This window comes from Monodelphis domestica, chromosome 3 (assembly GCF_027887165.1).
Source record: "Monodelphis domestica isolate mMonDom1 chromosome 3, mMonDom1.pri, whole genome shotgun sequence".
Taxonomy (NCBI): domain Eukaryota; kingdom Metazoa; phylum Chordata; class Mammalia; order Didelphimorphia; family Didelphidae; genus Monodelphis; species Monodelphis domestica.
This window is the reverse complement of record NC_077229.1, coordinates 316970753-317214545: the sequence shown is the minus strand read 5'-3', so window position 1 is coordinate 317214545 and position 243793 is coordinate 316970753. Positions and strand designations below refer to the sequence as shown.

General features: G+C 37.0%; 3 protein-coding genes, 2 long non-coding RNA genes, 1 other non-coding gene and 1 pseudogene across 19 annotated transcripts; 4 read left to right on the top strand and 3 right to left on the bottom strand.

Annotated features, from left to right (window-relative positions):
- Positions 1–390: 390 nt before the first annotated feature.
- On the top strand, positions 391–9906 carry TCF24 (transcription factor 24). The gene is made up of 2 exons (XM_001378897.3): positions 391–795; positions 9541–9906. Exons 1-2 carry the CDS (start codon positions 406–408, stop codon positions 9652–9654), a joined length of 504 nt encoding a protein of 167 aa, XP_001378934.3. The 5' UTR covers positions 391–405; the 3' UTR covers positions 9655–9906.
- Positions 9907–26733: 16827 nt separating this feature from the next.
- On the top strand, positions 26734–31583 carry LOC103103319 (uncharacterized). 2 transcript variants are annotated; one of them, XR_464333.3, is made up of 6 exons: positions 26734–27053; positions 28765–28820; positions 29712–29793; positions 30086–30149; positions 30558–30640; positions 31396–31583. It is a non-coding gene; the product is annotated as an uncharacterized LOC103103319 (long non-coding RNA). The 2 variants fall into 2 exon arrangements; XR_464332.3 differs by having other exon boundaries at positions 26814–27053; positions 30081–30149.
- Positions 29920–30007, top strand: LOC130458657 (small nucleolar RNA SNORD87). The gene has a single exon (XR_008918065.1). It is a non-coding gene; the product is annotated as a small nucleolar RNA SNORD87 (small nucleolar RNA).
- Positions 31584–33850: 2267 nt separating the features above from the next.
- MCMDC2 (minichromosome maintenance domain containing 2) lies at positions 33851–65762 on the bottom strand. Its single transcript, XM_001378915.5, has 15 exons — positions 64751–65762; positions 63798–63949; positions 63572–63702; positions 63446–63505; positions 63024–63219; positions 61300–61422; positions 61067–61171; positions 60099–60227; positions 46934–47171; positions 44650–44855; positions 41236–41402; positions 39102–39281; positions 37214–37356; positions 35164–35273; positions 33851–34225 (listed from the first exon to the last, which is right to left on the bottom strand). The coding sequence occupies exons 2-15, from the start codon at positions 63889–63891 to the stop codon at positions 34062–34064; spliced, it is 2046 nt and encodes a 681-aa protein (XP_001378952.3). The 5' UTR covers positions 63892–63949; positions 64751–65762; the 3' UTR covers positions 33851–34061.
- A 1356-nt stretch (positions 65763–67118) lies between these two features.
- On the bottom strand, positions 67119–218243 carry SGK3 (serum/glucocorticoid regulated kinase family member 3). 13 transcript variants are annotated; one of them, XM_007487027.3, is made up of 17 exons: positions 218116–218243; positions 152851–153069; positions 146980–147063; positions 132013–132085; positions 126567–126642; positions 111900–111987; positions 105343–105392; positions 100429–100486; positions 92584–92667; positions 92360–92491; positions 91907–92019; positions 91781–91817; positions 91583–91669; positions 84976–85071; positions 81742–81897; positions 76763–76852; positions 67119–70648 (listed from the first exon to the last, which is right to left on the bottom strand). In XM_007487027.3, the coding sequence occupies exons 2-17, from the start codon at positions 152926–152928 to the stop codon at positions 70478–70480; spliced, it is 1473 nt and encodes a 490-aa protein (XP_007487089.1). In that variant the 5' UTR covers positions 152929–153069; positions 218116–218243; the 3' UTR covers positions 67119–70477. The 13 variants fall into 13 exon arrangements, with proteins under 13 accessions (XP_007487089.1, XP_007487088.1, XP_056679973.1 ...); XM_007487026.2 differs by lacking the exon at positions 218116–218243 and adding an exon at positions 176002–176179; XM_056823995.1 differs by lacking the exon at positions 146980–147063.
- LOC130458420 (uncharacterized) lies at positions 218218–224710 on the top strand. Its single transcript, XR_008917744.1, has 2 exons — positions 218218–218345; positions 224230–224710. It is a non-coding gene; the product is annotated as an uncharacterized LOC130458420 (long non-coding RNA).
- A 9694-nt stretch (positions 224711–234404) lies between these two features.
- LOC100029155 (L-lactate dehydrogenase A chain-like) lies at positions 234405–235792 on the bottom strand (annotated as a pseudogene).
- Positions 235793–243793: the final 8001 nt, after the last annotated feature.

Below are 243793 nucleotides of genomic sequence, written 5' to 3'. Positions count from 1 at the left end.
TCTACATTTATCCTTTAAAGCTTCACTGAGAAGTATAACCTGAGATGTTAGGTGGTTTTCTCGGGCCTAGGTAGAATTTTACATTCAATATGTAATTCGACTTTTCTCGGGATGCCCAGGATACGTATTTAAGGATTATGTTTTAGGATATAAGGTGGTTTACCAGGAAATTGGCTAATTCAGAAACCGCTTCTGAACTGCGCAAGCCGAAAAGGGGCCTGCTACTAGTTCTCCCGAAGCTACGGGCGGGGTGGGGGTTCCAGCGGCCTGTCTCTGTTTCAGTCGCGTAGCCACCTCAAGTCCTGCTCCCCTGGTTGCAGACTGGCGGGCGGGGCACTGGCCCCAAGCGGAACTCATTGCTGTTTCTGTCTGCTTGCAGGTTGTAAGTCGCTTGAGAAGACGCCCATGGACTGCGGCAGCAGCGGCTCTGGGAGCATTCAGTCCGGCTCCAGCCCCGAACCCGACCCTCCTCTCCCCTCCACGGTCACCCCCAGGGACGCTGGCAGTTCTCCGGCCACACCTGGGCCAGGGCCCCGGGCAGGGAGTGGGAGGCCGGCAGCTGCAAATGCTGCCCGGGAGCGCAGCCGGGTGCAGACTTTGCGGCACGCCTTCCTTGAGCTTCAAAGGACCCTGCCCTCCGTGCCTCCAGACACCAAGCTCTCCAAGCTGGATGTGCTGCTCCTGGCCACCACCTACATCGCCCACCTCACCCGCAGCCTTCAGGACGAGGAGGACGCGCCCTCAGATCCGGGGCTGGGCGCTCTGCGCGGCGATGGCTACTTGCACCCAGTCAAGGTAGGCTCCCGCAGCCCCAGGGTCCATCCAAGTCTAGTCTAATCTAACCCAATTCAGACCGAGAAACAGTCCTGTGCCCTGACCTGGGGGAGACGCAAAGTTTATACAAGAGGTTACCCTTAAGTCTTGGTCTCGCAGCCTGCCACAATGAAACATTTGACTGTAGTAGAAAGGGGTAAAGTTAAAACTTGTTTGCCAGGCTTCTTGCTTATATGGTTTCTGTATTTTCAGAGCCGGGGGACCCTGGGCCCTTTCCCTCCCCTGGGTCACGTGTAATCCTGGTTATGGTCAGCTCCTGGCTGTCAACAAACTAGGAACTTGCCGTTGCCGCTGGGATACGGGATAGGTGGTTAACTCGCTGTTCTTTAGGAAGTGATGAATTTGAGCCTCTCGATAGACGGAGTCCTCGAATCCTGCCCGCTACCTAGAAATCTAACTGAGCCATAATTTCTCAGTGCTTCAATTGCTTCCTCTGTAAAATCGGCGGAGGGGAGGGGATTTTGGACTCGATGCTCCCTAAGGTGGCCTCTTGGAGCTTATGCCTCTGCGTTCAAACATCTCCTGGCACTCACGGGAGACTTGCCCAACGCGCCTCTTTCTTATCACCCAATCCCATTCTGCCACTTAATGACAATAGTCACTTAATGACAATAATAATAAAACACTTAATTTGTTTTTATTAAGGAAAGTGTTCTTAGATACCCTTCCCCTCCCATCTCAGAGATGTTTGGCTTTGGAAGAGACTAATTGCACATGTTTTCGAGCAGTTCTCCCGTCTTTGATTTCGATTTCTTTTTAGTTGACTTTGGTTTCCAGTATGCTTTGGCGATGATGCACAAGTGAATTTACTGTAGGTTCTAACCTCCACACTTATTTTGTTTTTGTTTTCACCATCAGCATTATTTGCACCATAGCATTTCCTGAACGCTTCGCTTAGGGTGTCTTAGAAGCTTTTGAGTTTCCCATTAGTTAAATAGGATATCATTGTTTGCAAAATCCTAGCAACCTGAGAAAATTTCCTTTATCTCATTAAGCACTTTAGAATTCAGAAAACACGCTGTTCTTTTAACAATTAGTATCTCAGTCGATCCCTGCGACAAATTAGGAAAACGACTAGGACAGATGAAAATATCCCAGGGTTTCCGGATGAGAAATTGTCAGTTATTAAGAGTGAGAAGTTGAGATTTTGTGGGAGAGAGGACACCTACACCACAGAAATCACGTGTCTTTTTTTCTTTAAAAAGTTGTATTGATGTGTTTTGTTTTTACATTTTAGACATGTACAGATTCTCCACCCCATAAGAGGTCTGGTTGCAAAGTAAAACAAAAAAAACTAACTATATAGTGACCTCCTAGAAAGTGTACATTAATATTCCCCGTCTAGCACTTCCCTTTCTATTTAAAAAAACCTGCTTTTAATGAATAGAAATATGTTTTATCGACATTCCACAGCCTATTTCAAAAAAGGAAAAGGAAAACAAATTCCTGGTAACAAATTCAGTTGAACAAAAAACAAATTCCCTTACTGAGTATATACAAAATACATACTTATTAGGTATATATGTATGTGTGTTACAATATACATCTCATTCTGCATCTAAAATCTATCATCTTGCATGGAATCACAGATGATCATTATATTGATCATAGATTTTACAACTTTTTGTTTATCAGTTTATAAAGATTTTCCAAATTTTTCGTTTTTATAATAAAGATGTTAAAGTATAAATCAGTTGTTCTTAAAATATGGTTCAGGGACTCTCTGGCTTCCTCTAGACCTTCTTAGGGGGTCTCTGAGGTCAAAATTCTTTTCATAAACATACTAAAAAGTTTTAATTTTAATTAAGACAAATATTGCTAGATATAGCTCACACAAACAAAAAGCTCTTTAGAGTCTGCAATAATTTTTAAAAGTGCAAAGGGGATCTGATATTAAAAAGTTTGAGTATTACTGGTATAAATTGTTCTTCAGGTTCTATTTACTTCACCCTGCATCAGTTTGTATAAGTCTTCCAATGTCTCCTTGAAATTATCTATTTCCCCATTTCTTCTTTTTTAAAAACTCTTACCTTCTATCTTAGAATGGATAGGATCCAACGAGGTAGGCAATTGAAGTTAAGTGTCTTACCCAGGGTCACACAGCTAGGAAGTATTTGAGGCCACATTGAACCCAGGATCTTGAGGTCTGACTCTCTATCCACAGAGCCACCTATGTGTCCCTATTTTTTTCATTTCTTATAGAACAATATTATTCCATCACATTTACATATCACAGATTATTCAATGATTCCTCAGTTATCACACATCTGTCAAAGGATCTCCAGTCCTTCCTATCAACCATCAATACTGATGATGTTACAATGCCAGGGATGCTGGAAGACTATGTCCCCAGATACAGTTTCCATAAGGTATAGATGTTGTAGCAGATATAAACATAAAAGTCCCCTAGACGCTCCACTATCATGAGTGGATGAACTCATTCATAAAATGGAAGCAGAAAGCAGAGCAGATTAAAAACCAGAATCCTACTATATGTTGTATACAAGAAACACATTTGAGGTAGGATGACACATACAGAGTGAAAGCAAGGAATTGGAGCAGGATTTATTGTGTATCAACTGAAGTAAAAAAAAAACTCAGGAGTAGCAATCAAGATTTCAAATAATTAAAAGATACCATTTATCTGACTTTTTCCCCATAATTTTCATTTTTCTAAGAAGATCTGTAGCTTAAAAAAAAAGATATTTCCATAAAATATAAAGTAGAAATTCTAAAAGTCATTTAGACCATTAGTACTTCTATCAATAGGGGGGGGGGGAATGAGCGAATGATTTGGGAGAATTGTGATATTTATTTATGACATCATTGGAACAAGGTGGAACATATTCTAAACACATGGGACCAGTCTTTTTTTTTTTCCATTTCAAACTTTCTATAGCACAATTGCATTCTCTTACAAAACCAGCCAAAATAATTCTTGAAGTACTCTAATTACATATCCAAGAAAGACCACAGCTTTTCTGTAAGTTGGGACTAACTTATTGTCTGATTAGTACTCTTTCTCTTATTACTGCAATTTTTCAAAATGCCTTGCCTAGCATTGCCTGGCCCTTACTGCTCTCCTACCTGGGAACCAATACACAGTATTGATTCTAAGATGTAAAGTAAGGGTGCTTTTTTTAAGTCTTCATTTGGTTATTTCTCAAAAATATATCTTCTTCATAGATTTTTGCCAAAGTTTAACTTTTTAAATTTCAGTTTTCCTATTTTAAATTAAATCCATTTTTTAGACAGTAGTTTTAAAATATTGTATAATTTTCAGTTTAGGATTTGATTCCATGTGTACAGGGACAAGGGAGCCAATAAATGATTCATAATGAGATTTTACAATCAGTGAACAGGAACTTGATCTTCCTCTTGGTCTGTTTAACACCAAGGCCATTTTCAGAGTTCAACCAGAAATAAGTAATGACTGAAACTTTAATAAAATCATTACAACATTACAAAAGGAGAGCCTCCAATAAGAGCAGAGATCTTCCGGTATTGCTGAGTTTTGACAAAGTGCAATGTGCAAATGAAATGCAAGAGGTTGATAAACTCAAGCCATTTCAGTTTTTAAGTAGAGATACTTTAGATATATTGCTTGTTTAAGGGTGTGCAATTAGAATCTGCTCCCCAGGACTCCAATTCTCAGCCTCCCACTTAGAATCTGCTCCCCAGGACTCCAACTCCCAGCATCCCACTTTCCTCCCTACATGTAGGATGCTGAGAATTGGAGACCTGGGGAGCAGATTCTAATTATACAAGGGGAAGGAGAAGGAAGGCTTGTACCAGGCACAAGCCTTCCAAGAGAGTACAAATTAAAAAGTCATTAAGTTATTCATAAAGGAATTATAACATTACATTGTACTGTTTCCATATTTTACTGTTAGACAAATGGAAATGGCATTTACCATATGCTCTAAAACAAAGTTCCTTTTAATATCGAATACATTCAAATAACACTCAAAACGTATCCCCGAAGCATGCCCTGTGCGTAGTATGCTTCACTGTGATGACAAACATTTCTCTAATGCTTTCTTCCAAACAGTCCTGCGAGGTAGGAAGTGAAGCAATATAGTCTACACTGGTGACTTCATTAGGAGATCTTTCTTCCACTGTCAGAAGTCTGCTCTTCTAAGAGTAGAATGGAAGACATGTCTGCAATTCTGAAAGTTAAGTGACTTAAGAAAGGTTCTGAAAAGTGACTTTCAGGGGTTACACCACAAGTATGTGTCAGAACTTGAAGAGGCAGTCAGTCCTTGAACCCAAATCAGAACTAGAAGCTGCCTCTCTCTTAAGTACAGAATGTCCCCAAAATCTTAGTGCGGTTTTAAGCTCTAATAGCAAAAAATGGCACCAAGATTTTTGGGTCACCCCCTATTAGGTCCATTTTACAAGCCAGTAGACTGAAGATGGAGCACTTAAATGACTAAACTAGTGCCAGAGCCAGAAATCTAACAGGTCTCCAAACTCCAGGTTCTGAACTTTCTGCTTTCTGCCATGGACACGCTGCCTCTCCAAAGACTTGGAGGGGGCTGCTCATCTTCAACAATAGACTGTTAAGTCCTTGAGATTTGAGTCTGTTTCATTCTTTGTATTTGTATCCCCAGAATCTCTCACAGGGAGGCACTTGGCAAATAAATGTTTTTAGATGCCTTTGGTTGTGATTTCTTTCCTCATATAGTATTCATGCACTATCTCATTGCTTTGTTATTTTCAGACATTTTTCACACGTGTCTGACTCTTCATGATCCCATTTGGGGTATTCTTAGCAGAGATACTGGAGGGATTTACCATTTCCTTCTCCAGTTCATTTTATAGATGAAGAAACTGAGGTAAACAGAGTTAAGTGACTTACCCAGGGTCACACAGCTAGGAAGTGTATGAGGCCATATTTGAACCCAGACCCTCCCATCTCTAGGCTTTTGCTTTCAATCCAATGTCACCCAGCTGCCCCCCTATGCCTTCTACTTATGTTATATCATTTGAACATCACAATAGCCCCTTAAGAAAGGTAAAACAAATATTATGTCCACTGTACAGATGAGGCAACCAAGGCTTGCAGAAGTTGTCATTTGTGGTTGTGAAGTGCCACTGATAAAGCATGAACTCAGATTTTCTGCCTTCAAGAGCAGTTTTCTTTTCATGACTCCACAGTTTTCTGCTGCTGCTCAAAATGGTGCTAAATAATTATTTTAAGAGTAAAATCAACTGGTTATCTTTTTTTTAAAGCCTTACCTTCTGTCTTGGAGTCAATATTGACTCCAAGGCAGAAGAGTGGTAAGGGCTAGGCAATGGGGGTCAAGTGACTTGCCCAGGGTCACACAACTGGGAAGTGTCTGAGGCCAGCTTTGAACCTAGGACCTCCCATCTCCAGGCCTGGCTCTCAATCCACTGAGCTACCCAGCTGCCCCCCTGAACTGGTTATTTTAACTTCGTGTTGGCCTAGATTTGTGAAAGTAGCCAATTCATAAATGTCTGGTTTGGAGTCTCCACATTTCTGCCTTATTATCAGTTCAATCAATTAACTGAAAAAAAAAAAAGAAAAAGATGTATTAAGCATTTACTATATACCAATCACTTTGCTAAGCACAGGAGTTACAAAGAAAAATAAAAGACAATCCTAGCCCACATGTTGGGAGACAACATGTAGATAACTAGATTTTGTTGTTGTTCTTTGGTCATGACTAACCCTTTATAATCCCTTTTAGCTTTTGGGTTTGTAAGGCACTTTACATACATTATTTTATTTGAGCCTCTCAACAGCCTTATAAGAGATGCAGTAATTATTTCCATTTTTGTTGTTATTCAGTTTTTCAGTCATGTCCAGCTCTTTGGGACCCTATTTGGGATTTTCTTGGCAAAGATACTGGAGAGGTTGGCCACTTCCTTTTCCAGTTCATTGTACAGATGAGGGAACTGAGGCAAACATCATTAAGTGACTTGCCCAGAGTCACATAGTTAGTAAATGCTGAGGCTCTTAATATCACTCTATCCACTGAACTACCTAGCTCAGGAAATAACAGGACTGATTTTCATAAGGTTCACAATGATAATAATAATAATAACTAGCATACAAACACACACACATATGGTGCTTTAAGGTTAGCAAAGTGCTTACCATGATCTCATTTGATATCATGATATAAATGATCTCATTTGATCCTCATCACAGCCCTTTAAAGGGAATGATACAATTATCTCAATTTGTTGTTGTTCAGTTGTTTTCTAATCATGCCTGACTCTTCATGACCTGATTTGGGGTTTTCTTGGGAAAGATACTGGAGTGGTTGGCCACTTCCTTCTCCACTTCATTTTACAGATGAAGAAACTGAGGACAATAGAGTTCAGTGATTTGCCCAGGATCACAGGGCTGGCTAGTAAGTTGTCTGGGGCCACATTTGGACTGGGGAAAATGAGTCTTTCTGACTCAAGACTCCGAATTGTATCCACTGTACCACCTAACTGCCCCGTCTCAATTTTTTACAGGTAAGGAGAGAGAAGTTGATAGACACCAAGCGACTTACCTTTCCATGGTCAGACAGCTAGTAAATATTTGAATCAGGATTTGTACAGATAAAGTCTTCCTGATTCTTTTTCAGTACCTCTATATGCTAGCCTAAGCTACTTCCTTAAAGTATAAAAATATCTTATCATCGCAGTGCCGTCTGTGACATAGATTGTATCTAGAAATGTGTAGTACATTTGCTGCTCCAGATGGAATTAATTTTCATATTTTCATGTATGTTTTTATATTGTAATAGAATTATGCTAAGTAAAATCATGGGAGTTGAGGACACCTTTCCATGATATAAAGGACACCGTTTTGTGTCATAACTGTAGCAATAATGATTGAATGAACTTTGTGGTGCTCATTCATTGACAAATTGACATTGACCATAAGCATCTTACTTCTGCTCAGTGACTCAGTGATCCCTATTACTACATTTATCATCCTATTTTTAGGTGACATGAAAAAATAACATACCCAGAAAACTCCAAAGATTATAGTTGTGAAAGATACTAAAGCCAGATTATTTCAGGTCACATTACATTATGGGCAAAATATTTAGGAAGACCTAAATTCAAATCTAGCCTCAGGGTAGACCTTACCTTGGGTAATCATTTAACTGTTTGCTTTTAAGAAAAACACTCTCTCCCAAATCAGACTTGAATAAATAAGGAAATTAAGACTCAGAGAATTTAGGTGACTTTCTAATAGTTAAGACCAATGAGTGTTTGAACTAGAACTCAAATCTAGGTCTTTCTGACTCCAAGGATAGCCTTCTACTGGACCATGCTGCCTCAATATATAGTCTATGTGGGCCTTGTAGTTTAAGTTTTTTATTTCACTTTTAATCTCTTTAGGATGGGGAGGATTAAATGATATGGTTTGAATGTATTTCTAGAATAACATTAATAGAAATCAATATAGATATACCAATAACAAATAGACAATATCTGAATAATTCTGACATTTGCCAAGGGATAGAAAATTAATCACTCAGATGGTTATAAACTCAACAACAGACAATTCTGATCTTTCCAATTATATAGACATTTGCTATCAAGTAGGTAAAACATCAAGACAATTGAATTTCTTATTTTGATGGCTTGGCATTGTGGAGACATTATCATGTATAGTTTTTTAAAATTAAAAACACTTTCCTTCCATCTTAGAATCAGTATGTATTCGTTCCAAGACAGAAGAGTGGAATGGGTTAGGTGAGGGGGTTAAGTGACTTGTCCAGGGTCACAAAGTGTCTAAGGTTAGATTCGAACCCAGGACCTCCTATGGCTGGTCCTAGCTCTCAAGCCAATGAGCCACCTAGCTGTCCTCAATGCAAAGTTTTAAAAAAAGAGTTAGTGGTGTTTTGTTGGGTTTTGTTGTTGTTTGTCTCTATCTGGTCTTGACTAAAAGTATGGTGGCCACTTGTTGGCCAGACCCCAGTGCTGATCAGCACAGAAGTTTTGACCTGCTCAGTTTCTGACCTAAACTGTTTTGCCTCTCTTTGGGCAGCCTGTTGGCTCTCTTACTTATAGAAGACCACCATATTGATGCCAGACTTAGTGTGGGCACTTAATCACTTTATCCCTACCAAATTCAAGCAATCCATCAGCCTCAGACTCTAAAGCAGACGGGATTACAGGCATGGGCAACCCCCTAGTCCTAGACAGTTATTTTTAAACAATGTCTGAACTTGAATTTTGGACCAGATATTGGGATGGGACCCAGATCTGTGATTTCATTGGCATAAATACTTCTTGGATAAGGAAAGTACCTTTATCAATGCAGGCTGCCACTTTTGCTACAATTTATAAGCTTTGAGAGCTGACGAGAGCACCAAGGAGTTATAGGTCTATGCCAAGGGTTATACAGCCAATACAGAGGCAAATCTTGAGTGGAGATCTTCCTGGGGCTAAGGCTAGTTCTTTACCTAGTATTCCATGCTGCCTCTCAGACCAATAGCAAATATAATGAAATTTTAAATGAATATATCTTGGCACACATCCGTAGGTACATTTGTATATACTATGGTTAGGTTGTTTTTTTAAATGATAAATATTTGTGTTTTCCAAACTAGACTTTGTTCTTTCAGAGTTATTGAATTGGTCCATTTATTTCAGTAATCAGTATGCAAATTAAATATATGCTACAGATGCTAACATTCTGAATCTCACTTGAATATTCTTTTTTTTTAGAAATGGCCCATGCGATCAAGATTGTACATTGGTGCCACAGGCCAGTTTCTGAGTCATTCTGTGTTAGAAGAAAAATCCAACCCCAGAGATGCTTCAGCAGATTCACAACCATAGACTCCCTCCTGCTCTGTAATGTAGCAAGAAACTTATATTTATTAGAAATATGTGCCAAATCCCTATCTGCACACAATAATAAAGAAACGTTCTGAAGGTTTGTGAGTGACGTCACATGCCGATGTTCAATTTTATGTGTCCAAACTAAGTAGATGTGAAGTGAAATCATTATCCTAATAAAGTCTTCTGTTCATCATTAGCAGACATAGCCTTGTACACTACATAGCATCAATATGTAAATATTTGTATGTGTATGTGTATGTATATGTACTCACATTCTGCTATTATATATCAGAAATGAAAATTTGATGTGTTTACTTGATAACAAACTGGGTCCACAGTTCACTGACATTCCAATTTTTATGAAGAATGGTTATTAGCTATGAGTGATCCAGAGAAACATTTCAATCAAATGTGCTATGGAAAGCAGTTAATTCAAATATATTTAAAAGGAAAAAAACTAATGAGGAAACAAAGACATCCATCTTTAGCTATTTTCTCCCAGTGAAAACCTACTTTGACAGCATGCTATAGAGGCAAAGCTCCTAGTGACTTCCTGAATGATTTCCTGTCTTTTTCAGTGGCCAAAGTGCCATAAGACATGAATTCTACTTTGTGGCACCGGCTATGTAACATTGTCTTCCCTCTTTCCTCTTTGGTACTGAATGCTCCCAAGAACCAACCTGGTAGTTACAAATCGCCTGGTCCTTTTCCCCCAAGATACTCGTAGAGAAAGAGGTTTGGGATACAGGAGGCCCTGCCTGAGCACCTCCAGTTTGGAATTTCTGGGAAGGCCAGGTCTAACAAATCATGAGATTGTCACTTTCTAGAAATAAAAGGGCCCTGGGCAAAATTGTGAAATAGGTAAAGTTTGTCCTTGGTATTTAACTCCCTTTCCACACCCCCCCAAAAAATAATACCCTAATATTAGGATGTCAGGCATCAGAAGGAAAGATGTTTGGAGAAAGAAGTAGTCATGAGAACCTCTTAAATCATAATCGGTAAAAGATCCCAAAGTCACTTAAAATAAGGCAGGCAAGTTCTGGTTTAGGCAATTGTCTGGTCTGGGTAGGAAACTCCTAGAAATGACCCACTCCCTTGAGGGTGCTGTGAACCTCTTAAAGCACTGCTTTCCTACCACATAGGAAGACTTCGTCAAAGTGATTTATTTTAATTAACTAAGCTTAATTTAATGAATTAAACTGATTAATTTCTTGACTTGTGGATCCCCAGTTTTTAATCTGTGAATTCTTATGCCATTTTTGTAACTCAAAATCCATCTAGTCTTTTCAGCCTGTGGAATTTTATACATAATGTCACATTAATTTTCCATATGATATCATTGATAGTTTTTAATATTCAAATTCAGCAAATATGGTGGCAGAATTCTGTACCGAGTCAATAAGCATTTTTAAGTGTTTACTAGTCACTAGATACTGCATCAAACTGGGAATATAAATAAATACAAGCCAAAAAACCAGTCCCTGCCCTCAGTGAGCTTATATTCTAAAGAGGAAGACAGCACAGGAAAGTAAACTATAAAGTAGGGACAAGGAAAGGAAAGAAACAGAGAGACAGAGAGAGAGAGGAGAGAGAGACAGAGAGACAGAGAGAGGAGAGACAGAGACAGGGAGAGAGAGGAGAGAGAGACAGAGAGACAGAGAGAGGAGAGACAGAGACAGGGAGAGAGAGGAGAAAGAGACAGAGAGACAGAGAGAGGAGAGACAGAGACAGAGAGGAGGTCCTTGCTCAGGGTTGGGCACAGAAAGAAGCCTGGGAGTCCAAGGCAGGACTAGAGAGAATGAAAGAGTGAACTTGACCAGTTGGATACTTTCTTTGACAAGAAGGTCCCTCAAAGAATTGACTGATCAAATGAAGGGACCATAGAGAGGGGCAGGGTGTTCTTCCTAGGTGGAAAGGCTGCTGGATCCTTGTGGAGTAAGATGTCTGAGAAGTAGGAGTAGGGCGCAGAGGGTACCAGTACTGCCCATTCAGACTGACCACCTCTTGTGCATAATTTCCCATACATGACCCATCCACCTCCTTCTCCATTCATGCTTAGCCTTCATAGTATCTTTTATACACCAAGTGGCTGTGAGTAATAGAACTTGTTACATACCACCATATAGTTTTCCATCACCTGCTGGGTTATTTGTACTTGTAACTCTTCCCAGATTCTGTTCTTCCATGATCTGCTTTACAGGCTCAGGACAAAAACTTCCAGGAGCTATCTAGGCCAGATTAATCCACCATGCTATGAGTCTAACCACATGAAATGGCCTCTGAGTTGTCAGTGGCAAACCTGCTTCTGGGATGGAGTTGGAGGGATGATGGGAGCTATCGTGCTATGGTGTAGCTGTTCTGTGCCAGTTTGGTCACTGGTTTCAGTTTTCTACTAGTATCAAGGGAGAGAACACAACCAGAGAACAGGAAGTCTTATAACCTGAAAAGACTTTACATAATAGGAAAAATATCATGATTTAATGGGGGATTTCACTGGGAAAAACAACAGGAATGCGTTTAGGGCATTCTTATTCTCATTTTCCTGAGGACAGCTTAAAGATGCAATGGATATGGAGAGATTTAGAATCAGGAAGACTTGAGTTTATAATTTCCCTGGGTTACTTACTAACCAGTGTGACCCTGGGCAAGTCACACTGTTAACCCTGCTGGCCTCAGTTTCCTCACCTGTAAAATGAGCTAGAGAAGGAAACAACAAACCATTCCAGGATCTTTGACAAGAAAACACCAAATGGGGTCAAGAAGGGTCAGACATGACTGAAATGATTAAACAACCAGATTCTTATTTTCCTACACAAAGTCTTTCCTGCTCCTTCTCATAGCTAACCCTTTTGTTTATTGACAATCTTGAACTTTTAAACTACTGGCTTTCATTGCACCAGTATAGAAGTATTCTAAGTATACACACACACATCTGTTTTGTTCCTTCATCTTCTTTAAGCAGTCTAGGCATGTGAATATGGAGTTGGTTAAAGATCATCTGGAGCAAAGACTGACTGTATATATTGCTTCACTGGTTCACAGCGCCTAAATTTCCTTGTGATTTTACATTTGCAAGTTGTGAATGTATGTTACTTATAAAGTAACCCAAATCTTGCCTTGTAAAAATATATAGCATATAATAAAAGGCTTCCTAGATAATTAAATGTAGTGATAATGTTTGTATATTTAAATATTGCACGTGTATATATCTATACCTTGTCTGTAGCATTGGAATTGAAAGGTAGTTGAATGTGGTTTAACTTTTCAATAGGAAAGCTTATTATAAAAGTGTCAGGAAGAGTCTGCTTTTTATTTAAAGCAATTCAGTGTATTAAAGACTATGTAATTATAATGGCTATTTGGCTCATTGTATGTTTCTGTCCAAGCACTTACTTTTCTAAAGCTGCTCACCTAAAAGCCAAACATCAACCGCCAAAGACAGCCTTGGGGATATGGTTTGCTCCTGATGATAATCAATTTATGGCTGGTTTTTTTTTATCTCAGCTCCAGATTCACACAATCACATGCCCCCCAAATTACACAGATACCCCCTCCCTTTAAAGAGTAATGGTGTGCAGAACGTCTCCTTGATTTCATATATGGTAAAAGCGGAGCCCTTCCTTGTAGCTTGAAAGCCAAGGGAGATGGATGCCTTCCAGGATGTGGGACCCATGCACACAGCTCCCTGGGCAAGGATATCTTGCCAAGGCTTTTCAGAAGATTTTCTTTGTGTTTTTTTACTCACAATATGATTTTTGAGTACTGATTCTCATATACAATTGCCCAATCAATTAATTATTGGGGTTATTCCCTACCATTTATTCTATTTTGATTACAATTTGTTATTTTAATGCTGGCCATCTAAGAGGACTACATGTAGAAAGTGTACACATACAAGATATTAATGAACAATGAATATATCCTCATTACAACAGCATAAGTTATCTCTTACAAGTAGACCAGCTATTGATCTACATTAGCAGAGAGTCCACACTGGTGAAAGCACAAGGTCAGACCAGAACAACAAAAAGAACTTCATTTTGCATTCATGCAAAGAATGTTCATTACCAGAACGGGTAATCAATGTTCATTTCCCACTGAGATCATTATTCACTGAAAATCCTACATGGCACCTATTTTGATGTATTCATTTAAGAAATATATATTAAGTGTCTTCTCTGTGCCAGGCACTGTGATAAGCTGTGGGAGGTACAAAATAAAGTGAAAGAAATGATCCTCGCCTCAGAGAGAACTGATAACAGCTTAGTATTTTTATTTCTTATTATTTAGAATTTCCTCGGAATTGGTTTGTTTATTATGGAATGATAGCCCTGAGCAAGCAGCCAAGTGTCATTAGGAATGATGGCCAACTCAAGTTTCTCCTAGATATCAGCATTTTCAATAATATTTGGTCTTATTAAGGAAAGAAATGAATTTGTCTGCTGTGAAATACTGTCCCTAATTCAAATTGGTGGGGAGATGAATAGCAAATCAAACAGTGATGTCCAGTTTGAATATTTATGTTAAATGTTTATTTTGAAAGACTGTCACAATACACATGTGCTTTCTCTAATGCCCATAAAATACAAGCTAATGCTTATCATGTTAATTGTATATTTCTATGGAACTAAAGGAAATTTAGGCATGCTGTCTCTGAGAGGCATCTTTCTGAATTTTGGCTAATTATTTTCTTAATATTTGCCATTTTTAAATGTTGAGAATTTGTAATGTAATGAAGGAGAGAACCAGAGGAGAAACTTTTCACAAGTATAGCTACAGGGGAATTCATAACCAAAACAGGTTTAAATGAAATTTTAAAAAAAATACACATATCTGTTGAGCTCCAGGCCCCACTTCTACAACCTACTTTGAGCTCCAGTTGGGCTGACTGATATGCAACTGAAATTTCAACATGTCCAAAATAGAGTTTGTTACCTTTCCTCCTAAACCTACTCCTTCTTCCTATCTTATAAGGTTTACAATCAAACAGGAATCTTTTACTCTTTACTCCTAATCACTCATCCCCTCCCTCCATTCCCCTCCATTTATGGTCAATTTCCATTTTTAAAAATTTGTTTTATTTTTAAATTTAATTTAGCATTTTTCAATCAGCAAAAATCCATTTTCTTTCCCTCCTACTTCCCCCATTTATCGACTGCCAAAAAAAAAAAGACAAAATCCTTACAACACATACTCATAGTTTAACCACACTAATATCTTCTGAAAGCACAAGTCTCGTTAACTCCAGAAAAGCTACCACGTGCAGTCCTAGAAGCAGCTTCCTATTACCTTTATGACAAAAAACAAGCCCCTCTTTGTGAAGGGCTTGTGAGGGCTTCTCCCACAACCACTCTGTAACAACCTTAGTTTATGAAAACCTCAAACACCCCTGTATCACCCTAAATAGAATTATTAGGTTTGTCCTAGACCGAACTATAAATCTTCATGTACCCATTGATCCCACTAGATAGGATTAGCAGATATAATCAAATCTGAACCTTTTTGTCTTCTTAGTTTCTCTTCTTTTATCTAGGCCTCTCCCAGGTATTCTAGAATCCTTTTTCCCTGGCCTCCACGTAAGCCAATCAATCAGTGGTCCTTCCTTTCCTATACTCTCTAAAGTACATATAAGATCCCAAGTCCTTCAGTTGGATGGAAATTCCCATTCCTGGTGTCTTCTCAAAGCTAGGCTCTGTATGGTGTGTGTATGACTTAATATGGTGACCATCAGAGCATTGTCTCCCTCGTCCTCATTAAAAACTTGGTTTTTTGGTAATTGCTTTGGTGGTGCTGTGATTTTTCAGTCTGATATCTAGAAGGTAATCTAGTATGAGTGCTGCTCCCATTTTACAGACTGAAAAACTGAGCCTCAGAAATACCAGACCAGAGCTATACAACTAGCAAATGTCAGAGCCAGGCTTTGAACCTCCTGACTAAATCCAAGTTCTTTTCATTTTGCTAAGCTACTTTGATACTTTAAAGTACCAATGGAGTTAATTGAGAAATTTGTGGATGCCAGATTTCACAGGAGTGAAAATATTCATATTCTTCACACATATTTACCAACAAGTTCTTTCTGCAGAGAACAAAACAGATGTGCTACCATTTTAAATATCTTTTTTAAAAATACTTACTTTTCATCTTAGAATGAATACTGTGTATTGGTTTCAAAGCAGCATAGAATTAAGGGCTAGGTAGTAGGAGTTAAGTAACTTGCCCAGGATCCCACATCTAGGAAATATCTCAGGTCATATTTGAACCCAGGATCTTCCTTCTCTAGGCCTGGTGCTCTAGCCACTGAGCTACCTAGCTGTTCCCTAAAATATCTTTTGATATTCTGATACAGCCAGGTCGTCATCAGCATGGCTATCCCTTACCCTGGTACAGATGATTATCAGTCTCTTCCCTCTATTTGTATACAGTGCTTGTCCATGTCATCCTCCTTAAACAATCTACTCCAATGCTCTAAAAGCCTACCTCTGGGTCTTTAACCATTTCCTGAAAACTGGGATATCCTTCAGGCTATTGTCCTTTTATCCTATGCTCTTGCTTTATTACTAGTCTACCTCCTTTTTCACTTCCTTAACAATATTTTAAAAAATATTTTCTTTTTTTCCTTAACTACATAAAAAAAATTTAACATTCATGTTCCTTTTTAAGTTTGAGCTAAATTCTCCCCTTCCCTTCCCACTCCCTGAGATGGCAAGCAACCTGATATAGATGTCATCTGTGTAATAGTGTAAAATATCTTTCTGTATTGGTCATTTTGTGAACAAACAAAAGAAAAATAAAGTGAAATATAGTATGTCTCAGTCTGCATTCAGACTCCATCAGTTCTTTCTCTGGAAGCAGATGACATTTTTCATCCCCAGTCCTTGAGGATTTTCTTGGATTGCTGCATTGCGAGGAATCACTAAGCTTGACAATATCTTTTATACCATTTCTGGTATGCAAGTTATTCTCAGTGACATTTACAGACTATTTGGATAGTTTCTTAACCCAATCAAGACTTTTAGACATATAAAGATACTTTGCAGCCATCTACCAGGCATCTAAATAACCTGGCTAATCCATCTCCCAACCTCTATGAAAATACAATTATGGCATCTTTCTGTTCCCTTATTTAACCAACAAGTTTGGAACAAAGTCAAAGGCTTTGCCAAAGAAATGATAGTGACCTCTATTGCTTTCACTTGATTTATTAGCTGAAGGAAGAAATGGAATGTAAGCATTTGCTTTATATACAGGAATGCTGTGTAGTGTTAATATGTAGCCAGAATGTTTCCTATTGATTAGCTGTTATACTTCATGATTTACAGTAGGCACAGATTTCTAGGCTCTGTTCCCTCACTGGGAGAAATCACTCAAGTCATCAAACACTTTGTCTTCTTGATAAGCAGTGGGACAGGACGACCAAGGGTAACAGTGGCTGAGAATATCAACTCATTTTTTAAATTTTATCGAGAATATAATGAAAGACTCTGAGCCATTTGACTTCATTAAAAACAGAAACTTGAGACCAAATTTTGGTCTCTGCATTGGCACAGACTCTCCCCATTGCCACCATGGTGGCCACCAGGGAGAGGAAATGGCAGAAGAAGAGATAACAATAATTAGGAGTAAAGGTGGCGTTACCAGATCTCTAGCCTGAGTGCCTGGATCAAACTATAGAAAGGAAGATTGCACTCGCCTACCAGGACTAATGAAGAGGCAGCGGAGGGGTCTCTCAACTAGATGGCTGCAGTACTTTCTGGACAATGTCAAATTTCTGAAAAGTTATGACACAGCCTTCTAGAGAGAAAAAGGAGAGTTTATAGGTAGTGTCAGACTTTTAGGGAAAAGATCATGTATGTGATCTCCTGAACAGTAGAGAACTGTCATGATGTGAAAGGAGCAAAGAAAAAAAATCAACAACAACAACAACAAAAAACTGGATTTCCCTCCACTATTTACCTTGGGGCATTCAGAGAATTCAGATTTGATGGAAGCCTTTATGGGGTCCCAGAATAAGTAAGGATCTCACTGGAATGTGGGGAAAGAAGTTGCCTCTCTAGGAATCCCAAGATCATTACTTAAGTCAGTGGTGGAAAGCTGGCCAGTATAGGTCCTTAGACTGAAGAGACCTTCACCAGAATGTGAGGAGTTTCCTCCCTAATAATCCCTAGTTTGTTTCTCTCCAAAGTGGAATCTAAGCCACAGAATGGCATTATGGGACTAGAGGAAGGTATGGGTCCCTGACATAGAGGTGGAACACTGCAATGTCAGAGAGGTTCCCTAAAGAGGCAGCCCCAAGGTCACTTATCTTCCAAGGGAAGGCAGAATTAGAATCATAGAATCCACCAATCATCTTCCCCCCCCCCCCATTTCTCTTGTTGCTTTTGAGGAGAGTAGTAAATGGTTAAATATCACTATGATCTCTTGTTCTTCCATCTCCTGGAAAATCAGATCTAAATTATTCATACTGAATAGCTACCATGAGGGAATTTACAATATAATTGCTCAAAATTGGGGATGTGGGGGGCTTGGGAGACAGGAGATTAGATTGTCAGGAGATCTGAGCATCAAATTGGTATCAAGTCCCAGCTCTGACACTTACTCCCTAATCTTAAGCAAATCATTTAACTTTCAGCCTCAGTTTCTTCATATATAAATCAAAGGGTTTAGAAGAGATGATCCTTGGCTTCTCCGTCCCTTATACACTAGCCACAATCACATCTATCATAAAATTTAGAGCTGAAAGAAACCTTAGATAATCAAATAAACCCTCCATTCATCACCACCACCATCCCCAATTTTATAGATGAAGAAACAAGCCTAAAGACATTAAATGATTTCCAAGGTCACTTAGTGAGGATCAGAGTCAGGGGCTGAGCCATGGTCTTTTGGGTTCTGGATTACATAAGCTTTCCACTAAGCTAGATCTTCCCTTCTGACTCTATCTTCTTTGTATGATTCTATTAGATTCCCTTTCATTTAGCTGTTTAGCTAATGGACAGCTCCACAAGCGATTTATTTGTGATGTAGATTCCTAGGGCAGCAAGGTGTTGAAATGGATAGAATTGTGGGCATAGTCAGGAAACCTGAATTCTAATGTGACCTCTGATGCTTACTAGCTGTGTGACCCTGGACAAGTCATTTAACCTCTGTTTGCCCCAGTTTCCTCAACTATAAAAGGGGGATGATAATAACACTGACTTTCATTAGATTATAAGCACCTTGAGGGCAGACACTATCTTTTGCCTCTTTTTTCTATCTCTGTGACTTAGCATAGTACCCAGCACATTGTAGTCACTTAATAAATATTTACCACTTGATTGATTACTTTAGATGATCGTTTTGAGAATCAAACAAAAAAACCCTACATTTTTATAGTGCTCATGGGAAATAATATTTGTAAAGCCCTTAGGACAGTGCCAGGAACATGTAGGTACTGTAGAAATGTTTATCCCCTCCCATATTCCCTTTTCACATTTATGCTCTGTGCAAGGTCATGTTCAAATTTCCTGGATTCCAGAAAATCCACATCTCCAAGAATCAGGGTACCACCAAGTTCAGTGCTGATGAGTTTGAAGATATGATTTTTTGAGAAGCAACTCATTCCTGATGGTTAGAGTTAAGCACATCCTCATTCCAGGCTCCTGGGACAATGACAGGCACTCCACATCAGCTGGGATATCCACCCTCTGCAGCACAGATCAAACAATATGCTAGTAAAAGAAAAGAATGGAATGACGGAGTGCCTTAAATGTTACCTGGCAGAGGCCACTCATCTTGTATGCAAAGAGAATCGTGAGTAGAAAAATGTCATGAGGAAGAGTCTTTTAGGAAAACTGATCTGACAAGGTGCAGGAAGGACTGGTCAGTACAGGGGGCAAGGAGGGCAGTGAGAAATGTATCACAGCAGTTTAGGCACAAGGTGGGAAGAGAATGAACTCACCTGATATTAATGGAAATGAAAAGAAAGTGTCCAATGTAAGACATATTAAAAGGATAACAAAAGGTCTTGGTGACTATGGAGAGCAGAAGGAAGAAGAAGAAAGAGTCAAAGTACTGAGGGGTTGAGCCAAAAAAAGCATTATTAGTGATAATGCATGACATTTAAATGGCATTTTAAGATTCTTAAACACTTGATATACATTTTAATTTATTTTTTTTATTATTTATTATTATTTTTTAAAACTCTTACCTTCCATCTTGGAGTCAATACTGTGTATAAGGGCTAGGCAATGGGGGTCAAGTGACTTGCCCAGGGTCACACAGCTGGGAAGTGTCTGAAGTCAAATTTGAACCCAGGACCTGCCATCTCTAGGTCTGGCTCTCAATCCACTGAGCCACCCAGCTCCCCCCTTGATATACATTAAGAAAAAAAAAAAACACCTTTCTCTTCTGTCTCAGAATCAATGCTGTGACAGAAGAGCAACAAGGGCTAGGTGATTGGGTTTAAATGACTTGCCCAGGGTCACACAGCTAGGAAGTCTCTGAACCCAGGCGGCTATCTCCACGTCTGGCTCTCTATCTTCTCAGCCACCTAACTGGCCTGAAAGCACTCCTTAGTGAGAGCCATTGGCAGTACAAGGGAAGGGAAGCAGCCAACTTTTAGGGAACCATTTCCATGAGACCCTGTGAGTCCACATCACTCCCCAAGAGGCTGTTATAGTGGGGCAAGGTCGGGGTGAAAGTGGAATAAATGAGAGATGGTCAACCCCAGGGCACCATGGGATTCTGGACTACCTTGGTCCTGCTGTTGGGTTAAAGCGAACCATAATCAGACTTCTTTCTTTAATAAACCATCCCTTAGGCACATGCTGGCCTGCATTTTAGAAGGTTTGAATGGAAGGAGTCAGATTGGCCTACTTGGTGAAAAGATTTTTCCAGGTTTCTGAATGAGGAAGAGTTCAACTCAAGAGAAGTACGATATCCTTGAGAGGTAAATGGGATCCCTTGTGTCAGGGGGATCCTGGACAAAAAGGTTACACATGCACATACATACACATAAAGGTATGTGTATAAACATGTGCACACTGGAAATATTCAAATGAGTCTGCTGCACAGCTGTAATTACAATATTATGCCCTGGAGTTAACTATTCCTCTCCGTTAATATATTCCCTGCCAATCACCAATATTTCCCTTAGAGACCTTTAAGAACACTCTGTTCATTGTCCTTTTAAAGTGTAAGACTGGCAAAAATTTACCCCAAAAGAATCATTCTTATGAGATTTGTTGGTTGTAACCATTGATACATTTATTGGGGTGATAATTTCTCAGCATGATCTAGATTTAACTCTAAGAGGAAAACCTCCCAAGTTTAGTTTTCAAATTTCTTCCACTTTCTGAGATCCCAGGATCACTGATATTCCTGGAGGAGCTCTTCATTTGTAGGCTCTATTGGTGTTAAATAATTGTCTGTAAAGTTAATCTCACTTAAGTAAAAGTTTAATGGAAAGCTCAGCCCAAGTTTGTCTGTCACATTGGCTACACGAGCCATAATGGCATCATTTTACAGCCAGTCAGGAATCACACGTCCTGTGGGTAATTTTTTCTGGAAATGAGCTCCACGAAGTTCATGTGCCTTGACTGTTTAGGGATTAACTTTTGGTCTAATCAGTGCCTTGTTTTATGACAAAACCAGGTATCTTAAACAGGTTTGAAACCTTAACCGTGAAGAGAAGTCTAAAAGCTATTACTGTTTCAAAGTCAATATTATGTTTTAAAATAATCCCACCTGAAGTAAAAAGATCTTAAATGGAAATGCCATGTAGTTCCGCCTGGGGTCACTTCTCTGCCCTGGTACTACTAACTCTGCTCTGACATGCTTATACTACACAAGGGAAAACACCAGACCATAGTAATCATGCCCCACCGCCTTCTAGTTACAGCTCAACTTGATGTTGTGGGCAGCTAGGGGACCATGGAGTTCTTGGAGTCATTGGCCAACATGAAAATAGACTGTTTTCTTGGTGGCCAAAGGTATTGATTTACTAATGAGATTTACATGTGTCACTACAGTTCCTAGGTTCTACTGAAACAGTTCACAGGACAAATAAATACTGTATATAATGATGTGAGTGTGTGTGTGTGTGTGTGTGAAGGAGAGACACAGAGGCACAGACAGAAAGACAGAAACAAAGACAGAGAGCAACAGAAGCAGATAAACACAAGAGACAGATATATAAGAAGAGAGAAAATTCTTTGGTATAAAATTGAGTTTAGTGTATTTTTAGTCTCCAGAACTTTGGCCACTCACTTTATGAAGTATATATATATGGGGTGTATGGGGTGCTCAGGGAGGGGTAGTATCTCTGGTATGGAGGGCTTGTCGTGCCCTCCTAGGGCAGCTCTCCAGCCTCTGACCCCCACCTGACACCCAGCTCTCACTTGTGGCTCCCAGTAGCTGCTAACATGTGGCAGGCAGCGGCCACACCCTGGGCAACGGCTTCAACAGGCCGGCTAAACCTTGTGAGAGTAGCCATCGGGTCGTCGCTGACCCCTGGTGAACCAGGGCTTTGCTCACCCAGCATGTGAAGACTGCTTCGGCGGAACAGGCAGAAGAAACCAACAAGAAGGTTCAACGGCTGAGAGGGCGACTCAGCAAAGCACTGTGGAGTGCTTAGGGCATGTTGGAGCACAAAAGACAACATGGCCATCCAATGCAGCTGAGGAAGTCTCCAGGTGTAATGACTTTTCGTGCCACTGGACCCAGGCTTCCAACGCCGAGAGAGTGGGACTGTCTCTGTGCACTGACTTTTCCACTTAAATCTTCATGCACAAGTGTCTTTGTGTACACTCATCTATCCTGACCCCATCCACCCTCTTCAAGCCACATGAAGGTGCACCATAGATGAAAATGCACAAAGACAATCGTCATCCTTGGTTACCGAGAGACTACTACTACTATATATATATGTATATATATATATATATATATATATATTCCCCCCCCCCATCTGCCACTTTTGGAAAATCAATGACAATAAACATAAATATGCAAAAGATGGAAAATACTTTATTTGCCACTTCAAAGAAAAATAATTCTCTGACGTATCATCTCACTCCCATCAGATAGGCTAAAATGTAGAAGGAGAAAATAGAAAATGATAAAAAGGCATATGGAAAAATTGGAACACTAATATACTGTTATTGAAATTGTGAAGTTGGGGGCAGTTGGGTGGCTAAGTGGATTGAGAGTCAGGCCTAGAGACAATAAATCCCAGGTTCAAATCTGGCCTCAGACACTTCCCAGCTGTGTGACCCTGGACAAGTCACTTGACCCCCATTGCCTAGCCCTTACCACTCTTCTGCCTTGGAGCCAATACACAGGATTGATTCCAAGAGGGAAGGCAAGGGTTAATTTAAAAAAAAAAAAGAAAAGAAATTGTGTACTGATCCAACCATTTTGGCGAGCAATTTAGAATTATGCCTCAAATGTCATAAAATTGTGTATATACTTTGATCCAGCAATATGACTATTAGGTCTATTTCCCAAAGTGGTCATCAGGTGAAAAAAAAACCTGTATATTCTAAAATATTTATAGCAGATCTCTTGGTGGTGGCAAAGAATTGGAAATCGAGAGGCCATCAACTGGGCTATGGCTGAATAAGTTGTGGTATATGATTGTTACAGAATATTACTCCATTGTAAGAAATGATAAGCAGGTTGGTTTTAGAATAACATGGAAAGACTTCCATAAAATAATGCAGAGTAAAATGAGCAGAATCCAGAGAATGTTGTACACAGTAATAACAAAATTGTTCAAAGAGTAATTGTGAATGACTGAGCAATTATGAGCATTATGATCATTCAAATCAACCATGTAAGACTTCAGAAGGGAAATGCTATCCATCCCCAGAGAAAGAACTGAGATATGGAAGTATGTATTTTATGCTTCCACTTATATCTATATCAAATGTCCACCTTCTCTACCGTAGGGTTGGGAGGGATTGAGACGACTTGGAACTCAAAATGTAACTAAAGAAATATGTGAAAAAGAAAAATAATGATATCAGCTCAGCTGTATGGATGACAGAATCTAGCTTGCTCTGTGCAAAATGGTGGACCATTGCTATAACAGCAATTAGGATATTAAGTAGAGGGAAAATTTGGAGCATTGAAAACTTGGAAATGGTCTGTTTTGCTTGTTTCATAGAAGATGGGTTTGATGATTGGGGCAGAGAAACCTTCTCCTAGATCTATCTATAAAGCAATATCTACCTAAGTATTGGTTTACTTATCTAAACATATATCCAATTCCACTTACATCAATCAACATTTATTAATTGCCTACTGTGTGCAAGACAAATAATTAAATATTGGAAGAGGTAAACAAAGAAATGGGACAGAGTTCTTACTCTCTGCAGTCTTACAGAAGGATAAAACACAAATTCAGATATTTATAGAACACAATAAATATATCAGAAGATTGAAAAACAAAGGGCTGTATGAGGTCTGAGGGTCAGAACAGACAAGAGGGATCAGGAGATGCCATTAAAAGGTAGATAATTATGTTAAGGAGGAAATCTAGTCATAGGGAACATTGTGAACATAGTCACAGAAACAAGAGGGAACACAGCAAATTCAGGGAGGAAGTAGTTCAGTTTGTCTTAAACACAGAGGATGTTGGGAGAGAAACATGAGATGAGGATGAAAAGGTATACTGTGTCCAGGTTGTGGAGGGAAGGTGGCTACTATCATTATCCTCATTTTACATTTGAAGAAGCTGAGGCAGGCTGAGGATGCGTGATTTAGCCTGGATCACACAACTAGATGTCTGAAGCTAGATTTGAATTTAAGTTTTCTTGTCCTCAGGACCAGTGCTCCATGCACTATGGCGCCACCTAATCAAACTACACATAAAGAAGCAGCATGGCATATTAGAAAGAAGGCTTTGGAGCTAGAGGACATTGGAATGTTGGAATCTCAACACTGCTATTACTTTTGTAATGAGAATAAATTATTTAACTTCTCTGGGCTAAAGTTTCCTTATTTATAAAAGTTTGGGTAAGATGACTTCTAAATCTCTTCCAAATCTAAATCCTATTATCAGAGAAGAAAGGTCAGCAAGCAATGGACATGTGGAATTAGGAGTCATTTTTATCATTGTGGTACAAACTGTGGAAGTAAGTAAAATTATCAAGGGATAAAGCTAAATGAGGTAAGAGAAGAAGGTCAAGGACAAATCCTTGGGGAACAATTCATAGAAAGTGATCAGGAAAAGTAGGAGGAAACAGAAGTTACTGGTAACCTTTTAAAAAAAAAGATTGTTTTATTTTCAACTCCAAATTTTCTCCCTCAGTCCCCTTCCTCACTAAGAAGGCAAATAAAATAAAATAAAATCCATTACAAGTATATATATAGTTGGGGGCAGCTGGGTGGTTCAGTGAATTGAGGGCCAGGTCTAGAGATGGGAGGTCCTAGGTTCAAATTTGGCCTCAGACACTTCTTAGCTGTGTGACCTTGGGCAAGTCACTTAACCCCCATTGTCTAACCCTTACCGCTCTTCTGCCTTAGAAACAATATACAGTACTGATTCTAAGATGGAAGGTAAGGGGTTAAAAATATATGTATAATTATGCAAAACAAATTTCTGCATATATGTTTGTTTTTAAAAGAAAGAAATAGAAGAAAATATGCTTCAATCTCAGCTCTCTCTCTGGAGGAGAATAACCTGTTTGCTCATGAGTTCTCTGGAACTATGGGTGGTCATTGTGTTGATCAGTTACTAGGTCTTTCAAAGTTGATTAGCTTAACAATATTGTTATATTATGAATTCTAATTCTGCTCATTTCACTTTGCATCTGTTTATGTCTTCCTAGTTTTTTTCTGAAATCACACCCTTTTAACTATCCCTATCTGAAACCAGTTATTTATATACCATACATATATCAACCATTTCCCATTTGATAAACATTCTGCTTTGAATTCTTTGCCACTTCAAAAAGAGCTGTTAATGATATTTTTGTATAAATGTATAAATCTTTTCCTTTTTTCTCTTTCTGGGTACAGATGGTATTACTAGACAAGTACAGCATAGTTTGCTTTTTGGACGTAGTTCCAAATTTCTTTCCAGTAGGACTAATTCACAGCTCTACTAGCAGTGCATTAGTGCGTCTATTTGATGGTTATGTGGTGGTACCTCAGAGTTGTTTTAATTTGTGTTTCTTTAACTATTAGTGATTTAGAGCATTGTTCATGTACCTATTGATAGTTTTGGTTCTTTCCCAGAAAACTACTATTCAAATCCTTTGACCTCATCAATTGAGGGCTCTTAGTCTTGTATGTTTGACTCAGTTCCCTTTATATTTTCTTTTTCTTTCTTTTTGAAACCCTTACCTTCTATCTTAGGATCAACACTCTGTATTGGCTCCAAGGCAGAAGAGTGGTAAGGGCTAGGCAATGGGGGTCAAGCCACACTGCTAGGAAGTGGCTGAGGCCAAATTTGAACCTAGGACCTCCCCTCTCTAGGCCTGGCTCTCAATCCACTGAGCAACCCAGCTTCCCCCTTCCCTACATATTTTTGAAAAATTGTCAGTTCTTTGGAGAGAACAGTTTTCGTTTAAACAGTGAGAATGGAAGCCAGATCTCATGGAATTTAGAAAAATGTGAACGATATGAAATACCTTAGTAGTGTTGGGAAAGAGAAAAATGTGCTGGTAGCAGTAGGGGTAGAAGGGTCAAGAAAAGGTTTTTTAGAACCAGGGAAAACCGAGCATGTTTGTAAGCAGACCATTCAAATTTTGTGGAGAGGAAGAAAACAAAGATTCTGTGGCGAGAGGGGGTTGATTCATGGAATAAGGTCAGCAAGGAAAGTGGTAAAGGGATTAGCTTAGTAAAGAGGCAGAAATGAAATTCTATTACTACAGAGATGTTGGGCAATTAATTAAAATGAGTTGAAGAAGGGCTAGATTGGTAGTCTTTACGAATCATAAATGAGAAGCCATGAGTATCCGAAGGAGTTTAAAAAAATAAAGGGAGGGAACGAAAAAGGAAAGACTAAAGCAAGCATGCCTGTATTTAAAAATGTTGCCTCTCGCGCCATTCCACGTTGGCGCCTGCGCAGAACTAGGGGTCACGGACAAAGCCAGGCCCAGATCCCCTCCCCACTAAAAACCCGCCTAGAGAAGGAAGGGCTTTCCTAAACGTCGCTTAAACGTCGCTTCCGACCGGAAAAGGCGGAGCCCCGCCAGCGGAAAAAGCGGAAAGGGTTGTACTTTGCTCACTGCGACCTTTTAAATTCAAGCGTGCTTGCTTCGGTCTTTCCTTTCTCATCGCGGATGTCTAATTGTCGTCATGGCTGTGCTTAGCTTCGGACGCCACGCGTGGTGCGGAGTCCCTGGAATCTTCCGGGGGGGGGGGGTGCTCCGGCCACACTTAGGTCCTGCAGGAGCTGTAGTCTTTAAGTGAGTAACGCTCTGGGGATTTCTTATTGAGGGTGGCAGCGTGAGTGGGCGGTTGACGCGAGGGCTCCGGTGGGAGTCGCTGTTGCACCGTGAGGGAGGAAGAGAGGGAAGGAGAGCAGAGCCCATCTGCCCGGGCTGGCGGGGCGCCTGGAGGGAAGGGACCGCGCAGGGTCTGACTTAACCGGAGCTATGGCAGGCTCCGCGGCCCGGGGGAGGGGTCCCCGCTGCACCCGGCCCAGGCACGGCACTGGTAACTTGTAATTAACTTAAATTTTCAAAAACTGAAAAATTTTCTTAGTTGAAGTTTTTATATTTGTTTTTATTTATTCCTTATCGCACACCCTAAAAACTGCCTAGGTGTTGTACCACAAGGTATTTTATCTATTTTAGCCTAATCCAGTTCTTAGGATGGAGCAGTTGTCTTACTACAACTAACCTTACAAGTGCGTCCTCTAAATTTAAACTTTAAAGAGGGGAGGTGATAATGCATGCCCCACCAGATGTTGGTTGGTTGAAAAATGACAATTTGCGGTATGGTTTAGTTTAAATGAGCTGAATTACCAGCGTTGAGGCCTACTTTGCCCTTGAAGTGAATCTGACCCCATTGAAAGCTAATCTTTGCATTCCTCTCCCCTGCATTTTGAACCAGCACTACCTTACACGTGGTAGGTGTTCTGAGATCAGATTTGAACTTAGGACCTCCCATCTCCAGGCCAGGCTCAATTCACTGAGCCTTTTAGATATGTAAGCTGACTTGACTACATCTTAAAATCCTGTCAGACTGGTGATTCCCTTGGGGGTTTTCTTGGCCAAGATGGTTTGCCATTTCCTTCATCTTATTTTGCAGGTGAGGAGACTTGGGCAAAAAGGGTTTAAATAATTTGCCCAAGATCACATAGACAGTATAATAGAATAACAGATTAGTCTGTGCTGTTTCGCTCTCAATCTTTTATTGATCTGATTGTTTTGTGCCGTTTACCTTGATCATTTTCAGTCGGCTTCAGTTTTCAAAACCTGAGCACAAACAAGTCAATTTCAAGAACCCAAAATTAGAGTACTCCTAATTAGTACAGCATAATATTGATTGTGTTTAATTATTTTCAATCTTTCAAGTAATAATGTTTCCCCCTTATATTGGGCATAGAGGACTTGATCAGTTCCTGACCGTGCCCTTTACTCCATGTGGGCCTGCTTTTAAGGGCAGTTTGAGACTTAATTCTTAATTCAGTTTCATCTGAGTTTTTGTGCATGTCAGTCACAGTAAGGTATACTCTAATTGTAACCTTAAACTGGAAATATAGGAATGACCCTAGTTATTTTGAGATGTACAAACCCAACATTGTAGATCCATCCTTTAACTTACTCTCAATTTTTTTGAAAAGAAAAGCAATAGCTTAGATACTCATTAGGAACATGTTCTTTAAAAATCAATACTTGGGAAATGTAGTTTATTTCTTTATGAACTCCAACCACTTTCCTACTTATGGTAGAATAACATTCCATTGTAAAACTAAATTTCTCAGTTCTAAACAAATAAGGTTCAATCCTCATTGGCACAATGATGATTTTTTATTTAAAAAAAAATGCCGTTTACCCAACTGAGTGAATCATTGAGGTAATTTAAAAATCTGATGTGCCATGATTATGCTGAACAAACTTATCAGCCCAAGACAATTCAAACTTTAAAATGGTAATTTTTTTTTCTTTTAAGGAAATGAAAAGATTTTGCCCAGGATCTGAGCCCAAAATGCTGTTAAATCCTTTAAGGTAATTAAAATTTCTGTTGTGCCACATGTTCCCATATGCAGCTATTTGTAATTTTCTTTTGTAAGCCATAGTCTGGCTTAATATTTTTTCCTTAGAGTGGTTTTCCTGCTACATATATAGAATTTTAATTGGACAGGACTATTGTCCAATCCATACCTGGTCGTAAAGGCTTGTAATGGAGACCCCACTACTCAATTCAGACAGCCCATTCTACTTAAAAACAGCTCTTAATTGTTAGGAAGATTTTCCTGAAATTGGTACTTATGGAATAGAGATAGATATAGATAACATTACAGTAGAAGTTCAGATTTTATTGATCTGGGCCTCATTTGTATAATGAGAAAGGCAGACATTAAATGACCTGGGTCTCTTTTAATGCTCCATCTGTGATCCTAAATTTGCTTAATTCCATTGCTCTGGTTTTGCCATATGGGATGGGGTAATAAAATAAGTTATCACTCCCTTTCAAATATTGTGCCACAATTTAGATCTGGAAGGCACCTACTGACACCCCCCCTCTTTTTTTAACATTGAGACAAATCCAGTTAGGTCATGTGACTTGCTCCAAACTGTACAGGCTGTAACACTTCAAGACTTTTGAGCATTGTATCACACCCTTGAAAAGTCAGTTTTCAGGAGTCTTCTGGGGTTAAGTATACTCATTGGATTCACTTTATTTTGGTACTCCTACCACTGGTCATTACTCATTGTAGCCAAAGTGATCTCCAGGCACAGATCTGACATTTTCCTTCTCAAACCTTCAATTAATATTCCCCTAGGGAGTCCACAGACTTTTAAGCAAGTTAGGACTTAATGTTATAACAGTAGGAATGTCTAGTGTAGATAAGCTAGAATATGCTTGTTTAAAAGGAAATCTATTTTAACTTCTAGGTTAAAAAGGCATGAAAAAAATATTAAGGAAGAATCAAGTGTGTAAGCCAGTGTTATCGATGAACAATGAAGATAACCAGTAGTAAGTTGGATACTTGTTCTTTGTTCTTGGTGTAGAGGTTTGTATTGACTGGGGGACTGTAACCCCCAATTTTTTGTATTCTACCTAAACATTTTAGAACAAAAATACTTGGGCAGTTTAATAGCAACTGGTACTATGATGACTTAATTCTACCTTTTTGCCGTTTACCCAACTGAATTTGACTTTGATGTAAATCTAAAGACTGAGTACCAGTAAGTTTAAATTATTTGCAACATATAAATAGCTGAAATACATTTACTAAAAATACATATGCTTTCTTTCCTGAGACTAGGTAGTTTTGGACGGATATTCAAATCTACATTGACAAGATTTCGATTTCTGTTTTATTTCAGCAGGTAAGTCAAAAGTAAAAAATTTGGATTTTTAATTTTCAGAGCTCCAAGTTGTATTCAGCATAATGCTGTGGTGGGGTATAATAGGAAAGCACTTTAAAATCTTGCCTTGGATGACTTGTAAGACCAAATGGGATAATAGTCTGCCGTACTTTGCAAACCTTTAAACTAGTGTCTTAGATAATTAACTGCATCATAACTTAACTGAATTCTGAGCTTATTTCCTCATTTGTAAAATGAGGAAGTTGTACTGATCCATTTTAGTTATTAGACCTTGGTGAATTTTTCAGTCTATAAAAAAGAATAGATAACTTTGTGGGAAAAACATGCAATCTGTAAACTTGATATTTTATAATCAGAAAAGGGTATAAGGTTGTGTTATGGAATATTAAGATAGCATTTTTATTCTAGCAGAAATTTCTGAAACTGCCAGTGATGGAATAGATCCAGTTCTGAATCTACACATTGGGTGTACAGTTCTATGAATTCATGAGGTAATTTTGAATGATACTTAGTTGTTATAGAATTATTGTTTAAATTAGTATTTCAATGAAGCAACTTTGCTGGTTAATGATGATTTGACAAGTTTTTGCCGTTTACCCTACTGAACATTTTGATGACCTATAAATCTGAATCCCAGCAAAAGCTTAAATAGTAACTGTCTTTATCCTGTTCATCTTGACCACTTACCCAGTGTTTTATGTACATGTTTTTAATAACTTGACACACTTTACCAGCATGACTTTTAAATGAAGGGTTTGTTTCATGTCTACAGTGGCTAAGGTAACAATTTTTAGGATCTTTCCCTTCCATCAAAGTTGACTTGAGTTCTACCTCATGTTACATGGAAAGTATTCCTTTGAGAATAGAGGCCTTAGAGGCACAGGGGTGGGGTGAAAGGGAGGTATAAATGGCTTGACAGTCACCACCTTTGGGCAGGACTTTATCACCCTAATGCCTGGACTACTCTGGTATTAAAGCACATCCCTTCCCTATGGCCTCCAGGAACTAGTATAAATCCTGTGTTTGGCTTTCAAAGCCTTTGGAGATCCTGGTACCTGCTACATATGCCAGTACAGCAACACCTCCATTTCTTGGTGTTCTCAAATGAGATTCTCCATCATTTTCCCTGGTTGTTCCCTGTTACCATCCTCTTTGTTTTGTAAGCTTTTTAATATTATATTATTAAACTTGGAAATGTTTCTACTATAGACGTCATTGCCAATTTTGTTTCCTCCATACTTTTCAGCTCGTGATGGAACGTTCAGGGATGCAGTGAAAAGATCACCTAGATATGCGACCACATTATCTTCAATCAGCTGTACCGATGTTGCTGTTTAATTGTGTCTTACTCTTTAATTCTGGCTTTTGATTCATCTAGCCTGACATTTTATATGATGTACCGTGCATACAAGTTAAATAAAGTGATGATACAAAGGCTTGTTGTGCTATTTTCCCAAAGTTACACTTCTCAATTATTTCAGCTTATTTCATTCTCCAGGATGTCTAGCTCTAGAGCCCACACCATCACAGGTAATGAGCTCTTATATATACTCTTGCCATTTTTTTCCCTTTTATCATAACCAGTTTTGCAATTAAATGGTCTGGATAACTGATTCTTGAACTACCTTCCATTCCATTTGCATTGCTCATTTAAATAAACCATATCCTTGCTATTTTGGAATTTTGCACTCTGAGCTATTTTGCTCTCTTGCTTTTTCCTTTGGAACATCAGTCCATAGTTCTTCACTCTTGCTTAAATCTATCTCCACTTCAGACTCAAGGGATATTATTTAGGTCATACCTTGACAAGTTTGGTAGTTTTTCCAGCTTCAAGTATTTACATTTTGACAAAGCTCATGATTTGAACCAGTCAGCTTTAACTGACTAGAACTTTAGCACCTTGATTTCCAAGTTTATAATCTTAAGTCTGTTTATTGAACATCAGGGAATATTCATGTGTAACCTTTGGTTTGTGCTTGCTATGATCAGTGAGTGCAGCATGTTGTCTTTTACTTCCAAGGCTTTACAATCCATTGATGAATATGTTCTAAAAATTATAACCATTACCTTCTGTCTTGGAGTCAATAGGTATTGTGGAGTTTAAGTGACTTGCCCAGGGTCACAGCTGGGAAGTATCTGAGGCCAGATTTGAACCTAGGACCTCCCATCTCTAGGTCTGGTTCAATCCAGAGACACCCAGCTGGCCCCCTAAACTAGAACAAGAGTAACATGATGCATCAGTGTTCAGAGCATAAATTTGCATTAATGTATGCCAAATAGTTTTGAGTTGGAACAGGTGCTTTTGATATACCCCCAGATTCCTTTTCTCCTATTATACACCTTAGTGTATATTACTATAATCTATATATCATAGTTTGGCTTGCCCAGAGTGACAATAGTGTCTTCTCCCTTGATTCACATGAGCCTGTTACCATTGCCTGCTAAACCAAACCCCTTGCCTGTTTAGTTTCCCGTTAGATTTAGGAACCACCTCGCTGAAAACCTTTCCAGAGCCTGAGCGTGGCATCGAATTAACAGCTTTATCTGTAGATGCTGTTGTCTTTGTAGAAATTGGTAGTATTGGTCTCATGACAATTTCACAGGCTTTGTCTGAGATGGGGAATTTGTTTAAATTTGTAGGAATTGAAGCTATGCAAAATAATAAATGGGCAAAACTTCCAGGTGAAGTCAAAGCCATATATATAGGTGTATGAAAAAATGCTCACTACTGATAAAAGAAATATAAAGTGACAAAAGGAGAGGGGGATGTGGAAAAATGCAGACATACACTGGGGCAGCTGTGAGCTGATCCAACCATTTCGAAGAGCAGTTGGGTATACCCAGTTATAAACCTGCATGCTCTTTCCCAAAAGGAGATCAGGGAAAGGAAAATAATCCAAATGTTTCTAGCAAAGAATTTGAAGGGATGCCCTTCAATTGGGGAATGGCTAAACAAATTGTGGTCTGTGATTGTGATAGAATACAAAAGAAAAAGTAGATATGAAGAAAAGTATGCCAAACCTAATAGAGATTTGTGATTTTACTTGTGTGTGATCTTTGGATAGGGAAATGCTTGTGTTTAGTTTTATAAAATTTGGAGAAAATGTTTTAAATCTGGCTGAGGTGATAATGATAGTGACAATTTGCTCTCAAACATAAAAGTGACTATTGTTGGATTCCTGAACTTGAGTCAAGAATGGTATGGCAGGCTCAGAATGCAGCCCAGTTTTTTTAAGAATCTGAAAATGTAGACATCAATAACTACATAGAAACTAACCTCTGAAACTGGGAAAACCTTTTAAGAATTCTCAGCCAATGAAATCTCAGGTTAAATTCCAAATGATTCCAGAAAATAAGGAAAACACAAGGTTACCATAAATTGGCTTAATTTTCTAAATACAGTCATAATTAGATTCAAGAGTCAGTTATTGGAGGCTTTGTCTTTGCTAGTTCCTCTACCTGTTGAATGACTTTTGAGAACCTGACCACTTAGAACTAAGATTAACCCATTTGTTCAGTATTCCAGCTAGCAATCATGCCTGAAAATTCCACAAATTTTGAGCTTCATGAATTTGTGCCCTATCAATTTTATAATTTCGAAGGTAAATTTGAAGTTCATGTCAATATAAAGTGGAGTCATTTCATTTTTTAAATGCTTCCATCTTATGGCAGAGACCATAAATTACACTTTTTAAAAACAATCATTTCTTAGCATTAAAGACAACTAACTGTATTTTCGTCCATTGAATTCCCTACCAAAGCATACTACCCAAAGCTGGACATGCATTGTGGTATTCTTTTTAATGATACATTTTTCTTTACAACTACAAACTACCACCATTTATAGTTGGCACGATGGAGTTTCCCATTCTAGTAATTGAGTCCATTTGCCAAAAATACTCCCAAACAATACTATTCTTCGCTTGTAGCAATAGGTGATCCTGGTCCATATGCTGCAATAAAGTCTTGAAGCTGTTGCTGGCACTGAGTTAGGTAAACATCCCTTTGCTCTAAATCTTCACTAGAGAGTTCAAATGGAAATACTGCATTTGGAGGTAGACAAAATACAGCAGCCCCTAAACAAGGAAAAGAAGTGGTAGACTTAGACCAGTAAAATCAGGTCACATCTAGGACCCCCCCCCCAATTTCTTACTTGACACCCCAAAAAAAATTGGATAGTGAAGGAAATTACAGCAAAGTTTTACTTTGGGTTGAGGGGCAACTTATAGAGTAAATTAATCACGAGATAATATAAGATCATCTCGCTTGCTCTGCTTTACCACAGATGGACAAACTAGAAGCAGTGGGTGGAAGCTGGAGGGACAGATTTATATTTGATGTAGTAGTAGCACTAATGCAAACTCCAAAGATTTCCAAATTCCCATTACAGATTAAATATAAACTATCACCTTTTATCAAAATGCTTCTCTAATTGAACTGAGAAATTTATAAGGATGAAATGCTCTATTTGAATTTTTTATAGTAAATCATTTTAAAGAGTTAATAGTGTGCCACATAAATAGAGCATAGAAAGTGGTATAAAATACCTACTCTCTACACAAGGTGCACTGTAAGTTGTTTCACTATTTTTGTCTAACTTTTTAATTTTTATTTTAATAAGTTTTCCCACATTATATGATCCATATTGTCTCCCTCCCTTCTTCCCTCCCACCTCCCAGAGCTGGCAAGTAATTTGGTCTGGGTTATACATGTATTATCATGTAAAACATTTAAATACATTTTTTAAAAATGTAAATGTTTTATTAAGCAAATTCACAGACTTGTAGCAATATAAAACTTTGTTTATAATAAGGACCTTAGAGTCAGATAGTGATAATGCTTAAAATCAGAGAGAAAAACATTCACCAAAATTCAAATTGTCATAATAAATCTTTATCATTTTATGGCTTTATTTCATTGAGTTTTTAGATAACATTTAGTGTGTACTTATAAATATGCCACTATCTGGAAAAATTTAATGAATAAAATTATATAATTTGGGGTAACTGATTACCATATTTCAGTGTCAGAGATGTTTCAAATAATAAAACTGCAATTAAGACATCTTCTTTGAGCACCTTAGTCCTTAAACTCAGTCTTGCATGTGCTTCAGATAACGAAACTCTAAGAGAGAAAAAAAAATTTAGTTAAGAGTCTAAGTACTTAACATTTATAGGAATGAAAACTGTTCAGACAGATTAAATTAGAACACAAAGGTATAGATGTTAGTGGCTTCAAGACTAACATAGTTTAATCTCTTTTTCAACTTTATTTCTAGCATTATTTTGAGCAATGCCAAAAAACAATCATCAATAAACCAGTGAAATTTTATATATAACTGAATAAATGAAATGAACACATGAAAATAATTTGACAGTCACTTTGACTCACCATCAACTTTCTTTATTCACATATAACCAAACATATTTTTTCACATAGTTGTATTTACTGGATTCTGTTTTTATGCTGCATTATTTCATTCCTTCTAGATTTTTTATTTCATCTTTATAAATCGTAATTACCCCCATAGAATTCCATTATATTAATATACCATAATGTAACCATTGAGTTGTCCTTTTTAAAAAAGGGAATTATAAATAATACTGCTCTAAATATATAAACATTATGAACAGACCTTTTTTCTTTTAACAATGTTTTCAATTCTTATTTCCAGAAATAGAATTCTTGAGTCAAAGGGTATGATTATTTTGTAAATCTAACAGATTGCTTTTAAGAAAAATCTCCCATTTGGAAAATCTGTCAGCAAATAGGAGTATATCTGTTTCTCCACGATCTCTCCAGCATTGAGTTTTGTCACTTTTAATTATTTTTGCCAATTGAATAGGATCTTGGAATTTCAAAACCTTTTTTTCCTCTTTTTTTTAAAAGGGAATTCTTGAATTCTCTCTCTCTCTCTCTCTGTCTCTCTCTCTGTCTCTCTCTCTGTCTCTCTCTGTCTTCTCTCTGTCTCTCTCTCTCTCTCTCTGTCTCTCTCTCTCTCTGTCTCTCTCTCTCTCTGTCTCTCTCTCTCTCTGTCTCTCTCTCTCTGTCTCTCTCTCTCTCTGTCTCTCTCTCTGTCTCTCTCTGTCTTCTCTCTGTCTCTCTCTCTCTCTCTCTGTCTCTCTCTCTCTCTCTCTCTCTCTCTCTCTCTCTCTGTCTCTCTCTCTCTCTCTCTCTCTCTCTCTCTCTCTCTTTCTCTCTCTCTCTCTCTCTCTCTCTCTCTCTCTCTCTCTCTTTTTCTCTCTCGCCAATGGCCATTAAGTGACTTGCCCAGGGTCACACAGGTAGGATCTGAGATCAAATTTGACCTCAGGACCTCCCATCTGTAGGCCTGGCTCTCAATCCAGTCCACCTAACTGCCCCATCAAAGGGAATTTTCTTGAATAGACATCCTAATTAGCTCTCATCACTTTCCACTTTCCCAATTCAAAGTTTTTAAGGACTTATAACACCTATCTATCCTTTTGACCCTGGGACTCTCCTGATCAGTTGTTATGGAATTGTTGAGGGAGTCCTGGAATGTTCTGGGGTGTGATAAAAATAGCACCATAGCTTCAGAAAGGAGCGCATGGAGCACCTCTACCATTGGGAATACCCCTTTCATTTGAACCCTGCAATGGACATCCTTTATGACAGTGACAAATTCCTTTGGTTCATTATTTTATTTTATGGTTGGACAGTTATTTGTGGTGACATTCATCAAGAAACCTTGTCATCTTAAATGGGCAGAAGAAATGTTTTTGAATTTGCGCCTTGCTCTGTCAGATGCTTTTTGTAATCAGCAAGGTGTAACAGCAGGATTTCATATTCTCTGTACTTTCTGAAGAACTCAAAAATTGAGAGGACTTTAGAATATTTCCGTGGATCTGTGATCTCCTCCATGGGGCTTCCCCCTTCCTTTGTAGACTACATCTTCCCCAGGCCTTTTCAAGTCTCTACAGTTCTTGACCGTCCTTTTGTAAAGCCTCCTAAGTGGATCCACCAGTGAGAGAGATCTTTTACTATTCTAGAATGTAATAAAATGCCCACTAGTAGCAAGGCTTTAAAATATGAAAAATACCTACAAGCTTTTCAGTGCTGATGCTGATAGCTTGGAGCCATGTATAGAATCGGTCCTGATTCTTCGACTTGCTAGGTAATAGCCATGGATCATTTTTTCTGCCTCCACACTGATCTCTACAGGTAGATTCCTTGCAAATGCAATAAGCTAAAAATGAAAAATAGTTGAAAAGACTCAAGTTCTTTAAATCGTATAAAATCCAAAGTGGTCATTTCTAATAAATTCATTTACACAACTTATTTCTAAATCCCTACTTTTTGTCTTAGTAACACTCTAAGACAGAAAGGCAGGTCCAGACAGATGAAGTTAAATGACTTGCCTTGGGTACCCTGGGAAATGTCTGAGATGAGATTTGAACCCACCTCCTCCTGACTCCCGGCCTGGCACTCTTTCCACTGTGCCACCTCGCTGTCTCTTACTTACACAGTTTAAATACATTTCTAGAGGCAGTATGAAGTCACTGAGACTTCTGTCTGCTGTTTAACTTCAATAAAAAAGAACGGCAGAGTGCAGTGGGAGAGAGCATTGGATGTGGCATCTGCTTCATGTTCCTCATCATTCCCACTTCTTACCAGTGTGGTGTGTTCGGAGTCAGAACCGGCTGCGCCACTTGGGCAAGTTGTTTCACTTCTCTGGGCCTCAGTGACCGCATCAGAAAAGCGAGGGCTGGAATAAATGGTCTCCAGGATCCCCTCCTACCCTGGGACTCGGCCCCTGCTGTCCTGGCTTCACAGCTGAATGCCTGTGCCTGCCTCCTAGTCTGTGTCTGTCTCTGTGTCTCTCTGGGTGTCTCTCAAACTCTCTGCGTGCTGCTGCCAGCCTGACTTTCCCAGGAGCACTTTTATTGGCAAATGGCCTACAGGCTAGCTCACCTCACATTCTTCAATTCAGGGAGCATGATTAAGTGTTTATTATGTTCCAAGTTCTTTGTCAGGTGCAAAAAATACTGCTATCACGTTGAAATTCGTTGGTCTGGCTCTAAGCATCTTTCACAGCCCGGCCCTGCTTACTGTGCCACCTCTTTCAGCACGTCCCCTTCAGGGCCGGCAGGGAGGCTCCCTCCGCGCTGCACACCCTCAGCCTGCGCGCGCACCTTTGTTCCTATGGAACTATTTCCTATGACAACATTTTGTCAAAAAGCATTTCCCATTGAACCCAAAGTCCACCTATACCCCAGCCAGCTTTGTTATCCCAATGTGAGGCTATGTTCCTTCAATATAACTTAATGGTTAAATCCTTACCACAAAAATCATTGCCAGATCTATGCCAATTCCCCTCTCAAAACTAAACTACCTGCCACGCAGTGTACAGAGTTTGGAAGCAGAGTTTAAAATGGACCTATTTTGCTAATCAAATCAAATTTCTTCAACCCCAATAATTAAAAAAAAAATCTCCCTATGTCTTTGTCCATCAATATATAGGTTATTTGTAAAGCAATTAGATTCCTTGACCTGCAGAATGCTAGATATTCCCTAGAATCAGAATAGAAAACAATCATAAGGAGATTATGCTTTTTGTATATTTTGTTCTGTTTTTATCTTTATAAACACCATCAAAATATGATGATTATATGCTTAAAATTTTTAATTATATATTACATGATTAGATGCTTTTATAATTTCTATAATTTAAAAAATGAATAGACTGGCAAAGATTCACCCCTGAGCATGTTAATATTTATCTGATACTATTATTACATTACTTTAATTACAGAAAGTACATTAGTATTCTCAAATTGAGAACAGAGATTGGGAAATAGATTCTAAAAATAAATGAAATACATACTAGCATAAAGAAGGACGGGGGATACTAGACAGAGAGAAATAAATCTTTACCAAAAGCCCATTTTCAAAATCCAAGGGTCATTAGTGGGAGTCTTTATATTTAGTTACCTTTTCATAATCTTGTTCTGTGAACTTCTGAGATGCTTCATAGAGCACCTTTTTAGGATCAATGGCTTTTTTTAAACTGTGTTGTACCGAAGGAAGAATTGGGTGGCCAGGAGATGATTCATTACAATAAACCAACAGTCCAAATGCATCCATAAGATTAGGGGGAATCAAACTGAAATCCTATGTCAAATAACAAGCAAAAAGAAAAGTCCAAGATTTGCAAATTAGAAACATACTGTGCCAAAACTTGATACTACTGAAATCTAAATTATGTTTAAGCAAGGCATAGTTGAACTTCTCTCAACCTCAATTTCCTCATCCGTAAAATGGGACTAACAATGGCATCTAATTAAAAGGTTGCTGTGAGGATCAAATGATATAACGTATGCAAATAGTTTTGTAAATATTAAAGGCCAGTATTAAAGCCCTTTATAAATGAGAGCCATTAATGTTGACCAGCAACTTCTCTGTAATTTACAATTGCCCAAAGCAGGGCTAATGATTCACCCAAGGTAACTGTCTGTGTCAGAGGCAGGGTTTGACCCCCAGCACTTCCTGCCGCAAGAGGCCATCTTTCTATCTTCTATTCCATGCTTCCTATATATTTTCAGTAATAATAGCGTTAATGTATTTAATTGGTCTAATTTTTCTATTAGGAAGACAAGCTTATATAAAGGGAATTTTTGAGGTGTTAATTAACTCTTAAAGTTGCCTTGCACATAAATTTCAGAATTTCAGCAGCATAAGGAAAAGCTCTATGAATTGGCAGCAATCATTGTAGTATGACCTGGGAGACCCCCAAAGCCTGCCCTTCCTCAGAGTATCATCTCCCTTCAGTATATCTCCCTCCATCCCTATTCCATTGATCTGCCTAAAAATCTCGCCAGTAGATTCAGGCGTTTGGCATGAAGTAACTCAATTTTGTTGTTGTTGCTATGGAGAACCTTCTCATCAAAAATGTTCATGGACATTCTTACATAAGAGTCATAGGACTATTAACAACTGCCAATTGTAAAAATTCAATAAACTGCTAGGAATTCAGAAATACTTTAAAATTATTTTATATTTTAACATCGACACATTTGAAAAATAGTCATGTATCATGAGATGTTTTACTTAGTCTATAGAAAGTATCTTTATTTTACTGAGGCATAACAGACATCATTTTAATAATAATTATTTAATAAGATCAAAATAGCGATGCTTGGAGAATACACAAACTCATAGATTTCACAGACTACAGGTTGGGAAATGCTAGGTTAAAGCATTATCTCCAGAAAACCTCTAGTCACATTACCAAGTTGGGATGACATATTAACCCATTATTAGCTTATTAAAGAATTGGGCACAGATATATAGAATGAGTCTATTTTGAATGAGGCTGGGGGTGGGGAAGTGGGTAAGGAGGAAGGCTGGAATTCCAGTGGATTACCAAGAATGGCAGGTCAAGATGGAACAATGCTAGCAACAGGGGACAGCTCGAGGTCATTAAATAGCGAGGATGGGGCTGCTAAAATGGAGGCAGAGAGCCCTGAAAAGTGCTGCTTTCTTCACAATTTTGCCCAAGGAAAATCTTAAAGGTAACTGATTTCCAATAATTATTCACACTCACTTGTTTCAATGGTGCAAAGTTTTTATTTTATATTAGATTCTTTCCACTCTTTATTAATGTTGAGTATTACCTTATGAGAAGCAGTATTTCAGGGTGGACAGAGAATTTAGTCTAAAAATCAGTAAGACCTAGATCTATGTGCTGCTGATTGTGCGACTCCCTTGGCCTTTCATTGCTTGGCAACTCTACAAGTTGCAGAGATTGTATTGATTTGCATTGATAAGGCAATCACTTCACTAGGGATGCAACTATACCAACAAAACCACAGATCTAGTCCTCACGCCTCGTTTACCCTTTACAACAGTCCCTCTCACTCCCTGGTGATAATAGCTATCTGGCTAAGTAGGCACACAGCTCTTTATAAGGCTGGAAACAGTTGAAGTTTTTCTTAATCCCAATTTTATATCAAAGAGGCTTAAACTTCTTTAATTTATTAATTTGTTAAATTAATATTAAATTAATTTATTATAAGCAGTAATTAAATTTGCTGCAAAGCATTCTAAGAAGAAAGGATATACTTACCACTTGTCCAATTAAAGTGCTGTTTCTATGTATATGTCTTTTTGAGGATGAGTCCACATCAATAAAGGACCAAAAACTGGACTGAACTGAAAAGGTAACTTGCTGATCAACACCATCCCCATACTTCTTTCCGGGAATATACACTGTAATGCTTCTGCTTTCTAAAACTGAGTCCAGGCATATTAATAATTGTTATTTGAGAGTAATAGTTATCTACTAAAATCCTGCTCGCATACCTCACTGTTATGGACATTCCCCTGGGTTCTTGAACTGTGTTTCTGTAATCCAAATAGTGGGATTACTAAATTTGCAAAACTCACAAGAGGGTTGATTACCACTGATAAGCAACATTTTTAGCCACAGTAACTCAGGAAGACAACTGCCTAAGGTACAGTCGGGGACTAAAATCTGCATCAATTAAAGGAATATATACATGTATTAATGATATTACATTGAGGTTTGCTTGACTTATGCACATTTATTGGTAAGTTTTGTTCTTTTATCTTTTTTTTAGTTTTAGTTTAGTTTTTTTTTAGTTTTTTTAGTTTAGTTTTTAGTTTAGTTTTTTAGTTTAGTTTAGTTATTTATATTTTCTTCTTTTTAATGTCATCTTCATTTATGAATATAATTTCTTTCTCATCTCCTCCCCAATGAACCATATCATCCTTTGTACCGAAAAACAAAGAGAAGAAAAATGTAGCTTAGTAAGACTAACATGTTGACGGAGTGTGACAGGGTCAGCAGTGTTGCACATCCCCAGTCCCTAACCTCTGCAAATAAGGGAAGGCAGTACATTGTCTCATCTCTTGCTTGAGTACAGGTTGAATATCTACCATCTTAAGACCAATATTCTCCCAAATCAAGGACAAAATATGATCTCTCAAACACTCAGATGAACCTGTAACCTTATCAACATAATGGTGCCTTCTATGATGACAGTAACAACCCGCTCACATTTGCCCATCAGTTGTGACTCTTGTCCATGTCCCCACGTGCTTGCCTTAGAGGCTCCAATCAGTGTGCTTCAGCTCTTCCTCACTTCTAATATTTTGGGGGTACTAGTGTTCACTTGTCATCTCTTATCTGCCACAGGACTGGTCCATCTTCTCTTCCTATCCTACAATTCTTTGATGATGTCTTGGAATCTTTAAAGGAGTTTGCAATTTACTGAAGGCCCGCTCCTCCACTCTTGTTCAACTCTGAACCTAACCTGTCTGCCTATATTGTTGGTCCAAGAGATACAAATACTTACATACACATATATAAATATGAACATAAATATGCACTTAAAGATGAATTCTACAGGTTGTCTAGGTAAGTGCATTTTGTAATCTAGGTAATGGACATTCTTCAACTATTTGGACTTTCCTGCATGGATGATCACTCTGAATTCTTTTGAGTGATTACAGATTTCTTACACAAGGCTCTATAATATTTCAGGAATTGATGCAATTAACATGATGCCATCTGCAAACAGAAGAAGCATCTTGACTGCAGGACCTCACCATTTACAAGAAATCCTTTTTCAACTTAAATCACACCAGGTCTCCTGCCCTACAGCAGTGAGCATGCATTTCCCTATCTTGTGCTTTATGTCTATGATCAGAGGATCACAGATCAGGATTGTTTCTGTTATTGTATCTTTAATAGAATCTTGAATAGTTTTCATGTATGAAACTTTGATGAAAAAAAAAGCTCATTGTATTTTTAATAGAAAAGGTTTGTTTTTTTTTTTTGAGGGGGTAGGGAAAAGTTGTGAGTAGAGAGACTAGAGTTGGTGATAGTGATAACAAAAAAAGAAAAGAAGCATCAAGGAAGCATTAACAAAAATACCAGTAGAGGGTAGGACGTTCAGAAGTAGACAAAGACAAGCCCAGTTGTATTAGAACAATCATGATAAAATTCATATATACTTAAAGAAATAAGCTTTAGGTAAAAGAGATTGATATTATTGTATACAATCTTTTTTCCTTTTCTTTACATAAGAAAATGTTTACTGATGTCATCACGTTCAAAATAATTAAAAAAGAATATTAAAAAAGAAAGCTAAGGAAAAAAGAATCTAGAAGGTGGAGTCTTGTGCTACCGAATCAAAGCTTTTTCATAATCAACAAACAATAAATAAGTACAGTGGTATTTTATATTTCCTATCTTTTTCAGACAATAGTGAAATGGTAAAGCTATACTTCATTGTTGAATATCGCTTGAAGAAGCCTGCTTGTTCTCTCCTAAAGCTGAACTCTTTGAGAAGGTATCTACAATCACTGTCTACATTTCCTTTCTTTGCATTTTCTTCTACTCCCTGGGAGGCTGGCTTCTGATTTCACCATTCAACTGAAACTTCTCTCTCCAAAATTATAATATTCTTTTAATTATTGAATCGAATAGCCTTTTCTCATTCCTCAACCATCTTGGCATCTTTGTTGTCTTTACCTCTATCAATCACCATCTTCTCCTCGATACTCTCCTCTCTCTGTTTTTATGACACTCTCTCTCAGTTCACTTCCTTTCTCCTGGACCACTCCTCAACATTCCTGGTTGAACTGGACCCCAGGTAATTAGAAGATTTTTGTTGTTGTTTTAATAAAACTGGGCTATCAAGGTGGAATCTTACCCAAGAGAGAAAGAAAGTGGGTGCAATTCTGGCTCTAAACTGTCTGAATTTATAAAGATATTTTATTTTATCAATTATGTGTAATAAAAATTTTCCTCATAAGTTTTCTGAAGTTACTTGGTCCATATCATCTCCTCCCTCCCTTCCCTCTCTCTTCCTGAAGCTGGTAAGCAATTTGATCTGGTTTATTATCATGTATAACATCTATGAACATGCATAACATGTTTTATTATCATACATAGCATTATTTTCATGCATAACATGTTTCCATATTATTCATTTTTGTAAGGGAATATTCATATTATAAAACCAAAACCCCCAAATAAAAACCTAAATAAACTACAGTAAAAAATTATATGCTATGATCTGCATTCTGACTCCAACAGCTCTTTCTTTCTCTGGAGGTGGATAACATTCTTTGACATAATAAACTGTATGAATTCAAAAGAGAATTCTTTAAATTTAAAAGGTCAACTAAACCACAATATACTTTTCCATTTCACACAGCACCAATCCTAAGAGATCAGTTTTGTTACTGTAAAATATTTTTCATTTTTGGTACAATATCCTACCTAACTCAAATTTATCTGTTAACACCTTTGAGCATTGAGGTTTTGCACTATGTATTAGGAAATTAGCTCTTTGGGATCCTCCTTTCATAACAACATGATTTCATAGCTTTGATTCATAAAATTTAGAAATTATGGCAGTTCTGCTTTGAATCCTATGTCAATTCTTAACACTGAATTTGTATACATTAATTGACTGAGAAACAACTACTTAAAAAACTATTGACCTACCAGATTGAAGCAGTTCAAGTTTTTCCTTTTTATGTGATAACAAGTCTCCTATGTAGCAGATGCTGTCTTTGGCTAGCAAGGCACTACAAGCTTGAATGCAAGGAACTCCAGTTCCATATTTATCTCTGCACAAAGTGGGGAAAATGTCACTAGATGCTGGATGACGTATACCCCGAGGCACAAGACATACACTGAAGTTCAAAAGCCTAAGGGAAAAAAGTATTTAAGTTATTTTTGGCAACAATATTAATTAAGTGATCACAATGTTTTAGAAGATATTGTCCCTGTACTTTTGTCATATACCAAGCTAATACAAAAGTTTATATATCAAAATGTTTATGGATTATAGTTGACTTGACTGAGTCAGAGGAATAAAAAAAGGTAATTTTCTTTTTTACCAGATATCACAGTACTGGAGAAAGAGCATGTCAGTGGGAACAATTGTCCATTTGGAGACAGAAGGCTCATGTATGAATCTCAGCTCTCTTATTTACTATCTGAATGACCTTGAACAAATCCCTTCACTTAGTTTTTTCATCTCTGAAATGAGGGAGCTGTAGTAGAAACCTGCAAGATCCCTCCCTGCCATAATCTATGATTAGCCCTTCATATACTTATAGATAATTAGCTTATCTATTCTATTAGATTGGAAGTCTTTGATACAAGTCTATTAAAACCCCTTTTCCTACTGGACAGAGGACATGCTTGAGGGACTGATGAATATCCATGGGCGGACGCTGATCACACAAGAATTCCAGCACTCCCTAATTTAGCCTTATCTCACTGCTTTGAGAATGGTGCATTGGAGAAGCTACAGCATCCCTTATCTACCTCAGTAAAAAACTGCACATACTGTAGAATCTGTGTGCCACCCTTTGGTCATGCTGTTATTGTCTAGAACGAGCCACCATAATGGAAGCCATCAGATGAGCAGTCTCATTTCCTGAGGCTAAACAAAGATGGGAATTCAGCTAGTGGCAGTCAAGTGTACATGACAGCCTCCTTTTATATTTCTATATTTTTCTATATATATATTTCCATATATATATATATAATTCTACATACATATTTCTATGGTTTGTATATTCCCTAAATCTAGTTAGATCAATAGGGTGTGAAGGTCTCTCTATTTTCCTTAAAATCCTAAACTTGATTAAAATAAAGATCCTTCCAGACAGAGTCCATCTCATTTATCTTCCTCTTTCTCCCCAGTCACCTACAAAGCCTTTCACAACAAATTCATTATACATAGTAGGTCCTTAACGTGTTAAAGGAATGAAATTTCTACTTATAATAGCTGACATTCAGAGAGCATCTTAACATTTTTAAAGCATTGATAAAACATGATCTCATTTCTTCTTTTCAACAACCCTGCCAGATTATGTGCTATTATTATTACTATTCTCATTCTCACAGATAAAGTGAAGCTAAGAGAAGGTAAGTGAGTTGCTCAGGGTCACATTAGCTAGTGTCTGAGAAATTATTTGAAGTCAGGTTTTTCCGACTTCAAGTCCATCACTCTATCCATGACTCCACCTAGGTGTTTTGTAATAAATTAATCCTTTAGGCAGAATGACCTAAACCATTCTTGTCAGGTAAAACTTTACCCTGTTTTAGAGACCTCTTAGGCAGGAGAGTCTACCTTTTCTTTGGGATTCCAATATTTACCAATTATCATTGTCACATTCTTTACATCTAACCCAACCCCACTCCATGTTATAATTTAGATATACTTTTTTCTTGTTCTATCTGCAGTGAAAAAGTGAACAGTTAAGTTATCCACAAGCTTTCCTTTCTCCCAGCTAAATACTTTCAATTTTCCTTCTTATTCTTTCTATCCCTATAGCTATCCCTGTGAATTACCTCTGAATCTCTAAATTCTTTTAAGTTGTAAAATTCATTTATTATTTCCATTCTGGTTTCCAATTCGCTGTTCATTTCTTAGGTAAAGGAAATCTAAAAACTTTTTTTATTAGAAGAGAAGAAAAAAGGGAGTGGGGGAAAGAGAGCTTAGACAATATGTATTTGACTGGAAGTAGGAAAAATAGTTGAGAGAAGATGTATGTAAGGATGAAGTGATGGAATTCTTAAAATATTTAAAGGCAATTTCTCTATATTATAGCTTTATTTTAAAAACCCTCATCTTTCTCTAATGCCATTAAACAAAACTTTTGAATGCTTTCAATATTAAAGTAATTTAAAGTTATTTTATATTAATGCTCATTGAATAAGTTTACAAATATTTTTAGTATCAGACTGTAATTTAAAAAAAACATATATTTACCTATCTACAAGTAATGTATCACTTGTTACAATCAGAATGTCCAGGTAATCTCCAGCTTCCTTGTTTCTATCATTTGTCTGTACTAGACTCATCAGCAAACAAAGTTTTAACACATTGTAAGTCCTTGGAGGAATGATCTGTGATGCAAAAATGTTGGCAAGTACAGCTGTGAATTTCCAGCATGAGCCTGAAGTCAAAGCTAGGAGATACCTGAAGTTGTCAGTAATACCTGAAGGAACTGAAAGAAAATATTAAAAAACCATTAAAAATTAAATTAATTAAAATATCCAAACATTTAACTATTAAACATATAGTCATTAAATTCAAAATTATTTAAAATATTTAAATATTAAACAAATTAAATAAAACAATAAAATGTTATTATGATTTCTCTATTGCATCTATTTAAAATTGGTACAAAGTTTTAAGTATCATGAAAGATATCCTATTTATTAATTCATTTATATTAATACTACACAAAATTAACTGATGAGAAATTCTAACAAATACTTTGGTTCAAGGAAAGATCCATATTTTCATTTTTGTGGCTATAGTAATTTGATTTTATTTCCTGTGGAAAAAATGCAACTTAGGGCCAGGATGTGAAATTGTAAAGTTTACTTGCAGTGTAGAAAGCAAGTGCTACTCAAGTATCATTCCAATGCTAAATGATATTGTGATGATGACGCTAGATTCTTGAACGTTATACTAGGAAAATACAAATTTTGGTGGATCTTACCAAGCTGTGGAAGTGCTTTGAATACAGGCTCTGACAAAGGATGGCCATGGCTGTTAGAGGACCAGCCTCAGTTCAGGGAAAGGAGGCAGCTAGGCAGCCTCAGATATACTTCCTAATTGAGTGACCCTGGGCAAGTCACTTAACCCTCATTGCCTAGCCCTTAGCACTCTTCTGTCTTGGAACCAATATACAATATTGAGTCTACGATGGAAGATAAGGGTTAAAAAAAGTTTAAGAAAGATCCTTAGCTAGCTACTAGGGGAAAAATTATTTTTGTACACAACTCTTAAAACTATCTGTTAAAGTACAAATAAAGGTGTTAAAAATAAGAATCATTGGAAGGTAAAATCATGTATCCTTGAAGTAATGGAAAGAAATGAGAGGAGAATAATCTAACTTTTTCAATTTAAGAATATAATTCTACATAGTGTCTTACTGTAATACTTTGAATACAGTGCTGGCAGCAGACAGACCCTGCTGTTTGAGAACCAACCCAAATAAGTGTGGTGAGACATTTACTGCAATAAATTGGCCACTAGGTAATAAATGCTTTGGGAGATCCTAGCTTTTGGGACCAAAATCCACTATTTGATAAAAAAAAAAAACTGCTGGGAAAATTGGAAGGCAGTATGGGAGAGATTAGGTTTGGATCAACATCTCACACTCTACACCAAGATAAACTCAGAAGGGGTGAATGACCTGAATACAAAGAAGGAAACTATAAGCAAATTAGGTGAACACAGAATAGTATACTTGTCAGATCTTTGGGAAAGACTTTAAAACCAAGCAAGAGCTAGAAAAAAATCACAAAATGTAAAATAAATAATTTTGATTACATCAAATTAAAAAGCTTTTGTACAAACAAAACTAATGCATCCAAAATTAGAAAGGAAGCAACAAATTGGGAAACAATCTTCATAACAAAGACCTCTGACAAAGCTCTAATTAATAACACTATCTGCATTCAGAGGAAACACTGTGGGAGTAAAAACACAGAAGAAAAACAACTGCTTGAATACATGGGATGAGGGGGATATGATTGGGGATGTAGATTCTAAATGATCATCTTAGTGCAGACATCAACAACATGGAAATAGGTTCTGATCAAGGACACATGTAATACCCAATGTAATTGTGTGTCAGCTATGGGAAGGGGGGGTGGAGGGAAGGGAGGGAAAGAATATGATTCTTGTAACCAAGGAATAATGTTCTAAATTGACCAAATAAATAAATAAATAAAAATAGAAGACCATCAGCAAAAAAATAATAATAAAGTAAAATAAATGCTTTGGGAATGGTAATACATTAAGCCAGGAAAGATTTTTAAATGGCACTATGCCTTGTGTGGCTCCTTTCAACTTCCACAGAATGTCAATGATATAGTAACAGAAAAGGGAAGAGAAGATGGGAAGGATCACATGTTTTTCAGACAGTCTATAAATATTAATTTACCTTTGGGTACTCTATAAGGTTTTTAACAAAAGACCAATAACCTGAAATACAATCTGAAAAACTGAACCACATCAATATCAATATTCTTACAAAAGATGAAACTAGAAGGCAAAAGAAGGCAAATGGAAGGTAACTAAATGGTTCTCCTTTGAAAGACAAACAAGGGAATTAAGATGTCATTGTCCATCCAAAGTCTTTATGAAACATCATTTCATGACACACTTGGTCATCTTGTCTAGTAGTATTCACGCTGATCATAGACAAAAAGAGCAACGTGAAGATGTCTGTAGCTTATGCAAAACTATCACTACAAAGTAAAATCTTTCAAACCAATGTCCTAGTTTTAAGAGGTTATTTCCAAGGACTGGAGATCTAAACTGTCTTTCTCACTTATTCCTCAAAATTTAACAGCAAATGATATTTAAAACAAATTGCTACAGGGTGTCATTTCTGGGCCACCCAAAGATGAAAACAAGATATAATTCATGCACATTCCAATGGAGTTTATAAGAGAATATGATATAGTTGGATGAATCTCTGATAAATAGTAAATACAGAGAATGTGAAAGCAGCCAATACCTTCTTAGGTCTTTCCAGATGAGGGGTATATTCCTCTAGACATATAGTTACTCGTCCTATCCCAGCTGTGACATATTTCTACAAGTACCAGCACAAATGTCAGGGTCTTAGGACAAATCATTCTTATTTATGTGAAAGAGGACTAGCACATGTGCAGAAAAATTGACAATTTTTTTCTCTTTCTTTTTTCTTTGTAATTTCACAGCCATTTTTTATGATTTTGTGTTTCCTTTATAAATCAGTTGGTATGATTTTTTTTAAACCCTTACCATCTGTCTTAGAATCAATACTAAATATTGGTTCTAAGGAAGAAGAGAAATATGGGCTAGACATTCTGGGAATAAATGACTTGCCCAGGGTCAGACAGCTAAGAAGTATCTGAGGTCTAACCCAAGTCTTCTTGACTCTAGTCCTGGCTTTCTATTCACTGGGCCGCCTAGCTGCCCCTACAAACCAGTTAGTATGATTTTGTAGCCTTTTAGGCATTTGTTGAGTCATTGGTTGTTTAAGTATTGCTATTTGCTATCTTAAACTGAATCCTCTACAAGATTGATTTTGATATCAGAAACAGAGTTTGTATCACTTAATTACTGGTGTCTAGTTGAGTAATGTTAATATTTCTCTTTTTCTGTTTTCTTAAATAGACCTAGATGGCTTACCTTATTGTGAGATTCTTATGTACTTATACGTCCATAGGGTAATGTTTGCATAGCTAGAAATCCAAAGTATTTAAGCTATAGTACTCAATTTCTTTTGGGGGAATCATTGCTCATCTTTGAGGCTAATTTGACCTTGCTTGTTGTTTTCTCTGAGTCTTTGTCCTATAATCTCATATGTTTAGAATTCGACATGGAATACCCTTTAGTGCCAGTGATCCAAAAGGGGAAATTTCAGATGCTTTTTGGAATATGGACTCAATGAAAATTTGCTTCTACTTCTAAGGTGATTGCCTATGGTAAAGGGATCACTAAAGAAATCTTGCTATCCTTATAGAAAGGGACACTTAGAAAATTTGTCCAAAGTCTAGTTGGATGGTCTTATGTGGAATATGGAAGTATTTTCACCAGAATAGCTGGTTTCTCACTTGAAAGTGAGGAGTTGACTTCTAGTCAATCCCAGGTCTCTAATTGCTCAGAGAAGAATCTTACATGCTCTGAGACTGCTATAAGGACCAACCTTTTCTGAGACCAGAAGCTTGTTTTTATTTTTCTTTGGAGTTACTCAATAATAAACCCATTCTATGACCGAGTTTCAACCTTTCTCATTGAACAGACCTCTCCTATTGGATCTTTTTCCTTAGTTTGATTCCTTTGCTGATGGAAAGACATTAATCTGAAGGAATTGGATGAGTTTAGAAAAATCAGAATAAGCCATCAAGGCATCTTCTTATCCAGGAATTCAGGAGTGAATCCATGCTGATTTTACAAACAGTCCAGCATTAATGCTCCAAGGAACAAAGAATGACCTTTGGGATCCAGCTGAGAAAGGAACTTGGTGTGACCAGTGCTATGTAAAATTGGTACTAAATCTGAGCTCACTTGCCCAGAGACTGAACTGATACAAAGGAGGATATATAGTGGAGGAATTAGGGAAAATGCTTCATTCTTACTACATCTTTAAAGTAAATATCCTTTGCAAAAGTTAATTGATGTTGTGGTTAAGAGGAATTAAGGAGACACTCACTAGTGACTAACAGTATAGGAAACACAATGGGAAAAGGCTTGATCCACTAGGATTAAAGAAGAGGTCCTTTAATATTTTAGGACCTCTCTAGAACCCTGAGATAGCCAGTCTGGTTCTAGAACAGTAAAGTCAAAGAATATTTGCTACAGTTTTATGAAGAACATTATCTGCTTCTGATATCATTATTAATAAAAATCTCCCTTCATGATATGTTGTTTAGGATATGAGAGTGATAACTGGATCAGATACTCCTGGATGAGCTAGCTCATAAACAGTCTTTCTAAATTCTTGATTTCTAAAGTCTAAATCTAAAGGTAGAGTATATGGACAACTCATTTTTGGCACATATTCAATATCCTCAGAAGCCGCAGCTACAGTTGGTTGTTATCTGGGGAGGTGGTAGTGCAAAGGAGAGAATCCATCATGGGACATTTCTCATAATTAACCTAGGGTCGACACACATTTAGTAACCTACCAGGGTAGTTGTTATGTCAGGTTAAATAGCTTGCCCAGTTCAGATAGAATAATTATTCTGAGAATGATCTCAGAAGAAGTCATTATATTAGAGTGGAAAAGCAGGTTGGGGAAGTCTAATCAGATTTCAAAGGGGAAAAAAGCAAACATTAAACTTTTATCATGTGGAATATAAGGTTACAATAGTTGATGCTTCAAAGAAAATATTAAGTCAGCATGAAAGCAAAAGGGATAGCAATAAACTACACTTAATGTAAATACTAATTCAAGAAAGGAAACTCCCAAAATGAAGAATGCACTTGTGATTTCAGTATGCAATAAGTGATAAAAAGATCTAATCACATGAAGGGGTTGGTCCATCCATTAGCTAATTTCTACAGTCAGAAATTCATTGAATAGCTTCTCAAATCATGAAGTAGGTCATGTTTGTAAAAGCTGGTAAAAGGTCTCCTTTAAAACCAAAATAAAACAAAAGGGGGAGCACCTAGGACACTGTCAGCATCTACTTGGATGCTTGGTGACTTCAAGTGAAGGTAGGCATAGAGGAGAAAGGCAAAATTATATTGGAAAATATGGTTCAGGTTTGTGAAATGAAATAGGTCAAAGGATGGCTGCACATCTATATATAACAAATATTGTAAAGATGTGGTCTCCTTTGGAAAATAGTTAGAGAAAGCCTACACTCTTTTCATATTTTCATCAGAAACAATATACATTTAAATAATTCTTATTAATATTTTATAACAATGAGAAATTAGAGTATGAATGGGGTGCTATATATATCACATATACAATCAAAAATTAAATAAAAGAATAGATGGAATTGATGAAATAATGCATTTCAAATAATACAATACAAATAATACATTTCAAAAATATGACTTTATGTTGAGATTAAAATTCTCTAGAGACTGTATCTTAATTCTGGATAATTTTAATCTTAACACATGGTACTAACAAATACATAATACTACTATAGATGCTAACGGTAGAAAAAACTCTGAGGCTAGCCCAACCTCCAAATTTAAAAGATGAGGAAATAGAGTTGTGTCGCTCGTGCACATTCTCCTCTATGCCACCTCAGGCTCTGGGCAAGTGAGCACAGCCTGAGTGCCATTTCTGTGTAGCACACTGCTCCCATCAAGTTGCAATGTGACTGCCAGGCGAGTCCCTCTCTTGGCTGGATCCCAAAGGTCATTAGTGCTGGATCAGCTGCAAAACCAGCATGGACTCACTCCTGATTCCAGGATAAGATTTGGTGGCTTATTTAAACTCCAAAGGTTGGCAGGGAATGAGAAGAGGAGCTGGGGTTCAAGTCTAAGAACATGTGATCCTCTGACCACAAATTCAGCATTCTTCCCACTCCACCATGTTCCATATGTAACGCTCTGATAGTATATGTTGTAGAACCCCTTGGGAGTTACTTCCCCAGTTCCCATTTGTATTCATAAGCCAAGGCTCCAGAGGACGGTTGCTCCTGCTACTCAAGATTCCAGGAGTAATCTCAGTGATTGCTGGAGTTTCCAGGACGGTTGCTCATGAGTTCCACTAGTGTACTCTACAGTGATTATCAGCCAAACTCTGAGCTTTCAGAAATGTTCTTTACTAAGTAGTTAAAGGGAAGTGTTAGAGAAACGTTTCCCCAAGCTGTGGGCATACCACACCGGCATCCTCTGGGTGATGGGGAAATGAGCTCAAACTTAGAGAGCAGATGCGCCAGAAGGATAAACTCTCAGTCCTTCATGAAGTCCTCCCCAAGTTTCCCTCAGGAGTATCTCTGTGCTGGGCTCAGAGGCTCAGTTCCCTGATAGAATCCTAAATCTATCTTTCTTTGATAGGTCTCTCTGCTCTGGATACGTATGCTACCACCAACCATTCTGTGGGCTTCACTACAAGGGCAGATATGAGTGCTAGATCTTTCCAGTTTTCAAAATGTACAAAGTAGTCACACGGTGGAGGGAGGAGGGAAACTTAAACCTTTCCCAACTCTAAACTCCCTGTTGCTGTTCTTGTACATAGCCTCATAAGTCATAGAAGGAAGAAAACAATTTATTAGGCACCCACTACATGCCAGGCACCATGCTAGGTACTTTATAAATATTATCTCATTTGATCTTCACAATGATTCTGTGATGTAGATGGGTATTATTACCATTTTACAAATGAGAAAATTGAGGCAGAGGTTATGTGACTTGTCCAGGGTCACACAACTATTAGGTGTCTGAGACCATATTTGTACATATTTTTTCCTGATTCTACCTATTGTACTACTTACCTGCCATGTGGCTGATTCTCTTCAATCAACTATTCTCTATGTGGCATTATCTATTTTCATGGAGTGACCCAAAGCCCTGGTAATCTTTTCAAGATAATTAAGGGATTATTCAGACCTAGTATACTTTTTGATTGATAGATTGATTCAACTGAGATATCTAGGCCTTCTGTGATTAATTGGAATAGGGGGAGACCCTCATCTTTATGTATAGTTTGATTCATAGTACCCAAAGCTTAAAAGATCTTTTATCAGGACATATCAAATTACTTTACATACATAAGGTCAAATCCTACTCAATTTGAAAACTCCTTTCCCAGAATGAAAGCAGTATTATATACTTATAAGGAAAAATTCTTCCAAGTTATTTACTTTTTAGTAAACTACTGTTTCTTTCTGCTGAGCCAGCAATATACACAATTAGAATAAAAGGAGAAAATATGCAACATGGTATTGTGAAAAAGACACTCATGGCATTTGGAGTGTGAGCAGATGGGTTCAAATCCTGGTTCAAGTACTGCCTATAAGCCTTGAGGTAAGTCACATATTCTCTGAGTCTCAGTTTTCTAGTTTTTAAAAATGAGGAAGTTGTACTAGATGATCTGTAGGGTTTGTTCCACTCAAACTCCTACCCAACTTAATAATATTTCTATAGCTCATTTGTCTTCAAATAGTGGGGAGGCAATGGCTATTTACACTACATTTATGAAGATACAAAGAAGGCAGAGAATGAAGCTGATAAAGCCGATGTTGTTCAAAATATTTGGAAATGGCTGATGGGCTGCCCAGGAGAATAGAGGCAAAAATCACTCATATCAGTATCCAGCACAAGTCAGCACTTCTTCACTAAACCATACTTTATCTCTGGGGTCAGCACCCTATAAATAGTAATGTAAGTTTTGCTGCCTTTTCTTTTGATGTGCGGGACAAAGAAGAATGGGGAATTTGTACTGATTCTAGGAAGTGCTGAGTTGGAATAGGAAATTATCTTCTAGAGGTGCTAGCAAAGACTCTCATAAATGGTCAGAATGGTATTGACAGACTGTCATTAAATATTACCCTTTAGGTAGCAGAAACACTTTTTAGTTCTTCCATATTAGTCTGATGACCCGACATTTGATTTAATGGTGACAGATGTAATACACTTTGATATATTAAAGACTCTTAACTTGTTTACTGACCCTATTGAATAGATAACATGCCATAAATTTTGGGGACTATCTTGAGACTAAAAAATTTAGGCCATGGACAAACTTAAATGTCATCTTTTTTAAAAAAAAATGTTGCTATTTGATGCTCTCAGCTTTGGGATCATAAAGAAAAGCAATCTCATACATCCAACACTATGAATAGGCACCATTTTAAACAATGAAAAATATACATATGCAAGGACAGCTATAGGATGAACAAGATCATTCCCCACACAAGCCCCTCAATCTGCTAAAATGTCAAAGTTCCAAAGGACAGACCTGGAAAGAGAATCAACACATAATACTTTACTGCCTCATGGGTCATTGCCTAGAATCTCTATAAAACAGTGAAATTGTGAAGCATTACTACCACATGTCAGAGAGAAGTCTTTTTTTCTGCTGATGAGGAGAAAGCTGGGAAGTCATGGTGCCATCCTACAAATTAGATCTTCAACTGGCATAGGCATGGAAAATTTATAGATCATATAAGATATCTCCTTAAACAGCAAGGTACAGAGAGCAAGCAGCCACATTTGTAGTCTCAGCATTCATGGTGTTTAGTGTCTCCCAATATCTTTCAATAAATTTGATGAGTACATAATATATTTTACCTACATGGGCTGCCTTTCCTTTGCTGTACTGGGAGGCTTAACTAAACAACTATCCATTTAGAGAACACCTGCTACTAAACAATTGATGGTGAATAAAACAGATGAATCCCCTCTCTGGTCTCTGAAAATAAACCTATTGGACCTGGTTCAATCTGATGTCATTTTTGGTGTGCAAAATACAGACTTATAGGCATACCTTAGCTACTTAGATCTGGTATAAGTGGTGGAATTAGTGAGAACTTGGAAGAAAAGAGTATGGTTTTCTGGGAGGGAAGGGGAAGAAGAAAAGAAGACAGGAGAGTAAAAGGGAGGGATGGGAAAGAGAAGGGAAGAAAGAAGAGGAGAAAGAAGAGGAATGGAGAGAAGAGGAGAGGAAGGCAAACAGAAGGTAGATGTGGAAGATGGATCTTGATGTGGATGGCTGGCCTCTTCTCACAGGAATTGCTTCCCCAAATGATGGCACTGAGGACTGGGTTGGAAATAGGACTATTGGTCTGGAAAGTGGTACCACTCCCAGAGCTTCTGTGTCCATCTGATTATTACTTGATAACAAGTGGTTAATGCTCCTTCCTCAATTACTCTGTATCTGTGTGCATAAATAGCTGCCTTGGTAGTTCTCAGGAGGAAGTTACCAACCATCAATACTATTGTTTTCTTCTGATTATTGGATATCTTTTGGTGACCCCAATTGTTCATAATAAAGTTATTTCTTCCCCAAAGGGTCCAGCTCTACAATAGGATGTAGGATGGCGCAGCCAAAAGGATATTGGTATTGAGTCAGAGGACTTGGGTTTAAATTTCAGCTCTGGTGCTTACTGCTTGTAAATCCTTGGGTAAATCACTTAAGTTTCCTCATCTGCCAAAATGGCAGGTCAGATTAATTGGCCTGTGACTTATGTCAGTATAATATGACAGTATAATATGTCAATAATATATAATAATAAAATGATAATAATCCTTATTACCCAAAGGGAGAGAAATATCTATTATATACCTTCAAATGTTCAGTGGTCTTTGTTACATTCAGCAGTCCTTCAACCTTTTTATGCTAGACAGGATGCCCATTTGTCTATTTAAATTGTTTTTTCTGTCTAGTTTTGACATATTTCCCCCTACTCTTTACCCAATATCTCTTCTACCCCCTTTCTGAGAGATATCTTTTATAATATTTTTAAAGACAAAAAAGAAATCGACCAACCAAAAGGTCTGAAAATATGTGCAATACATATCCTGTTTTGGACCTCTTACCTCTGCAGAGTGGGTAAGGAGTGTCTTCATGGATCTTCTTTCAAGCCTTGTTTATTTGTATTTTTCCAATGTTGACTTTTTTTTTCTGGTTGGTCTTTCCACTTAAATTGTTGTAATCATTGTTTATATTGTTATCGTGCTCTGCTTTTTTCACTTAGTTTATGTAAATCTTGCCATACTTATCTGTATTTATCAGTCACCATGTTTTATAGCATAGTAACATTCCATTCTATTCATGAACCACAATTTGTTTAGCCATTCCCCAGTCACCAGGCTTTATCCAGTTCTTTGGCAGAACTAGGAAGTACTGCTATTAATATTTTTGTCAGTGACTTCTTTGGAGTATATGCCTAGCAGTGGGATTTCTAGGTCAAAGGGTAAAGACATTTTAGTCACTTTATTTGCCTACTTCTTATATGCTTTCCAAAATGGTTGTACTTATTCACAGCTCCACCAAAAATACTGTAGTGGGCTTACCTTTTTTTTTTAAACCCTTACCTTCTATTTTAGAATCAATCCCAAGTATCTTAGTACTAAGTATCAATTCCAAGACAAAAAGTGGAAAAGGCTGGGCAATCAGGGACAAGTGACTTGCCCGGGGTCACATGTCAAGGAAGTATCTAAGGCCAAACTTGAACCCAGATCCTCCTGACCTAGCTCTCTATCTACTGAGCCACCCTTGTGCCTATCTTCTGACAATAGCTCCAATATAGGCTATTCACATCTTCTGTTTTCTTTGCAAATTTGCGGAGTACACAGTAAAATCCCAGGTTTGTTTTTATTTGCATTTCTCATATTATTAATGATTCAGAGTATTTCTACATTCTTTTAACTAAGGATTCATTTTCACTAATAATCTGGACAGTAGAGAAGTGCTCCTTTAGCTCGTTTAGCTTTTCCTTTAGGAGAAAACATCAATTTGTACTGTGTACATACAAAGCTGTTACTTGTCATTGGCAAGAAGCTCATAATATACTCTCTTCAAGGCAGGAAAATTCCCCTTGGCCATACTTGCAAGAAATAAGACTCAGATCCATGTGGTCCCCATGGTAGCGCTCTGCTGTGGACAAGTGTCTGATTGCTTACTTCCTGCTTTAGGAACTTCGGAGGAAAGCTTGTAGTACAGGTGCTTGGCACATAGTGAATGCTTAATAAATGCTAGTTGATTGATGCTAGTGGATGCTTCCTTGCCTTGTGGCATGCTGTTTCACTCGGATTCCTTTGACTGGAAATTAGATTCCTAATGTAAAAAGAACTACTCTTAGCCATGGTCTGCCAGAGGTTTTAAGCAGACATCTAATTAACAGCAAGACTTTATTTAAACTTAATTGGTTACCTTTTCTCCCTGATGGATTTCAGATCCCATCTTGTTGCTTCTCTAACCTAGTATCCTCTTGTGTGTTCAGGTACTTGAGGCAAGAAACTTAACTTACTTCTGATGTGTGCTGTAGAATGGCAAGTACCTCACCAAATTCCAATTTCTTCGGGGATGGTAGAGAATTCCATCACAATGATAGCTTCAGAACTACTAGAGGCCAGAGACTATTTTTATGTTTTACTTTTTTTTATTACACACTTGATAAATATCAACAAACATGAACATTTCACTATATGAAGAAGAGAAAGAGTATTATATATGAAACTATGAACTTCTCTTTTTATAGTTTGATTGGAAAGAAATGTATATTAAATTAAAAACCAGTCACAAAATCATCCTGTTTGTCTTCTGTCTGACCTTTCTGCTCCTGCTCTGTGTATTTGTAGTTTATTTATTTATTTTTAAACCCTTATCTTCCATCTTGGAATCAATACTGTGTATTGGTTCCAAGGCAGAAGAGTGGAAAGGGCTAGGCAATGGGGTCAAGTGACTTGCCCAGGGTCACACAGCTGGGAAGTGTCTGAGCCAGATTTGAACCTAGGACCTCCCATCTCTAGACCTGGCTCTCAATCCACTGAGCTACCTAGCTGCCCCTGCTCTGTGTATTTTTAAATTGTTAAAACTGATGTTCTTTTGTATATCATTATCACTATTCACCAAGTTCTACCCAAACAATCCTTACCCTCCTCCCCAAATCTTTTCTTGTAATAGTCAAGTGAAATGAATTAATATCTCTTTCTGCATATCTAGTTCATCACTTGTAAAAAGGTTTTTTAAAATTTTTTTAATCTCTAGTGCTTGAATTTAGTAGGTGCTTAATAAATATTGGTTGGATTGGATTGAATTTAAAAAGTTCTGTTGAACAACAATGAGTTTTTGCAATGCTTCTATGATTCACTTACACAAGAGTCTTTCCTCCTTGACTTTTTCTGACCTTTTTGGTCAGATAACAAAAAAAGTATAACAACATATTTGAAAATTCTAGTGGTGAGATTTATAAGATAAAAATTTTGTAAGTACATGTTTTTTTGTTCCCTGAAAGATTTGATGATATAATTCATGTATTGATGGAGTTTGTCTATATTACTTTAGTTTCCTTAATACTTTCATCCATGATTTAATTTTGTGGAGTACCCAGTATTTTAATTCCAAACCTGTCTCCTAAATCCGTAGTGATATACTAAAGCACAGAAATTTTGCAGACTGCAACTCTTGTATACCCTAATGGACTGTGCCTTCATGAATTTTTGTGGCTAAAGATGAATCATTTGGTGGCCCTCTGGTGATGAGCGTCTCTGCATTTAGTTAGGCTGGTCCTTTGAGAAGAATTACATTATCTCCTGCCAAGACAGTATGGGAAGCCTTCTCAGTTTGGTAGGTTCTATAAAGGTCTCTGTCAGTATTTCTGCTGAGAATATTATTGCCATGCCATGATGAAATATTAGAACACAATTTAGTGCCTTTACCACAGTAATAAAATAAGTAAATATTTATTCATTTAAATATTTTAAAATTTTATGACAATGATATTTTCCTTACCTTTTGGACTGTACAAATTTATGCTGTTGGCCTCTATACAGATAGTGGTTTGTGAGGAGTTTTTAACACAAGTTGGAATTCCAACAACAATATATTCACTTCCTATTTTGATTTTATTGCTTAATTCATCTAAAGATTATGAAGTAAATAAGAAAAGATTAATTAAATGAACTTTGTAAATATCATGTGCCCAAAAATTCAGAATCAATACCAATTCATGGTTAAGTAGCTATGAAGAATGATTTTATTCTATTACAGATAAATTAGAGCAGGTTTAAAAAAATTTGCTAATAAACTTTAGTACTTAATAACACTGATGCACTAATTTGAAGGAGAAAATAATGAATATTCAGTAAAACTCTGATCCACAATGACAAAAAGTGAAATAGCTTCTCTGATTCTTCATTGTACAAGAAGTTTGGGTAATTATAAATTTATAAAACAAAGTCCAGTGTAGGCTTACAAGGATGTAGGAGAATTCAATGATTTTTCTTTCTTTGAAACATTCCATAGTATACTTTTTTTCATATGTACTTGTCCTACTCTATTTTGTATTATTTTGTTGTAATTATTCAGCGTAGATATTTCTCATGTATTTCACTGCAAATTCTTTTTATTTATCTCCCACAGCAGCCAGCACAATGTTTTGCACACAGTAGATGCTTAGTAAACATTTGCTGAATTGAATTTGTTTAGTTTTTACCCCACTTTCCCCAAATGAAGCATCAGAAGTGTTTCTTCACTTTTTGGTTCCAGAATTCACAGCGGTATACCCATAGAACTTTAATGGGAGAATCAATCATATCATATAAATGCATGAAATACAACTTATTAACCTACTCATAAAAAGCACAAGAAAACTTACATTTATAAGGTTTTAAAAAATAGAAATACTAAGTAGCATAAGAATTTTTAAGCAACTTTATTTATTTTGTAGTTTTTTTTTAATTCAAAATATGCTTACTGACCTCTTAGGAAAACTGTAAGAGATTGAAATCTTATTGGCTGATTGTTGGGACATCCTTGAAAAGCAGTAAGTGACTTTGCTGTAATTATTTCAGCTATCTGTTTATCTTAGCCAAAAAAATACAAAGAAAATTGTTACTGAAATGTATTTCAAACTTAGTTTCAACACCAATAAGTTTGAAGTCATGAAATATATTTTAATATCATTATTAAAAATTTAAATTAAAATTTTTACCACCAAGTACTCTAAACTTCCTGTCTTCTCGAAGTGGGGAGGTACACAGACTACACAAGAAATCATTTCTCACTGTTGTAGATTCTGTGGCACCAGGTACATGCACTCTTATATACTGAAATCCTGAAATACAACATAAACTAAATCCATTTTTAAGTTCAGCCATTTATCCAGAATCTTTTTAAAATTTATGTTAAATTTTCCTCTTGCATGTAGGAAACTGACAGTCATAGAAAATCATTTCTATCCTAGCTTCTGAAGATTATGCAATGTAAAATAAAACCATTATTCTTATTTTTATTAACTTAAGTTTTAGGGTAGCAAAGAGGTTTACTATTTTGCTAGTTTACTATTGGGGTATATTTCCTATTTGTTGTCTAGGTAGAAAGATCTTCCTTTAAATCTTTAGTATTCTTTCCTCTAAGATTAACCAGTGAGAATATTAAAGGAGAATAAACTTTAAAAAACAGTTTTCTGTTTTTTGTGGAGAACTGGTTGATTCTGATCTAGGAAGTCTCCTATGCGCTCTGGTCCATGATCTTCCTCTATTATACATCATGATTTATTTGTCAGCAGGATACGTATTCAGTACTTTTTGAAAATGTAAAAAAATGTACCTTAGAATCATGCAGAGTAAATTTATAGAAACCAATGACAGGATATTATTTTGGAAATGAGGAACAAATGAAATTATTATAAGCTTTTGTCAGAATGTGATCCTGTCTATTTTCCTGTTTCCTAACTCATCCAGAGTAGCTATCTCGTGTGTGTGTGTGTGTGTGTGTGTGTGTGTGTGTGTGTGTGTGTGTGTGTGTGTGAGAGAGAGAGAGAGAGAGAGAGACAGACAGACAGACAGACAGACAAGACAGACAGAATGAGAGAGAGGAAAGGAGGGAGAGAATGAGAGTGAGAGGTGGTAAGAGAGAGAAGGGGGGAGAGAGAGAGAGGGAGAGAAAGGGAGAGGGGGGAGGAGGGGTGGAAAGAGAGGGAGAAAGAGAGAGACAAAGAGAGAGAAAGAGAAAGAGAGAGAGAATGAGAGAGAGAGAGACAAAGAGAGAAAGAGAGAGAAGAGAGAGAGAGAGAGAGAGAGAGAGAGAGAGAGAGAGAGAGAGAGAGAGAGAGAGAGAGAGGAGCTGAGTCATGATGATGAAATTCACTCTCTTCACTCCTAAGAACAACTCATAAGTTGATGGAATACATATTAGCATACAGTCAATACAGTCTCAGTAAGGAAAACCTGAGTTCAAGTTCTGCTGCTGACAAATACTAGCTGTGGGATCATGAGTAAGTTCTTAACTTCTCAGTGTTCTAAGTAACTAAGATTCTAAATTACAGATGAATTGTCAGTTTGCATAGGTACCAGTCTTTCCTCATTTGAAGTTGTCTATAACTGAAGAAACCAGAAAGATGGTTCAAAAGTACCCAAACATTCTCATTTATATAGTACTTTAAAATTTTAAAAGCATTCTACTTACAATAACCCTGTGAGCTAGATAATAAGAAACGTGCTAGTATCTTCATTATTTCTGTTTCATAGTTGAGGAAAAGGAAGATCAAAGAATTTAGTGACTTGCTTTTGGTCACACATGTGACCCAGGTTTCCTGGCTTTAAATCCAGATTACAATGAAGTGACATGCAATTTCTACTATAAGATACTGCTGCTAACCATATAGCATGATCTAAACTTATTTAAGTTTTTGGCTACTTATTTTGATTACCTTACCTTCAGAAAGAGGGCATGTTTCATCTGAACAAAGAAATCTTGCTCCTTGTGTATATTTAGTTACTGTTGTCATTGCAATGATTATTCCTTGTACCATATAAAACCTCTGAGAGAGGTAATCAAATGGAAATTCACAAAGATCAAGCCCATAACTTGGTAGAAGAGGCAAATGTGTTAATTTCAGTACTATATTAATCTAGTGAAAAAATGAAAACTGGTTAATAAAACTGCAGATTAAAAAGTATTTGAATTAAACTTTTATGTGTCAGTAGATAAAAAATATAATCATAAAATATATTAAGATTTAAGAAAAATAGCTACTTTAACAAAATTTGGATATGGGAAAACATTTCTCTATGTATTCTTTAAAAGCTATTGTATTTTAGTTTTATGTCTGTTAAATATTAAGGAAAAAACCTTACTTGAGTTTCAGTCTGTAACTGCTCGATTAAGGAAAGAGTTTTAACAGCAACAAAACAAACCTGCAATTGAAAACAAAAATTTGTACAAAGAAAAAATTGATCCAGCAAAAATTTTGTTTAACTTACTGATTGAAAAAGTTGAGCAGCTTTCAAAGGTTCATGTAAAATATGATTTCCAAGAACTGCATCCAGTTCAACAATGTCAGAAGGATTTATTGAAATATTGAACCGATAGACAGCATAACTTTGTTTTGAATCTGTAAGTAAACATAATTTTACTTACTATTATCATAAAGTATATTTTAAAGTATACTACCTAAAAAGCCATTAAAATTAATTTTGATGACTATACCATTATAGTGCTTGCAATCTTCTATAAATGTCTGAAGACCTCCACTCCTGTCAAGGTAGATAAGAGCTGCCTCTTTCAGCTTTAAGTTAGACATTCTTAAGTTGATTTTTCTCTTATTGCTTAAGACAGAGAACCACAATTTCTGTGACAGACTACAAAAGAGGAAATGAGTAAAGTAAGGAAGTTAGAAATCTTGTAATAAAATCAGAGTGCCTAGATGACAAGCCTACTAGTAAACCTTTTATACCATAAGTCAAAAAGCTATACAAAAACCTCCTATCTAGAAAACAATTTCCTCCAGCTGAATTAAAATATAAAATGCATGTTTCATGGGGTCATGTTCTGAGAGGGTCCTTAAAAGATATCTGGTTCAATCTCTATCAAAGTTCAATCTCTTTATTTTAGAGAGGAGGGAACTGAACCCGTGAAGATCAGAGAGTGAAGGGGCTTCTCCCCTTACACCCCAAGAGTACTGGAGCAGAATTTGAAACAAGCTCCTGAGGGTTGACATCAGGAATGATGGAGGCCTAGTTTTGGGGTAGTCTTTGCATGGGCTATTCTAAAATAAATAAATAAATTAATTAATTAGCTACGTGGTTCAGTGGATTGAGAACCAGGCCGGAGGTCCTCCGTTCAAATCCAACGTCTGAGCTCTGTGACTGGTCAAGTCATTTAACCCCAATTTCCTATCTAGCCCTTGCCACTCTTCTGTGGTAGAGTTGATGCTATGACAGAAAATGAGGGTATTAAGAAAAAATGATACAGGCTGCAGGGATTATTTTAAAGCAAAGTGACGTGAGCTGTACTTTTAGTCTTGTCTGGGTGGAATACAGAAAACCGCGCAGGTTCGAAATTTTTGTGGAAAATACTAAAAGCGTAGAAGTATGAAAATAAAAATAAAAATAAATAATAAATAGAAATAAAAATTTTGGCATTGTGATCCCACAGCTTACTGATTATTCTCGGGCCACCAAATAATGTCTACCTTGATCTTTTTCCCCACGTCAGGATTTGAGCACGGCGAATTTAAAAAAAAGAGCGCGCGACTGAGGGTTGATTGACAGTCAAAAGCGCAGCCCCGCCCCCGCGCCCGCCTCTTTCCCACCGTTCCCCGCGTGGGTGGCTGCCGTTTAGTCGAGCGCGAGCCCAGTTCGAGACTCCGCCCCCTACCTTGTCGCGCGAGAGGCTGTGCACGGCCGTCGGTAGCGCGTGCTCGTTGGCGGTTGCAGGAGTCCTGTCTCCTCAGGGCCCCGAAGACCACGGATTCTGAAACGAAATCGGTGAGGTCCCGGGATCTGAGAGAGTGAGGGGCATTCAGAAACTCATCCTCCCTTGCGGTGACAGCCCGAAAATGGCTGTTTTTCCTCAGGTTAAATTTACGTTGCCACGGCTCCGGGAAAAGAAAATTACTCTGGGTTTCCAATCAGGTGGCTTCAGCAAAACCCAGAAAGACTTCTTCAGAAACGTCCTTTTTTCGTACTGCATTTTTTGTGCAACGGAATTTTTCTTAAAGTGACTGAACCGTTCGCTGAAGACTGAACATTCTTCGGTTATGCAGTTTTCAGATGTAAAGATGGCTCGATGAACCCTTTTTTATTTCCAATGCCATCCTCTTGGGAAAGACCTTTGTCACCTCCCACCCAGCCTAATTCGACAGTTTCTAGACTCCTCTACTCTCTCCCCAAGTCAATGTTGCAATTAGATGGACAACACATAGGTTCATCCATCAGTTTACAGTGCCTACCCTAAATATATGCATTCCAATATGCTAACTCAATGGGATTAATTTATATACACATAGATTTATCACTCAATTTCATGTTTTTGCACGTTAAACATGTTTTCTAAACCAAATTCAAAGCTCCCCAAGGGCTTTTTTTTGTACCATTCCATCTCCAATAAGGTCTAAAATTTCTGGGATATGGAGATATCCCATATATATGATATAGGATATCTCCATATCCCATATATATATATTTAAAATTTGGCCCATGGTCCTAAGGCTCTTTCACCATTTTGGTTACTCTAGATAAACAACTTGTTTAATGTCAACAGAAAGACTTTCCATCCAGCCAAATGACTCAAACACAAGTAAGGCCTAACTTTCAAATTTTAGTTTCAAGTGTCTGAGGAAGTTGGGAAGGATGGTGGGACCAGTCAACACCAAAGAAATAGCAAAAGTAGAGAGGTATGGTTTTGCAAATTATCTCAGGAAGAATACTGGGGGGTGGGAGGGGAGGAACAACCAAATACATCACTCAAAAAGAAGATAATCAGGAAGAGTAATTACTATCCATGTCTTTCTCATTTTGCAAAATCTTAATGAGAACTTCCAGATGCATGCTGAAGGTTTCCTTATTGAAAATATAAAGTAACAGGCAACCTTTAGCAAATTATTTTCTGCAGACCACAACTCTAGTCTCCTGATTGACTTAAATGTGGAAATCAGGCTTTTTATGAAATACACATTAGCTTTTAACTAGATAGTGAACCAGGTTTTTAAAAAGCCTATAAAATTTCTTGACAAATTTAGCAAAAGAAGTTGGTGATCCTTAGATTATCAGTATCAAGTGAAACATACAATGAGATCAGATCATAGATTTAGTGGTAAGTCATTTTACAGATGAGGAAATTGTAGCCCTAAGAGGTGAAACGACTTGCTCAAAGCTGCAGGTATTCATTAAAAGTTTTTTAATAACTTTAGCGGGTTTCCTGCACGAGATCCAAAAGGAAGGGTTTCTTTTGGTGAGGCCCTATAGATTCTATATTCAGATCGTAAGATACTGCTTTCATCAAATCCTAGAACATTGTGGGGGCTCCTTAATAAGATCCATGATCATGAAGAAGTTGGCATAATAAATCCTATGGGATAAAATTAAATTAGATGGAAAATGTCTATTTTTTGCATCTATTTGTATATGAATAATTAGTATTATTGAATGAGTACATCAAAATACATTATTTAAGGTAGGCATTATAATTGGGCAATATGCTGGGCCCAGAATTGGAGGAAAAGCTTAGGCTGGATTTGGGGAATTGTACAGTGCCCTTTATTTTTAAAGCCATTACCATCTTGTGTATTGGTTCAAAGGCAAGAGAGTGTTAAGGGCTAGGCAATAGGAGTTACACAATCATTGCCCAGGGTCAGTTAGGAAGTGAGACCAGATTTGAACTTGGGATATCCCATCTCCAGGCCTGTCTCTCAAACCATTCAGGTGCTTAGCTTCTCAATGATACTTGTGGATCACATCCACTTGACTATCCAGTAACACTGATACTTCACCATTTTCCTATAAAAGCACACAAAAGGAAGGCATTTGCTAATTGCAAAATGATATATTTTTATGTCATATTATTTCTCACAATAATATATTCTTTTATAAGCAAATACTTTTATATTCTACATCTCAATTATTTTTATACTGAATAACAAAGTGGAATATTTAACTATGTTGAACTAAATTTAACATCTTTTTTTATTGGTAGGAAATTTTTATCTACTTCAACATTTCATTTTTTATCTAATGAATGCATATTAATAACCGATTATCAAGAATCCCAAAAGAAAAAAATTCAGCAACACAAATATGTTAGAATGAAACGTTAATGCATGGTTATTAAGTTAGTTTCAGGTTTCATATTACTATTTATTTGGACTAGGGCACAGAGAAAAATATAAACACAGAGTTCTTCACTTGAACATCATCTTTTGTATACCAAAAAAAAACCTCTTAAGGCTCATTTGATTTGGCTAATTTTTCTGTAGATAAATTTAATAAGCCACAATGGATATAAGGAATGGCTTACAAATTACTTGGTTGTCTTATGTTTTGCTCCAATGTTTCTTTAATTCCTTTTTATTCTAGAGGCATTTCATACCCTCAAGACCAATATCATGTAGTTTTACTAGTGAACTGATCTTTGTATCTTATCCACTAGGAGCAAAGAATTAGATTTCTTATTTACCAATTCTCCCACCTTCCAGAAGAGTGAGAATTCTGCCTTAATGCAAGTGGTAAAATCTTTGGCTTCTGAGAATACTGCTCTATATGGCATGTATGAAAAACTGAATGAGCAAATTTGAGTTGATTGATCAAGTATGATCCAAAAGTATTTCTAGTCATAAACTTAAATGATCCTTAGTTTGCTCTAATCTGACATCCTGTTATATATGACCTAGAAAAAATAATTCTAAAAATACTTTTGTGCAATTATGAAAATATTTTCCAATTTAAAAAGTGCAAACATATCAAGAAACATGAAAACATGAAACCAGGCTCCTGAAACAGAAATGAAGATCTCATGTGAAGCATTTTGTCCTTGACTAACCTGATCCTAAGAATCTAATAATTTCCCCTAAGAATATTTTGGAATTATATAGTTGTAATACTGAGCATTTGACAGTACAGTGGATAGAATGACAGGTCTGGAGTCAGAAGATTCATATTCTTGAGTTTAAACCTGGTCTCAGACAATTACTAGCTATATGACAGCAGTGTGACCCTGGGCAAGTCATTTAATCCTGTTTGCTTCAGTTCCTCATTTGTAAAATGAGCTGGAGAAGGAAATGGTAACCATTCCAGTATCTTTGCTAACCCCAAATGGGGTGAAAGATAGTTGGATACAACTGAACAACAACAAAAAGACATAATATTTATATATAATTTTAGCTTGAGTTAATAACAGGCCACAAGGTTAACAACAACTTTATTTCATTTTATATTACACACTAATTGTATTACTTGTAATTGGAAAAACATTAGAATTCTACCTTTTATTAAAAATACATAATATTGCACTTTAATTTTAGGCAGTTTATTTTTTAAAGAGTGGCCAAATCAATACAAATTCTGCAAAATGTGGCAGTTTTCATTTTGATCTATAATAAACAAAAAACTTTTCTGTAAAGGAGAATTTACAATAGTGTCAGACAAAAGAAATATTTACAGACAGTGTCGTAACTAAATTATTACTTTTATAGGAAAACAGTGTTCAAAAGCAATTAGTTTTTAGGAACGCTTATACTATTACTTTGAATTTTTTCCTCCTTTTCATTCTACAGGATTGCTTTTTAAATGAATGTTAATAATACTTTTGTGATTACTGTTTCAAAGAAAAAATTTGGAAAAAAATGTTTAGTTAAGAGAATCTAAACTGGTGTGCTATTAGCTCTTTCATAAACCATGTTTCTCATATACTTTGAGAGGAATTTTTTGCAAGATTTAAAGAGTCTTCCTAACTGATAATGAGATTTCAGGCTTCTAAGCAGTATTTTCTAGTTTTTTGGGATCTATACTAAGTTGTGCTGAAATTACAAGTGATCAAAAATCAACAGCTATGGGTAAATTCTCTGTGCTTCTCTAAAATAAATGAAGGCTAAATTAGCATAATTATTAAATTGCATATGATAACATTATTCTAAAAATGCTTTTGGAATTGATACAGTAAACTACAGAAAAAAATTGAAGTTTATAATTACATGAGTATTTATGTGTGTTTTACAAATTAGTTGGCATGATTTTTTTTTTAAAGCCTTACTTGCTGTCTCATAATGATACTATATATCAGTTCCACAGCAAAAAAGCATAAAAAAAGGCTAGGCAATTGGGGTTAAGTGTCTTGCCCAGGGTCATACAGCTAGGGAGTATCTGAGATGAGATTTGAACCCAGGTCCAGTCTCCAGGCCTGCCTTTTTATCCACTGAACACCTGCTGTCCCTACATGAGTATTTTAAAACTTTTAATACTAGTATATAACACGTAATATATTAAGACAATGACTTTGAAAAGTTATTTACATATTTGCAAAGCAAATACCAAATTTCAGAATGAATGCATACTGTACTAAAGATGAAGAAGACAAAACACTAACAATCTGAAAACACAAATACAAATTTTAAATGCATGATACAGTGCAGAAAAAAAAGATTATTTCAGTATCACATACACAAAATCTATAATACTTGTCCTGCCCATGACATCTTTGGAATGTTTAAGAAATATTAGCAATTTATTTTCTGTTTCTTGTATGGAAAAAAAAAATCACACGCCAATTTGAATGCCAGTGTGTTAGAGACAAGGGATTTTCAATTTTTTAATGCTTAGAGATCTGCAGAATGAAAGGTCATTAAAATTAGCTATAAACCAACATGTCTTGTTAACTAATGCATTTTCATTTTAATACTGTCAAGTACTTCAGATCTCAGTGATTTAATATGGCAATGTTATTTCCTTTCCAATAACAAATACAAAAAATAATTGCATAGTTATAACATTACACTCAAAATCACTATGGGGATGATGTGCTGAACTGAAAAGCATTATATTAAACTGCTGTAGCTATTGAAAACAGCTAATTCTGGATAGATACTAGTGAAAACCTATAAGGAAAAACAACAGTCAACAGCAAACTTTTTATTTTTTGCTTAACAACAGGTCAATGTTAAGAATAGTTTGTAAAATATTTCTTTAAAAATAATCTTAAGAGTAACAAAGCATTCAACTTTCTGAAATGCCCTATTTTTTTTTCCATGTACAGCAGAGAAAAGTTTCAAAGATCCCAACTTTACATATAAAAATGAGGCACTAGTTAAGACGCATTTTGGAATATTTTCCCATATAGAAAAATGTCACTTTGATCGTTAAGGTTTTTACTTCCTGGTGTTTTCTGAATGTTCACTCTTACAAAAACAAATCTTCAGAAGGAGGCGCATAAGAGAAACCGACGAATGCATCATCTGCCTCCAAAACACTGGCATTCACTATGGAATAGTCAGAAGATATACAAACAGAATACGGAACCATTTCTTCCGTAAAGGCTGCATCAAAGTTCCTGATATCATCTGGTCCAACCTAAAATATGAAAAACATACCATTATTGGTTTAATTCTCATTGTGCTAGTTGTTTTGTTAGATATTGATTTATAAATAAATGCAGGTAGCACAGTGGTAAAGTACCAGGCCTAGAGAGGGAGGTCCTGGGACAGAATCTGACCTCAGACACTTCCTAGCTGTGTGACCCTGGGCAAGTCACTTAACACCTGTTGCCTAGTCTTTGCTCTTCTTAGAAGTGTTTAGCCCATTGGCTAGTCCATAGTAGGCACTATATAAATGCTTATTGCCATTACTAGTATAATATTATTATTAAGCATTAGGTCACTGTTTGATGTAAGGGCCCCAAAACAAACAAATAAATGCTTCTGAAAGTTGCTGTGTCCCTCCTTTTTTTAGTTGCTCTACTTTGTTTTCCCTGTATCATCAGGTCCTTTGTCTCTCTTTTTTTTTTTTGTAGCTTGATAAGCATATCTGCTTTCAATAGCAACAATTACACCAGAACTGAGACTTTTGACAGTAGCACCAATGTAGTAAGGTGTTGGCCACACCACTTCCCGCAGGAAATACTACAAAGCACACTCTGGGGAACTGAAATCCCTATTTTTGTTACTGAAATGGAAAATTTCCTTCCTTAGACAATTGAAAAAATAGCTAGAGAGGAAGGAACATGGTGAAAAAAAATAAAGAAACAAAGGTTAAAAAAAGTAGCAACATGGGTAGGTGGGTGCTCAGTGGATTGAGAGCCAGGCCTAGAGACGGGAGGTCCTAGGTTCAAATCTGGCCTCAGACACTTCCAGGCTGTGTGACCCTGGGCAAGTCACTTGACCCCCATTGCCTAGCCCTTACCACTCTTCTGCCTTGGAGCCAACACACAGTATTGATTCCAAGATGGAAGGTAAGGGTTTAAAACGTTATATATTTGAACAGTCTCTCCCTTGGAGCTACAACAGGAAAGGGACAAGGAGAGATTTCCTCAGTAACGCTGGGATAAGGGCATCATCACTGTCAAGCCCAGGCTCGACCGGAACCTCCCCCGGACAATTCTCACAGCCAACAGGAGAGGGGGCTGCGCTGCTTCTTCTGCCTAGAGATCAGCCTAAGGATGAATAATAACGAGGATGCACATGTGCTGGGTCAGCTCGGCGCCCATCTGGGCCAAACACATTCAGTTTGGCCTGCACTTGACAGATCATGAATCCTTACCCCAAACAGAACCCGGAGCCCCTCTGCTCCGCTAGGGCCAGCATTGTGGCTGGAGGCCGAAGGCCCAAGTTCAAATCTGGGCTCCCTCGGGGGCTTTGGGATCCTGGATAAGTCACTGAATTTGTTTGTTTTGGTTTCCTTGACTGAAATGGAGATAACAGCAGCTTGCACCTGGCAGGGCTGTTGAGGATCATCTGCCTCCTTGCCCCTCCATGGCATCCCTAATCCTCCTTCACTCACTCTCAGACGAATTAAAGCGAGCTCTAAGAATCAAGGATGGCTTCCTAACTTTCTTTCTTGTCGTAGAATCAGTACTGTGTCCTGGTTCCCAGGCAGAGGGGCAGCAAGGACTAGACAATGGGGATTAAATGACTTGCCCTGGGTCTCACCGCTAAGAAGTACCTGAGAACAGATTGGAACCCAGAACCTCCTCTGTCTCGGCCAGGCTCTCAATCCACTGAGCCAACCGGCTACCCCCAAGAATGGCTTTCTGACAAAAGTAAACATGACTTATCAGATTTTCCAAATTTGGCAATAAGGATTTTTACAGATCAAAAAATATGAAAAGGAGTTTCTAAAAATAGCTTTTTTTAATTCTCTACATCTCTTCATGAACAACAAAACTGTGCATTTAATAACAAACTTAGAAAAACAACTTTTACCCATGTTAAAATTGTAGTTTACCAGGGGGCAGTAAATGATTAAACCCTTTCTAAAATTTATTTTAATTCCTTTCTTTCTCTGCTGAAATAGCTGGTTCTTTAAATCAGTCTGATTTTTAGGTTAGAATGTTCTCCATTTCCAGATTCCCAATTCCATGCTGACCATTAATTAGGCCTGTCCTCTTCCTATGCCTCTCTATTTCTCTCCTAACCAATCACTATTTAGTACCGTTTTCTTTTTGCAAGGTGTGGATGATATAAGACTATCCAACTCCACTCCTAGCCCCAACCAATTTTTAATTTTTGTTTTCATGGCTACAAGAAAAGATTCTTGCGGTCTCAATAGGTTCCATTTGCAAAGAAGTCAATGATATTTTTGTTCAGAGGTAGAAGCTCAATTTATAATTTCAACAAGGACCCTAAAATCAGGTTATTCTGACATCTTTCTAATCTTCCTTCTTCCTTGTCTATTAAATGTAATTTAATTTGTTTTGGCTCAGCATTCTAAGCCAGTCAAGATCTTTTTGAAATCGTCTGTCGTAGGGAATTTTCTATTCCTACCAGAACCAGGCCATCTACAGATCTGATATGTTTGCTACTCCCAACTCTGGGCATTTTTTTTTTAACTGGCTGTCTCTCATGCCTAGAATTTTCTTCATCTTTTCTCCATCTCCTTCCTACCCTGGTTTCTTTCGAGTCTCAGCAAAAATTCTTTCTTTTACCAAACGCCTTTCCTGATACCCCCTAACACTAGGTGCCTTCCCTTTCTTGATTATTTCCAATTTATCCTCTATATGTCTTGCTGGCATGTTGTCTCTCCCAGTAGACTGTGAGCTCTCCGAGAATAAGGTCTGTCTTTCCTTTGTTTCCTCAGGCCTCAGCACAGCACCTAGCACTCAGCTTAATAAATACCTACTGTCTGATATAGTCATGCGATTAATCAAAATAAATGATAAAAACAGTAAACAGCACATGGCAAAGCTCAGACCTCTGGAGAATTCCTTTCAGTTGACATAAAAGCAATTAATGACTGATTTTTGGATCTGGCCTTTAAACCTCCACTTCCTTGTGTGCTATCATATAGCCCATATCTATCTTGTCCATAGATTAGCATAAAAGACTTAGATGCTTTGGTAAGATCTAAGTAAACATTATGTCAACAGAGTTCTCTTGCTCTCACAGTTCATTAACTTTGTCCAAAAAGATAAAAAGAAATAAAGGCCAAAAAAAAAGATTAATCTGGTAGGAGCTATTCTAGGTAAAGCCATGCTGGCTCTTTGTAATCATTGCTTTCTTTTCTGGTGTTCACCAATAAACAAGTCCTTTAATAAATGCATCCTAGAGAACTTATGAGAAAGAACGCTATCCACACCCAGAGAAAGAACTATGGAAAAAAATTCTAGATAAATAAATTAATTAAAAAAAAAAACAAAAATATTAAAAAATGCATCTTAGAATTTTGCCAGGAATCAAATCAAGCTCACTGGCCTATAATTTGCAGATGCCATTCTTTTCTCTGTTTTGAACAACAGGACATTTATTTTCTTCACTCCCAAAGTAATTTCACCTTCTCTATGAAATACACATATATGCATGTGCATATACATATTCATTCATTTATTTATTTATTTTTAGTTAGTCAGAGCTCAAAATTTGGAACTGGTCGGGTCTTTTGAATATCTCATTTTTACCAATGTGGAAACTGAGTCCCACAAAAGATGAAGCTATTTGTCTGAGACCACATAGGTAACCATTCTGATTCCAGATCTAGTAAATACCCTTTTTATTTTCAAATGCCACAGAGAGGGCATCTAGATTCTTTCATATTAAATAGCCTTACTTCCCTTGGTTATCATTTTCCTATTAGCCAGCCAGCCCCCCCCCCCCCCCCCCGTTCAAAGACTATTTTCCTTAAAAGGGAAAACAGAAAAAAAAGGTAAAAAAACAAGCCAGTCTCCTATCTATAGTCACTATAGTCCCATGAGGATAGCCGAGATCTTAGCTACATCAATGGGATTTACTTAAAGGGTCTTACATTTCTTTCTTCTTCCAGTATAACACTAATGACTCTTTAAATATACGTAAACACAATATAAAAAATGTTTTGGTGTAAAAGGGTTAAAAAAGGCTGAGAGGCAATGAGAAAACTAGCTCAAAATTCAAAGCCTTGGGTTCAGGTGGTGCCTCTGAGCAGGCCTGGCTTTGTGACTGCGCCAAATCCATCCTGGGGCCTCAGGAAACTGTTTCAGACCTGAGCCACACAGAGAAGGTGCGCATCTGCTGCAGGAGAGGAAGCTCCTCACTGGGAGTGCCCCCTAACAAGGAAATCCAAGGTCTACTTTAAAAAGAAAAATGAACCAGGAGGCAATTAACACAGTGACTCATGGACTCACGGAGACATCATTAAACATGGAAAACACATTTTGAAAAATGTATTTCAAGCAGAGAGCTCTAACAGGATTTTGATGCATGCCAATCTGCTATAGTTTGATGTTAAGGATAATAAGGAGGGCAGCTAGGTGGCTTTGGGAGGAAGTCAGGAAGACCTGAATTCAAATCTGACCTCAGACCCTAGTTGTGTGACCCTGGGCAAATCACTTAATTCTTTTTTACCTTGGTTTCCTCATCTGAAATAAGATAGAGGAGGAAGTAGCAAACCACTCGAGTATATGTCAAGAAAACCTCAAATAGGTTTTAGTTTTAAAAGATTACTTTATTACAAAAATGAATAATAGGGGAATGGGTTTTGAGTGATAATATATGTATAACTTAGTGAAATTCCTTGTCAACTCTGGGAGGGGGGAGAGATGAGGAGAGGGATTACAACAAGAATCAGTATTCATAGAAAATTTTTAAAAATTAAATTACACTTAAAAAAATAGTCATGAAGAGATGAACACAACTGAAAATCAAAAGGAAAGCAAGCATAGGCAAATATAAGAGAGGAGAGGCAATATAGGGTGTGGAAGACTGAGAGCTGCCCTGGGAGAAGCAGGGAGACCTGAGCTCAAGGCCCAGTTTGGACATTTCAATGACTATGGGCCCACAACCTCTTAATACCAACAACAACTTTTAAAGACTCTATATGGGGCAGCTAGGTGGTTCAGTGGATAGAGTCAGGCCTGGAGGTGGGAGGTCTTAGGTTCAAGATACTTTCTAGCTGTTTCATTCTAGGCAAGCCACTTAACCCTCATTGCCAAGCCTGTACTACTCTTCTGCCTTGGAACCAATGCACAGTATTGATTCTAAGGGGGAAGGTAAGGGTTTAAAAAATAAAAAGATTATAGAGCAGAGAGGGTGCTGATGTGCACTGGGAGAGAAGTTCTTCACCAGGAACTCCTGGAATTGATAAAATCTGTTCAAAATAAAACAAGAGAAATAGTAGTCCCTTGTCAGCTGTTTCCTTTCTGATCCATCACAGATAAAATTAATTATATGCTGCCTTACCAATTCTATAGGACTGTTTCATCTTATTATGAGTAGTTGTAAATGCCTTGCTCATAGAAGATAATTAAACATTTGCTATATTACAACTTCCTTTCATATAGTGCATCAGGATCTAGATGCAGAAATGAAGGAGAGGTACTTAAATTTAACAAAGTTATTAATATTCTTTGATCTCTTTTTCCTCCCTCTAATGTTACGGGACAACATCTAGGATCCTGGCTATGTTCTCCCTAACAGCTAATCATAGGACACTGGGAATGTCCCCATAAGCTTATCTGCAGATACTCTTAGTTGCACCAACTCAAAGAAATAGTTTTGTAAATAGCTAAGTTCAAAAGGGTATTTTTGGAGCCAGAGGGACAACTTGACACCATTGCTATCCATCATGTCCCACTTTTCATGACCCCCTTTGGAGTTTTCATGGCAAAGATACTGGAGTGGTTTGCCATTTCCTTTTCTAGTTCATTTTTCAGATAAGGAAACTGAGGCAAACATGTAAGTGATTTGCTCAAGGTTAAATAGCTAGTGAGAATCTGGGGCCAGATTTGAACATGGAAGATAAGTCTTCCTGACTCTAGGCTAGGTGCTCTATTCATTGTGCCAGCTACCTGCTAAAAGAGACTCTCATCAAATGAGAACATTGCTGTGGCTTAGTTGACTGTGATAAGTGTTTGAATTACATAAATATTTTTCAAAGATTTAGTTACGAATTCCATTTCATTACACATAGACTCAAAGATCTGGTGGACTTAAAGCAGGAACAGAATAAAGCTCTGCTTCTATACTGGTAAACAAAGATATGTGAATATGTAAAACTTACCACATTAGGATTAAAGGGTGGTGGAATCTTCTTTTGAACAAGGTCAGTCCAGTTGATTGATTCGAAGAAAGGATGATTTTGAATTTCAAGCTGAAATAAAAAGGACATTTTGTTAATTCTGTAAAACATAAATCTACTCCCAAATTCACTAGATTATCCATTTCCTTTCTTCAAACTTCCTAGAAGACAGGATAAGAGGCAAGTCTACACAGAGGGATGGAAGTGCAAACATGGTATTAGGAAATTCTGATTGTAAACAAACATTTCAGGATTATTTACATCAGTATCTTGTAAATTGAGGCACTAAGGTACCTATACCCTTTTGTCTTTAGGTGATTTTTATAGTTAAAACTTATGTAGTACTAGGAAGAAAAACAAAACTAAAATTAAAATGAGAAAAAAATCTTTGCCTCAAATATTACTAATAAAAGTTGAATAATGCAAGAGACAAAGGAAGCTGACATATATATTCCCCAATAGATAAATAGGGAAAACACAGGAAGAGTGTTTAAAAGAAGAATTATAAACTGTCTGTGATTACTGGAAAACATGCTCCAAATAACTAAAATAAATGTAAATTTAAATAGCATTGATGACTTTATACCAAGCAAAGTGGCAAAGATGATATTAAAAAAAGGTAAAGAGTCAATGAGGAAAGGCTTTAGGAAGAAAAGCACACTAATGTATCACTGGCAGAGAGGTGGCCTTGTCTAAATGTTCTGGAATGACTACTGTTTAAATATTCCCATCTAGTAATTCTCCATCTGGGCATATGCTTCCTAAGAAGGTCAAAAAAAGAAAGAAAAGGTACAGTATATATTAACATTTATAGGAAAAATGAAAAAAATATTCACCCTAAGGACCATGGGATCTTCCCATCTGTCATATACCTAAAACCTTCTGCACATGTTATCTTTCCCATTAGAATGTGAACTCCTCGAGAGCAGGGACTGGCCTCTTTCTTTGTATCCTCAACACTTAGCACTATGTTTAGCACACATTAAGTGCTTAATTCTTCATCAGCTCATTAACTCAGAAGATCATGTATTTATAAGTGGAAGAGGCCTTGAAGGTCACAGAATGCAACCCCCTTACTTTACAGGCAAGGAAACTGAGGCTGAGAAGTTGGGTGACTTTCTGAGGGCCAAACAGCTATTACATGTCAAAGACAGCATATGAATTTACGTTTCCTATTTCCAAGCCCAGAGCTTCGACCAATATGCCTCTACAGCACTGTTACTGACATAAGGGCCTGGAAGGAAGAAGAGTTGAACTAACTGTGGCATCTGGCAGAATCAAGAGCAAGAAATGATGAATATTTAGAAAGGCATAGGAAGATCTACCAATCGATGCGTTGCCTAGTGAAATAAAAAGAAACAGAAAAAATACCTAATGACTACAATAGTATCAATAAAAAGGATAACAAAAGGCTGAACTAGGAGAAATATTTATGTGGAGAATAGAAAATGAAAAATATCTCCCTCTACCCTGCCCACAGAGGGAGAGGCTCCTAGAGGAAGAATTTTGAATACATTGTCAGACACTGGCACTGTAGCAGTTATTTCTTGTTTAACTGTTCACCCTTACAAGGGAAGCTTCAATGAGGGGTGGGGAGTAGATAGTGCATCCAGAAATGACTGGGGTATGAAAACAAATGGCATCAATTAAAAAAAGAAGAACAAAACGTTTACTTTCCTACATTGAAGTAACATCACTCACTTTGCAAGGCACTATATACTTCAGGGATAGAGCTAGAAATTCTCATGTCTCTAGCTTCCAAATGGCATGAACTAGCCTAGAAGTTGTATCCCTAGGATCGAGACCCTGACTTCTTGTCTAGGCACCAGACTAAGCATCTAAAAAAAAATAAGTACTCAAAGCCTAATTCTGAACTGCTTAAAGATTCCCTATGAGTTACTGTAAAAATAACTCACAATTACTAATTAGTTAACAGCATAGCCATATGCACTGCCCTATTTATTCCTAACCCTGGTTTCCAAAATACAATTAATTTTCTCAAAGCCCAAGTACCTACAAGCCAGTGCTAGGCATTTAATAAGGCACTGGGTCTTAGATTCAATATTACATATTGGTTCCAAGGCAGAATAGCAGTAAAGGCTAGGCAACTGGGGTTAAGTGACTTGCCCAGGATCACACACCCAGGAAATGTCTGAGGCCAGATTTGAACCCAAGACCTCCTGTCTCTAGGCCTGGATCTCTAACCATTGATTGATCTAGCTGCCCTAACAGAGACTTTTAAGAAAAGAGGGAGAGTAATGGGTACCAGTGATACAAGAAAAACATGCTATCCTGGACAAGCGACAGAAACTTTATAGGATATTTCTGTCCCAGTTATATAACAAATGAAACTTATTGTTATAAGCATTTTCCCATCTGTTATGGCTAAGAAAGTATGGGATAACAACTTTCAAAAGTGCCCCCTCATTACAGAAGCTCCACAATCATTACTTATTTTTTAGCAGTCACTAACCTTTGATGTGAGGCATGACTAAATCAAAACACTGGGAAACAGACTTACATTCCTTAATATAACCATTATCCTGTGGTTAGTGTAATTACTTGTAATGTGTTTACTGACAGAATCTTAATCTGTTACTGTAAGCGATTAATATTTCAAGTATCTACTGGCCCTCTCATCTATTTAGAAAAAAATCAGTGGTTTTTTTCTCTGTGTATATAGCATCTTTTTCATATTATCACTTCCTTCAATGAAATAAATTAATTTATCTCATAATAATAACTGACAGTTATGTAGTGCCTTTAAGATCCATAGAGTGCAATATAAACTTTTTTCATTTGATTCTCACAAGAACCCTGAGAGGTCATAGACTATACAGATATTAACATTTCCCTTTTTACATGAGAAAACTGAGGCTCCATGACTTGACCAAGATAACACAATCAGGAGAACTAGAATTTGTCCACTGGAGAAGGAAAAAGCAAATCACGTCACTACCTTGGCATGAAAACGCCAAAGAAAGTATTAGAAGGATAAAAGATATGACACAGAAAGATGAATCTCTCAGGTCGGAAGGGGTCCACTACGTTATGAGGGAGGCCAGCTGGGCCACGGCCAAAAGGAAGCTCGGCGGTGCCCGTGTCTGGTGATAAAGGCAAGTCCCTTGCTGCAAGGGTCGGTACTGCATGGGAACCTGGACTGTAAGATCTATGAATCCCAGGAAACTGGATGTGCTCAATGGGAGCTAGAGAAAGTGTAAGCACCTTGTATCAGTGAATTTAAGTGGCTGGGAATTCAGGCGATCAGGACATCTACCAGGGTGGGCAAGAACCCCGGAGAAGAATGGAGCAGCCCTGAGAGTCAACGAAGGGTAAGAAAAGTCGTCCTGGGCTATGATTTCAAAAACGACAGAATGAGATCTGCTTGAATTTAAGGCTAACCATTCATTACCGCAGGAAGACAGAGCTGCGTTCCAACGGCTAGTGCGGGAGAGGCCCGAGCTCCTCCATCTAGAACGACTGACGACAGCTTCTACAAATAGCGCCCAAGAAAAGATCCCCTTCATCCGAGGAGCCTGAGTGCTCAAGTAGGGACTCGAAAGATAAGTGGGAGAGCAAGCAAGTTTGTCTTTGGAGGACAAAACGAAGAGGGCAGAGACGGCTGCAGTTCTGTCCAGATAACTCAACAGTCCCAGCAGATATTTTTTCAGCAGCCCCAAAGGAAGGAAAGCCACCGTGGGCAAATCTGGACCCGCACAGTAAAAGCAGAGGCCTCTCCCCTTGGACAAAGGTCTGGCGAGGCAGAGCTGAGCACGCAGAACTGATGCTGAGGGAGACCCCTGAGAGAAAGGCCCAGCAAGGAGATCCCACTGGTCAGTTCCCACTGCTCCCTGGAAGGATGAGTCCTGAAGCATAAACCCTGTGGCCAGTGATGAGAGGACAGGCCTTGGAGAAAGCCCCGGTGATGGGAAAGAGAAAGAGGCCAGCAGAGGGGAGGTCAGTGAGAGTGGCGTGAAAGCTACAGGAGGCTGCAGGGATAGAAGGCCCCAGCCTGGTAGGCTCGATTAAGTTACAGTGTTGGACAGGCCTGACCGACAACAGATCCGTGCTTAGGTCTTTTCTAATTCGAGGCGGCACAGTGGACAGAGTGCCAAACCTACAGCTGGGAAGAACTAAACTCAAATCTGGCCTCAGACACTGCCTAGCCGTGAGGTCCTGGACAAGTCGCTTAACCCTGCTTGTCTCCATTTCCTCATCTGTACTAGAGAAGCAAATGGCAAACCACCTCAATATCCCTGCCAATGGGATCATGAAGAGTCGGACAGGACTGAACAATAACAACAACCCCCCTAATTCCCAAGTCCTTAAATCCTTTCAGAATAATATCATCCTAAAAAACGTGGAAGAGATTTGCTGATAGAGACATACTTTTCTTGGGCATAATTTAGGAATTTGGTTTTTTTTAACTATATAAACTTGCAATGTGGAGTTTTCCTTTCTTTCTCAGTAGTTGTAGGGGAGGGAAATGGAGGTGAAGGGAGTTAAAGTGAATTTGTTTGGAAAAAACTCCCCCAAACCTCCAAATAAAAAACCCCAACAAAACAACGACTTGAGAGAGGACATATAACATTTTAGAAACTTCTGCCTTCTTTTCTAACTATAAGTCTTTAATGGGCAATTTCAAGGAATCAATTTTTGAAATTTTAAGGGTATTTTTCTATATAGCCATTATTTGTACACACGTGAATATACATTATGTTTATATACTTATTACTTGTGTATATTGAAACATATGTATATGAAAACATATTATGTATTATATATGTGTATACATGTATATCTAATGTTACATCTGTGTGTGTATGAAAATGTGTCCCCTGGATACCACCAATTAATTAGGTATTAAAAAACCATTTTCACTTGCTATTAAAAATATGAATTTAAGTTTTAAAAATAGTGTTCTTAAACATCAAATTATTATTATTGAAAATATTACATACAAAGTCTTCTTTGGCACCAAGTCGATTTTGTCTGTCTTTTTCCAGAAGTTCTTCCAGAATGGACCAGGCAGTGAGGCTCACTCCTGGCCTCAAATTTAAAGGTTTATGGAGTATGTTTTCATACATCTCAGCAACATCCCGGCAGTAAAATGGAGGCTACACAAAAGAAAAAAATTTAAGTGGTAACTGAGACTATGAAAAAGTAGGCCAAAATCCTGGACCTAAAAATGCCTGGGCCTCAACTATCTCATTTTGAAGCTGAGAGCTCGTACCTAAGCTCTCGCCTATCTCTCTGGAGCAGGTGCTAGCAGAAATGTGGGCAGGGGCTTGGACATTCACAAACTATAGGACTTTTTGGACATCTGAAAATTCAGCCACAGAACAGAAGTAAAGTGTCTTGATAACACAGCTAATCATTTATTTATTCTTTTTTTCCCCTAAAACCTTTACTTTCTGTCTTGGAATCAATACTGTGTATTGCAAGGCAGAAGAACAGTAAGGGCTAGGCAATGGGGGTCAAGTGACTTGCCCAGGGTCACACAGCTGGGAAGCATCTGAGGCCAGATTTGAACCCAGGACCTCTCATCTCTAGGCCTGGCTCTCAATCCACTGAACTACCCAGCTGCCCCCTCATTTATTTATTCTTGTCTCACTCATGGTGTTAAATTCTAGAATAACAATAGGCAAATCAAAACACATTTTACAACCAATTTCAACTTCATTACTCTTTAAATACAATATTCTTTTTGATAACATTCATCCAAAAGAACTGATTTTAGAGTTGTAGTAATTTAGTTGTTAGTGCGTAACTGCAAGAATTGAACATTTTAATGAGAAATGGAATAGTATAAAAAGAAACTTCAAAAATTTATAAAGTACATTCATTTCACATGTATAAAAATTCTGTTTTGTTTTCATAAATTAACTTCAATATTACTATCTTATAAATTATGTACCCAAAGCAATGTTGACAGATTTGATTACCATATTATAGGAAGATCAGCAGGAAGAATGAAACACTACCTTATTTTGGACCTAGCTTAAAGTTTCACAATTACATAACAATGAGTGATTTTTACTAATAATGTGATTATTAATAATAATAAAATTGAAAGCTATACAATGAGAAACCTATAAAGAAAAACGAAAAGGACTTAGTATTTCCTAATATCAAATCATCTCTTCTTTTGGTTAGTTGTATCAATAAGATCACTGAATATAAAAGTTGAAGAATTAAAGTGCTAACCACTTCTACAAAACATAGGCCCTATTAAAAAAAAAAGATTAACAAATTTCCAGCAGAAGTGAAGCTAGGATAGAATTTCTGACCTCTTCTGAGAACAGTGATAGAGATTCCTTAAAAAAAAAAAGAAAAAAGAAAGAAAGGAAATACCAATTCAGATAAAGGGATTAAATAGGGTTAATCAGCAAAAAATTATGTTAAAGGCAAAAGTATCCTTTAATAGTCAATGTTTACAAGATTAATTAGTTCAAAAAGGAAAAAATAAGAGCTAAAAGTTATAGGAAACTCTTTGAATTTCACCTTTTAAATGAAATGAATTTCCAAGTTTGATTTCTTTTTTATGTATTTTATGTACATTGTTCTAAAAAACCTGCCTATATATCTTATATCTTATCCTTATATATCTTATCCTATATATCTTAATTTGGGCAATTATATTATCAGACTTCCCCCCACTTATGAATTCTACTGTATATATCTTATTTTATAGTTAACAGTATTATTTTATATACTTTATAATCTTTTTCCCTTCAAAGACCTTTAAAATATTTCATGTTGTGAAATACTAGTAAAGGGAAACTGAGGTAGAAATGAATTAAGTTCTTTATCAGCATGGTCATCCCTTAAATAGAACAAAGTCAGGGCAAGACACTCCTCACTATAATCTCTTAGATTAGAAACTTGGCATTTTACAGTATTTATTCCTAATTATTATAAACCTCAGCACATGAATTAATAAGTCTGACTTAGCTTATTCCAACTTCAGGCACTGAAGGAGTAAAAAAGTAGTTCAGTCCTCAGCCTGGCAAGGACATCAGTGCCCATGGTGGTGGCAGGGCATGGGGACAATTATGACTTGAGAGAGCTTAATGATTAATGTTTCTTGGCAAAGATGGTGGTCACAAGAACGGAATCAGGCATACATTTTCAGGCACTGCCAGTGTATTAATTTGTTTTGCTTCATTGTATGGGGTTGTGTACAAACTATGAGTCACCGGGAAGTAACAAGTGTTTAAAAAAAAAGGAAATACTAAGCGATAAAACATTAAAAGACAAAAAAATCCATGGCAGGAGCAGGAGCTAGTATCAATTGTATTATTATCAAATAGTATTATCAAGCAGAGATGGTAGCAGTGCTTCTGGAAGAGGAGATCCTTTGTCCAGTGGCATCCAATGAGGACCTTTATTCATGACAAAAGCACTGATTATGTATCTAATGATTTCTCAACAGGGTGAGACAGCAGAGTGACACAATGTTAGCCTTCTGGTTCTTTAGCATCAGAAACATTTATGCTAAAAGACACTTGTTTACATCTTTTTGGTGTTATTGCAAGTTGCCTAGGGGGATGTCTGGGTAGGGGGCAAAGCACCTTCACAATAAACTTCCAGGTATAATTTGAGAGGATAGGTTGACCATTTTTTAAGGAAGAAAATCCTGGGGAAGTCTAGAAAAGATAAAACCATCAGGCCTATTACCCTCTTTTGGCAATTTGGTAAAATTCTATTGAATCTTCAACATCAGAGTTTATATTCAGGGAAAGAAGTAAAAAAAAAGATTCTGAAGCTATTTATAAGAATGTCTGAAAAGAATCTTCCATATATTACTGGATATTATCAATTTCTTCCTATGAAAAAGACTTCCATATTCCCAGTAATGAACATTGGGAACACAAGATTACAGGCCTTCTGTTATTTTGCTGGTATTATGTCCCAAGCATATCTGATAACCCTATGACATATATAATAAATATTTAGATCACTTATATTTTTATATTCAAGATTTTAATTGTAACAAGTCCCCAGGTTTTAGAGAGGTTGGAAAACTATGGTGTTATTTGTCTTTAATTTGTCATTCAGTCTGGCTGCCCAAAAAACCCAAACCAACACTTGCCAAAAATACTGGCAGTTTACAACCCGCAAAACTCCCCAAACAACCAAAAAAAAAAGACATAATAATTTAAAATTAACACAGAAGAATAATTAATACGTACCAACCCATACAGCATTTCATAGAGAACAGCACCAAGGCACCACCAATCTACAGTATTGTCATAAGGCTGTTTTCTAATCACTTCTGGTGCAAGGTACTACACAGAAAATTCAACATTAGAGGTTAATTACTGAAACAAATATCATTAATGCAAAATGAGTAAAAATGCTTTAGAAATTAAAATAGTTTGGCTTAATTATTCTATCATTAAAAAAACACATAGGCTTTGCTACTCCAACATAACCAATCTACTTCTTTCAACATTTAGAAATTTATATAATAGAAATTTATTATGGAAGAAGACACACATTTTTGCTGGAATATGAGCTATTTTTCAATTTTTGGAAGCCCCGTGATTATCAGAATATGCACTGTAGGAAGTGTGTAAGTGATAATGAGTGTTTAAAAAGCTGCTAATATTTAGCAGTGAGAAGGAATCTGGTGTGGAGATGAGAAGTTTTGACATCATAATTTTTAAGGAGTCATGTGAGAAAGGGGAATTAAGTTGGATCTAATACCCTTTTTCTTTCTCCATGGGAAATATCCTTGAATTTCGAGAAGAAAGGCTATTGTCCTAAAGGTCTACCAGGACTTCAAAAATCAACCAGTTCATTTGATTCACCAGTTGGAAAAGCCTTCCAACTGACATCTTCCTGACATCTTTAGGCTCATCACCTAATGAATTTCACATGAAGCTTAAGGCTATCTGATAGTTTAAGTGAATGTAATAGGATCATAATCAATTATTAGATAACATACCCAGAAGACAGTAAGCTGTTAAGTAAAATTGCTTATCTATGTTTATTTGTTACAAGGTGTGTTTTGTGTGTGTGTGTGTGTGTGTGTGTGTGTGTGTGTGTGTGTGTGTGTGTGTGTAGGGAGGCACACACAAACAGGAAAACCATGTAACATGTTAAATTTAATACCTAATTTTAAAAAAATGGGAGCTGTATTCAACTGAGATCTGTGGTTACATATAATTCTTCTATCTATTCTTTGTTCAAAGAAATGTTCATGATTGTAAAGTTCAGAAGACTACAAAAATTACATTAAAAAAGACTAAGTAAGCAATGAAAAAACATTTTTGGGGAATGTCTTAGAGAATACTTTTTTTCAATTTTACTCAAATCTAGAGGCTGAGAATTAATCATCTTTTCTTCCTTGGTGAAAGAATGGATTTCATTTAACATGAATACTCCCTTCTCTACCAAAAGCAGACTGCATCCTATTCATGCCTTAATAGTTGGCTTTATTGATTATCTCTGCTAAAAAGAATTCATCACCAAGCTTTTTTTTTTTAAACCCTTACCTTCTGTCTTGGAGCCAATACACAGTATTGGCTCCAAGGCAGAAGAGTGGTAAGGGCTAGGCAATGGGGGTCAAGTGACTTGTCCAGGGTCACACAGCTGAGAAGTGTATGAGGCCACATTTGAACCCAGGACCTCCCATCTCTAGGCCTGGCTCTCAATCCACTGAGCTACCCAGCTGCCCCCCACCAAGCTTTTGATAAAGAGCTTCCCTGAATGTAAAAAGGCTACTCCTTTGGACAAATAGTATCGTGTTGAGTTTATACCTGGATCAATCAGAGCTTGAGTTCTGCTAGTATAGTTATTTTTCCACAGTGCACTGCAAATGTTTAGCAGGCAACTATAATCCATTCTTTTCTTTACAAAAAAGGAAAAATCAACCAAATCTTTGATACTTATGTAGGAATTAACAGTAGATACTTTACAAAAAAAATATTTAAGAGTTCAATTATTCATTACAGTACTTATTACTTACATTACTTACAAGTACTTACATCACTTACACAAATCTCCAAAGAGTGAAACAAATTAGTTTCTTAGGGATCAGATAGAATTGGGTTTTTTCAGTACAAAAGCAGTCGCCTCCCTTCCATGTTACATGTTTTTTTTTTAACCTCAAAATATTTCAACTAGTGAGTGTTGTGTGATACTAAAAACAGTATTTAATAATTTCAGACCACAAAATTATTGTAGATTTCATAGGAAAAAAAGTTTTATCCTTCCAAAAAAAAAGGTTTTAAGAAAAAATATTGCTATTCTGCAAATCTACATTTAAGTTATACTCTCATGGATAAATCTAGGAACAATCGCTGAAAATATATATTCTCAAGAATTAGGTGAAAGATTAGAAATTTAAATTTAATTCAGTTTAAACATGTATTAACTATCAATTATAGCTAAAGTGGGAATAGTGTATAAAGACTCTATACATCAGGAATACTAGGGTTCAAGCACTGGGAGTTTTCATTTTGAGATCTCTTTTGGGAGATGATTGATAGTGAATCCTTTCAATTTTCTAATTTGTTCTCTAGATAAGATATCTGGGTAGTTTTCCATTATAATTTCTGGAAATATGATGTCTAGGTTATTTTTTTTAATCATGGCTTTCAAGTAATCCAAAAATTCTTAAGTTATCTTTCCCGAATCTACCTTCTAGGTTAGTTGTTTTTCCTATGAGATACTGCCCATTTTCTTCTTTTTTTTTTTAAGGCTTTGGAGTTTGGTTTATTGTTTCTTTTTATCTTGTGGAGTCATTACTTTCCACTTTTAATGTAATTAAATATGTGTTGCAACAGTGCTGAAAACTATATTTTAGTCTATAGATTTGTAGATTCTATTTTATTCACCACTTTTCATCATTTTATCTACAGTAATTCTGGAAGACATTACTGATTTGGATTACAATTGTCTACAAAGAGTCATCATTAGCTTTCCTTTTATTTTCCAAATTCAGTTGGTTGCCAAATCCTGTTGATTCTACCACTTCAAACTTTTTTTTAAACCTCCTTTACAATGTTACCGTAATCATCAGATCTCTTGTGCATCTTCAGTCTTTTCCTCCCTACTGTATCCTTTCTTTCAGTCTAAAATACCAACACCCATAGACCATCACCCAACCCTGTTACTGAAGCTACTGGCCTTCACATTAGCCTCTGCCTATGTTCTTCCTTCCCTCACAATTCACTTTACTTTTCAAACTCTTGGATTCTGGCTTTTAATTCTAATTAATTTACTGATACCTCTTTCTCCGAGAGAAAGTAAGAATGAATGACTGAAAAAGTATTAAGTTGACTACATGCCAGGAACTACATTACTATCATAGCTTCAATTGAGAAATGTTTGAACAAGTTGTAGTATAGGAATATGATGAAACACTCCTGTGCTGTGCTCTGAGGAAACTGATTATTTCAAAGAGACATGGAAAGACACATATGATCTGATGCACAGTGAAGAAAAACCAGAATATTAAATTATAAAATCAATGTTATAAACATATTTTTAAAACATAAAACTCATGAAAAATGAAATGTGAAGGACCAGATGATTAATTTATCCAGATAACAACAATGTAATGACAAACAAACTTTGAAAGATCCAAGAACTATGATAAATGACATGACCATCCATGATTCCATAGGACCAAAGATGAGCCATGCTCTTTATCTCGTCACTAAGTAGTTAAGATCTGGGACAGAACAAGATATATATTTTGTAGGTAGCAAATGAAAGAATCTATTTTGATTGACTATGCATATTTGATGCAAGGAATTTTTTCTTTTCTCTTTTTTTAGTGGGTTGGGAAGTGGAAGGGAGAAAAAAAGATTTGATATTATATTTACTTTGTTATATGAGATTTCTTAGGGAGTAGGGGTAATCTAGAAACGTTTATAGAATTTTAAAACAAAACACATTGATAAAACTTTAAAAAAATACTATAATAGCTTTCTATTTCATCTTTGTAATTCTAGCCTCTTTTTCCAATTTGTCTTCTGTATGCTGAGTAATCTTAATATACTATCATATTCACATTTCTCTACTCAAAAACTTTCAGTGGCTCCCTTTACCTACAAAATAAAATATAAACATAAGACCCTACCAACATACAATCTAAATTTGCTTCTGTAGTCAATATCATAGCTATATCAAATGATGCAGGCACTTGCCCTTTATAGTTCTGATGGCTACCACCATCTATGGTTGCAATAGTTCCCCTCCTGATTTCAATCTGTTGATAATCTTTTTCTCAATGTCCAACTTCAGGTATCCCTAAAACTAAGTGTTCCCTGCTTCAGTGAGGTTTCCCCTGCTTTTCCCTTTGCCCCTCAAGTGAAAAATGATCTCTTCAGATTTCTCTTAGCTTTTCTTCGTCATATACACTGTTTTCCCTTTATACAATATTTATGTACACCAGTCAACAAGCACTTACATGGGCTTCATTCATAGCAGCTTCTGCTCTTTCTATGCTCTTTTAGAATCCCTGGGCTTCTAAGCTCAATTCAACTGCTCTCTCCTCCATGGAGCCTTTCCTGATTGCCCCAGCCAGGAGTGTCCTGCCTAAATTGTTAGATTTACCACATACACATTGTTGTTCAGCTGTTTTAGTCACATCTGACTCTTTGTGACCTCATTTAGGGTTTTCTTGGCAAAGATAATGGAGTGGTTTGCCATTTCCTTCTCTAGATCATTTTACAGATCAGGAAACTGAGGCCACCAGGGTGAAGGGACATGGCCAGGACCAATGGGCTAGGAAGTATCTGAGAACCCTTGCTACCCATCCTTTGTGCGCACTGGGGTAGAAACCCAGTCTGACTCAAGGGAGTGGAGACTCTAAGCCTTCCTTTGGCTCTACCTGAGCTCTGGCCCTCGAAGCCTCTTACCTTATCAGCTTCCTAATGGCTCTGGGCACCCCTGCTCTCAGCCCTGCCCAGCCGAGGCTGCCCTGCAGGGGCCATTCCACCAGCCTCTTCTCAAGGACAGGACGCTGACTCTGGGGAGTCCTTTCCCAGGGGGCTCCAGCCTATTCCAGACTACTCTATCTTGTTCTCCTTTGTCGAGTTCTAAAGTTTTCTTTAGTTCTAAAGCTTTCCCTCTCTTATTTGCTTTACACAGTCCACAAACCCCTGGGTGATTTTCTTTTCTTTTTTTTTTTGATAGGTAGATTTATATATATATTTCCCCCCAACTGGCTACATTTTTTAAAACATTATTTTATTTGGTCATTTCCAAACATTATTCATTGGAGACAAAGATAATTTTCTTTTCCTCCCCCCCTCCCCTAGCCCACGCGCAATTCCACTGGTTATCACATGTGTTCTTGACTCGAACCCATTTCCCTGTTGTTGGTATTTGCATTAGGGTGCTCATTTAGAGTCTCTCCTCTGTCATGTCCCCTCAACCCCTGTAGTCAGGCAGTTGTTTTTCCTCGGTGTTTCTACTCCCACAGTTTGTCCTCTGCTTATGGATAGTGTTTTTTAGATCCCTGCAAGTTGTTCAGGGACATCCCTGGGTGATTTTCTTAGCACCCTTTCTGTCTGGTTCCCCCTGCTGGGGCAAAGGAAAGGGCTCCCCTTCCACTCGAGGCCCATTTTCATCATTTGCTTCAGAACTGGGCTATGTGGTAGCTATGTCTTATGAAAGCAGAGACCTTCAGGCACTAGAAGTACAATGCCTTCACACCACCATCTGACACAGGGGAAGGTAAGATTCAGGACAAAAAAAGTTAACGTTTTAAGAATTTCATTTGCTGTATTTATACTTGTGTATAGGGCAGCTACATGGCTCAGTGGCTAGAGTGTTGGGCCTAGAGTCAGGAAGACCAAGTTCAAATCTGGCCTCAGATACTAGCTGTGTGACCCTGGGCAAGTCACTTAACCTGTTTGCTTCATTTTATCATCTATAAAATGAGCCAGAGAAGGAAAATGGCAAACACTTCAATATCTTTTCCCAGAAACTCCAAATGCAGTCATTGAGTCAGACATGACTGAAATGACTGAACAAGTTTATATTTCTAGAGATTTCATACACTAAAAAGTTAATATTGTCTAAAACCAAAGGTCACAATTCTAGGGAATTTCTAGAGAGAACAAACGTTTCACCAGTGCCAATTTTCTTTTGTGGACTTCATTTTATGGGTTATTTCATGATTACTGTGTTAGAAAATGTATACATGATCAGAATTAATGTTTTGTTATGAAGAATTGTATACAGGAAAGTGTATTTTTAGCTTGTTGCATTTGTATCCCCAGGGCTTAGGTTTTGCATTTGCATTTACAAATGTCGATCATCTGAGTCTCTCAACAGCCCTAGAATATACAGTAAGAGCTTAATAAATGCTTTATTTTTGATCTACTCATTCATCCAGGATCGTCATTTTGATGGAACTACCACAATACTAGAAGTTCTGGTTAACATAAGGGACTGCTAATTGATGCAAAGGGAAGTGAACAGGAGGAGGAAAACCACACAGACAATGACTGTGACAAGGTAAATGGAAAGAAAGCACAAGTGCACTATGAATATGGAATGCTATAGACTTTTTGGATGTGTTGTTGGTTAGTTTTGCTAAACTATTTCTCTGTTTTATTCTTTGTTACTGGGAGGGGAATGAAATATAATAGGAAATATAGTTGATACTTTACAAAGGGAATCAATTAAAATCTGAAAGAAAAATGACTTCTAGTCAGATAAATAGCTTTTACTACATTTTATTTCCTTTATGTGATGTTTTTCATATGCAACTTGTGATTGTATATTAGCATTTTATACCCAAAGGTTTAAAATATCATTATACATCTTTCTTACCTCTGGTGTCCCACAAAATGTTGTAGTTGTGTCAGATATAGCGATCCCTTCTTTACATAACCCAAAATCTGTTAAAACAACATGTCCCTGTCAAGTATAGAACAATAATTATAATGATGCACATATAAAGAACACAAATACATTTTAACAGAATTTTGAAAATTTACTTATGAGAACATGAAAAAAAAAAAACCTTACTATTGAGTCCAAAAGAATGTTTTCTGGTTTCAAGTCTCTGTACCAAAAGATAAAGGAGACCCTTAAGTTAACTAAGATATCAAATGTCAAAGGATATTAATTATTAGCAACATTTATGAAATTTACCTGTATACTATTTTTATGGAATGCAAGTAGCCCAAAGCACTGGCAATTTCTGCAGCATAAAATCTGGCTCTGTGTTCTGGAAAGGACCGTTCTCTTTGTAAATGAAAGAATAGCTGTCAATTAAAAAAAAAAAGATCCATGCTAAGATCAAAGTGGAAAGTAATATACATCTTATAATTCCAAGGGCTGCTTATTGGCATTATTTTTATAATAAAGTTCTTTTGGCCAAACTTGGTTCCAGAAAGAAGATATGAAAAAATGTTCCTCCTTCCCTTTGTCGAGGTGGTTGTTTGGCTTAGTTGAACTACTTTTCTCTTTTTTAAAACTCAATAATAATAATTGATGAAGATAACCTAGAAACAAGAATGTAAATAATACATAGAAAAACAGATTTTCTATTTATAGCATAGTGTTTAGGGATGCTACCAAAATAAGATGAAATGAAAAACTTACCTCCCCTCCATTTACAAAATCCAGAACAAAATAAAGCTTTTCAGTTGTCTGGAATGAATAATGTAATCCAACCAAAAATGGATGCTTCACATTTTTCAAGAGCACATTACGTTCAGCCATAATATGTTTTTGCTGGAAAAAATGGAAAGCATCAATTTATAACATACATGAAGAACCCCATTTCAGTTAGTTGAAAATGACAACATCCAGGTCTTTTAATTTACCTCCTTCCTCTTCAGAACAATTTTTTTCTGCAACACTTTGACAGCATAAAATTTTCCATCTAGTTTCCTTTTTGCAAGAAGAACCTGTCATATTTCAAAAATAAATGAATTATAATATTTAATATTTTGTTAATAACAATTCATCTTACTGGTGGAAATGAGGCATTAATATCTCTTTTGCCAGCATACTCTAAGGTCCCATGGTCTGAACCTTTTGTATTTGACAGGCAACTGAGATCTTCCATGTGTTGTTTCCACCATTAGAATGTGAGCTCCTAGTCAGTGGTCAGGGACTACATGACTTTTCTATTTTAAATCTAGCACTTAGTACAGTGCTCTGCACAGAGTAAGTACTGCAAAACTGATAATTGTTTAATTAATAGTTAAGAATTTCATTAACCATTATAATCAAGTTTTTAAGGCTTTAAATTCAGAGGACTTTTGTAGACCTCATGATCAAATAAGTCAATAAAGCTACCATGCCACCACTTGAGGAAGATAAAGAAGATGGATAAAGAATGATTCTACCTGCTCATAAGAGATTCTTCCCACTCTGGGTTCTGTTGGTACAGGGAGTGGTAGATTAGGGACTTTCCAAAGATGACCAACTCTATGCCCCCTATTACTGTGGACTCTGGAAGACTCCCTCCTAGCAGGTTCATGTAGGGTTATCTGTCATGAGGTTTTCTGGAGGATGGTGACTGTGTTTTCCCCTGTTACTGTAGTCTATAAAGACCTCCTAGTCAGATAAGGACATTAAAGACCAATCACTAATTTAGTTTAGTTTGCTTCATTGGACCTTATGTAACCACCAACCTGTATTTTTAAAAAGCTGCTCTGATTGTATGGAGGAATTCTTGAGTCACTGACCTCTATTTATTATTGGTAACTGCTGGCCTTGCCAGTAGATTATGCTTGGACTTTTTCCATCTCAGTTTCTCTTCATGGTAAAATTGTATTACAACAGTTATTAATGTATGCTTTATTCATCAATTCATTCATTAACCAATAAATGAAAAATCTAAAATTGCAAAAGAACAGACACTCACAAAATGCCTGAGCAGTCTTACTTGTGTTCCAAGAAATGAAATTCTCTGATTTTACTCTCCTGATTTTCTCCTTTATTCTTTAAACTAAATAAGAAGATTATTAGAGTGAAAGTCCTGATCCTCTTTTCTTAGTGTTTAACTTTTTAACAGCAACTTTTCTTAGTGTTTAACAATCTTACCTTCACTTTCTAAAGATAAATGACAAAGTTAATTAGAACTTAGAATACCTAAAATTTTTCTTTAGCAAATTCCTCGAATTCCTAAAATCACCTTTTAGAACTATACTGGAGCTTCTAAAAGCCTTATTCAGGATTCACATTTGAGAGATAAAGAGAGGAAGATGATGAATATGTAATAGAAATAAACATAACTTTTACTAGGTTTTTCCTTTAAGCTTGCCTTTGAGGTTTCAGCACCTCATCCAGAAGCAGCACTCTGCTGCAGGTAGTGGCACAGCATAGTATTTAACCACACTGCACACCATTAGCCGGAGGATGGCAAAGAGAGGCAAACAGGAAGAAAGGGGGAGTAGAAGTAGCACTGGCCTGTGGGAGAGTGCTGGCAACTGAGAAAGAGGATGAAACCCGAGCCCCAGCTCTTCCTCAATGCCTACCTAAGTGACCTTTATTAGATGAGCTACTTTTAATCTCTCTGGGCTTTAGTTTCCCCTTTTATAAACCCTAATTATTTTTCAGTTTTTTATTTTTTATTCACCTTCACGTGAGCTCCTTGAGGACAAATTTGGTTTTCAGGTTTGCCCTTTGTCTCTCAGAGAATAAGGTTACAGAGCTAATTAGTGGTAAAGGGACCAGTGATCTTTCCTCTACTATCATTCTTGGAATACTTCAAAATCTCATTTATAAGGACTCTGATGAGTGCAATTACCAATATGACTCTAGAAGACTGATGGGGAAAGCATAGTTCCTTCTTCTTGGCAGACTGATGATGGGCTAGAGGTACAGACTGAGATAAACATTTTCAGAGATGACCAATCTGTGAATTTGTTTGATTATATCTGTTTATTTTACTTTTTATAAATGAGAGCTTTTATTTTGGGAGAGAGAGAGAGGGTGGCAGTGCAGTGAGATATAGTAATAGTGAATAGAAAAAAAGGAGGAAAGAACATCAATGAAAACTTTTTTAAATCCCCAAAAACTCAGAAGGAAGTTTAGAAAGAGATACAAACAGGATAGTAGGCGATCCAATCTAGAAAAAAAAAAAACAAAAAAACCCCCAAAGCCATACATAAATGTAATTTAAGAAAGAAAGATCAAGGAGGTGACAATGAGAAGCCAAGCTGAAAGAGAGATCAGCTTAAGAGCAGTAGAGGAGGGCCAGAGAGAGATGTTACAGACAAAAGAGTGGTTGCTATAAACCGTGACTGCGAAAATATGGTTTCAAGACTTTGAATTTCCAAACTGTAAAGATAATTTTTAGTGTCTTGATTTTATATCAAAATAAAGTGGTCGCCATGGGAAAAATTCTCAAATATTAAATATACCCAAGTCAGCTGGGTTTTATGGAGATTTTAATTAATACAATGAAGGAATTAAGAAAAAGGAGAGAGAATAAGAAATATAATATGAAGCCTGAAGAGAGAAACCAGTCAGTCTTTAATCCAATCACAAGATTTGTCCCAAACAAGATTCTAGTGTTCAGAGAGATCCAGCTACTCCAACTAGTCTGAGCTCCAACTCAGCTACCAAAGCTGAATTAACTTTCAGAGGCTGTCTGACCTCCTTTTAAAGAGAATTTTCTCCTATGTCACCTCCCCTAAGTTTTTACGTCTACCAATCACAGTAGACATTTCCCAAAGGACTGACCATCCTTAATTCACACCTAAGTAGACTAAAACTTTTGAGTAATTCACACCTGAGTAGACTAATCTTGTCCTTTGCAAGTTGCCTGATTAATTTGATCTTTATAGGTACTTAGCACCCCTTTGTATTAGATCTAAAAATAGACCTAACTTAAGGGTTCTTGCTTCACTTTAAGTATGGGTTGAGTACTTTTCATTGTTCAGCATGGAGTTTACAACTTTATCTTCCCCTAAAGTATGCCTAAGTATGGGTGGAGTAATGTTAAGAGTTCCCACCTTCCTGACCAAAGTCCCTTCATTGTTTTAAAATGGGGAATGGTCCTAACCAAATGTTCTAAGGTAGAGTCTGAGAATTTTTAAGATTCACAAGTCTGAGAAATTTTAAGATTCACAGAGAGAAGCTCCAACTGTCAACAGTCTTCCAGCCTGGGAGGTGGAGGAGGAAAGGAGGTATTCCTGTAAGCTGAGAAAGAGCCCATCAGTTTGGGACATATTATTCCTTCTGGGACCCAAAAATACCTCCACTAGGACTCTTCAAGAACAGCTACTGGAAGTCTCTAGGGGGTTTTGGCTTTGGACTTACACTGGTCAGAGCCATCCAGATCTTTCCTTTAGATTTTTCTCTCTTCTTGACCTGTTCCTAGACTCCTGAATTAAAAGCTAGTTAGCGGAGAAACAGGGATCAACCAGCAGCTGGCCAGAGGAGTGTTCAAGGCACTCAGCCGTGAACCTTGAGAATTTTGGGGGGGCCCAGTCTGCCAGAGGGGATCAGTGTTAGAGGTTCCTACTCCTCACTTTCCTTGACTGACACCCCTACCTCTCCTTCCCTGTGTGAATCCAAATAAATTGTTTAGTACTTTAAAATTAGGTTTGGCTGGTTTCTCATGCTAGGAAAGGAAGCAGAAGATTTGGGGAAAATCACATTTCTCCCCAAATGGGGACGGTTAGCTCAGGATCCCAGTGATCCAAACTGCCTAAACCAAGGAACATCTCTCTTTGAGAGTGGGGTGACCCCAGGTTTCTGAAGGGAAGTGACAGTGGATGTCCTTCATAGCCCAGAACTATTCTCTGAGGAGACATATTCATTCTGTCAGGGGGACAATACGTGGCTACCTCTCTCCCAGAAAAAGAGAGGAGAAGAAAATCTTCTTTCTCCCTCTCTCCGCATTTCCCTCTCTCCTTCCATTTCCCCTGTTCCCTCATTCCAATCCTTCTATTAAAATAATAAAAATTCAGTTTTAAAGGCACACTTTTCTATTCTTTATATATGGAAAAGTTCATGTTTGTTAAGTTGATAATGAAAAGAGAAAATATTTTATAAGCTCATTTGCATGTTGGATTTTTGGAACTTGGAACTCATTTCCCCATAAAAACAATGCTAGAAATAATGGTTATGTTTCAAGGCTATGCCATAAAAACTTGTAGTTCATTATTACCTTTCATCTACTCAATTTGGTCCAGTGCTCTAACCTGCCAAGATATTTTTGAGTTCTGACTCTGTCTTCTAGGGCATCCAATTTTGTGACAACTGAAAATTTAATCCTTTTCCAAGTCTTTGATCAAAATGTTAAAAAACAGTGCCAGTCTCAGATCCTTGAGGCACGATAATGGAGACCTCCTTCCAAGTTAACATTAAACTGTTAACTACACTGGGTCTGGCCATTCAACCACTTCTAAATCCATCTAACTTATTAATGGTTAGCCTAAATTTCTCCTCCTTTTCTGTAAGAACAGCATCAGTGGCTTTATTAACTGCATTGCTAAAATTTAGAAAAGAAAATTAGGAAAAAAAGGTTTAATAGAAGCATACCTGTCTGTTTAGTCATGTCCAACTCTTTGTAATGGCATTTGGGTTTTTTTCTGGCAACGATACTAGAGTGGTTTGCCATTTCCTTCTCTAGCTCATTTTCCAGATGAGAAAACTGAGGCCAACAAGTTTAAGTGGCTTACCCAAGGTCACACAGTTGGGATAAGTCGTTCTGACTCTAGGCCTAGCATTCTAACCACTGTGTGACCAAGCTGTCCATAGCAAACCAAGTCTTGAGGAAACCAAGTTAACTTTTTGTGATTATAACTTCCTTTTTTTGATTTATTTAGTAATACCATTTAGAATGTGTCCAGGAATTTGGGTCAAACTTGTCTATCTGGAGTTGTAGACTATGTTCTCTTTACTTTTTGTTTATGAAAATCAGGAGATAGTGAAGGAGATAGTAAAAAGGAAATAGGATCTAGAAAAAGGAACCAGGATAGTATATGTGATGAAAGTCAAAAAGAAGAAAGCCTCAGACACTTCCTATCTGCGTGACCCTGGGTAAGTCACTTAACCCCTATTGCCTAGCCCTTACCAATCTTCTGCCTTGGAACCAATACACAGTATTGTTTTTAAGATGGAAAGTAAGGGTTAAAAAAAAAAAGAACAAGAAGAATGAAGATAAAATTTCACTGGATGAGCAAATTCAATAGAATTAGAGGCAGAAAGTAGAATGCATCTAATTACAAAAGGAATTAATTGGTCAGTAAGCTGAGGCAGGTGTGTATATTCATTGGCCAAGTTGAGCAATGAAGCAAAATTTAGAATACTTTTTTGCTTATTCATATTCAGATTATGACTCAGATTTTTATTTTATGTTCTTTGACCAAATTCTTTTATTTTTGTGTTCACATTTTGGTAGTGTTTTTTCACTTCAGTTTCATTAGTTTCTAAGCACCTCTCAATTTAAGTTTCAACTAAATGCCAAAGGTAAATATGGTCAATTGTGTCTAATTGTATATGAATGGTTGTCAGTAGTACAATTTAGTATATAAGCTTCCTAAATGGCAGAGATCCAGGACCATTTTATCTTGTTTCAAATAGAGTTAAGTAGAATATTACATATATGTACAAAATTTTATTTTACATTGATACTAACAACTGGAATGAAAATTTAGATTTTCTAATGTAAACGTCTCTTTTAAAATTAGAATTCAATTCAATTCAATTTCATTTTATTTTATTTTCAAGTCCGCATTCTCTTCTTCCCCCTTTCCCTAACCCTACACTGCACGGGAAAGCAAGAAAAAGAAACTCTTCTTATATTCTCATAGACTTAAGGAAAACAAAACCTTCCATTGGTCATATTTGCCCCCCACCCCAAATCCTCTGTTTGCACTGGGAGTTCATCACCTCTCTGAGGTAGGGAGTCTACTTCATTAGGAGACCTCTGGAGTTGTGACTAATCTTTGTGTTGATCAGCATTCCTATGTCCCAAGTAAGGACAAACATCCTTACAATACTGTTGCTATTGTATAAATTGTTCCCTTGATAATGCTCCCTTCCCTCTATGACAGTTGATACATTTCCCCAAGTTTTTCTGAAACCATCCCCTTCATCATTTCCCTACGGCCTGAGTTTTCCAATATATACATATACTATAGCTTGTTTGGTCTTTACCCATTTGGCAGATATCAACTCAATTTCCAATTCTTTGCCACGACAAAAAGAACTGCTATAATTATCTTTCTTCAGATGGATCCTTTTTGTCTTTCTTTGATCTCTTTGGGGGAATAGACCCAGTGGCAGAATTGCTAGATCAAAGGGTACATACAGTTTAATAGTCTGTCAGGCATATATCCAAACTGCTCTTTAGAATAGTTGTACAAGTTTACAGTTCTACTGCCAATGCATTAATGTACCTATTTTCCCACGGCCCCTTTAACATTTGTGATTTTCCCTTTCTGTCAACTTTGTCAATGATGGGTGAGAGGTGGCACCTCAGAGTTGTTTTCATTTGCATTTTTAAAATTATTAGTGATTTAGAAGGTTTTTTTCCCCTTCATATGGCTTTTCATAACTTGGATTTTTCTTCTCTGAAAACTGTCTACTGACATTCCTTGACTATCCATTAGAGAATGGCTCTTTTTTTTTTTAACCTTTACCTTCTATCTTCGACTCAAAACTGTATATTGGCTCCAAGGCAGAGGAGTGGTAAGGGCTAGGCAATGGGGGTTAAATGACTTCCTCAGGGTCACACAGCTATGAAGTGATTGAGGTCAGATTTTTTTTTTAATTTTTTTTTTAACCTTTACCTTCTGTCTTGGAGTCAATACTGTATATTGGCTCCAAGGCAGAAGAGTGGTAAGGGCTAGGCAATGGGGGTCAAGTGACTTGCCCAGGGTCACACAGCTGGGAAGTGTCTGAGGCCAGATTTGAACCTAGCACCTCCCGTCTCTAGGCCTGGCTCTCAATCCACTGAGCTACCCAGTTGCCCCCTTGAGGTCAGATTTTTAACCTAGGACCTCTTAGCTCTAGGCCTGCTCTTATTTGTATGAATTTGAATGATTTCCCTATATGCCTTTTAAAAAATTTCCCCCAAATGACTTAAAAAATGAGATCTATGTCAGAGAAACCTGCTACAAGATCCCCCCCCTCCGCAATTTTGTTTCTCTTCTAATATCAGATGAATTGGTTTTGCTTATGCATGAACTTTAAAAATGTTATATAATCAAGATTATACTTTTACTTCCTGTCAAAGTAATTTTTTTCTTGCTCATGATTTTTCATGATCTCTTCCTAATCCACAGAACTGACAGGTAATTTCTTACATGCTCTCTAATTTGTCTCTGATGTCACCTTTTATGGTTATATCATGTAGTCATTTGAAGCTTGTCTTAGTCATTTTTCTTTTTTTCAAGGAGTACCTCTTCAGCAATGACTTCCCCTAATTAGCCTGGTTAGAGGTACTTCTTTACTTCCTAATAACCTCTATACTATTCTATGGCACCTGTGATACAATGCCTTATATCAAAGATATTTGCCTATATCTCATCTTTCCTATTAAACTATGTCTTTCATGAAAAAAAAATTTTTCATTTCAAAACCAAACCTATATTTTATAAAATTCTATATGCCACAAAATTAAAAAAACAAAAAACAAAACAAGAAGTTACTCACTTAATTTTTGTTAAATAAATGTACTGAATAAGAAAATAGACACTTACTTTACCAAAGCTGCCTTTTCCAATAACTTTAAGGAAATCAAAATCTGTTGGTTTGGCACTGAAACAAATAAAGACACATAAACTAGATTATTAATCTCATTAAGAATAATGCTATATAAGAATAATAATAGTTTCTTTTGTGCATAGCATACTAGCACCAAATATTACAGCTCAATGGTTTCAGCTATTTATAAAACAAATAGAAATGCCTCTCAATTGACAAAATCCAGCAAATTTTAGGATAGCTAAATTTCCCTGTTTCTTGGAAAAATGTGAAATTTCACTTTATTACACAATAATGTAAATGGAAACAACAACCACAAAATAATAGAAATCAAATGTGAAGTTAAAAAAAAAAAGAAGTCTGTTCCCAAATAAGAATATGGGGAGATATCTCCATCTCGTACTTTTGCAGATATGGGGGTTCATGAGTGTGGAACATTGCATGTGATGTCAAAAATTTTCAGTGCATTTATTTGTTGTCCAAAATTGCTTTCTCTATCTTTAAAAAAAAAATTGCCTTGTTACAAGAGATGACACTCTGGGCTGGGAGTGAGGGGGAGAAGGAAACGAAGAAACTGAGATAATATAAAAACAAAGACAAAAAATAAACATGTGTTTACATTTATTTAAAAATATATCATGAAGAGTGAAGATACCAACCAATCCTCTAATTAAGTATTTCTTACTATGTACTATATGTATGGCACTCTAACAGGTGGTGGATACATGTATAAACAATGAATAATCGTTACAAGCAAGGAGCTTCTAATGCAGAAGATAGCAGATACATCAAAAAATACACATATAATATAAAGTTAACAAATATAAATGTAAATATACAAAGTAATTAGGACAGAGGGCAGGAAAGGCATCATGTAGAAGATGGTGCTGATCTTAAAAAGACAGAAGGATCCCGTGAAGGGGAAGGAAGAAAACAATGTATTCAAGGTGTGCAGAATGGTCAGCGGAAAGGCACTTGCATAGAGCTAGTGTCCTTTGTGAGTGCAGGATGAGGAAGAAAGTCATGTGAGGCTGGAAAGACAGGCTGTGACCAGGCTGCATAGGGCTTTAAAAGCTAAACAGATATAACAGACTCTGCTACTAATAGAAATGCAATGATCAAGAACAATCCGATAGAACTTAGGAAAAAGAATGCTATTCACATCTAGAGGAAGAACTATAGAAGGAGAAATGCAGAAGAAAAATATATGATTTATCATTTGGTTATATGGGTATGTGATTTGGGGTTGCGGTTTTTTTAAGTTTACTTTATAACAAATACAAATAATATGATAATAGATTTTGAATAATAAGACATGGATAAACCAGTAGAATTGTTTGTCAGCTCTGGGAGGGGGAAGACAGAAGGGAGAGAACATGAATCATGTAACCATGGAAAATATTCTAAAAAAAAATTAAATAACGTGAAAAAAGTTGCTAAACAGAGGGGTTTTAATTTTATCCCAGAGAAAATGAGGAGCTGCTGTAGTTGAATAAGTAAAAGAAAGTACTGTGTAGGAGGGACTGGGTGACTAGAGGCCATAACCTAGCAGAGAAGTGATGAAAGCCTGAACTAAGGTAGTATCTGGCTAAGTGGAAAGAAAAGATGTGATTCCATAAATATTGTGAATGTAGAGATGGCAATATTGGAAAACTGACTGAATATATAGGATGAGGAAGAGAGGAGTCTAGAATAATGCTAAAATTATGAACCCTCCTGGTCTGAAGCTATACTAGGAAGATGCTTACTCCAAGATGAAGAGGCAATCAATCAAGAATTTATTTAGTATCTACTGCACACCAGGCCATGTTAAGTATGCAGGATACAGAGGAAAAAACACAGCAAACCCCCCCCCCCAAAAAAAAACAATTCACTTTTTCATGGTACTTACAGTCTAAGGAGGGAGAATTCTACTATATTGTGGAGAATTATGTGCAAAAAAGTTATTTACAAGACAAATTGAGGGCAGAAAGAAGGCACTAAGATTAAGGAAGACTGGGAAACACTTCTTACAAAAGCCAGGACTTTAACTGAGGCCTGAAGGAAGTCAAGAAAGCTAAGAGATGGCAATTAGGAGGGAGAGAATTCTAGCCAGTGAAAAGATAGAATATCTTGTTCGAGAAACAAGATGATGTCCAGTATCACCAGACGATGGAATACATGTTAGGAGAGTAAGACTTAAGAAGACTAGAAAGTAGGAAAGAGACCATTTTATGAAGCACTTTAAAAGCCAAATAGAGAATTTATAACTGTGAAGGTAACGGGGAAGTATTGTTGAGTTTACTGAATGGGTACAGAGAGAGAGAGGGGGTGTGCGTGTGCAAGTGTGACATAGTACTTATGGATCAGTTTGACAACTAAGTGGAGAATGGAACAGAGATAGATAAAATTTAAGTGCCTTTCCCAAGCAAGACATGAGGAATACTTTAAAAAACTTTTGGCTCATAATCCTTAGGGAGGATGCAGAGTTGTGATTTCATCTGTGCAGAAAATTCCCAGAATGGAAATTCCTGCAATTTATGCATCAATAATTCTTCAAACATCTAATTATGAACTTGCAGACAAAAAGGACCATTTAAAATAATATTTTCCCTTTAAATATCTCTCTTCCTCCTCACCCCAGCATGATATAGCATTACTGGGTAAAGTAATATAGATTGTTATGAATAAAATAATAAAAATTTGAGAAGCCCCTAACTGTAATGCCGGAGTTCACTCAACTCATCTTCATCAAGCATCTTTTCATATACTGCTGATAAAACTGTACATTCGCCCAACAAGATGTCCGTGCTCTTTGACCTTAGGATTCTGCTACCAGGCATATAAAACCTTCATGGTGGCACATTTTGTGGTAAAAAAAGGAATAAGAAATGAAGAAATTATGGCTATATATAATCACATAAAAATGCTCTAAATCACTCTTGATTAGAGAAATGAAAATTAAAACCCTGAGGTATTACCCCATACTGATCAGATTGGGTAATATGACAGAAAAGGAAAAAAAAATAATGTTATGGGGATGTGGCAAAATTGGGACACTAATACATTGATGGTGAAGTTGTGAACTGATTCAACCATTCTGGAGGGCAACGTGGAACTAGGCCCAAAGACCTCTAAAACTGTGTGAGCAATACCACTACTAGGTCTATATCCTAAAGAGATTTAAAAAGGGGAGAAATGACCTGTTTTGTGTAAAAATACTTATAGCAGTGCTTTTTATGGTGGGAAAGAATTGGAAATTTGAGGGGACAGCCATCAATTGGGGAATGGCTGAACAAGTTGTGGTACAAGATTGTAATGGAATACTACTGTGCTATAAGAAATGATGAGAAGGATAATTTAAAAAAGACCTAGAAAGACTGCAAACTGAGGTCAGCAGAACCAGGAGATCACTGTACACTACCACAGCATTATCATGTGATGAACATATATGAATTATATGTTTTATTATCATTATACCCAGCAATACAGTGACCCAAGAAAATCCTCAAGGACTCGTGATGAAAAATGCCATCTACCTCCAGAGAAGGAACTGAAGGAATCTGAATGCAAACCAAGACATAGTATATTTCATGCTATTTCTCCACTTTTCTTTGAATTTTCTTTCACATAAGGACTAATATGGAAAGATGATTTACACTTTATCCATGAAAATCTATACCAGATAGTTTGCTGTTTTGGGGGCAGGGTGACAATTTAGCTCAAACAAAGAAAATAAAGGTTAAAATTTGGTTTTTCATTTAATTGAAATAAAAATAAAATATTAGTGGATTAAAAGAGGAAATTTAAAAAAATGAAAATTAAAAGAAAGGGAGACATATGAACTGAGGAAAAGTGAGGTAAGCAGAACCATAAAAACATACACAATAGCTGTAACACAATGTAAATGGAAAAAAACAATAGAACAAAACTACACATCATATGATTATAATGACCAAACTTTTTGGCTCCAAGTGAGAATTGAGAATATGCATCTTTCCCCTTTGTTCCTGAAATGGGGGACCATGGGCATGGATACCAGATACACTGTCAAAAATGGATGATGTGCTAGTTGGTTTTGCTGGTCTGCTTTTCTACCCCCATTTCTTTAAAAATTTTAGGGAGGGCAGAGGTACATAATCACAAATGTATTGCTATGATAGCTAGTTGGTACCATAGTCCATAGGGCCCTGGGCCTGGAGTCAGGAAGATATGAGTTCAACTATACCCTCAGATACTGGCTATGTGACCCTGCACAAGTCATTTAATCTCTGTTTGCCACAGTTTTCTCAACTGTAAAATGGGGATAACAACAGAACCTGTCTCCTAAGGTTGTCGCGAGGATCAAATATTTGTAAATTGCTTAGCATGGTGCCTAGAACCATGGACTATATAGGACCTGGTAGGTTCTATAGAAATGCTCATTCCTTTCCCCCAATATAACAAAAATAAATTTTATTTTTTAAAAATTAAAATACATTTTATTATTTTTTAAACCAATACTTCCATAGTAACCAAACAATTATCTTAGCATGAACCTATTAGTTTCATGATAAGAGAGGAGCATTGTCTCTTAGGGAAAAAGCACTTTTTATTCAGCCTGAAAGTGTAATTATAGTCTAAGCTATTTTATCCCATTCCAAACAGAGAAACAAGAATGTTGCCAATCACATTCTGTTTCATTCCAATTTGTTAAGGCTATAAAATTACTACAGGGATTAAAACTTGGCATAACATTAAATAATTCATGGAGTACAAAAACAATGTATGCTTAAGTATTCACTATACTCACTAAAGTATTATTTCTGAGGTTTCCAGTTCAACTAGTAGTTATAAAACATGTATGATACTATGTAATTCAAAAATAAAAAAAAAATATGTTCCCCACACAATTAACAATAAAAGGATAGTATGAAGTAAATTAAACCTACTGAGGATTTCCAGATGGTCCCAGGTTGATGTTCTGTGAGGTAGAGTGTAGCTGTTTGGGTGAGGGAACAGTGATATTTTAAGTTAATAAACTTCAAATCAATAACCATTCACTGAGAGAATACATTTTAAATGCTTTCCTGCATATAAATCTGGCATTTCTAAGACTCAGAATGTCAGAAATAATTTATTACCAACTCAACAGTTCAGTTTCTGATAAGTAACATTCTCTCTAAGAGGCAGGTAGGTACAAGTTAATGTAGTAAACAAAGTTTCTAGTAATAACTTGGAACATTCTTTTAGGTCAAATATCTTTGAAAAGATTCACCAACATTGAACAGATTTGTTTATGAAATTGGCAATTCTGTTCCACTATAGATCATGTAGCAAACTGACACACAACCAAAATGAGGCTTTGGGGAAAATGACTCGTAAAGAAGCCAAAGAAGGTCAATTTTGCTTCAAATATACTCAATTTACAAATTCTTCACATATCAAATAGAGAAAAACAGTAATTCAGTTTGTATTCTGAGCTTTCTCAAAGGCGCGAGGAAATAAAAAATTAAAACTTATGGAAATAGAATGAACTTCAAAGACTCCCATCTTTATCATTAATTGTTAGCTCCTAGAAATATTTGGTCAAGCAATTACTTAGAGGCTGTTTGTGTAATGTATATTGTGCTCAAGTTCTATTAAAAATGACAGGATTTTAATTTTTAAAGTGAAAGGAGACAAATACTCATTTTATACACTGTTAAATGAGCTCCCTGTAAAGAAAGAACAGGTTTTAGGCAGAAGAAAGACATTTGACTGATCACGTGGTTTGATGAGGATATGATTGGGGTTTTGGTGTTAAAAGATCACTCTATTGCAAAAATGCATATATAACCCAGTAGAACTGCTTGTCAGCTCTGGGAGAGGAAAAAGGGTGGGAAAAATCATGAATCATGTAACCATGGAAAAATATTCTAAATAAATAAATGAATTAAAAAAAAAAACAACAACCGGTTTTAAGAGTTTAATTTCAATCCAATAAATATCTTTAAATTCCAAATCCTCAGAATTTGTTGTGTTATAACACAATTTTGTGATATATCACAAATTTGTTGTGATGCTACAAAATTTCAGGTAAAAAATAATTGGACAAATGTATTCATCTTCATCTTGGTATCTCACAATGCATTACTATATGCATAATGGGTTACAATAAATATTTGTTGACTGTGATTAACACTATAGTATTATAGTTCTAAGGAATACCTGAAGAAACGGCATAATCTTTTATGCTTAAACATTTAAGTACCACAGAGTCTGAGATGGGGTAAAATACACAATGGACTTGAAAACTTGGGATTAAGTCTCAGCTCTCACAGACCATCAGCAAGACCTTTATTGTTGAAGTTCACTTTTGCTGATTCCTAAAATGGAAATCAGAAACTCTGTACAATATACTGAAGGATGCATTTTGAAAACCCATTAGTGTTACAGAAATGGAGCTAAGAGGATCAATGGAGTATATTTCCTATTTTAATATAGCTATGTTTTTAATTACAAAGTGGAGACTTAATAAATCAACTGTTCCTTCATCTAACTTTTCTCCACTTAATTATATAGGAGAAATAAACAGACCTAGACTATTAAGTGATCAGTCAAGAAACATAAATTGTCCATTATTTGATAGTCATTTGTGCTGGGCACTGAATATACAAATACAATGAATTAAACTTTCAATGTCTATGCATAAGGAACCTATACTCTAAGGAGGGAGATCAGTACATATGGAAGTATATGTAGAATAAAAAGAGATAAATATAAAGTAGTTAAATACAAAGAACCTTGGGAAAGCAGGGCTCTAGCAGTTGGTTGCAGTGGAAATCAGAGAAAGACTTCTCTGTAGGTGTTATAATAGACCAGCTATGTCTTGATGGAAGAATCTATTCATTCAGTATATTAAACACCTATTATTTGCTAGGCACTGGACTAAGGATACAGGAAAAAAAATAGTCTGTGTTCTCAAGGATTCTACATGCTCTTATAATGACAAAGGCAATATAGTATTGTAATTTAGGATTAAGTATAATTTATTATTATTATTGTTTGAGAATTTTGTTCTATAGGAAAACATCTCTATAATTGTAAAGAATTACAAAGGAAATAAATTAGAAAATAAAATCAGATCCATTATCTTTTATATCTACTCCTGGTGACCTAGTCAAAATTTCAGTTTGGCTGTCACCACACCGTTAACAATATCACTTGGCCTTGGGCAAGTCAAAATTTCTCTGAGTCTTAGTTTCTTCACCTATACAACAGGGATAATACTTCTACTACCCACCAAGAGGCACATTGTGAGGCCATAAGTACCTTTGGAACCATAAGGAGCTATATAAAGTAAGCTATTATAACTTTTCAGGAATGCATCTCATTAGTAAAAGTTAGGTTGAGTTGTAACTTATTAAAAGAATGAATGACATGAGATTGTGTCACTTAACCTCTCTGGTTAAAGTTTTCTCATCTGCTTAAAAAAAAAGTAGATTTGGCTAGGTCACTGATAAAGTTTCTTCCAGTTGTAGTTATCATGACATTAAAGTGTTCTTGGAAGAATGGGTAGAACTTGTAATTATAACAATCACATTTGGCTTCAGGAAGAGCTGAGCTGTGGAGAACTATGCATGTACTTATTTTCTTTACACATGTATGAGTATATGTATACACATGTACAATCATAAATGTCAGATTTAGTCTCTTTTGCAAAAAAAAAAAAGAATGGTTTGTTGGGTGGGGTAATATGAGTGGAAATAAATGTGTAAAAACATCTATAAAATTACAGAAAAAATAGCATAGCTCTCCAATGAATAAGGTAATTCTTACTTGGAATATGACAACTTTGAAATTAGTATGGAATAAAAGAATTTAGGGAAAAAAATGATGATTTTATAATCAAAGGAACAAACTTCTTTGTCAGAGACAGGCAACTTGCTTATGGTTCCAGGGTTGGTGGCAAAGTTGGGTTGAGCCTCTAGGATTCTAAAGACTGTTCTACCTCACCTAGGGCCATCCAGAGATGCTCTACCACTGCCTGCCATCTCTATGTGCTATGATCACCCCTGGCCCTGTTCCTTATCCTGGGGAAGGACTGGGTTTTTTTTTTTTGGGGGGGGGTGTAAGGGGAGAAGCTAGACCTGTGATGGTGTAAACTCTTCTTGGTAACGATATCTCCTCAGTACATTGTAACAGGGACATGGAGAGTCTCTGAGAGCTGCCCTGGGCATTAAGAGATCAAAGGATTTGCAAAGGATTATACAGCCAGGGTGTATTATAGGTGGAGTTCACTTCTTTCAAAGTTTAGGTTTGATAGTATATTCCCTATGTCAGGCTGACTCTCATACAGGAATCTTATAGAAATTAAATAAATAAGTCATTCCAATAACAAGAGTACCACCTTAATGAATTAGGAAAGCACATATTTAGGGAGTACTCTTGTTACAATTTCTTGATACTTTTAGAAGTAATATTTCAAAGAAGCTTCTATCTACAGCTAAGTTTCTAAGCGTATTCCTACTAAATAAAATAATTGGGGGGCAGCTGGGTGGGCTCAGTGGATTGAGAGTCAGGCCCAGAGATGGGAGGTCCAAGGTTCAAATGTGGCCTCAGACACTTCCCAGCTGTGTGACCCTGGGCAAGTCACTTGACCCCCATTGCCTAGCCTTTACCACTCTTCTGCCTTGGAACCAATACACAGTATTGACTCCACAACGGAAGGTAAGGGTTTAAAAAATAATTTAAAAAAACAATTAAATGATTGATGTTCACCTAGAAAATTAGTATTACCAGAGTGGTAGGCATCTCTGTGATATTTTAGCACAACTGATTAAATAGCAAATCTATAAGGCTGAAAAATAAATGTTACTCCTAAACCAGAGCTCCTTAGCGACAGCCCTCATTTGTACCTTACTTGGTAAGGCTAGGGAGGAAATAATGAAATTTTTTATTTAAGGGGCTTTCCTGGTGGCAGGGCTGTGGTTGTAATTGAAAAGAACAGTTCAAAATTTAGCATGAGCTGGAGACTGAGATGAGCAATAGTTATCAACCAAAACTTAAAAAAATTTCCCACAAGGCAGCTAGGTGGCTCAATGCACAGAAAGCCAGGCCTAGGCACAGGAGGTACTGGGTTCAAATGTGACCTCAGACATTTTCTGGTTGTGTGAACCTGGGCAAGTCACTTAACCCCAATTGTCTAGCCCTTACTGCTCTTCTGCCTTGGAACCAATATTCAGTATTGATTCTAAGATAGAAGGTAAGAGTTTTAAAAAAAATTTCCCCAGGAAAAATCAGTAAGGTAGGAAATTTGGTCATGAACTATGAGTTTGACTATTTAATTTTAAGTTATTATTCCTTTAAAACCTACATTAACTTAAATTTTTGCCATAATTATCTTCCCATTAATGTAATTCAACAAAGTCTAACAGGTGTAGGGCACTGTACTAGGCCCTGGGGATACAAAATCAAAACAAAACCAAAACAGCCTTCATGGAACTAATATTCTACTGGGCTGGGGGCAGGGGAAGAGATGGAGTGAAATAACATGTACATATATACAATGTATATATGCTATAATAAATACATAACAAAATATATGTGTACATAAATACATGGGTACATGTTGTTCTTTAGTCAGTTCAGTCATGACCAACTCTTCACAACCCCATTTGGGGTTTTCTTGGCAAAGATACTGGAGCAGTTTTCCATTTGCTTCCTTGGCTGATTTTACAAATGAGGAAACTGAGGCAAATATGGTTAGGTGACAATCTCACAAGGAAGTGTGAAGCCAAATTTTAATTCAGTACTTCCTGACTCCTGGTCTGGGCACTCTATCTGCTGCAACTCCTAGATGCCCCCCAATATACGATTATATACATTTAACAAAATCATATATATGTAAATACCAGGTAATTTGAGTGGAGAGAATAAGGAAAAGATTGAACAAGGAAGCAGCACTTAGAATAAAAAAGAAATAAGGGCAGGAGGCAGATTTAGGCAGAAGGAATTCTGAGTGTGTGAAGGCAGAAGCGGGGTCTGGGGAATAGTCCATTTAGGCATGAATGAAAGGGACCAATGAGCCTGGAACAGGCACCCTGAGGAGGGTTTTAAAATTGAACTGAGAATTCTGCAGTTTCACCTCGATGCAGGTGATGGGGAATTACTGAGCACTCCTTGGAAAGAAGTACAGGGCCAGAGCTGGGCCATTAGAAGATATTTTTCTGGCTGCTGCAAAGAGGAGAGATTAAAATGGGGAAGTAAAGGAAAAAGGGAATGCTAACTGGGCACTGATTTCCCTAGTCCAGAGAAGAGGGCCTAGAGGAGAGGACTTTCATGAGGGACAGAAAAGGTTATAAACAGGAAAGAGGTTATAAACATAGAATCAGTAACACCTGGCACATGATTAACTGTCACGTGACGGAAGGACTCCATGGGGACTAAACAGTGAATTCTGGGGCAATAGGTTGGGGGGTGTTAATCAGCTTGTTTTAAAGATGTGCTGATATCAGGAGGCAACGCTGGAGCTGCAGCTCAGGAGAGAGATGTAAAAATGAGGATATACACTGAGGCCAATTTCCAAGCCACAAAGTACCCAGAAGAGAAGAGAACCCGTCACAGACCTCTGAGGAATAGGCCAGCCAAAGAAGAAGGAAGTATACAGGGATGAAAGAGCCTGGATCATGGCAAAGCCAAGAGAGAGTGGCACCAGAGGACCCACGAGGAAGTCCACTACCACTGGTGTCACAGGCATCAGAGAGATCCAGGAAGCTGAGAAAGGGTCGCTGGATTTAGCAGTTCAGAGAACCTTGTTAATAGTTGGAGAGTAGCTTCAATAGAACGGAAGAGCTTTGAAGACATATTGCAAGTAGCTAAGCGAAAAGGAAATGGAAAAGTCAGGTATAGATCCCTCATTCTAGCAGACTGTGTAAAAGAGAAAAGAGACAGAGGCTGAATTAATCCAGTCATGTAACAAGCATTTATTAAGTATCTATGATACACCAGGAACTAGGTTGAGTGAGAGATATCTAAAAGACCTTAAAAGTGATCAGAGATCAAAAGTGATGAGAACTGAGAAAAAGCCATTAGATATCTCAATGAAGAGATCCAGGTCATGTCTAGTAACAGGATGGTTTGAAAGAACCACAGTGACCCAGGCATGTTTGTAGCAGGCAGCAGGGAAGGAGTCAGAGAATAAAGAGATAACAAAGATAGAGGCTGGGGACAAAGAAGAATGTGCAGTGGGGCAAGATAACAGAGGAAATAGGATCAAGGACAGAGTACAGTGGTTAGCTTTGGCATGAAACAGAATCTCATTAGATTAAAAAAAAAACAAAGGAAGAGAGGATCTGTGGAAATGATGAGTTTCTAAGGCACAGGGGAGACGAGGGTGATCATGGCAGATGATCTTGAATTTTACAATTAAGTAAGAACTAAAGACATATACTGGGTGTATTTTCAGGAATTAAGACAGCTGTCTAAATACGTTAAGGCTTTCACAAATACTAGTCCATTTTATTACCTTCTGAATACTTCTTTCATCTTCATCTTCAGAAGGATCTGACTGATGTCTTGGGCTGTCCATTTGAAGAAATGCTCTGACATCTGGACTAGAAGCAAAATCAGCTTCATTATGATTTTATTTTTTATTAATAGTTTATTTTTCCAATTATGCATAAAATTAATAATAAAATAGTAGCCTGTTGCGCTAAATAATTTATATCATGAGACAAAACCTGTGGTTCAAATGTGTAAAAATCATCTTATTTTCTAGCTGCAAAATTATCTGAAATCATTTTAATGAAAAATGTGGTGATTTACTATCACAAGTTGAATTTGCACTTAAACTTTTAAATATATGTTATTAGTGGGATAAGAATTTAGTTTCCTCATCTGTAAAGTTGGGATAAGAACAGAACCTACTTTGTTGGGATGTTGTGAGGACCCAATGAGATAATAATTGTAAAGAGATTAGCATAGTGCCTGGTACATAGTAACATCATGCTGCCTTTCACATTATTAGCAGAAAGCTTGTATCACAGTACCTTTTTAGACTGTAACATATTTATAAGAGATAACATCTTGATTTAAAAGTTTCAAGGGTTATGAATCAGACAATTAAAATGCCACATTTAGATAAAAGTGAGAAATCAGGAAAATTACAGCACCAAGTGACAAACTGTGAAAGCTTGAGTTTGATAGTTAATGTAACTTAGAAGAGCTGACATGAGAACACACTAAAAATACTTCTGCTTGTTTTTACTATGACAAAGGATTAAGACTTTAACATTGGGTGAACATTCACCTAAAACACTGAACAAGTTATGGGAAAGATCAAAGATTCTCTCTGTCAGAGAGGGCTTCACGGCTCAATAGTTCTACCCAGTTGTGACTCAAGAAGAGCCTCTATACACATCTCAGTGATCAAGGGTGCTTAGGTGGGGGTATATAATCCCAATTCTTGCTTCCTGCAGGATTATCAGATATAAAATCTCTTGCAAATTTGATTTGAATTTTGCAGTGACACAAGAGAGACCATCAGAGGTAAAACTTAATCCCTGGTAATCTTGACCCAGAGAGCCAGCTCTCTATGTATTCTGCCACTAAAAGACAACTTTAATTGTTAAAAGGTTATTCCTAAACTTTACCTCTTTGTCATGTTCATGTATGGATATGAGTTCTTCCCTCTGGAGTTGCACAAAATGTAATCCTTATTCCATGCAAAATTTCTTTAAGTATTTAAAACCAGCTACAAAATTCCTTATAAATCTTTTATTATTTAGGCTAAATATCCTCCAGTTCTGCAAAGCATAATTCTTGACAGTTGCTATCTACTTCCTTATCTTGATTATTCTCTGAATTTGTCAACATCTCATAAAGTGGGGCTCCCAGAATTCAATATGACATTCCAGATACTCTATATATATGGCCACTAACTTTGTACACTTTATTTCTATTATTGTAGTCTGAGATTGCATTTTTTCAAGCTGCATTTTGCTTATGATATGTAGGTGGGCAACACGACAACTGATATTCCCCCTCCCCAACCATACTCCTTATTGTAGTCCCACCCCCTAGGTCTTATTGCAGATCAACTTTGAGTAAAGTTCCCTTGTGCCAAAATATATGCTTTTGTAATGTGTAAATCACACTCTCTCTATGGAATTCCATCCTTTTAGTTTTGGCCCATTGTATTATTGATCCTGTTTGCTAATATATTCATGGTCTCTCCCTTTTGTCTAACATCTTCAAAAATGATAACAAACCTCTTATGTTCCCATAAAAGTACTTGATAAATATACTGAAAAAGGCAAAGACAAAGACAAAAGTATGTTAACCAATACTTTTTGTTTATTCGGATATCAATTGCCCCAAATGAAATACTCTCCAGACCATAGTTTTGTCATCTTATTCATATGGAAATTAGGAAATAAATTCTAAATTAAAAACAATCCGAACCTTACAAATACTCCAAATAAAATAAACATGTATATAGTAGAGCAGAAAATGAGGACAACACATGAAATTGTATACACAACTTGCTTTTCTTTTAAAAATAACAAATTTACTATAAATATACATTGAGCATATAATAAATAAACTTAACATATAACAAATTTAATCTTCAGATGTCCTGCTGGTCTGTGATTCCTTCTGATCATTTTAAAAATGCTTCAGTGACTAATCTTTTTTCTTTTTAGCACCTACCCCAGGCCTGTTCTTCCTTCTGTCACTCTAATCTCCCAGTGGAAAAAAGAGAAAAGCAAATCTCTTTTATTGAATATTCACAACTAAACAAAGAAAAAAATCCTATAATACCCATGTCTGAAGATATCTTATTCTTTATATCTTAGGTTGTATTTTAATTGAAAATTCAAGATTTTTGATTTTTTGTTTGAGATTTTTTTTTATAAAAATCCAAGATTTTTGATTTTGTTCAAGAAAAGATCTTCAAGGAAGAAGCTTGCTAACTCCTAAATCCAGAGAATGAACTGTTGAAGAAAGATGCCAGAAAATCCACACTACGTCAAGAAGATGAACTTTGGATATAGTTGATTGAACTGAAGTTTGATTGAACATTTATTGTAAATGTACACATTTATGCCAAAAGGGACTGCCCCTAATTTGGCTTTCTATCAATATGCCTAGCAAAACATTGGTTTTGCTTTCTTTCTTTTCTATTCCTCCCTCACTACTCTAATTTCCTCTTAGAAAATTGAATATTATATGCACGTGTAGAAAGAAGTATGTTTAGGACTACAAGATGATTATGTTAAATTATCAATGGGGAGACTAGTCTCCCAATGATCATCAGGGGGAATTGTGAATCTTAAAATTCCTCAGACTTGTGAATCTTAAAAATTCTCAGACTCTACCTTAGAACATTTCTGGTTAAGGCTGCTATCCCCTTATTTTTTAATGAAGGGACTTTAGTCAGGAATGTAGGTGAGAACTCTAGCCTTACTCCACCCAAACTTAAGCATACATTGGGGGAAGATAAAGTTGTAAACTCCTTAGGGAACAATGAAAAAGTACTTAACCCATACTTATAGTGAGGCAAAAGCCCTTAAGCTAGGTCTATTTTTAGATCTAATACAAAAGGGTGCTAAGTACCTATGAAGGTCAAATTAATCACTAAAAGGTCAGGTAACTTGCAAACTTGCAAGGGACAAAGAGGTGTGAACTTACTCAACTCAGAAGTTTTAGTCTACCCAGAGAAGGTGTGAATTAAGAATGGTCACTCCTGTGAAAATGTCTACTGTAATTGGTAGATGTGAAAACTTAGGGGAGGTGACATAGGAGAAAATTCTCTTTAAAAGGAGGCCAGAAGGCCTCTGAAGGATGATGCAGCCTTGTAAACTGAAGTGGAGCTTCCTGAACTAAACTGGTGGGTCTCTCTGAACACTAGAATCTTACTTGGGACAAATCTTGTGGTGTGTGGATTAAAGACTGACTGATCTCTCTCTTAAGGCTTAAGCCTAGGCTGCCCTAGCCTTTTTCTCATTACTCTCTCTCTTCCTTTCATTAATTCCTTAATTTGTATTAAAATCTCCATAAAACCCAGCTGACTTGGGTATATTTAATATTTGGGAATTTTCCCATGGCGACCACTTTATTTTTGATTTAACTCAAGACACTGTCTTGAAACCATATTTTCGCAGTCACAGTTTAAGGCAACCACAGGATCCAGAAAGTAATGTTTCATCATGGTCCTATGGAATCAAGGTTGGTCATTGCACTGATCAGTTTTTAAGTCTTTCAAAGTGGTTTGTCTTCACAAGTGTTGGTGTATAATTTATCAAATTTATCAAATCAATTACTCAATTTATCAAATAATTAATAATAATTATCAAATAATTACTAAAGATATGACAGCATCTTTAGCATTCCCTTGACTGTGCAATCTTTAAAATGCTATATTGCTTGAGTAAATAGAAAGCAGGGAAATGATGTCAGTTTGAACATCTATATTTGATCTTAGGGATGATTCTTCAAACCTAATCTAAACTGGAATATGAAAGAATATTGTCATACAGTTAGTTGTAATGCCTCATTCACTGAGGCCCCCTCCAGAAAACTCACTGATGGTGATTTGTAGGACAAGGCCTCTGGCATCAATGATGAACAGGTGCTGTACAGTGATTTTATTCTCCCATAGCAACTCATAATTTCAAGTCAGGCTTCTGGTCAGGTCTGCCAACAAGACATTTCTAAAGAGCCCTGGACACTGCCTTTTCAAGGGGTACTAATCCAGGTCAAGTGGGTGAACAGGGAATCTATATACTCTGTAATGACTCAGTAGCCCTGTAGGCCTAGTCATTGAATTTAGTGATCTCCAAAGGAGGTCAAGGGGATAGGGAAATATTACCAAATACTTCCCATTGTAGTCTACATACAGGTAGGTGGTTCAGTGAAAGAGTGCTGGACCTGGAGTCAGGAAGATGAGCTTAAATCCAGCCACAGTCACTTATCAGTTATGTGACTTGGGCAAATCACTTAATTTCTGTCTGCCTTAGTTTCTTTAACAACAAAAAAGAAATAATAGCACTTAACCTCCCTGGGTTAGTCGTGAGTCTCAAATGAGAAAATATTTGTAAAGTACTTGGCAGAGTGGCATTCTGTAGGCATTTAGATGCTTTCCTTCTACTTCCACTCCATGAAAGTTCCATCAACTGCTACAGTGGCATGGAAGCTAGGGATGGGTTTCCCATGTGATCATTTCCAGCACACATGGCTATAAGGTGGGAGGTGGGGGAGTTTCTAAACTTAGAATGATAGGTGGAGTCTATGCTCCCATATTGCACTTGTGGTAGCTCAGTTATATGAAGGTTATAATAATAATATATATTATTATTATATATAATAACTAGCATTTATATGGAATTTTAAGGTTTGCAAAAGCACTTTACCTATATGACCTCATTTGATCCTCATAATACTCTAGAGAGGTACACATTTTACAGATGACAGAAATAAGGCTGAGAGAAATGAAATGATTTATGGCTAGTCAGTGTCAGAGGCAAACTTGGATTCAAACTCAGGTCTTCCTGACTCCATCCACTGAGTCATCTTGAAGTTCCATTCATTTAATAATTCACTGTAGAGTTTGGCTGGGCACCATTAAAATCAATATGAAGTGCAATGTCCAGTGGAATTGCATGTTGGCTACAGGAAGGGTGGCCGAGGGGACGGAGGGAAAGAATATGATTCTTGTAACCAAGGAATAATGTTCTAAATTGATTAAATAATTAAATTTTAAAAAATCAATATGAAGGTCATAATTTTGTAGTTTTCAGACTGACGTTTTTTCCTTTTGAAAAATGAAGTATCTGCCTGTCTCCAGGCTTTTGAGACCTTTTGCACACAATTTTTCAGAAATGACTTGACCATGTGTTCAGGAATTACAGTACTACCCTGGCATGAAACTGAGGTCTGGAGAAATGATCTCACTTAAAGCAGCTAAATGCTCTCTTTTATCTTCAATTAATATCAGATTGAATTCCTAAACCCTATTTATTCTACACTTTCCAGTTCTAACATCATTCTTTTTGGAAAAGGTAGAACTGGGTAGTTATTGACTGTTGAACATTATACAAGTTGTGAAAAGCAATGGACAACAGGTCCTTGTTTTTCTTCTATTTCTGAACATACCTCAAAAACATCCTTTAAAAATTATCCTTAGCATTTGTCACAAACAATAGCTTGCTCTGGGCTTTAAACTTCCTGACCTTATTCTTACAGGCTTGTGGTCATGCTGCTATATTAATTATTTTAAGGTTTCCTTTCATATTTTTGCACAATACGCTTTAAAAATGAGATTACCAGAAGGCTTCCTAGGCAACATAATTTTTAAAAAAATTTAAATTATTTAAAAATTTTTCTTAATTAAGAATATTTTTCCATGGGCACACAATTCATGTTCTTTCCTTCTCCCCCCTCCCAGAGCCAATGAGCAACTCCACTGGGTTTTGCATATATCACTGTTCAAAACCAATTTCCATATTATTACTATTTGTAATAGTGTTCATTTAAAGTCATCATCCTCAATTATATACCCATTGAACCATGTGATCAATCATATGTTTTTCTTCTGCATTTCCACTCCCACAGTTCTTTCTTTGCATGTGAAGAGTTCTTTCTTTGCATGTGAAGAGTTCTTTCTCATAAGTCCTTCAGAATTGTCCTGGATCATTGCTTGGATAGCATAATTTTTTGAAAGTTTTCTTCCCACTGGGATTTATGGGATTGTAAAATTAAAATTTCAATTTTAAAAACCTCATATTTTTCTTGAATAACCTTTCCTTTTAGAATATTTGGTAATAGGATCATATCTATTTTTTTCCTCTGGATTTTTTAACTGCTTCCTGATGTCTAGGGTACCTGTCAAACTATGAAGGGATCTCCTTTCCATGTCTATATTACAAACTCTAAAATGGTATGGCCATTCTACCTCAAGGTATTTGTCACTACTACACCATTCAGGTTTTTTTTTTAAATGATACAATATCTACCCTACTTAACAACTTTCTATTAAAAAAATACAAAGATGTGACAGTGCTTTAGGAACCAGCAAGTCCTATGCAAATACAGGCCATATCTATATTTTTATTTATTAATTCAGTGTACAACAGAAGGAACACTGGATTTTAAAGTATATGGATTCATTGGGAGTTCTAGCTTTGCTACTCACTAGTCATGTGTCACCTTGGACAAACCACTCGAGCTCTCTGAGCTTCAGATGTTTCAGTATAAGGGAAAGTATGGCTAGACAGCAATTCATCTGAATGTAAATCCATGGTTTTACTGGACTATAAACAAACGACAACACTGCAATATGGCAGTCAAAAGAGGTGTATAAATCATCTTTTATAAATCAGGCTACATTAAGAAAAGTCCAATAGCATTCAGAACAAAAGATGCGAGAAGGCTGTTTCTTCTATTTGCCTGAGTCAGTCAATACACAGAACAGAATGTTCAGCATTTAGGAGGGAGACTGAGATAGTGTCTGGGACAGGCTGACACAGACAGGGGTACCACCAAGATGATGATGGGGCTTGAGGTCAAACTTTATGAGGACACTCAGCTTGGAGAAGAGAGGACTAATAAAGGGCATGGTCTTTTATATGTGTGAAGGGCAGTCACATGGAAAAGGGATTAGATTTGCTCCGCTTTAGAACAAAAGGGAAGAACAAGAGGTACAAGTGGAAACTGAAGAGATGAGGTAGGCTGGCAAAAGGAAAAGCTTTCCTGAGCACGAGGGAAGCCAAGTTTCTTTGTTACACTCAGTGCCTGACATATAGTAAGCCCTCACTAAAGGCTTATGGACTCACAATCAATTAGAACCACTCCAATGCAGACTGGGCTCCTTAAGAAGGGACTTGGATTCTTTACAAAGAGGTCTTCAAACAAATGACTAAATGATGTATTAGGAATATAGTGAAGGAGTATTTTCATTCAATGGTCCCAACAAATTCTGTGAAAAATCAAATGAAATATAAAGCATTTGTGTTGCAAATTTATGTGCACATTCCTTTCTTTAAAAGAGATCACCAGTCTCTTAAGGACTGATTATTGTTCTGGGTGTTCCTAGTTCAAATCAAACCCTATATAAATCCTTCCTAGCTGAGGCAGAATCTGCTTAGTGGCTTTTTAGAGCAACTAGACTTGTAATTCTTTTAGAGATCATGTTTCATGATTTGAGAAAAGATCCACTATTACATCCTTTTACAGTAGAGAGAATTGTTCTGTCCACTGTGCAACCTAGCAGCACAATATAATTTATAAATAGGAGCATCCGGAGGTCTTTAATATCTATAGACAATTTCAATTTGAAATCTGTGCAGGATAACTCTGTGACAGACTGGATACCTTTATTAAACATCCAGCTCCTCATTTTTATATAATTGTATGATCTTAACATATGTATTTAACATATGCACAGATTCCAAATTGTGAAAACTTGTCTTATGTCTTATGATAACTAGTGAAATGTCTTAGGAAATGGGGCAAGGTCCCTTCCATTTTTAAATGTTAACAGAGTGTTTTTCTAGGTTGAATTGAGGTTGTGAAGTACTGTTATTAGACACCTGTTGCATGGGAGGCAATTTGTTGAAGAAGAGAGCTGGGTTCTGCTCTAAGGAGTTAAATACTTTTTTACAATCCAGTACAGTAGTGTTTTCTATTCTTTTTATACCTTTTTGAATTCAAGGGCATCTTTGATACATGTGTCAATGATTATTATTTTTTAGAAAAAGTAGAAGATACATTATCAACAAATACTTATCTCTTTTAATTATATTTTGGAAGTAATATTACTATGATTTTTTTCAAATTGTTTTGGATCTTACCTTCTTTAAGATATCTTAAGACATTCTCATGAAGCTTTAAAAAATTTGTTCTTTCCAGCACAGATTTCATCTGTGCATTGTCAATCCAATTCAAGTTTTCCTTTTAACTTCATTTTCTTGATTCCTATTTCTGTTTCTCTAAAAGGTAGTTCAAACATCAGTTATGATGAATATTGAGAAGTGTTGGCAAATCTGCTACATTTATTAACTGATTGGGCTAATTGAAATGAGCTGGCTTAGCTGGGTAACACACCAATATTTCTATAGATGTTTGCCCCTCAATCTGTATTATTTTCTTCAGTAATAATGATTCAGAGCATTTGGTCTCTTCCTTTATAACACTTTGCAAATGTAATTTTAATTCTAAATTGGTCTTACCCTTAGCGGCTACATTTCCCCTTTAGGGAAACCCATTAGGGGTTTCCATTTGACAAAAAAGATCAAGTGCTTCCTGGTAAGACATTTTCTAGGCTTTTTTGGACTCTAATTTTGATAATTGTTTTAGAACAGCTAAATGTCTGTAGGAAATGGTGATTACACAATCAGCATCTTTTCCTTTATCCATCTTCAAGCGCCAATAGTTTCTATTTATAGGTTGAGTTGGGTCTGTTATATTATACTTATCTTTTCTTCTCATTTGGTCTTTATTTTGAACTTTGTTTTAATAAGTCATAAGTCTCATAAGTCTGATTGCCCATAGACAGCAGGTTCAGAAAGGACTCTGATAGAATTATTTAGTTCCTATTATTAAGATATAATCTATTTCATTTTTATGTTATTTAGGGCATTTATGTCCAGTGCTTTTAAAATCTCTTCTTGGATGTATTTATCATCTATACATGTGACTTTGTGGCAGGCAAGTTAGTCTCTGAACTCATTTCAAACCATAGTTTTCCAGTGCTTTTTATGGTTCTATCTTCCTCTTGTATCCAGATTTGTAGAGAAGTAACTGAATATTAATGAATATGTTGAGCTGATTTGGAGAATTTTGTCAGGTTCTTGGTAAAACTTCCCCTCTCTCCATCCTCTGTAACAGATGCTTCAAAGATACTTCAAAGAAAATGCAATTTCAACAATGAGAATATATCCTCTAGTGATGCAGATCATGACCCCTCCATACCTGTTGTAGTTATTACACTGTTAACCTATAGGATTCTTTTCTGTGTCCTTCACTATAACATGCTAGATTGAACACCCAGTGGGCATCGGACATTCCTCCTCATCTCCTAACATTGTCCAGACAAGAAAGGACTACACAGGCAACATATACATTGGTTACCCCTAGCCCTCATCAAACTGCATTCATAAATTGTTCTGGCTGTGCCTTTCTTTTTTGATATCCTTTACAATGCTTTTCGTTTGCAGTTCTTCATTTGTAATTCTGTTTCAGGCTCTACTTGGGAGTGTTGTAGAACTCATGACACCTCTGATCTATATAATCACATTACTCTAGAGAGTTCGTAATTTTTATCCAACTGTTTTTTCCTATTTGGGGTGATTAAGGATGTCATTAAGGAAGTTCTGAAATGTTCTGGGCCTTGATGAATTCTCAAAAAGATATTTGTTAACAGGAACATATCTGGAGTATCTCATCATCAGTAGGAAATTCCCTCTTTTATTTCAAATCCATGTCTTCCATGATACTGGCAAACATTTCTGGCAGAAAATATCCATCTCGTTTTAATCTCGCATGTCCTCTTGATCAAAAATTCTCAGTTATCTTTTATTGCATATTTAAAGGAAACTTGCATTGATTTTGAAACAAGCATGGAGATACCTTCTTGGAGGACAGCCGTTGACATCTGAGCTAATGTCTTCATTATGCCCTTTTCATCACAATGACAGAGAACATTATAAAGACAAGGTGACCAAACCATGAATGTTTCCAGCAGACTTTTTGTTTTCAAGGTGAAACCAATTCCTTCATTTGCTTCTAAAAGGAGAACCTGTGAGCTCCTTTTTCCATTTGGCGATATTTCTCTTAGGTCTTCTGGTTTTATTTATACTATATACAACTCCACTGGTATGTTGACTCAGTTTTCAATAAACAAAGAGTTCACATTTAAAGTACCAGTTAACATTTACATATAGCCTAAGCTGGGATAATGAACCCCTTCTGCTCCACTTTTGGCCATTCTTCCACAACCAATGAAGGAAAAAAGGAGAACAGGATTGAGGATTTAAAATTTTAATATCTTTCATTTAATATTTCAAATTCATAGCATTACACCAATGCAAAGAACAAAATGAGACGCATTCCCATATCCTTTCTTAGATCTAAATTTGGATATTGTAATTTCATAGTTTCAGTTTTAAATATATTGCTATTCTTTCAATTACACTGTTGTAATCATTGCACATAATGAATTCCCAGTTGTACTTACTTCATTTTGTACTAGTTCATATATTTTCATCTTGCTTACACAATAATGAGTTCCTCTCATTAATACATGATAGGGAAAATATACATTTGCAATTAAGTATATCCATCTAAAGATAGGCAATTTTGTATGTATGAGTTTAAATATCACATTTTTTGGCAATACAAATTTTAAGGCATTATGTGTTTCTCTAGAATATACTAAAAGGTAAAAGTATAATTTATGTAAAAAGAAAAAAGATCATATTCTTGAGTTAGCGAAGAAAAAAGAAGGCAATTAGAATCAACAGAAGAAACTTTTGAAAAAGTAACATCTTACAAAAACACATCTTCAACTTTTGGAATGCCAGTGATTCTTCCAATTATTCTATTATAGGTATTTGTTAGAGAAATTATAATAGTACCCTGATTTTGAACAACGTAAATACTTGAAGCATTTTTTAAAATCTTGTTGAGCTTTTTATCTTTAGTCTTGAAATTGATACCAAGTCTAGGCAATTAGGGTTAAGTCATACAATTAAGTGCTTAAGGCCAAATCTAAACCCAAGACTTCCCATGTCTAGGCCTGGCTTTCCATCCACTGAGGCACTTAACTGTCCCATTTCAAATACTTCTGTATGCCATTGTCTTCAAAGCATGGCTTATTAATTTTTGACTTCAACCAATGTAGAAGATATTACAACTGCCAATTTATAGACAATCTTTTTTGCAAAATGCTACAGCCAAGAAGGAAGGCAAGCTGAACTGTCATTAAACATGGTAAAAGTAATAAATAAGTTAGATGTAAGAAGCAGCAGCACACATGCAGAAGGTGGTAATTAAGAATCTTCCTAATTACAAGATAACCTGTAATGGACTAGGAAGGAAGTAGCTCTCAGAGGGAGTAGACTCCTTAGCTTAATTAAAGCAAAGGAGTATGACGTAAATAGGGCCAGAGTTTTCCAGTACCCACTTCTACCTCTGCTCTTAAGCAGGGAGAAAGCAGCTGAGCTGGGATTCAAACAAACTCCAGGGCTCTCTGCACTCTCTCATCAAAGAACCTCGATTCATGGCCATTTTGGAGCTCATTCAAGTCTATTCTCCATGATAATTTTTTCAGGGTTCTAAAGTGGGGCCAGCACTTTCCCCTTTTGCTCCTGGGCATGTTGGCATGGCAGAGAGGGGAGAAAATTCCCAGCCAGAAGCCATGGGCTGGAGTCTTGGCTTTGCCACTCACCATCTGGGTCACCCTGAGGAAGTCAATCTCCTGTATGAGCTTCAGATTCCACATTCATAAAAGGATGTAGCCACTGCGCTATCTACTTAAATAGCTATTGGGAGGATCAAATGAAATAATGTGAAAATATTCTAAAAATGTATCAGGAAGCTTTTTAGGAAGATAAAATAGGAATTAAAAAGCATTGGACAGAAGTTTCTAGTTAATTAATCATAATGTTAAATGTATAATTTAAATAATGTCTATCTTTAGTAAACTACCTAAGTAAAACAAAATAACTAGGAAATAAATATTATATAGGCATGGGGCACCAATGGCCACTACCATGTAGCAAACACTACTAACTCACATCTGTATAGGAGCTTATTCAGTTTAAAATTAAGTGCTTTATTTAAATACCTCAACTGAGCCTCATAGTGGAAGTAGTATTATTCCCATTCTATAGCTGCACAGAGGCTAAGTGATTTAATTTACCATAAGCCACAACCAAAGAGTGACTTGAGTCATTCACAACCCCTACCACCAATATTACAGTCAAAAATAAAACTCATTTTTCTAAATATTGGGATATGGTAAATTTTCTTTGAAATAATCAGCATGGCCTCTGACCTTGATTTGGTTGGTTACATTTCTGAATAACATCAATAACTGAAATCTGCACAGCGTTCTAAAGGCTTCAAAGCACTTTTCCTGAATGATCTCCCTGACACCTCCTAACAACCCTACAAGGTAGGTATTTTTAGTCCCATTTTATTGATGAGGAAACTAAAGTTCACTCAGCCTGTGACTTGCCCCTGTCCACACAACCATGAAGTAGCAGAGAAGGAATCTGAGCTGTGACAAGGAAATCACTTTAAAAGACTGATATATATTAATTTAAGGTCGCCAAGGAATTCAGCTATGTAATTCCTAAATGAAAACTCAAGTCAGCCGTCAGCCTTTTATAGAGTTTAATTACAAACAGGAGGAAGAAAGGAATTAGAGAGAGAGAGAGAGAGAGAGAGAGAGAGAGAGAGAGAGAGAGAGAGAGAGAGAGAGAGAGAGAGAGAAAGAGAGAGAGGGAGAGAGAAAGGGGAGAGAAGGGAATAGGGCTTAAATACCCCTTCTGTTTAGGCTGGGCCAAAGGGCCCAAGCCCTTAGATAGCTGGGGCAAAGAAAAGAGATCAGTCCCTATTACTCACGTGACCAAAATGGAGAAACAGTCTCAGGGCCCCCACCTCCAGCTTCCTTCAGAGCAAGCTTCTCAAAGCACCTCTCCAACCACTCAGAGCCAAAACTCTCCAACCACCCCTCAGTCCTCAGACCCCTCTATCTTTAAGGAAACCATCCAAGTTCCCTCCCCTCAGTTCTCACAATTACCAATCACTGTCCATGTCTTCCCTGTGCCAATGGTGGCTCTAGCTTAACCCAGAACCGCCCAAAGGTCTGTGGCTTTTGCACATGTTGGTTGAAGGTCATATTCTCAAATAATTAAATCTTGATCTTTTGCTACAGCCCTTCCTAAATCCTGTTACCCTGAGTAGGGTAGAGATTGGAATAATTAAATTTTGATCTATGCTGCAGCCCTTCCTAAATCCTGTTAGGACTGAATGGGGTGGAGATTGTATTTTCCAAGACCTGGTTCTGTCATTCCAAGTATCTCTATTGTATCAATTCTAAAATCAATCATGACTCAAAGAAATTCCTGTTCTGTGCTTAAGCATAGGTCAAAGCCCTTTCCATTGTTCAGCAAAAGGTTTCTGTCCTAAAGTAATCTTAAGTAGGGAGGAGAAGGAACCTCCCATGCCAATGGGGTTCACATTCCAATAGACTATCACTAAGAAATTTTCCAAGTATGAAATTTCCCAATGGTGAAATTTCCAACATTTATAAGTCTAAGAAATTTTAAGGTTTACAGAGCCCACGTTTCCCTAAGCTCAATCTGACCCTGGATCCATTTTGAGTAACTGCCTCAATGCTTTGCTTACCAAGTAAAAGCATATATTGGTTCTATTTACTGTCTTTTACTAAAAAGACCATATGTAAAGCATTATTGTTGGATAAAAACTGAGATGTGTGAAAATTCAACCTTCAAATATAATGGCAAAAATGATAAAAGTAGATGAAATTGCAAATTCATGCTGCTGAGTCATCCTCTAATTTAATCTTAAAAGTTAAATTGATCTACAATTTTTAAATTTAAGTATACATTTATATTCCTTGAGTAAAGGAAAATAAAGAGATACAGAGAAGTGTTAATATTGCATTTAAAAGCTTTGATTTGTGGATGAATAGTTTTTGAGATGCTTTTCTCTTAAGTTTTTTAAGTGAATTATTTAAAAATGACTAATATTTTACTTCTCAATCAATTTTTTACTGGTAGAATGACTAGCAATTTTTTCTTATTTAACTTTATCTTATATTAGAAAGATTTTTTCATCAAAATTGGTTAAGAAAAAGTAATACTTTGAACTTAAAATGGTTACAAGAATGGTTATAGTATGGAAAAACATTGAGAAAACAAGATTATAATCCTACTAATGTCCTACTTGACACAAAAAAACCAAGATAGCATTAATAGCTTTGTGATAGTTATTTATGAAAAGGAGAAAACATCTCCTTAAATAGACTCTACTCTGAGGTATATATACCAGGATTAGAATCACACCAAAATGATAGTTAATGATATTTGGTTCTACAATGTATATAAAATACAAAGTCTTTATTAATAAAGTCTCTCGTAGAATACAAGTGAAAATTACTTACTGGTTGCATAGATCTGGATGTCTAACTAAATTCTGAATGAATTCATTCAGTCCTGCTCTTCTCTGTTTAATAAAATCTGTTAAAAAAGAGACAGATGCTAGTAGGATTATTCATGTCAGATCATAGATATCTTATTTGGAATTATTAAAACAAAGATAGACAATAAGTACTTTCTGTTTAGGAAATTATGACAGATAATTCTTATTGTTATATCAGGTTATTTTGCATTTAAGAGGAGTTCTAGTACCCTCCCCCCACATATACATAGACACATATATACTTTTAAATAGAGAAATACAATTTTTAAAACTATTAACTGTGATGTGCATATATTCCGCAAATTAAATTTCCACAAAATCACCATTTAAGAGTCTAAAATAGGCTACCTCCCAGAAGAAAGACACTGTACTTCCTGCTTCCCAACCTGATATCCTGCTGACTACCTAAACATGAATTGGCTTTATGTTAATAGTGATGAGAATAAAAATTTCAATGAATAAAAAATACATGTGGAATAGATTAAGTTACTGAAATTTTTATCAAACTGAATAATTAATAAAAAATCTGCCCCATTCCTTCTTGTTGATTATTTCCCTAAAAAGTACTGGTATATTTTCTTCCCTTAGGATATAGTTGGGTTTTGGTCTGGACATGTGATATTTTGTTCTTGACTTGTGGTGTTACTTTTTCTTCTGTGTCTTAACCTTCCTTGGTTTAAGTATAAGGAACAGATTCATCTCATAAAAGAACTCTGTTGTTGTTGTTGTTTTTAAATAATTTATGTAGTATGGAAACTAACTATTTATTAAAAAGAATTCTACTGTGAATCCATCAGGACCAGGACTGTATTTTTCCTTTGACAGTTTCTTGACAAGTAAACTGAGATAAACAGAAGTCAAGTGGCTTGCTTGAGGTCATACAAAATGGTCTGTGCTCAAATTTGAACTCTGTTCTAAGCCCAGATCGTGATTCAATGGGTCACCCAGCTGGATCAGCTTTTTAATTCAGCAGATTGTTGTCTTGTTATCTTGTTAGGGTCCTTGCTGTCCTTCCTTGAGGAGACAGCTGCAATTACCATAACTTTTGTGGTGAATCCTTATTTGGGGGAGTTTTAAACATTGTTGAGGACCCGAAAAAATGTCTCGTCCTCTATTTTATTGGTCCCATTGCCCAGAAGTCACAATAATCATTTAATTATCAGCTTTGCTGCACTGGACACTGTTAACTTATCTTCGCGGACCCTCAACACTCTCATGAGTTTTTTGTGAAGCTCTTCTCTTGGTTCATGTCCTACTTCTCTGTTTGCTTCTCAACCCTCTTTCCTGTGTCATCCTCCCTATCCAAGCCTTTCAGGGCTGCTTGTTCCCAAAGGCTCTGTCCTGGGCCCCTCTTCTCTTCTCTCTTTAGTGGCTATCTAATGAACCCCTGGGGGCATTACCCTCATCTCTACACATGCCTCAGGAACAACCTGGCCCCATCGTCTCTTGACCTTCTGTCCTGCACAACCAACTGTCCATTCCACATTTCTAGCTCCATTTCCTGAAGACATACCCAGCAGACCCAGGCTGAATGTTCCCTTTCTTTCCCTGACCTGGCTCTGGAGTAGGCAATAGCACCCCCTCCCCAATTTTTAACCTTAATCAGTCTCTCCCTCACCCACATCTGTGCAGTTGCCAGAAATTTGCTCTTTCCACTCTCACATCTATCAAATCCAGCCTCCACTTCCCATGGACAATCATCCCTCTCCCCACTTGTCCAGGTTACCCCGGCCTCACAACCCACAGCTCAGCTCTAAGTGTCCCGAGACACTTTGGTACCTCCAGCTTTCCCACCACTGTCAAAGTCATTTCTCACTCACTCACTCATTCCAACCAAGGCTTCTTATTGCCTCTAGAATAAAACAAACTCCTAAACAACCTGAGCCCAACTTCCCTTTTTTTTTTCATTTATATTTTTACTTTTGTTTTAGAATCAATACGAATACTGGTTCCAAGGCAGAGGCAATGGGGGTTTAAGTGACTTGCCCAGGGTCACACAGCTAGGAAGAATCAGAGGCCAGAGTTGAGTCCAAGACCATCCCCAATTCTACCTTCTTTGCCTATATTTATATTTACTAATCATAGTTTGTCTACTTATAATTTCTCATTGTCCTTCCAATCAAAATGTCATTTTTTGAAAGTTTATCTCTAATGCCTGACACTTAGGTGCTTAATAAATACTCTGTAACTGACTGCCTAATAACTAAGTGTTTATTTAATTGAGTCTGAAAAAATGAAAGATGTAGTACTTGCCATGACTTATGCCTTTAAATAAAATTGGGGAGAACATTTAATGCTACAGATGAAAAACACAGTTCATTTTTGTTTTGATGTGTGTGCTACTTTCCAGTAAGTAAACAATCCTGAATTTATTAATGACTCAAGGACTCAGGTAAAAAGAGGGATCTTTAGTATACAAAATGGCTATTTGATAGTATTTCTCTGAAGTTAGGCTGATATCCCCAAATTTACCTCTAAATGAGATCTTAAAAGGAAACATACATGGGTATATACAATAAAAATTCAATTAAGGGGCAGCTGGGTAGCTCAGTGGACTGAAAGGAGGCTTAAAGATGGGAGGTCCTAGGTTCAAATCTGGCCTCAGACACTGCCTAGGTAGGTGACCCTGGACAAGTCACTTAACCCCCACTGTCTAGCCCTTATCACTCCTCTGCCTTGGAACCAATACATAGTATTGATTCAAAGGTGGAAGGTAAGGGCCTAAAAACAAACAAACAAACAAATAAATAAATAAATGAAAGTTCAATTGCACATAAGTTTTAATGACTTACAACTGCATGAAGACTTTTGGGACACTGTATTCAGATCTGCTTTAAAGAAAATCACTTTGGCAACTCTGTTGAGGATGGATTGGAATGAGCCTTGAGGCAGGATCAATTAGAAGGCTATAGCAATAGTCCAGGCAAAAGGTGATGAGAACCTGAACTAGAGGTGTCTTGAGTGAAAAGAAGGAATGCAAACAAGAGATACTGTGGAGATAGAAAAGATAAAACTTGGCAATGGTTTAAAGACAGAGGAGCTGAGGAAGACACCATTTCAAACCTGAATGAATGGAAGGATGACAGTAACACTCTCAACAATAATGAGGAAATTCAGAAGACAAGTGTACTCTAAGGGAAAATGATGATTTCTGATTCAATATGTTGAGTTGAAATGCCAGTGAGACATTCCAGTACAAAATGTCCAACCAGCACCTTTCCTTTTTTTGATCTTGTAGCATTTATTTTCCTTCTGCTCTTATAATATTCTAACTTTTATTTCCTTCCTGTATATGTTATCCCTACTAAACTGTAAGCTCCCTGAGAACAGGCATTCTTTTATATCTTCTCCAGCACCCAATACAATGCTTTGCAAGTAGTTCGCATAAGATATAATTTATGAATGGAAAAGCATAATGGCCAATAGTCTCTTTAAATTTTCTAGTGAACTGATCTTATGGCATAGATTAAACAGCTCTGTGTTATGACCTATGAAATACTTTTTCTTTAGTCCAGTCCTTGGAATTTCTGAATTTCAAACTTCTTTCAGGGCAGTGATCTTGGGATCTTTTACTTCAAACTTGGTACTCCAAAATTATGTTCATTAACCTTTCTTTCCTCAAAACAACTTTCTTATTTCTTTCAAAAGACTTCAAAACTCTTTGATTCTTTTCTCTGCATTACTACATTTAGATACCAAATTCTGTTGATTCTTCTTAGAAATTTTTCAAATTGCTACCTTTGTTCTATTCTCACTGAAACCACCCTAGTAAAGAACTTTATCACACAATTGTTGCATTTTATTATCTAGTCTCTTTGCCACCTTCCTCTTTGCTCCAACCCAACCTACACACCACCTCCAGACTGATCTTTCTCAAATTCCAAATTTGTCATGACACTTCCCTGCTTAAACATTCCAAAGGGCTCCCCAATGCTTACAGAATAAAATCCAAACTCCTCAAACATTCAAAGCTTTTCATAATGCAGCACCACGTGGTCTACTGAATCTTATTCCCTCCTATGCCTCATATGATCATTGCCTTCTGCAAGATTAATACCCTTTCTTCCCCCTTACTATACTTTGTTGAAGCTGCCATCTACACTCTTTCAAAACCTTTTTCTTCCCTCCTTTATCCATTTCAATCCTATTGACTCTCCAGGGTCCAGCCCAAACCAAACTTCCTCTAATAGGTCTTCTCTCAACCTATGTGCTCACTCAGATCTCTCGTTTCTTTGATTTCTTATGAAGCTTACCTATGTTACTTTTTCTGACATTTCATCATATACTGTCTTACATTGTTACCTAATTGTGTATTTGTATATGGAAGCACACATACATATACAAGCAACTCTGAGACCCTAAGTTGAAGAAGTCTTGATGGCAGAGGTAGTTTCCTATGCCAAAAGCTATACCATCTAGCAAAACAAAAAAACAAAAAACAAAACCACACAAATATCTTTTCTTTATGTCTTATATTTCTAAAAGATATTAGGCTTACAGTAACAATTGTATTTTTTTTTCTTTACTTTTCTTCAGGCTCTAAAGGAGTTCCATGCTTACAGAAAACACGGGAGAACCTACTGAATCCTTGGCTCTTAAGATGCAGAATTATAACCAGATCTTACTCACTCTTTGTCTTTAATTCTACTGATCTGGCCAAAATACCAAGTAGCTTGATGCTTTTACTTCCAATTAGATCCTTAATATATCCCCCAGTTTTCAATGTCATCTTGCAAGGCTTCAGTTCCTAAACACTTTACTAGGGTAAACTTAACATTACAACAAAGGGTACAAATAAACTTAAGAGTTCAAAATAACTAAACAGGGCTAAACTCCCTAAACTAATCTGGTTTCATCAGAACCCTAAGGTCAGATTTAGCTCTATAAAGCAATAGATTTTTATCTTATGTAGGGAGAAACACATCATTCATCTTTTCCTCTTCCTATCTACTTACTGTCTCTTTTTCTAAGTAGTCCCTCCAACTCTTGGAGCCAAAGTTTTATTACAATAATTATTTTACTATTTATCTCCCCTAGCACCACAAATACCATCTGTTAATATGAATATAACATGTAATTTAAGAATTAGAATGTTTATTTCCAATTTGCCTTACAGTTCACAAAGAAAACTATTATCAACATATGTGTGTACGCACGTGTATATAATCATATATGTAAACAAAATAAGCATCTCAAAAATGCCAACTTATTGCTACTCAACATGTATCTGACATGGTTCTAGTACTTAGAAATATAACAAAATCCTTCTATTGTTTCTTTCACAAGTCATATGATTACATTGTTAAAATATTATTATGCTATATGACTATATTAGCTGGTCCTTGAACATATGATTGTTAGTTAACAATTGCTTTTTGCAAAATATTTTCAATTACGCTATTACTTACCTGGATCAAAATTATCACCAAATATTCTTTTGGCAGGAATCTTCATTGTCATAGTAGGAAACTGTTTCTTTAGCTAAAATTTTAAAAATAAAATTACATGCACTAACAGTTTTACAAATAAAATATTAATTCACAGAAACCAAATATAGTATCTGATTTTTTAAAAGCTTTAGCCTAAGATGTCCTTTCTTATACAGATGATTGCATATGAGCATTCAGTAAACAGTATTAACTTGCATGAACACTAAAGTCCTTCTCTGATGCCTCAACCTGACATAGAGATGACTCTGGGTTCTTGAGAGCTGTGCCAGCAGAATGAGCTCTGCCACAGACCAAGGTGCTATCTGAAGTTTACAAAGCTAGCTGAGCTGACAAGAACAATTCCTCACAGGCTTTCTACTTCGGGAGGATTTCTTTGGCCACACCAATCTATAAAACAAAGGAAAAATACAAAATGGTACACACCAGTCTTATTGGGAGACTTCTCACTTTTGCAGTAACTGAATGGCAGTTAAAGAGGACGGGACCAGTATTAGGAATCATATAGTTTTTAGACTACCTAAAACTTTAGTAGGTAGTAACAATTTTAATCCATTAAGAAAAACACATCACTGGTGTTTTCTTCATATAAATAACAATGGCTTTCCATTGATGAATTTTCTAATAGTACAGTTTGGCACTAGGTGATGCTTATTAAGTATATACTGCTTAATGATGATGTTTTTCATCTTAGTTGCCCATCACTTAAGTTTTCACCCATTAGCACATTAATAAATGTGTCAAATCTTTTTACCTCACCAAGGCATGATCCCGAAGTGAAACACAAATTTTGGTCTCAATTCCCTCATCTATGAAATGGGGATAATATTACTTGCAAAGATAAAGTATAACGAATGTTAACTGTTAAGCAAACTATAAAGTTCTATTTAAATATGAGCTGTTGTAAAGCAAAGATAAGAGTTTTTGCGGTACAAAGGAGATTAAGCATACAATTTAAGAAGGCAGGAGAACTAAGTTACAGTTGGCAACTAAAATGTGAATACGGCATTTTTACTTTATCTTTTGTTTTACCTCTGAACATTATTTTCTGGCTCAGGGAAATTTTGGTCAGATTCTGTGCTTTTTTTCCACTAATCACTACTACCTTGATATCACTTCTCATTTCCCCCTCTTTGTACCTCATCTTAAAGAAAGAAAGAAAGAAAAGAAAAGAAAGAAAAAAGAGTAAAGTAAGGGAAGGAGCTCAAGAGAAAGCAAGGTAGAAAAAAATGTAAGAGGAGACAGCAAGAAAGATACACAAAGAAAGGAAAAAAAAGAGTGTTAGGGAAAGGAATAATGAATAGCAATGAACTTGCCTCTCATAAATTAAAACAACATGGGAAATAAGATAACTTAAAAAGCTTTTAATAGGATTATTTTTCTTTTAAAATTAAAAAAAAAAACACAACCCTATCTACTTTGTTATTTTATCTAAAAATTATTGTCAGTCAACCTATCCAATAATTGTCACACAAAGGGATCAAAAAAATCACTATCAAAGACCTCAATGATAGCACTTTAAAAACTTACTACTATATATGAAATCTGCACTGTAAGAATGTTTCCACACCACCCCAAGAATTCTCTACATCAAAGAAATCATAGGTTCAAACGTGTGCATCTATTCATGCACACAGATAGTTGTGTGTATGTAAATATAAAATGCTTAATTGTTATAGATTTTTAAATTTTAATTTCTTGGATTCCATCTCTTATATCTCTTCCTCCTGGAAACAAAAAAACCTAGAGATTTATCCCTTCCAAATCTGTTTCATATCCAATGGGAAGACAAATTTTTAAAAAAATCTTTAAAGGTTCTGAGAACACACTGCAAAAACACAATCTCTAAAAAATATATGCAAATTTAATTTAAAAGAACTAAAAATATGACTATTTGCTTCAAGCTTTCCATTTTGTTTCAAAAAGGTGGTTTGAATTATATATTTTACCTTTTTGAACTTAATGAAATTTAATAAAATAAGTTAACTCCTCCAAAAACTAAGTAGAGAGGAATACAGATATTCAAAATATGGAGCAGTAGTAAAATCATGATCCAACTTACATTTACAGGAATGTTTTTTGTGCCATGAGTGTTTAAATCCCTGAGCTCCTATGCACAGTAATCTATATCTGAAGAAAGGGACATATGACAACCACAAAAACAGAATATATTTTATAAATTTAAATCATTACATATTTAGTTACTTTTATTCCCCAACTCAAAGAAAATACTGATAGTCAATTGATAGTCAACAGGAAAAAATACCTTTGCTCTTGTTTTCGTGAAGTCAAGCTGTTCTATATTACTTACTAACCTAACAATTAACTTTTCATAAAAGTTTTTTAAAAGGTAACTTAAGTAGACTGAAATTTGGTACCAAACAAAACTGGCCAACCTCATATGAGTAGGTACTAGCACTGACCCTTTGGGTAACCACCCGTCAAGAAGGATACTATCAGACAGGGATAAAGATAGGGGTAAAGAGCCCCTTTAGGGGCTGACCCTTGAGGGAAAGTCCAAATGTAAAGGGGAAGCTTATCTTCCTGATACATAATGTAAATAGTTGTACATAATTTGTACATATATATCATATACACAGTGTGTAAAAAAAAGTGTATATAGTATAAAATTTGATACAAATTTGTAAATGTATGTAAAAAGTATACATAGGGGTAGAATTTGTACAGATCTGTAAATTTCTGTATATGAATACATAGTTAAAATTGTTCCAAGGTTTTGATTTTCTTAGTATAGCAGGTTGATTCTGAGTTTAATGGAAACAGTTTTGGTTTTCTGTATTAGTGATAAAGTTTTAGCATAGTTAAAAAGTTTTGGTTTGAATTGTTCAAATAGGATTGGTAAGATGAGTTTTGCATAGTTGTTATTTAGATATTTTTTTTGTAAAGCTTAGGCTATATTGGTTTTCTGTAACTATATTCTCATTTTTCAAAAAGTTTATATTTTCCATTTGGGATTTCTGTATTTGTAATATTTGCACTTGTATATGTACAATTATGTTTGCTTTGCTTTGCTTTTTTTTCTGTTTTTAAAGTTTTTCTTTGATTGATTAATATCCCTAGCATAGGCTTAGAGTAGATAAGGTTTAGAGTAAGATTAGAATAAAATTAGTGTAAGGGTAAGATTTTTTGGGTAAATTTAAGAATAAGGTTAGGTATAGCTTTAGAAGTACATAGTTATGAGAGAGCACATGAGATTCTTTAAATCTCTTCATATGCTTGAAGAGGGGAATTAGAAGGATGATATAGAGACGTTAAATCTTATAGCATTAGTTTCAGGGATAAAGAGCAGAATAACTCTTTGCAGCAAAAAAAAAAAGAAAAAAAAGAAAAAAATTTTTTGGAAGAGACCTGGGCCAAGGTTTGCTGGAATGCTTAGAGAAAGAAGATCTACAGAACCAACTGAAGTCTGTGACAGTTTGGCTTGTTCTCTTGAGTGAGAGGGACAGGTTTGGCTTGTTTCTTGACTGAGAGGGACAGTGGCTTGCTTCCCATGAGTCAAAGGGACCGGCTGCTATTTCTGATCTTTTTCTGGTTTTGCCTGGAGTTGGAAGAAGAAAATAGATCCTGAAAGATTTTGGTGTTTCCCTGTTACCAGTCTGAGTGAACATCACAGCTCAGCCACTTTATATCTCTGCTCTTTATAAATGAATTACTATTAAGTACAATCTTGTTAGGGGTAAAATTAGGGTTGTATTTTTATATCAGTGGTCGCCAGGGATTTAAATTCAATCCCAATAAAATACTCAAGTCATTTTGGATTTTTATGGTGATTTAATTACAATAGTAGGAAGAAATTAAGAAGAGAGAGAGGAACGGGCATAAGATTTCTCCGGCCTAGCCTAAGCCAAGGGAAGTTCCGAGGCCTCAGCCAAGGGGCCTTCTCAGAAAATTAAATCTAGCTCGTCTTCCAGCCATAAGGCCTCCTCCGAGATGAGGGGCCTCCTAGGAGGATAGTACTTTTTAGGAGGTCAAGGAAAGGAGGAATCAGCCTTACCACTCACCAAGGTAGCTCAGGGAAGACGCCTCTCCTAAACCACGCTAGAGGGCCAAACACCACAAGAAAGTCAAAATGCCACCCAGAGCTCCCAATCCACTGAGAGCTACCCACACCCTCAAGCCAGAGAGGAAGTGCTGTGAAATAAATAGGCGGTTCTTTACATCACTTCCTGCGTCTCACATGTACCAATCGTAGCTTAAGCTTGGCTTAGGACAGCCCAAGGGACTGTCAGTTGTTTCTGATTTGTCACTTGCCAGCACATATTGGTCATGGGCCATCCTCCTCACAGTTAATCCTTAAGTGGGGGTGTATACATTCCTAGTTAGTAGAATTCTAAAGACGAAGCAGGGTGGAGTAAATCTAAAATTCACAATTTATAAGGATATAGTGAAAGGTAGCATAAATAAGGAAAATTTGGGGTTATTTAGATATCAGGGAGATAGTGTAGCCTGTGAAAACAGGAAAGAGAACCCCTATGGATCCAGTGGATTTGGGGGCAGATAGATCCCTGCAGTATAGTACTCGTTTTTATCCTTATATTCTTTTATATTTACAACAAATAGTCTATTTTTATACATAAAAACTTCAGAGAAAATCCTTGCGCTGAGCCCTGAGGGAAGTTCACATTTGAACTTTCCCTCAAAACCTACAGATACGGGGGCAGCTGGATGGCTCAGTGGATTGAGAGTCAGGCCTAGAGACAGGAGGTCCTGGGTTCAAATTAGGCCTTAGACACTTCCTAGCTGGGTGATCCTGGGCAAGTCACTTGACCCCCATTGCCTAGCCCTTACCACTCTTCTGCCTTGGAGCCAATACACAGTATTGACTCCAAGATGGAAGGTAAGGGTTTAAAAAAAAAAACAAAAAACCCTACAGATACTCTGTAAACATCAAAGCAGCCACATTTCTTTATTCACCCTCCAGTTTTATCCATGAAATGTCTTAGATTTGATAGAAAGACTGTGTAGGAGGGGCAGCTAGGTGGCTCAGTGAATAGATCAAATCTGATTTCAGACACTTCTAAGCTGTGTGACCCTGGGCAAGTCACTTAAACCCCAATTGGCTAGCCTTCTGCCTTGGAACTAATACTTAGTATTGATTCTAAGAAAGAAGGTAAAAGTTAAAAAAAAAAAAGAATATGGCTGGGATTACTGAGTAGTGGGAAAACTGTATTCATTAAAAGTATATTAGTCACATAGGAAAGAGCTGCTCTTCCTAGTGTACCATTTAAGACATTTTAGAGTTAACCTAAAATTTTCTTTAAAAATTATAGACAAAAAAAAAAGGGTAGAAAAAAATTATATTGGGAGCAGCTGGATGTATATTGGGTGGCTCAGTGAATTGAGAGTCAGGCCTAGAGATGGGAGGTCAAATATGACCTCAGACACTTCCTAGCTGTGTGACCCTGGGCAAGTCACTTAACCCCCATTGCCTAGCCCTTACCACTCTTCTTCCTTGGAGCCAATAAAGAAGGTAAGGATTTTAAAAAAATGTATATTTTCTCTGCAAACAAGCTTAGCTTCTCTGCAGAGGTGTTATTTCCCACATAATTAAGTGCCAGTTACTAATTAATGGTAATAATTAAGTGCCAATGATTACATTTACTTTGGCACTTTTTTGAGTTTTTCCAAAAGTCTACCATAAAGGATCAACCCAAACCAAGTAAGTTCCTGTTAATATTTTTGGGAATTCTATCTTCTCTCACATTCTCTCACATGTCTAGCTCACTTCCTTTTACAATCATGTATCTTTGTTGTTTTTCCTATGCCACTAACATGGATCATCATTAGTAAGAAGATGCAATGTTATATCTGCAATGCATCACTCCATTCCCTTTTAGGTTATTTGTAATTTTGATTCTTCCATGATCATGATGTTCCAAAACTGACAACCACATAGCATTCCGAGGCTACATTTCTTAAAGCTGTAGATACTATGTAAGTAACACAATATCAGGTGCAAGTAATAAGCCCTCTTTCTTTCAATTTGATTGCACAGAATAACTTACTAACAAACTAAAAAGTCTAGTTCTCCTGTTTTATACCTGATATCAATATTGATATTTTTTGATTGATATCAATACTCAATACAAATTGATATCAATACTCAATCCATTACTGAAAAAAGGACTCCTCATAACCCTGTTAGAATCTTGTATAATTTTGATGAATATCTGAGATGTTGTATTGAAGCAAGCCTTTTCAAGGCAGCATTTAGTTTTACTAAGTTATATGCTTGGAAACAAAATGTTGATAAACAACCATAGCAGGATGTGTAATGATGTTGAATTGTTATAGAAAAACAGCAGCAAAAGCCTATTCTCTTCTCATGTTATCATTAAGGTTACCACTGATGCATGAATGGATCACTGTCACAAAGCTTTTATAGAGATAAAAAAGCAGATATATGGGTTTATAATTGCAGGGGACTTCTTGGACACTTTTTCTGGGAGGGTGGTTAAAACACTGCAATAATTTCCATGATTTTGTAATTTCCCTTAAGCTATCTTTCAAAGTTATTCCCGAGTACTCTTAAAATTATGTTGCGTTCATTAGCATGGATTCTTTCTGTATATATCTGGTCAGGTTCAGCTGCTCTACCTTTTACTTTTTAAAGTGAAGTTGTCACCTTCACAGTAAGTTAGGTATTAAGATGTTGGAGACCGAATATTGTATAGTTCTACTTTCATTGCCATTAAAGTAAACCACTCTAAAATACCAACGATCTGTTTTATTTCATATTTTCTTGTTCTACTTTTTCATTTCATCTACAAATTCTCTCAATTTCTGGCTTAACTAGATCGTATAATTACTACTCAACTGCTTTTTGAAGTTCTCTAAGGCAGCTTTGCTTAGGCCTTCAAATTTCTTGTGATATTTGGCAAATGAGCTTATACTTGAATTAGCACTGTCCATGGCAAGAGTACTAACTTTGGAATCAGAAGTTTATTGTGCAGACAGATCAATGCCTGGAGAGAGCAAAGGTCAAATACTAAATTACAACAACTGAAAATGATGCATTTCCAGCATTATTCCAGAAAGTCTAAGAAGGGGAAGATGACAGCAATGGATGTCCCCAGAAATCAGACTGTTGCATCATGAGACTCTGATTCTTTGGATATAATGAACTACACAGTGGGGATAGAGTCACATATCCCATTCATATTTTCTCCATGTGCTGTAATTTTACTTTGTAAAATCCTTGTGCCAAAAAGAAGATTGTCCCCCTAATCTGTCAACTCTTTTATCAATAATGATATCATAGTTAAACATTCTCCATGAAATGTATAGTACCTTCAGATCTCTATATATCCTGGTGAGACAATCCTGAAATTGGAGAGATGTTACACCTGGAATAATGGAATGATTCTCCCAATGAGTCAGAGTGGAAGAATGAGGAAAACTAAGGTTGAATTGTAATATTTCTATATAAAACTTTTCTTAACCCTCAGTTTTGAAGGTCAGCCAGCTTCTAAAGTAATTTACTCCCAAGCCTCCTAGCATCTTATTGGGCTGGATCTTTTTGTCTTTTGTTAAAGGCAGGGTGGAGACTGGCTCCTTAATTATCTGTAAACAAGACGTTTTTCCCTTGTAAGGAAAATAGGCAATTCTAGCTATGGAACTTTGACTCATTTAAAAGTAAAATGGTTTCCAAAAGAGTAAAACTTGAGCTGGCATCTTCCTAGTATTAACAAAGTTCTGCTTCCCTAGTGATGAAATAAGAGGAGGAATTGAGGTCTCTAAATCCACCACGTTTGAAATATCCACCAATGGAAACTGTCAGTGATGGCACTAAGGTCAAACTATCAGCCCAATCCAGACAACTCCTTTTATAAGCAAGAGGCAGGACTATATTTTAGGGAAGGAGGCTGGCAAAAAGATCCATTCTTTGTTCATGGAAATTACATACCCCCCGTTAATAAACAATGTTATTCTTGGGGAGTGAGAAGGGGAGGGGAAATAGTGCTTCTTTTACCTGACAAGAAGTTGAAGGGCTTTCTGGCTAAGGTAGCTTTTGGTCTCTGAGCTTCTTCTTTCCTGATGACTTTTTTATATCAATAAACAACATACTTTCACTCTGTGCCAGTCACTATGATAAGCAATGATGACACAAAGAAAGGCATAAGCAGTCCCTATCCTAAAGAAGCTCTCATTCTAAAAAGGCATACAGTATATATAAAGAAAAACACATACAGAATTGATAGAAGATAGTATAAGAGGGGGGAAATTCTAGAAATAAAAAATCCCAGGAAAAGCGCTTGCTTTAGAAGAGGCGCTGGAGCTACTGAAGGAAGCCAGGAATTCTAAGAAGGGGTGCAAAGTTATTTATTAAGTACTTCCTAATTGAAAAGCAAGACAGCTCCTGCTCTAAAGGAGCTAAAACTCTTAAGGGAGACAGCACACACAGGAGATTTCAGATGCCAAGTCAGATATCATCTTTAATGATATCTTTAATATCATCTTTAATGTTATTTCCACTCCATTGATACTGAATCATTAGAATATGTGCAAAGGACTTTCATGATGTAAACTTTTTTATTTTCTAAGATTTTAGTAACCATAAGCGGAATCTATGGAATGCTAAGGAGGCAGAGGCTGCAGCACCAGGAGAAACAATTTACAGATCACATCTATGCAAGGTGGATTCCCCTGATGACTGCTGCAGCACTAGGCTGGAAGCAGATTTGGGTTGTGGTAGGCCCTGCTCTTCTTAGAATGTAAGGGATAAAAATTATGGTTGGACTGAATATTTACAAGTATGATCAACAGGAAAGGCCTCTCCAAAGGCTAGTGTCTCCAGAAAAGCCAAGGAAAGGAAGTCAACACTTTTCACTCACCACATGTCAGTCCAAAGGGAAGCAGTATGAGGTCTCAAGCCCGAGCTCCTCCAAGGCCAAGTTTCAAGGCTAAGATCCCTCACAGGAAGTGACCACCAAATTTAAAGGAAGTTCTTTGCATCACTTCCTGTGCCTGTGGTCCACCTTTACACATGTATACCAATGGCAGCTAAAACTTGGCTTTGGACTGCGCAGGGGGCAGTCAGTTGTTTCTGATTCATCACTTGCTAGCACACATGGGTCATAGACCTCACCACCTTAATACTTAAGTGGGGGTATATATAATCCTGGTGGCTAAAATCTAAAGAATAAGTAGGGTGGAGTTGATCACATCTTCACATTCTCACTAGTGCCTCCAAGAAGCTGTAGCTTTCACAGTGACCACATCCTAGTAAAACCAAAGGCACACAGACTGACAGGCATCAAACTGTCAGTAAATTAGGGGGATGTCTGCTCAAGCATGTGAAAACTGCCCTGGAGAAATGGGTAGATGAGAATAATATATTTCAAGGGCCATGAGGATGGCAGATATGGGTGCTAAGGAGCCCCTCAAGCTTGATAAGACATGGAAAATACCAAGCTCATACACTACATCCTGGGCCATCACCAGTCATCTTAATTACTGGAAGAGAGAGTAAGGCTGACAACTCGGTGCAACTCTGCCTCTCTTAAATTCAATTAATATACTAGTCAAGACATCACCAATGATGTCACTGGTTCTCTTCAAAAACAAAGGACAACCATATCTTGGAGCTCCTGGACCTCAGGTTCTGGGATGTCTCCGACTAGGTTGGAGGAGAGGTGACTGTCAAGATGTTAACAGTGGCTTGACTTGCCTGGCACCTGCCATACTTCCTATCGCTTTCTCAAGATGCTTCTCTTTTTCATGTATGCTGGCAACTGGTGGACATAGCTGGCCCTTTCTCCACAGCACTGTGCAGCTAGTCTGAACGTACACAGGGAAAAATGGAAGAAAATCAGAAAAGTAGGAAAGAACAAGATTGTAAAGAGCTATGAGGACTCTAGGTTTGATCAACAAAGTAACAGAAAGTCACTGGAGTTTCCTGAGGTGGCACAGGATAAGCCATATTCAGACCTGTACTTTAGCATATGGTAGATGGAACCAGAGGCAAGGAGACCAATGAGGAGGCTACTGCAATAATCCAGGCAAGAGGTGAGAAGGGCCTGTATTTGGGGGTGACTATGTGAGCAGAGAAAAGGGGTAGGAGATGTGAGCAAAAGAGGCAAGATCTGGCAACTGCCTGGAGGAGGTTCAGAGACAAGGAGGAGCCAAGGATGACCCCAAGGCTGGAAATCTAGGTGAACTGAGAGGATGGTGGTACCCTTGAAGTGAAGTTCATAAAAAGGCAGGTTGGGAAAGAGAGAGAATGAGTTCTATTTTGGATACATGAATTTGAGATGTCTATGGGATATTTAGTATAAACTGTCCAACAGGAAGTTGGTGATATGGGAGAAGCATTCAGGAGAGAAACAGCTACTGGGGACTATATAGACAGCCACACACATTTGAGAATTATTTAGATATTGATAACTGAAGCCACAAGAACAGAGATAGGATGAGAGAAAAGAGGGCCGAAGATAGAACTTTGTGGGACAACCATAGTAAGTAGGCATGGCATCAGATAAATTTTCATTTCTAATTTTTGGAATCAAGAACTTTAAAAGAAGGGAAATGGACCTACTATAACTGGACATAGCATATTCACCTTTTATTCCCATTTAGACTTTATCCTTGACCTAGTCAATGATCTGATCATCCATCCAATTCTGAAGCAAATTCTAGGTCTGTAACAGTTATTCCCTGTCTTTAAAAGTATTGTTATTGAATCATTTCAGTTGAGTACAATGCTTCATGACCCCATTTGGGGTTTTCCTGAAAAGAAATGGTTTGCTATTTCCTTCTCCAATTCATTTTACTGATGAGGAACTGAGGCAAATGGGTCTGAGTGACTTTTTTCCCAAGGTCATACAGCTGGTAAGTATTGAGGCCAAATTTGAAATCAGATTTTCCTAACTTCAGACCTGGTACTCTATCCAATGTGCCACTTGACTTGCCCCCTTTCAAGTGTGCAGTACTCATCTCTATCCCCTACAACTTTTTTTCTCTTGCCTGCACCTTTCTGGATTTATGGTCACATTCTAATTACACTTGAAGACTTTATGATGTATAAGCACGAGTCCCAAACAGTCCTGAAGCCCTCTAGAGCCTTTATATTCTTGATAATGAATTGCACTGTCCTATATTGTTGGTGTTCCCTGGTACAGTATTGTCAAGTCATTTGTTTCTTAATATCTTTTCAAGTTCCTTATAGAATTTCTCTACTTTGTTACCCTTTGCATCAGATTTTAAAAAAAACTGTAACTGTCTTCGGAGTAGTCTAGTTGTTTAGACTATTATGTGTATGGTGAAAAGAACAAGTGCTCCATGAAATTATGGTCCTTATTTTGGGGAGCACAGGATCAGCTCCATCAAATTATTTATTCATCTATTCAAGGAGAATCTAGGATCCATCTTTCCCATTTGCCTCCAAAACATTTTTCAGTTTAATTTATATCACTATTATTAGGTCAGATATGGCTTAGGGTCTCCATGTATACCAATTCATCAATCTCTGGGCAAAGATTGCACGTTAAGAGTACCATCAGTTAAATTAATAATTACAATCTAAAAACTGTTATTCTTGATACCTTCTCTCTAAGAATAATCAATTAATCAATAAAAATTTGTTAAGCACCCTACTATGTGCCATATACTGGTATACAAATTGAGAGTCCCTTCTCTAATTCTAATTAAAAAAATAATTAGGGAGTTTCATTAGACTAAGGGTATTTCTATCAGTTTCAGAGCTTTACCATTGAAAAATCAAATCATCCAATTTTTTGATTTCTCATTTTAAGTCTGTCAATACTTAACTTGGCTCATTTGTAGACTGCAGCCTTTCCCAAGCCAATACTAGAAGGTTTCCATCTGAAGGTATTATCAAAAAAACCAAAAAACTGAAAAAACAATACTAGCAGACACTGATATGCTTTTAAAATTTACAAAGTGCTTTACAAACATTATCTTATTTTTTCTTTGTAATTACAATGAAAGATAGGTACTAAAGGTATTATTCTCTTTATTTCACAAATGAGCAGAGGGGTTAAGTCACTTACCATGTAGCTTTAAAGGCTAAGTATCTCCTGAGGGTAAATGTATTGATCTTTCCTCCATACCCCACTGCATTTTAATTATAATGAAATAAAATTAAGGACTAGAAACATAAGGATTATTGTCTTATCCCTGAATGAAAAAGATTTCAAACCAAGAACCCTGACTTATGAGAGAAATCATAGTGTTAAGCTTAATCATTTATTCCAGCCTTCAATTTAAAAGGAAAAAATAAAGATAATTTTTACCTTTGGGGTTATTCCTTTAAAATTAGCAGGATTATATGCTGGGCCCCTATTTTTAAAAATATCTACAACTGTTAATCAGGTGGGATTAATACTGAATGAACATAAAACTGGAAAAACATGTTTCCAGAGTTTAAATAGCAAATATTCTCATTACCAGAGGTTGAGGGGAATTTCTGAGGGTCAGCTACTTATTTCAGATGTGTCAAGTCCTTTATGCCTAGGAAAATTGAGATATCTGCAAGTGTACATAAAAGTCATCTTAGAGAAAAAATAGCTAGGCTCAGAACAGATGGTTGGACTATAAAGAGGCTATAAAAACTAATCAATTGTTGGATTCATCAAGGAACATTAGTAAAAATGACCAGGAAGATGGAATGCAGTCCCCTCATAGCCTCTGATGGGTATTTTAAATGTGTTAAGCTTCTGAGATATACTTCAAAAGATCATGTGACAAATTTAGGATAATTTATGCTTTAAAAAAATTATCAAGGAGCAACCTCCTAGGTTGCACCACTCATGCCATCTTGCTTGCCAAAAATGCAACATTACTAATAAATCTCTCTTTACTTTATAGCTAAATTTCAAGTCTTGTATTCTTTTTTTTTTTTTTTTTAAACCCTTACCTTCCGTCTTGGAGTCAATACTGTGTATTGGCTCCAAGGCAGAAGAGTGGTAAGGGCTAGGCAATGGGGGTCAAGTGACTTGCCCAGGGTCACACAGCTGGGAAGTGTCTGAGGCCAGATTTGAACCTAGGACCTCCCGTCTCTAGGGCTAGCTCTCAATCCACTAAGCTACCCAGCTGCCCCCTCAAGTCTTGTATTCTTGCAAAAGGTATCCTTCCCGAACCACAGGGGTACACATCTGTAACCCAGAACATCTGGCACCCAATGTTTGGCTAACCTGTATCCTCCATGAGGACACAGCTTCTCAGGTAGGAAGGAGCCTTTCTTAGACTCCTGAAACCCCCATCTTTTGGGTGACATCTTTGTAGGACCTCTTTTGTGCTCTCTCTCCCTCTGGCCCCATAAGTCAAGTCCGCCTGTCTGCTAGATCTAGGGTCTCTATCGGCTTCCCTTTTTTATACTAGAAGACATTTTGTTGAAGAGGAGATTCTCACCTCACTAACATGAGTGCTATAGGTCGAGCAGATGCAGTTGTTGACCCTCGGTGTGGAATTGGCCATTGCACATCAAAATGGGACAGAGACAGAACATACTCCAAGATTCCCTTTTGGGGTGTATACTTGAAAATTGGGAAAAATTGGATCTATACAATTTGAAAAAAGAGAAACTAATTTTTTTTTTGTAATGATAAATGGCCATGTTGCACTCTTGATAAGCAAGAAGCATGGCCTATCCATGGGTTACTTCTCAAAAAAATTAGATCTGGTTAGTCATACCATACTTAAGATTAGTTTCGGCTACAGTATTCTAGAGACTAAAAGCCACCCATGGATCACTAGAGACCTTCTCACTAAATACCAAGCTCTCACAATTGCCCTAATCAGAATCAGGATAGCCCTTCTAGGGGCAAATCTAGGGTTGAGTCCATTTGAACAGTTGTATGAGACTGCTTTTCTAACCTCTGATGTTCCTTTAGATACAGAAATCCTCAGCCTTGTTAGGTTTTCTAAGCAACTTGGCCCTATCCAGCAGGTTCTGAGAGACTACAATAATAATATCCTTCCCAAGCCCTCAAGAGAAGATAAAGAGGAATCCTTCCACCCAGCCCAAACAGAAGATTGGGTATACCAGAAAACATGGAGCAGATCAAATCAGCTAACACCTCAATGGGAGTAGCATCATCCAGTCATTCTATCCACTCCCTTCCTCCTTGTTATTTCAAATCTCTCTTGCTCTAGCCATGACTATCCTTTTCTTATACTTTCTGTCTTTTCCTGTTTTTTAATCATGCAAATCCTGCCAGCTGGACAGCTAATTCTCTGATTTGTAACCTTGTCAATTCTCTAGTTGCTTGTAGGATGAAAGCTCCCATTGGAGTCACTGAGACGCCATTACAACCCTGCAACCTTCCCAGCCTGAAGCCCTGGATATTGCCTATAGCCAATGCCTCTCTCTCCTGACAATAGGCAGGGACAGCTCTACAACCATTCTCAGCTCTGAAGAAGCTACAGAAAACTGAGACCATTGCCCCATTTCCCCTTAGATATTTGGAGAGGGGGGAGATATCATGGTCATTGTACCCCCAGAAACTCAGACAAACTATTATCAGGGAAATTCCTTTGCTCCCTTACACCCTCAGACTCCCAACCCAAAACAGCTGACCCTGAGAGGATTATCCTCCTTGGATTGTCCCATTGATCCAAATCCTGAGAACCACCCCCATGCCTTCAGGGAAAACTCCTCCCCAACCCCATAAACAAGTCTTCATTGAATATAAAAACCCCAGAACTGAGGCATTTGGGGAGCAACCTCCTAGATTGCTCCACTCATGCTGTCTTGCTTGCCAAAAATGCAACATTACTAATAAATCTCTCTTTACTTTTAAGCTAAAAAAAAAATATATATATATCAAGATGCTATTTTTTATAAAGCATGTCCCTTTTATTCATGAGATTAAATACTCTTTGTTGTTGGATTTTTCTAGGATGATTTTTGATTTGATTGAATTTTATAGACAGAATCTTACTCACTGTGTTATAAAGCTTATCAAATTCAGCATATCTCCTGAAGACAAACCATTCATTCCTTCCAACTGAAACTAATACTTTATAAACCTGTAAAAATAAAGGGAAAATAAAATTTGAAGGCAAACAAAAAATGCCAAGTATATCTGATTTATCAGGATACAAAAACATTAAATCACTTTAATTTTTTTTAATCATGCAAAACTCAAAGTGATACAAGAATAGTAAACTTTCACAACTTTAAAATGCAGTGGTTATAGGATTATAGAAACCTCAAAGTTTTAAATACAATAACACTATTCACTTAAAAAAGATACTTGTGAGGGGGCAGTTAGGTAGCTCAGTGGATTGAGAGCCTAGCCTAGAGATAGGAGGTCCTAGGTTCAAATCTAGTCTCAGACACTTCCCAACTGTGTGACCCTAGACAAGTCACTTGACCCTGCCCCACCCAAGACGGAAGGTAAGGGTTTAAAAAAAAATTAAAAAGATACTTGTGAATCAAGAGAAAAATATTCTCAATAAAACTGTGATTGTGCACAAATTAAAATTATCTTCTTTTTTTTTTTTTAAAGACCCTTTGTCTTACAATCAATATTTAACATCGGTTCCAAGGGGGCAATAATTGCAAGGATTAGGCAATGGGGGGTAAAGGGATTTGCTCAGGGCCATCCAGCTAGGAAGGGACTGATTTGAACTTAGGACTTGTCATCTCTAGGTCTGGCACTCTACCCACTAGACAAAAGGTTAAATCTTTTTTTTAAGTAGAATTACTTTTCCCTTCTCCAGAATTTTGATTGAGACTAGGCTTGAGGTTTGGGAGAGGAAAGTCAACAGTATATATCATAATACTATGCTTTAATTCCTAAGCAATAGAGGAGAGGTTAGCACCACTCTTTTAATGAGTAGTTAGTAAAGTTTCAGAAAGGAAGAGTTGGGGGAATTATTGATTACAATCCTCTCTCACATGAAAATCCCAGAAAATCAAGGAAGGTGGAGAACTGACTTGGACATCTCTCTCATGAATCTTAACCATCAAAGAAAGCACTATAAAAATTCAGAAAAACTATCTTGACTGATGAGTTTCCCAGGATACTTCATTTAAAATATCCTAGTCCTCTCTAGCTGAAAGGCTAAATATCTCCATTATTCCACTCCTCATATTGGCAATCCTACACTCAGAACTTCTTATAATGAGTAAAGACATTTGGAAATGGTGTGACTTGATACAGATATGGAGAAATTATAAAGAAAACTCCAAAGAAGTGTTGGAGTCCGATGGATACAGATCAAAGCATATTGTCTTTCACATCAGTGTATTTATGATTTTATTTGGGGGTTTTGATTTTACATGAGTGTGCTCTTATAACAATGACCAATATGAAAGTGTTTTCCATGAAAATAAAATAAAAAAATTTTAAAACCTTTTTGAGCTGAATAAATACCCCATATCCTTCTTAATAAAAGTATCTTCTATTTGCATATGTTTAATAATCTATAAAGCATATGTGCATGCATTAATTAGCTCATTTGCTCCTTACCCTATAAAGTAAGTGGGCAAGGTATTTTATATTTACAGATAAACAATAATTCAAAAATTCAACCCAATTAATTTGTTTAATTTTTTTAATGAGATTAAAGAGATACATATAAAACTCACAAAGTCCTTAGACTTTATGAGACTATTTCCATAGTGTATAAAGCCAGGCTCAGAAAGATTAGGTGCCTAAGATCAGATGCTAAATTAAGTAGAAGCCCTGGAATCCATATGTCTTGATTTCCTCCATGCACCACTATCAACAACTTCGCAAAAAAAAATCAGCACCCAAACTACATCATCCAGGGAACCATTCTATATCAACATGTAGAAGACAAGGCCTTTAAAGAGTTTACATTAAAAAAGACATATAAACACAAACCCACTGCATGATATATAGCACATAGACAGTATTACAAGCTATTTGGGGAAATGATACAGCTTACAAAAAGAGTTAGAACCCAAAACTCTTGGTCTTTTCCCTTCCTGGGAATGTTTTCAGGTAACTCAGGAAGAGTTCAACTCAAAATTATATGCAATTACATTTTAATAATAACAGCAGTATCATTTATATAGTGCTCATTACTTGCCAGGTACTGTGCTAAGTATATCTCATGTTATTCTCACAACAAACCAACCCTGGGCCTCAGGTGGCATTATATTCATTTTATATTTGAGGAAACTGAGGAAAACAGAGGTTAAGCAACTTGCCTAGTCTCACACAGCTAGAAAGTATAAGACCAAATTTGAACTGAGATCTTCCTGAATTCAGACCTAAGTGCTCTGTCCACTGTGCCATCTAGTTGCCTCTAATGCAATAGCATACTACTCTGCCAGCCTTGTGTTCCAGTATCAGGTCCAGATGGTGGGGCTATAAAAACAAAGGAGAAATATTCTCTGCCCTCCAGGAGCTGACAATCTAGCAAGCAGAGAGAGATGCCAAGAACTGTGGTAGATACAGAATCAATAAGAATGAGCAATGATGAACAATAAGGAATAAGTGATAAAGAGGAGTTGAGACTGACACAGAGGCTGTAAACCTAAGTCACCAGAAGGGTCAGAAAGAAATAAGGAAGTTGGGCAAATAGGTACATTTTGGTGAAAAGATAATGAGTTCAATTTGGGACACGTCGAATTTGAGATTGTTACAGGTCAGTTCAAAATGTCCAAAAGGCAGCTAGCTGGTGATGCAGAACTGGAATTGGGGAAAGACAGAAGGGCTAGATAAATATATCTAAGACTCAATAGCACAGAGATAGTCATTAAAACATTTGGGACAAAGTGTAAAGGGAGGAGAAAGCCTAGGACAGAGCCTTTGGGTAATACCCATAATAAGGGGGAGATAAAGGGAAGATGAAATAATGTCGTGTGTCCTAAAATACAAACTACACATCTAAGAGCAGCAAGGACTCTAGGTTCCTAAAATATAACTACTACTATTCTCATTTATTTAGCATTTCAATGTTTATAGATTGTTTTTCCTCACACTCTTGTGAGGTGGGCATCTCAAATATCTATAACCTTATTATGTAGATGAGGAAACAAAGGTTGGTTCAGAGATGCTAAAAAATTTGGCCAATCAAACTACTGCAAGAGCTGAAATTCAAGCTATGATCTCCCCTGAATCCAATTTCATCATTCTTTCCACTATACTGAACTACTTCAATAAGTAAGACACATAGAACATGGGCAGGAGGACATCTGGACTTATACAAAGTACCTTTGGGAGAAAACTCTCCCCACCTGTTCATGCCCAAAATTCCTTTAATTGTAAACAAAGCCTTTCATGAATTAAGTTGAAAATATCCTTTCTTAGCACCTATTATACTGTGCTAAGCACTGGAGATACAAAGAAGTATAACATTTAAGAATTTATCATCTAGTTGGGAGTGGTGATAGAGGTGAGATAGATACAAATAATCACAATGCAAGTTAGAGCAGTATTAAATGTCTGGACAAAGTGACATGAGAGATTGCAAGAGGCAAAAAAGATCACCCCTACCTGGAGGGGGGAGAGGAGACAGTTACAGAAGGCATCATGGAGTAGTTGCACTTCATCTGGGTCTTGAAAAAGAAGGATTTCAATAGGCAGAGATGTGCAGGATGCCATGTGCAAATGTGCTATGGCCGAAGAGAGTAAGGGGAAGAGCAAGCAAACCACTCAGGGCAATCCCCAAGTTTACAAAAAATGGTCCTGGATTGTCTCCTAATTGGTCCCTTTCCCCCCATTTTCTCCCCACTTGGGCCCTTCCCTTCACAGAGATGCAGAATCACAGGATCTGGCTACATGAAAAAAAAAGAGGAGGAAGAAATAAAAATCACAGATTGTGGCTGTGGAGACCATGAAAACTGTCAAGACTACTGGAAAATACAAGTTGGATTTTTCTTTAACAATGATGTTACAACACCCCTCTCCCCTTCAAGTGTTTTTGTATAGCGGTCAGATTCTGTGATTCTGCTCAGTGTGAAAATGGCTACAGAGAGAAGGAATGGAGGAATGGAGGCCAATTAGCGTTTGAAATGAAAAGCTGATTTCTGAACTTCTGTGTGGATGGTTACGCTATATAGTAGGCATTTTCCTGGTTTCCTCTCAGAAGAAGGGAAGGGAAAATTAGTTAGCTAAATATTAAATCATATGGATGAAGCATCACAAGCAAGCCAAACATACTATGAGGAGATATTGTTTTGATTGTCTGAGGGTGAATTGGGAATAGGAAGAAGCAGTCAGTGAATTCAATCCAAAGATATGGAGTAGGTAAAACAAAAATCTGAAGAAAAAATTACATTCTCCTCTATGGACAAAAGGGCAGCAGATGAAAAGGTATCTTAGCCTAAAAAGAATCATAAACCAGGCTAGGCCAGCGGTGCTGAAGTTAAGGATTAAGCTAGCACAAGTTGAGGTGTCCCTCAGAGCAAGTTTAGAAAAATTAGAAAAAAAAGATTGGTAAGTAAGCAATTCTAAAGATCTCATCTTTATTTACTTTTCCTGAATTCTTATTTTCTTTTCCCTTGTAAAGTTCTTCACAAACTGGCCCTTTCCTCCCTCTCTAGTCTTTAAGCACCACTGGCCTATATTGTGTTCCGCCACAAATGCTCCCATCTCTCCCTTCATCTCCCTTTACACTGGCTGTCTTTTGTGCCTGGAAAGCTCTCCCTTCTCACCTATGCCTTTCAGAATTCTTCACTTCTTCCTTGAAAACTTAGCTCAAAAGCCACTTTCTTTGGGTTTTTCCTGATCTGCCCAGCTCCTGACACCTTATTTTGTAGGGTTACTGACCATGGATACATTATGGAACATATATATTACTACTTATTTACACACTGTCTCCTCATTCAAATATAAGTTCTTTGAGAATTCAACTATTTGTATCCATGGCAATTGGCACAGTGCCTGCCTAACGTAAGCCCTTGTACAATGCAGTAGTTAGAAATATGGCAGAATGGAAAAAAGAAATAAGAAAGGAAAAAGGATATAAGGGAAGAAACTGAAGAAGGTTTTTAGGAATCTGGCATGATAGTTCTCTGAATCCACAAAGCAAGACACAGAAAGCTCCACTGAGATTTAGTAGTCATGTAGTTTTAATAAGAAGTAACAAGGTGAAAGTCCCAGACAAATTCCAAAAAAGAGCTCTTAGCCCAGAAAGCTGACTAGGTCTGTACAGTTTGGATCCTTTGAAAAAAATGTTTATGACAGCACTGTGAACGAAAGGAAAGGAGATGATGGATGCCAGGCTCAATGCCAAGGAAGAAACAAAAAAGATCTGACAGCTAAAGTCAAGCTGAAGATGACAAAGTTTTAGAAGCAGGTTATCTATAAGAATGAAGATGCCAAAAAAAAAGATGCCAAGAAAAAAAAGATGCCAAAAACAAATGCTAGTTACACAAGAAAAATGTAAATTTTTCCAACCACAAATCAGTGAATGAATACCATAGATACTTTCTCATTTTAACTGAGAAGACGTGAGCAATGTCTATTCCAAGTCAGATTACCACTGAAGTGGAAAAGACAGGTGGGGAAAAGAGCTACTGTTGACCATACAATCCCTATTTAACAGAAATGGAGAATGAGAGATGTTCCATTTTTATTATTATCAAGGGAGCTACAAATATATGCAGTTGAACTTTGAATGACTTTTAAAGGCTTCTAGCTTACACTATGAAATTATCACTGCACACTCTAAGAACTACTGGGACTGAATTCAGTGTTTGGTTCCATTAGACAAATTAAGAAAGGATTATTAACTTAGAAAAAAAAGACAATATTTGGATTATAAAACCATAGTTTTCCAAACTTTTCTCCATTCAATTTTTTCCATATTCTTCAAGTTAATATATATACTTACAGTGAACCTCTTTTTTTTCTCCCTGTGTTCATCAGAGCTCGGGATGCTAACACTTGGGCAGCTTTCTTTGCAGTCCATGGTACAGCCTCTTTGGGTTAAATGTCTCAAATGGAAACCACAAAAAAGAGTCTGAAGAGATTTCCAATATTACACAAATTCAATAATACTGATCCAAAACATAAAGTCTCTTGGGAAAACATTCAAATTCCATCATGCAACCTTTAACAAAAAAGAAAAAAAAAGAATTTAGCAACATTAAAAAAAATACTTTTATACTGTCTTCCAGAGGTGTAAGATTCTTTTAGGGGACCATGAGACTGGACTGAGGTCATATTAAAAAAGACTTCAATGCTAAGTGAAGAAATTAATAAATATTCTATAGCAACTAGTTACTTCTGAGGAGGGATTAACCTGATGAAATTGGTTTTGAGATTGATTTAATCTGAAGAAGAGTACTGAGGTGAAAGAGAATAAAAACAAGAAATAGTTCAGGCATGAAGGATGTGAAGGAAAGTAAGGAACATATAAATGAGAGAGCTATTCCAAAGATATTTCCACAGAATGTGATAACTGGTTAAACGGACAGCTTTGAGGGAGGAGTCAAAGAAAAACTATTATTCCCAAATCTGAGCAGATTAGAAGAAGTACATCAGTGAAGATAGTTCACTTAGGATCTTTCTGGTAGTTGAGGAAGGCACTTGGGAATAACTCAGGTTTGTTTACACTGAGTTTGGTGTGATTTTACATCACTCAACTATAAACATTCTGTGTTGAAAAACACAGGCACAGATTTGAAAAATCTCAATTTTAGCTATCAATATAGAATAGTAACTGTTAAAATCTAGCTAGAGGAGATAGAATTATTGAACCAAAGGAATGAGTATAGCGTGAGAACAAAGGGCCAAAAACTGAGTTTTAGGTAAAGATGGGAAATAGAGGAGAATAAAAAGCCAGAATATCAAGCTGACATAAAATGGCTAGAGATACATCAAGAAAATGAAATCAAGAGATTCAAAAAGGGGTGCCAAATGATATAGACAACAAGGAAATTAAGTTCAAATAAGATATCAACATGGCATCACTTTTAAAACTGCAATTCAACAGAAATTTTGGAAGCCAGATTGGCAAAGAGAATAGAGTATGGTTATGTAAGCAGCAGGTGCCACTGTGTAGCTAGGAAGAGAAATAGGACAGTAGCTATGTCAACAGGATCAATATAAAGTTTCCTAAGACGGGGAAAAATCTGGGCATGTATGAACATTGAAGGGAAACTAAATCAGTAGGGAGGGAAAGAAGAAGAATAAGTGAGGGAACAAAATCCCTCAGTAGTCTGAAAAAAAATTATTTAAGTGAATGTACCTGGATTGAAGAGTCAATATGAAACTGAAGTTAATCATGACAGTTGTCAATGTAATTGGGAAAGCTGCTGCATCTTACTCTCCATATGTGGGGCTCTGTAGTTGGGGCACTCTCCAAGATGGCAGTACAAAGTTGTGCACTAGGATCCCCAAGCTAGAACTGGTCTCCAGCCAAAGTGATTCACCTAATTTCACATTAAATAATTAAATCCCTAAGGATTGCTGGTTCTAACTTACAAAACAGAAACCAAAAAAAAACTCTTGACCAAGACAATGAATTCTGCCCCTGTAGCAACTCAAAAAATCAGGTTCTTAAAGCTTGAATGTCTCACAAGTCTATGCTGACAAATCAATTATACCTGTATTGTTAATAACCCTTGGATATTTCATTTGGTTTTGACATTCCTTCTTGGACTTTATGTAGCCCTTTGTTATGTTAAGTCACTTATCATGTCATGTGGCATATTATAGTTATCTCTTCATCTTATTACCCTAATTCCAGGAGAGAGGACTATTTCTTATCTAAACTTTGTCCCCTATCTTACATGTTGTTCTGTCCACTGTAGGAATTGCATAAATCTTTGTTAAATTTGTCCTGAGAAGACACAAAGCAGAAAAATCACACAATAATAAAAAACCCTAGCCAAAATGAAAAGTATATAGACTAATATTCTTCATGAATACCCATTTTAAAATATTTAATATAAAATATTAGCAAACAGGTTATAATAACATATTGGCTTAGTGAAGAACTGGTTCAATAGTATAACCACAATAAACCATATTAATGACCCAAATAATAAAAAACACATGATTATACAGACACGAGATTTTTCACAAAATCTAACTCCCGTTCTCTTAAAAACACACAAAAATAAGCTTTAATAAGATGCAGAATATAAAATAAATCCACCTAAATCATCTATATATTACTGATGAAATCCAACAGCAAGGGATAGAAAGAGAAATTCTGCTGAAAATTAACTAGAGACAACATGAAACACTTGAGAGTCTAGCAGCCAAGACAAACCTAGGAACTATATGGATACAATTACACTTTTCAGACAAATAAAGTCAGATCTGAACACCTGAAAAATATTAATCCCTCATGGACAGGCTGTACCAATAAAATCAAAATGATAATTCTATCTAACTTTATTTATTTAGTTAGTGCCACACAAATCAAACCATCAAAAATTCTTTTCTAAATCTAGAAAAAATAACAAAATTCATCTGAAAGAACAAAAGGTCAACATCATCAAGGAAATTAATGGAAAAATATGAAGGGAACCTAGTTGTACCAGATCTCAAACTAACTCAAACTATATTATAAGATAATAATCATCAAAAACAATCTGGTACTGACTAAGAAATAAAGTGGTGTATCAGTGGGATAGATTAAGTTCACAATACATAGCTGGTAATAACCATAGTAAGTTAGTGTTTGATTAACCCACAGATCCCAGCCATTGGGACAAGAATTCACATTTGACAATTGCTACAAAACTAGAAAGCACTCTGGCAGAAACCAGGTGTAGACCAACATCTCACACCTTATAAAAATCAAGTACATAACTTAAGCATAAAGGATGATATCATAAGCAAATTAGATCTAAGAATAAGGGAAGAATTTATGACCAAATGAGAGAGAGCATCAGAGGATGCAAAATGGGTAATTATTTTTTTCCATCAAATTAAAAAAGTTTTGACCAAACAAAACCAGTGTAACCAAAATTAAAAGGAAGGCAGAAAAACTGGGAAAAAATAACTTAACAGCAAATTTCTTTGATAAAGGCCTCATTTCTCAAATCTGTAGAGAACTGAGTGAAATTTATGAGAATGCAAGTATTACACAGTTGATAAATGGGCAAAGGACATGAACATGCAGTTTCAGAAGAAATCAAAGCTATCTATAATCATATAAAAATGTTCTAAATCACTATTAGAAAAATGCAAATTAAAATATCTATGAAGTACCATTTCACATTAATCAGATAGGCTAATGTGACAGAAAAGGAAAACAACAAATATCAGAGGGGATGTGGCAAAACTGGGACACTAATGAACTGCTGATGGACTTGTGAACTGATCCAACTATTCTGGTGAACAAATTGGAAGTCGGCCCAAAGGATCATAAAAACTGTGCAACCCAACAATACCACTACTAGGTCTATATATTAAAGAGAGGGGAAAAAAGAGAGGACCTAAAATGCATAAAATTATTATAGATTTTCTTTTTGTGGTGGCAAAGAACTAGAAATTGAGGGGATGTCTATCAATTGGGGGATGACTGAACAAGATGTGGTAGGATTGTGATGGAAGACTACGGTATTATAATAAATGATGAGCAGGATGTTTTCAAGAAACCTGGAATGACTTTCATGAACTGAAGCAAGGTAAATTGAGCAGAACCAGAACATTGTATATAGCAACAGCAATACTGTATGATGATCAACTGTGAATGATTGAGCTCTTCTCAGTGAAGCAAAGATTCAAGACAATTCTGAAGGATTTACAATGAAAAATGCTATCTACCTCCAGCAAAATAACAAAAACAAATGTGAATGAAGATTGAAGCAAAGGATTTTTTTCAGTTCCCATCCTTTGCTCAGTGTTTTCTTTTACAACATGATTAATATGGAAATGTATTTCACATGACTACTGCATATGCATGAGTTTTATAAAATTACTTGCTTTCTCAATGAGGGGACAGGGTATGGAGGGAAGGAGAGAATTTAGAACTCAAATTTAAATAATGAATGTTAAAATTAGTTTTTACATGTAATTGAAAAAAGGAAAATATTAAAAGAAAAAACACAAGAAAGCACAGTAATAAATGAATTTTTTCTTATGATAATAAATGTTTATTTGAAATCCAGCGCAAATTTTATAAGTAATGGAGAAAAACAAGAAGCCTTTCTAATAAGATCAAGCAAGGATGCCTATTATCACCAGAACTATTTAATACTGTACTAGAAATGCTAGCTATAGCAATAAGACAAGGAAGAGAAATCCAGAAAATCAGCAAAGGCAAAGAATAAATAAAATTAGGTCTTTCTTTCTAAATATTATATTTTATATAGAAAACATGAGCTAAATAAACCATTAACTGAAACTATATGTTAATAAACCCACACAAATCACTGTCATTCCTACATATTAGCAACAAAACTCAGCAGAAAGTGACACAAAAAGAAATCCCATTCAAAATAACTATAGAAAGTATAAAATCTTTGGGAGTCTACCTACTAAGACATTCCCAGAAACAATGCAACTAAAAAACAGTCTTTAAAGAAAGAGACCTAAATCATCAGGGGAAATATTAACTGTTCATGGCTAGGTTAAACCAGTAGTAGTCTCTAGGTAACCGAGGATGACGATTGTCTTTGTGTGTTTTTGTGCACAAAGATACTTGTGCATGAAGGAGATTTAAGTGGAAAAGTCGATGCACAGAGACAGTCCCACTCTCTCGGCATTGGAAGCCTGTGTCCAGTGGCACGAAAGGTGGTTACACCTGGAGACTTCCTCAGCTACATTGGATGGCCATGTTGTCCTTTGTGCTCCAACACGCCCTGAGCACTCCACAGTGCTTTGCTGCGTCGCCATCTCAGCCGTTGAACCTTCTTATTGGTTTCTTCCGTCTGTTCGGCCGAAGCAGTCTTCACATGCTGGGTGAGCAAAGCCCTGGTTCACCAGGGGTTGACGTTGACCCGATGGCTACCTTCACACGGTTTAGCCGGCCTGTCGCCTGGCAAAGTTGTTGTCCGGGATGTGGCCGCTGCCGCATGCTAGCAGCTACTGGGAGCCACAAGTGAGAGCTGGGTGTCAGGTGAGGGTCAGAGGCTGGAGAGCTGCCCTAGGAGGGCACGACAAGCCCTCCATACCAGAGATACTACTCCTCCCTGAGCACCCAATGAAGTAAAAAAATGTGCATTTTTAACTATAAGTAAATTTCTTTCAGTGCCATACCAATCAAACTACCAAAGGATTATTTTAGACAGCTAGAATAAACAAGGAGATTTATCTGGAAGAATAAAGATTTAAAAATTGCTCCGTCTACAATAAAAAGCCTGGTAACCAGCCTCTTGTTGTCCTTTACAGATAGAAGTTATTCTTTAAAAACTGTCACTGTCCCCAACTAAATAAAGCTGAATTTCTTAGCACATATTTGTAAAAATCTTTTTCACTAATCTCTTATTTATAGTTAAAAGGAGAAAATATTTGCAAAGTATTAATCATATGTAACAAATTATGTAGAAAGAGTTGGAAAGATGACTGATGGTTTACCTCAAGGAATTTATTATCTAATAAGGGAGAGATCATATATAAATAATTATAATAACACAAGGGGGAAAATAAGGCAAATGCCAGAAGCCCAACACTGTTCCTAGATTATTACATTGCAACAGTAAGCTTTCATAGTATCTTACCCAGAACCAGATGATCAGTTTCTCCCAGACATGTCCAAACCATGCCACCATGTAGACATTTGGTTGACTATAGTTCATATGCCAAGCACTGCAGTATCTAGAGTGTTTACTAAGTGCTTTTTTCCATTCATTCAAGTGCTATGAAGCTTTCAAAGGAAGGGGAAGACAATAGCAGTTGGTAGGGAAAGCAGGAAAGGTTTTATTGAGTAATCACACGTATTATAAGTAATAAGGTACCCACTTTCCAAGCAAGGAACACCAGACTCAAAGACAACTAGGAAAGCATCCAGACTAGAAGGGAGCATAGGGCATCAACCAACGAATCAATATTTACTAAGCATCTACGATGCCTCATAGTAGACCAGTTTCAAGTCTTCTGCCTGAATGACTCCATTTTTCCCTTTTGTGATTTGGTTAAAAGTCAAAATTCCTCTTCACAAGAAAACTAATTTGTCATAGATAGAAATATTTGATAACATGGAGCTCCCCTCACCCCAGAAAGAACAACAAGAAGTCAATGCCTGGGCTAGATGACTACAAAAGTTTTACCATTAGTATATATGTATAATACTAATGGCTGTTCTTAGGCACCTCAGGCTAATCATCTTCTCTATTCACAACAGGCAAAGTGCATTATTGTTTATAGCTGCTTGTATTTTGGGGTGCATCTCTGTGGTGGTTATTGGATTCCTATTCTTTTTATAGAAGTGAATTCCAATTATAAAATATAGGTGGAAGACCTGGAGGAATGCAGGTCAGGATCTTCACAATTAGTATTTACTCTTGTCAATGGGACCACATGCAAAGATCTTTGGCAGTTGCTTTACTTTTCTTTGATATGACTCTTAAACCTTAAAACTGTCCATTTTAATAAACATGTATACTTTTAACAGTGAATAAAATAGTATAATATGTTGAAACGGTCCCCTTTCTTGCCAATGAAAAGGTGAATATGCCAATATTTTTTCCAGCATTACTACATATACTCTAGTCTTTATAGCAAGGGACTGTTTGTTTGTCCTAATAGACCTAATTTTCATTACAGGAATTTTGGGACATTTTCTGGATCTGTTTTCTCCATCAAACTCCAAAGATCTTGAAAAGCAGGAGCACAGGAGTGTAGAGAAAGAAATGAGACTGGGTTTGAGAAGTGAAACTGATTCAGGCAAACAGAAAAAAGCTGTCATTACCTATAGGGAAAGAGGGCAGGGAATAAGGGTCCAAGCAGTTGAGGACAATAATTTGACCTTTATACCACACTCTATAGTTTATAAAGCAATTTCTTCATAATATCCCTCTGAGCAAGAAGTTAAAAATATCGTTCCAGGGGAAACTGAAGCTGAAGCAGATTAAATGATCCAGTTAGGCTTGTACAGCTAGGAAAGGTTTTCTGATGTGATCTTTTCAAGATGCCACAAAGCAAGTAACTGGCTAGAGGTGGGACTTAATCAAGGCAAGAGGGCCCTCTCTGGGTACTTCTGCAAACAGTCCAATAAACCTGCATACATTTTTGTTAAAACAGTATGTGTCACAAACTGCTTGTACTATAATATGATTTGATGAATTCTTTATGTACACATGGATAAGTACTCCAAAAAACATCTTAAGTAAGGAAAACATTTTCAAAGAAAACAAAGCATACCCTGTCACATCTATAAATTAATTCCCTTGTAAAATGGGCCAAGAAAACCCCACTGGGCTTGCCAGTGCAGGATACACATAATGAACTGTGGTATGTGTGCTTTTCCAGGATATCACATGGTGAATCAGTAACAACTTTTCCTGTTTTTCCTTTCTCACTATCATCTTCCTCTTAAATTCCTTTCCCTGCACCCCCCCCCCAATACACACTGTACTCTGATCTCTCAAAGTTAATGTAATCCCAGAATGCTCCTAAGTCTGTTACCATTTTTTCTCCTATTTAATGTTAATAGAAGTCTTCTTTAAGTGCATTTGAATCCCAGGCAAAATACTCCTTTTACCACTGCAGGTCAGCACATGTTCTGTAACTTCGTTTTAAGAGTTGCTTGAAACCAAGAGATAAAGTGTCTCATCCAGCTGTCTGCTGGAAAAGGTCAGAAGCTGGATTAGAACCCAAGTGTTCCTGACTGAGGAGAGGAGAGGAAGAGAGAGGAGGGGAGGAGAGGAAAGAGAAAGAGAGGGAGAGAAAGGAAGGAAGGAAAGAAGAAAAAGGATATAGGTATTATAAAAAGAATAGAGCAGAAAGAGTATTAATTTGTTGTCAGAAGACTTGAGAACAAACCCCGCCTCTGTCACCACTTTAGGCAAGCAGTTACTTAGTTTCTTCTTCAGGCTTCAGTTACTTATCTGTAAAAAATACAGCATTCAGACTAAATGACTTCTAACTTCGCTTCTAGCTCCAAATCTATCATTCCAGAAAAATAAGTTTATACAACAAATGTTTTACATTACAGTAAGACTAATAATATCATAAATATTTCATGTCCTAGAATTTAGGAGTCTCAACAAAACTGCCTCAAAACTTTCTAATGAGTTTCCCTGCACCCATATGTATCTTATTATGGATTATATGAGAATTGGGTTAGGGAGGATGAGATAATAGTAGCTTTTTCTCTACCACATCAGGGTTTAAACTTCCTGCAATGCAAAAGATGGCTTTGCAAAACTTACCTCAACTAATTACAGGGTTTTTTTCCCCATCAAGTTCCAAAATTCATAGGTAGGAATGGTAAGAATGGCAACAATAATTAAGTCTTTACCCTGATTCTGTCAAGTGAACTTTGCTCAGTGAAATGCCCTTTACCCAACACCCAATTTTCTGTCTACAGTGGAATCCAAATGCCAGGTCTTCAATACTTTTGCTAGGAAATCCAGTCTTATTATGAGGATGTGGACATAATAATGAGAAAAAGTAGAGCCTAAGGCAGTGTTCTCCACCCTTTTCCCTTTGTTGCATTGCCTGAAAACCCCCCCAACAATATTCAAGGTGCACCTTCTCAAAGAAGTCAGGGAGAAAACATACAAGTAAGAAATTGTTCCATTTTCATCAACAAATATAAATATTGGAGCAGTGTCTAAAAAGTGGGAAAGGCCTTTGGAAAAAAATTACTATTGATCATAATTAAAGGAGAGAAGACTTCCACACAGAGAACCAGGAAATGATAATAACTATAGTAGCCACAGGTGGGGTGATGAAACAACCCTATGCTATGCTACGCTATCTTTTAAGTAATATATAAGCTGTAAGACAGGGTTCTAACAGATCATTGGTACTGTGAGAATCATGAAATGACCAGAGAAGAGCAGTGGAGTCAGCAGTGGGGCCAGGAAACATATTTGAGCTCTATTGGCATTACCTTCCTGGCTTTACCAGAGGAAGGGGGCTGACTGCAACAGAGATTAACAACTCTGATGCTGAGGGGGTTAGGTTTTGGAGAGACAGGTCTTTTGCACAGGAATGAGACTCTTGGAGGCTTAAATTGGTGTATCTTTTAGAGGCACATGGACTAAAGTGAGGTTAGGCAAGTACAACCCACAAAGTGAAGATGATGAAATTCACTTAAAGGAAGAGCAAGCTTTATGGTTAGGAATAAACACCAAAATAAAACTGAAAGGGACAAGACAAAAATTCTCAAATTAGTTGAAGGGCATGGTCGGACTATTCTGGCACTTATTCTTTTTACTTTATAAAAATTATATTTTATTATTTACTTTTTATGTGTTTATTATATTTCTATAGAAAATATTTCTACATAAACTAATAACATTACTATTTTTTACTTTTTACTTTATTATTTTTACTTTTTCTCTTATTTCTCTAATATGGAAGAGAACAATCACTTATGTGCCAGACACTGTCCTAAGCACCTTACAATTATCTTCCCATTTGTGCCTATGGGGTCTTTTTAGTTTCTCCATAAGGCAATGCTTTCCTTTGTTTCTTCAAGAGTGACAGTTTTTTGTTTTGTTTTGTTTTGTTTTATACCCCTTACCTTCAATACTGTGTATTGGCTCCAAGGCAGAAGAGTGGTAAGGGCTAGGCAATGGGGGTCAAGTGACTTGCCCAGGGTCACACAGCTGGGAAGTGTCTGAAGCCAGACTTGAACCTAGGACCTCCCATCTCTAGGCCTGGTTCTCAATCCACTGAGAGTGACAGTTTTTACCAGAGTGACAGTTTTTACCAATCAGGGAAATGACATCTGGCATCCATAATTACATTGATATCCTTAACTAAATAACTGACATTTGTAATGTTTTAAAGTTTGTAAAACCCTTTCTTATATATATTACCACATCCTCACACTACCTGTGAGGCAGGTACCTGCCCATTTTACAGATAAGGAAATTGAGGTTAAGTGACTTGCTTAAAGGCAACAAAATGAGTATCAGAGGTCGATTCAAACATTGTCTCTCCTGCCAAGTACTCTTTCAATTCTACCACGCTGATGGATTCTAACTATATTAAAAGTTTTAAGGATAATTAAAATCACAAAAGGCAATATGGCTTAACAAATGACCTGGATTTCAAGTCCCACCTTTGATATATACTGTCTGTGTGACCCTAGTGTTCTAGGCAACTGTCTTAAGATTGTTAAGTTGCTTAGAAGGTTATGACCTGCATTGGGGGATGGAATTTTCTTACCAGAGAGTTCCCTAAACCAAGGGTAACATCAATCTAATCCCTATCCATCTAAAATTGCAAATACCCCAAAGGGCAATGGAAAGATACATAAATAGATGCAGCATATTATTAACAATAACCTGCATGCATGCAGCCTGAGAATAAAGGATCTAGGTTCAAATTCTACCTTTGCCATTTATTAGTTGAAATCCTGAGCTAGTCATACAATTTCTCTGGGCCTTGTTTTCCTTATCTGCAAATGAGGAAGTTGGACTAGATGGTCCTTAGATGATTCTTTTTTAACTCTAGAACTAAATAAATGCTTGTTAGCATAAAAGATAATACTTTAAATACTCAACACTAAAAAAGTAAGTTGGCAAGTTACCATGTTGAGAATGAATACCAAAATATTTATGGGCAACTCAAGTAGCATACTGGCACTCCTGAGATACTAAAATAACAAGAGGAAAGACGTAGGGCATTGGAAGAATCTACTAGAAGCCATGAACAAAGAATTCTATATGGTGAGAAACCAAGGACAGGGTTTGCTATCTTATCTGCATAGGGTTATCCAACAATACCAATGAAATCACAAAGCTACCGAAGAACCAAAATAATTTTAGGTTTGAAACTTACTGCTAGTCACATAGAGAAAGAAAAAAACTGTAATTTCAGTCAATAGGTAATTAAAAAAAAAACAACAAAATACAGTTCCTTATCTGTTACATTGAAGGAATAAAATGGATGAGACTTTTTGTCATGTGACAATTTTTAGCTACTACTGAAGTGGACGTGAAAATTCTGGTTAAATACTATTGTAAGGGAGCTTGTCACTCAAATGTAGAAAAGTGTTCTTCTTAGATCAGGTATATTGTTTTCCAATTCATTTTTATCAGTGAAGAAATAGCAGGCTCCTTTTCCTCCAAAAAATTTTATACGATGATTGATCACAAAGATTTAGACGAAATGCTTAGAATTATTATCTTTTTTTCAATTCTTCTTTATTTTGATATTTACAAGGACCTAAGATTTCATCAAGTGGGAATATACAATCCTAAGAGTTGGAAAAAAAAGGGATTGCCTTTATTTCTAGTGGTACAACAATATAAGCAAGAGGGCAAATGCCATGCTAAACTTCAGTGTCACTGAATATTACCCAGAAATAACATTTGGCTTTTTAAATCCAAAGTCTGACAAATGGTTGCCAAAAATGAGTCTTTCCCACGTAGATTGAAAATTACAGTACCATCTAATTTTCACAAAGTCTAAAAACCAGAAGCAATAATAATATTTACAAAGAGAACACTTCAAATGTTTCCAAGTTGTAATTTCTGCCATGCAGGAATCACTCTATTAAAATAAGCTGGTAAAGCTTGAAAGTGTACATGATAACATGTGCTGGAAAGCCCAGAAGGTTAAACACACATATATATACAGTTTCTGCTCTTCTGTAATATGTAATTATTAAAATACGAAGGTCATAAATGCAGGGAAGCATTGTTCCAAAACAAATATTTTCTTACAAGATTTTTTTCTGTCAGTAAAACATACAGGTTGGTACACATCATAAAAGGTTTTTCAGAGCACAGGTTAAGAGGAGAATTATATATTTAAACCGAAATATGTATCATGAAATAACGTAGCATATAGCATTTTAAGGTGAACAAAGTACTTCTACCTAATAACCCATGAGACAGCAATCATTATCTAGAATTTAAAAGATAAAGGCAGAGACTCATAGAGATGAAGACCTGTCCATTCTCAGACAACTAGCATTTGGACTGGTATTCCAACCCATGTTCTTGACTCACAAAATCAAAGCATCTCAGAGGAAGAAGGTACCTCCAAGATTAACAACTCCAATCCATTGCTGAACAAGGATCCATTCTACAATATACTGGACAACTGGCCATTAAGCCACTGATTGAAGACTTCCAATGGGATTTGCCAGGGCAGCCCACATCATTTCTGGGTGGTTCTACTTGTTAGGCAGTTTCTCCTTACATCATTCCTGAATCTGCCTCTTTGCCACTTCTACTCTCTCTTCTCAGGTACCAAAGAGAACAAATCTAATCTCTCTTCCCCTTGACACTAGATATCTTTCCCTCTTACCTGCACCCCATTCCTCTCCAGACTAAACAAACCTAGTTCCTCAAATGATGCTCAAATCATCTCAAAGTCCTGTCAGCCCCTCCTCTGAATGTTCTCCACATTATCATGTCCTTCCTCCAATGTGGCATCCTGAACTGAACACATTATTCCAAATAGGTTCTGACCTAGGCAGAATATAGAGAACTCTCTCAGTACTGGTTGACAACAGCTTACTCCCCAGAAGCTATACTTCTTAATGCACCCAAAATCACATTTCCTTTTTTGGCTCCCATATTACTCATTAGGAATACCAATCACTAAAATCCCCAGAACATTTTTCTAACAAATTTTTGTGTAGTAAAACCTGTCTTTCTTCTTATACTTTACAGAGTTGATTTCTTGAATTTAAAAGTCTAGATGCATTATTATTAAATTTCATCCTCTTGCATTCAGTTCAACATTCTATAACCTGTCAAGACCTTTTTATAAACTAGTTGTTATTCCAAGCATTTGCTACACCTACTAGTTCTGTGCCATATGTAAATTTGATGAACATGTCAATGACAATGGCTGTGCCTTTGTCCAAATTGCTAATAAAAAATATTAACCAGAACGAGCCTAAGATCATTCCACTAGAGACCAGGTCCTTCTGTCAAACTGACAATGAAATATTATTGACTACATGGGGAACCTGGTTATTCAATCATCAGTTAAGATTAAGGTTCACTTATCTCTATGTTTTCCACAAGAATAAAATGAAAAACTTTTTAGCAAACAAATGGCTAAAACTAAAGATGGAGTATTTCTATTTATCAGTGGAGTAACCTTGTCAAGAACGGAAATAAGGTAAGTCTGTCAACGAAGTCATGCTGACTTTTTGTGATCATTGTTTCCTTGCTAGATAATCTCTATTTGTTGCTGCTATTCTTGCCAAGTCATTTTAGTTGTGTCCAATTTTTCATGACCCCATTTGGTGTTTCCTAGGCAAGATACTGGAGTGATCTGCCACTTCCTTCTCCAACTCATTTTACAGTTGAGGAAACTGAGGCAAACAGGGTTAGTTTAGTTGACTTGCCCAAGGTCATAACAGCTCTAAATCCAGGCCCAGTGCTCTAGCCAATGTGTCACCTTGCTGCCCCTAAAATGGTCTCTAACCATCCTTTAATTACTATATGTTAGAATTTTGCCAGAAATTGAAGTCAAACTCACAGACCTATACTTTGAAGATTCCTCACCTTGTTTCTCTCTGAAAATTAAGACATGTTTTTCACAAGTTCTATAGTATCTTTCTCCTGTTCTAATTTTACAAATATCACCATTGACCGGGACAATCCCACATGGTAGTTCTTTGGATACTCTGATATGTACATCTAGACTTTATAACTTGAACTTATCAAGAGCAGCAAAGTGCTTTCTTATTATTAGCTCCCTGTTTATCTTAGATTTTCATTCTGAATCAGCCCTTCTTATTCTGTCCTTTCTATTTCAAAGATCAAAAAAAAAAAATCCCAGACACCAAAAATTGGCAATTTTGTCTTCTTTTTGTCACCTATTATCATGCAGGTCCTATCCCTTTTGGGAAAACCCTTTTTTCTTCAATTCTTTTTAAAGTCCTTTTTTGCTATCCTTAACTTCATTAGATTCATTCTGTGCTCTAGTATTCCTAACACTATTTATACAGGACTGAATGCTCTTGCTTCTCAATTCAATATAGGTCTAAGAAGACATCAAAGATGCCTAGATATCTCCCCCCCCCCTCTTCAACAGAATTATTTGTTTCCCTTTGGGCCCTAAGGATTTCATTCAAGAGATTCCCAAATTTCTTGAGATAATGTACACTGTAAAATTTTAGTAACTGACCTCATTGAAATTTGTTCTTCTTAAAACTAGGGTGCATGTCAGAAATACCCAGCTTTTCTCTCTTTGATCATAGTTTTAAGACAACCTGCTCTCTTCCCCCAAGATTACCATTCCAATATCCAAAAGGGTGACAATCAGATGTAGAACAGAACGTCCTCTTGTTTCTGTAACTTTTTAAGGATGAAAATATCATTAAGGCATCTGTGACTACGGAAATGTGTGGAAAGGAAAACTGAAGCACGTTTTGGATTTTTATGCCACTCAGGTGGAACAAACAGCAGTTGGAATGTTAGAGAGAAGATATTGACAAGAATGACAGTTGGTGGGGGGAGGGGACTTGGAGAGTGACAGTTGGTCTCAGGGTTCTCTTTCCTGGCCCTCAGATTGGAAGGAGCCTCTCTCCCTGTATCAGGATAGAAATACCTCTATTTCTGATTTTCCCAACTGTGTGCTCTATCTGGATCCTTATCCCCTATACCTCTTCAATCCTCTATACAATTCCTTTAATTATTACAAATGTCAAAATGCTTCATGTGTGAAAGGAGGCTGGTGTTTGTACATCCTGGTATTAGAGGATTGTCCTAAAAAACAAATTAGATAATGTATAGAGCATTTTATAAACATTAGAATACTAGAAAAATAGCATTTTTGTTAGGTTCCAAAAAGTCCCCTAAATTCAGAAGAATAGAATACCAAAAATTTTCTGCTGAGTTGGAGTCAAAGAAAATTTACTTTTGCTGGTTATTTTTGCTTTGCATGAGGTAAATACTAATCATAGAGAAACATGACTCATGCTGAAAAACTGTTATGTTAACTAAGACTTATTTAATTGTTGTGCCTATCTTAAATAAAATGACTAAATGTATTGACCAAGTTAACTCAGAGATTAATTACTAACTAGGATCACTACTTGAGAATGAAACTATGATAATGAATGACAGAAACAAGGCAGAGCTTCCCAACTCTGCCTAATTGTTATTTATAAGTCTACCTTATCCTCCCAAGACATGCACATAGATTAAAATTTTTTTAAAACAAATTAGAATATTCAATCTCATTGCTAAAGAATGAAATGTTTTTATACCAATAAAATTAAAATATTTTAAAATATTGTTTTACCCTTATTTCATCCTTTTCATCCCTATTTTATCTAAGTTTTATAATGTCCACAATATACTAGTACAACATGTATCTACTTTATAAATAAACATACACATATTGAAGGTGCATGTGCTCAAAAGTATTACTGATAGGACTGTAGGATCAAAAATATTTAGAGATCATTGTATTTTACCACTTCTGATTCTATTAGAATGAAAAGTCTGGGTTCTTATAACTACTTTTTTTAAAAATCACATATACTTTATTAGCTCTTCCTTCCCTAATAGAAGAAACTTCATCCCCATCCATGATATCTTTAAGACGTCACCAAATACACACAACTAAATAGTCAAAATGCAAAATTTGACTCTGATATTTATACCACTTATGCAGTTACTTCACCTCTCTAGGACTGCCTCAGTTTCTTCATCTGTAAAAGGCAGAGGTTGGGCTAGATGACCCCTTTAGTCCCTTCCAGTTCTAGATCTATAAACCAGTACTTATTAAATCCTTACTTTATGTCTACCTTTATCATAGACACTGGGGATGTAAGGACAAAATTTGTATCCTTAGCTCCTAGCACAATATTTGGCCCATAGATGGCATTTAATAAACATTTAATGATTGATTAAATAGTCTTTACTTTCCAGAAACTTACATTTTACTGAGAGGGAAACTACTAATGACACAAGTAGACAAAATATGTACTGGGTGAATTGAGGGGGATGGGTAGCACTTAAGGGGCTGGGAAAGGCATCCTTTAAAAGGTAGGACTTCAGCTGAATTGTGAAGGAACTAGATTAGACAATCCAAAAGGTGCAAATATAGGAAGGAAAGCATTCAGGCATGGAAGACAGCTACAACAGAATGGAGGTGGGAAATGGAATGCTATGTACGTTGAAGTAGGTCAACTTTGCTGGATCAGCAAGTTCATAAGAGGAAGATGAAATCAATATTGAATCAGAAGCAGACAGGAAAGGACAGAGGATTTTAAATTTTATTCTACAGGCAACAGGGAGACAATTAAGTTCCTTGAAGAGAGGAGTGACCTGAACTTTAGGAATATCAATTTGGCATCTGGGTAGAGAAAAGATGGGGTATATAAGGATGATATTTGAAATTAAGTCTTCTTATATTAGTTTAGAGATAAGAAGTAGAGAAGCTGGCTTGAGAAAGAATTGGAGTTTCAAACAGCTGAGACAGTATCAGTTTTAAGTCTAACGGTTTTTCGGTGACAGTTGCTCTGTGTGTGTGGGAGTTGGTGTCTGGCAGTTGGCAGTCAGATTCTCTCTCTGAAGGCTTGGAGGAGGTAATATCTTTTTCTCTCTCTCACTGTCTGAGATAGAAGGAAAGAAGGGAAAGACCTGAAGGAGCCAAGTGTTTTCTTTTTCCAATTTGGGAAACACTATTGACTATCTATTGTGGTTTTTATAGACTGATTTAACTCTGAGAAGACCAAAGAAAAGCCTGGTCTTTGGTTTGGACTCTTGAGTGTGCTAAGGCTCAGAGTCCTAACTTGGTTCTTGTTGAGACTCAACCAGCTAGCCTTTGTTATTTTTATAACTTATAGATGAAGTTAAGAATTATAAGGATAAAAGTATTGGTTTATTTAGAATAGTAAAAATTTGGGTTAGTTAGATCAGGAAGTATCTGAGTAGCCTGTGGAAACAGGAGAAGCGGTTCCTTGTAGAACCAGAGTTTTATTTGGGTGGAGTTAGAATCCCTTAGAGTTTCTTTTTTTATCCTTATATTTTCAATATATTTTATTTTTTAATAACAAGAGTCTCTTTAGCATCCTTGCACCTGGCCCTGAGGAGTTCACTTATGAACTTCACGTCACTTATATAAACTGAAGATACTTTGTAAGCTCACAGTTTGTAAATAATAATCAATCCATTGTCTTGTTATTTTTACAGTCTGTCTTTTATTTTTACAGTTTGGAGGGTAAAGATCCATTAAAAGGAAGTTGAGAGGTGGTTTTATAAGTAAAGAGTTGGAGCTAGCTTCAAGAGATATTGATGAGGAAGAACCTAGCAACTACTTCCATATGGTAGGGAAAGAGGGAAGAGCTGGAGGATGGCTTCAAAGTTGGAGACCTCAACAGTTAGGAGAATGGTGCCTAGCACATAGCACACTTAATAAATTCCTGTTAATCTGACTAAACAAAAATAGGGAAGCTAGTTATTATCAATATGATGGATCCAGGACAATTCTGAGGGACTTATGATAAAGAATGCTATCCACCTCCAAAAACGAACTGTTGGGAAGTCAGAATGCAGATTAAAGTATACAATCTTTTAATTGTTTATTTGGGTTTATGTTTTGGGGTTCTGGTTTTATAAGATTACTCACTCACAAAAATGAAAAATATGGAAATGGATTTTGCTTGATAATACATGTTTAAACCAGACCAAATTGCCTATCAGCACCAGGAGGAGGAAGGGAAGGGAAGGGAGGGAGAGATAAGTTCAATCATATAACTTAGGAAAACTTGTATGGAAATTTATTACATGCAATTGGTTAAAAAAATGAAAATAAAAATAGAGAAGCTAGAGAAAAGGGTGAAATTTGAGGAAAAACTCTGATTTCAGTTTGTGACATGTTGAATTTGAGATGCAAGTGGGATGCTCAGCAGGACTGAGTTCCAGAGGGAAATAGGGAATACAGATTTGAGAACTATCTATAGTTCTGTCACAGAACTATTAAGTATACCATAACTGAACCCATGAAAGTTGAAAAGACTGAAAGTAGGGGGAAGAAAAGAGAGCCCAAGAGTCAGACACAGGATATACTTAAATGTAAAATGGAAGACAAGGATGATGAACACTCAAGACATGGGAAGATAAGAGGAAGAGAACAATGCCAGGAAAATCCAAGAAAAAAGTATCTAAGAATTATAAAGGACCATTTTTTCAAGAGTTAGAAAAGGGTCAAGAAGGATAACTGGGAAAAAGTCATTAGTTGTAGCAATTAAAGATGGTACCTGAAATTGCTGTTGCCAATGACAAGGGAAGGAATGGTTTCCGGGATTCAAGAACTGGGGAATTGGCAAGGGTGTAAGCAGTAAAAGGTACCAACAGTAGATATTTTTTCCCTAGGAGTTTGGCACTGAAGGGATGGCAGACTCAAGCAAAGAATTTTTTAAGGACAGGGGAGGCCCAGGCACCTTTGTAAGCAGCAAAAAAGAGTGGATAAGAAGAAATTGAAAATTATAAGAGAGGAGGGGATGGAATCAAGAATACTTGGCTAGAAGAAGAACCACCTTGTCTTCTAAGACTGAAACAAGAGAAAGGAACATAGGAAAAAAATATTGAAGAGGTCTTAATGCATGGAACTGGGGAAAAACTCCTGATGAATGGTCTCAATTTTCTCTGTAAAGTAAGAGTCAAAGTACTCTGCTGGAGCCAGATAAGGAATAGTTTAGATAGAAAGTCTATCAGGGAATAGTAATAGGATTGCCATTCATCAGTGAGGTTCCTCTGAGAATAGATGCCAAATCTGTAGAGAAGGCAAAAGATGAATGCAATCCATTGTGTAAAGTTTGGAAGGGAATGAGCACTGATAAGACAAGAGGAACAAAGAATTTTAGAGTAGAGGGCAGCATAAAGTTGAAATGGATAACTGTAATATCAAGACTGAGGCTAGAGCTAAGGGGCTCAGTGGACACAGGGCTGTAGAGTCAGAAAGACCAGAGTTCAAATCCGTCCTCACACTCACTAGCTGCGCAACCTTGCCTTAATTCACTGGAAAGGAAATGGCAAACTATTTCAACATCTTTGCCATGAAAATCCTAAATGGGGTCATAGGGTCCAATATTCCCAAACAACAGTATCAAGACTCTAAGACAGGTGAGAGGCAAAAGACAGGATAATGGATTGGGAAAGCAAGGAGGAGTGAAATGAAGACAAAAGTAGGTACACAGAGAATCATAGGTTCAGAACTGGAAGAAACATCTAGTTCAACCCCCTCATTTCACAAAGAGGAAAAATGAGTAGCAGAGCACTGATTTGCCTACTGTCACACAACTATTAACAGAGGCAGGATTTGTACCCAGGTGCTCCAAATCTTATTTTAATAAGCTTTAATAATCAGAACACACATACTATGCTTTTTAAATTGTAGCAATTTAGGAAAATAGTTTTCTTCTAACTTGGTCACTACAACAATATTTCTTCAGTTATAATTCAAGGTCCTCCCTTGTAAAATATTAAAGAACAAAAACCGAACATAGATAACCCAAATGATGACCAAATAGTTTCTAACATCATTTAATTTGTCAGGTGCTCATAATTCTCTACAAGGTATTAAAAAAGGTTCATAACCAAATCACTATGGTTCTATAAAGCTAGAAAAAAAGGTTTATCTTGTTCTCAAAGTAATTATTATGTGGCAATTTTTAGAGTTGTGATTTAAATCAGGTGTTGGAGAATAATTATGAATCATATAATTAAGTTAACAAGCAGGATGTGGTTGAGATGAAAATCATTCACAGCACTCTAAGACTGTCAATAATTAAAAACAGTATTATCTTTAAATTTAAGGGCAGATCAAAATCTTCTTTTACAAGATATTTGCTGCTAAAGACCAGTTTCTATAATTGTTTAGTGATTTAATCAGTCACATGTCTTAGGCATTCAGTTTTCTCTTCTGTAAAATTAGAAAACTAGGCTAGATTTCTAAAGTAGTAGCTACTACATCTGACAGGAGCACCAGACATTAGAAAGTGTTCAAGGGAATAGAGTAGGGGGGAAACTCTCAAATCAAATTAAAACTGTAAGCTCCTTAAGAACAGGAACTAAGATTTGCTTTTGTTTGTTTGATTTTTCTTTGTTTCTCCCCCACTTAAGGTATAAGTGCAGCATGTAGGTATTTAAAACTAACAAATGAAGATGTCTGTAAATAAAGACATTGTCCTTTTTGTCTTATTTTATTTTATTTTTCTCCTTACTTCCCCAGTTAAAATTTAAAAACCAATCTAAAGGAATGAGAGTCAAGAGGAAAAATCCAGAAAGATTTAGATTTTGAAAATCCGGGTTTACTCAGAAGCTTGTTTGAAGTTGGTGACAGAAACAGAAAGAAGGAAGGCTGTTTCCAATCAACCAGGGATGTTTCTTCACAACTCAATTCTGATCTAAAGACAAATCTAATAGAGAAATATCCTGTTTTTTTGTAACAAAAACATCTCTGAAATAGGTTGGCCTCTATATCTTACTGATCTAACACTATAAATCAATCTTCATGAATCCATTAAACAATTTTTTAAATCTGTTGTGATTTTCAACTTTAATGTGGAGTTGTAACCAATTGCTTACAATAGCAAAAACAAGGGCTTTTAACCTGGGCTTAGAGAACTTTGAAATATTTTGACACTGGTTCTCCTTATTAATCATATGTGTTCTACACATTTAAAAATGCTATTTAGCGATGGGATCCAGAGGCTTCTTCAGACTATCAAGAGGCTCATTGGCATAACTTTTAGAACTTCTGTTCCAGAAGCCCATTAGAAAGGTTTATAAAACCCCATATTTCTCTTAAAAGTTAGGATTCCAGGCTAGTAAGGGAGCATTTATTCCAGTCAACAAGACTCTTAGGAATTACCCAAATAATTCAAACAAATTCCATCCAATAAACATAAAAACACCTACTATGTACCATTATATTGAGCCCTGAATTATAAATATCTTAGATGATTCCTCAACACACACACACACACACACACACACACACACACACACACACACACACACACACACACACACACACCCTATAAGTATCTTGTATTTATATAGCTGTTTGCATGTTATCTCCCCATTAGAATTGAGCTCCTTATACTCCTAGGTTAGATGTTTTTTTGTTTTCCTTTTTCTGTATCTCAGGCCCAATGCCTGGCACATAGAAGGTGCTTAATAAATGCTTGCTGATCTTTTTGTGGGAGGCAAAGAATTGGATTCCCAGAGGGTGATCAAAAGGGAAAAGGCTAGACAAGTTAATGTATAAGAATGTGATGGAATTCTATCATACAGTAAGAAATGATAAAGGGGATGGTTTTGGAGAAACTTGGAAAGACATATGAAAAGAAGTGAAGCAAAGGGTGCAGAAGAAACCCAAGAACAATTCTTTCAATAGCAACAATAATGTAAAAGACCAACAACTTTGAAAAATGTAGGACCTTTGAACCACATATACCAACCACAATTCCTTGAGGACCCGTGATGAAACATGCTACTCATCTCCTGATAGTGATTAAAGACTCAAGAATGCAAATTCAGGCATTTTTTTTTTCGTGGGGGAACATGGCAGGTGCAGGAATTTGTTTTGCTTATCTATACAAGTCTGTAATGGGTTTTGGTTTTCTTCCTTTTTTTTTCTCAATGGACAAGGGGGGAGGAAAGTAGTATAGAGAGAAGGTAGCTCTTCATGAAAATTTGTAAAATTCTTGGTCAGCATACTCACAAAAACATATGTATTCTGCCAAGGTGACACTTCCAAAACAAGGATCCTTTATCCTATTAGACATACGTTTGTCTTTTTAAAGAGTTAAAGAGAAAATCTCTTCTACAGTCTGGAAATAATAGACAACAAAGTATAGCAAATTCTGCATATGTCTTTTTTTGCATTCCTGAATCACAAACTAAGAAAAGTATGTATGTCTTTGAAGGGCTGGAATGGATAAAATCCACAGTGTAAAGATCAGATTGTTGCTTTTATTCGTAGTATTATCATTACTTTCCCTTGATCTGGAAGGCAGAGAAGCCTTTTTTAAAGCATCTGTATAATATTATTTGCAAAATATATAGTATATAAATTTTTAAAGATATAAATGTGTATATAGTTATGTGTTTAAATTTATTTAATAGCTTATATACTGTATAATATATTGTAATGTTTGCCAAGTGATTTATGAATATATTTTCATTTTATAATCACTACCACCCTGGGAGGCAGGTGATAGGTATCATTTAACAGATGAGAATGAGGCAGAAAATGGGTGACATGTCCAAGTTCCAGGGTTTGAGGACAGGCTTGAATTTAGGACTTTTTGACTTTAGGTCCCAAAGATTTATCATTTTGCTACTTTAGCTGACTTGGGGATGAAAGGCTGGATATGGGACTGGGCACTGAATGATATATGTGGAGATAAATGTGACATAAAAAACAAAAGACGTTTCATTTTAAAACAAAAAGCTCTAAAGAAAAGATTTCTTGATCAAATCTAATTTTTTCTTCCATCAGGAGGGTATTCTGCATGTGAATTTACTGTAGAATCCGTGCTAATGGGTGCCCAGGGACACGCGCCAGAGCAGAGGACGCTCGTGCGGTTTCTCCAAGGGTTCCCAACCCTACTCACTCCTTCCCTCCCTCTCTCTCCTCCCCGGCGGAAGGTCGGGGCTGCAGACCCCGCCCTGGGCTCCCCCGGGATCCGTCCTCAGGGGAGTCTCGCACCTCTCCGCTCCGCAGCCCACAGCGGCGACGCCAAAGTTTGCGAGCACGGCGGAGGGCTTCCCAGGCAGCGCGACAGGACTGACACTCTCTGAACTATCCCTCTAGTCCGCTCCGCTGCGCAGCCCTCGGACAGCGGGCTGTCCTGTACAATCACCTGTAGCCTCGACCTGCCTAGACTCTTCTCGGAACTCCCTCCCTAGCCCCGCCTGTCGGGGAGGCTCAGAGGCTGCGCCCAGCCCTCTCGGGACAGGATCCAGACACGTACCTGCGGGCGCCTGAGGCAGCAGCGGCGCTTCCCACCCCAGTCCCAGGATAGCAGAAGCGTGGCGCCCAAGCGTAACCAGCCCAAGGCTGGCTGCGCAGCGCTCCGGCCGCGCGCCCTTCGCCCCCAGCAGCGCTCCAGCCAGCCACCCCATCCGAACGGGGTGGGGGCCCGAGGAGGGACACGCCCACCAACGCGCGGCCCTGGGCCAATCACTAAAGATTTTTGGTGCATGATCCACCCGCCCAGAGGGAGAGGCTTTATCTCCCCGCCTACTCTTTACCTCCCCTCCCCCAGCTTGCTACTTCCCCCGCAGCCCAGACCAGGAGAGGGGCCCCGGACAGGGTACAACCAGTAGGGCGACGGAGTAAATAAAGGGGCGGAGGGAGGGGGACAAGCGCTGGGGCAAAAGGAAGAGAGTCAAGAGGAAGTGGAAGCCTAAGCTTTAACTTAAAACTATGGGGAAAAAATCCTCATAAACAAATCTTATCATTTGGTTGTAATTGTTCATCAGTCTGTAAGCAAACGCTTTTAAAAAACCTACTGTGTGCTCAGGATCATGCTAAGTGCTTGGGGATGCAAAAAAAAAAAAAAGGCTAACGACTGTTCCTGCCCTCACGCAGTTAACAATCTAAAGGAGGAAGAGATGGCATAAAAAGAAGCTAAAAAAACCATTCACCCAATGCTTCAAGTTTCCATGTGCACCAATCAGAAGAAAGTGTAGAAAAGGGGACAGTTATTAGTAATAATTGAATATTATTATATATGATGATATATTACACTCTGTGATAAAATTCTGAATTTCAATTCAATAAACATTTATTAAGAGTCTATTATTTGGCAGACTCTGTATTGAACATTGGGGGATAAAAAAAAAAGAGAGAGGAAAAAGACATTTCCTGCCTTCAAAGAGCTCACAATCTGTCAGACAACACGAAATCAACTATATACAACATAAACTATATATGAGATAAGTAGGACATAATAAAGAGGAAAGTCCTGGAATCAAGAAAAGCTGGAGAAGAATTCCTGTAGAAGGAGGGATTTTCGTTGGGTCTTGAAGTCATATATATTTAGTAATAACAGTAGCTAACATTTATATAGTGCTTTAAAGTTTGCAAACAGTCCAGAAGAGGAATCATTGGTTTTGCAGACTTTTTGCCACCATTGACCCTCATTTTCAGCTTTTAAAAATACTTTTCTTCCTTGCTTCATTCAAAATAATGATATTTTTCATGCTTAATACAGTCATATAAGTGATGCAGTGGGACTTTCCTCACCCTAATTCAGGTAAATTCTCTGTAAACTTAACCAGACCACAAACAGGAAGATAAAAAAAAAGTTCCTGGGTAAATAATTCATTGAGTCTCTTCACTTTTCACTTTAAAAGATATCCTATAATACCATAAGTGCTCTAGGGCAATTTTAGGACATTCTTACAATTTACTATACCTATAAACAATTGGCCCATTATAAATTCAGTTTGAAGTCTCTAGTAATAGTAGAATCCCACCTAATAGACCCATCAGTGAACTTTCTCTTTTACTTTAGGGGAGCTCCCCAATTCTTTGAAGTTTTGGCTGAAACCATCTCTCAAAACTCTAACCACAAAACCTATAGAAGAAAGTGATGAGAAGATCATAGAAATATCACAGTATACTGGAAAGAGCAATGAACTGAGACCTGGGACTTAAGGAAAGCATAATAGAAAGTACACTCAAAGGCCATTTAGCCCAACCCATTCTTGAACAAAATTCTCTACATTCAGCCTATGTTTTGAAGAACTTTAATAATTTTTTATAAAAGACCTTTAGGGAGGGGGAATCCACTACCTTCCAAAGCAGGCCATACCACATATGGACAGCTCTAATTTTTAGGACGCTTTATCTTTCAGACCCTTTCAACTTCCATCCTTTGCTCTCGGTTCTGCTCTCTGTTGCCAGGCAAAACAAGTCCAATCCCTCTTTCCCAGGACTGCTCTTCAAAAATCTCAAGAGAAAGGCAGAGGACTGCCTAAACCTATCCTTACTCCTAACTAGTATGCCCTTGGGTACCATTTGGGCCTCAGTTTTCTCCTATTTAAATAAGGAATTGGGTTACATCAGACTCTCCAAAGCCATAATGGGCCAATAACACTTCCTGAGGGCTCCTAAATCATATTAAAATGAAATTGGGAAATATTTAGCAAAATAAATTAAAATACAATAAAACATAGATAATATTACATTTTAAAACTAAGGCAGTATGCAGCCCACAGGGATCTGTATGTACAATTTGGTGGTCCATTTCTATTTGAGTTTGTAAACAGTGGTTTAGATAATAAGGTACCTTCCAGACAAGTCTTCTGACTTCTACCACTTGAGAGATGAGTGAGCTCGGACAAACAAATCACTTAATGTCTTACCTTCAGTTTCCTCCTCAACAAAACAACAAACATCCACTTGCTGTACCAATGTTATAGAAATGTTATTGTAAGGTTCAATTTATAGTGTATGTAAAAGCAAGTTATAGCTGTCTAGTGCTTCATGAAGAAAAGTATTATTTTTATTAAATGGACACATCTATTATTATTATTAAATAGACATCTGTCATTTTAGGGAATGGATGCCATGAAAATGTGCATATAAATAAAAAATGAATTTCTGTAACATAAATTGATGTTGTCTTCTTCCCCTTCTCATTGTAAAACTGAAGCTGTGGTTGTTTTGGTTGGGCATTCTTTTTTTTTGAGAGGGAGAAGGAAATTTGACCCTAGTATGCAATTTGTTTTAAAAAAGGCACTTTAAATTTGTGTAATATTTATCTGTTTACAAAACATGTTCACATGCTTTTTTTTCACTTGATCCTCACAAGTCTACAAAATTAGAAAAACAATTACTATCTTGATTTTGCAAAAAGCTTTAATAATTTGTAACAGAAAAATTACAACAGGGACTACAATAGAAGTCTTCTAGGTTCTAATTTAATTTAAAAACATGTGAAAGGGAAATGGCAATGTTCTGGCAATTAATCAAACTGCAAACATTTATTAAGCATTTGCATTGGACCAGATTCTGTGCTAAGCATTGAAGATTCAAAGAAAAAGTAAAAAACAGTCCCTAACCTCAAGGACCTAACATTCTAATGCTAAAATATGGATACTGAAAATAAATTGAGGAGAGCCAGGTCTAGGAACAGGAGGTACTGGGTTCAAATGTGACCTTGGAGACTTCATAGCTGTGTGATCAAGTTACTTAACCCCCATTGCTTAGGCCTTACTGCTCTTCTGTGTGAATTGGTTCCAAAATGGAAGATAGGAAGGAAGGAAGGAAGGAAGGAAGGAAGGAAGGAAGGAAGGAAGGAAGGAAGGAAGGAAGGAAGGAAGGAAGGAAGGAAGGAAGGAAGGAAGGAAGGAAGGAAGGAAGGAAAGAAGGAAGGAAGGAAGGAAGGAAGGAAGGAAGGAAGGAAGGAAGGAAAGAAAGAAAAAAGAAAGAAAGAAAGAAAGAAAGAAAGAAAGAAAGAAAGAAAGAAAGAAAGAAAGAAAGAAAGAAAGAAAGAAAGAAAGAAAGAAAGAAAGAAAGAAAGAAAGAAAGAAAGAAAGAAAGAAAGAAAGAAAAAGAAAGCAGCAAATTACAGGAGCAAAGAAGAAATTAACTTTTCAACCTATGGCTAGGGGAAAAGTTCATGATTGAACATGAGATAGAGCAAATCAGAGAAGGTTAAATGAATACTTCAGATTACATGGAATTAAAAAATATTTTGCCCCCCCAAAACCCCCAAACAAGGCAGCCTTTGAATTTTATAATGCCATAAAGATGAATATGGCATGCTAAGTAATTTTAGAGGGGCAGCTAGGTAGAGTGCTGGGTCTGGAGTCAGGAAGACATCTTTTTTAATTCAAAGCTGCTTCAGACATTTACTAGCTGTGTGACCCTGGGCAAGTCATTTAACCCTGTTTGTCTCTGTTTTCCTCATGTATAAAATCAGGTAAACAAGGAAATGGCAAGCTAGTGTCTCTGCCAAGAAAACCCCAAATGGAGTCAGGAAGAGTCAAACATGACTGAAAACAACTGAACAACAAAAGTAATTTTTTATCCCCAGCTAATCTTACTCAAATTAGAATAGTACCTATTAAAGTTACATTAATGTACACTTTAAGAGTACAAGTGTAAACATATCATATTTGTCTAACGTATTAAGGGCTTTGAGAACTTGCCATTATGTTTTTGTAAAACAATGAACTACAACGTCACAATCTTTTTACTTTGGGTAACAGGGTTCAGCATTTATATGTTGGTTCATAACAATGTCTTTCTCAATATTTGACTTTCGGTTCAGTTATCTAATTTTAAAACATTTCAGCTCTTTGTAATCAGGATAGTTGGTATAATTTATAATGCTAGTTATTCAGGTAGAATTTGCAATGTATGAAGTCCTCTCCTTCCACAGAGTAATAATTATATATAGATGATATTTTATCACAAAGGGGAGGAGAAGGAAAAGAAAAGGAGCCGTTCTTTTGATTTTAAATTATTTAACTTAAGCATATAAAAATACTTAAATTCCAATCTTGGTGATTTAGATCATTCAAAGGTCTCTAAAAACATTAATAATAAACATTTACTGATTATTTTCTATATCTATACACTGTTTTTGAGGGGAACAACATGAGAATAGTAACAGAAACATAAAACTGAGAGTCAAGAGATTTGAGTTCTAGTTCCAGCTCTGCCACTGAACAGCAATTAATTTAATTTTCTGTGTCTTACTTTCAGCTAGAAGGAGAATTACACTTTTGAAATGGTTAATAGTACAGAATCAAGTTGATTCTGTTTTGTGCCTTCTCATTGTACTGACTTGTTAACTGATATATGGTATTTAATATTAGAATTTCCTTAAAATAAGGTCATATATCCCTGTGGATTAGAAATACAGGATATTAACACATTCTTTACAATTTACAAATTTAAATGGAGAAATTCAAGAAGTGAAAAGCAAACATATAATTGTCATTTAAGTTCACTTTACAGATGAAGAAACTAAGGCTCAGGATACTTATTGACTGACTCTAGGTAAGTTGTTTAAATTCTGTTTGCTTCAGTTTCCTCAACTGTAAAATGGGGATGATAGCAACATTTACCTTTTTAGGGCTATTCTGAAGACTAAAGAAGATTGCAAAGAGCCTAGCATAGTGCCTGACTGCTAACAAGCACCATATAAATGCCTATTTTCTTCTTCTTCCCAAAAGCATGATTCAGACCACAGCTTCTTCTGACTCCAAACAAATACAATGTTATTTCTACTACATGGCAACTCTGTTGCTAAGAACAATGGGTAGCCCATGCATCACTAGTGAAAAGAAAAGATGTCTCAGAAGATAAAGGGTAGTGCTTGCTAAATTAGGATGTTAATCAAATTGGGAAATATAGGAAATAAATCTGACTGATCTTTGTTGTCTAATTTATATTAAAGAATTAATGAACTGATCATATTGAAGATGGCCTGATAAGGCTAGTGTCATACAGCAGAAAAAAAAACAACCAAAAAAAAAACCCAAAAAAACATTGGTTATGTGGTTAGAAAACTTGGATTCAAACTCTATCTCTGACACTACCTGTGTGACTAGATGGTCTTTGAGGTCACTTTTTAGCTCTAAACCTATATTCCCAAGACTTTCTGACAGTAAAGCATTATTCTGATATTTTCTTAAATTGCTAGTGGGCATCAGAATAAAATAAGAGACTCTGGCCTCTTTACCAGGGTTTTTGTGAGAATCAAATGAAATAATCATTGTAAAATGCTTAGCATAAAACCTAGCACATAGTGCAAGTGGCATGTAAGTCTTAATTATTATTAAAACTGAGTTACAGACTTAGTTAACTAAAAAACCTATAAATTCTCACAATAACAGACAACCACTAATATCAAAGTTTAATCATATAATCTTTTGTATAGTTGAGGCAATTATCAATCAATATATACTGAGGGATTCTAAGCCCTTATTTTCCATCTTAAAATAAATGTTGTATATTGGTTCCAAGGCAGAGGGGTGGTAAAGGCTAAGCAATGGGTGTTAAGTGACTCTGAGGCCACAGGACTTCCCATCTCTAGACCTGGCTCTCAATCCATTGAGCTACCTAACTGCTCCCTCAATATATGTTTATTAATTATCTGCTATGAGTAAGGAGCTATATAAAAAAAAAAACAACTAAAGAAGATGCAGAGGGGTATCAGGTACGGATTTCTGTCTTTGAAAGTTAAAATCTTGGCATTGAGGTGACACAGGGGATAGAGCAAAGAGTCTAGAGTCAAGAAGAAATGAGTTTAAATTCAACCTCAAATACTTATTAACTTGATAACCATGATCAAATCATTTAGCCTCTTTGCCTTAATTTCCTCATCTGTAAAATGGAGATTATAATAGCCTCTTACCTCCCAAAGTTATTATGAGGATCAAATGAGATAGCAATTATAAAGCATTTAGTTTAGTAGCTGGCACATAGTAATTGATATATGAATGTTATCTTTTATTATTATTATTATCATCTAGTATAATATAGAGTACACAAAAATGGGGAAAATAAATTGTCAAGACAATAAATAGAAACAGAATCCAAAAGAATATGATTCCATTGGGTTAGAATGATCAGAGAAGGCTTCATGAAGAAAGTAAGATCTCAACTTGACTTCGAACAATGAGCATGATTTTGATGAGTTTGAGGTTGGCAGGAGATCATTTCAGAACTGTGATGTTAGCAATTGTTTAGTACAAACTATTCATTAAAAAAAATAATTTTACTGATAGCTTTTGCTTTTATATCACTTTTCTTGCCAAATATATTCCTCCCTCCTCCTCCTCGAAAGCCATCCTCAGCAAGAAGGAATATACCCCCAGAAAGAGTGGGAAAATGGTTTAACAAAACTACCCAATACATCAATCTAGTTTGATAGGACTTCACAAAGTTCTCCCACCATGGTCCCCAGTTCTGTGCAAACAACAGTAAGAAGAGCACTTTCTCACATTTTTGTGGATCATTACAATTGGTAGGTCATTATAATTACTTGGCATTCCCTAGTTATTGCTGTTGTTACTTTCTTCATTTTTATTGTGTATATGTTGTCTTCTTGGTTCTAGTTACTTCACATGGCATCTGTTCACATTAGTTTCCCCATGCTTCTCTCTCAGATTGCTTCATGTCTGCCTTTGTTTCTCTAGTACCTAATACAGTACCTGGGCACACAGCAGAAGTTTAACAAATGTTTTCCTAATGTCCAATTGATTTCAATTCTTTTTTTTTTTTTGAGGGACTGTGATTTCATTGGTACAATGAACTCTCAGAGAGAAAACTCCCTCTACCAATGAAGATAAACAACTGCTCTGAAACTTCCAGTTTGATTTCTTATGGTACAATATTCTATTACATTCACATGCAAGAGTTTAAGTTATTCCCAAGTTGATGAACATCTACTTTGTTTCCAGTTCTTTCTGTTGCTATAAATATCTTGGTGTATATTAGATACACACACACACATACACACGCACGCACACACACATATATATGACCTTCTTGGAATAATTGTCCAACAGTGGAATCTTTAGATCAAAGGATAGGAAAATTTTAGTCACTTCCTCAGCACAATTCCAAATTGCTTTCCAGAATAGCTGGACCAATTAAGAGCTCCAACATTGCATTAATGAGCTAGTCCTTATACAACCCTTTAACAACAGCCATTTCCATCTTTTGTCTTTACAAACTTTGCTGGGAATGAGGTAAAACCTTAAGGTTGTTTTGATTTGAATTTCTTTTATTATTAATGCTTTGGGAACATTTTTCATATGGTTGTTAATAATTTTCAATCCTTTTCATAAATGACTGATCATATCTTTTGGCCAGTTTTCCCCTGGGGAAGAGTTCTTGATTTTATATATGTGTTATTTCCTTACATATTTTGGTTATCAGAAATATTTCTAGTTTTCTCATCTTAGAGTTGGGAAAACACATCTCTCTGATTTATATTCTGGGTTTGCTTTTCGCTTCACAAAATTAAATCTCATAAATAAAAAAAAGTGTGCTGCTAAATATGAAGCTGGATGAATCAGTGAAGGGACATTTTACTCACACTGATATTTTCCCCCTAGAATTACATGAATTCCAGATACAATTTGACTTGAGCAGCTTAAATTTATTTAAATAGGCAATATTTATAATCCTAACTGCCAGCATGAGAGCGTAGTGCTGAGATGATGGTAAGAGTCTTACTATGTGCTGTGTTAAATTCAGAGAGAGAAAGAATGTGGGGAAATCTAGAATATAAAATTATTTGCTTTAATTCAGTGAAAGGAATAATCCCATCATTTGTGGAAAGGTAGAAATTACTTTTAGTTTTTGTCCTGTTCAGCCATAATACAGATTTTAAAAGTATAGCAACATTTATTTTCACTTAGTAATAATGGGAAAAAAAATCTGTATTGTAGTTTTCAACCCTAGAATTATAATGCTAAAATTTGCTTCAGGTAAGTCCTCAAGCAAGTAACAAGAATTTGTTGAATTCCAACATATAGGATTAAGTGCATAAAACTGGGCAGCTAGGTATTGTAGTGGGTAGAGCACTGTATCTGGAATTAGGAAAACTTGAGTTCAAATCCTGGTCTCAGACACTTCCTTTGTGATCCTAAGCAAGTCACTTAACCCTGTTTGCCTCAGTTTCCTCATCTGTAAAATAATCTAGAGAGGGAAATGGCAAACTACTCTAGTACCTTTGCAAAGAAAACCCCAATATTGCAAGTTGGACACGACTGAAGTAACTGAACAATGACAACAAGCAGTCATAAAAGCAATATTACCATTGCTATACACAAAATGTTTACAATCTAAATTTTAAAATAAGACATGAGGAATTGTATAAGTTAGGGGGCCTGGGTTCAAATCCTGTTTATGATTTTTTGGGGGGCAAGTCACTAAAAATTCCTTGGGCATCAGTTTCTTCTTTTGTAAAATGGTCTCTGAATATATATATATATATATATATATATATATATATATATATATATATATACGTAGTCATAGCAGGAGAAGGCTATTCAACAAGGATAGGCATTCCAACCCTCTTGAGTTGTTTCAGCTAGGCAGTTCACCAGCCAGGCATTTGATTGCTACTCTAGCTTCTCCTGGCTACTATGTAATCAGGTTATGAGAAAGTGATGTCAATTGTCTAAGTTCTAGGTCCTCTGAGTCAAAAAAAAAACACAACAAAAAACGTATTTAGGAGAATGTCTCAATATCCTTTAGGTAAAAATGAGCCAAAATTATATGAGGGGAAGGGTTAAGATATTGCTACTACCAAACCTGGATACCTTAGGGAGCAAACCTGAACCTGTGACTTACAAGAGCTGGTCCGATGGGAGAAGCAGCTGAAGCCTTTCAAGAGAAGAAAGTACACTGGTTCCAGAGCAGAGAGTGGAGGGGCTTCTAAATTAACTGGGTTCTGTACCAACAACCAGGTTTGAAGAAGCCACGAGGAAGCTGCTGTAGCCATGAGATATTCAGTGCTAAGATCCAAGTTTGAAACTGGGTAAATGGAACAGGATGTACATTGGGACTGGAGGTTATATTGCTGAACTTCATCACTCAATCTACAATCTCATCAATGATTCCTGCAATTTTACATTCTCTAAATAAATAAATAAACCAACCAACCAACAAATATAAATATAATTCAGATAAATAAATCTAATATAAAAATAAATCTAAATATAATTCATAAAAAATCCTTCTCTGATCTTCTTTCTCTGTCTCTGTCTTTCTGTTTCTTCCTCTCTTTCCCTGCAAAGCTGCTATACCTTCTCCCTGAATTTCCATTTCTTAGGAATATTTCTTTCAGTTTATTTTGTCTTTTAAATATAACAAACATAGTTAACTATTGCATTGCCAGTCTCTGTGTATCCTTGAACAAATGCCTCCAAAATTATCATAAGAATATGTCCAAAGAGACAGAAATAGATTTATAGTTCCAGTACTTAGCCAGAATAATTACTCTGGTTGGGGTGCTCAAGCTGTACATATAGTTAGTGGTTCATGTGTACAATTCCTAAGGGCAAAGAGAAAAATTTAAGACTCAAGTCTTTCTAGGCGAATGAGTTGGCAGTTTGGCTAGGGGAGGCTCTGACTTGCTGGCTAGTACCAGGAAGCAAGGAGGCTTGGCTACTATCCTGGGCCAGTATGAAAGGAAAATCCCTCTCCAGGAGAAGAGGAGCCAAGGGAGTGGCTTTACAGAAAATCATACCTAGGGGAAAAAGTTGAGGGAGTTGACTAAGAAGGATTATTGCCTCTCACTCAGGAGTTGAAGCAAATAAGGAGTGACTACCTTGCTCCCTTGGCACAGTATAATACCATTCCTCCAGGCTAGTCTGTGATTCCATCAATGTAGGTAATCTAGGTCATACCCCTATGCAACCTAGTGATTCTGATGTAAGTTATCATCCAAAACCCATTCCCTATTCCCATTGCCCAATTCCTTAGTCCCACCCACTTCAACCTTTCCACTCTAAAGTTCAAACTAAACACACCTAGTCCTTCCATTGTGTCCTCTGAAATGCCTAAACAAATTTCCCCTTTCTTCTAAATTTTTTCCTCTCCCATTCCTTCCATCCTCTAACTACCACTTGGGCTCCTTTATATCTATCTGATGATACATCCTCCCTGGAAAGTCTTTCCAGTACTGCTGCACCTTTACTAATTTAGCTCACCAGTTGAGGCAGGGGAGTTAGAATACCCTTCGATCTTCATTGCCACTTCCAGGTTCTCTCCCTACCTCCAGTCAGTCACCTTTCCTCCTTTGAGGTTCATCTCTACCACCCAATCAAAATCCAGGTGGTTAGAATCTATGGGTCTTCAGCTTCTCTTTTCTTTTTCAAAGAGTTTGGGACATCTTTTACAATTTTTCTCTCCTCTTTAATTACTGTCTTCACACTAGGGGACTTAAATATACATGTTAACTCTCCATTAAAAACCCTAACCACTTAGTTCCTTTATGAACTCACTTTCCATGATTTATTCCTCCATCTCAGCTCAGCCACACACAAAGATGGTCATACTTTTTATCTTGCTTCCACCTACAAATGCACTATCTCTACTCCATATTCAATAATTCAGAAAAAATCCTTATTTGACCATAATCTATCTACTGATGTTCCACCTTTTTCTCTGTCTTCCCTTACCAAACTATGGTCTTCATCCATGCCATGGTCTTCAATTTTTTGACCCCTTAATTCTCTCCCTGACCAGTTCCCCTGCATTAACTACTCCCTTCTTTTTTTCCCATCTTGATCCCTTAGTGAATGAATTCAACTATACTTTGTCCTCTTCTTTTGAATCTCTAACCCCATTACTTTGCTGATTGTGCTTCAGCCTTTGATCATTCTCACCATCCACTGTCTTTGCTCCTACATATATGCTACTGTGGCGAAAAATTATACAACTGTTCTGACTGGATCTGCTACAAATTTATGCTACACAACTTCAATGAGGCCCTGGCTGTAAAATGGGGATAATAATAGCACCTGTCTACTAGGACTATTATGAAGATCAAATAATATATTTGTAAAAAGTGCTTAGTTGAGTGCCTGACACATAGTAGACTCTTAATAAAAGCTAATTCCCTTTTCTTTTCTGTGAATGAAATGCTCCATCTCTTTTCTGTCGATATTAAAAACAACTTACATTTAATACCATGCTTTAAAGGCTACAAGATTTTTTCCCCTCACAATACTATGAGGCAGGTGGTACAAGTGTACTGCTAGATAAGATATAGTATATAGAGGGCTAGGCCTGAGGTCAGCAAAAACCTGAGTTCAAAGCCTTCCTCAGACAAGAGAATTATGACTCCGGACAAGTCACTTAACCTCCCTGTCTCAGTTTCCCAGCCTTCAAAGTGAAGCTAATATAATATAATATAATATAATATAATATAATATAATATAATATAATATAATATAATATAATATAATATAATATAATATAACATAACATATGATATGATATGATATAATGTAACGTAACATAACGTAACGTAACGTAACGTAATGTAACGTAATGTAACATAATGTAATGTAATATAATACTATAATATAATGTAATATAATAATAATAACCTACCTCATACAGTTATCATGAGGGCCAACTACATAAATCTTAGTCCTTAGCATTATCATCTTCAAATTTAGAATAGGGTTGAGTGTTTGGTCTATGATTATGCAGTCATTAAAACTGATAAAGCATTCTTAAGCACTCACTATATACCTGGCATTGTGTTAAGCACCGGATACAAATTGAATGATGCAAAAAATGAATGATACTCTCTGCCCTCAAACGGCTCACATTCTAATGGAGGAAGATAACACATAAATGGGAACAGAAAAAGGGGATGGTTGTGACAGGCAAGGTACCTACACAAGAACAAGGTAAAGAAGTATGTAGTCTAAAAAGTCCTGAGATGGGCTAGGTTTGAAGCATATATGATTAGAATACAAGAATGCAAAACTGGTATGGTTGTTGTGGGTGCTTTCACAAATGGAGGCTCCAGGGAGGAACCAATCAGAGAAAGCAACTATAGGGATGCTGGTCTTGTCAAGGAGGACTCTTGGAACAGAGGTGGAGAACTTTTTGAAGGTGGAGAGTGTTAAGTATCAGGACCCAACGAAACCCAGATTTATTGACTCAAAGTCTGATACTCCCTGTATCACGATGCATTTTTTCCATAGGTATTTTTTCAATATCCAATTAGATACTTGCTGTTTTGTTTCTTTATTCTCTACTCTGATAATCTTTTGCTCTGTACTTTTAAAGCAGAGAAAGAGAAAATAAGTAACAAAAACAAAAAAATTGTCTTATATATGGCTTGTAGGGATTTTGAGGGGAAGGGAAAGGAAAAGTAAGGTAAACCAGACCTTTGATTTCCTAAAGAAAAGCCCTTAAGTCAATGCAGACCATTGCCTGCTCTGTAGCCAATAGTACTGGAGAATCACCTAGGGCAGAGTATTTTTCTGCCTAGGATTATATGCCTTCAGTATGTATCAAGGCCGGAAGACCCAGTGAGGTCTTCAGGACTTCCTAATCTAGGCTCTATTCACTAAATCATGCTACCATTCCTTAGGAGAGTGGGAAATGACTAGTTGCCAGCTATTCTGGTTAACTAAAAGTTAACTGGCTTGCTTAAGAGAATTGCTTCAGGGGTGGAGCCCAAGTGATGAAATGATTTTTTAAAAATTATGGATGGAAACTGTCTTTGTAATTACTTCATGTGTAAGGTACTGGAGTTTAGTAGGGAAAACTGTTTCCAACTTCCCCAGGGGCATTTCATCATGAGCTGCCACTGTAGGAACTGCAGCAACTAGTCCTAAAGGTTACATTGTGCCCATATTTCCAGCAACTTCTCTTTTAGTTCCAAAACACTGGATGAGGACATCAGCATAGCAGAGACTCAAACCACCCTTTCCTTTAACTACTCAGTCATCAGGAGCTTTTTCTGAATGTTTCTAATTGATGAACTTGCTGCTATTTCTCCAAAAGGAGGTTCATATCCTTTAGACAGTCTGTACCCTGAGCCTGGAACATACTTTCCCCTAAGCAACTTGACCTCTTAGAATCCCTGTGTTGTTGTGTCATTTCCAACTCTTTCTCTCCCCATTTGGGGTTTTCTTGGCAAAGGTGCCGAAGTGGTTTGCCATTCCTTCTCCAGCTCATTTTACATTTGAAGAAATGGAGGCAAAGAGGGTTATACAGGGTAACACCACTAGTAAATGTCTGAAGCTAGATTTGAATTCATGAAGCTCATTTTTCTGATTTTAAGTCAGCATTCTATCCATTGTTTTACCTAGCTACCCTCTTTTTTTAATTTTCAATTTTTTAAACTGTTAAAAAATTTTTCAATTACATGAAGAAATATTTTTTGACAATTTTTTCTTTAAACCCTTACTTTCCATCTTAGAATCAATACCGGGTATTGGTTCCAAGGCAGAAGAGTGGTAAGGACTAGGCAATAGGGTTTAAGTGACTTGATTTGAACCCAGGATCTCCCTTCTCTGGGTCTGGCTCTCAATCCATTGAGCCACCTAGCTGTCCCCTCTGACATTTTTCAATTCAGATTCTTCCCCACCTCCTCCCACATTCTCAAGGCAATAAATATGTCAGAAATAGGATATACCAATGCTTTCATGCGATATATATTTCCATATTCCCCATGTTGTGACAGAAGACACATATCACACATACATTAAAAAAAACTTATCAAGGTAATAAAATGAGAGTTAGCATAATTTGATCTGCAATCAGATTCAAACAGCTCCTTCTTTGGTTGTTTATCATTTGTACATCATTTTACATCACTTCTGTTACTGCATACACTGTTCTCATGTTTCTGAAAACATCACTTTGCATCAGTTCATAGAAGTCTTTCCAAGTTTTTCTGAATTCATCTAGTCATCATTTCTTATGGTCCAATAGTATTCCTTTATAACCATATAGCTTATTCAGCCATTCCCTAAAGAAGGGATACCCTTGGCTACCTTCTTAGAATCTCTACTTTCTTTCAAAGCTCAGTTCAAATCATCTGCCACATAAGACTCTTCCAAGCTGGTGTCTTCCCTCCAAATTATCTTGAATTTATTTTGGATATTGAGAGGCAACAGTGGTACAGGGTATGGAAACCTAGCCTTAAAACCAGGAGAACCTGAGATCAAGTCCTGCCCCTAATCACACACTAGCTGTGTGACTCTGGGCAAGTTTAGTTCTAAGCAACTGAAGATGACTATAAATTACAAGATAGCTATACACCTGTATTGGTTGAGAGCATTTTCTCATCCTAGAGTTCCCTTTACTGATTAAATCACAGGTCTAGTACCTATCCCACATTTATATGTGTACAGTACCTATCACATAGTGGAAAGGGAGTAACATGCATTAAATGTCTACTATGTGTCAGATGTTGAGCTAAGCACTTTACAAATATCTCATTTGATCATCATAACCCTGTGAGGTAACTCTTATTATTATTATTCTCATTTTATAGTTGAGGAAATTGAAACAAACAGAGGTTAAGTGACTTGCCCAAGATCATATAGCTAATAAATGTCTGAGGTTGTATTTGAACTCAGGTCTTTCTGACTCTAGGGCCAGTGCTCTAATCCATTTAATCTTCCAGCTGTTTATTGACTAATGACTAAATGACTACATACTGTCTCCCTCTATGGAGTGTAAGCTCCATTCTCCTTGGGAGTAGGGATTATTTCATTTTTTGCCCTTCTATTCCCTAGCATTTGGTATATATGTAAGAAGGCACTTGACAAATGCCGGTTGATTGGTTTATTATTCTCTGATGGTAAAATAAAGATGACAATATTTATAATATATTTAACAATTAAACTTCAGATGTAGATATTTGAAATGCTAGTTCCTAAACTTTCTAGTAAGATGCTAGATAACATAGATTAAAACTAACTATGCTAACTATTTTCCCTCTAGCACTTTCAACTTGTATATATATTTGTCTCTTTAAGTAAATTGTCTGTCCCTTCTTAAATGTTATCAACAGGATATAATCTGAGTTTCTCATGATAACATTTACCATTCTAAAAAGACAGCTCCAGGGAGCAGTGGATAGCTCAGTGGATTGAGAGCCAGGCCTAGAGACGGGAGGTCCTAGGTTAAAATCTGGCTTCAGATACTTCCTAACTGTGACCCTGGACAAGTCACTTAACCCCCATTGCCTTTAAAAATAAAAATAAAATAAAAAAGACAGCTCCAATCTCAACTATACAATGACATCTCAGAATGGACTTTGAAGAAAGCACTATAATGTATTCTATAGCAATATAACAAAATTCAGACCTGCTCAGAACACACACCCCCCCATGGCACTTATCTACAAGGACCATTCCCATTTATTAACAGTGATGATATGAAGGCCTAAGAGGTGGAGGATGAAAGAAAAGAAGATGGAAATATTTGAAGGAGATAATACATGTTTTGAGTATTTTAAAAGTTTTTTCTCTAAGAAATAAATCAAAGAAACAAGAAAAAAATCTTAAATAAACCTCTTTTCTTTGTTTCATAGTTTTCTTGATCTTCATATCTCTAAGCAAGAGTTTGATATGAATGACTAATACCACTTACACTCATTAACACTGTTATCCACACATAAATTATATATAGTGTGTTGTATTAAAGAAGTGCCTTAAGAGTAATGAATCTGTGTAAAAGTCCTATAAAATAGGTCATCATCAAACCAAAAAAGAGAAAGGGGAAGGTCATTAAGCATATCAGCTGAGAACATGTTAGTTCCTAAACTTGAAATAGATCTAAGACTCTTGAGTTCTTCCTCTCAGTGGCCTTTCCCCAATGACTTATTCTTGGAATCTCTGAAATCTTCATTTTAAAGGATGTCACAATATCCGCATGAAATAGTGACTCTAGATATATTTTACAAACTAAGGAATTATTTTGACATTCATGAATAAAAAAAATCAAATATAATTATAGGTCGGTGAGAAGGACTGAATGTTCAGATTCAAAACCAAGCTAACAGAGTTGTCCCTATAGCTAGCAACTGAATGTGTGAAAAGGACCTAGTTTCTTAGTATTTCCCCATGCCATTGTCCAAATGAGAAATCATAGCTATTGCTCCATTATCCTGTCGACAATTTCTAACGTTAAACCAAGTCTTGGAAATCAGAGAGGAAACTGAGTGAAGTAGATAATGACATAGTAGTAAATACTGCTCTTAGATTGGCACAGGTCCATGGCACCTCTCCAGCACCCATGATAGTCCCTAAGAGAACTATCTTCATGTAAAGTCTTCATATTGTGACCAGAGGGCCAGAAAAGTTATTTAAAAAGAATGCCAATCACAATGGTCAGCAATCTACTAAGGTGGGCTGTTGGTAAATGAATAAGTAACTTAACCTAAAAGAAGATAGGTGGGAGAGGTGGAGGGAGGGGGGGAGGGAAGAAAAGAAAATGATCTTTGTTTCCAATGAATAATGTTTGGAAATGACCAAATAAAAATTAAAAATAAAAATAAAAAATAAAAGAAGATAGGACATATGTTCCATTGCATGGAATTCGAGATATGGAAGAGACATTTCAAGTCTTCTAGTCCATTCCTTTTCTATCAATGATCTTCTCTATGACAAGAAGTCACCCAGGCTCTGCTTAAACACTTCCAGGGACGGAGAACCTATTAACTTCCCTAGGCAGCTGATTCTACTTTTAAATTTGGGGTTTGCCTAAATTTACAAGGCCACCAAGAGGCACACCAGACTTGAAGTCAGCAAGACATCTTTTCCTGAGTTCAGTTCTGTCCATGCACACTTCCTAGCTGTGTGACCCTGGGCAAGTCACATAGCCCCAATTGTCTAGCCCTTACCATCCTTCTGCCTTGGAACTAATATAAGACAAGAAGATAAAAGTTGAAAAGAAAAGAAAAGAAAGTTTCTCTGGTCCATGAGGACTATCCTGGTGATCTTCACAAACTTTATTTTCCTGTGACTTCATTTCACTGCCCATAAAATAAAAGATGACCTATATTTCTCTACTTTACTTAAAATTAAGATTTAAAAAATTACTTTAAATTAAGATAAGTCATTAGAAATTTAAGACAAGTAGATCAACTAGAAATGATAAGATTGTGTTGCTATAGAAAATATAGATGAAGAAATCAAAGATATTACAGTAAAGAGATTTTTTTCAATGAGGATTTGGGGAATCTGTCATTTTTGAGAAGTATACAGGCTTGAATATTACTTCTATTCACACAAGAAACCATAATGACTCATAGACACCATCTATTACCTAAATTGGTGTTTCGCAACATGTTTTTCCACTTTTCCCTTCTTCTAAAACTGAAATTTAATAAGAACTACCCAGAACTGTGCTAAAAGGACATTAATAATCTGGTTTAAAATGATGGGGGAGGGAACCAAGAAATTTAAACTTCCCTCTTCATCTCAGAAAACTTTAAGACAATGTATAAGTTATATAATAGAGATCAGAAAGGGTATAAGCATATATCAAATGCTTATTATATACCAGGAACTGCACTAAGGGTTTTACAAATATTATCTCATTTGATCTTCACACAATCCTGGGAAGTATCTACTGCTACAATGTTCATTTTATAGTTGAGGAAACTGAGGCAGATAGAAGATAAGTGACTTGCCCATTGTCACACAGCTAATAGGTGACTGAGGCTAAATATGAACTCAAACCTCAAAGCTCCAGGCCCAGTGCTCTATACACTGATTTACCTAATTGCCAGGATATGATTGACCAATGATCATATAGTTAAGCAATTTATTCATTCCTCTGACATTCAGATCTCCCACCAGAATTTTGGTGATCATACAACACAGAAAACATGTAAGTGGGTAAATGTAATAATGATTTTGACATGGTGGATACTTAATAAATATTTGGATTAAAGTGAAGCTACAAGGCAAAAATCTAAAATTCATATCAAATTTCAACTTACAATCAATGGGATGAAGATATGAAAGCTGATATATCAAAAATCATCTATTTCTCTAATAGCTTGGTATCCTCTAGATCATATTTCACATCTACTTTTCACACTGATTCCAGGAAAGAAAAACCTCAGAAAGCTTTGGAGCTTTTGTGCGTTAAATTGGAAGTACTTCTTTCCCCAGATTGAATCTCGGGTGAAAAGCTTATTTGGGGCTCTAAATGTAGGCACAACTGCATGACTGTTCTCTAATTAATGTAGAATAATTCTTGGATTCATGGCATTGCCAGGCTAAACTACACTCAAAAGAAACCCTTTGTTTTCAAATAAATCAATGCTTGGCTTTAGATAATTCTGTAAAGAATCCTATTCATGAAGCCTACTTGAAATGATGAATTTTTTCAAAAATCCACATCCCTATCGAAAGGATAATCTTTATTTAAAAGATTTTTTTCCCTATGTGTTTCATAAAATCAAAGAATTTTAGAGTTGGTGACAATCTCCTAAAACCCTTTTATTTTTCATCTAAGGAAACTGAAGCCCAAGAAGATAAGTGATTTGCTTAAGGTAACTCAAAAATACTCAAATGAATCTTTGATTTGATCCTTTTGGGAATTCTTTGCCAATGATTCTGATCACAATCTATTAATACCATGATCTCCCATAAAGGCACCATAGAGAATCACCCTACATGCTAGGGCCTTTCCTTTCTTTTTTTTTTAATTAATTAATTTTTCTCTCTTTACTACCTCTCTCTACCTGAATGGTAAAAAAAATCCAATAAATAACTAAATCCCTGTAATAAATATAGATAGCCAAGTAAAACAAATTCCTATAGTGCCTATGTTCCAAAAAGTTTAAGTACTCCTACATTCACCTCTTTGACAGGAGATGGAGAGCATGGTTCATCACTGGTCTTCTAGAATTGTGATTGATCAGTTTTTATTTTTTTTTTAATCCTCACTTTTCTGTGTTAGAATCAATAATGTATATTGGTTATATGGCAGAAGAGTGGAAAAGGCTGGGCAATGGGAGGTGGGGGTGGTAAGTGACCCAGCTAGAAAGTGTCTGAGCCCAAATTTGAACCTAGAACCTCCTATATGGAGGCCACCTAGCTTCCCCTTGATCATGGTTCTTCAGTCTTTCAAAGGTGTTTGTCTTTCCAGTGTTGTTACCAAATAAATTCTAATTCCGTATCACCTTCCTTGGTTTTTAGGCAGTTAGATAGCACAATATTGGTCCTGGAGTCCAGAAGACTTGAATTCAAATCCAGCCTCAAACACTAGCTGTGTGGCATTGGCAAGTAACTTAACCTCAGTTTACCTCAGTTTCCTCTTTTGAAAAATATGGATATGAATAGCACCTGCATCTTAAGGTTGTTGTAGGGATTGTATGAGATATTATCTATAGAAATGATACTAAGTATTGGTTCTGAGGCAAAAGAATGGTATGGTTTAGGCATTTGGGGTTTAAATGACTTGCCCAGGATACCACTGCTGGGTTTATACCCCAAAGAGATAATAAGGAAAAAGACTTGTACCAAAATATTCATAGCTGCACTCTTTGTGTTGGTAAAAAATTGGAAAATGAGGGGATGCCCTTCAATTGGGGAATATGTAAAAAATAGACTCGAATACAGGACTACAATCCCCATGAGCCTTTGCTCCACTTCCCCAGAATGCTTTGTAATCTCACCTGGGCCGAGATCGAGAAGGTATTTAAGGAGATTCAAAGGCTTTTGAGGGGGCTTGGGCTCGTTTTGGACTTCCGTTTTGGAGCAGACACGGCTCTTTCCATAATGTAGGTGAGGTCTAGGCCTCTGGCCTAGACACGTGTTTTTTCTTATCCTGTATTTTCTTTTAATCCTTAACTTTAATAAACCTCTAAAAAAATATAATACTCCTTGCAGAGAGAAACTAATTTCTACCTGCCTCAGTCTCCCCATCTCCCCTAAATTTTAATCTTTACAAATGGCTGAACAAATTGTGGTATCTGATGGTGATAGAATACTATTATGCTCAAAGGAATAATAAACTGGAGGAATTCCATGTGAACAACCTCCAGGAATTGATGCAGAGTGAAGGGCGCAGAACCAGGAGAACATTGTACACAGATTCTGATACACTGTGGCATAATTGAACATAATGAACTTCTCTACTAACAGCAATGCAATGATCCAGGACAATTCTGAGGGTCTTATGAGAAAGAACACTATCTACATCCAGAGGAAGAACTGTGGGAGTAGAAACACAGAAGAAAAACAACTGCTTGATCACATAGGTTGATAGGGATATGATTGGGGATGTAGATTCTAAATGATCACCTTAATGCAAATATTAATACTATGGAAATAGGTCTTGATCAATGACACATGTAAAACCCAGTGGAACTGCTTGTTGGCTACAGGAAGGGGGTGGGAGAAGGGAAGGGAAAGAACATGATTCATGTAACCATGGAAAATATTCTAAATGAATTAAAATTTTAAAAAATGAATTACTTGTCCAGGGTCACACAGTTAGGAGATGTCTAAGGCCACATTTGAATCTAGGACCTCTCATCTCCAGGTTTGGCTTTTTATCCACTGAGCCACCTAGCTGCCCCTTAACATTTCTGATAATGAGAAATGCACTACTTCATGTTGTGGCAACTTATATCTTGCTTTGAATTCATCAGAAATCTGAATAGTAGGCTCTCTATATCTTTTTCAATGAATGAATCAATCATTAAAAGCATTTATAAAGCACTTAACATATGCTGGGCACTTTGCTATGTACTAAAGATACAGAAAGAAATGGCCAGACAGTTCCTGCCCTCACATAACTTCAATTCAAATGAGTGACCAAACATATACAAGTGCCATGGTCAGGAAAGGAATTTTAACCTGGGAAGTCAGAATGATGGAGAGAGAAATTTTAGGGGTGTCACACTAACATGCCCTTTCCAGGTATGAGAGCATTTATTTGATTACAATTCTCCTAGCAAGAAATGGAAAGGAGTGACCAGAGATGGTGTGGGGGAGAGTGGCAAAAAAATGACTTGGTGAAGATTCAGGATTATGTCAGTAAAGAGCCCAATCAAAGGCTTAGCTCCTCCCAGGTTCAGTTGATGGGGATCAAAAGATTTGAATGCAGAAGGCATAAAAAAGCCACATAACACTACTGGCCTACACTAAAAATGTTTCAAGATAAAAATATTCAAATGGCAATAAGACAGTAGCTAATTTTCTGGTAATATTGCATAATTCACATGATGTTGCCACTGTAGAGGCAGTAATCAACACTGTAGCAATTTTGTTATTTTTTAAACCACTTTGCATTATCATATTTAACTTTCTGTTCAAGATAATTCTTTAGCTATTTCAAATTTCCTTATCATTTGAATTTACTGAGTTCTTTATAAAAATCTTTGCCCAGTCACAATTGTCCAAACTATTATTATTTACTCAAATTGAACTTAAAATGGTTTACAAAGCACTTGAAACAGTCATCTAACAGGCTTTTTAGCACTGCTTAGACTAGACTTTGGGGCCAAGTTAATAAAAACTCTTGGAGGGTTCTATCATTCCCAAATCAGGAAAAAGAATAATTGGTCTCCACTGAATGGAAATTTTCGATCTCTCTGGAAAGGGACATGAGAGAAAAGTGTGGTAGAGATAAAATTGGGCAGAGAACTACAGCAGTGGCAGATGGAGGAAGCTTTTCAGGAGACTGATTCCCAGACTTGTAGCTGTTAAAGCCTCTTTCTTTCCATCAGGGAGTTATTGAATTATGCCTCTTTAGAGAAAGAGCTGGAACCATTGTTCTAGGGCAGTAATGGCAAACCTTTTTGAGATAGAGTGCCTGGACCCTGCCTCCACATCCCACCAGACCTAGTACCAAGCTACCCCCCCATGTGCTGTGCCATACCCCCTTACCCTACACCTGGGAAGAAGGAAGTACTCCCAATGGGCTGTTAGACAGAGGGGTGGGGAATGTGGAAAAAAATATCATCAGGCATGGTAGGGGGTGGGGGGTGGGAAGGAAACAGGTCTGCTCTAGTCTCTCTGCCTTTCTAGTAATGAACTCTGAGGTGGGGGAGGGGGACGGTGATGGCCATGTACCCACAGAGAGTTCTCTGCATGCCATCTTTGGTACCTTTGCCATAGGTTCTCCATCACTGTTCTAGGGAATCTACTCTACTCGGTTTTATTGACTACAGGCAGAGTGGCATGGCTCTTTACTGTTTCTTTGCTATTTTGAATTTTGCTTACTGGTTCTTTACTCCCCCCCCCCCAAAAAAAACAATGGTTTACTAAAATAATTAAAAACTTAAATTGCATCCTGAATTTACATATTTGCTATACATTATGATAAAGAGGGAGGTGAACTCTATGGAAAACTGATCACATCAATTTCAGCTGGCTGGGAGACCACCTTCCTAATGAAAAGACTGACTGAGGGCCTGGAGCATTTTGTGAATTTTATTTACAGTCTGCTTTGTTCAACTTTTTGAGCTTTGCAGAGAAGGGAAGATAAGTGAAACCAAGATTTTTGCCCTCAATCCAAACTCTCTAGAGCTAACTAATCTCATCTTTAAGAACATTGGTTGCTTTGGAGCAGAGAAGGAGGGGAGGGGATATGAACTTTTCCCCCCTAACTTCATCCCACCCCCCCTTTGCTGCTCCCCTCCCACTCACCTTCCCACAGGTGACAAGAGAAGGTCACTAGCCCTTAGGGGGTAAAGATATGTGTGGTCAATTATACTCCAGAGGGAGGATGAAAAATAAGTATCTATCTGCCCTCCATAGGGACCTCTACTGGTTTTTGCTTACAATAAATAGCTTCATGGAATAGTCAATGCAATCTCATTTTATAAAGAAGGAATGTAGTGCCCTAAAGGTAAAATAACTAACCTGAGGTCAACCAGGTAGCAAGTGTCAGACTCAGGAGTTAAACTCAAGTCTTCTGGGGCTATTACCCCATACAGTGAACTAACAATTCATCATCATTATCATCATAATACTTCATATTTCTATAATATCTATGTGCAATTTCTCCTTGGGCAGAGCCAAGATGGTGGAGTAGAACAGAGAAGCTCTGGGTCACCATGAGAATCTTTTCTAACCAATATTAAAATACTCCAACAAAAGGAATAAAGGAGTGAAAGAGCCAATAAGGAGACAGAGTGTAACAATTTTCAAGGAAAAAAACCCAAAGATAGAAGAGGGGAGCAGAGTCAGCAAGAAGCTGTAGCAACCAGGGAAGAACAAGCCAAGAGCAAGTCACACCCCCACCCTACAACTGCTGTCTCAGGTTGGGAACCTAAGTCCATGCCAACATTCAAAACCTGAGACCCTGCCTGGGCAAATAGAGGTACAAGCCAACCCACACCCCTTGAAATTTCAAACCTGTGGAGAAGTCTGGAGTCCCAGCTCAGGGCATTCTGGGCTGAGGTAGGCTGATCCATGTGGGTCAGGAGTTCCAGTCTGGGCCTATGTTAAGGATGTAGATCCCAGTTTGGGGTGGCTCATAGTACTAAGAGAGGCCTGGATCTTTTGGCCTAAAACTCAAGGCAGAGCTCCAGGATGGGGCAATCAATAGTGTGCCCATATAGAACAAGTACACAGTAAGACCAAAAACTTATACCTAAGACTGGGGCTATGATTTAAGTAGTTCCTGATCTGATTGATCAAGATCAAATTAAGACCAAAAGCTTACAACCAAGTCTAAGGCAAGTCTTTGAGCTATCAGGACTTCAAGAGTTAATTGAAAGAACAGTGGGAGGTGGGTGCTTTTATTATACTTCTTTTACAATTGAGGAAACCTAGGCAAATGGGTTAAGTGACTTGGCTAGGGTCACACACTAGGCAGTTTCTGAATCCACATTTGAATTCAGATCTGAACTTTAAATATAAAGCATTTAGTTCTTCACTTTATTTCCTTCTTGAGTTTTTTCTCATAGAAGTTTGACATATAACTTCTTTTACAACATTACTTTAGACATGTGCTCAAAATACTATGCCACCTAGCTAACCAATTCCTCAATTTCAAATTCTGTAAAACCAATTTCTATTAAGCAAAAGATACCAAGAGGATAGAAACAAGTGATTCAAAAGAATCTTTTATTTTGAAGTTCATAATCATGTCTTCTAGATGAACACATTTGTTTCTTTAAATTTTTCTATCTTACAAAATAGGGATACAAAATCTTAACCAATCTCTTTTCAAAAGCAGATATACTACTCACTCATAGGAGCATGGAACATTTCTGTTTCAGAATGGCTTGCTATCTTTGACAAGGGAGCTTTGATAATGATCAGCTTTTTCCCCAAGCTCCACACAAGATAACACAGTTTCACAAGCTAAATAATAAACTATAGCAGCAGGCTAAGGAGAAAAAATATATTTGAAATATGCTGAAACATGACAGAAAAAATTTTTTAAATTTTTTTGGAAATTTTCATTTCTTAGATTACTTGTATGTAAATAATATGTTTACTGAAGTAAATTATTTTTATGAAGACTAAGAAATGAATTCCCCAAGCATAATAAAGCTAACAGAAGAGTAACATAACCTTATTGATTTAAGACATTAGGAGCCAGACAGCAAAAAAACAACCACTCACAAAAATAACAATCATTTGGCATCAAGTGACCTGGGTTTGGATCTTGACAATGTTACTTAGCAGCTGTGGGGAACCTTGGGCAAGTTACTTAAGTCTCAGTTTTATCTTTATCATCCCCAGCCCCAGCCCCATCATCATTGACTCCATGCTTGCAGAATTACAAAGTGCTTAACATTACAGGGTGTTGCAAAAGTCTTAATGCAGTTTCAAACTGTAATAAGAACTGGATATGCAAACTAAGCTCATCTGTCCAGGATCCAAGTCCAGTGTTTTGTTTTAGTTTTTTTTTTCACTTTAGTCAATCAATAAGCATTTATTAAGAACCTACTATGAGGGACAGTTGGGTGGCTCAGTGGATTTAGAGCCAGGCCTAGAGACAGGATCCTAGTTTCAAGTCTGGCCTCTGATACTTCCTAGCTGTGTGACCCTGGGCAAGTCATTTGACCCCCATTGCTTAAAAAAAAAAAAAAAGAACCTACTATGAGCCAAACACAGGGCTGTGCTAAGTACTGGGGATCAAAGAAAGGCAGAAAGTTCCTGCCCTGAAGTAGGCAATTTAATTTATAAAGGAGACACCAGAAGCCTAAAATGTTTAATAATAATACTTTATTGCAACTCCAAGAGACTCAAGACAAAAAAAAAAAGCCTATCTACCCAGCCATAGAAGGGGGGAATCAATGCAAATTTTAAAAACCAAACAAACAAACCAAAAATACCCAACTACCCCTACCTTCTACCTTCGAATCAATACTGTGTTCCAATCTCTGTAAGGGTTAGGCAATGGGGATTAAGAGACTTGCCCAGCGTCACACAGCTAGAAAGGGTTGGAGGTCAGCTTTGAACCCAAGACCTCCCATCTCTATCCACTGAGTCACCTAGCTGTCCCCTAGAAGCAGATTGGTGGACAATTCTTCATTTTATTTCCTTTTCTCATGTAAACAACATGTCTTCTTTCACAAAATGATGAACATGGAAATCAGTATTGCATGATTATTACATACATATATTGCAACTGCACAGGGATAGCCTGTATCATATCATTTGCCATCTTGGGGAATGGGAAGGAGAGGGAGGGAGGAAGAAAATATGCATCATAAAATGCCAGAAAATAATTCATAAAAATTGTATCTATATGTAATCTGGAAAAGAAAAATAATAAACTAAAATAATTTTTAAAAATTAAAAATGAGATTTTACAGTTTTTGATTTTCTGAGAAACCCTGTGAAGTTGTTGCAGGTGACTTGGCTGACCTTGTGGCAAACAAGAAACTACCACCTGCTCCCCCAGTTCCTGTGCATCTTATACTGAACTAAAAGCTGTACACTTAGAATAACTTTTTTTAAAAAACATGCTCCTGAATTAAGGGGATGCCCACAACAAGTGGGAAATGGCTGAACAAATTGTGCTACATGTTGGTGATGGAATACTACTGTGCTATAAGAAATGCTAAGCAAGATGATTTCAGAAAAAGCTAGAAAGATCTGCGGGAACTGATGCTGAGAAAAATAAGCAGAACTTTAAGAACACTGTACACAATAATAGCAAATCCTGGGCTACTCTCCATAATGCAGTGATTTGGGATGAAAGAACTATTAGAAAGAACTGATAAGATGCAGATCAAAGCTATATCATTCACATCACTGTATTTACGGTTTTGTTTTTTATGTAAATAGTATATTTACAGTATTATTTTACTTTATTTTTATTTAAAATTATGAGTGTGCTCCTACAACAATGACCAATATGGAAGTATGTTTTGCATGATAATAAAAATAAAATTAAAAAAAAAAAACATACTCCTGGTCACATCTAAACCTTTAAGGTCAGACTATAGGATTTCTTTGTGAGTTTGGATTGGTGGTGGGGGGTGGATAGTTCCTCTTTATTTTTTTGTTTTCGTTCCTCTCTTTTATCTTCTTTGCTTATGTAATTCCCTCTAGCTAAAGGAAATCTCAAAAAAAAAAAAAGAGTTCACAAAAGTGCAGCCTGGGGAGTGTTTGAGGTAGAAAAAAAGAGAAAAGAAGGCAGTTGCATTCCTTGTCTTGATAAAGAAGGTAAGAGCTTCAGAGTGTTATTCTTTTGTTTTCAATAAATAATGTTTTCTTCCAGACTAGCTTTGGAACTGTCAACATGGAATCTAGAAACCCCAAACTTGTAGTCTAGTGGGATCTGGTGAACCCCAGGTTTCAGGATTAGCTTATAGGTTGGAGACCCCAAAATTTGTACTTATTCCTGGTTCCCAAAGGAATCCACCCTGAAGGGAATCCCAGGCTAGCAGTTTCAGGCTGAGTGGGAGACCCTCAGGGGAATGACAATCCTGTTTGGGTGAGACTAAGCATATGCTAAAGACCCTCTTTGTCTTAGGTAGTCCCCCTAATTGTATCAGACCCTTTCCGGAGAAGAGCCACACCTGGGCATAAACCATCCTTTAGTATCCATAGTAAGCAGCCCCTTCTCTTACACCCTGGCTTCTAGCTATGATTCCTTTCCCAAGTTTGATTGTATCCTGTCAGTGTAGTTTGAACACTCCCATTTCCTTGTAGTTATGGTAATGTCAATAGCCTTTCCCTGCCCCAGGATCTCCCCAAATGGTATATAGGTTCCCCAAATTCTTTTGTTCCACGGAGTCATTTTCCAGCTTCCTGTCACTCCCAGGGATAATATCCCCAGAGTCCAGGGTGTAGACCATGGAAAAGTTTCAGTGCCAGACTCTGAATAAAGGGCCAAATGTTGGACTTATCCTCTCCTGATTGAAGACTTGGTTTTTCTGACTATTTAATAGTTCTGTGTTATTTCCAACTTAACACAAAGATGATAAAAATGGCAGTACTCAGTATTGGAAAGATTGTGGAACGATAAACATGTTAATACATTGTTAGTGGTATGATCATTTTGTACACTAATAAATTAGCTAATATGTTCATATCTTTTGAACTTATTTCCCAAGAAAAGTGCTGAAAAGACGAAAGCCTCTAATAAGCACTCTTTGTGAGAACAAAGAGGCCAATCCATTAGAAATGGATTAAGAAATGACAATACATTAATGTAATGAGATATTACTGATCTCTAGGATGTTTGTGATGAATACAGAAAAATATGTAAAGATTTATATGAATTGATGTAGATTAAAGTAAGTAGAACCAAGAAAACAATATACACAGTAACACAGAAAAAAAACAACCACACACCAAAAAATTAAGTGAAAGTAACAAAATTATAAAGCATGACCCTAGTGAAGAGATATAAGAAAATAGCCCCAATCCGTCCATTTATGGAGGTCGGAGATCCACAAGTATTGTACGTTGTATTTTTTTTTACTTTTTCAATATATTGATCAGTTGTGCTGACTTTTTCCTCTTAAAAAATACCATTTGCTACATGGAATGATTTTCTGGTAAGGGCAGAGAGAAAGATACTAGGGAAAACTATGATGATATAAGAAACAGAAGAGATCAACAAAATTTATTTTTTTAAAAAGCTGTTTCCTGATTAAAATTAAAATTGGAGATTATGAAGATTTCCAAATGATTTCAAGAGCTTTTTTCTCAGTAACCCCAGCACTAAAAGTCATCCTATTACCTCTAATCTCCAGTAGAATGCTCCGGCTGACCTGCCCTTTCTCCTAATCTTTCATCTTTCCATATGTACTTGTTCCCTGCCTCGTTTAGCACTTTACAATTTAAAAACATGCCCAAGTCTACCCCATCCTTAAAAAACTCATAACTTGACCCTATCATACCTTCAAGGTATCATCCTATTATTTCTTCCTCAGTTTCTCTGCTAAACTCCTAAAAAAAACATTGTAGACACTTATTGCCTTCACTTGCTTCCTTCTCATTGACCTCTCAATCCTTTGCAATCTGGCTTTCAACCTCTTTATTCAATTGAAATTCATCTTTCAAAGGTCACTACAGATCTTTTATTTGTCAGATCTAATAGCCTTTTCTCATTCCTTATCTTTCTCTTAGTAGCATTTGGAGCCATTGATCACTGGAATTTCCTGGATAATCTCTCCCCTTTGGGTATCTGTGACACCCCAGGTTTCTAGTCATACTAGTCTAGCTCAGTCTTATTTGCTGTATCATCATCCATATCAAGTCCTTTAATTTAAGAGTGTAGCCCAAGACTCTGTCCTGGGTGCCTTCTCTTCCCTCTTTCAGCTACTTCACCATTGCCCATGGTTGTAATTATCATCTCTAGGTTAGTAAATACGAAATCTATATATCAAAACGTCTCTCTTCTGAAATCCAATCCTGTATATCAAACCAACAATTGGATATTTGATACTGGATATGCCATAGGGATCTCAAACTCGTATCCCAAACAGAAATCAGCCAACTAGAATATATTAATTGCCTTCTATTACACACTGTACGCTGAGGATAGCAATGTTGACTTAGAAAAACAGAATTATTAAATAGTCAGAAAAATCCCTCTTTAATCAAGGAAAAGGGGTTCAGTGTGATAATAGGCCTCTACACAGAGCTGTGGACCACACGCCTACCCAGTCTGAGGATTGAACTCTGGTTGCTCTGGACACTGACTCCTGGAAAGCCAACCATGCTAGTGTCAACATGGAATACTATGTATTGGTTACTAGGCAATGGGAGTCAAGTGACTTGCCCAGGGTCACACAGCTGGGAAGTGTCTTGAGGCCATATTTGAACCCAGGACCTCCTGTCTCTGGGCCTGACTCTCAATCCACTGAGCCAACCAGATGCCCCCTTTGAAGAATATTCGAAGAGAGTAAGGTTTAAGAAGATTGGAAAGGTAGGCAGGGGCTGGGTTATAAAGGATTTTGAATGTCAGAAGATTTCATACTTGATCCTGGAAACAATAGAGAGCCACTGGAATTTATTAGAGGGTAATGATAGGGTTAGATCTGCATTAGGAAATTCAGTTTGACAGCTAAGTGGAGGATAGACTCCAGTAAGTAGAATTAAAGAAGGTAAACCCACTTTAGATCATTGCAATAATTCAAGTATGAAGTGATCAGGACTTCCATCATCATGGTAACCATGCCAAAGGAAAGAGGATTGTAGCTAGTGGGGACAAAAAGACAAAAACAAACCCCAGAACTCACCTTTCCTCCCAAAACCCATTTCTATTTCTATTGATGGTGTCTCCATCTCCTTTTAGTGGTTCAGGTTTGCAACCCCCGGAGTTACCCTCATCATCTTACTCTCACTTACACCCCCCCCCCCCATATCCAAGTCTATTTTTTCTACCTCCTCAATATCTCTCTCCTTCTTCCCTTTGTATTTATTCACATGGCCACCATGCTAGTCAGGACCTTGGCGCCTCTTGAGCAGGCCATGCAACAGCCTCCTAATGGGTCTGCCAGTCTCTCTCAAGTCTCTCCATACCCCAGTTCTTCCTCTGTAAAACTGCCAAAATTGCTTTCCTAAAGCAGAGGAATGACCACATCACTCCCTTTCTCAATAAACTACAGTGGCTCACCATTACCTCTCAGATAAAATATAAACTCCTTGATATTTAAAGCCTTTCACAACCTGGCCCCTACTCACCTTTCCAGTCTTATACATCCATTAATCTGCTTCATGGGCATCATTGTTCATACAAATTGGCCTTCTTACTATACTTCTCATGAATAATCTTCCAGTCCTGACTTCCCCAGGTCTCTCTCCTCTCCTCCCTTCCACTTCCCAGAGTCCCTGGTCCCTAGTTTCCTTCTAGGCTCAGCTCAAAGCATCACCTTCTATTATATGAAGCCTTTCTTAATTCCTGCCTCCCTACCCAAACCACTTTGTACCTCTTTTGAATATATCTTTATGTGTATGTGTCTCTCAGGGTCAATTTCATTTTAAAAAAAAATTCCTTTGTATCTAGAACAATACCTGGCACTTAGCAAGCACTTAATAAACGCTTTCTGGTTGACTGATTGCTTCAAAACTTAAGCCTTTCTGTTTGGAAATGACCAAATAATGTTAAAAAACAAAACAAAACAAAAAACTTAAGCCTTTGCTTTTCATTGGTAACAGTCTATGATTAAATATAATATGCTTATCAACTGTGAATAGGGATTTTGTGTGTATGTGTGCCCAAGTGGAAATATTAATGGAAGTTTAAAAGCCAGGAAATAAGGAGAAAGGGAAAGAGATTTTCTTGAGTTAACTGGGCAAGAATAAGAAAAGGAAGGATTTGTGGGTAAGCCAGAGAAGCTAATTGTCTGAGTTGGCTAAACCAAGAGTTGTGAAAGAGGAAAAAAGTGGGGGTTGAGGTGGTTGGACTGGGCCAGGGACATAACATATACACCATCTTTCTCAGAGAGAAGAAAGTCTTTGTGGAACAGTGGGAAAAAGTGGCTCTGGAGTCAGAAAATCCCACCTCATATCATTTACTATCTGTGAGATCTTGGGGCAAATTTCACAGGAACTTGGTTTCCTCATCTGTAAAATAAATGGAGATTGGACCAGAGGTTCTGAGCTTTTTTTAAAGTCCTGTTCAGCTCTAGATCTCTGATTCTTAGAAAACAATGAGTCAAGATAGGCAACGTGGCATAATGTCAGCAAGCCTGTTCCAGAGACAGGAAATCTAAGTAAAGTTTAGACCCTGCCTCAGAAAAATGTGATCCCCTAATTCTAGGCAAGTCACTTAACCACTTAATGCTTCTGGCTACCCTTTCAGATGAGAGGGTACAGATCTTCATGAATAGAGGAAGTTCCTTACTGAGAGCTTCTTACAGTGAAATCACAGGTCTGGTCCAAAAAGTAAACACTGAGTCAGTCAGTTCTTCTGACAAACAGTTTGGTTATTGTCTGTTAAATTAATGGAAATGAAGGAAAGTGTCCCCAAAATGTGGTGATGAAAGATACATAATGGCTGTTTTTAGGTATAGAATATTTGTAAATTTGGAGAAGGAAATGGCAAACCACTCCAGTATCTTTGCCAAGAAAACCTCAAATGGGTTTGAGAAGAGTTAGACACAACTGAAAAAACTGAATAACATTTGTAATTGTGTGCTTCTCAGTAGGGAGTTACTTATCCTAGATTATTAGGACCAGATGCTACTTCAGGTATATTTGTTCCTCTCATTTGGTAGTTAGCTGCCTTAAACCAGTCTTCTCAAATCATTTACTCTATCCAGGTGCCACTCTGGCCATCCTTCTAGTTCCATCCCTTTTGGAAAGGGCATGTCAAATTATCTCTGTGATTCCCCAGGCCAAAACTCCCTTCCCAGGACTATTCCCTTTTATGTGCTAGCTCCTCCTTTTAGAAGGCAAGCTCCTTGATGGCAAGGACTATCTCATTTTTTTCTATTTGTATTCCTAGTGCTTGGCACGATACCTGGCATTTATTAAGTATTCTTCTAGTCAAGGATCCTCCTTTTCTCATTGAGACTCTCAACTCTGATTTGCCAGCTTTTGCCTTATCTTATGGGAATTGGGGAGTATTTCTCCACACTCCTTTTCTTCCCTCCCCACACTATGCCACAACGGATATTTTTTTCCCTTTCTAATTTCTCATTATGTGTTGTTATTCTCCACTAGAATGTAAACTTTCTCAGGGATAGGGTTGTCTGGCTTCCTTGTATTTTGTATTTGCACAGGGCCTGACACAAAGTACTTAATAAAACATTTTATTGCCTATCTCAAAAGGACATTTTCATTCATTAAAAAATATTTCAGTTAGAATGAATTTCATGGTACATGTATATAAAATAGGTAGTATGTGGCATAATATAGAGAGAGCCCTGTCAGTGAACCTATGGCATGCATGCTGAAGGGGGCTGCTCCCTTCCCCTCTCCAAATGTGCCTGAGGACATCAATTGCCCCTCTGTCCAGCAGCCCAATGGGAGTGCTTCCTCCCTCCCCTATGGGGAGGGTGGGTGGGTGGAGTGGGGTCTCATGTGAGGTGTGAGGGTTGCAATTTGGGCACTCAGTCCCTAAAAGGTTCACCATCACTGGGTTAGAACTCTATATACTTACTAACTGACTTACCTTGGAAAAGTTGCTTAATTTCTCTGAGTCTCAGCTTTCTCAGTTATAAAATGATAGTATTCAAAGAAATAAGGTAGACTTCCACTTATGATGGAAGGTTTTTTTGGGGGGTTTCTAAAAGGCTTTTTTTGCCTAATGAAGGTCCTAGAAGCAAAGGAAGCTAAATAATGCCAGTAGTTCCCCAGTTACTTCACAAGGTTGTCATAAGGCTCAAATGAGATCATTTATGTAAAGAGCTTTGAAAATATCACATAAAGTTCATTATTGTTGTTCTATAAAGATTCACTGACCTACCATTAGTAGAACATACATTTTAGGGAGGTTTTTTGGTTTAGTTTTTAATAACATAATAGGTTTTTAAATCTACCCACTCTATATCCCCCAGTTCTTTTTTATGACAATTGATATATATTTGCCAAACAGTTTGCTAGATTAGGGTAAAACCTATGACCTTGGAGTAGAGAAAATAACAATTGATCAAAGAAATGGAACCCATGAAATTGATCTCTTTAGCTCAAAGCTCTTAGTCTTTGGTTATGTGTTGGGACTCTATAATATGAAAACCCTCCTTATAACAACAATTGTACTACTAGTGTATATTGATTAAGAAAAATACATTATTAAAAAAAAAGAAAAATACATCATGACAAAGAACTCACATGAATTCTCTAATATTTAAACAAAACTATATGTTCTTTGTCACAGCAGCATCTACATACATTTGAAGCATGTTATTCAATGGCCAATACTGATTTTCAGATATCTCACATTAACTACAACTCCTCTACCAGTCCTCATCTCACAGGTTTAGGAATATTGTGCTAAAGAACAGAATCAGCCAGTGTTGGGGAAATTCAAAGTTATCTGAGCACAAGATGAGGTTCTAGTAGAACAATGTGGTGATCTTGACTCTCCCTTTGACTAACTGTGTGACTTGGAGTCAGTTACAATAAGCAAACCTCTATGGTTTCTTCTTCTGCAAAATGAATGGGCTCGAGTACATGATCTTTCAGGTCACTGAGTCAATTCATTCATTCAATAATCATTTCAGACCAGCTGGCCCATTTATAAGCAAGCCTTTTATAAGATAGAATCTCAGTGTTGGAGGAGATGTTAGAAACCTTTTAGTTCAATCTGTCTGAAACAGGGAATTACAACATCCCCAATAAAAGGTCAACTAGCCTCCTCTGGACTTCAAGGAAAGGGGAGCCCTTTACCTCTCAAAGCAGAAATGTATAACCCAGTGGAATTGCTTGTCAGCTCTAGAAGGGGGAATGGAAAGAACATGAATTGTGTAACCATGGAAAAATATTCTAAATAAATAAGTTCAAAGCACACTATTCCTTTTTGGGAGTTTTATGCACTACAAAATTTTTCTTTATATAGAGCCAAAATCTGCTTTCTGAAATCTATAACAATTTCTTCTTATTCTGCTATCTGGGACCAATCAAAATAAGTCTAATTGTCTTCAACAACAACCTTTATGCACTCGAAAATATTTATCATATCACCTCCAACTTTTCTCTTCTATAGGTTAACCATTCCTATCTTCTGAATAATAAGTAGTTAGCATTTACATAGTACTTTAAGGCTTGCAAAATACATATGTTAACTCATTTGATCATTAGGAACTTGTTTTTGGCACTGACTTACAAATAATGGTGCACTCTTTCTGTGCTCACTTCTCCACCTTGCACTGGCACTGGGTCCCTAGAAGAGCAGCTATTACTGCTTTCAGTTATAAGGATAACCCTGTGGATAGATATCATCCCAATACTAGCACAGGAGTCCCTACTGGTACACTTCCACTTAAAAATCAGTCAGCAGACTCAACTCTTTAGTGAAGGCATTTACTCAAATTGAGTAGTAAAAACAATAGTTATAAAATACTTTCTCCAAAATGAGGAGCTCCCTCTTCCACAAATTCACAAAGTCCTTGGAGGTAGATGTAAAAGGTGAGCACACATTTAAAGCATACTGCTTCCCCATATATGTGTAAGACACAAGTGTCGAAGGCAATTTGCAGTTCCAGAAATTCAGGGCCATGATGTCCTTTTTTCCCCTCAGAATTTCCTCATGAAGTTCACTGTGAGCTGTGGTATTGGTGATGGCCAGGCTGCTACCCTGCTCAGCTGGTCTGTTTCCTCAAAGTGCACTGCATCTCTTAACAGAAAAGCAGTTCAGCTGGGCTTGCTCCTTATAGACATGGCATCTCATTGGAAGGATCATCAGTTTGGGTCAAGAAGATTTCTTAGCTGGTATACTGGCTCCCCACTAAGCCCAGCTACTTCTGGGCTAGCCTGGGAAGGCATCTCTGGCACTGGGTTTGGCTGCTTCAGGGATGGATTGGGCAGGCTGCTGGGCAGCCGCTGTTGGGATGAACCAGGCAGGTAGGTACTTTTCCTCTGGACAACTTCTACCAGGCTAGGTCAAGTAGGCTAGTCAACTGCTTAGCAGCTGCAAATGGAAAGTCTACTTAGCTTCATCTTTACATTTTACTGATGAAGAAACTGAGGTTCAAAAAAACTAAGCTATTTGTCCATAGTCAAAGAAGAAGCATAGGCTAGAATCCAAAAGTTCTCACACTAAAATCCAGTACCCTTCCTACCAATGCAGGCTTTCATATGGATTTTCTCAATATGAATTCCTCGGAAATTCAAATATATTTTCTTCAAAACCATCAAATTAACAATAAAGATGATGAGATAATCTATTTGCACATTTTCTATATTTATACAGACTTTTTTCATTTTTTAATTGTTTACAGGCAATGTACTTTTCCACACAGATTAAAGAAATACCTGTTTACAATACTTCCCTACTTGCATAGCATAGAGGAATTCTGCAGAGTCTCATACCATTGCAGTATGCTAGATGTTTTTTATATTCCCCTAGAAGTTACTTTTTTCACTGGAGCTCAGCCCTGTGTGCAGGAAAGGAAGAATTTTTGCATTGAACCCATCAGATGAAGGCTTTGACATTTGACAGCCAGATTTTCTTCCTTAAAAATGAAATCTAACAGGGGGCAGTGTGAATCTTAAAAAAAGAACTCCCATTGGGCTGTTGGGTAGATGAAAAAATGTCCTTGGTGAGTACAGAGAAGGGGAAAGGAGTGGCCCAAGTGCTCTGCTGCCCTTCAGCTCTGCTACCCTCCAGCTCTGCCACCTCTGAGCCACCCACCTTACCCCTGTGTGCTCCCATTTGGCTGCTGGGCAGAGGGATGGTGATGTGAAAAAAAAGTCATCAGGTGATGTGGAGAGGGGGAGGGGAACAGTTCTGTCCAAATCCCTCTGCCTTTCTAGTAATGAACTCTTGGTGAGTGGGGGAAGGGTGGCCACATGCCCATAAAAAAGAACTCTTAAGTGCTATCTTTGGCATCTGTGCCATAGGTTTGCCCTCACTGGCCTAGCCCTTTCTACTCTTCTGCCTTAGAACCAATACAAAGTATTGATTCTAAGATGGAAGGTAAGGGTTTAAAAACAAACAAACAGAAAGAAACCTAACAAGGGTATTTTCTATTTATTTTTTAGAGTGAAAAGTGCATCATTGCCTGTACTTGGTATTTATCTTCATCTTCTATATTATATATTAAAAAGAGTCAAATGTAGAAAAATAAAGTCCTTTACAAGAAGGAATGATCTGGGAGAGAAAAGTCAAGGAGAAATGAGCAACTTAGAATGATGGATGTGAAAGTGAGGTATGTGTGTGGGGGATAATTTCTGGAAGGAACAATATGTTATATAACTTATATTTCATGAATCAGCAGTTTCAGCAGCAATATTCATTAAATTTTTTTTAGACACATGTAGATTGGATGAAACTAAGGTAACATGTTTTCTGAAACAAAGCAAGTTTCAAAAGCATTTTGTTCCACCCCCTCAAAGTAGAACTTTGACAAGGAGATGATTCATGTTCAGGCTTCATTAAGACTTTTATACCATATAATACATCTCATGGGAAATGCTTTCCTAACTCTGATTCTCCCTCCTCTCCTTTCCTTCACAATATCACTCCTACCTGTCTAATTTTCCTGTCTAATCATAGGTTACCTGTCCAAAGAACATACATTTGGGGATACAGAGTCATACTGGAAGTATTCAGGTTGTTTTTCCTTTGTGAAAAGTAGCCCCAATACTATAGACTGACTCTTACATTATAAGCAAATGGAAATCACCTTATTTATTTTTAAATTAAAAGTGCTCATGGCAATTATGTTTGTTTGAACTTGATTAGTTAATATTAAGTGCTTGGATGAAGTCATTCACACAGAGTGAAATCTGCAGTCTTTAAAGTTGTTGATGAGAAAGTCAGAGAAGATAGAAAGGCGAGCTGTGAATATAGATACCAAAGACACGCGTCAAACCAAAATATTCTGAGGACTAGGAAAAAGGAATGGTTTGAGGAATAAGAACACTGATCTTAACCTCCTTATCAAGAATTTTCAGGTCAAGTCCTATCACAGAAAATCCCAAAACCTAAATTCTGTCGCACCAGATATCATTTGAAAATACTAGTCTTCCAATCAAGCTCATTAAATGTTCTACAGTGATTTTGGTTATAATATTTTTGGTTCTGGACTTGCTCTTTATTGAATGTCTCCCTTTATTGTCATGTTGGCTTTGAGAACAAATTTGGAGAAGAAAAGATGGGTTGGAGGAAGAGAAAGAGGGATGGCTCTTCCTGTATACAATGGATAGCTTCTAGCCATGTGAACAGGGATAAGCAGGAAAACATTCCCTTACCAATAATGAGAGTTACAGCAGACTATTTCTTCTCAAAATCTACTGCTTATAAACCATGGAGAGTGTGACATAAGACAGCTTAATATTTCACTTCTCTACAAATCAGGCTAACACCCTAAGATTCACGTGGGAAAAAGATCCTTTAATCTTGAAAAGGATTTTCTAAAAAAGCATTAAAATTTTAATATGGACAACTTGAAATTAATACAGGTGCAGTAGAAATGTCTTATTGAAAGGCTACATGGATACAATTATGTGTGCTTTAAAAAATATTCTTGTGGAGGCAGCTGGGTGGCTTAGTAGATTGAGAGCCAGGCCTAGAGGTGGGAGATCCTAGGTTCAAATTTGGCCTCAAATACTTCCCAGCTGTGTGACCCTGGGCAAGTCCCTTAACCCCCATTGCCTAGCCCTTACCACTATTCTGCCTTAGAACTGATACACAGTATTGATTCTAGGATAGAATGTAAGGGTTTAAAAAAAATGTGTATATATATATTTTTTTTCTTGTGTTCAGTTTTTCCCTCAATTCTATATAGTAGCAGTAACCCCTCAATTAACTAATGCTCTTAAGTAAGAAGCTCTTTAGCCCAGGCACTGGTTAGATCAGAGACTACCTTTGGTCTTTCTTTGTATCCTCAAGGCAGCACTTAGTACAGTGTCTGGCACATAGTAAGTGTTTAACAAATGCTTACTGACTACTTTCAGTATTAGGTCAATGGATGGAATACTTAAGGAATCAATGGGCAGCTATAGAGTCCCCATCCAGGCTTTATTCCTGGAGTTCTTTGAGTTCTATTCATTTGGGAAAACAAGCTGGGGAAAGTTGCCTAAGTTATTTTCACTGAAGAGAATATCTTGAGAGTTTGGGGTTCTGTCCTAGGCTCTCTTTACTCTTGGTATTAGAATAAAGCTCATTGGGAGTAAGGATCATTTCACTTTTTGTACTTGAAATTCCCACACCTATTCCTCTTACATAATAGATGCTTAATAAATACTAATTGACTGCCACCTCTTTGGAGTTTAATTATCACCTTTATGAAGATGATTCACAAATATATGTTTACATACATATTATAGGCATGTACATACACACACACATATTCCAGCTTTCTTACCTGAATTTCAATCCACTCATCACCAATTAATTACCTGTTGAACATTTCAAACCAGATGTCCAGGAGACACCTCAATCTCTTCATGTCCAAAATTGAACCCATTATCTTTTTCCCAAAACTCTCTTATTTCTGTTCAAAGCAACACTACTTTTAAATTCTCCCAGGTTCATGACTTGGCATTATCCTTGACTCCTCACTCTTCCTCACCCCACAATCCAATTAGTTGACAAATTTTAGCCATTCATTTATCTCTTCAACACCAAACTGACTCCTTTTCTGTATTCCCATAACTGCCACCTTGGTTCAAGCTCCCATCAGTCTCTCGTAAATTACTGCAACAATGACCAACTGTGATAGACTTAACTATTATTGACAATACAAAGATTCAGGACAATTCTGAGGCACTTATGAAAAAGAATGCTATCAACCTCCAGAGAAAGAACTGTGGAGTCAGGATAGAGATGAAAGCATATAATTTTTCAATTGTTTATTTGGGCTTATATTTTGGAGTTTTGGGTTTTATAAGATTACTCTCAAAAATGAACAATATGGACATATATTTTGCTCAATAATACAAGGATAACCCAGATAGAATTTCCTGCCAGCACTGGGAAGGGGAAAGGGAAGGAAGGGAGGGAGATATAAATTCCATCATATAACTTAGGGAAATTTGTGTGGAAATTTATTACATGTAATTAAATTTTTTAAAAAGTAAACCAAATTATTGCAACAGCCTCACTAAACTTCACTGCAATCCATCCTCTACACTTCTGCCAAAGTGATTTTCTTTAAGTACAGCTCTGTTTGTCTCCCAATGGTTCCCTACTGTCTCTAGGACTACAGATAAAAGTCATTTAATTTTTATAGCTTCAAAACCTTAATACATTACTCCCGTTCTTGCCTTCTTTGATCCAGCCAAACTAGCTTATGTTCCCCACATACAGGACTATATTTCCTATATATAGGTCTTTGTACTGGTTGGCTCCACTACCAGAAATGTTTTACTTCTCTGATCTCCTTAGAATTCTCTTCCTCTAAGAGTCAGCTCAAGTGTCTCCTTTTACATGAAGACTTCTGAACTTAACTGAACATCCACAGTGTTCTTCCTCCCAAACCACAATCGATTTGACTACATTGTGTTTATTCTGTGTACATCTATATACATGTTGTCTCCTGCATTAGAAGGTACATTCTTAGCCAGTAGGGATTCTTTCAGTCTTTATATTTGTATCTCTAGCACAGTGCCTGACACATGGAGGTTGATTAATAAATATGATTATCTGATTGGAGAAGAAAGGAAAAAGAATAGAAATATCTTGCTTAGGTCGGCAATCTGATAGGAAATTTACATTCTGAAGCATCCCCAACCTAACACTTTTCTCTTCCCCAAGTCTAAAAAACTACCTGAAAATGTAAACTCTTCATCTCCCTCTTGTATTAGTATCCCCAGTGCTTTTTATAGTGCTTGGCACATAGGAGGCACTTAATAAATGGTTGCTGATTGATTTCTTCCTCTGGTGATGAGGTTTCTGATAATGAGGGATGACATTAGACTGGAACCTCTTTGTGAATTGTATTAATGTAGCTTAAAGCACTGTTCAGACTTGTCAGAGACAATTTAGATCAGAACTGGATTCATAGAAAGGACTAAACACACAGCGTTGAATATATTTAACATCTGCTTTACATATCTATTTATATGTATGAATCCATACCTATATGTATATCTGCAAATATATGTACATTTTTACAAAATACACATACATTTAAATATATATATGTATAATGTATATGAATGTCATCCTCAATTCACAAACTGTTCATGATGACCATTATAGCTATTTAGTTTCTTTCTTTTCAAAACTCTTACCTCTTGGAGGCAGCTGGGTGGCTCAGTGGATTGAGAACCAGGCCTAGAGACTGGAGGTCCTAGGTTCAAATGTGACCTCAGACACTTCCCAGCTGTGTGACCCTGGGCAAGTCACTTGACCCCCATTGCCTAGCCCTTACCACTCTTCTGCCTTGGAGCCAATACTCAGTATTGATTCCAAGATGGAAGGTAAGGGTTTAAAAAAAACAAACAAACTCTTACCTCTTGTTTTAGAATCAATATAGGTCTCAAGGCAGAAGAGCAATAAGGGCTGGGCAATTGAGGTTAAGTGACTTGCCCAGGGTTGCACAATTAGGATGCATCTGAAGTCATATTTGAACCCAGACCTCCTGTCTCCAAGCCTGGCTCTCTATCCACTAGACTAGAGCTACCTAGCTGCCTCATTCAATTGCACCTTATAGATTCTTCTTTTGGAATGTAATTTTGTTTCTAGTTTAGCACAGCTAATCAAATTAACAGGAAAAGTACTAAGGTCTTTCAAGAAGGCTCACCTAGATGACAATATTCCCTTCTAGTTCATTCTCATTTGAACACCACCACAACAAAATTGACAGGAAAAGAAATTGATAGAAACACTCCTAAAGCGCACACAAGTATCTAAACAAAAATCAAGCTAAGTATTATAGCACTCTAAAGTTACTCAAGAGCAGTTGCGCTAACGCTGTTTAAAACATTTCTTTGGGTCTGAACCGCACTATTTCAATTTCCGTCTGGCAAAGGCCCTTCCCCCATTTTGGTTCTCCTGCAGGTGTTCAACTGAATCTTTTCTCAGGAGATTGCCTCCATATCTATCCCCGCAAATTCTTTTCCAACCCTCCACCCCCAATACTTTAGCATTTCCAAAATTCCAGCCCACATGAACGATCTTTAGCCACCAAGGCAGTTAGGAATCTGTACACTGGATAGAATCTGAAGTAAGCTTCTTGGACGCATAACTCGTTAATTGGGTTTCTCTAAAATTTCCCCGAATGAGAAATAAACTTCAGGGGCTCTTGGAAGGGTATTGCTTTTTATGGCTTCAGATCCCGGCCAAGGAGAGAGGAGCGCGAGGGGGAAAGCAACCGTGGAACACAGAAAAGAGGAGGGGGTGGAGGAGAGTACAAGTTGTCCCAAGAGTTAGAGATGGAAGTAGCCATCTGAGGCCCCAACAGCTTTTCCCGCACTCGGCTCTTTCCTACTCTGGAGTGGGGCCGTGTTCTGGGCGCTCTGGGCAGCCTCCGGAGCAGCAGGACCTCGAGTGGTTGTGGCTGGAGTGGTCCAGGGCGCTCGGGGAAAGTCGAGAGAGGACCCCCACTGCGAGTACCTACCCGGGCTCCAGCTGTGCGCCTCTGTCTGCTCCCGCCTGGCCGCGCGGCCCGCAGCGTGGAAGAGAGAACTGGGTCTTCCTCTTTCCTGGCCGCGGCTGCCGGCTTCAGTTTCCTTCCTGACGTGTTCCTCCCAGCTGCGGCTCCGCCTGCACAGACCGCGAGGCGCTGCTGGAGAGTGAGAGCCCCGAAGAAGGACTGATGGACCGACACACTGACGGGCAGGCAGACAGGTAGACTGAGGGACGGACGGACACACACAGGACGGAGAGGCAGACACACAGAGATTGACAGACCAACGGATAGCTAGATAGGCAGGCGAGCACGCAGGCAAGCCCGGATCGCAGCAGCGCGTGGGAGGAGAGGAAAAGAGACTGGGAAGAAGTGGGTTTGGGTGTCACTTTAGCCACAGTCCCGCTCCACGCCCCCGCTCCTTCCAGCTAGGGGCCGCACCCCGGGGCTGCCTCCAAGCCAGGCCGAGGGGCCCGAGAGAACGCTAAGTAAGGCAAGGGAGCTGCCTTCCCCATCCCACCTCCCACTCCCCTGGTTCCGTTCTCGTCCTTAGGAAGCCAGTCCGAAGGCTCCTAAAGCCTGGCACTGAACTGTATGGGGCAAGCCCAGCGAGCAAATTCTAGGCTAGGAGGCTTGGGACGTGAGTTTGTGCGAGTTCCTTGTACCTGCAAGCGGTACAAGTCTAAGAAGCCTCAGAGGGTGGTCCCCGATCCTAGACGGCCCTCCCCTAAGTCTTCTTCCTTTTGCATCCCGTGGCAGAGGCCAGAAGTAACCCCGGTTCCTCCGCCCCCACTGGGCTCGCAGAGTTGAGTGGCCTGGGGTCATCTGAGGACGGTTCGAGAGCTGGAGGGCGGGGGTGCAGAGGCCCGTCTGCAGCCCCCGGAGGATTTGGGGGGAACTGCAGGGTGGGTGGCCTTCTCGCTTCCCCCCCAACCTCAGAGGCCAGCTACTTCAGTCAGCTTCAGTCCAACAGCCGGGAGGTAAACGAGGACCTCTACTCAGCAATTAAAGGGATCTTGAAGCTGATTATTCGTTCGGAATCTGGGGGCTAAAGCTAGTAGAACTGACAGAACACAAACATGCTTTATGGGAGGATGCTGAGACAGTAAACAAATGTTGCTTAAAACTAGGATTGAACGCCTGCTTTCACAGCTGGTAGCTTAACTCCACCCTCCCGGTGAAGGTTTTCCAATATAAAAGTTATGGCAAAGAGGAATTACCACAAATTATCCATATTACAGATTTAGAGCTAAAAGAAACTTTAAGGATCATCTATCTGGTCTAGCTCTTTCAGGAAACTGAGATCCGAGAAGTGAAAGAATTTATACAAATTACGCAGCTAATTGACCCTCCTCATTTTATAGGACCATGAGAATAAAATGAGGGCTATAGACCATACAACTCTTAAGGGTATGGGATTTGAACTTAGGTCTTTTGACTAATTCCAGCACCCCAAACCTTTTAGACCTCTTAAACCTCTAGCTCCAAGTCAGTGGTCTAGGAGCTTTTTTTTTTTGCTCTATCTGCAAGTAAAAATATTTTTAATATGTGCCCACCAATATTTGCATATTAACTTAGATACATAAACAAAAATAGGAAATTTCAAAGGATGGGATAACATGTCATGTCATCTTAGAGTCAATAGAGAGTCATTAAGGCTTTTGGAATAGATTGACATGGTCCTATCTACACTTAAAGAAAATTACTTTGGCAGTTGTGGAGGATGGATTAGAATAGAGAGTCTTGAGGCCAATTAGAAGGTGACTGCAATACTTAAAGCAAGAGGTGATAAGGATAATAAAATGGTCTAGAGATGGTGGTCTAGAGAGATAGAGGTAGAAATAAGATTTGTCACTTGATTGAACAGGTAAGAGAAGAGAGTGTGATCTTGAGTGACTAGAATGATAATCATGCCCTCACTAGAAAAAGGAAAAATTTGGAAGATTGGTGAGTTTGAAGGAAAAGATAATGTGATGAGATCTGAGATTGGAATCACAGCTAATCTATGTCCAATCATCCTATGGAACCATTTTGTCTTACTCAAATGAAAAGTTAGGGGTCTTTATAGATCACTGACCTAGAAAATAGAGCCCACCTTGCCCTGGGCACCTCCCACTGCCACAAAGATGAGCAGGAAGGTGCTGGAGTTGATTTGGGATGAGGTAGGATTTCCCCAATAGCACCTCTACAGCTGTTTTGTGGGTCCTATAATGGTAAAGATCACAGGGATAGAAATAAAATAAGTAGAGTGAGAGGTTGGTTGCAGAGGTTGGTCTGAATGCTAGGAACTCTGAGAGAGGAGATTTCAGAGTCTGGAAGGAGGATTTGAAGGAGCACTGACCAATGGAGCTGAAAAGAGAGAGAAGGAAACCATGCTTTGCTGATCCTGGACACCAAGTCTAGCAGTGAGAGAAGGGAAACCTTTGGACTTTTCTTGGGAGTACCTTTCCTCACAAGAAGAAAGACATCTTAGAAGATCTTCTGTAATATCAAAATTGCACAGAGAACCTCATTGTCAACAGGCAGCTGTTGGTTGAGACCAGAGGCCAACCTCAGGGCCTGGTCTAGCTAGGTTGACTCAAAAATCTAGAGTCATCCCTGTTTCATCTTGGAGAACTTTTATCTCTTGAGAAACCAACCAGGGAGGATTTCATAGAGTCAGGTAGTTGTAGGGAGGGCTTGAGAAATTAGCCAGAGAGAGGAAGGGCTGAGGGAGTCTAAAGAAAACAAAGACACCATGTGGATAAAGTAGAGGGAGAGGGAAGTAAGACATCATAGTGGTTAGGGAAACCTTATTCCTTAATCCTCCCTTCCTACTCTTTTGTTTTATTAATAAATCTTTTACCTTTTATGCCAACAACTGCTTGGAGACCTGGTTTGCATACTGGTCCCAGTAGGTAAGGCCCATCGGCCTTACTTCACTGAGGGGAACTGAGGTATCCCATACACCTCAGTGTATCCTATTATTTCAGTCCCCAGGTAGCAGTTAGTTTTAACTGTTCAGAGAAAGACCAATGTCCCCTCAGTAGGGGAGAGGCTGGAAGATTTCATAGCTGAGGGAGGGAATGTTTGGGGGGATAAATGTAGGGGTAGTTTTATTGGAGACAGACTCCATTATTGACTATCACAAGAAAATGGGAAGAATTGACTTCTTTCCCTCTGTTCAATTGATCTCATATTTCTTGGGGTCAGGCACTGGCTCTCATTTTGAAAACCACTGCTCTAGTGTAAGGATAAATTTAGGGTTGAGACTAAATATAAATTTAATTGGTCACCAGGAATTTAATTCAAATCCCAAATAAAAATACTCAAGTCAGTTTGGAATTTTGGGGGTAGTTTAATTAATATAGAGGGAAGGAATTAAGAAGAAGAGAGAGGGAAAAGGGTATAGGATTTCTCCAGCCTAGGCTATGCCAGGGGGAGTTCAAAGACCTCCACCACAAGGCCTCCTCAGAAGATTAGAGGCTTACTAAGAGGATAGTGTTTTGGAAGGAAAAGGAAAAAGGAATCAGTCTAAACTCTGAGAGAGCTCAGTGAAGACGCCTCACCTGAACTACTAAGCTTCTCCCAGTATTGTATTAAGGATGCTCACTGCCAAAGCCGGACAATAGCTGCAGCCACACCAAGATGTCAAGACCTCTCTGCCCAAAAGAGCCAGACTCACCTCTCCATGAAAAGAGAAACCAGAGAAAGGAAGTGGCGCGAAATATAGACCGTTTTTACAACACTTCCTGCATCTCACATGTACCAATGGTAGCTTAAGCTTGACTTAGGACAGCCCAGGGGGTCTGTCAGTTGTTTCTGATTTGTCATTTGCTAGCATATGTCTATCATAGGCCATCCTTCTCAACACTTAATCCTTAAGTAGGGGTGTAGACATTCCTGTTTTGTTAGACTAAGCAGGGTGGAGTAAATCTAAAATTCACACTAAGGAACTATATAAGTATATAGGTAGGTACTCTATCTAGGTAACTTTAATAACTAATGATTTTGGTTCCAGAGCCAAATTGGTTCCCTGGATTCAGTGAACTGGTAACCCTTAGGACTTTTTGCCAGCATCTCTCCCTCCCCTTTTACCCCCATAATCCCAAACTACCACTATTGTGGGAACCCTATTTCTAGTATCCATTCCTTTCCCCACTCCCATTCTCTGTCAATAGTCAATCAAATTTGTGTTCATTTTTTCTCCTAGTGACTCTTTTTTCCAGAAAAAAAAAATATATAAATTTAGAAATAGGATGAGGTTAGAGAGCATCAAAAGTGAGCATGAGGGAAAATGACCCAGCAAAGATCCAGTGACACCTACATTTAATAATTCTATAACTCTCTGTTGAATTCTCAGTCTAATTCCCTATGCCCCAAAGGATGTTTCTTCCTAGTAATCCCAGAATTTCTTCCCCCTTCAAAACATTCATATTTGGGGATTTGACCAAGTTAGTCATTCTGGCAACATATATGAATGTGTATTATTTCTAGTTCCAGGCTCTCTCAGAGCTAAACAGAAAAGGTCTTCTGATAGATTATGGACTTTTGAAACTCTTCTATCTAATCATTCTTTAAGTAATTTCCCTGCCCCCAATAAAGGGAAAGAAAAGTAGACATGGGAAAATGAAAGGACTTAAGAGTAAAAATTTTGATAGGCTTAACTTCCAGTCCTAGTATTTACTATCTCTAGGACATTAGATAAGTCATTTAATCTTTCTAGGCTCTGTAAAAACATGGGAATTGGGTTAAATGATCTGTAAGAATACTATTGTTTCAAGGAAATGCAAACAGGTTAAAAACACAGATTTTTTTTTTACCCTTTTGCTCAAAACCAAAATAATTCAACCCAGAAAATCACAAGACCAATAATTTGTTTGTGGGATTTAAGAAGATTTTCTAAATTTTGGAGGCTCTTTTTGTAGGAAAGGTCACTTATAAACCACATATTTCTCCTTTTTATTTCCTTTGACCAGTTTCCTGATTATTATATCTTTTCATTAGCCTCAGTGATGATCTTCTTCACATGTCTTTCCTACTGAAAATCAGTTTGAAATTCAAACCTGTCAATAACTTAGGAGGGTGTCTACTCTAAGCATGTGAAGACTTCTCCTGACAGAATGGACAGATGAGAACAATTTGTTCCAATAGCCATGAAGGCAGTTGAAGCTTAGTTAGACATCAGAGGCCAGGATCATTCACTCATCCTGTGCCTTACTGGCAGTCATCCTAACTTTTGTCCTGCGACCATACTTTGATGACTATGGAAGGAGTGAGTGAGACTGCAATTATCTCAGTTAAATTTAATTCACACTTTCTTCAAGACATTAGTACTCTGTGAATTGGTCCTCTTAAGGAAGGATTTGAAATTTTAAAAATACACCCATAAAAGGAAGGAATTTAAAACCAAGCAAGAGATAGAGAACATTACAAAATGTAAAATGAATGACTTTGATTATATCAAAATAAAAAGGGTTTAAGCAAACAAAACCAATGCAACCAAAATTAGGAAAGCAACAAAATGGGAAAAAAATTTATAACAAAGCTCTGACAAAAGTTTAATTTCCCAAATATATAAGGAACTAAGTAAAATTTACAAAAATTCAAGCCATGCCCCAATCAACAAATGGTCAAGGGATATTAATAGGCAATTTTCAGATAAAGAAATCAAAACTACCAATAAGCACAAGAAGTGTTCTAAATCCCTTCTTATTAGAGGAATGCAAATAAAAACAATGCTGAAGTACCACCACACACCTAGCAGACTGGCCAATAGGGCAGCAAAGGAAAGTAATAAATTTTGGAGGGGATGTAGCAAAAAGTGAAAGGACGCTAATACACTGCTGGTAGAGTTATGAATTGGTCCAACCATTCTGGAGGGCAATTTGAAATTATGCTCAAAGGGCTTTAAAAGACTGTCTGCCCTTTGACTGTATGCCCAGTCATACTACTGCTGGATTTGTACCCCAAAGAGATAATAGGAAAAAAGACTTGTACAAAAATATTTATAGCCATGCTCTTTGTAGTGGCAAAAAATTGGAAAATGAAGGGGTGTCCATCGTTTGGGGAATGGTTAAACAAATTATGGTATCTGATGGTGATGGAATACTACTGTGCTTATAGGAATGATGAACTGGGGGAATTCCACGTTAACTTGAACGACCTCCAGGAATTGATACAGAGAGAAAGGAGCAGAACCAGGAGAACAGAGACTGATGCATTGTGGCACAATCAACTGTAATGGAGTTTTCTACTAGCAGCAATGCAATGACCCAGGACAATCCAGAAGAATTTATGAGAAAGAATGCTATCTATATCCAGAGAAAGAACTGTGGGGACAGAATCCAGAAAAAAAAAATGATTGAGCACATGGTTCGATGGGGATATGATTGGGGTTTTGATGTTAAAAGATCACTAGACTGCAAATATGAATAATATGAAAATAGGTTTTGAACAATGATACATGTATAGCTCAGTGGAATTGCTTGTCAGCTCTGGGAGGGGAGAGGGAAGAGGGAGGGAAAGAACATGAATCATGTAACCATGGAAAAATATTCAAAATAAATAAATAAATTTAAAAATAAATAAATAAAAATTTGACCATGACTGGCATCTGAGAGTTTCTCCATTTTCTAGATAAAGTATAGCTATAGCACAGGAGGTAGGCAGTGTGAGGGTCACTCAGTGGCACCATCTTAATTAGAGGTGGAGACTTTGTTCTACTGTATCACTGTAATCTTTATCAGACATTATCAGAAATTACTGAAGATAGGCAAGAATTCAGAATTCCCATTTACATGTCACTTTTAATATTCCTGGGAAATTATTTGAACTTTAAATCATAGATTAAGAGATGGAAGGGAGCTTAGAAATCATCTGTTCAGGAGAGGGAAGGGAATAAGCAGTTGCATAGTGCAAACCTTTATTTGTTCCGTAGTTTCAGTTGTGTCTGACTCTTTATGACCCCACTTGGGTTTTTGTGGCAGATACCCTGGTGGCTTGCTTTTTCCTTCTTCAGCTCATTTTAAAGATGAGGAACTGAGGCAAACAGCACTAAATGACTTGTCTAGGGTCACACAGCTAGGAAGTGTCTGAGACTGAATTTGAACTCAGGAAGATGAGTTTTCCTGACTCCAAACCCAGCACCCTAACCACTGTGCCACCTACTTGCCTTGTTACACAAATGTCTTTATTATTAGAGCTCTCCTCTCTGATAAAATTAATTGTCTAATGCAGATTATTATTTTTCATTAAAATGCAGCAATCACATGTAGTCAAATGTGTTTATTGTTAAATATTGAAAAAGAAAAGAATGAACTTGATTGTGGTTCACAAATTATATTAGTGTTTCTTAAGAATAACCTAAACTAAAAAAAAAAAGAAAAAAGAATAACCTAAACTAAAATACATGAACTATTGCAATAATCTGCTGATCAGTCTGCCTGCCTCAAGATGAGTCTCCTCACTCCAGTTTATTCTCCATTTAGTCATGAAAATGATTTTCCTATATCTCAGGTCTGATTATGTTAAATTCCCCCTAATAAACTAAAATAAACTCTAGTGGTTCCTCATTACTTCCAGGATTGAATACGAAATGTCCCATTTGTCATTTGGAACCTTGTATAACCTATCTTTCCCCGTACCTTTTTAATCTTCTTATAATTTGATCCAGTGACAATGACTTTCTTGCCGACACTCTAAGAAGACACTCCATTTCTTAGCTCTGTGCATTTTCCCTGGCTGTCATCCATACCTGGAATGCTCTCTTTCCTCATTTTTGTGTATTGACTTCTCTGGTTTCTTTCAAGCCCCAGCAAAAATCCCATCTTCTATGGGAAGCCTTTCCTAGCCCCTCTTAATTCTAATGCCTTCCCTTTCAGTTATTTTCTACTTAACCAATATGTAGCTTATTTCTACATATTTATTTTGCTTGTTGTCTGTCCCATTAGACTATGAGTTCTTGGAGGCCTTTTTGTTTCTTTTGGTATCCCCAAAACTTAGCACAGTACCTGGAACATAGTAGGCACTTAATAAATATCAATTGTATGACCAAAGTACAAAGTGAAAACAATGAAGCACTCAGTGTTATTTGTGGGATTACCATGCTAATACTTTGAAGTAAGAATAATGGCTAGTACTTATGTAGCCCTTCCTATGTGCCAGGCACTGTACTAAGAACTTTATAATGATAAGCCTGTGAGTAAAATGATTCCCATTTTACACTTGAGGAAACTGAGGCACAAAGAAGTTACATCACTTGCCCCAGCCACCCAGCTAGTGAGATTTGAACTCAAGTATTCCTGATTTCAGGCCCAGGGCTTTATACACTCTACCACTTAGCCATAGAAGACAACCTTTCTATGGGGATGCCCCCCCAAATCTGTGTGAGCTGCACTGGGGAGTATTTTGGGAGAGGTGTTATTCTTTGGGGTTCATTTAAAAGTCTAGGTGCTCTTTAATTTCACCAGAGAAGGGTGTTCACACTAAAAGATCACTAGGTGTTAACATTTGTTACCATATTAAAACTTCTTCATCTGTGATTCTATCAACTAAGCTGGGGCAGGGGGATGGGGTGCAAATCTCCCTCCCCCCTCACTTACATAAGTATAAAGAACAGTCTTATTTTAGAGTCCTTATGTGGATCACCATGGTAAAGGAGGAAAAAATGTAATCAAAGGAGATAATTAATTCTGCCCAGAATTGTTTTGTATAAAACTTTACTTATGATAATATTAATTCGAGAAATTTCACATACTTTCCTGACAATCTTTCACTTTTGGGAGTTCTAGGCCTTGACAACATTCTTTGGATCACTTAAGCAGGCAGTACAGTAGTATTTTCTAAAGATGACAGAATACAGAATCTGTTTAATTTTTGTCCTTTTTTGCTTCTGAGGGAGAAATATTCTTTCTACCTCAATGATGTTTAATTACATTCTTAACCTCTTCCATCCCAGTCATATTTTGTGTATTATAATTCCAGAAAAGTCGAGGGCTATGCAACACAAATAGTATTTTGTATCATCTTGAGATCAAATATTGGTAAAGTGATCATCAGAAGACCCAAAAGAAACTAGGTAAAGATTAATATCTCACAATATATTCCCAAGATAAGCTCTAAATGATTATATGACTTATACATAGAGAGATATCATAAACAAATTAATAGAATAAAGAAAAATTGCCTTTCAGATCTATGGATCAAGGAGTTCATGGCAAAACAAGAAATAGAGAGAATCAAAGAAGGTTAAATGAACAATTTTGATTATACAAAAATTATTACACATAGTTGATGGATCTGTGAACTGTCTAGGCATTCTAGAAAGCAATTTAGAGCTATACCCCAAAAGTTATTAAATTGTGTGTATCTTTTGTTCTAGTAATATCACTAAAAATACCCAAAAGAGATAAAAGAAATAGGACAAGGAATGATACATGCAAACATATTAATTGCAGCTTTTCATGGTGGCAAAGAATTGGAAACTGAAGGGGAACTCTTTAACTGGGAAATGGGTGAACCAGTTATGGTATATGAAGGTGATAGAATGCTATTGCACTATTAGAAATGATAAAGGGGACAATTTCAGAGAATATATGAACTGATTCAGAATGAAGTGAGCAGAATGAGGAGAATAATTTATACAATAACAGCATTAAAGACAAACAACTCTGAAAGACTTAAGAACTTTGGACAACATGATGACCAACCACAATTCTAGTTAACTTGGGATGAATTATTTGTTTCTGATAGAGCGATGGACTTACAGTACAGACAACACATATTTTTTAAAGATAGCCAGTTGGGGAAGTTATTTTACTTGCCTGTTTGAATATTTGTTACAAGGATTTTGTTGGGGTTTTTTTATTTTTCAGTTAGGAGGAGGTGGCGTGAAGAAGACAAAACAGATTTGCATTAACTGAAAAACATTAAAGAAAGATTTAGGATTGGCACTTAGAATATTTTTAACATAAATACTAGAGAAGAAAATGATACTTCAAAACTTTTTCAAAGTTTTAAAATTGAGTCTTTACAATTCTTCTTAGAGTGCTTTCCTCTTTTTTTCTATAGTACAAATTAATCTGCTTTACCAAGTGGGTCAAATATCACAGCTTGTTGCTCTCATTTTTTGCTGTAGTCACCAGTATAGAACCCTAATCCCAAGCTTCTTTCAATTTTAAACAAATAAACAAAAATATTTACCGGAAAATATGTATTTGAAATCATAATTCCAGTCCCAATATTCCTGTATCCTATTTGTTAGAGATCAAGAAGCCCTACTTGCACATTGATCCACAAAATAGTTAAAAATGAAAGCCTGGTAGGGGTATTGATGACAGTAAGGAGAAAAGCACAGTATATTAGAAATTAATATCTAGATGTTCTGGGCTGTGAGATTTAAAATGGTTGAGGTCTTAAACTGTAGTGAGTTAAAATGATGGAAGATATAAATTGTGATAGATATAAGAGAGGGTGAGTAAATTTGACCGCAGAAAAATATGTTTCACTACAGTGTCTTGGTTTTTTAAATCAAATATAAGGTGGTCGCCAGGGAAATATTCCCAATTATTCAAATACCCAAGTCAACTGGGTTTTATAGAGATTTTAATTAATACAAATGTAGAATTAAAGAAAAAGAGAGAAAGAGAGAAAAGGAAATAAGTATGAAGGGCTTTAAGCCAACATGGCCTAGACCTGAGTCTTAAGAGAGAGAGATCAGTAAGTCAGTCTTTTAACACTCACCACAAGGTCTGCCTAAGCAAGGATTCTAGTGACACCAGGCCAGCATCATCTCAGCTGCTTTCACCAGCTCCCTCCTCCATCTGAATGTTTCAGAATCAGTCCTTCCTCAATCTGAATGTTTCAGAATCAGTCCTCCTCAATCTGAATATTTCAGAATTACCTCCTCAATCTGAATGTTTCAGAATCACCTCCAGCTCTTCTCTAAGCTCCTTATTTTTAAGGGAAAAATCTCCTATGTCACCTCCCCTAAGTTCTTCCATCTACCAATCACTGTAGATGTTTTCCAAAAGACAGCCCATTTTAAATTCACAGCTGAGTAGATTAATCTCTTTAGTAAGTCAGAAAAAATGCTACTGTGTTGACTAATTTCATTAAGAGAAAACCTCTGAGTAAGTTTTCACCTTTTAGGTCTAAGTAGTTTACAAGTTGCCCCACCTTTATAGGCACCTAGTATCCCATTGTATCAATTCCAAAAACAGCCATATCTCAAAGAACTCCTTTCCTTTATAAGTATGGTTTTCAAGTACTTTCATTGTTTAGCAAGGAGTTTTCTGCCCTAAAGCAGTCTTAAGTAATGGTGGAATTGAGGTCCTCCCATAGCAAGGAGTTTTCTCCCCTAAAGCAGTCTTAAGTAGGGGTGGAGTAGGGATACTCCCATAGCAAGGAGTTTTCACATTCAAGTAGAGTTCTCACTATCTGGTAGGGAATTATTTCAAGTAGGGAAGTGGAGGATTCCTCAATGTGGAGTAAAATTTTTAACATTCATAAGTCTGTGAAATGTTAAGGTTTACAGGGCCAAATAACTTAACAGAGATTAGCAAAGCAGCACAAGAGGTAATTTTTCCAAAATTGAGACATTCACAGGGATTGAAACTGGCTTTAACTTACATGTTGCAGAGGAGAAGTAATTTGTTTTTCTGAAAGTCTCTCCAAGTGAATTAATTTTGTTAGAGAAATTAGCACTCTTGCTTGGATTTAGAATGGCTAGATGCTTAGATTTAAGGCAAAAAAAGTGGAGTATTTGCTGTATTTTCTAATGAACAGAGAGTCTAAAAAGAGAACACTACTGCTTAAAAGCTGAAAGTACATTAGAGTTGTATGACTGTTTGAAGACTGTTATCCATACATTGGTAAGAAAAGTCTAGAGGAAGTTAAAATGTCAAAAAGACTACAATTTTGGCATGTTTCTTTTGGAGAAAAAGCATCTGGAAACTAATTATATTACTTAAGTTAGCTGAAGTGAAACTATGATGCTTCCCTATTAGAGAAATTCCCAGCTCTTAAAATCTACTTGTTTTCATTTTCAAGCATAAAACATGATAAAAAGCATACGTTAACTTATTGTTCCCTTTTAAAAAATTATAGTCAGTATAAATTTATGGATTGCAGATTATATTTGGAGAACTATAACTAGAATAGTAAGCCAGATTATGTTATTTGTACTAAAAATTTTTTTCTTCACATGCCAACTGGTCAAGATGACCAGATTACTTAGAAAGAATTTATCTTAGTGTGAACTCTTTGTTTAAACTCCTAGTATTGTCAGAATTTAATATTGTCCCAAGTACTTTAAAATTATTTTGAGTTCTTATGACTATTAAAATTTTTTCAAATGAGGAATATGTTATCATTCTTTTGAGAATACATTCTTTCTTATACCTATTAGATTGGCCAATATGGCAGCAAAGGAAAGTGATAAATGTTGGAGGGGATGTGGCAAAATTGGGACACTAATACACTGCTGCTGGAGTCATGAATTGGTCCAGCCATTCTGGAGGGCAATTTGGAACTATGTGTAAAGAGCTTTAAAAGAATGCCCACCCTTTGATCCAGCCATTCTATTGCTGGGTTTGTACCCCAAAGAGATAATAAGGAAAAAGACCTGTACAAAAATATTTATATCCGTGCTCTTTGTAGTGGCAAAAAATTGGAAAATATGTCCATTGTTTGGGGAATGGCTAAACAAATTGTGGTATCTGATGTTGATGAAATATTACTGTGCTGAAAGGAATGATGAACTGGGGGAATTCCATATGAACTGGAATGACCTCCAGGAACTGATGCAGAGTGAAAGGAGCAGAAAGGAGCACATAATACACAAAGACTGCTACATTATGGCACAATCAAATGTAATAAACTTTTTTTACTAGCAACAGTGCAATGATCCAGGATAATCCAGAGGAATTTAGGAGAAAGAATGCTAGCCATATCCAGAGAAAGAGCTGTGGGAGCAGAAAAGCAGAAGAAAAACATATGATTGGTTATGTGGTTTGATAAGGATATGATTAGGGTTTTAATGTTAAAAGATCACTGTACCGCATATATGAATAACATGGAAATAGGTTTTGAACAATGATACATGTATAACCCAGTGGAATTGCTTATCAGCTCTGGGAGGGGAGAGGAAAGATGGGGGTGGGGGGTTGGGGGGGACGGGGAATCATGAATCATGTAACCATGGAAAAATATTCTAAATTTTAAGAAAGGGGGAAAAAAGAGAATACCTTCTTTACAAAGTAATTATTTTATCAGTTATTTTTGGTTTATTCTAGATTAGTATGACACTTGAGGAATTTAGAGTTGTACATTAGCATTGTACATATATTGATCCTTTTTACATAATATTGAAATTTACAACTACTGATATATACAGTAGACCGAAATGGGTCCTCTGGAAAGGTGCATGGAGCCATATTGAAGAACTCTTATTGGGGATGTCTACAGACTCAAAGGTAATCAATCCATCAGCATAGTATTGATTGTGCATAGTATTGTATACCAAGGAACCAAAAATTGACTTCTGGACCTAAGAGAACTGGTAATGTCTACAAGACAGGAATTTACATATCTGTGGGGAGCTGGTTGTGCTTGACAGCAATCATTTCATGACTTTAGTACAAAATGAGCCATATTCAGCATTACTATGCAAACAACAAGGTTTAACAAATAGGAATCCCTATACTATTTCCCATTTCTAACTTTAGGAGGAGATTAGTGTATATTCATAGGTTTTATATTTCTGTTTCATATTGGTATTGAATCACTAATCAGAGGAAGAATTTGACCCACTTGAAATGGACATCATACATAATAATAAATACTGTCATGTTCCCCAGATAGGAAAATAACAACACATTAAAAAGCTTTAAAATTCTTTCCCTGGAATCATGGTTACCTTTTTTTATGTATAATATTGATCTTGTTGAGATATTGATATTGATGGTGTAAACCTTAAAATTTCTTAGACTTATGAATGTTGGAAATTTCCCCATTGGGAAATCTCATACTGGAAAAAATTTCCTACTGATAGTAAGAACTCTATTGGAATGTGAAACCCCCTGGCTTGGGAGGATCCTTCTCCTCCCTACCTAAGACTACTTTAGGACAGAAACCTTTTGCTGAACAATGGAAAGGGCTTTGACCTATGCTTAAGCATAGAACAGGAAGTTCTTTGAGTCATGATTGATTTTAGAATTGATACAATAGAGATACTTGGAATGACAGAACCAGGTCTTGGAACTTCCAATCTCCACCCTGCTCAGGGTAACAGGATTTAGGAAGGGCTGCAGCAAGGGATCAAGATTTAATTATTTGAGAATATGACCTTCAACAGACATGTGCAAAGCCACAGACCTCTGGGCGGTCCTGGGTTAAGCTAGAGACACCATTGGCACAGGGAAGACATGGACAGTGATTGGTAGATGTGAGAACTGAGGGGAGGGAACGTAGATGGTTTCCTTAAAGATAGCGGGGTCTGAGGACTGAGGAGGGTCAAGAGGTTTTGCTCTGAGAGGTTGTGCTCTGAGAAGGCTTGCTCTGAAGGAGGCTGGAGGTGGAGGCCCCTGAGACTATTTCTCCATTTTGGTCACGTGAGTGATAGGGACTGATCTCTTTTCTTTGCCTCAGCTATCTAAGGGCTTGGGCCTTTTGGCCCAGCCTAAACAGAGGGGGTATTTAAGCCCTATTCCCTTCTCTCTCTCTCTCTCTCTCTCTCTCTCTCTCTCTCTCTCTCTCTCTAATACCTTTCTTCCTCCTGTTTGTAATTAAAAACTCCATAAAAGGTTGACTGCTGACTTGAGTTTTCATTTAGGAATTACATAGCTGGATTCCTTGGCGACCTTAAATTAATATATATCAGTCTTTTAAAGTGATTTCCTTGTCACATTGGCCAGTTGATATTGATAGACTAACACTGTCAGGGAGCTCTAGTGGAAGTTGGTTGATAAATTAGCTGGGGACAGCTTAATTGTGACAAGGAAATCACTTTAAAAGACTGATATATATTAATTTAAGGTCGCCAAGGAATCCAGCTATGTAATTCCTAAATGAAAACTCAAGTCACAATTTCCTTGTCACAATTAAGCTGTCCCCAGCTAGTTTATCAACCAACTTCCACTAGAGCTCCCTGACAGTGTTAGTCTATCAATATCAACTGGCCAATGTGACAAGGAAATCACTTTAAAAGACTGATATATATTAATTTAAGGTCGCCAAGGAATCCAGCTATGTAATTCCTAAATGAAAACTCAAGTCACAATTTCCTTGTCACAATTAAGCTGTCCCCAGCTAGTTTATCAACCAACTTCCACTAGAGCTCCCTGACAGTGTTAGTCTATCAATATCAACTGGCCAATGTGACAAGGAAATCACTTTAAAAGACTGATATATATTAATTTAAGGTCGCCAAGGAATCCAGCTATGTAATTCCTAAATGAAAACTCAAGTCAGCAGTCAACCTTTTATAGAGTTTAATTACAAACAGGAGGAAGAAAGGAATTAGAGATAGAGATAGATAGAGAGAGAGAAAGGGGAGAGAAGGGAATAGGGCTTAAATACCCCTTCTGTTTAGGCTGGGCCAAAAGGCCCAAGCCCTTAGATAGCTGGGGCAAAGAAAGGAGATCAGTCCCTATTACTCACGTGACCAAAATGGAGAAATAGTCTCAGGGGCCTCCACCTCCAGCCTCCTTCAGAGCAAGCTTCTCAGAGCACCTCTCCAACCACTCAGAGCCAATACTCTCCAACCACCCCCCTCCATCCTCAGACCCCTCTATCTTTAAGGAAACCATCCAAGTTCCCTCCCCTCAGTTCTCACATCTACCAATCACTGTCCATCATTTTCCCTGTGCCAATGGTGGCTCTAGCTTAACCCAGGACCGCCCAGAGGTCTGTGGCTTTGCACATGTCTGTTGAAGGTCATATTCTCAAATAATTAAATCTTGATCTTTTGCTACAGCCCTTCCTAAATCCTGTTACCCTGAGTAGGGTAGAGATTGGAATAATTAAATTTTGATCTATGCTTCAGCCCTTCCTAAATCCTGTTAGGACTGAGTAGGGTGGAGATTGCAATTTCCAAGACCTGGTTCTGTCATTCCAAGTATCTCCATTGTATCAATTCTAAAATCAATCATGACTCAAAGAAATTCCTGTTCTATGCTTAAGCATAGGTCAAAGCCCTTTCCATTATTCAGCAAAAGGTTTCTGTCCTAAAGTAATCTTAAGAAGGGAGGAGGAGGAACCTCCCATGCCAATGGGGTTCACATTCCAATAGAGTTCCCACTCTCGATAGGAAATTTTCCAAGTATGAAATTTCCCAATGGTGAAATTTCCAACATTTATAAGTCTAAGAAATTTTAAGGTTTACATAATCCAACAATATTTATTTATAATTAAGAGAAAGGTCAGGGACAGGATAAAAGGTAGAAATAAAGCAGGCTCTATTAAATCTAACATTAAGATTTCTAACAATAACCCTAAACCTGTCTGTCCTTCAAGGGACTGCTTCATGTTCACTGGAGTAAATCTACACTAATCTATTCTTACTATCTAAAGATTAAATCTATTTAACTAAAGCTATCCTAATACATTATCTTAAATGTATATAATTCTCCTTAAATTATCTTTAAAATTTCACCAGCTGCCTCAAATTAATTGTCTTCTAATGACAGTTAGGATTGGACTTGATTGATCTCATAAACACTTTCAACCACCTGTTCGTGAAAATCTTTCCAATGTTCTGAATCACCATCAGTTTCTAAAGCAGGACAAATATTCTTCAGAAACACCAGCAACATTCACCCCACTCCACACAGGAACACTAGAGTCTCCATGTTCCCCCATCCATGACAACTCGAAGAGTGGAAACCAAACCTTTCCCCCATCAATTAACAGAAATGGGCAGAATCCGGATTGCAACCACTTCCAATAACATGGTTTTAGGAAAGTCACTTAGCTTCTGGGCCACATATGTCAAAAGATCCACTCAATTGGAGACAACAAAAAGCTTGCATTTAGGGTTGTTGTTTTTTAAAACAATATTGGGATTTAAAGATATTCACATTATGCTGGACAAAATTAAGACGACCTTCTCCTTCCTGCTGACATGTCCCAGCTATAACAATAACCAGCTTTGAGTTTGAGGTTTATGTTCTTTGCCAGACTTTGGTGTTCTGAGGAGAAGACTACCATGTTAGAGGATCATCAACTCTCCTTTTAGTTTGTCTTATATGATATCAACTAGGACAAATTTATCAGCCAAATCCTGTATTAAGATACTAATGGCACATGCCATGCCAACTGCACCAACCCCAACAACAGTGATCTTGTTATGGGGAATCTGGTCTTCCTTTAGGACATTCACAATCAGCTGATCCTTGACAGTTCCCATCTTCTTGGGGACATTCTAAGGTTGCTGGTCAGGCTATGTGGAATTCTAAGATGAACACAAGACTATTGGTCCCAGCCTCATGTCCAAAGTAATTTCTAAAAGGAAACCAAAGTAGAGATTTCTGCATCAGGAGGACTTCAGGTAATATTAGTTTTTCTTAAATATTCATTATCAATAGTACTTTCTGTAATGCTTCATAAGTACTTTCACACATTAATTTTACATTTTCTCACAACAACTCTGAGTTAGTCAGTTAAACATTTATTAATCACTTAGTGTGTAGTAGGCACTGCTAAGAGCTAACAATTCAAATACAAGCAAAAAAAAAAAGACAGTTCCTACCCTTAAGGAGCTTATTTTCCAAAGGAAACTGAAGAACAAAGTTGGTATAGTGGAACTAACTGGGAAATGAAGAGCTGACTGGCCTTGGTGCCCTCTATCAATGGGGGTTCTGTCACCTTAAATAAAGGTTTGAGAATGAGCTGTCCAATCAAAGGGATCAGGTTCTTCTTAATGGAGGCTCTAGGAGGAACTGTCCAAACAGAGAGGAACTTCAGAGGCTGAGGGTACTTAGGATGTATGAATTCCAGGGCTGAATTTATCTCCCTGAATGAAGAGTTGTCTAGAGCATGATAGAGGAGTTTTGATTGTAACCTAGTAAGAGATTTCATAAATGAAAGTCAGTCTTAGAAACATTAAGAGATTTACCCAAGGTCACTTAGAAAGTTATTGAGAATCCAATCAAAAATTACCACACACACCATGACAATTTCCAAAATTCCAGACCGTAAGGCTGGAAGGACAATTCTTGCTAGCTTTCAGCCAGGCTGAAAATATGCATATATACAGACATACATAAATACATAATTAGCCCTTACACATAATAAAACTGGACTAACATTCTTTCTCTAGCTCAATTCTAGTTTGTACATGACCCATTAATGGCTACTCTGTGGAGTCAAGAAGACCCAAGTTCAAATCTGGCCTCATATACTTGCTAACTGTGCAACTGTGGGCAAGTCACTTAATCTCTGTTTGCTTATCATTTTGCAATAAAATCTCACAACTACCAACCTGAAATCCGGGTTGGCCTCCAGTTAGTTGCCTTCTTGGTCCTCTTTGAAGATGTCTAGTTACTTGAGTTCCACAGAAGCATTTCCTGACTCCAGAACTATAATTAGGAACTTTGAATCTTTAGATAAAGTTAGTTGTGGTGAGAAGTTCATCAGAGAATGAGATGCTGGTATCCCGTCTCTGCCCATATGTACCGCATTTATAATGATTGCAGGTATTACTTATGAAAGATATGGTTTCCAATCATCGGTACAACATAGCTTTAATCCGATATGGTCTTATGAGAAGAAGGAGTGACCTATCTTCAAATAGCCCAGCCCACACATCCACAGCCCAACTTGATGGTTCCCAACCTCGAAGATGAGTCCAGAGGTAAAGAGGGTGAAGAAATAGTAGGCAGAGGGCAAAAGGATAGAGGAAGAGAGGTCCCAGGTGAGGAACATGAAATGGTGATAAGATTTTGAGGATTTGGCTCAGGGCCTGGGAGCTAGGACAGAAAATGATCATGAGAAACAATTGGGGAAGAGGGGAGGCTATTCTAGGAGAATAGCCTACCAGATGTTGCTTCTCTAAGACTAAACAGGAATTACTCTTGAATAAAGCCCTAGTTGCAGCTATATGAGCTTTGTGTGTCTGTATCTGCTTCTGGCTCTTTGCAAGTCGTTAACCTTTCTTCCCATTTGCTTTTATTAACTGAGCATTGACTGGTTTTACAGCATGCCAAAGGCCATCTGTGCTGGAACTCTCTGGTTACTTTCCTCACACTACTCTTGTTCACTGAACAGAGGAGATTCATTCAGAACTATGCACCCTGCCTTACCATAGTACACTGACAGTAGATGGGATTTAACACAGAAGCTGAGCTCTTGGCTAATAACCTGGCTTTGCCCAAGGTTCTTTCTAGGCCTAAAGCATTTAGGGTTCTCATGTTTCCCCCAGAAAATGATGTCTTTTCTGATCAAGAATACAAGTAATACCCAATGAAATTATGTGTGGGCTGTGGGAAGGGTGGGTGGAGGGGAGGGAGGGAAATAATGTGATTATTGTAACCAAGGAATAATGTTCTAAATTAACTAAATAAACTAATTCACATGGAAAAAAAGAGAGAAAGAAAATGATGTCTTTTGCCCCTAAACACCCCTAAGACAATTCGTTGTCTAACTTCTACAGTGCTGTTTCTTCTCAGCTATTCAGGGAGCCTCCTAATGCCAACATGGTCTTTTGGTTATTGTGCCTATGGAATCACTATCTGACTTTGTGAGTTTCTATAAGTGATTTTTTCAACAATTCATCTGAATTTAATGCAAGCAACATTTACAAATTACTTAATATGATAAAACACTGTGCTAAGTACTAGGGATACAATGACAAAAATGAGTCTCTATACTTAAGAATACTTTTGTTACTTTTCTTACTTTGTTAGAGGAGTAGTAAAACATGCCAAAGTAATTTATTGGTCAAGGAAAATTAAGAAGGGGGAAGTACTAACAACATTGGGGGTCAGGGTCCAATATAGGAGAGGTTCATAGAAAGGTATCACCTGAGCTAAATACCTTTAATTTTAGTTTTTTTAATCAGCAAAAATATGCCTTTTTTTCTCTCAATTTCCCTCTCAGCTGAAAAAGGAAAACAACCCCTCTGCAGTACTTTAAAAAATTTATGTATAGTCAAGCAAAACAATTTTTCCCATTGATTATACCTCCCCCAAATTGTCATTAGATACATTATAATTTCTTCTTTTTTTTTCAGCCTTTTGACTTTGTTTTTGTTATTTCTTGTTTCATGGAGTTCTCAGCTTCTAATTAGTCCATTCCAATTTTTAGGTAATTTGTGACTAGTTCTTTACCTCTTATGCCAAACTATTAATTTCCTTTCTGATTTTTTCTTCCAAAACTCATTTCTTTTCCAATTTTCCCCCCAGTGTGCTCTCATTTTTCTTATAAGAATATTTTTAGCTCTTTGAAAAACAAAACCCAACCTCTTGTTTCATCTGTTCTAGAAAGTCTAGCTCAAGCTGGATTTTTCTTTGAGACTTAGACTTGTAAACATTTTGGAGTTGTTCCCTTTTTCTATTTTTATGTCTTCAACATCCCTGTTACCATAAATCAAATTTTATAGTGGGATTCTTTTTCATATTTATTTTTTTTAAACTCTTTCCTTCCACCTTAGAATCAATAAAAATGGTAAGGGCTAGTGTGTAATTAGAAATATTGAACCCTTGAACTATATTACCCAGCACCCCACTCTCCTCCTGTCATTACGTATTGATGTACTGATGTAGGCAGGATATAAATTCTCCCTCTTTCCACCTAGCTTGCTTTTTCCTTCTTGTCTTGGCTTTGGTGGAGCAGGTACTTTTGAGCAAATAGATTAGCTTGAGTTTGTGGTTTTATTTTGTTAGATAAATTACCTTTTTGTTCCTTTACTTCTAGTGATTATTAATAAACCTTATAAAATATAATACTTGAAATATTGTGTATTAATTTTAATTTTTACACTACGCAATGGGGTGAATTATGAAAGAACTGTCTGAGTGTCTGAGGCCAAATTTGAACCTGGGACCTCCTATCTCTAGGCGTGGTTCTCAATTCACTGAGCTACCCAGCTGCCCCCAGAATTCTTTTTTTTGTTTGATTCTTCCAGTCCATTTCCTGACTTCCATTAGTGCCAGGCTCTGGCCACTTCTGGAGGGAATGTCTTGACTGGTCCTGCAATTGTTTTCTTGGTAGTATGAAGTTATCCCAGGGTCTCAGGCCAGGGACCTGCAAGCTTTTAGTGCTCCTAGAGAGGTCTGATTCAGAGAAGTCTGATCACTGTCCTGTTTGTCTAAGTTAGGCAAGTTTATGCCTTGAGTTTGGTCTGAGGAACACACCTGTGGATTTGCCCCTGCTTGGAATTGCAGTAGACTACTGATGGACACAGCAGCTAGCAGCCAGCTGGAAAGCTCTACTGGTTCAGATCGAAAGAACTGATTTATTGATAGATATTAGAATATCCTTTTTGGTCTGAGATTCCTGTCCTAGTTATTCCAATATGTGCTTCAGACTGGGATAGAGGCTAGAACTGAGACCTGCTCCACTCATAAGGTCCATACCTTATCATTGTTTCTTGATTCTGAATTTGTTCCCCTCTTGGTAAATTTTAAGGTCTGCAGCTTCTCCTTAGAATGGGTTACCATCACTATGGTTAGGGTCTCTCCTTAGTCTGTCCCAAATCTGTGACTCTGACTTGGGTAATGAGAAACAGAATTGCCATCTGGTACCTGTTCTCATATCTCAAAGAAGTTTAAGTGTCTTTGTGCTGGATCTGAGATTCTTCTTGCCCTGATCCACAGCCTCTCCCTCTACTAGAATATTTCTTGGTGTGCTATTTGCCAGACTCTGTCCCCAGTATCTTTAGATCTTTCTTTCTGTTTCCCTATGCTGACTTGAGCTAGAAAAAAATGACTCATCATGATTCTTCCCCCCTTCCCCCCCCATGGATTTCCCCATCAGGATTTGGTATGGTACATTTTCTAGATCTTTTTGGAAGATTATTTTTTTGGCAGAGAGCTTACTGTACTTTCTGCTCCTCCATCATCATGACCCCATCCTCTTTTGTAATTTAAAATCATTTTAATTTAAAAATCATAAGTGACTTATCACTTAAAAATTACAAGTAATTTTTAAATGGCATTAAAAATAAATTTTGAAATAATTTTTAAAGTTTATATAAAATTTTATTTCAGTATTTTCATAATACAATTCTGAATTTTTAAAAATATAGTTAAGAGCTTATATCTTGACAAGATTTAAAAAACGAATGCTTTAAATGTAATATATTAATTATTAACAAATTAATATGTAATTCTCCAGAGGTTAACATTCTCTATTCAAAGAATATTAATCTTCTAGTTCTAGGAGACAGTATTTAGAATCAGAGGACAACATTTAAATTTAATCTTGTTTTTCTCATTTCCTTAATCAATTGTAAATCACATCAATTTGGAATATAGAAAATATAAGCTATGCCTTGTTTGCCAATAGGTTTTATTATTAAAGACAATTTTATATATTATTCTTTATATAATCATACTAAAAATGTTTTCCCAAGTCAGCCCAGAAAAATCTATCTAATAGCTAAGATATGTATTAAGAACAGTAATATATTTGCAGTAGCATGGAACTCAGTTATTATGTGTAACAATGGGAAAATATATTCTCAGTTCCAACTTGGGACATAAGAAATATATATCTTTTCAGGGCTTCAGTGACTCTCCTCTCTACCTGCTAGCCACTAGAGGTGGGGATTTCTTCATTCTTGCCCAGACTGCACTCACAACTTTCCCTATGGTGTCCCAGAAATTTCTTCATCTCAGAAACTCACTACAGTTTTGGAATGGAAATTTCCAATTTCACACATTAGAAATACCATCTATTCCTCTGACCTCTCCATCAGATTAGATAGCTCTTCCTAGAACTTCCATTTAAGGAGGCCCCTTTCCTAAGGCCAACCATCAGAGAGAATCTGTGATTCCCTGTGCCTTGTACTCAAGTCACCAGAGAATATCAACATATTTGAAGCTTTAGTCTCCAATCAAATATCAGTGACATGAAATACCTATTAAAAAAAAAAACAAGATTCACTTGTATGGGGAGGAGCAGGGATTAGAATACTGCTGCAATCATGCCTATTGAATCATTTCAAACCCACAAAAAGCCCAGAAAGGCTTCTCTCCTTAGCCTTTAGAGGCTAAGCCAGAAGCAGGACTGGACATATGGAAGCTACTTTTATTTCTGGGACTCTTGGTCTTCTCTCTCCATTGGTGGGAGTTGGTTAGTGGTTGTTGAAAGTGGTAGCAGGAATATCAGACTCTTTTTAAGGGCTGCTCCCCTTGATGCTGCTTGGGAAGGGTGGGGAATGAAGGGAGAAAAGTTAAGATGGAAGCAAGACTAATGTTCTAGGGGGCCCTGTTATTCCAAGAGCTCAAGATAGCCATTAGTGGCAGTTGATCAACATGATGTTATTTGCATTAAAAAAGATAATTAAAATAATTATATGATAATTAATAATATGATACAATAATAACATAAAACAAAGAATGAAATAATAAAATTTTCTTTCAAATTTTCTTTTATTCCTTGGACTCTCAAGCCTTTGTTGATGATGAAAAATGGATTTTACCAGGGGATTGGCATCATCTTATTCTATTGCAACTTCTTTGTTTTACTGTTAGAAGAACATCTATTAAAAAACTAAGAAAGGAAAAATATATTTTTGGAGTTATAATTCTAGAAACAAAAAGTGTCTGACTTCCCATAGAATGAACTATTGCCACAGGAAACTGTTAAATTGACTCTAATAAAACCCATTGGTCTATTGGAAACTTGGGCACAGTCTATACTTTCCATATTCCAGATTGACAAATGATTAACAACTGATTAAGGAAATTATATAGGGAAGTCAACTGAGGAAGACTAGGAGATAGATAATATAATGACATTCTAATGACACAAAGGAAAATAATTCAAATGACAAAGAAAAACAAAATTTGTCTAAATCAAGGTGGATGCATAAGGAACTCATCAACCAACTTAGATTTTTTTGTTTTTTTTTTTAAATATATTTTATTTGATCATTTCCAAGCATTATTCGTTAAAGACATAGATCATTTTCTTTTCCTCCCCCCCCCCACCCCCCATAGCCTACGCGTAAGTCCACTGGGCATTAGATGTTTTCTTGATTTGAACCCATTGCTTTCCAACTTAGATTTTTAAAGGGAAATGATTTAAAGATTGAAGACCAAGTCACAGAGATTAAAGCAAAGTGTGGCATTTTTGCAACAAATTTAATCAGTGATTCTAAATCCCCTTATGAGCTAAAGTGGAGGAGGAAAGCTGAGGACAATGAAAAAGTTTTTTGTTAAAGGATTTTCCTTTTTCTATCTAGAATTAAACTTTGATGCTAGAGGGGAGAGCCAGGAGAAATGGATTAGTGTATCTGAGGCCAATTTATTCTTTTTTTTTTTAACTTTACCTTCCATCAAAGAATCAATTCTAAGTATTGGTTCCAAGGCAGAAGAGTGATAAGGGCTAGAGAATTGGGATTAAAAGTCTTGCCCAGATAAGAAGTGCCTAAAATCACATTTAAACCCAGAAACTCCTGTCCCCACCCTGTCTCTATCCACTGGGCCACCTAGTTGCCCTACAGGCCAATTTAGTCTTGATGGCAGGAAAAACTTCTTAATAATTAGAGAGTTACAAGAATAAAATGGACTACTTTAAGAGCTGATGAATTTCCCTGCCTTTAAGGGTTTCAGGTAAAGACTGGATATAATAATTTGCCCGGTACATTATGGTAGGGATTGAATTAAATGATTCTACCTCTCCAACTCTGAGGTCAGATTTGACCAAAGGCCTCCTGGCTCCAAGCCTGGCCTTCTATCCACTAACCCACTTAGCTGCCCCCTGAGCTCCCTTTGAAAATTCAGCTCAAGACAAACCTCCTTCTAGGGGCCTTTCTTTTCTGCCTGAATTATGAGTGCTCCCCCAATCAGTGAATGTATTTTGAATATATCATATATTTGTGATCATATTATATCCCCTTACTAGGATGTAAACCTTTTGAGGGCAGGATCTGTCTTTTTTTTTTTTAGCATTGTATCCTTAGTACTTAGTACAGTACTAGGCACTAAATAAATCAATTTATCAATCAATAAGTGCTCATCAATTTGTTTGTGTGTATGTGTGCATGCACATAGGGAAAAGAAAGAGAGTCCCTGATCTCAAGGAGCTCATTGAAGAAATCCAAAATTGTAGCCAGAGAAGTTCATAACAAATGCAGCTCCAAACAACTGAGCAAGGATGCTCCTATCAGACGATAGTAGATGGGGGAAGATGGGGGATAGAAGATGGCTCTGTGATACAGTGCCAGGCCTAGAAATGGAAGGCCCTGGATTCAAAACTGGCCTCAGAAACTTCCTAGCTGATTGACCCTGGGCAAGTGCTTTAATCCCAGTTGCCTAGCCTTTACTGCTCCTCTGCCTTAGAACCAATAGAGTATTTATTCTAAGGCAGAAGGTAATGGTTAAAGGAAAAGAAAAGAGAGAGTAAGAGTGTGGCATTTGGATTTAGGGTCAGGATAACCTCAGGCCGAATCCTGTTTCAGAGGTTTCTGAGTTGTGTGAGTGAGAGTCATTTAACTTCTTTTGCCTCAGTTTCTATTAAATGA

Coding starts and splice junctions, on each gene's coding strand:
- TCF24 (XM_001378897.3), top strand. CDS start 406: ATGGACTGCGGCAGCAGCGGCTCTGGGAGCATTCAGTCCGGCTCCAGC. Junction 796..9,540: donor GCTACTTGCACCCAGTCAAG/GTAGGCTCCCGC, acceptor CTTTTTTTTTAG/AAATGGCCCATGCGATCAAG.
- MCMDC2 (XM_001378915.5), bottom strand. CDS start 63,891: ATGTCTAACTTAAAGCTGAAAGAGGCAGCTCTTATCTACCTTGACAGG. Junction 63,703..63,797: donor AGATTGCAAGCACTATAATG/GTATAGTCATCA, acceptor GTTTACTTACAG/ATTCAAAACAAAGTTATGCT. Junction 39,282..41,235: donor GCACTTTAATTGGACAAGTG/GTAAGTATATCC, acceptor TATTTGACATAG/GATTTCAGTTTGATTCCCCC.
- SGK3 (XM_007487027.3), bottom strand. CDS start 152,928: ATGGACTGCAAAGAAAGCTGCCCAAGTGTTAGCATCCCGAGCTCTGAT. Junction 126,643..132,012: donor TGGTGATAATTTTGATCCAG/GTAAGTAATAGC, acceptor CTTTTTTAACAG/ATTTTATTAAACAGAGAAGA. Junction 70,649..76,762: donor CACCCTTTAATCCTAATGTG/GTAAGTTTTACA, acceptor TTCATATTTTAG/GTTGGACCAGATGATATCAG.